The 264,127-nt window shown below is 39.7% G+C and overlaps 1 protein-coding gene across 5 annotated transcripts; it reads left to right on the top strand.

Annotated features, from left to right (window-relative positions):
• Window positions 1-69,410: 69,410 nt before the first annotated feature.
• Window positions 69,411-261,242, top strand: SPHKAP (SPHK1 interactor, AKAP domain containing). Of its 5 annotated transcripts, none has more exons than XM_070773334.1 (12): window positions 69,411-70,093; window positions 125,104-125,209; window positions 144,990-145,097; window positions 215,213-215,272; window positions 217,520-217,651; window positions 222,792-223,047; window positions 225,409-229,180; window positions 241,694-241,879; window positions 243,736-243,822; window positions 246,159-246,211; window positions 246,299-246,483; window positions 259,364-261,242. In XM_070773334.1, exons 1-12 carry the CDS (start codon window positions 70,062-70,064, stop codon window positions 259,505-259,507), a joined length of 5,121 nt encoding a protein of 1,706 aa, XP_070629435.1. In that variant the 5' UTR covers window positions 69,411-70,061; the 3' UTR covers window positions 259,508-261,242. The 5 variants fall into 5 exon arrangements, with proteins under 5 accessions (XP_070629435.1, XP_070629445.1, XP_070629437.1 ...); XM_070773344.1 differs by having other exon boundaries at window positions 69,412-69,560; window positions 125,107-125,209; window positions 217,517-217,651; XM_070773336.1 differs by having other exon boundaries at window positions 69,412-69,560; window positions 217,517-217,651.
• The last annotated feature ends 2,885 nt before the right edge of the window (window positions 261,243-264,127 follow it).

Below are 264,127 nucleotides of genomic sequence, written 5' to 3'. Positions count from 1 at the left end.
TGAAATTAAAAGACGCTTGCTGCATGGAAGAAAAGTTATGACCAACCTAGACAATGTATTAAAAAGCAGAGACATTACTTTGCCAACAAAGGTCTGGATGGTCAAAGCTTTGGTTTCTCCAGTAGTCATGTATGGATGTGAGAATTAGACCATAAAGAAGGCTGGCTGAGCACCGAAGAACTGATGCTTTTGAACCGTGGTGTTGGAGAAGAATCTTGAGAGTCCCTTGGACTGCAAGGAGATCAGTCCAGTCAATCCTAAAGGAAAACAACCCTGAGTATTCATTGGAAGGGCTGAGGCTGAAGCTGGAACTCCAATACTTTGGCCACCTGATGCGAACAGCCGACTCATTGGAAAAGACCCTGATGCTGGGTAAGATTGAAGGCAGAAGGAAAAGAGGATGACAGAGGATGAAATGGTTGGATAGCATCACCAATGCAACGAACATGAACTTGAGCAAACTCGGGGAGATAGAGAGGGACTGGCATGCTGCAGTCCATGGGATCAAGGAGTCAGATATGACTTGGCAAGTGAACAACAACAACTTAATACATATCATTTTTTCCACTGGACAAAAAAGAAAACTGACATTCAAAGCATTTATTTTGTCTAAGGATCCAGCCCAGAATGTAGCCCAGAGATGACATGTCAAGGGAAGACAGAATAGCTATAACTGAGAAACCTTTAGGCAGTCAGGGATTCCTGAAAGGGAACAAAAGACATCGAATTCATCACAGTCCCAGCAAGAATAGAAAAGTTTTTCAGCTGTGACTGTGGCTCAGCCTTAAGGAATGGAGTTTTAAAATTGAGTTTGGGGAAAGTTCAAGGAAATCAACATGGGATGCTGAGTTTCGCTGGCACTAGCAAGCGCCCTTGCGGAAGCGAAGGGAGAAAACCCTAACATGAGCAGGACCCTTGGGAGTTCAGAGCCACATGATTGATGTTGCAGTCAAAGAGAGACAGCCACTGCAGGCAAAAGATATCCTCTAATCTCTCCTTGCTCCTACATGCTCATCTCCTGCCAGTGTCTTCTATTAGCTGAACAAAGTATGAAGCAGGGTCATGGGATCTGGATAAGTTGATATGCTGAGGTCTGTCCCTTTGGGGCACTGACCAGGGCAGAAAAGGATGGAGAATAGATCTCAGGGAGAAGTGACAACAAGTGGAGAGTAAGCAGCACAGGCACCTTTAAAAGTTGTCAAAGGCTGACCATGGTTCAGATCAGATCAGTCGCTCAGTCATGTCCTACTCTTTGTGACCCCATGAATCGCAGCACGCCAGGCCTCCCTGTCCATCACCAACTCCCGGAGTTCACTCAGACTCACGTCCATTGAGTCAGTGATGCCATCCAGCCATCTCATCCTCTGTTGTCCCCTTCTCCTCCTGCCCCCAATCCCTCCCAGCATCAGAGTCTTTTCCAATGAGTCAACTCTTTGCATGAGGTGGCAAAAGTACTGGAGTTTCAGCTTTAGCATCATTTCTTCCATAGAAATCCGAGGGCTGATCTCCTTCAGAATGGACTGGTTGGATCTCCTTGCAGTCCAAGGGACTCTCAAGAGTCTTCTCCAACACCACAGTTCAAAAGCATAGATTCTTCGGCACTCAGCCTTCTTCACAGTCCAACTCTCACATCCATACATGACCACAGGAAAAACAATAGCCTTGACTAGACGAACCTTTGTTGGCAAAGTAATGTCTCTGCTTTTGAATATGCTATCTAGGTTGGTCATAACTTTCCTTCCAAGGAGTAAGCATCTTTTAATTTCATGGCTGCAGTCACCATCTGTAGTGATTTTGGAGCCCAGAAAAATAAAGTCTGACACTGTTTCCCCATCTATTTCCCATGAAGTGGTGGGACTGGATGCCATGATCTTCGTTTTCTGAATGTTGAGTTTTAAGCCAACTTTTTCACTCTCCTCTTTCACTTTCATCAGGAGGCTTTTTAGTTCCTCTTCACTTTCTGCCATAAGGATAGTGTCATCTGCATATCTGAGATTATTGATATTTCTCCCGGCAATCTTGATTCCAGCTTGTGTTTCTTCCAGTCCAGCATTTCTCATGATGTACTCTGCATATAAGTTAAATAAACAGGGTGACAATATATAGCCTTGATGTACTCCTTTTCCTATTTGGAACCAGTCTGTTGTTCCATGTCCAGTTCTAACTGTTGCTTCCTCACCTGCATACAAATTTCTCAAGAGGCAGATCAGGTGGTCTGGTATTCCCATCTCTTTCAGAATTTTCCATAGTTGAATGTGATCCACACAGTCAAAGGCTTTGGCATAGTCAATAAAGCAGAAATAGATGTTTTTCTGGAACTCTCTTGCCTTTTCCATGATCCAGCGGATGTTGGCAATTTGATCTCTGGCTCCTCTGCCTTTTCTAAGACCAGCTTGAACATCAGGAAGTCCATGGTTCGCATATTGCTGAAGCCTGGCTTGGAGAATTTTGAGCATTACTTTACTAGCGTGTGAGATGAGTGCAATTGTTTGGTAGTTTGAGCATTCTTTGGCACTGCCTTTCTTTGGGATTGGAATGAAAACTGACCTTTTCCAGTCCTGTGGCCACTGCTGAGTTTTCCAAATTTGCTGACATATTGAGTGCAGCACTTTCACCGCATCATCTTTCAGGATTTGGAATAACTCAACTGGAATTCCATCACCTCCACTAGCTTTGTTCGTAGTGATGCTTTCTAAGGCCCACTTGACTTCACATTCCAGGATGTCTGGCTCTAGGTCAGTGATCATACCATCTTGATTATCTGGGTCGTGAAGCTCTTTTTTGTACAGTTCTTCTGTGTATTCTTGCCACCTCTTCTTAATATCTTCTGCTTCTGTTAGGTCCATACCATTTCTGTCCTTTATCGAGCTCACCTTTGCATGAAATGTTCCTTTGGTATCTCTGATTTTCTTGAAGAGATCCCTAGTCTTTCTCATTCTGTTGTTTTCCTCTATTTCTTTGCATTGATCGCTGAAGAAGGCTTTCTTATCTCTTCTTGCTATTCTTTGGAACTCTGCATTCAGATGTTTATATCTTTCCTTTTCTCCTTTGCTTTTCACTTCTCTTCTTTTCACAGTTATTTGTAAGGCCTCCCCAGACAGCTATTTTGCTTTTTTTGCATTTCTTTTCCAGGAGGCTGTGACGGATGCGCCAAGCGCGGCTGAGAGGAGCCACCCCACGTCTGAGGTCAGGGGCAGAAGCCAGGAGGACCCCATGCCCGAAGGGCGGTGGCCAAGAGGAGTTACCTCACGTCCGAGGTCAGGGGCAGTGGCCTAGAGTACCAGACTGCGACGGAGCAGGAATGGCCAAGAGGAGATACCCCGTGTCCAAGGTCAGGGGGGGAGGCCAAGAGGAGATACCCCGTTTCCGAGGTCAGGGGCGGTGATGAGAGGAGTTACCCTGCGTCCGAGGTCAGGGACGGCGGGCGGAAGGAGTGACCCCAAGACCGAGGCCAGGGGCTGTGGCCGGGAGGACCAACCCCACATCCAAGGAGCCATGGCTGCGCGGGCGCAGGAGGGCCTAGAGGAGCTATCCCACGTTGAAGGTCAGGAAGGGCAGCGGTGAGGAGATACCCCTCATCCAAGGTAAGGAACAATGGCTGAGCTTTGCTGGAGCAGCTGTGAAGAGATACCCACGCCCAAGGTAAGAGAAACCCAAGTAAGACTGTAGGTGTTGCAAGAGGGCATCAGAGGGCAAACACACTGAAACCATACTCACAGAAAACTAGTCAATCTAATCAGACTAGGACCACAACCTTGTCTAACTCAATGAAACTAAGCTATGCCCGTGGGGTAACCCAAGACGGGTAGGTCATGGTGGAGAGATTTGACAGAATGTGGTCCACTGGAGAAGGGAATGACAAACCACTTCAGTATTCTTGCCTTGAGAATCCCATGACCATGGTTAGAGAGTCCTTATTAAAGAACTATTATACAAATGTGAAAGTGTTAGTCACTCAGTCGTAGTCTGACTCTTTGCAACCCATGGACTGCAGCCCACTATCTCCTTTGTCCATGGAATTATACAAATATAGATTGCTTACCCACCACTTAGCTGGTTTTCTCAGGCTAGCCCACACCCTGCCCTCTAGGCTGGTCACCACTGCTGCAGGGATCTGAGGTGGGCACCCACCCAGGAAGGGATCCTAGTTGTGGCTCCCATCTGAGAGCTTAAAGCTGATGCACTTTCCATGTCTTGAATCCTCCATGTAGCAGGTTCACTTAACCACATATCTGTGTCACATCCAACCCTGAGAAAGCTGTGGGGTCCCTTGAAGGGCTTCCTCTACACCCTGACAAGGGCTCAAGGGGTGGTGCTGGGTGAGGGAGGGGTCCAGTAGGGACACCCTTACTGTGCTAAAAGCCACTGCAAACATAGAAATAAAAGTGTGTCATTAAAAAAAAATCAGCCATTGGTCAATCAAACTTGTTCTCTCTCTCCTTTTCTTCTCCCAGACATACACGTAAATATTATGGTCCACTACCTGAAAATATATAGTCACTTATGACACGTATAAAGTAATATTTTCCACTTTTACTCTTAATCATGGCCCTAAAGATCTAGAAAGCTTATAAGTTCTCTACCTGTGTCTTGTTATTAGTCAACCATAAGATGATGATTTAATAGCATGGAATTAAGAGTGATAATACTAATACATGGCTTCCCAGGTGGTGCTGGTGGTAAAGAATCTGCCTGCCAATGCAGCAGACATAAGGCACATGGGTTTGATCCCTGGCTCAGGAAGATCCCCTGGAGGAAGGCATAGCAACCCACTCCAGGATTCTAGCCAGAGAATCCCATGGACAGAGGAGCCTGGCAGGCTACAGTCCTTAGGGTTGCAGAGAGTCAGACACAACTGAAGCAACTTAGCATGCATGTGGTGCTAGCATTTGACTTAATATTATTGATGTATTTTAATTTTGGTATTTATTTTGTGCTTCATTTGGATAGAAAAATTAATATGGGATTAAAAAATAATTTGCAGCTCTAGAAAATAGCATAGATTTTGTAAATAATTTTTTAATAATAATAATTTACAGGCATATGCTTCATTTTTTCCCATTCACTGCATGCATCCCTACTCTGCTATAATTTTCTTCTTCACCTCTTGACAATATCTCAGGTAGATCATATAGCCTTCCGATCACTGTAAGTTATAGTAATCTCACTTTTGTGCTAATGTCAATGTTTAGATATTAAAGGTACATTTATCTAAGTCAAAACTTCCTTTGCACATCCAGCTCAAATCTTCCTCAAGCCCAACCTGGCATGAGGAACAGTTAGGATTAGGAATACTTTGATCAAGGAGATGCCAACAATAGGCCCAGGGTAGGGCAATAATACAACCAGTGGGAACTAATCTCCTAAATATACAAGTAGCTCATACAGCTCAATACCAGAAAAACAAACAACCCAATCAAAAAGTGGGCAGAAGAGTTGAACAGACATTTCTCCAAAGACCTACAGATGGCTAAAAAACACATGAAAAGATGCTCAACATCACTCATTGTTAGAGAAACCCAAATCAAAACTACAATGAGGTATCATCTCACACCAGTTAGAATGACAATCAGCAAAAAGCCTACAAACAATAAATATTGGAGAGGATGTGGAGAAAGGGGAACACTCTTGCACTGCTGGTGGGAATGCAAATTGATACAAGCCACTATAGAGAACAATATGGAGATTCCTTAAAAAACTAGGAATAAAACTACCATATGACCAACAATCCCACTACTGGGCATATACTCCAAGGAAACCATAACTGAAAAAGACATAGCTAGAATATGGAAGCAACAAGGACAGATGAATGGATAAAGAAGCTGTGGTACATATATATAGTGGAATATTACACGGCCATAAAAAAGGAATGCATTTGATTCAGTTCTAATGAGGTAGATGAACCTAGAGCCTATATACAGAGTGAAGTAAGTCAGAAAGGGAAGAACAAATATCATACATTAATGCATATACATGGACTCGAGAAAGATGGTACCAATGAACCTACCTACCTATAGGGCAGCAGTGGAGACACAGACATAGAGAACAGACTTTTGGACACAGTGGGGGAGAGAGTAGGTGGGATGATTTGAGAGAGTAGCATTGAAACATATACATTACCATATGTAAAGTAGACAGCCAGTGGGAATTTTCTGTATGACACAGGGAACCCAAAACTGGAGCTCTGTGACAACCTAGAGGGGTGGAATAGGGAGGGAGATGGGTGGGAAGTTTAAGAGGGAGGGGGCATTTGTATACCTATTAGCTGATTCATGCTGATGTATGGCAGAAACCATCACAATATTGTAAAGTAATTATCCTCCAATTAAAAGCAAAATAAAATTAATTTTAAAATAATACAACTAATTAAAAATCATGTTTTTTTAAAATTCATCATTAATTAGCAATTTTAAACAATGTCAGTAATGAAATATTTCTGTCCCCCCAAAATTCTTCCAACTTGTAAACAGTTGCCAGGGTTACTGCCAAGTTTTAATAATACATATTTAAGCACATGTGCCTTACTTTCCTTTAATAAATATAACATTAATAAATGTAGTAGTCTACATAGAAGATAATTTGGGGAACTGCCAATTATAACGTTGACACCCAACACCCACAGACTTAAGGACACACAGTCAAGAGTAAATTGGGAAAGTTTTGTTATTGTTCCAGCTTGAGTAGGCCAGTTCATGTCTGCAAATCCTACATATTCTTTGGTGTGAACAGGAGATTCAGAATAAATAGTGATAGCTGTATACAGGGTTTTCTTTTTTAATTTACTTTTTCTTCCAAAGTGAAGTTTTAGATGAAGCTATTCAGATACAAATTTTCCAATAGCCTGAATTAGACTTGAACAATGTACAGTGATAATGGGCTTTAACTTTGTCCCTTGTGAAGAATAGGATTGACTATGCAAAAATAAAATGTAAGGACATAGAATTTATATACAGAAAAAATTTCAAAAAATGCCACAAGAAAGGCAATGTTTGAATGCTTAGATCACTTTCAGTAAGAGCTGGACACTTGCTCTAAATCAATGAATCAAGTAAAGTCATTTAGCCATGTGTTCTGTTTTTTTTTTTTTTTTTGCAGAAGAAAGAACAATTGGAAGATTCTTTCAAATATAATAGAAGTGTGTGATGAATTTTCTAGTGGAAATGTTTTCTATTTGACTGCCTCTGGAATCAACTCTGATGAAATAAAGGTCTAAATAGTGTCACAATTTCTGGGATTTATTATGAAATGGAATTTTTATGAATTTCTGCCAAACATCCTCATGTGTAAGATTTTGTTAGCTATTTTTAGACAGCTGCTTTATGTGAAGGAAACAATCCTGATTAAAATGAATAAAATACATTCATCAATCAGATATGAACACATCTATCAGAGAACAGTTTTAATAGGCATTGAAAATTCGGAGAAAACTGAAATTATAATATCATTCATTACTGTGGTAGATTAATATAGTTGTATAATTTTTTTCTTTCTAAAAAATATGTGAGTGAGTGAAAGTCACTCAATCATGTCTGATTCTTTGTAACCCTATGGACTGTAGCCCATCAGCCTCCTCTGTCCTTGGAATTCTCCAGGCAAGAATACTGGAGTGGGTTGCCATTCCGCCTTCTCAGGGGATCTTCCCAACCCAGAGATCAAACCTGAGTCTCCCACATCACAGGAAGTTTCTTTACCATTTGAGGCAGCAGGGAAGCCTTTTAAAAAATATAGTAATGCAATTTAAAAGCATCAAACCATTACTTTTTCCTTTTTTGTAACTTAGCATTCATTTTCTTAATTTCTTTTACCTTTTTAATTAGCATGACTATATGTAACTTATATATGAAGTTCAATTAAAGGAAATTTTCACTGTCTGCATTTATTTGCTTGCCATACAATTTTTCAAGATTATTTCTATCAAGAACAATCCTTTCATAAACTTATTGAGGTTAAAATATGATCTTATTTTCTCAAAGTATGCGCCCAATAATGGGATCACAGGGTCATATAGTAGTTTTAAGCCTTTTCGTCAAGGTAAAGAATCTGCCTGAATGCAGGAACCACAGGAGACACTGGTTCAATCCCTGGGTCGGAAAGACGCCCTGGAGAAGAGCATGGCAACTCACTCCAATATTCTCACCTGGAGAGTCCCATCGACAGAGGAGCCTGGTGGGCTAAAGTCCATAGGGTCACAAAGAGTTGGACATGACTGAAGAGATTTAGCATGCACACACATTATAATTTTATTCCCAGTTTTTTTAAGGAAATTCCATTAAGTTTTTCATAGTGGCTGTACAAGTTTACATTCCCACCAGTTGTGCTAGAGGGTTCCCTTTTCTCCACACCCTCTCCAGCATTTATTGTTTGTAGATTTTTTGATAATGGCCATTCTGACCAAGATGCAGATGTAAAGAACTGAATTGTGGACACAGCCGGCAGGGAGAGAGGTGGGGAGGGGGAAGGGGGGAGGGGGGAGAGTGTGGGACAAATTGAGAAAGTACCATTAATATATATATATTTGTAAATATAATTTATATAAATATAAGAATATAAATATATATATATATATATATTTGTAAAATAGCTAGTGGGAGTTGCTGTATACAAAAGGGAGCTCAGCATGGTGCTCTATGATGACCTAGAGGGGTATGATGGGTGGGAGGTGGAAGGAAGGCTCAAGAGGGAAAGGATATATGTAGAGATACAGGTGATTTGCACAGTTGTACAACAGAAACTAACACAGCATTGTAAAGCAAGTATCCTCCATTCAAAAATTAAACATAAAAAAAAATGATCCGGTCCAAGTGTCACTCTCATTTACATCACAGACAAGAATGTGCCTTTTCTTTCTATGAATTATTCTTCCTTGCTCTGTCTTTTCTTTTTCCATCTTATTAGTTCTAGTACCTCCAAGGTGTGAGGAAGAAGACTAAAGAAAAGGGCCCAGACGCATTGCTTATTTGTTCAGCTACTGGAATTTGTGCTTAATGTATGCTGTCCACTGAGAAACATTTTATGGCTCCGGGACTTGGTTTCCTTGAGATGTTGTTCCTGAGTTTTGCTCTGCACAATTTCACTATGTGGCTGAAATGACTTGTTACCATCATTTTATCACTCTCCCGTCTAGACTTGTATTTGGAAGTTTATTCCACAGCCTTCCAAGCTGGATTCTTGGAAGATCATCCTCTTATGTAGGGAACCAGGTGTTTTTTTTATATGTATCCACTAAGACCAGAGAAAAATTAATGAGTTCTTGGAATCTCAAATACCAAGAAAATGGGCTGCCTGAATGTTGCCTGTTCTTCTCAGGCTTACAGAATTCTCCAGAGTATCAAGAACTTGTCTTGATGTTCATATAAACCTTAAATCTAGCATGTGCCTATGAGGCTGTCCCCAAATTCCACATACAGTTTTTTGCCCCACAGCAGCCCCCAATGTGCACAGGTGATTTTCTACAGCAAGTTTCTATTCAGTAGTACAGTTGTTGCTCTTCAGTCACTAAGTTGTGTGCTGCTCTTTGTGACCTCATGGACTGCAGCACTCCAGGCTGCCCTGTTTTTCACTCTCTCCTGGAGTTTGCTCAAATTCATGTTCATTAAGTCAGTGATGCTATCTATTTCATCCACTGTAGCCCCCTTCTCCTCCTGCCCTCAATTTTTCCCAAAGGTTTTCCCAGTGAAAAATCTTTCTCACTTTTCCAGTGAGTTGGCTCTTTGCATCCAGTGGCCAAAGAAATGCAGCTTCAGCATCAGTCCTTTAAATGACTATTTAGGGTTGATATCCTTTAGGATTGACTGGCTTGATTCCTTTGTTCTCTAAGGGACTCTCAAGAATCTTCTCCAGGTCCATAGTTTTGAAAGCATCAATTCTTTGGTTCTCAGCCTTCTTTATGGTACAACTCTCACATCTGTACATGACTACTGGAAAAACCATAGCTTTGACTCTATGGACTTTTCTCAGCAAAGTGATGTCTTTGCTGTTTAATATGCTGTCTAGGTTTGTCATAGCTTTTCCTTCAAGGAGCAAGCATCTTTTCATTTTGTGGCTCTAGTCATCGTCCACAGTCATTTTGGAGCCCAAGAAAAGAAAACCTGCCACTGTTTCCACTGTTTCCCCATCTATTTGCCATAAAGTGATGGGAGAAGATGCCATGATGTTAGTTTTCTGAATGTTGAGCTTTAAGCCAACTTTTTTTCACTCTTTTCTTTCTCTTTCATCAAGAGGCTCTTTAGTTCTTCTTCACTTTCTGCCATAAGGGTGTTGTCATCTGCATATCTGAGGTTATTGATATTTCTCCTGGCAATCTTGATTCCAGCTTGTGCTTCATCCAGCCCAGCGTTTCTCATGATGTACTCTGCATATAGATTAAATAAGCAGGGTGACAATACACAGCCTTGACATACTCCTTTCCCCATTTGGAACCAGTCTGTTGTCCCATGTCCAGTTCTAACTGTGCTTCCTGACCTCCATACAGACTTCTCAAGAGGTAGATCAGGTGAACTGGTATTCCCATCTCTTGAAGAATTTTCCACAGTTTGTGGTGATCCACACAGTCAAAGGCTTTGGCATAGGTAATAAAACAGAAATAGATGTTTTTCTGGAACTCTCTTGCTTTTTTGATAATCCAAAAGATGTTGGCAATTTGATCTCTGGTTCCTCTGCCTTTTCTAAAACCAGCTTAAACATCTGGAATTTCACAGTTCACGTACTGTTGAAGCCTGGCTTGGAGAATTTTGAGCATTACTTTACTAGCGTAGGAGATGAGTACAATTGTGCAGTAGTTTGAGCATTCTTTGGCACACATCCATATATATTTTTTATGTGTATATATGTACATATATATTCATGTATTTGTGCATTTAAATGTTTTAAATACTTATGTATATTTACTTATGTTTATATAAAGTTTTCCTATACTGCTTTTAAATGTTAAAGCTATCAATTATGATTTAAGGAGCCTATCGTATTACTTGAAAACATAGGTGAACTATATCTCGGGTAGCTAATTGGAAGGAAAAGTTCTAATTCTTTAAGTCCAAGTAACCAATTTCAAAGACACCTTCCTTTCTACTGCTTCTATTTTATTCATGGTCTCTTCTTAAATGAAGAATATCACCTCTGCTATTTTTAGTCTCTTAATTCTCTTTTCAATTGCTCAGTCCACAGCTTGACACATCTTTGGAAATGATTCCTTTGTGAGTTTAGTGTATTTTATAAAGAAGCAAAAAAAGGTTTTTTATTTTCATACTTCACGTGTGAATTTCCCACACCTAGCTCACTAGTAAGTAACATCCATTTCAATGTGTTGTGGATGCATGCCATAGTCAATGTTTTCCTCGTTTGCTTTTCATCAAGGAGCAGCACTGCCTGTTTGCAAAAGCAGAAATATCTTATCTTCACACATAGGGAAGGACAGGCAGCACTTTCCTGTTGCTTACTTAAGTGACAAATGCTGCTATTATAGAAATGCTATTTGCTCCTGATTGACTTCCTTATGTTTGCAGGGTGATTTTTCTTTTGTGAGTCATCTAAGATGACTCTCACGTTACTTTCATTTGACATCTCAGGTGAAAGTGAAAGTAAAAGTCACTCAGTCGTGTCCGACTCTTTGCAATCCCATGGACAGTATAGTCCATGAAATCCTCCAGGCAAGAATACTGGAGTGGGTAGCTTGTCCCTTCTCCAGGGGATCTTCCTAGCCCAGGGGAAGGGGGTCTTCTCAACCCAGGGATCTAACCCAGGTCTCCCGCATTGCAGGCATTTACCAGATGAGCCACACAGACATCTCAGGTAAAAGACTGTAATTCCCATTTTCATGTAGGAATAATTTGCAGAACAGCTTCCTGATGATGAGTCAGCAGTTACATTCTAATCCTCTTACCTGCAGGTATATTTTCAGTTATGTTTGGCAGAAATATCACCCCAATTACCAATGGTCTCCCTATCTAAAATTGTCTGTGTCTCCAAACAGAAAAAGATAACATGAGAACATTCATCTTTTAAGCAGTGGGTAACTGGAGTTATTCAGATGAAAGAGATGCTTTCTCTGATAATGTATGAAGTAATGAGAAAGGAGGGAAATGTCTGAAGAAACAAGAACCTGGACCCAGAAAAAATTTTAAAGGGTTTTCCTCCCTGAAGGCATTTAGGATAAAAACGTTGCCCTGCTCTTTCTCCAGAGGGTTTTGTTTTGCCATCTACCACAGTGGGCTTTGAAGCAGGGGGCCCAGTCAAGGGGCAATGTGGAAGGGAAGTAGAGTTAGAGCTTCAGCCTGGCTGTACTGAGTCAACTGCGCCCCCACATCTGGCTTCCCGGGGTCCCCAGAAACCTACATTCAAGGACTGAGTTCAAGTCCAAGAGAGGATAGTGGGAAAACTCAAAGATTAAAATCTGTGTCCATTATTTTATACTTTGATTTGAGATGTTGTTAGATGTTTATGTATACACTTGCCAAAATGCATTAAATTTTATCCTTTAAAAGAGTATTATATTACCTAGGTGTTAGATCTCAATAAAGGTAATTTTAAAAATTAAAAAAAATCTATGATTAATAGCTATAGAAATGACAGAGTCTATGAAATATGCTTGTTCTACAATGTTATTTTATGAATTTTTAGTAAGATATTTTACCTGTAGAATAAAAAAAGAGTTGCTTAAAATAATTATGTCTGAAAAAAGTAAGATTTTTTTTGTGGAACCTGGAGTAATATAATTATCTCTTCTGGTAATTAAAAGGATTAATGTTGAGAATTTTTTTAAACAAAAAGTAAAACTTGGTTCCAGTTCTGATATCACCTAATGGTTAATTTCTTTTTCTTTCCTCATCCATAAACATGTGAATTATATCTGTTTTACTAAGATCACTAGGTGGTCATGAGTATCACATGATAGAATACATATGAGATAACTTTATAAAGTCACTCATAAAGGTTTAATTTTAAATTTATAACCCATTTAATGATTAATTAGATTATAAACCCTTGCACTGTATCTTTTTCACAATGTAGCTTTCAGCAATTATAATAACACAGTGAGTATGGACTAGATGCTGAATAAATATTTGTTGACTGAGTAAATAAAAGAAATTTATCCCCCTGTGTTATGATCACAGAATACAGCTTGAAGGAACCCCTTAGTCACATCTACCTGTTAAAATTGTATACAATTGTTTACTAAAGTTTGCATATTAATGAAAAACTGTTTCCATAAATGAGTAGAAATATTTCTTCTGACTTCTTTCTATATAAACTAAAAAGCATCCCTATTACCAAGAAATGCTGGGAAAGATTGAAGGCAAAAGGAGAAGGGGACAGCAAAGGATGAGATTGTCAGAAAGCATCACCAACTCAATGGACATGAATCTCAGCAAACTCTGGGAAATACTGAAGGACAGGGAAGCCTGGCCTACCACAGTCCATGGGTCACAAACAGTCGAACACGACTTAGCGACTGAACAACAAAAATTACCAAGAAAAGATGGAGCAGCAGTGCCTAGGCTTAGCTGCTGTGATATGAGCAAACCTTTCAATATGGAGCATAAACATTTGTGTCTGGTCTTCCAACAATGACATGCAGGGTGTGAAGTTTTATCATTGGTGACTCAACAGGCAATTCTGTGGGACCATCTGTGCTGAAAACCATTCTGTATTGGTCAGCAGGTTGTTTTCCTGAGATATCCCATTCATGTCATCACAGATATTAGGAATATCTCAGGCAGCTATTGGAAATATCTGAAATGGCATTCAAGGTGAGGGTGGATCATTTAGGCAGGATCCACCTGCCTCACTGAAATCAGCCTCCTGTGTCTTCTCGTTCATTAGATATAGAAGACAGCTGATGCCCCAGTGGGTATTGCTTTGCGGAAAAAAAAAAAATCTAAACCTGGAATTTTTTAGGTTGGTCCTTGAACAAAACTGGGTTGGGAATTAGGGGTGAAAGTAGTTTACAGACGTGCTAGAGCACACGTTGGCCTTCAAGGTTCCGAGCAGGGACACTGAACTCTATTCTTCCCATAGGTGCATCTGCACGTAATCAGTAAACATAAATGCTTCAGTTAAAATGCTCCCCAGTGGATGCTTAGAGCAACAGGAGTTTCTGCTTGAGTGAACTGGAACAACGTCTTCAGACCTTCATCCCCAAGTAACGCTGCTATTCATGGAGATTAACTCTTGCATTTCGTAAAGAATTCTGGCATGACAGTCAGGGGATGTTTTACAGTGTCAAATGTGGTGATTTACAAGCACTGTTCCCTTCATCATTTTCAAATCCTCAACAAAAGACATGATGACAAAAGCGAAGGCTTACTGGCCATGTGATCATCTCCTGGGAGTAAATACGGCTTGATCAAATGCTCATGAAGCTGAAAGTTGCACAAAATGAAATATATTTACAAACTAGGCTGGAAATTTTTCAAGGACAGGATTTTTGGAAAGGTCTCTTACATTTCCAGATTTTAATGAGTTGGGAAATTCTGCACGGGCAGTCCCAAGCTCTGCATCACATTTGAGAATATTACATAATATGCTTTCCTCCCCTGTGGAGTCCAGGTTTGTTTACAGACAAGTAGGGGTGTCCCTTGGAGAAGGCAATGGCCACCCACTCCAGTACTCCTGCCTGGAAAATCCCATGGACTGAGGAGCCTGGTAGGCTGCAGTCCATGGGGTCATGAAGAGTCGGACACAACTGAGCGACTTCATTTTCCCTTTTCACTTTCATGCACTGGAGAAGGAAATGGCAACCCACTCCAGTGTTCTTGCCTGGAGAATCCCAGGGACGGTGAAGCCTGGTGGCCTGCCATCTATGGAGTCGCACAGAGTTGGAGACGACTGAAGTGACTTAGCAGCAGTAGCAGCAGCAGGGGCGTCCCTGGTGGCTTGGGTGGCTCAGGCCTGCAATGAGGGAGACCTGACTTGGATCCCTGGGTCAGGAAGATCCTCTGAAGAAGGGGATAGCAACCCACTCCAGTATTCTTGCCTGGAGAATTCCATGGACAAAGGAGCCTGGCGGGCTGCAGTCCACGGGGTCACAAGGAGTTGGACATGACTGAAGTGACTTAGCACACAGTACATTAATATATGTATTTCCTGCCACCTTCACTAGTGGAGAATAATGTTTTTACTCAGGCTTCAGTCAGAAGATCTGAATCATTTAATATATAATATCTCATTAATTTCCTTTGAAGGGGAAACCATTGAAAGGAATTTGACGGTTTGTGCCTATAGTACTAATTCTGGTGAGAGAAGAGTTGGAAAAGAGTATTGTGCTAAGTCTTTCCTGACACCTTTGTTGTCTCCATGCCTCCTTCTAGTCCACTCCTGTGCTGGATAGTCTAACAATAATCCTGGCTTAAGGCTTTATCTCCCAGGAATGCCTCTAAACTCTTTGAGATTATCCATCCTCATGTCACTGACCACTTACTTGTATAGTGCAATGTCATGAAAACAGCATTAGATTTTTTTAAAGATTTTTTTGATGGTTAAAGACTTTATTGAGTTTGTTACAATATTGCTTCTGTTTTATGCTTTGTTTTCTTGGCCACAGAGTACATCTTGCAAAATGCCGGGCTGAATGACTCATAAACTAGAATTAAGATTGCCTGGAGAAATATCAACAGCCTCAGATATGCAGATGATACCACTTTAATGGCAGAAGGTGAAGAGGAACTAAAGAGCCTCTTGATGAAAATGAAAGAGGAGAGTGAAAAGGCAGGCTTAAGACTCAGCATTCAAAAAACTAAGATCGTGGCATTTGGTCTCATCATTTCATGGCAAATTAAAGAGGAGAAAGTGGAAACAGTGACATATTTTATTTTCTTGGGCTCCAAAATCACTATGGATGGTGACTATAGCCATTAAATTAAAAGACACTTGCTCCTTGGAAGAAAAGCTATGACAAATTTAGCATATTAAAAAGCAGAGCTGAAAAAGTGATGTGAGAGTTGGACCATAAAGAAGTCTGAGCACCAAAGAATTGATGCTTTCAAATTATGGTGCTGGAGAAGATTCTTCAGAGTCCCTTGGAATCCAACCAGTCAATCCTAAAGGAAATTAACCCTGAATATTCATTGAAAGGACTAAAGCTGAAGCTGATGCTTCAATACTTTGGCTACCTGATGCGAAGAGCCAACTCATTGGAAAAGACCCTGATGCTGTGAAAGATTGAGGGCAGGAGGAAAGTGGGGCATCAGAGGATGGGATGGTTAGATAGTATCACTGACTCAATGAACATGAATTTGTGCAAACTCCAGGAGATAGTGAAGGACAGGGAAATCTGGAGCACTGCAGTTCATGGGGTTGCAAAAAGTCAGACATGACTTAGGAACTGAACAATATGTGGGATCTTATCTCCTTAACCAGGAATTAAACCCACACTCCCTGCATTAGAAGATGAAATCTTACCACAGGACCAGCAAGGAAGTCCCAAGTTTCAGGTGAAAACACTTATTTTTCTCATCCCCTCCATTTACCAGATGTCAGATCTCGTACAGTTCACCCAACTAGTCTGATATTCAGTATTCTCATTTATTTGCTTATTAAACAAATATTCCTTGAGTGTCCACTCCAGGCTGGATACAGGGCTAGGTACTAACAATAAAATGATTACCCTAAACAGATTATGGCAGCTGGCCTTGAAGAAGGCCATCATCAATGTCTTCCCTCCCCATATGTTCATTTTCCCCATAGCAATATGGAATAAAAACCCCCCTTCTCTTGAACATAGGTAGGTTCTAAATAATTGCTCAATAAAATATAATAAAATTGGTGTCAGATTCTGGGCCCAGGCTTTAAGAAACTGAAGGCTTGTTGTTGTTGTTGTTCAGTTGCTGAGTCATGTTCCACTTTTAGTGACCTCATGGACTGCAGCACACCAGGCTTCCTGTCCTTCACATTCTGCCATAGTTTGCTCAGACTTTAGTCCATTGAGTCGGTGATGCCATCCAACCATCTCATCTTCTGCCACCCCCTACTCCTCCTACCCTCAATCTTTCCCAGCATCAATGTCTTTTGCAATGAGTTGACTCTTCGCTTCAGGAGGCCAAAGTATTAGAACTTCAGCTTTAGCATCAGTCCTTCCAATGGATATTCAGGGTTGATTTCCTTTAGTATTGACTGGTTTGATCTCTTTGCTGTTCAAGAGACACCCAAGAGTCTTCTCCAGCACCATAATTTGAAAGTATCAGTTCTTTGGTGCTCAGCCTTCTTTATGGTCCAACTTTCACATCCACACATGACTGCTGGAAAAACCATAGCTTTGACTATATGGACATTTGTCAGCAAAGTGATGTCTCTGCTTTTTAATATGCCTTCTAGGTCGGTCATAGCATTTCTTTGAAGGAGCAAGTGTCTTTTAATTTCATGCTGCAGTCACCATCTGTGGTGATTTTGGAGCCCAAGGAAAGAAAGTCTGTCACTGTTTCCCCTGTTTCCCCATCTATTTGTCATGAAGTGATGGGACCAGATGCCATGACCTTAGCTCTTTGAATGTTGAGTTTTAAGCCAGATTTTTCACTCTCCTCCTTCACCCTCATCAAGAGGTTCTTTAGTTCCTCTTCTCTTTCTGAGTGATATCATCTGCATATCTCAGTTTGTTAATATTTCTCCCAGTAATCTTGATTCCAGCTTGTGAGTCATCCAGTCTACCATTTTGCATGATGCACTCTGCAAGTTTAAGAAGCGGGATGACATATACAGTCAGTGTACAGCCTTGATATACTCCTTTCCCAACTTTGAACCAGTCAGTTGTTCCATGTAAGGCTTCTACTTCCTGTCTACTGGAATACTAGCTTGTGGAATCTTGAGCCCACCATGTAAGATTTCCAACTATCCTGAAATTTCCATCCCTGAAGAAGCCCAAAGCTAGCCATGTGTAGAAAATATGGGAAGAGAGAGAGAAGTGAAAGGATGAGGGTGGCAGGTGTCAGCCTTGGCCAGTCTCTGGCTGGCCAGAGCACCAGCACCATAAAGTCCAGCCCTAGCACCATAAAGGATAGAAAGTGAAAGTGAAAGTCAGTCATGTTCAACTCTTGGCAACCCCATGGACTATACAATCCATGGAATTCTCCAGGCCAGAATACTGGAGTGGGTAACCGTTCCCTTCTCCAGGGGATCTTCCCAACCCAGGGATCGAACCCAGGTCTCTCTCACTGCAGATAGATTCTTTACCAGCTGAGCCACAAGATGTCCTCAAATGAATCTGTCTTTTTGCTTAACTTCATGCTTAACTTCAACTATATGAAGGACCCAAAGCATGAATTTCCCAGTGGAGTCCATTAATTCTTTGAATTACAGGGAATAGTAATAAATTGGTCTTCTAAGTACCTAGCTTTCAGATGGTATTTACTCAGCAGTAGATGATGGAATACATACTTGCTGCCCTCCCAGAAGTTTAGTGAGGACAACAGGAGACCAAGCAAATGATCATAAAAATGAATGTCATTGAGGGAATGCATATGGGCCTGTAGCACACATTGTGACAAGTTTGGGGTAAAATTTATTATAGGAAAAGCAAAGTAACATTACAAGTAAAAACATTTTCTTTAATAATACTTCATGTTTGGTATGCTATAGCCAAAAGCAGGGAATCAGAGGTCAGAAATTGTGATTTGTTCTATCAATAATTAGCTTATGACTTTGGGCCAATATTTTGAACTCTGTAGACTTCAATTTCCCATCTGAAAATGAAGAGAACTGGTCTCTTTCCAATTCTATGAGTCAGATTGCATCTATTGCGTATAAAATTATTACACATTTAAGGATATGTGAATATATAAAGGGAAAACTCCTATAGCATATTTTTTAAATTTCTGAAAAATCTTAAGCCAAAATTGTATATTCATGACATTCTTTGTACTGATTTATCACTCATAAACTCTGTGTCTTTCAAAGACTAACAAACTGTTCTTGGCAAAGTTACCAGGTACCTTGTTCTTTCATTTTCTAGGAAATACCTAAGAGCAACTGATCACTCTAACAGAATAAAATGCTGCTACACTCTATAAAAGGTTGATTAGTTCCATTGAAACTAACTCACTGGCATTTTCTGGGCTTGATTTCAAAAAAGAGCCTTAAAATAATTTATTGTTTTACATCTACTTATATGCAACTCCCATCCATCCTATTTAGAGATCTTTTTTTGAACGAAGATGAGTGTTATCAAGCTACAATATGTAGCTTAAGGATTTTTATCCTCAGTTCAGGCAAAATTTCAGGCTTACCTAGATTCACCCATTATTAGAGTTTACATGAATATGTATGAATAAATATAAATAAATTTCTGCAGCACCATCTAATTTAAAGTCTGCTTGCTAGATGAAAGTGAGATATGTATGAATAACACTTGGTGTCTGTCTCAAGCAGTTTGCAGTTCATTGAAAATTCAAAACACTTTTCAAATAAGTATTTTGTAAATCTGATAGTATGGTATCATGAAAAGAATAAAGTAGACTTCCCAGAAAGATGCCAGGGTCATGGTAAACATCCCAACCTCATTTCCCAGGTATCAACTCTGAGAAATATCTTCCAGTTTAAATAAATGGAATAAAAATTGAAGAAAAGCATCAGAGCAACAACATATCAAGGTGGTAAAAAAAATTTCCAAGTTTTATATTTATATACAATTAGATCAGTTTTCCCACTTTATATCCCTGATATTAGTAGCAATTTATATAAATATTCTACGTCTGACCCACATCTGTAAAGTGAGAATAATACGTACCTTCTTCATTGGGTTATTGGCAAGTAGTGTTGTTGAGAAAACACCTGCATCCTAGTTAACCTAATGTTTAGAACATGGTACTTTATACCTATTACCTACCAGGAAGATAATGTTGACAAAATTTCTAAATGATGAGAATTAACCTGTGGTAATATCTGCCGTACATAGGCAATCACTAGCCACCTGTCTTAGGCTATCCATAAATAATCATATTATACAGACAAACCAAGGTCTCTGTTTAACCAGTCAATTATGAAATAGTGATGATTGCTTTCTGGAGTCATCACTTGACGGATTTGGTAGAAGATTTTCTTTCACTAGTCAGAAAACTAGTCCACCCTTCTCTGATGTCCAGTGTCTTCACACTAGTTCTCCTTTTCTCCAACTAAAGCTTACTCCCAGATACCAAATAAAGAATTTTAGCACATCTAGAACTATCTTCCCACAGAGATTCCCATTTTAAAAGACCCCAAAATTCTAAAAGAAATGAGTCAATCTCCTGTAGGCACCAGTTGTTGAGTGAATAAAGAATTTTCAATGCTCAGAGGAAGATACACACCCTGAAAATTATATCTATTCGTCTGTAACTAAAGCCAAAGTTACTTTGAGACTTATGTTTACAATAACTAAATCAACTGACAGTATAGTATGAAATATAAAGACCAAGTAAGTTAATTGATGTATGATTAATATATAATCATGCCTAGATAATATATTTTCATTGATAATGTTTCTGTTATTGCAAGGTGAGTTCTTAATTGAAGGGAAATATTTATGTAAGTAAATCAGCTTTCCAGGTTCTAAAACTAAAGACAGAATTTCCAAAACCTTCTGGGACTTTTGTCTTATTGTATACATTTTATATCATTAAATAGATAAAGCCCAAAGGCTGTACAACAGGTATTTGATTGCACCTCTCACTGCTTTTTAAAGTGGTTGGGTTCTCATAAAGCCTCAATTTTACAAAAATGAGAACTCTGTCCCCAAATGCTAGAGAGAAGATGTAAGTCTGTGTATGTGCATGCTGAGTCATTAATCAGGTGGGGAACAAAATCTAGGTGTTGATATGTATGTGTGTATGCATAGAGAGCTGCATGATAGCCTGATGGTTATAAAAATAGGAAAAAATTACTGCCATGTATCCATCCTATAATGGTTAACTGCTGTTCATTGCTGTCCTAGATGGCATAGTGGTAAAGAATCTGCCAATGCAAGAGACCGAAGAGATGTGGGGGTTCAACCCCTGGGTCAGAAAGATCCTCTGGAGTAGGAAATGGCAACCTGTTCCAGTATTATTGCCTGGGAAATCCCATGGACTCTAGCCCTCCAGGCTCCTCTGTCCATGGGATTTCAAAAGAGTTGGACACAACTGAGCATGCAATGGTTAATTGGACTGTATTAGCTGCTTTGTACACATTCTTTCTCTACTTTACAAACAATCTGGAGAGGAAGATATTATCTAGTACGAAACTGAGAATAATAAAATTAATGAACTGCCCCTAAATCATATAGTAATGAGTCGCATATCTATGACCTAAACCCGGTGTCTGAGTTAGTTAAAGCTCCTATAAGAAACTCCATAGACAAGGTGGCTTTAATACCAGATACTTCTCACAGTTGTAGAAGCTGAGAAGTCCAAGATTAGGGTCCTGGAAGATTTGGTTTCCAGTGAAGACTACTTGGTTTGCAGGTGGCCACCTTCTCACTATGTCCTCACATGGTTTGGGTGTGACGGGTTCATTCTGGTGTCCTTTCTCATAAGCATGTGTGTGCTCAGTTGCTCCATCATGTCCAATTCTTTGTGACCCCATGGACTGTAGCCCACCAGGCTCCTCTGTCCATGGGACTTTCCAGGCAAGAATATTGGAGTGAGTTGCCATTTCCATCTCCAGCGGATCTTCCCAATCCAGTGGTTGAAACTGCATCTCCTGTGAATCCTGCATTGGCAGGCTCTTTCTTTACCACTGAGCCACCTGGTAAACCTCCCTCATTCTGTTTACCTCTTCTCTTTCTTCCGTTCTGTCAACTATTACAACCAAGGCAATTCTATATTTTTCATTTTCAAAAACGTACATTCCTCATAATTATTTTTTGAAAACTTAGTGATAAAGTTTTACTTTGCTGTAGTTTCAAAAAGTCCGGTATAATTTCCTTTTATCTAGAAACCATGGTAATGCTGATGTATGTTAAGAATTTCCCTTACATTCCTAGTTAGCTTTCAGACCTTTGTATTTTGTCATTAAAAATCAGTTTGAGAATCCCAGCAGCTGGTACCTGAGGCGCCAGTATTGGAGTGGCCAGGGCCCTGGCTTCTTCAGAGGGCAAGCATGGTCAAGCTCATCACATCTGGAGAAGGACGTGGGAGAAGTGGATTCAACACTAGCCCAGCTGCATAGCAGGGCAGGAGCTTTACATGTAAACTCCAGATACTTGAACACTGATGATGTCCTTGATTTAATTAGCAGGATGTAAGAGAGGATGAAAACATAGGAAATAAAAATTAACACCAGAAACAAGATGGCGGAGGAGTAGTTGGATGTAGAATACATCACTCTCCATGGATACATCAGGAATACACCTTCAGACACAGAAGTACATGCAGAACACCAGCTGAGAGTGCACAGGAATACCTGACCAGCAGAAAAGAATATATAGACCCATGCAAAACCCTGTAGGACAAAGGAACTAGGGAGAAAAATGAGAGTGTTAGTAGGACCAGACCTGCCATTAGGCAGGTGGGGGAACTGAAGCACGGGTCCCATCCCCACACCAGGGTAATTGTCTGAGTCAGAGGAGAAACATGTAAAGCTTATAGGGAAACAGCTGATTTGTGGCAGCCTAAATGGAATGAGAATCAGACAGTCCTTGCTTCAGCCATACATACTTTAGATGGCACAGTGGCTAGGACCTGGAGTTTTGGGGTTGTGGAGCAATCCCAGGGTGAGGGCTCCTGTTGACTGCAGAGAGACAGATTGAGGGGATGTGAGGGAGGAGATTGTGTTGGGAAATGCCTGTGGAGGAAAGCCCGGCAGCCATGGAAGCAAGGTGATACTGCTGAGTCATGTGTAGAGGGTGGAGCCATCATCATAGCCTCTCTCCCTACACACACCAACATTGGCAGCTAAACAATAGAGGGGCTGGCCCATCAAACACCTGAGGCACTGAACTATAGAGTAAGACCCCACCCAGGGTGCCCCTTTAAGTGCCTGATGTGCGATCTACAGAGTAGGATCCCAGGCAGATGGCCCCTCTATGTGCCTGATGCACCCAACAACAGAGAAGGACCCCAAGGCAAGGAAGCCCTCTAAGTGCCTTAATGGGCAGAGCTATGGAGAAAGACTTGTCAAAGAAGTCTTCAGATCACCAGCTACAAGAGGCTCAGAAAAAGACTATGATAGGGCCATAACTCCTGTGGCAGAGGCAGTCCATGCACACTTGGTGCCACCAGAGTCCCCGCAAGCCAAGCAGCTGTGCTACCTTCACAATCAACTCTCACTGGGAAAGAGCTGCCACAGGCAAAAAGAAAATCTTGTGCCTATACACACGGGGTGGCTTTTGTAGTGACCGACTGGTTGTGACCCTGTGGACTGTGGCCTGCCAGGCTTCTCTGTCAGGAAGAGGGGGTTCTCCAAGCAAAAATCAGATCAGATCAGATCAGTTGCTCAGTCATGTCCGACTCTTTGCGACCCAATGAATCACAGCACGCCAGGCCTCCCTGTCTATCACCAACTCCCAGAGTTCACTCAGACTCACGTCCATCAAGTCACTGATGCCATCCAGCCATCTCATCCTCTGTCATCCCCTTCTCCTCTTGCCCCCAATCCCTCCCAGCATCAGAGTCTTTTCCAATGAGTCAACTCTTCACATGAAGTTGCCAAAGTACTGGAGTTTCAGCTTTAGCATCATTCCTTCCAAAGAAATCCCAGGACTGATCTCCTTCAGAATGGACTGGTTGGATCTCCTTGCAGTCCAAGGGACTCTCAAGAGTCTTCTCCAACACCACAGTTCAAAAGCATCAATTCTTCGGCGCTCAGCCTTCTTCACAGTCCAACTCTCACATCCATAGATGACCACTGGAAAAACCATAGCCTTGACTAGACGGGCCTTTGTTGGCAAAGTAACGTCTCTGCTTTTGAATATGCTATCTAGGTTGGTCATAACTTTCCTTCCAAGGAGTCAGTGTCTTTTAATTTCATGGCTGCAATCACCATCTGCAGTGATTTTGGAGCCCAGAAAAATAAAGTCTGACACTGTTTCCCCATCTATTTCCCATGAAGTGATGGGACCGGATGCCATGATCTTTGTTTTCTGAATGTTGAGCTTTAAGCCAACTTTTTCACTCTCCACTTTCACTTTCATCAGGAGCCTTTTTAGTTCCTCTTCACTTTCTGCCATAAGGGTGGTATCATCTGCATATCTGAGGTTATTGATATTTCTCCCAGCAATCTTGATTCCAGCTTGTGTTTCTTCCAGTCCAGCGTTTCTCATGATGTACTCTGCATAGAAGTTAAATAAACAGGGTGACAATATACAGCCTTGACGTACTCCTTTTCCTATATGAAACCAGTCTGTTCCATGTCCTGTTCTAACTGTTGCTTCCTGACCTGCATACAAATTTCTCAAGAGGCAGATCAGGTGGTCTGGTATTCCCATCTCTTTCAGAATTTTCCACAGTTTATTGTGATCCACACAGTTAAAGGCTTCGGCATAGTCAATAAAGCAGAAATAGATGTTTTTCTGGAACTCTCTTGCTTTTTCCATGATCCAGCGGATGTTGGCAATTTGATCTCTGGTTCCTATGCCTTTTCTAAAACCAGCTTGAGCATCAGGAAGTCCACAGTTTACATATTGCTGAAGCCTGGCTTGGAGAATTTTGAGCATTACTTTACTAGTGTGTGAGATGAGTGCAATTGTGCGGTAGTTTGAGCATTCTTTGGCATTGCCCTTCTTTGGGATTGGAATGAAAACTGACCTTTTCCAGTCCTGTGGCCACTGCTGAGTTTTCCAAATTTGCTGAAAATACTGGAGCGTATTGGCAATACTTGTTGCCATAACTTTCTAGAGCACTATATTTCCTGCTGCCCTAGCCACCAACTTCCCTGAGTACCTCGTGCTGCCAGAACCCCTGCGACTCAAACAGCTGCACCATCTCTACACCTGGCCCTCACAGGGGCAGACCCAAGTCCTCTAAGGCAGCCTCAAGAGCAAATCTCAGTGGATGATCCATATCCAGAGGTAGAAATAAAATCACAGTTGAAACCCAGGGGCAGTGTGACTAAGGAAGAAGACCCCAAAACCTCTACATTGGGCTTTTGCAGTTTGGGGAGTATTTTTGGTGGTTTTTTTTTTTTTTTTTTCTCCCTCTCCTTTTTCAATTTTAATTTTTTAAACCTATTATTATTTTTTCTATATTTATTCCTTTGTTTACCTTTCCTACTGTTCTTTTCCCTTTGAAGTTAATCTTTATATAAATCTTCTTCATCTACCTCTATTTAATTTTGCATATCTAGTCTTTGTTTTCTTTCTTTTCTTTCAACATATTTTTTAGTTTAGTTTTCATTGCTGTATTCCCCACTTGGCACCACCACATCTTGGGTCACAAATCAAACCTCAGTAAATTTAAGAAAGTTGAAGTCATAGCAAGCATCTTCTCTGACAACAGCACTATAAGACTAGATATCTATTACAAGAAATAAACTGTAAGAAACACAAACACATGGAGCTTAAACAACACATTTCTAAATAACCAACAGGTTACTGAAGAAGTCAAAGGTAAATAAAAAAACTTCTAGAAACAAATGACAATGAAAAAGTGACAACTCAAAACCTATAGGATGCAGCAAAAGCAGTTCTAAGAAGGAAGTTTAGAGCAATACAATCATACCTCAAGAAGGAAGAAAAACATTGAATAGACAGCCTAACTTTATACCTAAAACAACTGGAAAAACAGCAACAACCAAAAAGAAAAAAGAAAAAAAAACTAAAATTAGTAGAAGGAAAGAAATCATAAAGATCCAAGCAGAAAGAAATGAAAGAAACAATAGTAAAGATTAATAAAACTAAAACCTGGTTCTTTGAGAAGATAAACAAAATTGACAAACTTTTAGCCAGACATCAATAAAAAAAAGAGAAGAATCAAATTAACAAAATTAGAAATGAAAATGGAGTGGTTACAACAGAATGCAGAAATACAAAGGATTATTAAGAGACTATTATGAACAATTATATGGTAATAAAATGGATAACCTGGAAGAAATGGACAGATTCTTTAAAAAGTTCAGTCTTCTAAGACTGAACCAGGAAGAAATAGAAATTTTGAACAACCCAATTATAAGCACTGAAATTGAAGCTGTGATCAAAATTCTCCCAAAAGAAGCAAAAGCCCAGGATCAGATGGCTTCATAAGAGAATTCTATCAAACATTTAGCAAAGAACTAATGCTTATCCTTCTAAAATTCTTTCAAAAAATTGCAGAGGAAGCAACACTTCCAAACTCATTTGGCAAGGCCACCATCACCTTGATACCAAAACCAGACAAAAACAATACAAAAAAAAAAAACTACAGGCCAATATGATGAACATAGATGCAAAAATCCTCAACAAAATTTTAGCAAACAGAATTCAGCAACACATCAAAAAGCTCATACACCATGATCAAGTTGAGTTTATTCCAAGAATGCAAGGATTCTTCAATATATACAAATCAATCAATGTGATGCACCATATTAACAAATTAAAAGATAAAAGCCATATGATAACCTCAATAGATGCAGAAAAAACCTTTGACAAAATTCAGCACCAGTTTATGATTAAAACTCTTCAATAAATGCCAAAGAAAGAACCTACCTCGACATAATAAAGGCCATATATGATAAGCCTACAGTAAAGATTGCTCTCTATGGTGAGAAACTCAAAGCATTAGAAACAGACAAAGGTGTCCACTTTCACCACTATTATTCCACATAGTTCTGGAAATCCTAGCTACAGCAATCAGAAAAGAAAAGGAAATAAAATGAATCCAGATCAGAAAAGAAGAAGTAAAGCTCTCACTGTTTGCAGATGACATGATACTGCACATAGAAAACCCTAAAGATAGTATCAGAAAATTACTAGAGCTAATCCGTGAATTTAGCAAAGTTGCAGAATATAAAATCAATACACAGAAATCACTTGCATTTATATATACTAACAAATAAAAATCAGAAAGAGAAATTAAGGAATCAATCCCATTCACCATTGCAACAAAAAGAATTAAATATCTAGGAATAAACTTACCTAAATATACAAAAGAATTGTACACAGAAAATTACGAGATACTGATGAAAGAAATAAAAAATGACGTAAACAGATGGAGAGATAGTCCATGTTCCTAGGTAAGAAGAATTAATATTGTGAAAATGGCTATACTACCAAATGCAATATACAAATTCAATGTGATCCTTATCAAATTACCAGTGGTATTTTTCACAGAACTAGGAAAAATTTTTCACAATTCGTATGGAAACACAAAAAACCCTGAATAGGCAAAGCAGTCTTCAGAAAAAAGAATGGAGCTGGAAGAATCAACCTGACTTCAGATTATACTACAAAGCTACAGTCATCAAGACAGTATGGTACTGGCATAAAAACAGAAATACAGACCAATGGAACAGGATAGATAGCCCAGAAATAAGCCCATGCACCTATGGGTACCTTATTTTTGACAAAGGAAACAAGAATATAGGATGCAGCAAAGATAGCTCTTCAATAAATGGTGCTAGGAAAACTGGACAGCTACATGTAAAATAATGAAATTAGAACACTCTTAACACCATATACTTCATGGGAAATAGATGGAGAAACAGTGGAAACAGTGGCAGACTTTGTTTTGGGGGGCTCCAAAATCGCTGCTGATGGTGATTGCAGCCATGAAATTAAAAGACACTTACTCCTTGGAAGGAAAGTTATGACCAACCTAGATAGCATATTCAAAAGCAGAGACATTACTTTGCCAACAAAGGTTCATCTAGTCAAGGCTATGGTTTTTCCAGTGGTCATGTATAGATGTGGGAGTTGGACTGTGAAGAAAGCTGAGCACCAAAGAATTGATGCTTTTGAACTGTGGTGTTGGAGAAGACTCTTGAGAGTCCCTTGGACTGCAAGGAGATCCAACCAGTCCATTCTAAAGGAGATCAGTCCTGGGTGTTGTTTGTAAGGAATGATGCTAAAGCTGAAACTCCAGTACTTTGGCAACTTCATGTGAAGAGTTGACTCATTGGAAAATACTCTGATGCTGGGAGGGATTAGGGGCAGGAGGAGAAGGGGACGACAGAAGATGAGATGGCTGGATGGCATCACCAAAACGATGGACATGGGTTTGGGTGAACTCCGGGAGTTGGTGATGGACAGGGAGGCCTGGCATGCTGCAATTCATGGGGTCGCAAAGAGTTGGACACGACTGAGCAACTGAACTGAACTGAACTGAACTGAACACCATACACAAAGATAAACTCAAAATGGATTAAAGACCTAAATGTTAGACCAGAAACTATAAAACTCTTAGAGGAAAACATAGGCAGAACACTTGATGACATAAATCAAAACAAAATCCTCTATGACCAACCCTTAGAATAATGGAAATAAAAGCAAAAGTAAACACTGATTAAACTTAAAAGCTTTTGCACAGCAAAGTAAACTCTAATCAGGTGTAAAGACAACCCTTGGAATGAGAGATAATAAAAGCAAATGAAACAACTGACAAAGGATTAATTTCCAAAATATACAAACAGCTCATGGAACTCAATACTAGGAAAACAAATAAGCCAATCAAAAGGTGGGGAAAAGATCTAAGCAGACACTTCTCCAGAGAAGACATACAGAGGGCTAACAAAAACATGAAAAGATGTTCAACATCACTAATTATTAGAGAATGCAAATCAAAACTACAATGAGATAGCACCTCACACCATTCAGAATGTCCACCACCAAAAAGTCTACAATCAATAAATACTGGAAAGGGTGTGGAGAAAAAGGAATGCTCTTACACTGTTGGTGGAAATGTAAATCGATACAGCCACTATGGAAGATGGTATGGAGAGTTTTTAAAAGCTGGGAATAAAACCACCATTCAGTTTAGTCAATCACTCATGTCCAGCTCTTTACAACCCCATGAACCGCAGCACGCCAGGCATCTCTGTCCATCACCAACTCCTGGAGTTCACCCAAACTCATGTCCATTGAGTCAGTGATGCCATCCAACCACCTCATCCTCTGTCGTCCCCTTCTCCTCCTGGCATCAACCTTTCTCAGCATCAAAGTATTTTCAAATGAGTCAGCTCTTCACGTCAGGTGGCCAAAATATTGGAGTTTCAGCTTCAACATCAGTCCTTCCAATGAACACCCAGGACTGATCTCCTTTAGGATGGACTGGTTGAATCTCCTTGCAGTCTAAGGGACTCTCAAAAGTCTTCTCCAACACCACAGTTCAAAAGCACCAATTCTTCAGTGCACAGCTTTCCTTGTAGTCCAACTCTCACATCCATACATGACTACTGGAAAAACCATAGCCTTGACTATACAGAGCTTTGTTGGCAAAGTAATGTCTTAGCTTTTAATATGCTGTCTAGGTTGGTTACAACTTTCCTTCCAAGGAGTAAGTGTCTTTTAATTTCATGGCTGCAATCACCACCAGCAGTGATTTTGAAGGCCAAAAAATAAAGGCAGCCACTATTTCAGCTGTTTCCCCATCTATTTGCCATGAAGTTACGGGACCAGATGCCATGATCTTAGTTTTCTGAATGTTGAGCTTTAAGCCAACTTTTTAAGCCAACTGGAAATTCATGTTCATGCATTGCTGAAGCCTGGCTTGGAGAATTTTGAGCATTACTTTACTAGCGTGTAAGATGAGTGAAATTGTGCGGTAGTTTGAGCATTCTTTAGCATTGCCTTTCTTTGGAATTGGAATGAAAACTGACATTTTCCAATCCTGTGGCCACTGCTGCGCTGTCCAAATTTGCTGACATATTGAGTGCAGCGCTTTCACAGCGTCATCTTTTAGGATTTGAAATAGTTCAACTGGAATTCCATCACCTTCCTAAGGCCCACTTGACTTCACATTCCAGAACATCTGGCTCTAGGTAAGTGATCACACCATCGTGATTATCTGGGTCGTGAACATCTTTTTTGTACAGTTCTTCTGTGTATTGACTTCCCTGGTGGTTCAGACGGTAAAGCGTCCTGCTTCCAATGCAGGAGACCTGGGTTCAACCCTTGGGTCAGGAAGATACTCTGGTGAAGGAAATGGCAATCCACTCCAGTACTCTTGCCTGGAAAATCCCATGGATGGAGGAGCTTGGTAGGCTACAGTCCATGGGGTCACAAAGAGTGGGACACGACTGAGCAACTTCACTTTCACTTTTCTGTGTATTCTTGCCATCTCTTAATATCTTCTGCTTCTGTTAGGTCCATACCATTTCTGTCCCTTACTGGGCCCATGTTTGCATTAAATGTTCTCTTGGTATCTGCAATTTTCTTGAAAAGATCTCTAGTCTTTCTTATTCTATTGTTTTTTTCTATTTCTTTGCACTGATCACTGAGGAAGGCTTTCTTATCGCTCCTTGCTTTGGAACTCTGCATTCAAATGAGTTTATCTTTCCTTTTCTCCTTTGCTTTTTGCTTCTCTTCTTTTCACAGCTATTTGTAAGGCCTCCTCAGACAGCCATTTTGCCCTTTTGCATGTGTTTTTCTTGGGGATGGTCTTGATTCCTGTCTCCTGTACAATGTCATGAACCTCCTTCAATAGTTCATCAGGCACTCTGTCTATCAGATCTATCCCTTAAGTCTATTTCTCACTTCCACTGTATAATCATAAGGGATTTGATTTAGGTCATACCTGAATGGTCTAGTGGTTTTCCCTACTTTCTTCAATTTAAGTCTGAATTTGGCAATAAGGAGTTCACGATCTGTGACACAGTCAACTCCCCGTCTTGTTTTTGCTGACTTTATAGAGCTTCTCCATCTTTGGCTGCAAAGAATATAATCAGTCTGATGTCAGCGTTGGCCATCTGGTGATCCATGTGTAGAGTCTTCTCTTGTGTTGTTGGAAGAAGGTGTTTGCTATGACCAGTGCGTTCTCTTGGCAAAACGCTATTAGCTTTTGCCCTGCTTCATTCTGTACTCCAAGGCCAAATTTGCCTGTTTCCCCAGGTGTTTCTTGATTTCCTACTTTTGCCTTCCAGTCCCCTATAATGAAAAGGACATCTTTTTGTGGTGTTAATTCTAAAAGGTCTTGTAGGTCTTCATAAAACTGTTCAAGTTCAGCTTCTTCAGTGTTACTGGTCGGGACATAGACTTGGATTACTGTGATATTGAATGGTTTGCCTTGGAAACGAACAGAGATCATTCTGTTGTTTGTGAGATTGCATCCAAGTACTGCATTTCGCACTCTTTTGTTGACCATGAGGGCTACTCCATTTCTTCTAAGGGATTCCTGCCCACAGTAGTAGATATAATGGTTATCTGAGTTAAATTCACCCATTCCAGTCCATTTTAGTTCGCTGATTCCTAGAATGTCGATGTTCACTCTTGCCATCTCCTGTTTGACCACTTCCAATTTACCTTGATTCACGGACCTAACATTCCAGGTTCCTATGCAATATTGCTCTTTATAGCATTGGACCTTGCTTCTATCACCAGTTACATCCACAACTGTGTGTTGTTTTTGCTTTGGCCCCATCCCTTCATTCTTTCTGGAGTTATTTCTCCACTGATCTCCACTAGCATATTGGGCACCTACTGATCTAGGAAGTTCATCTTTCAGGGTCCTATCTTTCTGCCTTTTCATACTGTTCACGGGGTTCTCAAGGCAAGAATACTGAAGTGGTTTGTCATTCCCTTCTACAGTTGACCACATTCTGTCAACCACCATGACCCGTCAGTCTTGGGTGGCCCCAGATGGCATGGCTTAATTTCATTGAGTTAGACAAGGCTGTGGTCCATGTGATCAGATTGGCTAGTTCTCTGTGATTGTGGTTTCAGTCTGTCTGCCTCTGATGTCCTCTCTCAGCATCTAACATCTTACTTGGAGTTCTCTTACCTTGGACGTGGGGTATCTCTTCATGGCTGCTCCAGGAAAGAGCAGCTGCTGCTCCTTACCTTGGATGTGGGGTATCTCCTCACTGCTGCTGCTCCTAACCATGAACTTGGGGAAGTGGGGTATCTCCACGTGGAGTATCTTCTCATGGCCACCGCTCCTGACCTTGGACCTTGGATGTGGGGTAGCTCCTCTTAGCCGTTTCTGCACTGCACAGCCACCACTCCTGTACCACCATATGGCCCAGCAATCCCATTCTTAGGCATATACCCTGGGGAAACCAGGGTTGAAAAAGACACATACATCCCATTGTTCATTGCAGCACTATGTACAATAGCTAGAATATGGAAGCAACCTAGATGCCCATCAGTAGATGAATGGATAAGAAGTTGTGGTACATATACATAATGCAATATTCAGTTCAGTTCAGTTCAATTCAGTCACTCAGTCGTGTCTGATTCTTTGCGACCCCATGAACCACAGCAAACCAGGCCCCCCTGTCCATCACCAACTCCCAGAGTTCACTCAAACTCATGTCCATTGGGTCGGTGATGCCATCCAACCATCTCATCCTCTGTCATCCCCTTCTCCTCCTGCCCTCAATCTTTCCCAACATCAGAGTCTTTTCAAATGAGTCAGCTCTTCATATCAGGTAGCCAAAGTATTGGAGTTTCAGCTTCACCATCAGTCCTTCCAATGAACATTCAGATCTGATTTCCTTTAGGATGGACTGGTTGGATCTCCTTGCATTCCAAGGGACTCTCAAGAGTCTTCTCCAACACCACAGTCCAAAAGCGTCACTTCTTCGGCACTCAGCTTTCTTTATAGTCCAACTCTCACATCCATACATGACTACTGGAAAAACCATAACCTTGACTAGATGAACCTTTGTTGGAAAAGTAATGTCTCTGCTTTTTAATATGCTGTCTAGGTTGGTCATAACCTTCCTTCCAAGGAGTAAGTGTCTTTTAATTTCATGGCTACAATGACCATCTGAGTGATTTTAAAGCCCCCCAAAATAAAGTCAGCCACTGTTTCCACTGTTTCCTCATCTATTTGTCATGAAGTGATGGGACCAGATGCCATGATCTTAGTTTTCTGAATGTTGATCTTTTAGCCAACATTTTTACTTTCCTCTTTCACTTTCATCAAGAGGCTCTTTACTTCTTCTTCACTCAGCCATAAAAAGGAACACATTTAAGTCAGTTCTGATGAGGCAGATGAACCTAGAACCTATTATACAGAGTTAAGTGAGTCACAAAGAGAAAGATAAATATCATATTCTAATGCACACATATGGAATCTAGAAAAATCATTCTGAAGAATATATTTACAGGGCTCCAATGGAGAAACAGACAAAGAGGATAGACTTACAGACATGGGAGAGGGAAGGAGAAGGTGAGATGTATGGAAAGAATAACATGGAAACTTACATTACCATATGTAAAATAGATAGCCAATGGGAAATTTGCTGTATGGCTCAGGAAACTCAAACAGGGTCTCTGCATTGACCTAGAATGGTGGGATGGGGAGGGAGATGGGAGGGAGGTTCAAAAGAGAGGGAATATATGTATACCTATGGCTGATTCATGTTGAGGTTTGACAGAAAACAACAAAATTCTGAAAAGCAATTATCCTTCAATAAAAAATAAATTAAAAAAATAATTTTGAAAGCCACTGCATAGAAAAAAATTGCAAAAGTACATTTATTAACCTAATACAGTGAGAAGACACTCCTGGAGAAGCTTAGTGTTAACCAAGACAAAGGGAAGAAGGAGGTGTTTGCTGTAAAGTTTGAGTTCTCCTGACAGGTCCATAAAGGGGCAGGATCCTTTCCTGTCTTTCCTTTTTTTTTTTTTTTCCACTCATTAACCCCAACATTGATTAAGTGCCCCCCTTTAATACTGGAAGAGACTTAAATTTGTTCAACACAAAGAGCAGCAATTGCATAATGTCCCACCTTAAATATGATAGCTATTTCAATTACATCAGATAATTTTTAAAATTTTCTAGCATTTTTGGGGGGCAAAATTGATATATAACATTTAGTTAGCTTTAGCTGTACAACATAATGATTTGATATGCAAATATATTGAGAAATGATTAAAAAAAAAAAAAAAGAATGGGTATGCCAATGCAAAAGATCCCCCAACGTAGGAAGTAGCAACCCACTCCAATATTCTTGCCTGGAAAATACCACAGGCAGAGGAGCCTGGAGGGCTACAGTCCATGGGGTTGTAAAGAGTCAGACATGACTAAGCGACTAGGCATGTACGCATGCACCATGTTGTACATTACAACTCTGGGGCTTATTTATCTGATAACTGGAAGTTTGTACCTTTTGCTGATTGCCATTTCTGAGGCAGCAATAGAAGTGGGACTAATTAAGAATTGGGTGCCAAGAGATGAGAGCAGTTTAGTAACTGTGTTCCAGCAATTATGGGAAAGAAAAGGAGGTCTGGAGCCCTTACTGGCAAGAAAATAGGAGTCAATCAGAAAGACCCCAAGAGGAGGTCATTGTGGCATTTCACAGCTGCTGCCTGACCCAGGAGAAATTCTGTTTCCTGCTAATTTTGCAGCTGGCTTTATCTACATCTGTCCTGGGGCCTGATTAATGAGCTTCTGTGTTTCTTCCTCCAGCCAACCTGATTTTCACTCTTTTAATCGAGGATCGGTATTTGCTCTTTCTGATTGTTTAAATTATAGGTCATTTCCATTATATTGCTCTAAACTTTTTTTTAAAACATGTTCCATATTTTCTACAATTCTGTTTAGGATCAGGGTAAAAACAGAAAATCTATGTAAAGGAATAGTTAACCAGCAGTAATGAGCAAAAAACCAATCCATGCTCCAGAAAAATAACTGTATTTACATTTGTTATTTATTCAGGCTTGCTGTTTGCATTGAGTAATAAATTTGCACTTTTAAATAATATTTGTGTAAACTGAATGTTTCATATATTTCAGTTGGAGTGATTATCTACATTGTTTAATTCAAAGAATTTAAATATTTTATTATTCAGTTGAAAAAGAGGAAAGAATGAGAAAGTCATAAAGGATAATGCTTTATTTATTAACCCAGAGATGGTGACTCAAGAGCCATCGTGGTGTATTTGTCAATAAGCCCAACATAAAACACTTCTGAATAGCACAGTTCACAATCCACCTCTTACTACCCATGAGAGTCAATGTATTATGTACCTAGCAGCACGTTCTAAATATCAGGGTGACTACAGCCACATTTTGAGGAATTCCAAGAAGATCAATAATACACTTTCTTTCTGAAAGGGTTAAAAGAATAGAAGCAAATCTGTGTTCCACATCAGCGAGTAATACATTGACTGAAAATTCAGTTTGGTTCTCTTAGGTCCTGAACAGAGGACTGAAATGTCTGGGGTGCCTGTTGTGCCCATGCGCTGAGTAGAACTGAGGGTTCTGGAGGTCAATTGCTCTTATGCTCTGTGTAGTGTCAGTAGGCAGACTCTGCACCATCAACTGTTGGATGTTGCCAACACCTTCCCTGATTTAATGCCACCAACAAATAAAAGACAGGACCTGTGTGTTTTCCATGACAAAAGAATGCTAAAGTCATCTTTAGTGTCTTTAAAGTGTGTTAAAACTTCATTCTCTTTTCTTTCATTTATTTTCTCAAATATTTGATGTTTGAAGTAAATTGATTGTGGGCCTTTCAAGAGTTAAAAAAAGGATACAAATTTCATTACTGAGATATATTTAACTAATGGGAAACTTGGTTGGAATATATAAAATCCCAGTTATTTAATCCTAAAGTGTAGGAACAGGGAATGTAAATGTACTATTCTTTTTATTACAAATGCCACAGGTGGACTCAGTCTTATTTTTTTCATAATATATTCTATTCCTGTTTATATTTATATGCATGTCCACAATGAGGACTTATTTAATACTAATCTATTTAATTTTGAATACCTCTTTCAAGAGGTTTACCTATCTTACGAATTCCTGTGTTAGAAATGTCTTGGCCTCTCCATCTTCACTAGGGAATACATACAGAAATACTATCATTCTGAAATCTTTTATTTACTTTGCATATTCAGAAACAACTCTGAATATCAGTCTTTTCCCCCACCAGAAGAAAAAATGTTATTCTCCCTTTCATGTCAATCTGCTGCATCTTCCAAAGAATCATATTTGAAGCTTGAATCCATTCTAGAAAATTCTAGGACTCAGTTGAAAATCATCTTCAAGTACTCCCTATTTCTGCTATTGTTTTTGTCCTATGTTTTATTCAGTTTTTATTTTTCCTAGAGATAGTCTTAGAATGCTATTTTCTTTCACATTTTCTATATCCTAAGGAATTAGAATTGAGTTAGAAAATTTTTCTGGCAAAAGGCTGGCCATGAGAGGCAAGATTCTTCATCAGTAAGAGAAACTCCAAGCAAACATCTCCTCCTCTCTCTCTCCCTGTCTTTCATACACACAAACACACACACACAGATCTTTGAAAAACATTTTGTGTTAAGAAGTCATATGTCTACCTGCTGTGCAGATCACCAATTAGCTATTTAGAGACGATGAATCTTTAAGGACCACCCTGTTAGAGAAAACTGACTGTGAGTAGTGGCAGTTTAGTTGCTAAGTCGTGTCAACTCTTTGCTAAACCATGGACTATAGCACTCCTGGCTCTTCTGTCCATGGAATTACCCAGGAAAGAATACTGGAGTGGCTTTCCATTTCCTTCTCCAGCACACAATAAAAATGAAAGCTTGAAGAAGTTAAGTTCAGAAAGTTGCTTTAGGCCATACAGCTTTATTCAATTACCTTTCCTAATGTGATTGAGACACAGGGTAAAATATGGGAAATTATTTACATATCTGTAGCAAAATTACCAGACTTTTTTTAGCTTTCTGGAAGAAAATGAGAATTACATGTAAGCCAACTATGTTAATGGTGTCATCTTGGAGTCCAGACCTGAAGAACTTTCTTTTTCATTTTGTATAACAAATATCTGTGAGTTGAAACACATCAAAGTGATTAAAAAATCTAAAATTTTATCAGCTAGTTTTTTAGAAGGAAGGGATAGAAGAAGCTAAAAGTAGGGGTGAAAAAAATGCAGACTAGCTAGAAAGATGGGGGAAATAACAAGAACAAGAGGGAAAAAATGGGAGGACCAAGCATGATTTATCCACAATTTGCCCTAGACTGATTGGAAAGTGTTTATTGCAATAATACAACTTATGCTATACACTTTTATAAAGTAGTTAAACTATCAAAACATTTTCTTTGAACTGAGAATCACAGATCATGTCTCCTGAGCCAGACCGATTTTTCTGTTGTCACTTATTGATACAAAATGGCTTAATCCCAACTTGAATCAGCCTTGAGGTGAAAAAGAACAAACAGGCACTTCCTCTGCTGGGTTTTGAGGGACATCAATGGAAGCCAGGAAGCCCACTGCCTCAGGGAGGCACCAATTACATGAACCTGAAATGCAGGTTGTGAAGAGGTGCTGGAAAGGCTTAAAGAATGCTCCTCTCTGCAACTTCTTGGGAAAAGATGGTCTCTAATAATCATCATTTCTGTAGTTAGCATTCATTAAGCCCTCAGTGTATGTCAGGCACTGTGGCAAACTCTTCCTTGGTTATTTTATTTAATTTTCACAGCACTTCTATGAAGCAGACACAAGGAAATTAAAACCCATGTCAAGAGATTGACAATGGGAAATTATGGCACAGGAAAGGAGACAAAGAGAATAAGATTTTTCTCATCAAAGTCATACAATTGCCTTATGAAAAAGCAAGAATATTCTGTTTTCTACTAAACAATAAATGCATAGATAAGCCGAATTGCTAAGGATCCTGCTTTCAGGCCTTCCTAGTGAAGAAGAGGTACTTCATGGAAGTCTGTCATTCTTTTAGTCATATGAACTTCCAGATGTTCAAGCTGGTTTTAGAAAAGGCAGAGGAACCAGAGATCAAATGCCAACATCCCCTGGATCATGGAAAAAGCAAGAGAGTTCCAAAAAACATCTATTCCTGCTTTACTGACTATGCCAAAACCTTTGACTGTGTGGATCACAACAAACTGTGGAAAATTCTGAAAGAGATGGGAATACAATACCACCTGATCTGCCTCCTGAGAAATCTGTACACAGGTCAGGAAACAACAGTTAGAACTGGACATGGAAAAACAGACTGGTTCTAAATAGGAAAGGGAGTATATCATGGCTATATATTGTCACCCTGCTTATTTAACTTATATGCAGAGTACATCATGAGAAACGCTGGACTGGATGAAGCACAAGCTGGAATCAAGATTGCCTGAAGAAATATCAATAACCTCAGATATGCAGATGACACCCCTCTTATGGCAGAAAGTGAAGAAGAACTAAAGAGCCTCTTGATGAAAGTGAAAGAGGAGAGTGAAAAAGTTGGCTTAAAACTCGACATTCAGAAAACTAAGATCATGGCATCTGGTCCCATCACATCATGGCAAATAGATGGAGGAACAGAGGAAACAGTGACAGATTTTATTTTGGGGGGCTCCAAAATCACTACAGATGGTGATTACAGCCATGAAATTAAAAGACACTTGCTCCTTGAAAGGATAGTTATGACCAACCTAGACAGCGTATTGAAAAGCAGAGACATTACTTTGCCAATAAAGGTCCGTCTAGTCAAGGCTATGGTTTTTCCAGTAGTCATGTATGGATGTGAGAGTTGGACTATAAAGAAAGCTGAACACCGAAGAATTGATGCTTTTGAACTGTGGTGTTGGAGAAGACTTTTGAGAGTCCTTTGAACTGCAAGGAGATCCAACCAGTCCATCCTAAAGGAGATCAGATCTGAATGTTCATTGGAAGGACTGATGCTGAAGCTGAAACTCCAATACTTTGGCCACCTGATGCAAAGAGCTGACTCACTGGAAAAGATCCTGATGCTGGGAAAGATTGAAGGTGGGAGAAGAAGGGGACAACAGAGGATGAGATGGTTAGATAGCATCACTGACTCAATGAACAAGAGTTTGAATAAACTGTGAGTTGGTAACGGATAGGGAGGCCTGGCATGCTGCAGTCCATGGGGCCGCAAAGAGTTAGACTCAACTGAGCGACTGGACTGAACTGAACTCAACTGAGGCAATTCTTAGACCTGGCATGACACACCTGTGATGCCAGACCCAGTGCAAATTTAAAAATGTGTTACATATTAGTCCGGTTTTCATCTTCTCTCTCCTAGAGTGGATTTCTCTTCTGCTCATCCATTCTGTCATAATAAATTTCTTCTTCCCTATCTGTTGTTAAGATCATATTTTGTAAATAAGTTCATTTGAACATCTGAACCAAACACAACATTGTAAACCAACTATACTCCAGTAAAAAATTCTAAAATAAATAAATAATAATTTAAAAAAGAAAACAGTATGAAAAGATTATGTTAGTTTCTGAAGGTTGGTTTATTAGCTATTCTTGTGCCCTCAATTCCTTTGGGGTCTGGAAAACATGATTATTTAGAGCCTGGTGTGCTGCAGTCTGTGGGGTCACAAAGAGTTGGACACAACTGAACGACTGAACTGAACTGATATAGATAATAGTTTTAGTTGTTAAGCTGATAGCAACATTGTCTTGCAATTTTCTAAATCTGAGTAGGAATCTCTCTCCCCCCATCACAGTATTTTGTTGTTGTTGTTCAGTCACTAAGTTGTGTCTGACTCTGCAACCCCATGAACTGCAGCTCATCAGGCTTCCCTGTCCTTCACTCTCTCCAGGAGTTTGCTCAAACTCATATCCACTGAGAGTGAAGCTATCTAACCATCTTATCCTCTGTGGCCCCATTCTCCTGTCCTCAATCATTAGCAGCATCAGGATCTTTTCTAATGAGTCAGCTCTTTGCATCAGGTGGCTAAAGGATTGGAGCTTCAGCTTCAGGATCAGTCCTTCCAATAAATATTTAGAGTTTATTTCCTTTAGGATTGACTGATTTAATCTCCCTGTGGTCCAAGGGAATCTTGAGAGTCTTTTCCACCACCATAATCTGAAAGTATCAATTATTTGGCACTCCACCTTCTTTATGGTACAAAAAAGACCTTCACAACCCAGATAATCATGATGATGTGATCACTCACCTAGAGCCAGACATCCTCATATGTGAAGTCAAGTGGGCTTTAGGAAGCATCACTACGAACAAAGCTAGTGGAGGTGATGGAATTCCAGTTGAACTATTTCAAATCCTAAAAGATGATGCTGTGAAAGTGCTGCACTCAATATGTCAGCAAATTTGGAAAGCACAGCAGTTGCCACAGGACTGGAAAAGGTCACTTTTCATTCAAATCCCAAAGAAAGGCAATGCCAAAGAGTGCTCAAACTACCACATAATTGCACTCATCTCACACGCTAGTAAAATAATGCTCAAAATTCTCCAAACCAGGCTTCAAAAATACGTGAACTGTGAACTTCCAGATGTTCAAGCTGGTTTTCAAAAAGGCAGAGGAACCAGAGATCAAATTGCCAACATTCCCTGGATCATTGAAAAAGCAAGAGAATTCGAGAAAAACATCTATTTCTGCTTTATTGACTATGCCAAAGCCTTTGACTGTGTGGATCACAATAAACTGTGGAAAATTCTGAAAGAGATGGGAATACCAGACCACCTGACCTGCCTCTTGAGAAATCTGTATGCAGGTCAGGAGGCAACAATTAGAACTGGACATGGAACAACAGTCTTGTTCCAAATAGGAAAAGGAGCACATCAAGGCTGTATATTGTCATCATGTTCATTTAACTTATATGCAGAGTACATCATGAGAAACACTGGGCTAGATGAAGCACAAGCTGGGATCAAGATTGCTGGGAGACATATCAATAACTTCAGATATGCAGATGACACCCCCCTTTATGGCAGAAAGTGAAGAACTAAAGAGCCTCTTGATGAAAGTGAAAGAGGAGAGTGAAAAAGTTGGCTTAAAACTCAACATTCAGAAAACTAAGATCATGGCATCTGGTCTCATCACTTCATGGCAAATAGATGGGGAAACAGTGGCAGACTTTATTTTGGGGGGCTCCAAAATCACTGCAGATGGTGGCGGCAGCCATGAAATAAAAAGATGCTTGCTTTTGGAAGGAAAGTTATGACCAACCTAGACAGCATATTAGTACTTTGGCTACCTCATGCGAAGAGTTGACTCATTGGAAAAGACTCTGATGCTGGGAGGGATTGGGGGCAGGAGGAAAAGGGGACGACAGGATGAGATGGCTGGATGGCATCACCGACTCGATGGATGTGAGTTTGAGTGAACACCGGGAGTTGGTAATGGACAGGGAGGCCTGGCGTGCTGCGATTCATGGGGTTGCAAAGAGTCGGACATGACTGAGTGACTAAACTGAACTGAACTGAAGACAGCATATTAAAAAGCAGAGACATTACTTTGCAACAAAGGTCCATCTAGTCAAGGCTATGGTTTTTCCAGTGGTCATTTATGGATGTGAGAGTTGGACTATAAAGAAAGCTGAGCACTAAAGAATAGATGCTTTCAAACTGTGGTGTTGGATAAGACTTTTGAGAGTCCCTTGGACTACAAGGAGATCCAACCAGTCCATCCTAAAGGAGATCAGTCCTGAGTGTTCACTGGAAAGACTGATGTTGAAGCTGAAACTCCAATATTTTGGCCACCTGACGCGAAGAGCTGACTCATTGGAAAAGATCCTGATGCTGGGAAAGATTGAAAGTGGGAGAAGGGGAGGACAGAGGATGAGATGGTTGAATGGCATCACTGACTCAATGAAGATGAGTTTAGTAAAGTCCAAGAGTTGGTGATGGACAGGGAGGCATGGCGTACTGCAGTCCATGGGGTTACGAAGAGTCTGACATGACTGAGTGACTGAACTGAACTGAACTGAACTGAACTAAACTTCTTTATGGTTCAACTCTCACATCCATATATGGCTACAGGAAAAAAACATAGAGTTGGCTATACAGATCTTTGGTGGCAAAGTGATGTCTCTGCTTTTTAATATGCTGTCTAGGTTGGCATAGCTTTTCTTCTAAGAAGCAAGTGTCTTTCAATTTTATTCCTGCAGTCACCATCTGCAATGATTTTGGAGCCCAAGAAAATATAGTCTGTCACTGTTTCCATTGTTTCTCCATCTATTTGCCATGAGGTGATGGGACTGTATGCCATGATCTTAGTTTTTTGAATGGTGAGTTTTAAGCCAGCTCTTTTACTCTCCTCTTTCACCTTCATCAAGAGGCTCTTCAGTTCTTCTTTGCTTTCTGCGATTAGAATGGTATCATCTACATATCTGAGGTTGATGATATTTACTCTGGCAATCTTGATTCCAACATGGGATTCATCCAGCCTGGCATTTCACATGTTATACTCTGCCTATAAGTTAAATAAACAGGGTGACAATACACAGCTCTGACGTACTTCTTTCCCAGTTTTGAACCAGTTCGTTGTTGCATGTCCAGTTCTAATTTTGCTGCTTGACCTGCATACAGATTTCTCGCAAGGCAGGTAAGATGGTCTGGAATTCTTAACTCTTTAAGAATTTTCCACAGTTTGTTGTGATCCACACAGTCAAAGTATTTTATGGGGCCATTACTGTGTGTACTATGTAATATTTGCTATGTTTCTCTAAGTGGCATATCATCTTTTATATTTCAAAATGTCATTTTGTATTTAGGAAGCTTCCTTTTCATTCTAGTAGAAATATTTGTATTTAAATCCTTTAATTATTTTTAATCTCCCATTTTCAAACTTAATCTATTACTATCTGATGTGTTGGTTTTAACTAGTCTGCTTTGACACTAGCTTTTTTAACTAGTCTGCTTTTTAAACTAGTCTGCTTTGACACTAGCTTTAAAATAATCAATGATCTTATTCTACTTCCTTCTTTTTTTCCTTTTTCCTCCTGTTTTACTTTTATTCATTCCACTATTTCAGAACATACATTTATCTGGATGTCTCCCACCCGTATCACCATCACTTTAGTCATATTTCTATATCTACATATATTAAATCATTTCCATTAGTCTTTTTACTGAAGTTGCTCCAGTTATTTCTTGCTAGAATTAAATACATCATATATTCAAATCTCTGGAAAAGGCTGTTATGTTTAGTATTCCCTGACTTACTGAATATTTAAAACTGCCTTTCTATAGACTCAGTATTTAAAATACAGCTTCACTGGGATTACATTCTTGGCTCATGCTCTTTTTCTCTGTGTATTTTGAAAATGCTGCTCTACTATTCCCTTGCCTTACATTTACTTCTTGAGAAATCTAATGCCAGCCTGATTTCTCTTTACCTTTATGAAGTTTGATCTTTCTGCTTTAAGGTCCTGAGAATCCTTTATTATTTATTCTTAAAGACTATGAGCTTTACTAAGGGAAAGTGTTAGAGTTTATTTTCACAAAGTCAATTTTCTTAAACTATTTCAATATTTTATTTCTAGAACACATTCTATTGGGTTACAGTTTTGAATATTAATTCTGATCTATTTTTTATTTATTTGTTTGCTTTTCTTCCTCAAGAACTCCAATTTCATGTGTGTTGGAACTTCTTTTTCTGGGTTCCATTTTAACCACTTTTTATATGAATTTTTAAAATTTCTCTCTGTAATTTTCATTCTTCTGACTCTTTACATATCTTTCTTTGATATGCCTTATTAAAATTTCCTTGGAACCTGTTTTTCTTTGAGCCTTATGTTTCTGAGATTGCTTTCTTTTAAACTTTTTTCAAATTATTCCTTACAGGCACTCTAATAGAGACAGTAAAGGCACAAAGCAGGTGATTAAATAATTAATCCTATTCCCTGGTGGCTCAGACAATAAAGAATCTGCTTGCAATGCAAAAAATCCAGATTTGATCCTTGGGTCAGGAAGATCCCCTGGAGAAGGGGATGGCAACCCACCCTAGTATTCTTGCCTGGAGAATTCCATGGACAGAGGAGCCTGGCTGGCTACAGTCCATAGGGTTGTAAATAGTCAGACATGACTGAGTGATTAACATCACCAAGGGATCACAAGTAAAGGAAAAAGTATGGGAGACCCCTATATGTTAATGATCACTCAGTAATAATTTGCTTAATCATAAAACCAAGCAGGCTTTCTTAGCAAAAGAAGCATGCAACAGAAGCATGGGATAGGCCCCCAAAACAATAAAACAATAGTGGAATGAGATCCACATCCCACCCAATGAGTTCAATAACTTCATGATTCCCAGGAGATGCTCCTCTGTGCACACTAAACTCTATTCAATACTCTAATGATCTATATGAGAATAGAATCTTTAAAGAAAAGTGAATATGTATATATGTATAACTGACTCAGTTTGCCATACAGTAGAAACTAACACAACATTGTCAATCAAACATACTTCAATAAAAAAATAATTTAAAAAATATAAAGAAAAGGTGACATTATATTGAAACTGAGATGATTTACCATTTTTAGTAAATGTTACCACCTTTTTGCTTATTCCCGTTGTTGCCATGACAAACCCAATTTGACAAGGTAGGAAATAGGAAAAACCCCTTGCCTGACTTGGAGGAGGAACTAATGATGCAAGCCTTGATGTCTACTCAAGAATGAGGAAGAAAGTGGTCTTCTACCCCACCCCTCCTCTTTTCCTTTGATTTTAAAACCATAGCCCACTAAGTTCTTGGGGGTGCAGCACTCCCTTGTCTAGTTGTTTATAAGCCTCACAAGCATCCTATTCTAGTAAATCACTTATCTCTTACTTTGCCTCTCAATGAATGAATTCTTTCTGTGTTAAGACATAAAGAACTGGAGCTCCTTTGAGCCCGCTACCACAAGACACATTTCTGTAGTTTTATAACGACCTCCTGAAACAAAGGGAAACCCAAAATAAAGGTAGCTAGGGTGGAAAGAAATAGAAGACAATAAAGTACAGTTAAATATTTTACTGTTACTAATTTTACCCCAAACATGACCTCGTAAATCTCTACAAGGGCATAAAAAGGGCCACTAATAAGACAGCCCCTGAAGGCTAAGATTTACGAGCATCACAGTAATTCCACCTCTGGTGACAACTGATTGTCAAGCATATGCAAAGTGCTTTGCCTACGTTATCTCATCTGATACATTTATGTAATGCTGAGAGAGCATTTATTTAGGATAGAGAGCTATAGTCTTCATTTTAGGATGAGGAAAATGAGGCAACAAATGATAATTCCAAGTGCCAAACTTTGGGTTAGAATACAATCCCCCATTACTAGAAGGTAGGTGTGTCTTCAACCACTCTTCTCTGATGCCTCTCTGAAGTAGACACAGGATCACTCCCACTATATCCACTTGTACCTCATTGGTTTTTTCTGTCTTAATTGCCTCCGATTCCTACAGATTCTCCATCAATACTTTAAAAAAAAATCTTTTCTAGATACATGCATTGATTGGTCTGTCTCTGATTCTAGTTTGATTTCTTGCTGTCTCATCTTATTGCAGTTCTTTAGAATAGAAAAAACATATAACTTTTTCAACCTTCACAGCCTTCATAGTCATGTTAAACGTTCCTGAAACTCTCATAGCAGAACTGTAAGAACTGATTAAAACCCCATAGGAACCAGCAACTCTTCACCATTTCTCCTTGTCCTGACCTTTTTTGCCCACTGACTGCCCTCTATCCATGAATATAGAGGTTAAAAAGGAGAGAAAGATAGATCCTAAAAGATGCTAAGGTGTTATTTTGAACTGCTGGGTAACTGTACTCTCATTTTCTGAGAAGTGGAAGATTGGAGAAGGTGGCCGTTGGATATCTCTTAATGTCAGCACCTCTGTTTAAAATGGAAACATCAAAACTGAAGCTAAACATTAAGACAGGTATCTTGCAATAATTAATACTTAGAGCAAGATTTAATTTAATACTAGGTATATGATAAGAAAGAATTAAGTACTAGATTTTAATGCCTTCAATAATCCTAGAAACTTAATACTTTTTAAACAAGGAAAACATGGCAAAGGAGTTTAAATAATATAACTTTTATCAGTATATTTATTTGTACAAACAGACAGGTATTTGATCATAGTTGGTTTTGGTTTGTTTGTTTGGATGCCTCCCAAACTAGGACATATGCTCCATAGAGAAATGAATCGTGATTTCTTTGTTTACTGATGTATTCATAATACCCAAATGCAATGCATCTGTATGTGTTAGTCACTGTTAACTTATATTGAATGAGCAGCTAAAACAATAACTTCAGCTATCAAATGTTAAAATGAATATAAAATATTTATCAACAATGGGTTGGATTCTAGATTATTTTAATATTGATATCAGTAAGCACTTTCATTGCTGAAATTAACATTTAAATTAAAAAGTCCATTTTCTGCAACAAAGTAACCATTCTTTTCTATGCCTCCCTTTACACTTATATACAAATGCAAAGTAAGAGTCTTCTGACTTGCTTAGTGGCTAGAGCGAGCATCTCTATTTTCAGGTGAGGATTGAAAAATTACTTTCTTTGCATTATAGAATATGTGTTTGAAGGGCCAACAAGTTCCAGAGTAAGACATACCATGTGAATTCTCCAGCAACACAGGAACATAGCCCTGAGCTTCAATATACAGGCTGCCCAAAGTCACACCAAACCCACTGACATCTCATAACTCATTACTGGACACTTCATTGCACTCCAGAGAGAAGAAATCCAGCTCCACCCACCAGAACACCGACACAAGCTTCCCTAACCAGGAAACCTTGACAAGCCACCCATCCAACCCCACCCACAGTGAGGAAACTCCACAATAAAGAGAACTCCACAAAGTGCCAGAATACAGAAAGGCCACCCCAAACACAGCAATATAAACAAGATGAAAAGGCAGAGAAATACCCAGCAGGTAAAGGAACAGGATAAATGCCCACCAAACCAAACAAAAGAGGAAGAGATAGGGAATCTACCTGATAAAGAATTCTGAATAATGATAGTGAAATTGATCCAAACTCTTGAAAACAAAATGGAGTTACAGATAAATAGCCTGGAGACAAAGATTGAGAAGATGCAAGAAAGGTTTAACAAGGACCTAGAAGAAATAAAAAAGAGTCAATATATAATGAATAATGCAATAAATGAGATCAAAAACACGCTGGAGGGAACCAACAGTAGAATAACGGAGGAAGAAGATAGGATAAGTGAGGTAGAAAATATAATGGTAGAAATAAATGAAACAGAGAGGGAAAAAGAAACACGAATTAAAAGAAATGAGGACAATCTCAGAGACCTCCAGGACAATGTTAAATGCCCCAACATTCGAATCATATGAGTCCCAGAAGAAGAAGACAAAAAGAAAGACCATGAGAAAATACTTGAGGAAATAATAGTTGAAAACTTCCCTAAAACGGGGAAGGAAATAATCACTCAAGTCCAAGAAACCCAGAGAGTCCCAAGCAGGATAAACCCAAGGCGAAACACCCCAAGACACATATTAATCAAATTAACAAAGGTCAAACATAAAGAACAAATATTAAAAGCAGCAAGGGAAAAACAATAAATACACACAAGGGCATTCCCATAAGGATAACAGCTGATCTTTCAATAGAAATTCTTCAGGCCAGGAGGGAATGGCAAGACACCCTTAAAATGATGAAAGAAAATAATTTACAGCACAGATTACTGTACCAGCAAGGATCTCATTCAAATATGAAAGAGAAATCAAAAGCTTTACAGACAAGGAAAAGCTGAGAGAATTCAACACCACCAAACCAGCTCTCCAACAAATGCTAAAGGATCTTCTCTAGACAGGAAACACAGAAAGGGTGTATAAACTCTAACCCAAAACAATAAAGTAAATGACAAAAGGATTATACTTATCAATAATTACCTTAAATGTAAATGGGTTGAATGCCCCAACCAAAAGACAAAGACTGGCTGAATGGATACAAAAACAAGACCCCTATATATGTTGTTTACAAGAGACCCACCTCGAAACAAGGGACACATACAGACTGAAAGTGAAGGGCTGGAAAAAGATATTCCACGCAAATAGAGAACAAAAGAAAGCAGGAGTAGCAATACTCGTATCAGATAAAATAGACTTTAAAACAAAGGCTGTGAAAAGAGACAAAGAAGAACACTACATAATGATCAAAGTATCAATCCAAGAAGAATATATAACAATTATAAATATATATGCACCCAACATAGGAGCATCACAATATGTAAGAGAAATGCTAACAAGTATGAAAGGGGAAATTAACAATAACACAAAAATAGTGGGAGACTTCAATACCCCACTCACACCTATGGGTAGATCAACTAAACAGAAAATTAACAAGGAAACACAAACTTTAAATGATACAATAGACCAGTTAGACCTAATTGATATCTATAGGACATTTCATCCCAAAACAATGAATTTCACCTTTTTCTCAAGTGCACACGGAACTTTCTCCAGGATAGATCACATCCTGAGCCATAAATCTAGCCTTGGTAAATTCAAAAAAATTGAAATCATTCCAAGCATCTTTTCTGACCACAATGCAGTAAGATTAGATCTCAATTACAGGAGAAAAACTATTAAAAATTCCAACATATGGAGGCTGAACAACACTCTGCTGAATAACCAACAAATCACAGAAGAAATCAAAATATGCATAGAAATGAATGAAAATGAAAACGAAACAACCCAAAACCTGTGGGACACTGTAAACGAAGTGCTAAGGGGAAGGTTCATAGCAATACACGCATACCTCAAGAAACAAGAAAAAAGTCAAATAAATAACCTAACTCTACACCTGAAGCAACTAGAAAAGGAAGAAATGAAGAACCCCAGGGTTAGTAGAAGGAAAGAAATCTTAAAAATTAGGGCAGAAATAAATGCAAAAGAAACAAAAGAGACCATAGCAAAAATCAACAAAGTCAAAAGCTGGTTCTTTGAGAAGATAAATAAAATTGACAAACCATTAGCCAGACTCATCAAGAAACAAAGGGAGAAAAATCAAGTCAATAAAATTAGAAATGAAAATGGAGAGATCACAGCAGACAACACAGAAATTCAAAGGATCGTAAGAGACTACTATCAGCAATTATATGCCAATAAAATGGACAACTTGGAAGAAATGGACAAATTCTTAGAAAAGTACAACTTTCAAAAACTGAACCATGAAGAAATAGAAAATCTTAACAGGCACATCACAAGCACGGAAATTGAAACTGTAATCAGAAATCTTCCAGCAAACAAAACCCCGGATCAGACAGCTTCACAGCTGAATTCTACCAAAAATTTAGAGAAGAGCTAACATCTATCCTACTCAAACTCTTCCAGAAAACTGTAGAGGAAGATAAACTTCCAAACTCATTCTATGAGGCCACCATTACCCTAATACCAAACCTGACAAAGATGCCACAAAAAAAGAAAACTGCAGACCAATATCACTGATGAACATAGATGCAAAAATCCTTAACAAAATTCTAGCAAACAGAAAATCCAACAACACATTAAAAAGATCATGCATCATGACCAAGTGGGCTTTATCCCAGGGATGCAAGGATTCTTCAATATCCATAAATCAATCAATGTAATACACCACATTAACAAATTGAAAAATAAAAGCCATATGATTATATCAATAGATGCAGAGAAAGCCTTTGACAAAAGTCAACATCCATTTATGATAAAAAAAAAAAAACTCTCCAGAAAGCAGGAATAGAAGCAACATACCTCAACATAATAAAAGCCATATATGACAAACCCACAGCAAACATTATCCTCAGTGGTGAAAAATTGAAAGCATTTCCCCTAAAGTCAGAAACAAGACAAGGGTGCCCACTCTCACCACTACTATTCAACATAGTTTTGGAAGTTTTGGCCACAGAAATCAGATCAGAAAAAGAAATAAAAGGAATCCAAATTGGAAAAGAAGAAGTAAAGCTCTCACTATTTGCAGATGACATGATCCTCTACATAGAAAACCCTAAAGACTCCACCAGAAAATTATTAGAGCTAATCAATGAATATAGTAAAGTTGCAGGATATAAAATTAATACACAGAAATTCCTTGCAATCCTATATACTAATACTGAGAAAATAGAAAGAGAAATTAAAGAAACAATTCCATTCACCATTGCAATGAAAAGAATAAAATACTTAGGAATATATCTACCTAAAGAAACTAAAGACCTATATATAGAACACTATAAAACACTGGTGAAAGAAATTGAAGAGGACACTAATAGATGGGGAAATATACCATGTTCAGGGATCGGAAGAATCAATATAGTGAAAATGAGTATACTACCTAAAGCAATCTATAGATTCAATGCAATCCCTATCAAGCTACCAATGGTATTCTTCACAGAGCTAGAACAAATAATTTCACAATTTGTATGGAAATACAAAAAACCTCGAATAGCCAAAGCAATCTTGAGAAAGAAGAATGGAACTGGAGGAATCAACCTGCCTGACTTCAGACTCTATTACAAAGCCACAGTCATCAAGACAGTATGGTACTGGCACAAAGACAGAAATATAGATCAATGGAACAAAATAGAAAGCCCAGAGATAAATCCACACACCTATGGACACCTTATCTTTGACAAAGGAGACAAGAATATACAATGGATTAAAGACAATCGCTTTAACAAGTGGTGCTGGGAAAATTGCTCAACCATTTGTAAAAGAATGAAACTAGAACACTTTCTAACACCATACACAAAAATAAACTCAAAATGGATTAAAGATCTAAACGTAAGACCAGAAACTATAAAACTCCTAGAGGAGAACATAGGCAAAACACTCTCTGACATAAATCACAGCAGGATCTTCTATGGCCCACCTCCCAGAATATTGGAAATAAAAGCAAAAATAAACAAATGGGACCTAATTAAACTTAAAAGCTTCTGCACAACAAAGGAAACTATAAGCAAGGTGAAAAGACAGCCTTCAGAATGGGAGAAAATAATAGCAAATGAAGCAACTGACAAACAACTAATCTCAAAAATATACAAGCAACTCCTGCAGTTTAATTCCAGAAAAATAAATGACCCAATCAAAAAATGGGCCAAAGAACTAAATAGACATTTCTCCAAAGAAGACATACAGATAGCTAACAAACACATGAAAAGATGCTCAACATCACTCATTATCAGAGAAATGCAAATCAAAACCACAATGAGGTACCATTTCATGTCAGTCAGAATGGCTGCGATCCAAAAGTCTACAAGCAATAAAGGCTGGAGAGGGTGTGGAGAAAAGGGAACCCTCTTACACTGTTGGTGGGAATGCAAACTAGTACAGCCACTATGGAGAACAGTGTGGAGATTCCTTAAAAAACTGGAAATAGAACTGCCTTATGATCCAGCAATCCCACTGCTGGGCATGCACACCGAGGAAACCAGAATTGAAAGAGACATGTGTACCCTAATGTTTATTGCAGCACTGTTTATAATAGCCAAGACATGGAAGCAACCTAGATGTCCATCAGCAGAAAAATGGATAAGAAAACTGTGGTACATATACACAATGGAGTATTACTCAGCCATTAAAAAGAATACATTTGAATCAGTTCCAATAAGGTGGATGAAACTGGAGCCTATTATACAGAATGAAGTAAGCCAGAAAGAAAAACACCAATACAGTATAATAATGCATATATATGGAATTTAGAAAGATGGTAATGATAATCTTGTATGCGAGACAGCAAAAGAGACACAGATGTATAGAACAGTCTTTTGGACTCTGTGGGAGAGGATGAGGGTGGGATGATTTGGGAGAATGGTATTGAAACATGTATATTATCATATGTGAAACAAATCGCCAGTCCAGGTTCAATGCATGATACAGGATGCTCGGGGCTGGTGCACTGTGATGACCCAGAGGGATGGGATGGGGAGGGAGGAGGGAGGGGGGTTCAGGATGGGGAACACATGTATACCCATGGTGGATTCATGTCAATGTATGGCAAAACCAATACAATACTGTAAAGTAATTAGCCTCCAATTAAAATAAATAAATTAAAAAAAAAAAGAGTATGTGTTTGTAAGTCACTTATTTCTACCCCTTGAAAAATCTGTGAACGATTCTGGGCTGGGAAATGGGTTGATTCAACCAGTGCCTCTACAGCAGTGCAAACTTGCCAGCTTTTTTTGTGGTATTTCAGATGTTTACCATACTTCTCTCTTCTTCAAACACATATCCTATAATGCCAAGAAAGTAATTTGGGGGAGTGGGAGGGATATTCAAATGGGACGGGACATATGTATACTTATGGCTGATTCATGTTGTTGTATGGCAGAAACCAACATGACATGTAAAGCAATTATCCTTAAATTAAAAATTAAAAAATAAAAATATATAAGTTAAAAACAAGTTATATGTTCATTAAAAAGAAAATAATTTTTCAACCCTCACCTGAGACATTTTTCCTGAGAATGTACTGTCAACAGACCTCCACTCATTCAGCTTACCATTAATTTCTAGCAGTATCTAATTTCTTTTCCTTACAGTATGTATTTGTTCTACAGTTATATTATTATACACAAACATATTATATATCATATTATATGTATACACAAATATATTGTACACATACATATTGTATAATATATTATTATATTTTATATTATATAATTATATATATATCTATAACATCTATAGCAACATTACTATGTTTGTATATGAAGTACTTATGTCTAGAGAAAATGTAGCTCTTATTATACATTAATACAACAGCTTATAAATTCATTCAGATAGTGTATGAGCTATTTCCAGATGCCATATTCCTCTTTTCTGTACTGTGCTGTGCTTAGTCGCTCAGTCTTGTCTGACTCTTTGTGATCCCATGGACTGTAGCCCACCAGGCTCCTCTGTCCACGGGGATTCTCCAGGCTCCTCTGTCCACGGGGATTCTCCAGGCTCCTCTGTCCATGGGGATTCTCAAAGCAAGAATACTGGAGTGGGTTTTCATGCCCTCCTCCAGGGGATCTTCCCAACCCAGGGATGGAACCTAGGTCTCCCACATTGTAGGCAGTTTCTTTACTGTCAGTGCCACCAGGGAAGCCTAAGAATACTGGAGTGGGATCTTCCTGATCCAGGTATTGAACTGGGGTCTCCTGCATTGCAGGTGGATCCTTTACCAGCTGAGCTATCTGAAATATATATATAATATTATATAAATATAATATACATTATATATAATATTGTGTTATATATTATATATATACACATACATACACACACTCTTTACCTAAGTTTAGTAGTTTCATTATACTTTTAAAATGATAAAGACTGTATATGAATAATCTCCTATGGTAGGCTAAATAATGGCCACCAGTAAAAGCAATAACAACATTATTCACAAGTTGAAGCTATTGTATATTGTCAACATATAAATTATTTTCCAAATCTGAAGGATTAAAAACACTGCACAGAGTCTTTTGCAGAACTACTCCATAAAAGCAAACAGCAATGCTGTATAAATTTCCCTCTGTCTTTCTATGAATTCTCTTTTAATACCTATCTCACAGTACTGTTACCAAGGTTATATTTTCTACTATTTTTTTAGGTGAAGAAACAAGCTCAAAAACATTATGAGATTTGTCCAAGGTGACCCAACTAGAAAGCAGTAAAGGAATGAAACTAGACCTTCTACCTTCAAAACAACACTGTTTTCTCTACATCAATATCCTGTCCTTTTTTCATTAAAAAGAGAGAGAGAGAGAGAGAGAAAAAATCTAAAAGAATAAAAACAGATGTCCATTGCACTGACTGGTTAGTAGAGGGCCTCAGCTGACCCTGCATTGACAATGAATCTCATTTTGTTTATGGATTTCTGCCTCTGTTTTAAGCCTCGATAGCTCGGTTGGTAAAGAATCCACTTGCAATGCAGGAGACCCCAGTTAAATTCCTGTGTCTGGAGGATCCGCTGAATATGGGATAGGCTACACTCCTGCATTCTTGGGCTTCCCTTGTGGCTCAGCTGGTAGAGAGTCTGCCCACAATGCAGGAGACCTGGATTTGATCCCTGAGTTGGGAAGATTTCCTGGACAAGGGAAAGGCTACCCACTCCAGTCCAGTATTCTGGCCTGGAGAATTCCATGTACTGTATAGTCCATGGGATCTCAAAGAGTCGGACACGACTGAGCAAGCATAAAATTTAAGCCTTAGTCATTCATATCTATCATCTGTATAACTTATACAAAAAGACTCATAAGGAATAACAAGAATATATTTCACCAAGAGCTTTTTATCAATTGAGAGATTCTTTGATTCCATATTCCCAAATGTGTTTGTGCTGATATGAGAATTCAATTTACTAGGCCAATATATAAAATGGTAAAAAAGATAATAAACAGGATGTAGTAGATGAAGAAGGTAAGAACTGATACAAGATTTAAGCATCATGAAGCTTCTTTCTTTATAAATAAACTTGACCCAGAAAAAGAAAAGAAACTAGAGAGTAGCTTTTAAAGGAGTTATTTGCTTCCTGAAATTTATTTTACTGCAAATCAGTACATAAAAGTTGTTAGTCAAATTATATTATGTATTAAAGATATATTGTATTAACTAATTGCATTAATTAATCTTAAATTTTATCAATGAATAATAAACAATACATTAAATTAAGCATGAGGATATCCAAGTAATGGTTTTACTTGTGTGAGCATGGAGAAGGTATTCTAGAGATGTTGGGCCTAAGACCTGAATAATGACAGAAGTGATGCCTGGTAAGAACAAAAGGAGTGGGAATAGGAGGGTCACAGATGCAGGGAGTTAAAAGGAAAAATTGACAGACATTATGATTTTGTGTCATCTTGGTCTGCTGTGCTTGTTGATCAGGAATCTCCCCACTTTGGAGCCTCCCAGCTGGTCTCCAGTACTTAACGAAGAAGAAACTGACCCATAAACAATGCATGCTTTCAGGGCATGGCAATCACTAACCCTGGGGAAGGGAGAAGACAAATGATTCCTCAGTTTTAAAGCCAAACTGCATAGTTAGCTGGCTGGTATGTCTGAGGAGCAAAAATTTGACTCATCCCATAAAATAAATTCACAGTCTCTTATTTAATATTTTTTACATTTCTGCATTAAGATAATGCTTCTTAGTCTTTTCTAATTAACAAAGGAATATCTGTTAGGAAAAATTTAGAAAACACAGATCAACACAGAAGAAAATAAGTTGCCTATAATCCCATTACTCATAAATAACCATTATTAACATTTTTATTTTTAGGTATTTTCTCTTTAGAAAGGAATAGCAGGTTCCCCACCCTCCACCCAATGTAGCAAGCTGAAAACGTCCTTGTTTCCACTCTTGAGACAACAACAAAAGCAGAGAAATAGCAAGTTTATGACTTTTCTTTGAATCCATCAGATCTACAGCCCTGGGTAACTAACTAGACTAAAATCTAGGGAGAGACAGGAGCTTCAGAAAGAAGTGGAGAGAAAGTTCTTGTTTACCTGAAGCAGACACACCAGACACTAGTAGAAAAAATCCAGCTGAAATAATTAAGGCATTGGTGGAAGTCAAGTGGGTCTGACAAGCGAGGGAACAACCCAAGAACTGTAGCTGTGCTGAGAGTTTTCACCCTCTTATGAGCCTTTCTCTATGGATCCCAAAAAATGTTTGCTGAGAGTCATGAAAAGATGTGGTACCAGCCTGGGGAGAGGAACAACAAACGTCTACAGAAAAGGTGCGAAACCACCTCACATGACTCAAAGAATGAAACCCTTAATATTGGGAGGAAGGAAGGAGGACAAGCCTTCAGATCAGATCAGTCGCTCAGTTGTGTCCGACTCTTTGCGACCCCATGAATCGCAGCACACCAGGCCTCCCTGTCCAGCACCAACTCCCAGAGTTCACTCAGACTCACGTCCATCGAGTCAGTGATGCCATCCAGCCATCTCATCCTCTGTTGTCCCCTTCTCCTCTTGCCCCCAATCCCTCCCAGCATCAGAGTCTTTTCCAGTGAGTCAACTCTTCGCATGAGGTGGCCAAAGTACTGGAGTTTCAGCTTTAGCATCATTCCTTCCAAAGAAATCCCAAGGCTGATCTCCTTCAGGATGGACTGGTTGGATCTCCTTGCAGTCCAAGGGACTCTCAAGAGTCTTCTCCAACACCATAGTTCAAAAGCATCAATTCTTCAGTGCTCAGCCTTCTTCACAGTCCAACTCTCACATCCATACATGACGACTGGACAAACCATAGCCTTGACTAGACGAAACTTTGTTGGCAAAGTAATGTCTCTGCTTTTCAATATGCTATCCAGGTTGGTCATAACTTTCCTTCCAAGGAGTAAGCGTCTTTTAATTTCATGGCTGCAGTCACCATCTATAGTGATTTTGGAGCCCAGAAAAATAAAGTCTGACACTGTTTCCACTGTTTCCCCGTCTATTTCCCATGAAGTGATGGGACCGGATGCCATGATCTTTGTTTTCTGAATGTTGAGCTTTAAGCCAACTTTTTCACTCTCCACTTTCACTTTCATCAAGAGGCTCTTTAGTGCCTCTTCACTTTCTGCCATAAGGGTGGTGTCATCTGCATATCTGAGGTTATTGATATTTCTCCTGGCAATCTTGATTCCAGCTTGTGTTTCTTCCAGTCCAGCGTTTCTCATGATGTACTCTGCGTAGAAGTTAAATAAACAGGGTGACAATATACAGCCTTGACATATTCCTTTTCCTATTTGGAACCAGTCTGTTGTTCCATGTCCAGTTCTAACTGTTGCTTCCTGACCTGCATACAAATTTCTCAAGAGGAAGGTCAGGTGGTCTGGTATTCCCATCTCTTTCAGAATTTTCCACAGTTTATTGTGATCCACACAGTCAAAGGCTTTGGCATAGTCAATAAAGCAGAAATAGATGCTTTTCTGGAACTCTCTTGCTTTTTCCATGATGTGGCGGATGTTGGCAATTTGATCTCTGGTTCCTATGCCTTTTGTAAAACCAGCTTGAACATCAGGAAGTTCATGGTTCATGTATTGCTGAAGCCTGGCTTGGAGAATTTTGAGCATTACTTTACTAGCGTGTGAGATGAGTGCAATTGTGTGGTACTTTGAGCATTCTTTGGCATTGCCTTTCTTTGGGATTGGAATGAAAACTGCCCTTTTCCAGTCCTGTGGCCACTGCTGAGTTTTCCAAATTTGCTGGCATATTGAGTGCAGCACTTTCACAGCATCATCTTTCAGGATTTGGAATAACTCAACTGGAATTCCATCACTTCCACTAGCTTTGTTTGTAGTGATGCTTTCTAAGGCCCACTTGACTTCACATTCCAGGATGTCTGGCTCTAGGTCAGTGACCACGTCATCATGATTGTTTGGGTCGTGAAGATCTTTTTTGTACAGTTCTTCTGTGTATTCTTGCCATGTCTTTTAATATCTTCTGCTTCTGTTACGTCCATACCGTTTCTGTCCTTTATCAAGCCCATCTTTGCATGAAATGTTCCTTTGGTATCTCTGATTTTCTTGAAGAGATCTCTAGTCTTTCCTATTCTGTTGTTTTCTTCTATTTCTTTGCATTGATCGCTGAAGAAGGCTTTCTTATCTCTTCTTGGTATTCTTTGGAACTCTGCATTCAGATGTTTATATCTTTCCTTTTCTCCTTTGCTTTTCGCTTCTCTTCTTTTCACAGCAATTTGTAAGGCCTCCCCAGACTGCCATTTTGTTTTTTTGCATTTCTTTTCCATGGGGATGGTCTTGATCCCCGTCTCCTGTACAATGTGATGAACCTCAGTCCATAGTTCATCAGGCACTCTATCTATCAGATCTAGGCCCTCAAATCTATTTCCCACTTCCACTGTATAATCATAAGGGATTTGATTTAGGTCATACCTGAATGGTCTAGTGGTTTTCCCTACTTTCTTCAATTTCAGTCTGAATTTGGCAATAAGGAGTTCATGGTCTGAGCCACAGTCAGCTCCTGGTCTTGTTTTTGCTGACTGTATAGAGCTTCTCCATCTTTGGCTACAAAGAATATAATCAATCTGATTTCAGTGTTGACCATCTGGTGATGTCCATGTATAGAGTCTTCTCTTGTGTTGTTGGAAGAGGGTGTTTGTTATGACCAGTGCAATTTCTTGGCAAAACTCTATTAGTCTTTGTCCTGCTCCATTCCGTATTCCAAGGCCAAATTTGCCTGTTACTCCAGGTGTTTCTTGACTTCCTACTTTTGCATTCCAGTCCCCTATAATGAAAAGGACATCTTTTTTGGGTGTTAATTCTAAAAGGTCTTGTAGGTCTTCATAGAACCGTTCAACTTCAGCTTCTTCAGCGTTACTGGTTGGGGCATAGACTTGGATTACTGTGATATTGAATGGTTTGCCTTGGAAATGAACAGAGATCATTCTGTCGTTTTTGAGATTGCATCCAAGTACTGCATTTCAGACTCTTTTGTTGACCATGATATCCACTCCATTTCTTCTGAGGGATTCCTGCCTACAGCAGTGGATATAATGGTCATCTGAGTTAAATTCACCCATTTCAGTCCATTTCAGTTCACTGATTCCTAGAATGTCGACGTGCACTCTTGCCATCTCCTGTTTGACCACCTCCAATTTGCCTTGATTCATGGACCTGACATTCCAGGTTCCTATGCAATATTGCTCTTTACAGCATCGGACCTTGCTTCTATCACCAGTCACATCCACAGCTGGGTATTGTTTTTGCTTTGGCTCCATCCCTTCATTCTTTCTGGAGTTATTTCTCCACTGATCTCCAGTAGCATACTGGGCACCTACTGACCTGGGGAGTTTCTCTTTCAGCATCCTATCATTTTGCCTTTTCATACTGTTCATGGGGTTCTCAAGGCAAGAATACTGAAGTGGTTTGCCATTCCCTTCTCCAGTGGACCACATTCTGTCAGATCTCTCCTGTAGGTGTTGCAAGAGGGCATCAGAGGGCAAACACACTGAAACCATACTCACAGAAAACTAGTTAATCTAATCACACTAGGACCACAGCCTTGTCTATCTCAATGAAACTAAGCCATGCCCGTGGGGCAACCCAAGATGGGCGGGTCATGGTGGACAAGCCTTAGGCCCTATTATAATCATTTGCAGCTGGAAAATTTGAGCAGAAAAACATTTCTTCCCCTAAGGAAGGAGCAGGAATACCATGAGAGTACCATGATGGCCTCAGAACTACACCTGGGGGAGGGAGCAGTGACAGTCAGAGCCAGGAGACCCAGGCTCACACTGCTTGCCCAAGGCTGAGGCTTAATCAGGGGTGAAAGAATGCCCCTACCCCTCCATATACCACCAGGATGAGAAGTGTAGAATAACAGGAATATGGAGCATGGCTTGAGTAATTGCAAGAGCAAAGAGGCAAATCAGTGTGAGGACAGAAAAAAAGAGAAAATATAAAGATGAAAGTGTAACAGACACTGAATAAAGCCATCTGGTAAACCAGCCCTCACCCTAAACACTAGGCATCATCACAAGCATTTGAAGACAATGGGTTCCCCAGCAAGGAGGGTGGCTGAGGAAGGGGCAGACTCTGCAGGACAAGACCCCTCCTCTGTCTTCACCTGACAGGTTCCCTCTTGGAACCTGGAGGGATATAAGAACCTGGCCTCTAAGAGAGTGTGAAGATACTTTAATGAAACACAAGGATAAAATCCCATTTTATGTAAAGCTTTATTATTTAGCACTGGAGCACAGGGCCTCTATTGGTGCACTTTTCCCAGGTACAACAGATGTCGTCAGTGTGCCTGGGTGGAAGGTGGACTGACCTAGCATCATTTAGCGTTTTAGAGGTAGGGGGAAAGATCTCCCAACTTCTGATCGCTTGATCCTTGCTTTGTATTTTTTCTGCAATGCCATTTACTCTCCCAGAATTCACCTCATTTTTTTTCTCTTTTTAAAATTTTTTTATTTTACAGTAGACTACAGTTGATTAACAATGTCATATTAGTTTCAGGTGTACAGCAAAGTGATTCAGTTGTGCATATCCATGTACATATATATATATGCATGCATTTTTCATATTCTTTCCCCATTTTTATTGTTACATAATACTGAGCAGAATTCCTTGTGCTGTATCATAGGTCCTTGTTGGTTATCGATTTGAAATAGAGCAGTATGGACATGTCAATCCCAAACTCCCTAACTTATTTTCAATACAATTAGAATGCAAGGTTTTCTTTCAAATGATCTTTTCAAACAGAAGATTTGAAAAATCCAAAAAAGGCCAATATTTTTCACATAACATGAAAAGCAACTATAAAATGGTTAACTATTAAACAGTGCACAAAATCTAACAAAAGCAGAGACAATAAATGACAACAAGTACCCATTTGTTGAACTTTCAGTATAGAGGTTTTAATTATTCTGCATAAATTAAAAATTTATGGTTTCATAAATACACAATTATTTTTCACTGTATTTCCTCTGTATATCAATATCAAGCCTGCACACTTTTTCCTGATTTGGTACATATCATGTGGTAATTACTTCACAGATATGGGGGTTTTTTACTCACTGCCAGAAACCACCTTAGTTATTCCACATGTATATGTTTTCCTAATACTTGGAAGTTTGAAAGAATTAACTCTGATAGAAGAAATACAGCATTCCAGAAGGTAAGAAAAGAATCTCTTTTTTATAAGAATGAGCAATTCAAAACCACACTGCTTGAACTGACTTATAAATTCAGTGCAATGCTAATTATAATTCCAGCAAAGTTTCTCATAGATATCTGTTATGGACAGACTGTAGACTTCCTCTCTATATTTATATGTTGAAGCCTCAACCCCCAATCTGACTATTTGGAGATATGAGCCTTTGTGCAGGTCATTAAGGTTAAATGAGGTTATAAGAGTTGGGCTTTGATCCAACAGAACTGGTGTCCTTATAAGAAGACATAAGAGTTTGCTATCTCTCTCTTTTTCTCTCTCCATCCCATGTAAGAACACAATAGGTGAGCACCTTGACCTGGACTTTCTAGTCTCCAGAACTGTGATAAATAAATTTTGGTTTTTTAAATCATACGGTTTTTTATATTTTGCTATGGCAGCCTAAGCTGATTAACACAATGTTAATAGCTAACTCTAAAAATTTGCATAGGAAGCAAAGAAACTAGAATAAAATAGCCAAAGCACTTTTGATAGAGAAAAGCAGTGTTAAATAATGCACACTATACTTATTAAGACTTATTATGACTTACAGTAATCAGGATTGTATAGTACTGACCAAAGGGTAGACGCAGAAAGCGCAAAAATAAATGTATACAAATATGATCAACTGTTGACAGAAGTACAAAGGCGGCTCAATCAAACATGCTGTATTGGAACATTAGACATCATTGAAAAATTAACATTGACCAACAGTCTATTCTTTACACAAAATTAACTCAAAATAGGGTTATAGATCTAAATGTAAAATGTGTAATTCTAAAACTCAAGATAAAATAGAAAAATTGGCCTAGAGAAACAGTATTTAAATACAACTCCAATATCATGGTTCATCAAATTTAAAAAATTGATTAATTGTACTTCTTCAAAATGAAAAACTCTCTTTCTGTAAAAGATTCTGTTAAAGGAACAAAATACAACCTGTAAACTGGGATAAAATACTCCTTAATCTGGACTGTGAAGACGGCTGAGCACCGAAGAATTGATGCTTTTGAACTGTGGTGTTGGAGAAGACTCTTGAGAGTCCCTTGGACTGCAAGGAGATTCAACCAGTGCATTCTGAAGGAGATCAGCCCTGGGGTTTCTTTGAAAGGAATGATGCTAAAGCTGAAACTCAAGTACTTTGGCAACCTCATGCGAAGAGTTGACTCACTGGAAAAGACTCTGATGCTGGGAGGGATTGGGGGCAAGAGGAGAAGGGGACGACAGAGGATGAGATGGCTGGATGGCATCACCGACTCGATGACGTGAGTCTGAGTGAACTCTGGGAGTTGGTGATGGACAGGGAGGCCTGGCATGCTGCAATTCATGGGGTCATGAAGAGTCAGACACGACTGAGCAACTGATCTGATCTGATCTGATCTGATCTGAATCCGATATCTGACAAAGTATTATATCCAAAATGTGCTCATGTGTTTACACAACAATGTTCCCAATTATGGAACTCAACAATGTTTCAATAAAAAACAAACTAACAAGAACGGGCAAAAAATTTGAACAGACACTTCATTAAAGGGTGTGGATGGCAATGCAGACAAAACAGATGTTTAACCATTTTATTAGTTAAATGCAAAGTAACTGTCGATATACCATTACATGGGCTTCCCAGGTAGTGGTAATAGTAAAGAACCTACATGTAAACACAGGAGATATAAGAGACGTGGGTTCAGTCCCTGGGTTGAGAAGATCCCCTGGAGGAAGGCATGGCCACACACTCCAGTATTCTTGCCTGGCGATTCCCATGGACAGAGGATCCTGGCAGGCTACAGTCCATAGGGTTGCAAAAGAGTCAGACATATCTGAAGTGACTTAGATGCATGCACATGGAAATTTATAAGACTTACTGGAAACTCTAAGGATGTATGAAGGAATCTTTTAAAGGCTCATTAAAAGTAAAATTATATTTGCTTTTCATGACCTGGCACTTTCACAAGCACTACCATGGCTTTCTCAAATGGCAAAATTTAGAACAACTCTATTCTTGGCCTGGCTGTACACCTAACTCATTCTGAAATTTTAAGCAAGTAATCTTTTCCATAGATTTTTTTTCTGTTCTATAAAATACGGTGTTTGGTAAAAAGCTTTTCAAAAGCTGCTATAGACTTAGCAGAAATTCTAATAGACTGAGCACATTAGAATCACATCAGAAACTTCTATAAAATGTTGCTTCCTGGAAAGGCATCATCTCCAAAGATTCTAACTTAATTGATCTTTGTGGAGTTTAAGCATTGATTTATAGTTAGGACTGAAAGCTCCTAACTATAGGACCAAAAGCTCATGGTTCAACCACGTTCAAAAGCAGTCTTCTATGGATGTGTTACAGTGTCTGGCTTTTTACTGTTAAAAGTTGAATGTGGATCACATTTAGTTGATCATATTGTGATGTGTCCTGTTGAGTTGATTAATATCACCAATGCAGCTGCAGACACTGAGAGGCTGCACAAAGAGTGGGCAAAGTTGGGCTTTGTGCTGGCGTCGTCCCATTTTACTGCCTCTGGGTACACTGACCCCGGCCATCTCCAAACTCCTTAAGCTGCTAAATAACCCTCACCCCTCACTTGTTTGCCTTCTACACTTACATCCTTATAGGTAAGTAGGTCATCTTCATGCATTCAGGAACTGCTGAACCTGCACTATATCCTTTCAAGTTCTATGACTACCATCAATCCAATCTTGAATCTGAAATGTCAGAACCCTCACAATTAGCTACTGAGCCTTGTTTCAGAAATCTGAACCAAACCCACTAATTTCTGACTATGCTTTGAGACCACATTAAAAGAACAGCACCTGGCGCCCTCCCACACCATCAGGAGCTCAAATTCTGATGGCCATCATCCAGTACCATATGCCTAATTGCACCTCCCTTTTCCTGCTCTCATAATTGGTAGACACTTACACTTTGGAGAGCATTACCACGGGCACAAGAATCGAGAACACTGACAAAGCTAAGAACCTGGAAAGGAAGATTTCAGCCAAACTAATTTTTTTCCAGTTTCCATGATGTCATACCTTTCATTTGCTGTTTTGAAACATAAACTTCCCAACTACTTATTTTAATATGATGTACAAAAATATCTTCCATTAATTCTTTCAGAACTTCATTGCTTAGTTGTTTTTTATTTTTTAAACAGGTGCAGTGATCACTGCAATTGCAAAGCACAAGAACATTATTTTGCAAATTAAGACTCTGAGTCTCAGGAATCAAGAGATTTATAGGACTTTGAATGCACATAGATGTTTTCTTTGTCTTTGAACAAGTATTATGCCTTAATGTGTAATATAAAAAGTACACACTGAACCACTTCTCTACAACAGTGATCTTTTTTTCCCCTGATACTTTTTCTTTTCTTTTACTTTATTTTTAAATGGAGAAATGTATATTGTGTTTGTTATATATCTTGGAATAAAAACCTCCGTGCTAGTAATCAGTACAGTCATTACAGATAGTGATGTAGACAGGAAGAGACTAAAAGGAGAGTGGGGGATGGGTACCTTCACTTTTGTACCCAACCCAGGATGCAGTGTTCTATAAATGTTCATTAGATCCTATTGGTTTATGATCTTGTTATGTCATTCTATATCCTTGATGATTTTCTGTCTAGTTGTTTTATCAGTTGTTGAGAAAAATGCCTAAAGTGTGGAACTATAAATGTAAATTTGTTGATTTCTCCTGTCTGTTCTACAAGTTTGTTGCTTCACATATTTTGCAGCTCTGTTGTTTTGCACATAGGCATTTAAAGAGCCTATGTCTTTTTAATAGATTGACTTCTGTTTTTTAGAAATAAATATAAATTTCTTGATTTCACTCCTTTGGTAGCTTTTTCAAAAATTTGTTTATTTTTTAATTAGAGGACAATTGCTTTATAGAATTTTGTGGTTTTCTGTCAAACCTCAACATGGATCAGCCATAGGTATACATACATCCCCTACCTCTCGAACCTCCCTTCCATCTCCCTCCCCACGCCCTCCCCCAGGATGATATAGAGCCCCTGTTTGAGTTTCCTGAGACATACAGCAAATTCCCATTGGCTATCTATTTTACATATGGTAGTGTAAGTTTCCATGTTACTCTCTCCATACATCTCATCCTCTCCTCCCCTTTCCCTGTGTCCATAAGTCTGTTTTCTAAGTCTGTTTCTCCACTGCTGCCCTGTCAATAAATTTTTCAGTACTCTCTTTCTAGATTCTGATATACGCATTAGTATATTTATCTATTTTTGACTCACTTCACTCATATAATAGGCTCTAGGTTCATCCACCTAATTAGAACTGACTCAAATGTGTTACTTTTTATGGCTAAGTAGTATCCCATTGTGTATAGGTACCACAATCTCTTTATCCATTCATCTCTCAATGGACATCTAGGTTGCGCCCATGTTCTAGCTATTGTAAATAGTGCTGCAATGAGCAATGAGATACATCTATCGTTTTCAACCCTGGTTTCCTCAGGGTATATGCCTAGGAGTGGGATTGCTGGGTCATATGCTGGTTTTATTCCTAGTTCTTTAAGGAATCTCCATACCATCTTCCATAGTGGCTGTATCAATTTACATTCCCACCAACAGTGCAAGAGCATTCCCTTTTCTTCACACTCTCTCCAGCATTTGTTTGTAGACTTTTTGATGATGGCCATTCTGACCGGTGTGAGGAATGTACTACCATCTCATTGTAGTTTTGATTTGCATTTCTCTAATAATGAGCGATATTGAGCATCTTTTCATGTGTTTGTTAGCCATTTGTATGTCTTCTTTGGAGAATGTCTGTTTAGGTCTTTCCCCCACCTTTTGATTGGGTTATTTGTTTTCCTGGTATTGAGTTGTATGAGCTGCTTGTATATTTTGGAAATTAATCCTTTGTCAGTTCTTTCACTTGCTATTGTTTTCTCCCATTCTGAGGGCTGTCTTTTCACCTTGCTTATAGTTTCCTTCGCTGTGCAAAAGCTTTTAAGTTTAATCAGGTCCCACTTGTTTACTTTTGTTTTTATTTCCGTTACTCTAGGAGGTGGGTCATAGAGGATCTTGCTTTGATTTATGTCACTGAGTGTTCTGCCTATATTTTCCTCTAAGAGTTTTATAGTTTCTGGTCTTACATTTAGGTCTTTAATCCATTTTGAGTTTATCTTTGTGTATGGTATTAGGTAGTGTTCTAATTTCATTCTTTTACATGTAGCTGTATAGTTTAGAAAGACTTCTTTATCACTGAGTAATCTCCCCCTCTGTCTCTAGTAATTTTCTTTGCTCTGAGATCTATTGTATCTGATATTAATACAGCCACTCATGCTTTTGAATAATATTAGCACAATACACCTTTTTCCAACTTTCTTATATAGCTATATTTGAAATTAATTTCTTATATACAGCATAACTTGAATGTTTTAAATCCATTCTGCCAATTTTTGTCTTTTAATTGGTATTTAGATCATTGAAATTTCATGTAATCATTGATATGTGCATGCGTGCACCCTAAGTCGCATTAGTCATGTCAGACTCTTTGCTACCCCATCAACTGCAGCCCACCAGCTCCTCTGTCCATGGAATTCTCCAGGCAAGAACACTAGCTGTGCCCTCCTTCAGGGGATCTCCCTGACCCAGGGATCAAACCTGGGTCTCCTGCATTGGCAGGCATGTTCTTTACCACTAGCACCACCTGGGAAGCCCAATGTTTGATATATTAGAGCTTAAAACTATTCTTTTGTATTTTTTAAAATTTGTTTTCTCTTTTTGTTTCTAATCTCTTTCTCTCTGCCTGTCAGTTACTTATTTATTTCAGTTTTATTTACCCATAGTATTTTGAGCATATTTATTTGTATGGCTTTTTCTTAGTCATTTCTTTACATATTGCATTAAATACACATCACTTATTAAAGTCTTCTTTGGTATTAATTTTGGCTTCCCTGGTGACTCAGATGGTAATGAATCTGCCTACAATGCAAGAGACCCAGGTTCAACCCCTGGGTCAGGAAGATCTGGTGGAAAACAGAATGGCGACCTACCAGTTTGAACAAAGTGTAGAAAACTTATGACTCTTGTGTCCCTTTATTTTCTCCCCTTTACAATACCATTGTCTTAAATGTTTCCCTGCATATGCATCATTCAATGTTATAATTTTTGCTTTATTGTTAAACATGATTTAGCAAACCCAAGAGGAGAAAGGAAACCTATTGTTTTTTATCATACTACTGCTTACTGTGTATTGGATTTTTTTCCTAATATTTCAAGATTCCTTCCTTATAGTTTCTTTTCTATTTGGAGAACTTCTTTGGGCTTCCCTGGTAGCTCAGTCGGTAAAGAATCTGCCCCCAGGGCAGGAGACCCGGGTTCAATCCTTGGGTTGGGAAGATCCCCTGGAGAAGGAAATGGCAACTCACTCCAGTATTCTTGCCTGGAAAATCCTATAGACAGAGGAGCCTGGCGGGCTACCGTCCATGGGATTGCAAGAGTTGGACATGACTTAGTGACTAAACCACCACCACCAGCACTGATGACCAATTTTCTTAGTCTTCCCTCGTCTAAGAATGTCTTGATTTCACCTTCATTTCTGAAGAATATTTTTACTGGACACAGGATTTTGTGTTGATAGTTATTTTCCTCAGCAGTTTTAAAATGTTGTTGCACTTACTTCTTGCCTCCATGGTTTCTGACAAGAAATTTGCTATTGATTTGTACCGTTTTTCCTTATGGGTGAGCTTCCCAGGTGTCTCTGGTAAGACAATGCAAGAGATACGGGTTTGATTCCTGGTCCAGGAAGATTCCCTGGAGAAGGGACCAGCTACCCACTCCAGTATTCTTGCCTGGAAAAATCCCATGGACAGAGGAGCCTGGCAGACTACAGTTTGGGTTGCAAAGAGTCAGACACAACTTAGTGACTGAACAACAGCAACAACCCTTATAGATAAGGTGATGTTTCTCCACAATTGCTTTCAATATTTTGCCCTTGTCTTTAAGTTTTAGATGTTTGACTATGATATGTCTTTATGTAGATTTATTTATGTTTATTACATTGGGATTTTGCTCCACTTATTGAACTTGTACTTTGAAGTCTTCTGCCAAATTTGGGGATATTTTTTCAACTCTTTTTCTTCACATGTTCTTGGTACTCTGTTTTTTTCCTTTCTTTTCTTAGAACATTTTCTCTCTTTTGTTCAGATTGGATAATTTACATTGCTCTATATTCCAGTTTCTTGATTTTCTCTTCTTTTCACTTTATTATGTTGTTAAAATCATTGTGCTATATTTTGATTACTATATTTTCCAGTTCTAAACGTTTCCATTTTTCTTTATGTATGTGTTCTATTTACCTGTAAGACTTCATTTCTTCTTTTATTCTTCCTTCTTGCCCTTCTTTCCTCCTTCCCGCACCTCTCTCCTTTTTCTATTTCTCCAATTTTTTTCAAGTGTGTTTGTAATCACTTATTGAAGCATTTTTATTATGGCTACTTTAAAGTCTTTGTCAGATAATTTGAGACCTCTTCGTTATCTTAATTTATTGATTTTTCAAAACCATTGTTTGAAATCTTCTTGTTCTTGGCAAGATGAGTAATTTTCTATTAAGCCTGTACATTTAGGATATTATCTGGGAGACTGAATCTCATTTCTTTTTATAATGGGCATCTCTCAACAGTGCTCCTGCAGGACCTGGGGGCAAGTGGGGAAGTACAGCCTCATTACTGCCTGGGGGGAGGTGAGGGAAGTACGTCAGGGGATAGAATTCAGGGTGTCCTCATAACTTCCTTCAACACCTGAGAGGAAGGGTGTCCCCCTTGCTACTGGGCACAGACCGGGACTTCAGGATGCTCCACTAAACCTCCATTGTGGTGTGTGTGGAGTGGTGTGAGTGCCCAGGTATCAATTCGCCTGTGGCTTCATTACTTCCAGGCAGTGGGGGAAGCCCTGACTCTCCACCATGGCTCCTCTTACATTCCCCAGTGCCGAGTGGGAGGGGGACACATTGCTGCTATGTGGCAGCAACGTATAGGCTTCAGGGACACAAAGGCAGGGAGTAGGAGTTGATACATCCTTCCCGAGGTGAAAGTCCTGGCTCCCTATTCAGCTTTCACTGAGCCAACCTGGGCTGGGGGTTTGGGATGCCTCCTAAGAACCTAGAAACAGTAGAACAAATCTAGGGGCCACACTTGGCCTTTGATGGCATGGTTGAGAGGGACCACAGGATTTTTTTAATTTGATGTTCTGCCAGACAATTTTCTGTCTGCTGGGCTGTCCCCTTCTTGGTCCTTTGGCTAAAAAGAGGCGGCTTTGGTTTTTTTTTTTTTTTTTTTGTCTGCACTCATGGACAGTTCTGGTTTTGTTCAGCTGCTTCAGTTTCAAGTTTGAAACATAAGAGATAAAGGGGGGGGAAAAAAAACAGGAACTCAAGATCATGCCATTCCTTGAGTTTCAAGGTCTCTAGTTTGTCAGCCTTCTTCTGTCCAACTTTTGGTCTTCTTATGCTTGTTTTACAATCTCCGGAGCTTTAATCTGTGGCTACCAGGAGGAGGAGGGGCAAGGGCACGGCCTCCATCTTCCCCTTTGTCCTATGTGCTAAGTCGCTCAGTCGTGTCTGACTCTTTGTGAGCCCCCGTGGACTGTAGCCCCCAGGCTTCTCTGTCCATGGGATTCTCCAGGCAGGAATACTGGAGTGGGTTGTCATCTCCTTCTCCAAGGAATCTTCCCTACCCAAAAATGGAACCCGCGTGTCTTATGTATCTTGCATTGGTAGGCGGGTTCTTTACCACTAGCGCCACCTGGGAAGCCAGTAAGTCCCATAGCTTTATTATTATTTGTTTTAATTTAATGAAACTAAAGCAGAATCAAGAGTACCTTCATCTTAACAGTCATTTGCAATCATCAATGTCTTCCTTCTTAAGCGTCATTTTTTTGCTCAAGACACTGAAGCAGGCATTTACAGATTTGTGTGTGTGTGTGTGTGTGTGTGTGTGTGTGTGTGTGTGTGTGACAGCCCTTCCATCCAGGGTCTGGTTGCTGGCCTCTGACGGATGACCACTGTCATAGTTTCTGAAATCTCTGCGCACACAGGCTTCTAACAGATGAGGTATGAGTGAGTCACAATTAAGCCAAATGAGTTCTATGCAGAATTCTGAGAATCAAATCTAGCCCAGGTAAAGGCAAAAGCAGCTGGCAGATCAAAGAGCATTGCTCTGAGTGATGAACCATGACTTGGTAGAAGACAAACAGAACTAAAATTCAGGGAGACAGTTCAAAGGAATGGTGAGCGACCAGCGGGGGATGGGGGACATGGCCAGGAGTTGAGCCTGAATGTGGCAAAGTGGATGAACAACTTCAGGGCTCAGACGGCTTTACCTCAGGGAGAGACGAGGGGACGGGATTGTGAGGCGGGGAGAGAGAAATTCTGTTGGAGTCACCTCAGCTGGGCGCCAGCAGAGGCAGGGAAAGCTCATTAGGCGCCTCTGGCTACCGAGACACGAGCTGCCTTGGAGGAGGGCAGAAGCTGGGTAGACCGCTTGGAGCTTTGGCCAAGCGCACTTGCAAGCTCAGAGGGGACGACTGGGAGGAGACTATTTGACGGCCGCGGGGTTCAACGCTTCCCTGCCAGGGAGGAGCGCGGCTCCGACCGCCCCGCGCCGCGGTGGTCTCAGCCCGCGCGCCGCGCGTCCGTCTCGGCGCTCTGGGAACCGGGTCCTAGCACCGCAGACTTCCCATCCCTCGCGCGCACTTTCCGTCTTGCCTCTCTCGACGCGCCCCCAGACAATGGATGGCAGCTCCCTGCTCTCCGCACCAAGGTAAGACCCGCTTTCCCCTCTGCCCAAGCTGACGCGCGTCAAACTCGGTTCTCAGCTCCGAGTCGCTCGCGAACTTGCCGTGGGGGCGCGGGGCTCCCCAGGACACCGAGGACTCGGAACTTACAGGAAGTCCGGCTGCGGGGGTGCGAGGAGCTTCGTGGTCCCTGTCAACTAGCCCGCGGGGAGCGCTGCTGGGTGAGCCTGCGCGCCGGAGCCGCACGGGGTGGGGGAGAGCTCGTGTCCGCCTCTAGGGCGGGGGCCCCGGGAAGCCAGGAGCCGGACTTTCTGCGGACCCGGCCCGGAGAGGTTTTGCGCCTTGAGGGGAGAGCGGTTCCAAGGTAGGGATGAAAACAGGAAGGGAATAGGACTGGGGTACAGCACCCCTACATCCCGTCCCTCCGGACCCCCTAGGCGAGTGTCTGCGGTGGCTGGTGGGGAGGTCGAGGTGGGCGCGATTGCCTCTAACTCCCGACCGGCCTAGACTGCGCCCGCCGGAGACCTGTACCAAAAAGGACCTCTGTCCGCCCCAGTCCCACCCGCCTCAGTTGCCCCCACACCTATTGCCAGGCTCCTTAGCATCTCTGGCCTCGAGCGTTCCCTGACTACCCCAGCCCTGGGATGCGCACGCCAGAAGGTGGGGGGGAGGCCACCTTAGGCGCTGCCCAGGTGGGGAACAACACGTTTTCCCTGGTGTGCGTTCCGTCCTGTCTCCTCGCTTTGCCGGTGCTCCGCGCTCGGTTCAGACTCAGTCCTTTGCGCATTTAGGAAACAGATTTTAGTATTTCTACCCGCGTAAACCCTAGGGGTGAATTGAGGCCGTGGCGCTGGTGGGGTTCCGTCAGCCGGCAGGTGGGCTTTTGCGCTCTTTGTGCTCCGCGCGGAGCGTCCATCCCCTTGGAGGAGAGGATGCTGCTGCTCGAGGATGCAGGTGTCTCTCTGCCGCCCGCACAGCCCCACCTTTCCGAGGCAGAAGGGGCTTCGTGTGGACTATTTTGTCATCCCTTACTTCCTCATTTTCCCCAAGCAAACATCTAGGCAGCTTGCAGCCGAGTGTCAGGCTCTGGAATAGGTATTTGGAACTCGAATTCTTGGAGAGCACCTAAATCCACCATGCACTGGCTAAAGCAGACACGGAGCTGATACTATGTTGCCGAATAGCCGCGACGCGGGTGGGACTGGAGTCGGGGTGGATGGACACCGCTTTTCAAACGTGTTGAAGGCTGCCATCTAGAGACTTGAAGTGTTAATATTAGTATTCCGTAAGGAAATAGAGCTTTTCCAACTCCACAGGCATTTCCTCGCTAACATCCCTTCCCTGGGGATTAGCAAAGGGCTCTTACAAAGGCTTCTAAGCCTAGCCTGAAGCTGCTCCAATATCTGTGGAGTCAAACACAGTCAAAGTACCACTAAGTCATTCCTTTCTATCCTAATGCACGAAAAGGACAATAAGAACCGCAGGAAGACTTTTTAAAGCTTAAAAGTATATATTGTCACTTAGTTTGGGTCAAAATGTGAAGCATTTTAAAATCGAACAAACTGGGTATTCACGTTCTACACCATCTGGTCTACTACCTAAGGTCTTTAGAATGGAAATAGTGAGCTGTGTGATTGCAACATTCCAATAAAATAGAGACATTTTTGATAGGAGATTGCTTGCTCTAAATCCAGTTTTGCTGATCAAAACAGTGGTGCTTGAATCAGAACTATATATCTATTAAACATCTGAGACATTTTCTAAAATATTAGAAATACTTTATACCAATAACTCCTTAAAATTATTTCTTCTGCACGATTGTAAAATGACCTTTTGAAGAGCAAATAAACTGCCATGAAATTACTCTGTATCTTGTAGTAGCCTGTAAAAATGTTAATATAGAATTAACACCAGCTTCAGGTATTAAACCTTTTGAATATTACTGCTTATTCGCCAAGATACAACATATTTCCACAAATCAGTGTGATAATTCAGCTATTTTATGAGCATCCTTATTAATATAAAAATAGTTACGTTTAACCCTTATTTCACTTACTACAAGAAATACAATTTCTTTCTGCAATATTTAATTGGAAGTCATAGTGATATGCAAAAAATAAACTAGAATTTAAAAACAGTGTGTAGAAATTATATTCATTGTACCATTTCTCCACAAAACTTTGAAATTTAAATAATTGATGATTGGATACTCTACAAACTTTTCAAGAAAATGGAAATAAAGAGGAAAAATCAAATTGTTATAAATCAAGATTTGTGTTGTCTAAATCTGGTATGTTTTCAGTATTTAATAAAATTAAGTTAGTGATTATAAATCATTGATTCTCTTAGGAATTATAAAAGCAATTTGATGCTCCAACAATTGGATGGATAAAACAAAAAGATTTTTTAATATATCAAGTTAATTAAAGAATATATGTTTTGTGTGGGCCTTTAGATTTTAAAATGTTTAATGAATCAAAGATATAATTGATGAAATTTTTATCAAACAATATTCTGTAGAGATTGATCTTATTTGATTCATACACTGTAGAAATTTTGAAAGATGGTTTTTTTGAAAGGAATTGTTTATGTTTTTTTGAGTTATTACACTATATTACCTTACCTCTGTGAAAGCTCCAGCTAGTTTTTACTTTGAATATTTTAATCTTTAAATGTGCAATAGGTTATGTGGATTATATTACAGTTTTCTTAAAACCACTCTTTATTAAAGCTGGAAGGTGTCTCAAAGAAGGAAACTAAGCTATGGAAACATGAAATGTTTCCATGTTAGTTATATAGTAGACCCAGAACCTAAGTGTTTTCTGATTAGTAATCCAGTTCAAGGAAAAAACAAACACACAAAATCTAAAAAACAAACAAAAAAAAATTTTTGTTTTTTTTTTTTAGCTCTAAAAGTTTAGGTAGAGATTCTTTCATCATATCTTTTACAAAAGGCTTATTTGATTTGCCAAGGCCACATAACTAGAATTTATGAAAACAGAATAGAATCCCAGAGTGACAAAATGCATTGTATTGCTGTAGCATGTTATACTACAATGCAGTAGTCACCTCTCACAGAAGGAAAGTTGATCTGACTTATATTGATTGGTAATACTTTGGCCACCTGATGAGAAGAACTAACTCATTTGAAAAGACCCTGATGCTGGGAAAGATTGAAGATGGGATTGGGGGTAGGAGGAGAAGGGGATGACAGAGGATGAGATGGTTGGATGGCATCACCGACTCAATGGACGTGAGTCTGAGTAAACTCCAGGAGTTGGTGATGGACAGGGAGGCCTGGCATGCTGCGGTCCATGGGGTTGCAAAGAGTCAGACACGACTGAGTGACTGAACAGAGCTGAACTGATTGTGTGGATGGTAGGGTTGAAAGTGGAAGTCACTCAGTCTGACTCTTTGCTACCCCATGGATTGTATAGCCTGCCAGTATCCTCTGTCCATGGAATTCTCCAGGCAAGAGTACTGGAGTGGGTAGCTGGTCCCTTCTCCAGGGTATCTTCCTAGCCCAGGGGAAGGGGATCTTCTCAACCCAGGAATTGAACCCAGGTCTCCCGCATTGCAGGTGAATTCTTTACTATCTGAGCCACCAGGGAAGCCCAAGAATACTGGAGTGCGTAGCCCATTCCTTCTCCATGGGATCTTCCAGACCCAGGGATAGAACCAGGGTCTCCTGCATTGCAGGCAGATTCTTTACCAGCTGTGCTACCAGGGAAGTGTGTGAATGGTCAAGTTGGTATTTTATTGTGTTATCTCATATATTCCCCTGGAGGAGGAAATGGCAAGCCACTCCAGTATTCTTGCCTGGGGAATTCTATGGACAGAGGAGCCTGGTGGGTTACAGTCTGTGGGATCACAGAGTTGGACACAACTGAGTGACTGAGAACTCCCATATATTAAATTATTTGATCATCACATCCATGTGAGTTAATTATAACAAATATAATTGCCTCCATGAATTTGTTGAAAAAAAATTGAAGTAAAAAGAAATTAAATGAAGAAAATAATTAGATTTAAATATTTGTACAATAGTATATAAGAAAGCTGGATCATCTACAAGTTCTTCTGACTTGAAGTTCAGTTTCCTTTTTTGTATTGATTGAAAATTCACACATTATTTTAAATGGGGGTAGAGGAGAAGAGATCCCGGTGCACAGTTTGGACAAACTCTGATGTCATTAGAACACGTGGGGGCAGCCTAAAAGCCAAATCGTTGTTTAAAGCCAACAAATGCTGAAAATACCATTTTTGCAAACAGAAATAATTTGTCACCTTGACCATGTCTAAGCTTGAACTTCAAATTTAAGGAAGAAGCCTTCTTTTATTTTCTAAATTATTTGCATTTATACTAATTTTGTTCTTTTAGTTCTGTTTGGCTTACTGGATTCTATTTCAGTAATAATTTATTTTTATTGGAGTATAGGTGATTTACAATACTGTGTTAGCTTCAGGTATACAGCAAAGTGATTCAGGTATACATGCATGTATGTCCATTCTTTTTCAGATACTTTTCCCATTTAGGTTATTACAGAATATTGAGTTGAGTTCCTGTGCTGTATAGTAAGTCCTTGTTGATTATCTATTTATGTATACTAGCATGTGTATAGGAAGAAGGAAATGGCAACCCACTCCTGTATTCTTGCCTAGAGAATCCCGTGGACAGAGGAGCCTGGTGGGCCGCTATCCATAGGGTCTCACGGAGTCGGACACGACTGAAGTGACTTAGCATGCATGCACGCATTGGAGAAGGAAATGGCAGCCCACTCCAATATTCTTGCCTGGAGAATCCCAGGGACAGAGCATAGTGGACTGCCTTCCATGGGATCTCACAGAGATGGACAGGACTGAAGGGACTTAGCAGCAGCAGCATGTGTATGTTAATCCCAGACTACTAGTGTATCCCTCCCCCAACCCATGGTACTCTGAATGACAAAAACATTAAAGAAAGATGTTTGAAAAAATAGATATTTTAATTTAAATTTCCCATCAGTTTAGTTTGCCCAAGCCTAAGTTTAGCCTAGCAATATTTCACCAAAGCCCATCAGAATCAAAATTTTGTCTCCAAGAATGTTAGTACTAGAGGGGGAAAAAAAGCTGTTTTTTAAATGGAACCCCACTCAGTACTCTTGCCTGGAAAATCCCATGGATGGAGGAGCCTGGTAGGCTGCAGTCCATGGGGTCGTGAAGAGTCAGACACGACTGAGCGACTTCACTTTCACTTTTCACTCTCATGCATTGGAGAAGGAAATGGCAACCCACTCCAGTGTTCTTGCCTAGAGAATCCCAGGGACGGAGGAGCCTGGTGGGCTGCTGTCTATGGGGTCACAGAGCCGGACACAACTGAAGCGACTTAGCAGCAGCAGCAGCAGCAACAACCCAATGCTGTAAATGAAAGTCTTCCATTCAAATTCAAAACAAACAGAGAAATTTAAGAGTACCTTTACATTTCTGTTTTTTATTTATCAGAAACTCTTTAAAAAAGAATCCATCACTCTTAATAAATTGGGAATCAGGGACAAATACCAGATTCTGTCTTAATCAAAATTTGAGATTATTCTCTAGACTGAAATGCATGTTCTTTATAAGATCAGGGCTGATGTGGCCATATCCCCTAATTTACAATTCTCAGGGACGCACTGCTCAGGAGGTGCTGCTTCTTACGGAGAAAAAAAACTGTAAATTAGTAAGTCTTGGTGCTCAGGACTCAGATTCTATGTGGCCGAAGGGTAATAAACATCTGGAGAAGAGATGGGAACTCTAAAGGCAGTTTCCCACAGAAACATTATTTTTAAAAGTCTTGAAACCCACCATTTATCCTGCATTTCACACCCCGACCCTTTTAGGGGCCCCTGATCTCCATCCTTTTGGTTCCTTTTGAAAAATATGTATCTGCTGCCAAATAATCAATTTGTAAATGAACTATTAGAGAATGTCTCATTCACAAAGGGTCCATTTGTCTAATATTTATTTGAATGGAGTTTTACTCTAATTAAAGCTTACAACTAAAAAGAATTGTAGGAAGAGGGAAAAAATGGTGTGTTTGACATTAGGAGACTATTGGGACATGTAGTACTTGGTTCTGTTCTGAAATTAATGGCTGTAACTGCGCAATTAATTGTTTGACTTGTTGATTCTCTACCTCCTCCTGTTTATAGTAATGCATACTCTACATATACTGATCTGAATCCCTCTCACTTCTAACCTTCTACAATGCCATGACCTTTATTGTACAGGACCTTTATTGGTGGCTTCCCTGGTGGCTCAGATGGTAAGTCTGCCTACAATGTGGGAGACACAGGTTCAATCCCTGGGTCGGGAAGATCCCCTGGAGAAGGAAATGGCAATGGAGGCTACAGTCCATGGGGTCAAAACGAGATGGACACGACTGAGTGACTTCACTTTCTTTCTTTCTTTTAGTGTATCATGTCTCAACTTGACATGATATGAATAAGATCATCCTCTTGAAATATACAGGCAAAATCAAGGCATTGAAAAAAGAACCAAAGCAACACTAATCCATTCAAAAAAAAGTCCAGCTCAGAGAATCAATGTTTGTTTTTAAATCCTTCCAAAAGGCTCACAGAAGGCAGAATAAAAGCTTACTTTTTTGTAAAGACTATAGATCCTGGTTCTACCACTTCCTACTTTTGTTGTCTTAGTTGTTGAATAGCCCACATAAGTCAGACATGAAATCTACTTTGTCTGACATTAGCATAGCTATTCCAGCCTTCTTTTGGCTTACCATTTTCCATCTTTTTGCTTATAATCTATCTCTTCATATTTAAAATTGTTTCTTATAGACAGGGTATTGTCTCTTACTTTTATATTTTATCTGACAATCTTTTAATTGATATGCTTAAATTTAGATCATTCACATTATGATTCTAGATAGGGCTGTATTAAAAGCCACCAACTAAAGCAACAAAAGCAAAACTAAACGAGGTAACATCGAATTAAATAGCTTCTGCACAGCAAAGGAAACCATCGACAAATGAAAAGGCAAACATGGAATGAGCGAAAATATTTATGAATCATATATCTGATAAAAGATAATATCCAAAGTATATAAAAACTGATACAATTCAATAGCAAACAACAACAGCAACAAATCTAAACAATCTGGTTTTAAAACGGACAGAAAAACTGAATAAACATATTTTTCAAAGAAGATGTGCAAATGGAAAACAGGTACTTGAAAAAGTGCTCAACACACTTATTGTCATGGAAATACAAATCAAAGTCATAAATGAGCTTTCACCTCACATCTGTTAGAATGTTAGCTGTGCTCAATCGTGTCTAACTCTTTGCGACCCCGTGGACTGTAGCAGGCCAGACTCCTCTGTCCTTGAAATTCTCTAGGAAAGAACACTGGAGTGAGTAGCCATTTCCTTCTCCAGGGGATCTTGCCAACCCAAGGATCAATCCCAGGTCTCCTGCATTGCATGCAGATTCTTTACCATCTGAGCCACCAGGGAAGGCTCCTCTGTTAGAATGGCTATCATTAAAAAGGCAAGAGATAACAAATGGTAGTGAAGGTGTGGAGAAAAGGGAACCCTCTACACTGTTGGTAGAAAAGTAAATTGGTGCAGCCACCATGAAAAACTGTATGGAGATTCCTCCAAAAATTGAAAGTAGAATGACCATTTGAGCCAGCCATCTCGTTTTAGGTGACGATAAAAAGAGAGAATACGTGGTGGGGTGGTGGGTGGAGAGAGAAAAAAAGAAAGCAGGATCTTGAAGAGATACCTGCACTCTAGTGTTCATCGCAGCATTACACACAATAGACAATGTATGTAAACAGCCTAAGTGTTCATCAACAGTGAATGAGTAAGTGAATATTTATATGCATGAAGTGTAAAAGTGTTTGTCACTCAGTCATGTCTGACTCTTTGTGACCCCTTGGGCTGTGGCAGATACATGGATATTATTTAGCCGTGAGAGAGATGGAAAGCCCCTTTTTTGGATTTGGAATGAAAACTGACTTTTACCAGTCCTGTGACCACTGCTGAGTTTTCCAAATTTGCTGACATACTGAGTGCAGCACTTTAACAGTATATACCTTCGAATTGTAATATACTACGTCACATCCAGTGTAAGGGTCTTATAATTATATGTCCAAATTGTCTTCTCTGATCCTGTGTGCCACTGTCCTATATTTTATTTTTATTTCTGTTATAGACACTATTTAATGCTACTATGTTTGCTTTAAAAAGTTGGATATTTTAGAAAATTAAAAATAAGAAGAAATAGATTTTATTTTACCCTCATTTATTCAGTTTCTGACACTTCATCTGTATAGAGGCAAGCTTCTCTGTCTTGTATATTCTTTCTGTCAATAGAACTCCCTTTCACATCGCTATCATGCAGGTCTGCTGGCAGTGAATTCTCTCAGTTTTTGTTTATCTAAAGTGTCTATTTTTCCTTTACTTTTCGAATCATACATTTTATGAGTATAGAGTCCTGGGTTGAAAAAAATTTCTTTTTATTGTTTTAAAGATGTCATTCCTTTGTATTTGGGCTTCTATGGTTTCTGCCAAGAAACTGTTTTCATTCTTATTTTTATTCATTTCTATGTCACGTGTGTTTTTTCCCCTGCCTGTCTTCCACATTTTCTTTTTGTCTCTTGTTTGGAGCAGTTTTAATGTGATATGCCAAGGACTGAGTATATATGTTTGTGTGTGTGTGTGTGTGTGTGTGTGTGTGTGTATTGTATTTATCCTGCTTGGTATTCTCTGAGATTCTCGCTGTGGTTTGGTGTCTGATTATTAATTCTGAAAATATTAAGTTAAAATTGTAATAGGCTGGTTTGGTATGTTGCTTTATCCCTTGGAAGAGCATTTTTACCTTGCCTTTTCACGTGGCTTATAATATTTTTACTGAAACCCAGATACCTTGGTAGGATAACATTTCCCCAAGTGGAAACTGGAAGTCAGTGCTACTATTTAATGCATGTGTAAAAGAATACCCTTAGGCTTAGAGAGGTTAAATGACTCGCCCAAGGTCAGTCAACTAGTGAGTGACAGATGCCAAACTTCACCCTTGGTTTTTACACTCCAAATCTTATGTTGTCTGACTATATCACTGTTACTCTCTACTTCCTAATGCATGTACATTCCCACTCTGGAGGCCTCCAGGACACTTACTGATGCCACATGGCTTCATTTATTTCAGACATTTTTGACCTCCTATCCCCAAGAAAGTTACTGAAGCATGCATAATGATGAGTGAGAAATGGTTCTTGCCCTTCATAAAAGTCACCAAGTAGTTTTAAAATGTCATTATTTTTTCTGAATGCCTTTTGATTCCATCTTTTTCAACATATGGCCTCTGAATCAAAAGCAGCTGCATGGACAGGTGGACACTCAAAGAAATTTTGAGTCAGCCATAAGAAAGCAATGGAAACCTAGAGCATGATGGAGTAAAAAATTAAGACATTAATTTAAAAGTTTGTATCTATATCCAGCGGAGTCTAAAAATTCAGACATTAACACCTCTATCTGAAAACCATGCTGCATTCCTGCTTGAGATAGAAAAAGTGGCATATCCAAACAAATGGCTTGAGAGAACTTCTCTTGGGAAAAAATAGCATACAGACCAGTGTACTTTTTATTCCTTTCATTTTAAATACATATTATTGGTATCTTGAAATAATTAACAGAAATTCTTAGAGTATCCATGGTTTTTGAAATAAAAGTTAGTCTTTAGAAATGTAAACATATGGGAATTCCGTGGCAGTCCTGCAGTTAAGAGTTCCTGATCAGGGAACTAAGATCCCTTGCAGTATGGCCAACAATTTTTAAAAATGTCAAGATATTATTTTCATTTTCTATGTTAATTCGGCAAATTGCTATAAAATCAGTAGATTAGCACACAAATGTATTATTTTATAATTCTGTATGTTGGAAATCTGACGTGGGCCACACTGGGATAAAATCAAAGTGTTAGCAGGGTTGCATTGTTTTCTGGAATGTTTCAGTTCAGTTCAGTCACTCAGTCGTGTCTGACTCTGTGACCTCATGGACTGCAGCACACCAGGCTTCCCTGTCCATCACCAACTCCCAGAGCTTACTCAAACTCATGTCCATTGAGTCGGTGATGCCATCCAACCGTCTCATCCTCTGTCTTCCTTGTCTCCTCCTGCCTTCAATCTTTCACAGCATCAGAGTCTTTTCCAATGAGTCAGTTCTTCGCATCAGGTGCCCAGAATATTGGAGTTCCAGCTTCAGTATCTGGAAGGTTTGCTGCTGCTGCTGCTGCTGCGTCGCTCCAGTCGTGTCCGACTCTGTGCGACCCCATAGACGGCAGCCCACCAGCCTTCCCGTCCCTGGGATTCTCCAGGCAAGAACACTGGAGTGGGTTGCCATTTCCTTCTCCAATGCATGAAAGTGAAAAGTGAAAGTGAAGTCGCTCAGTCATGTCTGACTCTAGCGACCCCATGGACTGCAGCCTACCAGGCTCCTCCATCCATAGGATTTTCTAGGCAAAAGTACTGGAGTGGGTTGCCATTGCCTTCTCCGTCTGGAAGGTTTAGGAGGAATCTATTTCCTTGTGTTTTCCAACTTCTGGAAACTGCTGGAAGTCCTTGCCTCATGACTGCCTTCCTCTGTCTTCAAAGTCAGCAATGGTGGATTGAGTTCTTACGTCTCATTCTTCTAACTTCTGACCTCCTTTTCAGCCTCTCTTTTCCACTTTTGAAACCTTGTGATTACATTGGATCCACCCAGACAATCCAGAATAATGTCCGTATATCAAGGTCATGGATTAATAACCTTAATGCCATCTAGAATCTTGATTCTGTTTTGCCATGTAACAATATTCCTAGGTAGTGGGGATTTGAACATGACCATCTTTTTAGGCCCAGTGTTCTGTCTATCACGAGCATTAATTTAACTAAAAAAAAATGTATCCTGCTGGCTTTCAAATTGCACTTGAGAGGCTACTAGGAGTAATTTCTCTCTCCCTCTTTCCCTCTCTCCTCATCCTCCTTCCTTATTAAATAAAGGGGAAGAGTGATAGGACTGTTTGTTCCTCCACTGCAATATGCAATCCATTCAGTGCGGCCAAAGTGAAACAACCACCCAATTCCAGAATCTTATTCAATAACGTAAGGCCAGATTGGGGTGTACTTGAAGACCTAATAGAATTCACTCGTTGGCACATCTCTTTATTGCAATGGTCATTAGTGAGAGTCAGGAAATATTTCCGATTGTGTTCCTAAGCATAAAGCCAGGTTGTCCTTGCTTGTCTCCTTTGTACAAGATATGATCTCATGATTTGCTTGAGCCAATGCAAGGTGGGGCTTCCCTCGTAGCTCAGTTGGTAAAGAATCTGCCTGCAATGCAGGAGACCCCAGTTTGATTCCTGGGTCGGGAAGATCCGCTGGAGAAGGGCTAGGCTACCCACTCCAGTATACTTCGGCTTCCCTTGTGGCTCAGATGGTAAAGAATCTGCCTGCAATGCAGGAAACCTGAGTTCAATCCTTGGGTTGGGAAGATCCCCCGGAGAAGGGAAAGGCTACCCACTCCAGTATTCTGGCCTGGAGAATTCCATGGACTGTATAGTTCATGGGGTTGCAAAGAGTTGGACACGACTGAGCAACTTTCACTTCATTTCACTTCAATGCAAGGTGTGCAGAAGAGACATGTGTCTCATCCAGGTGGACGTGTTAAAGGGCCCATATATGATTTTGTTTCACTTCTGCTTTCTGCCATGCTACATAACAGTTCACACAGTGGCTGCTCCATCAGCCTGAGTTTCAGAAGGAGCACAGTGTAGAACACAGCCCCCATTAAATCATACTGGCCACGTAGGATAAGCAAGAATTAGATCTTTGTCATTTTAACCCCCTGAGATTTTGGAGTTGTTTAATAATGCAGCATCACCCAACCCCCTATGTCTGACCCTGCCACCTTTGGGGTTGGAATGGTAGGTGGTCCGGTGGGTGGGTGGTTCGCTTGTGAAGGTTTTCAAAGGATCTCACAGGTTCTTGTCTTGTTCTGAACTTCAAAAGATCCTCATCACTACCTAACGGCATACTCTTGGTGTAGTGATACAAGGATAGGGTTGGAGAAAGGGAGGAATGGAATTCACCTTAACTAATTCATGAAGCAGTCAGGAACCAGGTCCTTTGGACCAGCCCCACGTAATGACAATAAATACAGTGTGGCCTGTAGGTCTCCCATCCTAAGGACATGGCGTGTGAACTAGGAGTCTCACTCATCCTGATGTCAGTTCACACCCTTCCCATTTCACAATCTCACACAGCTGCTGCTTTTTAGGACATAGTAGTGCATCATATTGGAGAAGGCAATGGCACCCCACCCCAGTACTCTTGCCTGGAAAATCCCATGGGCGGAGGAGCCTGGTAGGCTGCAGTCCATGGGGTCGCTAAGAGTAGAAAACCTCTGACTGACTTCACCTTCACTTTTCACTTTCATGCATTGGAGAAGGAAATGGCAACCCACTCCAGTGTTCTTGCCTGGAGAATCCCAGGGACAAGGATTCTGGTGGGCTGCCATCTATGGGGTCGCACAGAGTCGGACACGACTGAAGCGACTTAGCAGCAGCAGTGCATCATATGGGATTCTCAGGTGGCTCAGTGGTAAAGAATCTGCCTGTCAATGTAGCAGATGTGGGTTCAATTCCTGGGTTGGGAAGATCCCCTGGAGAAGGAAATGCAACCCACTCCAGTATTCTTGTCTGAAAAGTCCCATGGACAGAGGAGCCTGGCAGGCTAGTGTCCATGGGGTCACAAAGAGTGGGACATGATTTAGTGACTGAACAACAACTGCATCGTGTACACATTTAACTCATGCAAATTCAATACTACATGTTCATTTTCCTTTTTCATTCTCTCATTTCTCTGTCTCTCTTTCTTTTTTAAAAATATGGTAGTTCAGTTCAGTTCAGTTCAGTTCTGTCGCTCAGTCATGTCTGACTCTTTGCAACCCCATGGACTACAGCACGCCAGGCTTCCCTGTCCATCACCAACTCCCAGAGCTTGCTCAAACTCACGTCCATTGAGTCAGTGATGCCATTCAACCATCTTATCCTCTGTTGTCCCCTTTTCCTCCTGCCTTCAATCTTGCCCATCATCAGGGTCTTTTCCAATGAGTCAGTTCTTCGCATCAGGTAGCCAAAGTACTGGAGTTTCAGCTTCAGCATCAGTCCTTCCAATGAATATTCAGGGTTGATTTCCATTAGGATTGACTGATTTAATCTCCTTGCAGTCCAAGGGACTCTCAAGAGTCTTTGCTGGAGAAGGGAATGGCAAACCATTTCAGTATTCTTGGCTTGCAAACCCCATGAACAATATGAAAAGGCAAAAAAAAAAAAAAAATATGGTAAGCTTATGTTAACTTGTATTTCTGTCACATTGCACATTTCTATATAGCATACACACACTAAAAAAAACCACTTTATTAGGCTTTTTTTTTTTTTTGCAAAATCCAACATGCCATGATTTATAAGCTTCTTAAAGGATTTTCAAAGGTTATTTTTACTCCACACAATTTTCAAGATAGTCTATGACATTAGACCTGAAATCCCACATTAGCTGCTTCTCTGCTTCCCAGTGGTTGTCAAAACACTTTGATTTTGGTAACCTGTCACCGCAAGAAGAGGATGACTGGAAAGTTAATCAGGCAGCACTCTCTCCTGGCTCCTTCACAGTCCTGGGATGGAGCAAGACCCAGTTCCTGCCCTCATTGCATTTCATCTTGGTGGCAGTTGAACTTTGTGAGGAAGGAGACATGCTGGGAAGTTGACACACAGCACCCAGTGACTAGATCCTCTTCATTTCCTGAGGGACCTCTCAGGCTAGCCAAACCGATCAGTTCTCTTCCTGATTCTGAGTGCATTGACCTGAGGGAGAGGTGACCCCTAACTTCTTCAAACAAGTTTTCCCTAATGAGAAACTTAGCTAAAATACAGACCTTTTGAAATTCTGTGCTGAGAAAGTGGAGCCCTCTGAGAATGGGATGTTGTAGCTATAAAGATGTTGATAACTGCCACTTTGCTCAACTCTTTTCCTTTACAGATTAAAAAACGGAATTCAGGAAAAGTTAAATGAATTAATCAAATTATACAAATGTTGATATTTATAGATGTGTGTGTGCCTGCTTAGTCACATCCGACTCTCTGAGACCCCATGGATTCTAGCCTACCAGGCTTCTCTGTCCCTGGGATTTCCTAGGCAAGAATACTGGAGTGGGTTGCCATTTCCTTCTCCAGGGAATCTTCCTGACCCAGGGATCAAACCCAAGTATCCTGAATCTTCTGCATTGGCAGGCGAATTCTTGACCACTGAGCCACTTGGGAGAGTCAAGGAGCCAAGAATGAATCCCTAACTAAGCTCCTGATTCCTATGCTTATCACTGCACTTGATTTATTTAAAATAATAATAATAATCAACTCCAAAACGTAGTTGGAAGCTCTTGGCATTTTCCATTACTACAGAACTTGTCAATCACCTGTGTCTAAATACCTTTCTTATTTTTCCTTAAAAAACAATGTTTTTATGATTGCTTATGTCTCCATTTCACTTCAGCTGCCAGTAATGCCAGAAACAAATCAAAAGTTTAATTATAACAGCAATTTAGGAGTTTATAACTTAAATATCTATGCCGTTTTTAACCATGATACTAACCACTTGTCATAATGTCTATTTTCCTTAGCCCTAAGTTTTAAACTATGTCTGATCATTTTATTGTACATACATTTTCTGTGTGTGCCCATGCGTGCTCAGCTGTGTCCAGCTCTTTGTGACCCCATGGACTGTAGTCCGCCCAGGCTCCTCTGTCCATGGGATTTCCCAGGCAAGAATGCTGGAGTGGGTTGCCATTTCCTACTCCAGGGGATCTTCCCAACTCAGGAATTGAACCCACGTCTGCTGCATTGACAGGCGGATTCTTTACTACTGTACCACCTGGGAAGCCCATGTTTTCTGTTAGTTGTCATATATTTTTAGTGGAACAAGATGGAATACACATCATTAAACCAATCATGCAGTCAATTGATTTCTTTATAAGCAATGCAAAAGAATAATGTTCCTGCATATTAGAGGAATTAAATTGATCTGTGGCAAGTTGGAACTCATATGAATCAATGGCCTATACATAATTAAACCTACCTTAAAGACAGACTTACGTATGTGAAATGTTATAAGCAATTCCTACAAAATGATTATTAGATGATTAACATTAAAGCAAAACCAACTGTTTTAGAATAAATAAAAAATAAAATGTGAAAGCTTTGTGAAACATAATTCTCAATTATTTATTAAACATGATGTTATGATTGTTTAGTCACTAAGTCGTGTCTGACTCTTGCAGCCCCATGGACTGTAGCCCACCAGGCTCCTCTGTCCATGGGATTCTCCAGGCAATAATACTGGAGTGGGTTGCCATTTCCTTCTCCAGGGGATCTTCCCAATCCAGGGATTGAACCTGGGTCTCCTGCATTGCAGGAAGATTGTTTACCAACTGAGCTGTGAGGGAAGCCCAAATATGATGTTACACATCTATTTTAAATGTATGTGCGTAAGTAATGAATTTCAATTTGTATCAAGGATATTAATAGCTAAAAGTGCTATTTTTGGTTTGTACGTTTTATATTTTAGAGTACTTTGCTCAGGGATTAAAATGCATTAAATAAAATAATAAGAATTTTAAAATACTTTTGCTTTGAAAGATACAAGGAGAATTGATAATTTTCTCACATACTTCAGTATTAACATAAGTTAAACAACATACTTAGTTGCTTCTCTTGTAAAAATTTATAATTTTTAACATAAAAAGAACATAATAAGACTTCAATAAATGACTTTTGATGCCTTATGCCTATAAATAGATTGATCTGTTCAATTACAATTTGAGGAACTGACTCTTCCACTTAATTTATGAAGACAAATAATTTATCTGGTTAATTCAAAACAAAAATCGTATAAAAATCAAAGACTGATTGGAAACATTTTTTTCTAAGTGAAATATTGGCTCCATCTAACGTGCTCATTGCTGACTCATACACTCAGTATAACCTGATGATTTTTACCTCTTATTTAACTTTTTTTCTGAATAAATCAACGATGCTTCAAAATAGCAATTAAAAATGCATGCCCTTTACTTGTGTAATTATCAACGGTCAGTGATCTGACCTGACATTCTGTTCAACTGTTAGTCTTCCTCCCTTGCAATAATGGATAAAATATGATGACTTCATCAGAATCAGGTCATTTGGATAATGAGCTGCACTTTCATCACTTGAATCACTGTAAAAGAAGTGTCCAGAGAAGAGATTCGTGATCCAGAGAACTTGTCATCTAGAGAAGCTTTTACCCTAACCCTAGTCACCCTCAGGCCTTTTAGACTGTAGTCAGTCTTTATGAAGGAGAGCAGTATGCACACGCTGCTAATGACGATGATATTTTCCTCAGTATTTTTACTGATTTTCATATTTTTCCATAATTACAGATAACAACATTTATAAAGAATGAATCCGAAAAGGTGAGATGTCTTACGAGTTTTAAGCTTGTAGATTATATGGAACTGGTGTGGATGTTTGGCAATGGAGGGGAAAAAAGTAAGAGGGAGGGTTTACTTTTTACTTGATAGGAAAGAATGAACTCTAATGACTTCAAAGCCATCTTCATCATGTGAGGACAATTGGAACCTGTAAAAGGTCACATAAATTTCCTACAGTGAAGATTCAGTTCAGTTCAGTCGCTCAGTTGTGTCCGACTCTTTGCCACCCCATGAATCGCAGCACGCCAGGCCTCCCTGTCCATCACCAACTCCCGGAGTTCACCCAGACTCACGTCCATCGAGTGGGTGATGGCATCCAGCCATCTCATCCTCTGCCGTCCCCTTCTCCTCCTGCCCCCAGTCCCTCCCAGCATCAGAGTCTTTTCCAATGAGTCAACTTTTCGCATGAGGTTGCCAAAGTACTGGAGTTTCAGCTTTAGCATCATTTCTTCCAAAGAACACCCAGGGCAGTGAAGATTGAACGCTACTAAATAGTGGACAAAATTAACCAGTTTGATTGGAAATGTATCTTTAAGAAGAATAACGTTTATATTTCAAAATTATTTCACTCTATTGATGTTTTAAAAATAAAAAATAAGCATGAATTATGTAATAATCAAATAATGGGGCTTCCCTGGTGGTTCAGTGGTAAAGAATCCGCCTGCCAATGCAGGAGACGTGGATTTGATCCCTGGTCCCGGAAGATCCCACATGCCATAAGGCAACTAAGCCTGTGCACCACAACTATCGAGCTTGTGCTCTGGAGCTTAGGAGCCCTGACTGCTAAAGCAGAGAACCTTAGAACTCCTGCTTAACAGTAAGAGAAGCCACTGCATTGAGCAGCTTGTGCACTGCAACTAGAGAGTAGCCCCCACCTCTAAAACCCACACATCGAGATCCAGCACAGCCAAAAGTAAATGAATAATGGAATCAATAATGTAAAAAAAAATTAAAATGAACAAATAATGAATTTGGTATTAATTAGATTGGAAGATCATAATTTTTCCTTGAAAATTGTGTGCTAACATGGCGCATAAAGAATAAAGAAGTCAGTTCTGTAAATATATTCAAGAGCCTCATAAGTTTTGCCAGTTGTTCCTTTACTTCTTTGATTCTCAGATCAGTGCCTTGTGAAATGTCTATCATGTCATGATAGACGTGTCTGATCTTCTCTTCTTCCAATTTTAACTGATCTTAATTCAGACAGACTCTCATTTATCAACAGTTTGACCTGTGATAACGAGTTCTCATCATTTTCTTCTCTTTCCTGCAGTTCTGCATTTTCTGCAAGATTTTTCACCTTAATTTATGAACATTTTATTTAAATAAAACTGCTGCTGCTGCTAAGTCGCTTCAGTCGTGTCCGACTCTGTGCGACCCCATAGACAGCAGCCCACCAGACTCCACCGTCCCTGGGATTCTCCAGGCAAGAATACTGGAGTGGGTTGCCATTTCCTTCTCCAATGCATGAAAGTGAAAAGTGAAACTGAAGTCGCTCAGTCGTGTCCAACTCTTAGCGACTCCATGGACTGCGGCCCACCAGGGTCCTCTCCGTCCATGGAATTTTCCAGGCAAGAGTACTTGAGTGGGGTGCCATTGCCTTCTCCAAATAAAACTGATGACCTCTTAAATCATCAACAGGCAACTGCCAAAGATATTGATGCCATGGGCAGAGATAAACACTCAAGTTTGGTTGGGAGGAATCCTCACTGGAGACTAATTGGGAGCTGTCAGTCTATTAGTTAATTAAGTGTTTGCTTTTTTTGTACAATCTTTTAATTACAAAGACTGGAACATGAATAACAAGGACATCTGATGTTTAGGAGGACAATTTCCAATGATTTTAAATTTACCAGATTTTCTCAAATGAAGGCACTGCTGAAAATCTTTTTCATTTTCCCAAACATTTTCTTACAGATGAGTGAATTATCTAATGAAGCAATGCAGATACAATTGACTGTTTCAAAAACCTATCCTTCTGGGAAATTATCCACTATTTTTAAGACTGCAGAAGTCTTTCTGTTTCCAAAATATCTCACAGTTATTAGTCCTTTTTTAATGCACAGGTATTCATTTGAATTGAATAAATGAAAAGCACCAAAAGGTGTTGCAGGATAAATGTCAGTCTGCTTCTTTACTCTTTCTGTAAGACCACCGTGTTGATCAAAGTCTAAAAGCAACAAGTAGACCAACAGGATTAAAACCATGTGGTGGGTCTTTAGACAGTGTCTGTGGTGACCGGGATCTTGGTGAAACAGTTTCATGTCTAATCCTTCATAGTCACCGAGTGAGTAAGTGAGTGAAAGTCGCTCAGTTATGTCTGACTCTTTGCAACCCCATGGACTCTATAGTCCATGGAATTCTCCAGGCCAGAATACTGGAGTGGGTAACCTTTCCCTTCTCCAGGGGATCTTCTCAACCCAGGGATCAAATCCAGGTCTCCTGCATTGCAGGCAGATTCTTTACCAGCTGAGCCACAAGGGAAGCCCATAGTCCCTGAATGCCCCTATAATAGGTCTCTTTATACTTCTGAGGAGGGGGAAAAAAAAAAAACCAAAAAACAAGTCCTACCACATAAAGAAGCCCTTGTTTGTTACTTGCTCAGTCATGTCTGACTCTGCAACCCGATGAACTGAGCCGGGCAGGCTCTTCTGTCCATGGGGTTTTCCAGGCGTGAATACTGGAATGGGTTACCATTTCCTCCTCCAGGGGATCTTCCCAACTCAGGGATCAAACGTGGGTCTCCTGTGTTGGCAGGCGGATTCTTTACCAGGGATTCTTAGGCAGATTCTGAGCCACCAGGGAAGCCCAATTTATGAAGAGTTAAGGTCAAATGTAAGACATAAACCTTTAAAAACAAAATACATTTACTCATGTATTTATTCAGTACAAATATTGACCCCTTGCTGCTGTTGTTGTTGTTTATCCACTAAGTCACGTCTGAATTTTTTGCGACCCCGTGGACTGTAGCCCACCAGGCTCCTCTGTCCATGGGATTTCCCAGGCAAGAATACTGGAGTGGATTGCCATTTCTTTCTCCAGGAGATCTTCCTGACCCAGGGATTGAATTCACATCTTCTGCATTGCAGGCAGGTTCTTTACCACTGAGCAACCAAGGAGGCCTTACTTTATGTCAAATAATGTCATCTAGATATGCACTAAGGAACACAATTAGATGTAGCTCCATTGTCATGGAAGTTCAGCACCAATGGGACAGAAAGACTTTAGTCAGAGGCAGTTTGCAAAATTAGATGTCATGAGGATTTGTGCTTCTAGAGGACATATATCCTGAATCCTTTTTTTTTTTTTTCTATTGACTCATTGATGGGTGAAATCCCTGTGACACATGACAATTTAACTGCCAACTATCTGAAGCAAAAATGGCATTGTTTCTGGATTGGACCTACAGTGAAGTTTTCCCCAGACTCCCTTTACTAACTCAGATGCCTCTAAGTATGACCTCACCAAGCATTTGTTCTTGTTCATAATATTATTCACTTGATGCCTGCCTTCTCCACTCACTTCAAGTTAGTTAAAACCAGATACTATGTTTAATTTCAGTCATTATTGTGTTGGCAGTGCCTTATATGGAGAAGGCAACGGCAACCCACTCCAGTACTCTTGCCTGGCAAATCCCATGGACGGAGGAGCCTGGTAGGCTGCAGTCCATGGGGTCACTAAGAGTCGGGCACGACTGAGCGATTTCACTTTCACTTTTCACTTTCATGCATTGGAGAAGGAAATGGCAGCCTACTCCAGTATTCTTGCCTGGAGAATCCCAGGGACAGAGGAGCCTAGTGGGTTGCCATCTATGGGGTCGCGCAGAGTCGGACACGACTGAAGCGACTTAGCAGCAGCAGCAGCAGCAGCAGCAGCAGCAGTGCCTTATATAGTATTTGGCACCATGTCAGTTCTGATAAATTATTTAGATGAACTAATTAAACACACATGTTTCCTGATAATTTTTGAGCCGAGAATTTGTTGTTCAGGCACAAAACTGTATCTGACTCTTTGTGACCCCCTGGGGTGCAGCATGCCAGGCTCCTCTGTCCTCCGCTGTCTCCCAAAGTTTGCTCAAATTCATGTCCATTGAGTCAGTAATGATATCTAACTATCTCATTCTCTGCTTCCCCTTCTCCTTTTGCTTTCAGTCTTTCTCAGCATCAGGATTTTCCAGTGAGTTGGCTCTTCACATCAGGTGGCCAAAGTACTGGAACTTTAGCTTCCGCAACAGTCCTTCCAATACATATTCAGGATTGATTTCCTTTAGGATTGACTGGCTTGATCTCCTTGCAAGTCAAGGGACTCTTAAGAGTCTTCTCCAAAACCACATTTCAAAAGCATCAATTTTTCAATGCTCAGCCTTCTTCATGGTCCAGTTCTCCCATCCATACATGACTACTGGAAAAACCATAGCTTTGACTCTATGGACTTCTGTTGGCAAAGTGACGTCTCTGCTTTTTAATATGCTGTCTAGGTTTGTCATAGCTTTCCTTCCAAGGAGCATGTGTCTTTTAATTTCATGGCTGCAGTTACCATCTGCAGTGATTTTGGAGCTCAAGAAAATAAAATCTGTCACTGCTTCCACTTTTTCCCCTTTGTATATTCTAACGTATGAGAGATCACGAAAGTCTGTATAAGGAAAGAGACACTGAGTCTGGGACACTAGATGTAAACATTACCTTACAAATATGCAAAGGTTTAGAATATCTTGAAAGAATATACTTTAAAAGCATTCTTTGCTCTATCACAGTGTCATTAATTAGTAAACAAAAGTTTATCACTAGCAAAATAAATATAAGCACATCTCATAGATATTACAGGCCAAGTTCCAAACTGCCACAATAAAGTGATTATCACAGTAAAGCAAGTCACACAATTTTTTTTTTTGTTCTCCAATGCATATAAAAGTTCTGTTTACCCTGTAATCTATTAAATGTATAGTAGCTTTATGTGTTTTCAACTTAAGGTAATTATATTGCTTTTTAAACATAAAGCTACTGCACATTTAATAGAATCACCAAAATGTGACAGAGACAAGCAGTGAGCACTGTTAGAAAAATGACGCCAATAGATTTGCAGGACACAGGGTTGTCACAAAACTTCAATTTATTAAAAAAAAAAAACAACAGTATCTGCAAAGTGCAATATAAAATGAGGCATGCCTGTATAGTACAGTATTTCAATTCAGAAAGTTCACATAGATTCAGACTATCCAGATATAAAGACATTCCAGATATAAAGACTATCTGGATTTCATGATCATGAAGAAGACTAACATGATTATTGCAATATGCCACTTCCCCTACTTCCAAGCCCACAAATTCCACTGACAATATCAAATCTCAAATCATTCAAAACATCACACAAAGCTAAATTTCCTCCTCTCCAATCAATATTTTTACTTATTTCTGTCTTCCCCAAAATGATAGTTTTACATAAAGACCTTATCTTTCAGCTGAGGGTAGTGAATGCCAAATTCCCTTTGCTCCCTTTCGTAATGAACAAGACTCACATGATTCCAGGAAAGATTCCTGGAAAGAGGGCAGGAGGAGAAAGGGGTGACAGAGGATGAGATGGTCGAATGACATCACCAACTCAGTGGACATGAATTTGAGCAAGCTCTGGGAGATAGTGAAGGACAGGGAAGCCTGTCCTTCTGCTGTCCATGGGGTGACGAAGAGTCGGACATGACTGAGCCACTATTAACAACAAGAACAACACATGGCTTCAGGCTCCTAGCACCAGACCACATTCCCAGCACCCATCTGGAGGGAGAATTTAAAGACACATTTATATGGAAATTACTTCCTCAGATATAGTGAGGGTGGTGTAGAAGTGAAGGGCATGGTATCCTGTGATGAGAAATAAGGATGGAGAAGAAGCCAAGGTCTCCACGATGGAAGCTGCAGTCCATTGACCAAGATGAACTTAACACTTTCCTCATCTTAACTACACTAGTAATTACCTTCTTGACTCTGGGAGCAGACTTCTCTTTTCTTAGAGCCTTTAAAAAAAAAAAAAAACTTATAAATTCTTTCTCTGCCTCTCTGGAATGAAAATATTTTCAAAAGCCTCTTGCCACTTTTACAAACTAGGAATATCTTTCTTAAGAACCTAGAAGTCATCTATTTGAAATGTAAGCATCATGGGAGATAGTGTGCCTATCTTTGAGCTTCTGTGTGAGAGGGGAGCCAGGATTACGTGAGCATCTTGCTCCAAATTATAAAACTATCCCGTGTCATGAAGATATGAGAGTTTATTTTTCCTTTGGGTAAGGTCAATTAACAAATTCAGATGGCCTGTGCTCCCCCACCAACCATCAGCATCTCTGCTCTTAAACAATCTTCACCCTTTGTTTCAATGGAACTGAGTTTAGACTGCATTCTGGTCTCTGTCCCCTATTGCAATAACTTTGAATAAAGTTTGTCTTACCTGTTTAACTTTGTCTGGTAGAAATTAGCTTTGAGATTATGTTTAAGTTAGTAGGATATCTAAGTTAGTAGGATAGTGGTGGAGAACTCAGACTTGGAAGTCCTACAACCTGAACTAGAATTCTGTCTCTACTACTGCTCATTTATAAATTACTTTATCCCTCAGTCTGAATTTCTTCATCTATGACACATAAACAGGCATTGAATTCTTTCAGAGGTAATATTATAATAATGGAAAGAACGGGATAGAATGAAAGATGTATTTGTTTTGAAAGACATTTAGAGAATAAAATTGGAAAGATTTGGTAATTGATTAGATATTATAGATGAGATGAAAGGAATTCAAAGATAAATTCCAAGTTGTTTTAGTTTGGGAATTTTGAGTTGTTTATGATAGCAAAAGTGGAACTGAAAATTCATGAGGAAAAGCAGGTCAGGTAGAAGTAAGTGGATTTTAAGACAGGTGCAAGACATATAGATGAGGACATTCAGCAAGCTGTTGAGTTTTCATATCTAAAACTCAAGGGAGAAGTTTGGAGTAAAAGGATGAATCTAGACAAATATATCAGAGGTATGAGATCTCTTGGGTAAATTGGTTAACTAAGAATAGCTCTCCTTAGCAACCTAAATGTCCATGAATAGAGGATGGATAGCAAAGAGGTGGTACATGTATACAATGGAATATTACTAAGCCATAAAAAGGAATGAAATAATGCCATTTGCAGTAGCATGGATGAACCTAGAGATTGTCATACTGAGTGAAGTAAGTCAAAGAAAAATACATGATATTGCTTATATGAGAAATCTAATAAAAGTGCAGAAATGAACTTATCAACAAAACAGAGTTACAGGTGTAAAAATAAAAACAAAAAAGCAGAAAAATTATGGTTACCTGGGAACAAGGAAGGGAGTGACTATAGCCCACAAGGCTTCTCCGTCCATGGAATTTTCCAGGCAAGCGTACTGGAGTGGGTTTCCATTTCCTTCTCCAGGGGATCTTCCTGACCCAGGGATTGAACCTGGGTCTCCCACGTTGCAGGCAGATGCTTTACTGGCTGAACCACCAGAGAAGCCAAGGAAGGCAGATCAGATCAGATCAGTCGCTCAGTCGTGTCCGACTCTTTGCGACCCCATGAATCACAGCACTCCAGGCCTCCCTGTCCATCACCAACTCCCGGAGTTCACTCAGACTCACGTCCATCGAGTCAGTGATGCCATCCAGCCATCTCATCCTCTATCGTCCCCTTCTCCTCCTGCCCCCAATCCCTCCCAGCATCAGAGTCTTTTCCAGTGAGTCAACTCTTCTCATGAGGTTGCCATAGTACTGGAGTTTCAGCTTTAACATCATTCCTTCCAAAGAAATCCCAGGGCTGATCTCCTTCAGAATGGACTGGTTGGATCTCCTTGCAGTCCAAGGGACTCTCAAGAGTCTTCTCCAACACCACAGTTCAAAAGCATCAATTCTTTGGCACTCAGCCTTCTTCACAGTCCAACTCTCACATCCATACATGACCACAGGAAAAACCATAGCCTTGACTAGACGAACCTTTGTTGGCAAAGTAATGTCTCTGCTTTTGAATATGCTATCTAGGTTGGTCATAACTTTCCTTCCAAGGAGTAAGCATCTTTTAATTTCATGGCTGCAGTCACCATCAGTAGTGATTTTGGAGCCCAGAAAAATAAAGTCTGGGGAGATATAAATGCAGAGATTGTAATTGACATATGCACCCTACTATATGTACACATGTGTGCTCTGTCGCTTCTGACCTGTCTGACTCTGCAACCCCATGGACTGAAGCCTGCCAGGCTCTTCTGTATTCTTCTCCAGGCAAGAATACTGGAGGGGGTTGCCATGCCCTCCTCCAGGGGAATCTTCCTGACCCAGGGATTGAATCCATGTCTCCTGCGTCTCCTGCATTGGCAGCAGATTCTTTACCACTAGCACAACCTGGGAAGCCCATGGCTATCTATCTAAAATGTATATATATTTAATTTCCTGGTGGACCCCATGCTCACTCTATAGAAATGGCAATAGAATTCAAGTTCAGTCTCTTGGACTTGATTTTCATACTCCCTAGGACATACCTTAAGTTTGCCCCTGGTTTTTCACACACCTGGCTATTTTAACCACCTCCTGCACTGGATGTGGTTGGTCTCTTGGCCTTATTTTAAACGGTAAAATAATACAGTCTATGCTGGGAAAGAAAGAAGTAAAATACAATCACAATTATCTTACATGTGCCTGTTTTATTTTCACATAGCCCTCTGAGGTCTGAAAAAGAAGTAAGTAGGAGAAGAATATAGTTAGTGGACCATTTGGACAGGAAATAGGAAGTTGCTTGGATGATCAACACTGAACATCAGCACTGATTAAATTCACTGGATAATTAATTGCTCGATTCTCCCTGTTGCTCTGCCTCTGTGCAGTCCTAGAAGAAGCAAACCTGTGAGTGTGTTGTCCATTCTACCATTTAATTCCTGACCTTTTGCAAGCACATCAGTCATAATTAACTTCAGTACACTTGGCATGTTGTTGTGCCCTTGGCATCTCCACAACAGTCTTGTGCATTTTGAAGCAGGCCAATAACGATGGCTTAATAAAAAGCAGCACTATTTAAAATTTGATTTCCTGTTTTCCTTGATAATTTTACTTTCCCTTCAAGAATCATAATTATTCTACCTAGACAAAACAACCACTACCCATCTGTGGCCATCTAAATAGGCTATGAAAATATTTCAGCCTCGGTGTTTATTTCCAAGTCTATCTAAAGAAGCTGTCCTAGCAATTGTAGAACAAGCAGACTCACCCAAATTCCGGTGGTCTCTGCTGGCTATTCCTGTTCTTAGGTACTTATGCTGTTCTTGAGTTTTCTTCCACTGCTTCTCCACCCTAAATATTATCTCCTTATCCCTTGTATTGATAGAACTATGTAATAGAAGCACATGCAATGAAACAGATTAAAAAATCCTCTCAAAGCAAGTACCATAAAAAAAATGTAAAAAGAGAATAACAGGTGTTCTGTTGCAAATTATGCAGTTGCTTTATTTTTTTCTCATTGAGTCCTGCTTTCTTTGAAACAATGAGTGGAGAACTCTGAAATATTCAGATGTATATTCAATTTTTAAGTTCGTTTGGCTGTTCTCTTTCCATGATTCTCAGTACACAACTCTTTGTGAACACTTAATTTACTTTTATTGCTGTGTAGACAATGTTTTATAATGGAAAAATCCCAGGCGTGGAATTGGAAGACAGAGTTGAAATCATATCTTTCGGTATACTGTGTGATGTCAGCAAAATTGCTTACCTATCTTGAAGTTGTCTATTAATGTTTCCTGACCTGATTCTCATTATTTGTGTGAAGGAAAAAAAAACCTAGGCAACCTAAATGAAAATATTCACTATATAAAATAAACATTTAAATATTTTTAGTCTCTTACATATTTTTAATTTTATATTTTTTTTCTTTCTTCTCCAATACAACATAAACTCCATGAAAGTGAGGATTTTTTTGTCCATTTTATTACTGCAAGTGCTCAGTAGTTATCTGTTGAAAGAATAAAAGTGTGAATTCAGTTTTCTGCTTAGTTTTATAATTGCTCAGAAAGTATACTTCTCCCGCTTTTTCTACTTACAGAGTGGTTAGTGGAACTGTTAATAATATCTTGTTAGAAAGAGCTTATTTTGATTGAATTTCAGAAGAAATGAAACATTTGTGTTTCTAGATCTTGCCTTAGAAAATGAGAAGCTCAGAAGTAAATCTGAATCAATGACCAGAAGGTCTGAGATATATATCTATGACTATTTATTGGTGTTAATCCTTGCACTTGTAATTTTTGTTGGCGGGATAAACTTAATTCTGTCTTCAGTGGAGAAGACAATTGTTGTTTAGTTGCTAAGTAGTATCCAACTCTTTGCGATCCAATGGATTGTAGCTCGCCAGACTCCTCTGTCCATAGGATTGCCGTTTCCTTCTCCAAGGGATCTTCTAACCCAGGGATCGAAACCACGTCTCCTGTACTGCAGGCAGATTCTTAACTACTGAGTCAGCAGAGAAGACCAGCAATACTGATATAAATAAAGCTTTTTCATGATTCCTGTTTGTAGTTCTCCCATAGCTTCTGTTCAGTTGCTAAGTCATAACCACCTCTGCGACCCCATGAACTGCAGCACGCCCGGTTTCCCTGTCCGTCACTATCTACCAGAGTTTACTCAAAGTCATGTCCATTCAATCGAGAATGGCATCCAACCATCTCATCCTCTGCTGCCCCTTTCTCCTTTTGTGCTCAATCTTCCCTAGCATCAGGGTCTTTTCCAGTGAGTTGGCTCTTTTCATCAGGTGGCCAAAATACTGGAGCTTCAGCTTCAGCATGAGTCCTTCCAATGAATATTCAGGGTTGATTTCCTTTAGGACTGACTGGTTTGACACATTTGAGACATGCATATCAGATTTCAGGGGTAATCCTATAGACATTATGAGAATAGAGATAAAAGTAACCTTATTTCAAAGAAGGTCTTGATGAAGGGGAAGGAGTCTTATTCTCTTAGTTGGCATATCTTAGCTTAATTCTTTCACAAGGGAAGGTATTCCTCACCATGGTAATCTTCTATATAGGACCCAGTCTGTTCTCTTCCGCCAAGAAACTGGCTAATGAATTAGATGGCCTGCTGCGTGCCCTCCCTGAGCCAAGATTAACGTTTCCTAAACTTTGAGGCATTGCCTGCCCTCTTTGCCTGTGCTGCACAGGAGCTCTATTTCCTGTGTGCAATGATAATTTGTTATAAATATTAAATTTATGAGATTTCTCTCAGAAATATGCTTTTTTAGCACTCTTGAACACTGAAATAAGGGAATAATTGTTTTAAGCCCTTAAGCAGCCTGGATGTCTCTACATAATCCCTCCAGTGGGATTTGCTCACTGTCTGCTCTCAGCTCACCTTTCTCAGTGGCATCTCATGAGGCAATAAGATAAAATCTCCTGTGCGAATGGATATATTGTCCTAATAATGAGGAAACATGTTCATCTGCTCAGCCTCACTAAAATTCTCTGCTCTGCTTCACCTAGAAAGGATGAAATGTGATTTCCAAGAACAAATGACAGTTTCCTGAATCTTGGTGATGTGGGCATCCATAGAGTTATAAAATCTTAAGTGTATATTTATATCATATTTATGTTATGGCCTTTTTAGTGAACATTTTTCTGTTGCTATAATTCATATGTGGCCTAATACTTAAAGTTCTCATTAATAATAGTTGCATATAGATTATGGTATTTAATAATTTGGGTTCTAGCTGCATTTTAGAAAGTAAAGAAGTTTTACTCTTACCAGGTCTTATCTTAGAAATAGCTACTGCTGAATGGGTGAAAGGAGTACTCACTGCTAAACTTCCAACAGACATGCTGGTATAATTGGCTTAAAATTTTATCTATAAATTATACAAAGATATAAATTAGCTAATAATATCTGTTATTACGATTTCTGAAATGTTGCTCAAATTAAAGTATCATTTTTAACAAAAAAATTTCCCCTTTAATATAAAAACTTTATTTAATATAAAATCTCCCTAATATTCTTTGCACTTTGAAAATGTTTTACATGTGCCTTGACTCACATACTTTTTTCATGAAGTGGAAAATATAGAGGTATTTATTTTTTGGCTTAAAAGCCAATGTACTTAAGCATTATAGCTTAGGACCTAGTATGATAAGCTGGTTTGTCTGTCTTTTTATTAATTTATTCACTTATTGTTTAGTTGAATAAATTCATGAAAAAAGAGAAAATAAATGTTTATTTCCATTTTTACAGCTCATTCTAAAACCTAATAGTTGTAAAGTTATTTTTTTTAACTGAACTAGAATAAGAGTCATAGAAAAATTGGCCATTCTACCTGCTTCTCTAATATGTTGGATTGTGCTACTCAACTTCCATTAGGGTAAAAATGTTTTTGTAGGGAAAACAATTTAGAACTGGCAGGGAGAAAGCATGGATCCTACTTGAATTTTGTACATGAGTTATTTATTTAAGGTTTTTCTGAAAATGAGACCTACATACACAATGACAAAATATTGGTATAATGAATTTATAACACAAAAAAAATAAGATTTAATAAGATTATTAACAAGTCCACATAATATGTGTTCTTTGCATGGGCATTTTGATATATTACCTAGAGGTAAACTTCTTCAAAAGTATACTGCTTTTCAAGAAAGACACTGAGTGCTATTTATTGGTGTGATTCAGTCACTCAGTCATGTCCAACTCTTTGCAATCCATGGACTGCAGTGTGCCAGGTTTCCCTGTCCATCACCATCACCATCTTCCAGAGTTTGCTCACACTCGTGTCCATTGGGTTGGTGATGACATTCAACTATCTCATCCTCTGTTGTCCCCTTCTCCTCCTGCCTTCAATCTTTCCCAACATCAGGGTCTTTTCCACTGACTCATATCTTCGAATCAGGTGGCCAAAGTACTGGAGTTTCAGCTTCAGCACCAGTCCTTCCAATGGATATTCAGGATTGATTTCCTTTGGGATTGACTGGTTTGATCTCCTAGCTGTCCAAGAGATTCTCAAGTCTCCTCCAGCACCACAGTTTGAAGACATCAATTCTTTGGCCTTCAGTCTTTTTTATTGTCCAGGTCTCACATCCATGTATGACTACTGGAAAAACCATAGCTTTGACTATACAGACCTTTGGAGGCAAAGTAATATTTCTACTTTTTTATATGCTGTCTAGGTTTGTCATTTGGAGAAGGCAATGGCACCCCACTCCAGTACTCTTGCCTGGAAAATCCCATGGATGGTGAAGTCTGGTGGGCTACAGTCCATGGGGTCGCTAAGAGTCAGACACAACTGAGTGACTTCCCTTTCACTTTTCACTTTCCACTTTCATGCATTGGAGAAGGAAATGGCAACCCACTCCAGTGTTCTTGCCTGGAGAATCCCAGGGACAGGGGAGCCTGGTGGGCTACCGTCTATGGGGTCGCACAGAGTCAGACACGACTGAAGCGACTTAGCAGTAGCAGCAGCAGGTTTGCCATTGCTTTTCTTCCAAGGAGCAAGCATCTTTTAATTTCATGGCTGCAGTCACTGTCCATAGTGATTTTGGATCTCCAAAAAATAAAGTTTGTCACTGTTTCCATCGTTTCCCCATGTATTTGCCATGAAGTGATGGGACCAGATGCCATGATCTTCATTTTTTGAATGTTGAGTTTTAAGACAGCTTTTTTATTCTTCTCTTTCACCTTCATCAAGAGGCTCTTTAATTCCTCTTCACTTTCTGCCATAAGTGTGGTGTCATCTTTATATCTGAGGTTATTGATATTTCTCCAGGCAATCTTGATTCCAGCTTGTGCTTCATCCAGCCTGGCATTTCTCATGATGTACTCTGCATATAAGTTAAATGAGCAAGGTATCAATATATAGCCTTGATGTACTCCATTACCAATTTGGGTCCATTGTTTCATGTCTGGTTCTAACTGTTGCTTCTTAACCTGCATACAGGTTTCTCAGGAGGCAGGTAAGGTGATCTGATATTCCCACCACCTTAAGAACTTCCCAGTTTGTTGTGATCTATGCAGTCAAAGGCTTTTGTGTAGTAAATGAAGCAGATGTTTTTCTGGTATTCTCTTGCTTTTTATATGATCCAGCAGATGTTGGCAATTTGATCCCTGATTCCTCTGCCTTTTCTAAATCCAGCGTGAACTTCTGAAAGTTCTCAATTCACATACTGTTGAATCCTAACTTGAAGGATTTTGAGCATTACTTTGCTAGCATGTAAGATGAGTGCAAGTGTGCAGTAGTTTGAACATTCTTTGGCATATCCTTTCTTTGGGATTGGAATGAAAACTGCCCTTTTCCAGTTCTGTGGCCATTGCTGAGTTTTCCAAATTTGTTGGCATATTGAGTGCTGCACTTTCACACCATCATCTTTTAGGATTTGAAATAGCTCACCTGGAATTCCATTACTTCCATTAGCTTTGTTCATAGTGATGCTTTCTAAGGCCCATTTGATTTCACACTGTTCATAACTATATATAAATACTTTATTAATTCCCTAGGATAGTTCTTTTCAAAATGGGGTTGAAGAACAAAAACAATGTAGGAATGAAAAAAAAGTGAACATCACTACATATATCACAGACAAATTATGATAATATTGTAAAACATTATGCCAACACATAAACACTCAACTTAGAGTAAATGGACAATTTTGACTAAAAATATAGTTTACCAAAGTAGCTCAAGAAGAAATAGAAACCATGGTAAACATCAAAGATATTTATTCTGTGATCAAAACCCTTCCAACAGAAAAGCTTCATCTCCCTTTGTTAGATTTCTGCCAAACATTTGACAATAGATAATTTCCATATTACACAAACTCATCCAGCAAACAGAAAAAAAGGAATAGCTTTAATATATTTTATGAGACTGGCATAACTTTGATACCAACATGACAGAAGAAGAAAGGAAACACAGTCTATCTCATTCATGATCACAAAGGGAAAAAAACCCCAAGGAAATTATCAGCAATCTAGGTCTTACAACATATAAAAATGTTAATTATTACTATGAAGTTAAATTGAGCTCAGGAATTCAAGACTGATTTAACATTATAATTCAATTTTTATAATCCATCAAATTAGTAATCTAAAGGGCAAAAATGTGGTTATATCAATAAATGCAAAAAAAGCATTCAATAAAAAGCAACACCCTTTTCCAGTTAATTGAAAAAAAAACAAACTAGAAAAATAACAAATAGGCAAAACTTCCTTAGTAAAACTCTATAGCAAATATAATACACATTGGTGTAACACTATGGATTTTTTTTTTCATTACTTTATTCAGCATTTCTCTGAAGATCCTAGCCAAGGCAGGAAGACAATAATGAGAAACAAAAAGTAAAAGATATGGAAGTCATGTGTGACTGTTTGTGACCCATTGGACTGTAGCCTGCCAGGCTCGCCGGTGTGTGGATTTCTCCAGGCAAGAATATCAGAGTGGGTTGCCATTTCCTTCTCCAGGGGATCTTCCAGACCCAGGGATAGAATCTGGGTCTCCTGCATTGGCAGGTGGATTCTTTACCACTGAGCCACCAGGGAAGCCCAGATTGGACTTTATATGACCACAAATGGTCACTTATTGACACATGGTGCTCTACCCCATGCCTCTAAATCAAGTGTCTCCTGATTTGATATCTCTGATATTTTACTGCCCTACTTTTCTGACATCTTCATCCATAAAGTAAAATTTTCCTGAATTCTAATGATGCATAGGGCTTCCCTGATGGCTCAGTTGATAAATCCACCTGCAATTCAGGAGACCTGGGTTTAATCCTTGGGTCAGGGAGATCCCTGGTGGAGAAGGAAATGGCAACCCACTCCAGTAATCTTGCTTGGGAAATCCCATGGACAGAGGAACCTGGTGGGCTACAGTCCATGGGATTGAAAGAATCAGACACGACTTAGTGACTAAGCCACCAATGATGTGTAAGTAACTACCAGCAGTGGAGGTGTGATGATAATTTCGCTGACTTCTCATTTATTTTGTGCTCCAATATATATTGATATTGTTAGTTTTTCATAGCTATAATGACTTTATAGCCTTTGAAGTTTGAGGTAATGTACCATTCATTTTGACTGAAAAAAAGGTGCCAGAGCATGCTTACAGGCAAGTGTTGTATAGAAAATTAATTACAAGGCATTCAAAGAAGCTGTAACAAATGTCTGTAAAAATCTGTTGCCCTACTGTTCTCTTAATATTAACTTTAATATTAAAATAGTAAGTTTGAGTAGCACGTACTGAGCTCCTCACCTATACATACCCGTAGACCAGGTTGGAAGGCTGTGGAATTCTTATCTACTAGATGTAATTTGCCTTTTGATGCATCAAAGATGTGGAACCCAATCTCAGTTACAAATCCAGCATATTACCCAAGACAGGCACTATCTGCATGCAACTTTTGAACACATTTTTGAGTTTTTAAAAATGATCACAGTTTCTTGTTTAGCTGTTCTTGTTCTTTTTAAAGACAGCCTGCTGTGAGTATGTCTTTCTCCTTGAATGATACTAAAACTTGTTTCTTCCCCATTCTACCCTTCTCCTCTCCCATGTCCTCTCCAAATGTGCTGGTGTATGTAAGTCCTTTATTGTGGGTGTGGTCCTCTCCATGAGCCATGTGGGTAGTTGAACCAAACTCACCTACCTGTCTCTCTGCTGCCTTGTCTGCCAGGAGACCCTCCCAGAAATCCAGGTTGGTCATGGGGTGTGGGGTCCTGGGAAATATACAGCCAAGTCGTGACCAGGACCCCTTCTCTCATGCCAGCATTCCATTGGTGCCCTGGTTCCCAACCCCCCAGATTTTGACCCTGACTCTGAAGGCTTCTTGGGTCATGGAACCACTTTTGACAAAATGCAAATTGTGCTATGCACCTGACCTCTTTTTTGAACTGTCAAATTTTACCCTTTCTATGCTCCATCCCTTTGGGGTCCTTCTACCCTCTTCTAGTTTAAATGACTGACTTCAAGCCATTAGTAGGGATTCCATCATGACGATTAGACAGGCTTAGTTAGTTTTCCTCATTCTTTCAATCAAAAAAGAAGGATGTTTTCCTATTTCATTTTCATGCAGGTCTAGGCCTGGTAGTGTGGTTGGCAATGCTCCTCTATGATTCAAGTCCCCTCTTTCCTCCATAGGAGCACCCATCCAGTCTGGTGCAGCAGCAACGTCTTCTCCTACAAACCTTCACCCTTGTCTTCATTGCTCTTCTCTGGGCTCCAGGATCCCCATAAAATGGAAGACCTTAAGGAAAACACAGTTCTTGAGAAAGTTAGCATGTTTTCTAGGGGAAAGTTTTCTGAGGGAAAGAGCACAGACTGAGGGCAGATTCACCTAGGCTTGAATCCCAAATTACGCCACTTAATTAACTGTGTAACTCCTAGCGAACTCCAAACCCCTGAGTCTCAGTCTTCTTCTGAATACAATAGGGTAATAGCATCTCTCCTACTCTGAAGCTATGAAGTGACAAAGGTAAAGGTCCTATCACAGCAACTAAGGTAGAGCGGGTGCTTGGCCAAGTGTGTCTATTAACATTAACCGAGACTCCCTTCGTTAACAGCAAATCTTGTAGATAGTATTGGTCCCATTTAACAGATGAGAAAGTGGAGGCTCAGGGACATAAAGTAACTTTCCCAAGATCGAGCTAGTAAAAGTGACTCAAACTCAAATCTTCTAACTTCCAGTACACAGCAATATTGTTACTAGATCACATTACAAGAATACTTTTTTTTATTTTGACATATATATTTATATTAATTGTAATGCTTCTCATGGCCTATTGTTTAGTGTGTGGATGTTATACATTTCTCCATTCTACTGGTTTCAAATATTGCAAATATAATTTACATGAGTTTTTTGTTGATTTTTAAAAAACGACAGTTCTACTTACAGCTTATTTGTACTATTTCTAGCTAAATGTTGGTTTTACTAACATTTATATTTCAGGACTATAGATTCTCACAGACAAAGACATGGAGATAAAATTAAAAGACCATGTTCACCTTTATCTGACAACTGCGGATGGATCACTACAATGTCTATGGTGCCATTCTTCGATCCTATCATTTTTACTGAGTGCTGCCTAATTGGCAGACATTGTGCCAAGTGTTTTGTATGGTTCAGTAGCGAATCAGATGCTCCTTTTCACCTCAAGAACTGAAGAACAAATTTGGAAATAAAATTTGGCAGTTTAAATTTAACCTCAGCTAAATTGGAAATTCCTTCTTCATTCAATAGAAAATATAATTATGTCATAAAATGGAGATTCATGTACATTAACATTTATAGGTAAAGTTTACTTACTTGCTTGAGGTATGTCTTGACTCTTTGTGACCCCCCTGGATTGTAGCCCACGAGGCTTCTCTGTCCATGGAATTTCCCAGGCAAGAATACTGGAGCAGGTTGCCATTTCCTACTCCAGGATGTCTTCCTGACCCAGTGATCGAAACTGGGTCTCCTGCGTCTCCTGCAGGCAGGAGAAATTCTTTACCTGCTGAGCCATCAGGGAAGCTGATACACACACAAATATATATATATAATATTGTCTGAATTGGGATTTCTCCAGATACTCTCTCCAAGAAAATACAAACCCAACTCTTTGTTGGTTGTAAAAGTAGCCTGCTGGATAGTTTATGAAATCTCTGCTATGACAGGAGAAAAGACTTCTTCAAACTCTAATAAAAGTGTGTATCAGAGTGTTCTATTTCAAAATGCAAAAATAATTTAAAAAATAAATAAATCTAAGAGCAATGGTAACTCACGGCATAGTTTTACAATTCTAAAAATCTGAGGGAAGAAAATCTGAGGCAAAAAATATGTCAAGAATGTTTTTTATTCTGAAGTCGCATGATCAAATATTTTCCAGGCTGACACTTGTAATGAAAATGAGTGCAACAGCATGCTCACAAAGCATGCTGAAATTATTTTTTAATTTTAAATTTAATATTGGAGTGTAGTTGATTTGCAGTGTGTATGGGATCACTTTGCTATACACTTGAAACTAAAAAAGCATGCTGAATTTAAACAGGTCCCAAGCTCAACAAGTTCTGCCAGGGTAGCCTGATTTATGTATTTCAAGAGGAGACAAAACTCAAACCTTTTAAGGCGCATTCTTCCAGTTTTCAAGAGTTGGCAACTAGTTTAAAATAGTTTAATACTGCACAGTTTGTGAATTCTATTTAAACTCTCTCATGGCTAAATGTTTGGGATGTAAAATTACCTCAATTTTAAATTTATTTTGTTCTATTCATAAATTTTTGACATTTAACAAGCTGTACCTTTTAAAGCCATAAAATGAAAATACATTCATCTCTAAGGAATTAAGTTAATTGGACTCTATGAAAATAATCTATAATTGTAGTAATACAAATTCCAGGTTCACTTAGACGATCCATTTATTAAATCCAAATGTATTTGCAGCAAGTCTGAGGACAGAAATGATCTGGGAAAGGTTATCCCTCTACCCTTTGAAAGGAATGTTATTCAGTGTTATTCTAACACATGAAAGGCTTCCTACAGGCTTTAGATATTTTAAAAGACAATCTGGTATACCCAATAAAGAGTTCAATACAAAACCATTAGACTATTCTGATGGTTTCAGAGAAATGAAGCCATTAGCATTGGCTGTCCTCACCAATCAGGAGAACAGGAGCTACTTCTTTTGAGAGGATCTGTATTTTGGCATTATGGTGCTCTTTTAACCTGTGTAGGCAACTCCATCCAGCAGCTTCCAACATCTTCTGCTCCCGATCTAAATCTCATTATCCAGAATCAGTGAAGCGTTCCATAGGGTTGTCGAAGTTTAATTTCATTTTGCCAGTTATCTACGTAGACAACTATGAAACCGTTCAACATCTTCATCCCCGAGAGATGTAAGGAAAACAAGATGTAGGCTCAAACCCAGTCATCCGTGATAAAGGGTTCTTCTGCATAAAAACTTTGCCATGGAATTTACCTTTGGTTAAGGGCAGCATTTGCTGGTTCTACCAGTCACAGTAGTTCATTTTAACTGTAATAGCTGGATTGTCTGTTACCTTTGATGGGACCCATGAGAACTTACTACTAAAATAGTAACCTATATGCTAAAATGGAAAATTTCATTTATTTTGAAGGAAAAAAAGTTTACTAACCAGATAAATTCCTTATGAGTGTAGATATAATACAATTTTGCATCTCCATTTTTTTTTTCAGAAGCTCTGGGTTTTCAGAGCTTACAGAAATCACACATTTTATTTTTTTTAGAATGTTTTTTAATTTAAATTTATTTATTTTAATTGGAGGCTAATTACTTTACAATATTGTATTGGTTTTGCCATACATCAACATGAATCTACCAAGGGTTAAAATAGAGAATTCTTTTGAGTCACACACGTACACATGTGTATATAAAGAATGTAAAGAATCTAGAAAATGTAGCAAAGAACAACAAAGAAAATGTCACAAGTCATCCCATAAGCCAAAGATAAGTTCTGTTTACATTTTCAGGGGCTTCCTTGATGGCTCAGTAAAGAATCCTCCTGCAGTGCAGAAGATACAAGAAATACAAGAAGATTCATCCCTGGGTGGGGAAGATCCCCTGGAGTAGGAAATGGCAACCCACTCCAGTATGTTTCCATGTATATTAAACTATGTATACATTTGTTTTAAGTAGCTCATTGATTCCACAAACATTGACTGAGCTCTTACTATACTCCAGATGTTATGCTTGGACTGAGAATGCATCATGAAAAATCAATGAATATCCCCACATTTTTTAGAATTTACAGCCAGCAGGGTGGAGTGAGGGAGGACAGGGAGGAGAGACCTGTAATAAATAATAAATATAGTAAATAATACATCCTATAGAATGTTAGAAGATGAGATTGATACTGAGAAAAATAGAACAAAGTAGGAGAGATTGGGAAGTCCAGTGTAGGGAGGTCTGGGTGATAACAAAAGAGATCAGGAAAAGCCACATTGAGAAGGGGCATTTGGGAAAGACCTGAAGGAGGTGATGAAGGGATTTTGCAGACAAAGACCATTCCAGGCAAGGGGACAGCTGGGGAAGGGACTAAGACAGCAGTGTGCCTGTCCTGTTCTCGGAATAGCAAGAGTGGAGAGAGAAAGAGTGTGAAGGACACAAGGCCTCAGAGGTGATGAGATTCCAAGCATGTAGAACTGTGTGGTCCATGGCAATGACTTATAGTTTTACTCAAAGTGAAACACAAACCCACAGCAAAGTTTTAAGCATAAAGATAACTTGATCAAGCTTACATTCTAGAAGGATGCCACCTATGTCAATAGTCATATTGTATAACATTTTGTGTTTGACTGTGGTCATTCAACAGGGGAGCATCTCCCCAAGTTATTTTGTATTTATGGGGAAGAGGCATACTGGTTCAATCAAAGTACCCATTAGTGAATGTATTCTTTATTTCAGTTTTCCCTATTCATAATGTTGAATGGAAACCTCAATACACGAGTCTTTATCTCAGACATTACTGTCAGTCCTCTAGCGTAAATCCTTTTAAGCGGCAGTACGGAGTAACACGTAAGAAGAAGAGTCATGAAATGTGCATCCAGATTGTTTTCCAAAAGTGTCATATACATTTATGCCCTCAGAAGCAACTTGTAAAAGATGACATTATTTTGATCAACAGAATAATATGTCAGCTTTTAAACTTGAGACTAACAAATAGGAGACTCACTTATTTATCAAAAAAGACTTCTTAAAATCCATACAACAATCAGAATCAGAATGATGGAGGCCCATATTTTTCACACACACACCTACTTTTCTTACCTTTCTTCTTTTACTCCTTTTTTCTTCATTAACCCACTTTCACAGAAGAGACCTGATTTTCTTTAGTGAATCATTGTTGTGTTTATTTATTGGCTTCACGGCACAGCATGTGGGATCTTAGTTCCTCAACCAAAGATCAAGTCTGTACCCACTACACTGGCATTGCAGAGTCTCAACCACTGGACCTACCAGGGAAGTCCAGATATAACTGACTTTCAATGTAAATAAACAACATGCATGACTCAAGCCAGCTCTGGCTTGAGTCCATGACCCCTCTCCTCCCTCTCCTAATGTCTCTCTCTCTCTCTCTCTCTCTCTCTCTCTTTAATTGGAAGATAATTGCTTTACTTTAACGTGCTGTTTTCTGCCGTACATCAACATGAATCAGCCATAGGTATACACATGTCCCTTTCCTCTTGAACCTCCCATCCACCCTCCACCCCATCCCACCCCTCTACGTTGTCACCGAGCACCAGATTTGAACTCCTTCTGTCATACAGTAAATTCCGATGATACCTGAAGCAAAGGCTTCACAGAAGCGTAACTCCCAGTATCTCAGAAGAAAGGGTTTGCCAAGCAAATGAAGAAGGCAAACAGAGGAAAATACACATAAAATGTCTCAGAAAAATAATTCTTTTTTTATCTTTTAAATTATGAAAACATGAAAACACATGTATAGGAGATTTAGAAAATACAGAACAAAGTTACATGTAGTTCCACTGTAGAGAAAAGTTATTCTTGTGTATTAAAGTATTCATTTTTTTCTATTAAAATAGTAATACCTCTTTCCTCAAGAAACACTTTCAATTCAAATTTTCACTGAAGTCATATTAGTCCTCTGTAAGCTTGAATATTCCCCCTGTTGACAAATAAAAGACTGTGTGTCTGAACAGGCCATGTATTTGTACAGCTTTAGACTCATTGAATCAATTCTATGTTTCCTTGGATTTAAAAGCGGTTAATTGCTCTTTATTTTATAATCTCATGGTGACAGTCAAGAGACAGCATAAGTATGTATATATTTTAGAAACTCAGGTCTGAGAACAGAAAAGGGAACTGTCACTACAACGAGTATTTATTTCTCTTTTTGAGTTACTTCTCTCTGTATGACCACCTCTGGGTATTAACGCATGTAGGTGGAATCTAGAACAATGATACAGATGAACCTATTTTCAAGGCAGAAATAGAGACACAGATGTAAGAAATAAATGTATGGACACCAGGGAGGAAAAGGGGAGGTTGGGATGAATTGGAAGATTGGGATTGACATATACACACTGCTGTGTATAAAATAGACAACTAGTGAGAACCTAGTGCATAGCACACGGAACTCTACTCAGTGTTCTCTGGTGACCTAAATGGGAAGGAAATCCTAAAAAGAGGGGATATATGTATATGTATAGCTCACTCACTTTACAACAGAAACTAACACAATATTGTAAAGCAACTATACTCCAATAAAAATTATAAGAAAACAAGAAAATCACAAGTATTAAATGTTTATGCATTTATTCAAAAGGTCTGCACATACTCTGTTTATTATCAAAATATGCTTAAAATCTGATAAGGAGAATCTTGAGAATAAGTCAATTTATGGAGCTTAACATGGTATCATTCCTCAATTTAATATCTAGTGCTTTCCCTGTGCCAGCATTATGCTACTGCTTTACAAGACAATAACCCCATTTAACCACCAGAACAGTTCCATGACTCAGCTTCTATTATAATCTGTATGTTACAGATGAGGAAATGAATGCTTAGAGAGGTTTAAGTCACATGTCCAATTTCACCCAGCTAATAAGTACTAAAGTAGAAACTTGAACCTAGACTTTCTCAAATACCAGAGCACTAGGATTTGGCTACACTGGGGCTCATTTAGAGGACACGGTCATGGAAGCCAAGGACTAGAGGGGAAATTAGAAGTTACAATGGAAAAAAGCATGATGTAGAGAAAAGAGAAGCAGAGCAAATCACAGAGCAGTTATTTACCAGGGATATAAACTTGGATTACGTTAACCTCTAACTCCTGATCTATAAAAGGGGTATAATTAAAAGACAGTGTAAAATAGTCCATAGACACGAAGCATCTGCTATGCATTAAATGGTGGCAATAAGTTTAGGAGCAATGTAGACAAGATTACAGAATGAAGCACTTGCCCAGGTGGTTTGATGGAAGAGCAGAAATTAGTTGGGAATGCAGGTGGATTCTATACCATATATTACTAATGTATCTGAACTAAAATCTAGATGTAGCAGAATGCAGTGACATGATGTGTTTTGACCATCCAAACAAATATCACCTGAAGACATAAAGAACTTTGGAATAAGTATGTCAATAGTCATCATCTAATGGCCTTCATAGTGCAGATTCATGCAACTCTAACTTAGCAGTGATAGGTACCTTTTGTCTGACATTAAAATAATATTTTCCGAATACCATTTGTAGGACATATGTTTTCAAAAGTTTCCCATAGCTCTTGTTAACAAAAAGCGGGGAAAAGCTAAACTATATCGTTCTTTGGCTTGATCCTCTTTTCTGAATAAGGACTTATATTTTCAAGGTTAATTCTTGGGGTGTTGGTGCAGGCTGAGATTGTGAAACTGAGTTTTAAGGTACAAAAATAAACCCCTACGGTAGTGATGAAATTCCTCAGGCCATTACTTGCTGCCATATATCTACTCAGAGATAGTATATGAATTTTCAAAGCACAGCATCTGACACACAGACTATCATTCAATAAATGCTTTTGTATTATGTATATGATCATCAATACACTCTTTTCTACACTACAGTTCTTGTATTATATTAAGCAGTTATTATTTACTTTTTCTATTATAATCTAGTTATTGTGCATAATATCTACTTATGATGGGCTATTAGGCTTTCACTGGATATGTCTGATGGATTTAAGGGTTGCCTGAATGAAAAAGTCTTCATTGAACAGTGTTTGATATAATTTAACACTGAAAATAAAAATAAAAAAAACTACCAACCATTGGTGTTTACAAATTATATCCCACATGAGGTAATAATTCTATTTTTAAATGATCAATATTGATTTCAGTTCAGTTCAGTTGCACAGTCATGTCTGACTCTTTGTGACCCAGTGAATCACAGCACGCCAGGCCTCCCTGTCCATCACCAACTTCCGGAGTTCACTCAAACTCACGTCCATCGAGTAGGTGATGCCATCCAACCATCTCATCCTCTGTCGTCCCCTTCTCCTCCTGCCCCTAATCCCTCCTAGAATCAGAGTCTTTTCCAATGAGTCAATTCTTCACATGAGGTGGCCAAAGTATTGGAGTTTCAGCTTCAGCATCAGTCCCTCCAATGAACACCCAGGACTGATCTCCTTTAGGATGGACTGGTTGGATCTCCTTGCAGTTCAAAGGATTCTCAAGAGTCTTCTCCAACACCACAGCTCAAAAGCATAAATTCTTCAGTGCTCGGCTTTCTTCCCAGTCCAACTCTCACATCCATACATGACCACTGGAAAAACCATAGCCTTGACTAGACAGACCTTTGTTGGCAAAGTAATGTCTCTGCTTTTCAATATGCTATCTAGGTTGGTCATAACTTTCCTTTCAAGGAGTAAGCGTCTTTTAATTTCATGGCTGCAGTCACCATCTGCAGTGATTTTGGATCCCCAAAAAATAAAGTCTGACACTGTTTCCACTGTTTCCTGATCTATTTCCCATGAAACGATGGGACCAGATGCCATGATCTTCGTTTTCTGAATGTTGAGCTTTAAGCCATCTTTTTCACTCTCCACTTTCACTTTCATCAAGAGGCTTTTTAGTTCCTCTTCACTTTCTGCCATAAGGGGGGTGTCATCTGCATATCTGAGGTTATTGATATTTCTCCCACAAATCTTGATTCCAGCTTGTGCTTCTTCCAGCCCAGTGTTTCTCATGATGTACTCTGCATAGAAGTTAAATAAGCAGGGTGACAATATACAGCCTTGACGTACTCCTTTTCCTATTTGGAACCAGTCTGTTGTTCCATGTCCTGTTCTAACTGTTGCTTCCTGATCTGCATACAGATTTCTCAAGAGGCAGGTCAGGTGGTCTGGTATTCCCATCTCTTTCAGAATTTTCCACAGTTGATTGTGATCCACACAGTCAAAGCTTTGGCATAGTCAATAAAGCAGAAATAGATGTTTTTCTGGACACTCTTGCTTTTTCGATGATCCAGCAGATGTTGGTAATTTGATCTCTGGGTTCTTCTGCCTTTTCTAAAACCAGCTTGAACATCTGGAAGTTAGCAGTTCACATATTGCTGAAGCCTGGTGAGGAGAATTTTGAGCATTACTTTACTAGCGTGTGAGATGAGTGCAATTGTGCAGTACTTTGAGCATTCTTTGGCATTGCCTTTCTTTGGGATTGGAATGAAAACTGACCTTTTCCAGTCCTGTGGCCACTGCTGAGTTTTCCAAATTTGCTGGCATATTGAGTGCAGCACTTTCATAGCATCATCTTTCAGGATTTGGAATAGCTCAACTGGAATTCCATCACCTCCACTAGCTTTGTTCATAGTGATGCTTTCTAAGGCCCACTTGACTTCACATTCCAGGATGTCTGGCTCTAGGTGAGTGATCACACCATCTTGATTATCTGGGTCATGAAGATCTTTTTTGTACAGTTCTTCTGTGTATTCTTGCCACCTCTTCTTAATATCTTCTGCTTCTGTTAGGTCCATACCATTTCTGTCCTTTATCAAGCCCATCTTTGCATGAAATGTTCCCTTGGTATCTCTAATTTTCTTGAAGAGAACCCTAGTCTTTCCCATTCTGTTGTTTTCCTCTATTTCTTTGCATTGATCGCTGAGGAAGGCTTTCTTATCTCTTCTTGCTATTCTTTGGAACTCTACATTCAGATATTTTTATATTTCCTTTTCTCGTTTGCTTTTTGCTTCTCTTCTTTTCACAGCTATTTGTAAGGCCTCCTCAGACAGCCATTTTGCTTTTTTTCATTTCTTTTCCATGGGATGGTCTTGATCCCTGTCTCCTGTACAATGTCACGAACCTCTGTCCATAGTTCATCAGGCACTCTATCTATCAGATCTAGGCCCTTAAATCTATTTCTCACTTCCACTGTATAATCATCAAGGATTTGATTTAGGTCATACCTGGATGGTCTAGTGGTTTTCCCCACTTTCTTCAATTTAAGTCTGAATTTGGCAATAAGGAGTTCATGATATGAGCCACAGTCAGCTCCTGGTCTTGTTTTTTGCTGACTGTATAGAGCTTCTCCATCTCTGGCTACAAAGAATATAATCAATCTGATTTCTGTGTTGACTATCTGGTGATGTCCATGTTTAGAGTCTTCTCTTGCGTTGTTGGAAGATGGTGTTTGCTATGACCAGTGCATTGTCTTGGCAAAACTCTATTAGCCTTTGTCCTGCTTCATTCCATACTCCAAGGTCAAATTTGCCTGTTAGTCCAGGTGTTTCTTGACTTCCTACTTTTGCATTCCAGTCCCCTATAATGAAAAGGACATCTTTTTTGGGTGTTAGTTCTAAAAGGTCTTGTAGGTCTTCATAGAACCGTTCATTGTCAGCTTCTTCAGTGTTACTGGTTGGGGCATAGGCTTGGATTACTGTGATATTGAATGGTTTGCCTTGGAAACGAACAGAGATCATTCTGTCATTTTTGAGATTGCATCCAAGTACTGCATTTCGGACTCTTTTGTTGACCATGATGGCTACTCCATTTCTTCTAAGGGATTCCTGCCCACAGTAGTAGATATAATGGTCATCTGAGTTAAATTCACCCATTCCAGTCCATTTTAGTTCTCTGATTCCTAGAATGTTGACGTTTACTCTTGCCATCTCCTGTTTGACTACTTCCAATTTGCCTTGATTCATTGACCTGACATTCCAGGTTCCTATGCAATATTGCTCTTTACAGCATCGGACCTTGCTTCTATCACAAGTCGCATCCACAACTGGGTATTGTTTTTGCTTTGGCAAAACAATATTGAATTAGAGTACAGCTAATTTGTGCTTGTGCTCAGTCATGTCCTACTCTTTCAGCTCAGATGGTAAAGAATCTGCCTGCAATGAAGGAGACCTGGATTCAGTCCCGGGGTCAGGAAGTTCCCCTGGAGATGGGAATGGTGACCCACCCTAGTATTCTTGTCTGGAGAATTCAATTCCAATGACATAGGAGCCTGGCAGGCTACAGTCCATGGGATTAAGAAGAGTCGGACAAGACTGAGCAACTAACAATCACAATTTGTGCTTGTGCTCAGTCGTGTCCAACTCTGCGACCCCATGGACTGTAGTCCACCAGGCTCCTCTGTCCATGGAATTTTCCAGGCAAGAATGCTGGAATGGGTTGCCATTTCCTCCTCCAGGGAGTCTTCCTGACTCAGAGATCAAACCCACATTTCCTATTCTCCTGCATTGGCAGCATCACAAGGCTGAGATTTCTGATTCATGAACAGTGTAATGAACTTGACTAAAGATTGGCCAGGGAGGGAGTATTTATCAATAGATTGGTCAGAAGATTAAAACAGTGGAATAATTTTTAGGCTCCAAAATCACTGCAGATGGTGATAGCAGCCATGAAATTAAAAGATACTTACTGCTTGCAAGGAAAGTTATGACCAACCTAGATGGCATATTGAAAAGCAGAGACATTACTTTGCCAACAAAGGTCCATCTAGTCAAGGCTATGGTTTTCCCAGTAGTCATGTATGGATGTGAGAATTGGACTGTGAAGAAAGCTGAGTGCCGAAGAATTGGTGTTTCTGAGCTGTGGTGTTGGAGAAGACTCTTGAGAGTCCCTTGGACTGCAAGGAGATCCAGCCAGTCGATTCTAAAGGAGATCAGTCCTAGGCATTCTTTGGAAGGAATGATGCTAAAGCTGAAACTCCAATACTTTGGCCACCTCATGCGAAGAGTTGACTCATTGAAAAATGAGTCCCTCTGAGGCTGGGAGGGATTGGGGGCAGGAGGAGAAGGGGACGACAGAGGATAAGATGGCTGGATGGCATCACCAATTCGATGGATGTGAGTTTGAGTGAACTCCAGGAGTTGGTGATGGACAGGGAGGCCAGGATTCATGCGATTCATGGGGTCACAAAGAGTCGGACACGACTGAGTGACTGAACTGGTCAGAAGATGAAGAAATTTACACATCATGTGATTTTTAAAGCAAATCAGTTTTAATGTAATTTATTTAAAATGTAAAGAACAAATCAAAAAACATTCACCCATTTCTTCCACCTACCTCTCCCTTTTGTTTTATAGATGCAGATGATATAGATATAGATAAATACACATATATACATGTATGTTTTCAATTCCACATATAAGAGAGATTGTACAAATAGTATTTGTCTTTCTTTGACTTATTTCATTTAGCATAATGCCCTCAAGTTTCATCCATGTCATTGCAAATGCCAAGATTTCATTTGTTTTTATGGCTGAATAATATTCCAGTTTCTGTGTGCATGTATGCATGCATGCTATGTGTTTGTATTCATCCATCCATTGATTCATGTACTTAGTATGTGTTGGCTATTGTAAATAATGCTGCAATGAACATGAGGTGCATATATCTTTTCAAATGAGTGTTTTTGTTCTGTTTGGGGAAATGCCCAAAGGTGGAATTGCAGGATCATGTGGTACTTTTATTTATAATTTTTTGTGGAAACTGCATACTGTTCTCCATAAGTGACTGCATCAATTTACATCTCACCAACAGTGTACTGGTGTTCCCTTTTCTCCATATCCTCTCCAATATTTGCTATTTTGTCTGTTAGTCATTCTAACAGGTATGAAGTGATATCTCTTTGTTATTTTGATTTGCATGTCCTTGGTGATTAATGATGTAGTGCATCTGTTCATTGGTCATCTGTATTCTGATCTGCCTCCTTTTTAACTGGGCTGTTCATTTTCTTGCTATTGAATATTATGAGTTCTTTGCATATTTTGGATATTAGCCCCTTATTGGATATATGATTTGCACATATTTTCTCCCTTCCTGTAGGTTGCATTTTTATTCTGTTGATGGTTTCCTTTGCTGTGCAGAATGTTTTTAATTTATTTTTGCTTTTTTGGTTTCATTTTTGGTGTCAGATTTTTAAAAATCCTCTATGAGCTTACTGCCTTTATTTTCTTCTGGGAGTGTTATGATTTCAGGTCTTATTTTCAAGTCTTTAATCTATTTCAAGTTAATTTTTGTATATGATATAAGGTAGTGGGGGGCTTCCCTCATAGCTCAGCTGGTAAAGAACCCACCTGCAACACAGGAGACCCGGTTCAATTCCTGGGTCTGGAAGATCCCTGGTGAAGGGATAGGCAACCCACTCCGATATTCATGGGCTTCCCTGGTGGCCCAGCTGATAAAGAACATGCCTGCAATGCGGAAGACCTGGGTTTGATCCCTGGGTTGGGAAGATCCCTTGGAGGAGGGCACGGCAACCCACTCCAGTATTCTTGCCTGGAGAATTCCCATGGACAGAGGAGCCTGTGAACTGCAGTCCATGGGATCTCAAAGAGTTAGGCATGACTGAGAGACTAAGCACAGCACAGCATAAGGTAGGGCATCCAGTTTCATACTTTTTCATGTGGCTGTTCCATTTTTCAATACCATTTACTGAAGAAACTGCCTTTTCTACATTGTATAGTCTTGGCTCCTTTGTCATGGATTAATTGACCCTATATAAGTGCATTTACTTGTGGTGCTGTATTCTGTTCCAGTAATCTCTGTGTCTGTTTTTCATGCTAAGATCACACTGTTTTATAGGTGTTTGTAATATAGTTTGAAATCAGAGAGTATGATGCCTCCAGCTTTGTTCTTTCTCAAGGTTGCTTTGGGTTTTCAGTTTTCCAAAAACATATCAGTTTTAGAAAGACTGACCTAAACCCCTTTTCTTCATCTAACAAATGAATCCCTTTAGATAAGGGTAAAATAAGGACATTCACTTTAGCAAACTTTCATTTTGAACCACACAAATGTGTATTTTAAAATCCTCTAAATTCTAGGTTGTGGCATGTTGTTAAACTGGTTTTAACAAAGGGCACTTGATTTCTTACTCAAAATCCCTTCTGATAGATAGGAGCTTTTATTTTTCTTCTGGTGTTGAGATTAAAGGATTTAGTATAAGGCCCAAAAATAGATATCCTTAATAGGATTGAGACAATCAAACCAATTACCATATTTTACTAAGAGCATTCTTCATGTGGGGGAGAAGCTAAGAATAAACCTTAGCTCTTAGAATCTTCAAATTGTCTAACTTTCACTGTGTTTACTTGACTTCGACAACAACAGCAGCAGCAGGATCCCTTTTTGTTAGAATTATCCTGGGAAATTCTTTAAATTATCTTTTCAGATGTAGCTTATCTCACCATCTGTCACCACGGCAGGAAATTTAGCATTGAACTCAAACACTCTTCAGTGCATAATCTTTTGAGGTCAACCAGGATGCTCAGAAAGATAAGGAAAAACAACATTGATAAACACTAATTGAGCATCCATCACTGCCTAGTGCTATCCTAGGTGGTCCCTAACAGTGAAAGCACTATTTATAGCCTAAACAGGGAGACAGACAAACATTATGCAATTATGTATCATTTTGACAAGTGCTGTCATAGGACAAGTGCTATTGAAACTCACAAGAGTATCTATCTCATTTCTTGGGTTGAGTTGAGATTGGGAAGATGAGGGTGGAGGAAATGTGAGGGTGTGGATGTGAGTGTGCGGTGTGTATGCATGTGTGTGCGTTGGGCATTGGAGGTTGGAGAGGAGCGGTGGTCTCCTTAGCAGAGAGAGGGGAAGAAAGAGGTGCAAGAGGTGATTTATAAATGGAGACTCAAAGGATAGAGTAGAGATTATTCTGAAGGAAGCAGGGGTGTGGGCTGGGGTGGGGGGTGGGTACAGGAAGGGTGTTTCTTTTTAATTGGGGTATAGTTGCTTTACAATGTTGTGTTAGTTTCTGCTATACAGTGAAATGAATCAGTTATATGTACACACATATCCCAGTGAAAAAGCAGGCTTAAGACTAAATATTAAAAAAAAAACATAAGATCATAGCATCTGCACCCAATACTACATGCAGATTTCCTCTTCTTGGGCTCCAAAGTCACTCTGGACGGTGACCGCAGCCATGAAATTAGAAGACGGTTGCTTCCTGGCAGGAAAGCGATGACAAACCTAGATAGTGTATTGAAAAGCAGAGACATTACTCTGCCAACAAAGGTCCATACAATCAAGAGTATGGTCTTCCCAGTGGTCAGGTACAGTTGTGAGAGCTGGACCGTGAAAAAGCCAGAACTCCAAGTAACTGATGCCTTCGAATTGTGGTGCTGGAGAAGACCCTGAAAGCCCCTTGGACGACAAGGAGATCAAACTGGTCAATCTTAAGGGAGATCAACCCTGAATATTCACTGGAAGAACTGATGTGAAATCTCCAGTATTTTGGTCACCTGCTACAAACAGATGACTTATTGGAAAAGTCCCTGATGCTGGGAAAGATTGAGGGGAGAAGGAGAAAAGGGCATCAGAGGATGAGATGACTGGACAGTGTCACCAATGCAATGAACATGAACTTGGGCAAACTCTGGGAGATGGTGAGGGACAGGGAGGCCTGGCGTGCTGCAGTCCTTGGGGTTGCAGAGAGTTGGACATGACTGGATGACTGAACAACAGTCCCCTCCCTTTTGGACCTCCCTCCCACCCCACCTCCATCCCATCCATCTAGGTCATCACAGAGCACCAAGCTGAGCTCCACGCGCTGTACAGCAGCTTCCCACTGGCTATCAGTTTTACACATGGCAAGGGATATATGTGAATCCCAATCTCCCAGTTCATCTCACACCTGCTACCCTGTCTCCATGTGTCTGTTCCCTACGTCTGCAAATACATTCCTATTCCTGCCCTGAAGATAGGTTCATCTGTACATTTCTAAAAGAAGTGATATCATGTGCAAAGACGCAAGGGCAAAAACAATACAAATTTAACTTAAGACCTTGGATAAATGCTTCTCAAGCTTTAATGAGAATGTGAATCCCATGAGTTTAGTGTCAAAATGCAGATCTGATTCAGTAGCTCTAGGGCAGGTCATGAGATCCTGGGTAGCAACAAGCTTCCAAGAGTGCTGCGGGTACATAGACTGAACTTCGAGTAGCAACATAAACTACTGTTTCCAGTAGTGGGTCCCTTCATTCTCTGATGAAATCACTGAATACTCCTTAAGCTATTTTCACCACTAATGGTTGACCTACTTATTAACATTGCATGAGCCATTGATTGCAGTGTGGTGGCAACTCAGGATCTCATTGATATATGACATTGTTCTACAAAGGTGTCTGCTTCTCCTCCTATAATACTTTTAAAGCCACTACTTTAAATTCTGCGTTGGTGCTTTCCTTCCTACCTTGATCTTCCTCCTCACTGAAATGCATTTAGCAGTTTCAGCATGAAACCAGACAGAAAGGATGTGCTTAATAAATACTGTCAACACTTGTCAAAATCAAACAAAAATGTCCCAGGGAAGTATTTACATCCTTCCCCATTAAAAGCAAGTTATAAGGCTGTGCTATATCTTGACAGCAGTTCTTTTAATGCCAGTTTGTGCTCATTTTTGATAAATGCATGAGTTTCATGTTCTTGCCATTGCTGTCTCATCCTGTAGCAGCAAATGTTCTGCTTCTAGAGAGAAAACATTTTTGCAAATACTCTGAAAATTCCATCTCCTTCCCAAAGGCATGCGAATAGATTGAGCTGAGTTGTAGTCACCTACTGGAAACTTACATTCATGTCACGTGGTTTAAAAGATGTGCCTCTCTAGATATATTTTAGATATAGGCATCATTATATTGATTCATAATGTGTTTCGGGAGACCAGAAGATGCGTGGAGGACACATTTTTAATTTTGTTAATGCTATACATGGTTGCTGCTGCTGCTAAGTCACTTCAGTCGTGTCTGACTCTGTGTGACCCCATAAACGTCAGCCCACCAGGCTCTCCTGCCCCTGGGATTCTCCAGGCAAGAACACTGGAGTGGGTTGCCATTTCCTTCTCCAATGCATGAAAGTGAAAAGTGAAAGTGAAGTCGCTCAGTCATGTCCGACTCTTAGCAACCCCATGGACTGCAGCCTACCAGGCTCCTCCATCCATGGGATTTTCCAGGCAAGAGTACTGGAGTGGGATGCCATTGTCCTTAAACAAATGGAGCAAGACCTGCAGGCAAGCAACACTTTCAAATCCCCTTCTTCACCTTCACTTCTGACTAGGATCTCAATCTCACAATCATCTTAAAGGCAGAAAGATTTTCATACCAGGATATATGTGGGTCAGTCAGTTCAGTTAAGTTGCTCAGTCGTGTCCGACTCTTTGTGACCCGATGGACTGCAGCACGCCAGGCCTCCCTGTCCATCACCAACTCCCAGAGCTTGCTCAACTTATGTTCATTGAGTCGGTGATGCCATCCAACCATCTCATCCTCTGTTGTCCCCTTCTCCTCCTGCCTTCAATCTTTCCCAATATCAGGGTCTCTTCCAGTGAGTCAGCTCTTCACATTAGGTGGCCAAAGTACTGGAGTTCCAACTTCAACATCAGTCCTTCCAATGAATATTCAGGACTTATTTCCTTTAGGATTGACTGGTTGGATCTCCTTGCAGTCAAACAGACTCTCAAGAGTCTTCCCCAACACCACAGTTCAAAAGCATCAATTTGGCACTCGGCTTTCTTTGTAGTCCAGCTCCCACATCCGTACGTGACTACTGGAGAAAACATAGCTTTGACTAGACGGACCTTTGTTGGCAGAGTAATGTCGCTGCTTTTTAACATGCTGTCTAGGGTGGTCATAGCTTTTCTTCCAAGGAGCAGAAATGTCCAGTTCTAACTGTTGGTCCACTTAGAGGTCCATACCATTTCTGTCCTTTATTGTGCCCATTTTTGTATGAAATGTTCTCTTGGTATCTCTAATTTTCTTGAAGAGATCTCTAGTCTTTCCCATTCTATTGTTTCCTTCTTTCTTTGCATTGATTACTGAGGAAGGCTTTCTTATCTCTCCTTGCTATTCTTTGGAACTCTGCATTCAAATGGATCTATCTTTACTTTTCTCCTTTGCCTTTGGTTTTTCTTCTTTTCTCGTTATTTGTAAGGCCTCCTCAGACAACCATTTTGCCTTTTTAGATTTCTTTTTCTTGGGGATGGTCTTTATCACTGCCTCCTGTACAGTGTCACGAACCTCTGTCCAAAGTTATTCAGGCACTCTGTCTATCAGATCTAATCATTTGAATCTATTTGTCACTTCCACTGTTTAATTGTGGAAAACAGTGGAAACTGAGAGACTTTATTCTGGGGGGCTCCAAAATCACTGCAGCTGGTGACTGCAGCCATGAAATTAAAAGATGCTTCCTCCTTGGAAGAAAAGCTATGACCAACCTAGAGAGCATATTAAAAAGCAGAGACATTACTTTGCCAACAAAGGTCTGTCTAGTCAAAGCTCTGGTTTTTCCAGTAGTGAGAGGATATGAGAGTTGGACTATAAAGAAAGCTGAGTGCCAAAGAATTGATGCTTGTGAACTGTGGTATTGGAGAAGACTCTTGAGAGTCCCTTGGACTGCAAGGAGATCCAACCAGTCAATCCTAAAGGAAATCAGTCAATATTCATTGGAAGGACCGATGTTGAAGCTGGAACTCCAATACTTTGGCCACCTGATTCGAAGAACTGACTCATTGGAAAAGACACTGATGTTGGGCAAGATTGAAGGCGGGAGGAGAAGGGGACGACAGAGGATGAGATGGTTGGATGGCATCACCAACTCGATGGACATGAGTTTGAGCAAGCTCTGGGAGTTGGTGATGGACAGGGAGGCCTGATGTGCTGCAGTCCATGGGGTCACAAAGTGTTGGACACCACTGAGCAGAATTGACCTGAACCGCATAATTGTAAGGAATTTAATTTAGGTCATATGTGAATGGGGTCTAGTGGTTTTCACTACTTTCTTCAATTTAAGTCTGAATTTTGCAATAAGGAGTTCATGATCTGAGCCACAGTCAGCTCCCAGTCTTGTTTTTGCTGACTGTATAGAGCTTCTCCATCTATGGCTGCAAAGAATGTAATCAATCTGATTTCGGTATTGACCATCTGGTGATCTGGTGACTTGGTATCTCTTCTTTCTCCTAGACTAACTCAGCAGTTAAACTTTTGTGTGTATAATAATCACTATGGTACTGTGGCTACTCTCCCTGATGTCTCTGACAGTAAGGAATCTGCCTGCAGTGGGGGTGACCCGGGTTCGATCCCTGGGTCAGGAAGATCCCCTGGAGAAGAGAATGGCTATCCACTCCAGTATTCTTGCCTGGAGAATTCCATGGACAGAGGAGCCTGGCAGGCTACAGTTCCTGGGGTCCCAAGGAGTCAGACACGGCTGAGCAATGTGGCTACTTGCAGCCATGTACAATGTGCTTTATGGGAAAACAAGGAGCTTCCATGGCTGATCTTTTACTCTAACCTAGGTTCCCTGATTTTGGACCTACCCAACATTCCCTAAGTTAGATATGATCCACCTTTAGAGAGATACCAATTGCTGAAGCTCTGTTTCTATTGTGTTTTGTATCAGGTTTGTGTCCACCTCATTTCTCAGCCTTCCTCCTTCCTACTCTCAGGACTGCTAACCCTGCAATGAGACATGGGGAATGTCCCAACACTGGACTTAAATCCTTTGGTGGCCTAGATGGAAGTGATCCTTCAGGTCACTAGAGATGCCTAATGGACATAGCAGAAGCAGGGCAGGCAGCTATGTAAACTCTTCGGCCTGTCTCTCTGAACTGCACACAGAGCTTTGACTGGCTCCCACTAAGAATAATAACTCAATTTCTTTTGAGTCATGGGCCAAGTTGTTACAGACCGTAGTTACCTTGGTCAGTGATCCTATCTTCCATATGTAAATGATTTAGAATCTCACAATGATAACCTATTTGGTATAAAAGTCAAACTCTCCTGTGGCCGAGAAAGCATTCAGAAGGCCTGGAGCTGAGTTTGAGGGAGAATCACTTACTGACAGTGAGTAGGGTACAGGCCCTACATTGCAAGAAGCCTGTAAAAACAGGGCTGAAAACTCAGACTCTCGGTAATACTTTGAAAGTGAGGTCCAGAGCTAGCAGGGACCACACACTTGACTCCAAGCATTTCATTTATAAACGAAAAAGAGACAGACCCTGAAAAGCTAGGCAGTGTCTTGGCTCAGGCGTTAGAACCAGGATCTAGAGTCAGTTACCTTCTTCCTCTGTTTCCTGATCCCTCCCCCTCCTTCTTCCCTTTTCTTTCCTTCCTCTATCCCTTCCGTCCTTTCTTCCTTTCATCCTTCCTTTCCCAATCTTTCCCTAGTTCATCAAAAATAATATGGATGCTGTCTTTTCATTCTATTCCTCAAGGTGGCAGTTACTCAGAAAACACTACATAATGTTTAAAACAAAACAGACTTTACTTGAATTATTCTATAAAATTTTTACCCAAATTTTTGATCTGTTACAGAGCACCATCTGTGGTCATGTGAAAAAAGAATGTTATTCATAGTAGTTAATAACAGGAATACAAATGGACTACATGCATGCAATATTTGACTTATGGCTAATTGCAATGCAGTGAAAATTGACTAATTCAGAACCTCAGGCATGAGGCTTATAGGTTATTTAGAAACACAATGTTTATTTAACAGATCTTCTGTTTGGTGCTTCTTAATCTGAAGGAAAAAATTCTATATGTTGGGTTGATACTTACATAAAGAGTCATTAGACAATATTTCAAAAAATGTGTTTTAATGAATTGTACATGTTCTATGTAGTCAACAACCACAAAAATAAAATATGTAGACTTGAGATATCAGTATACTTTCTTAAAATCTAGCTTTGCATATTTTCAGAAGAAAATTATTCAGCCTAATTTAAATATACAAGAAGCCCTCTGAATCTTAATATTTCTCAGCTCAGCTCAGTAAGTCACTCAGTCGTGCCTGACCCTTTGCAATCCCATGGCCTATACAGTCCATGGAATTCTCCAGGTCAGAATACTGGAGTGGGTAGCTGTTCCCTTCAATATTCTAAAACTATTTTCTAAAAATAATTTTGATTCTTATCATGTCTTGAGGCTGTAAGCAATTTCAGATCTTTTAAAATATGTATACACCCCTGTATATAGTCAAGCCCACCAAGACTTGACAGGAACAGGGGAGGAGGATTTAAGTCTAGAATTTTGGAGACAAGAAAGTTAAGATACTGTCTCCAGTCACAGGGATGATAAAGAGATGACCTGTGTTTTCTAAAGCTCATGTTCTTTTCATGGTACCACACTGCTTCCCAATTAAAATTGTTTTCCTCTCATTTGAAAAAATAATATGAGTATTTTTTATGTATTCATTTTGGCTGAGTAGAAATAATGTGACAATGGAAAGAATATTACTTGGGTTTTAAAACTGCCTGCTTAAGAAAATGTGTCAGCTCTGCTAGAACTCATGCAGAGGTGTCCATCCACAGTCCGTGGAGGGCGATGGGTCACAATTTTATATTCAGAATGGACTAGGTCATCGCGGTTCCGCCAAATACAAAAATGAAACCAGCAAGGAAACAAATATCAATGTCAGCAGAAGGTTTGCAGTGTCCAGCTCAATCTGAAAAGATGATTTTGCATAAAGCGCATTGTGCTTCTTTCTTTCTGAATATGCAGATGACTCACTGAATGTGTTCTCTTTTGTGTTTTGGGGAACAAACAGCAGCTTGGAGTCACCCCTGATGTACCAGGTTCCGGAAACGCAGCAGGGCAGCGCCAGCGCCAGCTCGGGAAGTAGCCTGGGCGGCTCCATCACTGCGTGTAAGAAGGTAACGCTGCCTCTAACACCGCTCTCTCTGAACTGATTGAGCTGATTGAACACTGGTTTGAGTTTTCAAGCACTTCTTCAAAAGCAGAAAGAGCAGTAAAACCACACAGCAAAATCATGCACAGTATGCTCATGGGGATAACCCCCTGATGATATTAAACATGTAATTCATGGAAATGATCAGAAAACTCAAGCATTTCAGAAAGGTCTGATTTAAAAATTCTAAGCCTCCAGTCATACACAACACCTCCAAACTTTTCTAGTAGCTCTTCCTAAACTTAACCATGGGTAAGGGCTTCTTGGATCTCCTTACAGAAAAATTTTCATGGATTTTGAATGGACTCAAACTTATTATAGTAAGCTCCTAAGTCTATATCTAAGAAAAATACATTCATGGCTGTTTTCCTTTAGCTGTTTTCTTAAAGGGGAGGGTACGCTTGGTTATTTTAATAGGAACAGAATTGCATTTCCTAGAGTAAAGATTTTAGAACTGATAAACAAATCTTGCTTTCAGACACTTGTAGAAAGTTGCCATTTGAACAACATAAAATCATCTAATTTAACGGTCCCATTTTTCAAGCCAACCTAACCCAATTTCAGGCCCAGAAATTTAAAGCCAAATGCTCACTTACCTATTTAATGCATTTGTCATTATTTGATGTTGAATTCCAGAGGAAAGTATATTTCTTTTCTTGAAAACAAAGAAAAATCACACTGGATTATTTCATTTATTGCTAAAAAAATTTCAATTATAAAGAATGCTTATGGTTATACATTAAGACAAATTATTTTACTGATCATGTTTTATATGTATATTTAATTATGATAACATAATGTACGTTATATATGCATATATATTTCAGTCTATTGATTACTGTTCTGAGTGAATCAGCAGTATTCACTGTTCATGTGATTTTGTATAGTTTTCAAGTACCAAAGAAAACAAATACCTTCAATAAAGAACATACATTGATTATAAAAAAAAGTAGCATTAAACATAATCTTAAAAAAGTATTTGCATGCATATATTCATAACTAAATATAAAAATAAATGTGCCTGATTAATTAAGGCACACGTGTTATATAATCCTATCTTACTATCACGTGTTACATAATCCTATTTTCTCTCCTCTTATAAAATTCTTGTAGAGGATTCAAAGCTATAGATTCCAGATTTTAATGCAGAAAACTGAGGCCCTGTAACACAAACTGGTTTTGAGTTGCTTATGAAAGAACTAAAGCTGCAGGTTTCAGGCCCTAAATATGGTCTGTTCAGCTCTGTAACTCTAAATTATAAAGTCACCACCAGATGCTATATCTTTCATAAGGCTAAATTATTTTTAATTTATTCTAACTTTTGAATAACTCTATTTCTATTGATTAGAATTCCAGTGGCATTTAAAAGAAGGATTGAAGCCAGACTGCCTGAATTTGACACCCAGTTCTAGGATTACTAGTTGTGTGATTTTGAGCAAATTACCTCTTCATGCCTCAATTTGCTTATCTGAAAAAAGATATTATTACCCATTTCACAGGGTTGAGATGCAGATTCTTCAATGAGTGTATCAATAGGAAATGCTTAGAACAGTGCCTGGGATACTATATATATATTCAAAAATAAAGATTACCTATAACTAATATTAGTCTAACGAATGGTTTTATCAACTGGTAAACAGTGCCAGAAAAATTCAATATTAGCATTACCATGCTAAGATAGTTAGTACTTTATGATCTGTTATTTCAATTATGCTTATTTCCCTAGAAAATAGTCATATTCATTTTTTTTTTAAATCATGTCTAGAAGCTAATGAACTAATAATAAAACCATTTGGGACTGAATAGCTTCTAGAAAAAGTAAAACAAATTCAATGATCTATTCTAAATGATCTATTATATATGCATATATATATATGATTTTAAGTTTTTGAATATAATTCTACTCATTCCACAATTATTTCTAGAACAACTGTTATTAGGCTGAACCATATAAAATTCGCTTTTTATTGATCATTTATCAAAAATGACCAAATATGGGTAATTTCATACAATCCAACCTAAATACATTTAAAATTTTGTTAGCTCCTAAGGAAAGATAGGGGCTTCCCTGGTGGCTCAAATGGTAAAGAATCTGCCTGCAATGCAGGAGACCTGTGTTCAGTCCCTGGGTTGAGAAGATCCCCTGGAGAAGGGAATGGCAACCCACGCCAGTATTCTTTCCTGGAGAATTCCATGGACAGAGGATGCTGGCGGGCTACAGTCCTTGGGGTCACAAAGAGTGGGACAGGACTGAGTGACTAACACACACACACACACACACACACGCATGCACACATGCACAGAAAGATACAAGGATAGATCACAAATGGCCCCCACTCTAAAAGAATTTACAATATGGTTTGGGAGATTGTACTGGTTTCTGATGTGAAAAATCAAGCAACAAATAATAAGTTAAATAATATAACTGCAGTGACATATCAAGATAGTATAAATTAGGTGACAGATGAACATTATGGGTATTTATAGCTGAGAACACAGAGAGACACTGGATTTGTAATAGACAACAACCTTCAAAAAGAGAAGTGGATGTTAATTCAGACTTTGAAGTGTGAATAAGATTTGAATAAGTGAAGAGATTATTCAACTAAATTTAAGAAGGTGGAGCCAAATTAATGTAGGAGAAGCCAATACTTTTGTGTATGGCAATATTTTTCTAATATTCATGGTACATTCCTTTCATTCTTAAGCTTATGTAAACATTGCATTTTAAGCCAATTTAGTAGCCTTATATGCCGTAGGTTATACACCATGTGGACTCTGATTGTTTTTCTCGCCTTCCAAAACGTAGCTCACCAATATTTCTTCTTCTTTGTGTCAAGACCATGGCCCCACAATAAAAGGCATGAATATTGAAACTTAATTCCTTTATTTTATTTTTATATGTAACTACAGTTGATTTAAGTGATCATGATTATGTTTTCATTGCATTAATCACAGGTCACAGGATTGGGGAAGTAAGGATCTGTATGTTCACAATTGCACATATATGTTCTGTACAATAATTACAAAAAGAGTAAGGACAGTTCTGTCTTAGAAACAGCAAGACTGTCCAGCCAAATCTCTACTCTTCACAATGAATCAGCCTTCAGTAAGAGCAACACGGATAATTGAAATCTATTGGTAATTCCCCAAACTCATTTTATATAATAGCTTCATCTTCTTCTCCATCAAACCTTCTTATCAGAACTGACATATTGTTAAATTAACCAGTAGAAGAAATAAAACAAGGGTCCAAAAGATAATGCATTGGTTGAATAATCAGCCTCTGAAAAATTGCAAATTGACCAAATGCATTTCATATGCTGTATGCTTGATAGTGAATCTCTGAGGTTTTTGGAATCCTATCCAGGTTCAGTTGCTTTAGTTTCTTGTTGTTAAGGAAATATGTCACTGAATGCCATAGCTGTGAAAAGGCCATACCATTAGGAAAAAGAATTTAGTTGTCTTATTTGAAGGACCACTTCTTATTTAACTCCGTAATATATGTGTTTATTTGAGAGGGACTGTCTTTCCCCAGAGCTAAGATTACCATATCGTTCAATCACAGCTAATATATACTGTCCTGGCATTTTGTTGATAGAATCCCCTTTTGCTCTCAAAAATTCCCTGGTATGCACAGTGTCATATGATTATCCCAGCTCTAGCTTCAGAATTATTCTTTCTCTTCTTTCTCCCCTTCCTCTAAGTGCTATGAAAGTTATCAGATAAACTCACACTGCGGTGTTAGTAACTACACATCTTAATGTTGTTGTAACAAATAAAAATCTGTTTTTACTTAACTACTGCTACTGCTGAACTCGTATGATTATCACCTCCCTCGACTGACATTGGCAACTGAGCCTATAGAGCCTGGACACGATTTCAGAATTCTATTCTTCACAAAGCATCAATCCATCCAAGTTGCGATTTAAGCTAACTTTGATGTCACCCTAATTTAATGAGCACCAAGACCCATCTAATTCTGTTTCACTGACTATGCTAAAGCCTTTGACTGTGTGGATCACAACAGACTGTGGAAAATTCTTAAAGAGATGGGAATACTAGACCATCTTTCCTCCTTCCTGAGAAATCTGTATGCAGGTCAGGAAGCAACAGTTACAACTGAACATGGAACAACAGATTGGTTCCAAATAGGGAAAGGAGTACATTAAGGCTGTATATTGTCATCCTGCTTATTTAACTTACATGCAGAGTACATCATGCAAAATATTGGGCTGGATGAAGCAAAAGCTGGAATCAAGACCTCCGGGAGAAATTTCAACAACCTCAGATATACACATGATACCATTCTAATGGCAGAAAGTGAAGAGGAACTAGAGAGCCTCTTGGTGAAGGTGAAAAGAAGAGTGAAAAAGCTGGCCTAAAGCTCAACATTCAAAAAATGAAGATCATGGCTTCTGTTCCCATCACTTCATGGCAAATAGATGGGGAAACAATGGAAACAGTGACAGACTTTATTTTTTTTGGTCTCCAAAATCACTGCAGATGGTGACTGCAGCCATGAAATTAAAAGACGCTTGCCCCTTAGAAGAAAAGCTATCACAAACCTAAACAGTGTATTAAAAAGCAGAGACATTACTCTGCCCACAAAGGTCCATCTAGTCAAGGCTATGGTTTTTCCAGTAGTCATGTGAGAGTTGAGAGTTGTGAGAGTTGAACTATAAAGAAAGCTGAGCACCGAAGAATTGATGCTTTTGAACTGTGTTGTTGGAAATGATTCTTGAGAGTCCTTTGGACTGTAAGGAGATCAAGCCAATCAATCCTAAAGGAAATCAACCCTGACTATTCATTGGAAGGACTGATACTGAAGCTGAAGCTCAGTATCAGTCCTATACTTTGGCCACCTGATGTTGAAGAGCCTACTCATTAGAAAAGACCCTGAGGCAGAGAAACATTGAAGATAGGAGGAGAAGGGGACAACAGAGGATGAGATGGTTGGATGATGTCACCAATTCAATGAACATGAGTTTGAGCAAGCTCCAGGAGATGATGAAGGACAGAGAAGCCCGGCATGCTGCAATCCATTGAGTTGGAAAGAGTCAGACATGACTGAGTGACTGAACAACCACCAGACCCAGGGGAGTTTTAATGTATGCAGTGTTGTTGTTGTTCAGTTGCTAAGCATGTCCAACTCTTTGTGATCCCATGGACTGCAGCACACCAGGCTTCCCTGTCCTTCACTGTCTGCCGAAGTTTGCTCAGACTCATGTTTATTGAGTTGGTGATGGCATCCAATCATCTCATCCTCTGTTGCCCTCTTCTCCTGCCCTCAATCTTTCCTAGCATCAGGATCTTTTCCAATGAGTCAGCTCTTTCCATCCGGTGGCCAAAGTATTGCAGCTTCAATTTCAGCATCAGTTCTTCCAATGGATATTCAAGGTTGATTTCCTTTAGGATTGGTACGCAATATAATGCATTTAAATGATGAAATTCTAAATACTGCCCGGGAGAAAAAATGAGAGAAAGAAAGAAAGCTGCTGGTGAAGAGGGGACACTGGAGCCCTCCATGGTGTCTTTTAAAATTGTTTCTCACCTGGACATTCCCTGATGTTTCCTTCCCTTTTGGATAATTCCTCCTTACAAGACAAACACAACCACCTTTGTTAAACTGAATCATATGGATTTCCCTTTAAATAAGCTAAATTATAAATGTTATCCTTTTTTGTCTATTAAACACTAAATGAAATGTCCTTAATATTCTCTTTATAATAAATCAAAATCTTTTATCTAAAGGGAGGCAGTATGGGGAGGGAGGTGGGAGGGGGGTTCAGGATGGGGAACACGTGCACACCCGTGGCAGATTCATGTTGATGTATGGCAAAACCAATACAATATTGTAAAGTATTAGCCTCCAATTAGAATAAATAAATTTATATTCTAAAAAATCACTAGCCAAAAAAAAAAAAAAAAGGCGGGGGAGACAGTAAAGTGCTGTGTAGCAAAGCTGAACTTGGAATCCAAAGTCCTGAGTCAAATTTCAGGTTTCTCGTTTTACTGTGTGATCTTAGACCAGTGATGTAACATATCTGACTCAGATGTCTTAAGGGTTGGGAAGCCTTCATAACAACCCTTAAGACATCTGAGTCAGAGAAGTTACATCACGAGTCTAAGAGCTTGGACTTCCCTTGTAGCTCAGCTAGTAAAGAATCCACCTGCAATGCAGGAGACCTGAGTTCTATGCCTGGGTTGGGAAGATCCCCTGGAGAAGGGAAAGGCTGCCCACTCCAGTATTCTGGCCTGGAGAATTCCATGGACTGTGTAGCCCATGGTGTTGCAAAGAGTTGGACAGGGCGGAGCGACATCCATTTCCACTTCACTCTGACTGGTTGCTCAGTGGTAAAGATTCCGCCTGCCAGTGCAGGAAACAAGGGCCTGACTCTTGGGTTGAATAGATCCCCTGGAGGTAGGAAATGGCAACTCACTCCAGTATTCTTGCCTGGGAAATCCCATGGACAGAGGATCCTGACAGGCTACATACAGTTCATGGGGTTTGCAAAGAGGTGGACACGACTTAGTGACTGACAACAACAACATGACATTTATATGCCAAAAGCTTTGTGTAAGTCTTTAGTACATAATTCATGCTTAACAAAAATTAATTTTTTAACCAAAAAATAAATAATCTTTTGTTGTTGTTTAGTTGCTAAGTCATATCTGACTCTTTTTGGACCCCATGGACTGTAGCCCACCAGGCTTCACTTTCCATGGGATTTCCCAAGCAAAAATACTGGTGCGTGTTGCCATTTCTTTGGGGGATATTCCTTACCCAGGGATCGAACTCACATCTCCTGCATTAGTAGGTGGATTCTTTACCATTGAGCCACCAAAGAAGCCCACAGGGTAAAATTTATTTAAGTAGAATTGACAAACTAATCTGGATGTACCACACAATGTGCTTTCACTGTGTTGATATCTGTTGGACTCTTCTCTAGTTTGAAAACATTATGAAAGTGAATTGAAAGTGCTAGTCACTCAGTCATGTCTGACTCTTTATGACCCCATGGACTGTAGCCCACCAGGCTCCTTTGTCCATGGAATTCTCCAGGCAAGAATACTAGAGTGGGTAGCCATCACTTTCTCCAGTGGATCTTCCTGTTCCAGACATCAAACTGGAGTCTCCTGCATTGCAGGCAGATTCTTTACCATCTGAGCCATCAAGGAAGCCCCTTGAAAGCACTATAGTCGATGTATGTCCACAAGAGCAGGGCATTTTTGATTCATCATCAAAAGTCTGCTTTACATCACAGACTGAAGATTTGTTACTCAGGATATAGTAGAACCAACTGTATGAAAAGAATTTTGGAGAAAAATCAACACCTCAAATATCCTTCTCTTTTTAAGTCATGTTAATTAAATCCACCCTAGAGTTGGACTTAACAAAGGCATCAGACTGAAAACAAGTCAGGTTCCCAGAGGCAAGATTTGATCTTAACATGACATCTGATCGTCTCTTTGAAGCTTCAAAAGCATGCTTTGGCTTGACTGACCTCTTTTAAACTGACTGAAATTTGCTGTCAACAGTGGCACAGATACAACTGAATAAAAACAGAATGGAGGCCTCTTGACATTTTACCTGCTCTGATATTGCCCTGCTCTGTAAGATACATTTCATCTCAGCCCATATCTTTTTGATGACATGTAATTAAGAAAAGCAATTTAATTAATATGTTCATGCACGAGCATACAAATTGAAAGACTTTTTCAGAATCCTATCCTTTTCTCTAAAGATGTTTTTATTAATCAGAATTGCATTGCTCTTGGCCAAAAGCCCCAGTAGTAACTCCAGGAAGTACATGATGGAAAATAGCTATAATAGTCTGTATTTGTAGAAGCTGTTTCCTTAAAGGAAGGAAGGGCCTTTAAAATATATATAACTAAGCAAGTAAAATTTAAAACAAGGCCAGCATAATTGGGCCATAATCACCTTTCTGTTGAAGGCTTTCCCTCTGGGATGTAACCCACTCACAGATCTAGAAACACTCTTCTGATCAAGCCACCTGTTAGCGATGTTCAGGTGCACCTTCTGAAACCAGAGAATGGCCTCTTCAAGTTTTGTCAAACAGCAAGGTGTCTTATTTTATTGCCATTCTACAGGAATAATCAGAGGCATTGAAGAAACAGGGAGATTTTTAAGAAAAGAAATGGATATCTTCCTAAAAGTGGTATTTGAAGATGGTTTGTCTAGTAGTTCTAAAGGCAGTTACTTAGAGAAAAATGAGAGTGAAATCTAGGATGCCAGAAGAAGCATAGCTTATATGGATGGGAAAGCAGGGAGAAGAGAGGCAGACCCTGTCTACAGAAAGCGAGAGGAAGGAAAAGCAAGCTCTGGGACGAGACACACGAGGAAGTCAAGGTCCATAGGATTCCATGACATTGAGAGTTAAACAGAACCACGAACTCTGTTTGAGCCAGGACATCCATGAGTGGTGAGTCATTGAGGTCACTGGGAAGAGGAGCTAGGAGACAAGGTATTGGGTTCACAGGTTCAGATTTAGCCCAGTTGCATCTGAAGAGCCAGCCACAAAATTCCCTCTGGGGGTCATTTCACTGACTGCCCAAGGAAACATCTACCTGTCCTGAGCCACACTAACATCTAGAAAGCTTCAAGGTTGCTCTGAGGCCAGAACACAGATAATGAGGACTCTGGTGGGGATTCATTTCCTCTGCCATCAGCAAAAGCAAATTGAAATGATAAACATCTTCTCTTGCCTTTAAAGCAGCGTGGTCTACTTTGAACTAGAGAGGTGTACTACATGGTGAGTTCATTCTTTGACAAATGTCAGTTCAGTAATCTTAGGTGGGAAACTGTTTAAAACTATCAATTATGGCTCATTTTGCAATCTGAATGTGATTCAGCGTCTTATTCCAAAAGTCAGGACTTCCATTCAGGATTCCACACCACCTCTCCTTCCTGCCAACAACTGCTATATAGACTGTTTGAGACTCCAATACACTAGTTTTTCTGTTCTCTATAATTCATTCCTTGAGCATCCTCCCTGCTATGTGCGAAGAACTCCTAGAAGGATTTTGCAGTGCCTTTATTTCTTTTTTTTAACCAAAAAGTAGGGCTCTGAAAACTCAGAATAGCTTAGAACATTTTGTGGAATGGAAGGTGATGTTGCGCTGTTGAAACCAGGCAAGTGATCTTTTTTTTTTCCTTGAATTATTTTAATTGCCCCAAACCTTTGTATTAGCTATTCAAAATTTCTATTCAAAAATGGAAAGGGTCTATATTTTTAAAATACCTAAGATGGAATTCAGAACTCTCTTCTTTTCCCTTCAGGCATTTAAAATATCTTACCATCCACGCTCCCCATCACTAGCCTTTTGTTTTTTCTCACTTTCCCCTTAGTCCTCCATCTAAGCATCCCTTCGACTTTGTAGCCTGGAGTAAACACTCTGTTCCCCACCAGTCCTAAGAGGCTTCACTTTCCCTGTATCCTGCCGGGCTTGCCTTTCTGATAAAAGTGCTCACTTTTCAGTTCTGCTAGTGGCAGGGTGGGAAGAAAGATTGTGACTCGGATAAACTTGAACAATCCTCCTTAAGAGCCTTCTGGTTCATGAATCCCTGAGACTGAGTCTCTGCTGTGTGTGCCTGCATTTACTAGGCTTTTCTCTGTGTCTAGAGAAGGAGACCCATCTTGAAAGACCCAGATCAGGGCTCTTCCTCTCAAGGATGAAGAGCATCCAAGAAGCAGGTGTGTCCCTTAGCAAAGTGTGTGTCCCTCTGCTTACACCTTAGAAGGCAGTTGTTCCCAGCAGCAAAGAAAAGAGTCAAGATGAGAATTGCCACTTTCTTATAATTAAACCTGTCATCTCTCAGTTGTGTCTGACTCTTTGTGACCCCAGGGACTATATATAGTCTACGAGGCTCCTCCATCCATGGGATTTTCCAGGCAAGAGTACTGGAGTGGGTTGCCATTTCCTTCTCCAGGGGATCTTCCCGACCCAGGGATCAAACCCGGGTCTCCTGCATTGCAGGCAGACGCTTTACCCTCTATGCCAAAGGCCAAATACACAGACCAATACTCAAGTGTTGCATGGCCAAACGCGCTGTCCCTTTGATGAGTAGCAAATCTGCACCATGTACACTTTGCACAAAAATCATCCAAAGTCAGTGGCAGGCCTGGATGTACATTATGGGATTCCCTGGTGGCTCAGATGGTAAAGAAACCACCTGCAGTGAGGGAGACCTGGATTTGATCCCTGGCTTGGGAAGATCCCCTGGAGGAGGGCATGACAACATCCTCCTGTATTCTTGCCTGGAGAATCCCCAGGGACAGAGGAGCCTGGTGGGCTACTGTCCATGGGGTTGCAAAGAGTCAGACATGATTGGAGCTATTTAGCATGCAGCTCACAGAGATGTACATTATAGATTTTCCTATATGTGTTCTTTTTTTCCTGTATTTTGCTTCTCCTAACATGAAAAATCCTATTTCCATAACAGGTCATATCAACATGACAGCATTACATGGCACCTAAATAGAAACTAAACAGAAATTAATCAGCTATCTTCCATTTATGTCTAATTTGATGCTATTTAAATCAGACCATTCATAAGTTATGCTATAATTGCCTTTACTGAGTATATCTGTTTCTGTAACTCTTGCATTTTATGCTTGAGACAAACTTGGTAATCATTTTCATGTGGAAAAAGCTCTGATCAGCTTTCAGAGCATTCTTCAGCCAGCTGACATCTGTGTGGTGTGGAGAAGTAAACAGCGTGGCTTGATACTTCTAAATTGTCCTCTGTGCTCCTACACCATTCTTGTGATTGCATTGAAATACAATGTAACTTCCAGGATACAAGTAATTGTGTGGTGCAGAAAAACAGAAAGCTACTTAAAACTGCCTACCTAGTTCATTTCTTGACGCATTAGGATACACTCTGGGCCAAGATAATGTACAAAATCTCCAGATTACATCCATGGGAACTGTAACTTCAAAGGAGAGAGCCCTCTTGTTCATGAAACATTTCCATTTTATACTCAGAGAGATACTTGCACGTGTGACATTTGTTGGAAGTACTTGTAAATCAGTGTGTTGCTGTTATTGCTTAGTGGTTAAGCCATGTCTCACTCTTTTGCAACCCCATGGCCTGTAGCCCACCAGGCTCCTCTGTCCATAGGATTTCCCAGGCAAGAATATTGGAGTGGGTTGACATTTCCTTCTCCAGGGGATCTTTCTGACCCAGGAGTCAAACCTACGTCTCCTACGCTAGCAGGCAGATTCTTTACCACTGAACCACCAGGGAAGACTGGTATAAATCAGTATATTTCCTGTTTACCAGAGGCAAGCTTAGTTAGACTGGGTACATATTGCTAACAGCATCCCATAGACAAGGACTCTGCTGCTATAAAAGTGCAGTTTATCTGGAGGTTAGTATGTTTACAATGAAATACGAGAGTGTCACCTTCTTTCTTCTCTGGGACTATTCCCTCCCACTCTACTCCATAGTCAAGAAAGAATTGCAGATCCACTGCCAACCATTTCCTTCCCAAACTTCCAAACCAACAATACCTTTGATCTGGTGCTATCGAGGTTCTTTGCTTCTTAACAATGGAGAATTGCTAGTTCCAAGGTCTTAACAGAACTCCATTTTTTCCCAATACTTTTGCAGCAATCAGTTATAAGATTGCTACTTTGTGCTAGGTGTCAACCTTGTCGTGAAAGAATGTTTCACATCCAACATGATTATTCATACTTTGAAAACAGTTTCCCCTTTTTGTCAAAGGAAGCTAAATACACAAAAAGACAGGCAGTCAGCCAGAAGAATCATCATTAAAAACCAAATGTTATCTTAATATTTCATTCAACCTTCCGAGAAACTGAGACTAAACCACTGAGTGTTCTGTGCTGCTTCTTTCCTCCACACAATCATTTTATTTCCAGTCTGTTTCTTTGTCTTTTCTTAGAAATTCAGTGTACTTTCTAAAGCATAAGAGTTTCCCTGTGAGGTAATGGAAAAATATTATCCCAGAGTGGAAAATAAAAGATTACAGAGTTCTCAGGAAGTTCCCTAAGGCACAGATTAAATCAACATAAAATTAAGTATGTAAAGTGACACAAAATCTTCTGACTTCTAATTCAGTGTATCTGGTGGAGGTAGGTTTGTAAGCTATTATAAAAATTTAAGCAAACAATTAAGCATTACTTGAGCCAGTGACTAAATATCCAAAAATTTTAATTAAACATTTTCTAAATTAAAACTTAGAGTACTTCATGATGTTAAAGACTATCTGGCTCCCTTAGCCATGAATTTCTTTTCAGTGGAAGATAAAATGCCCTTTCTCATCCCTTCCCCAACCATTCACACTGCACCAGCCATGATGGATTCTCTGCTGCTCTTCAGCATCAACAAATGCATTTCTGCTTTGAGCCTCTGTTTTTTGCTGGTGATCTCTGCTGAGATGCTCTTCCTTCAGGTGGGTGTGTGGCTGGCACTTCATTTCTTTCAGATCTCTGCTCCATGTCACCCTCACAGAAGCCAGAAAATACTTCCCCAAACTGTACCCCTTACATTTTCATTTCTTTCTCTGGCTTTATCATCACAATGGTCACAGTAGTTTTCACAGAGCATATATAAATATGGAAAATTTATTTGATTGTGGTGGGTCCTCCCTTGGCAGAATGAGAACAAAACTCTCTGCTTTCTCATGATTTTTGTTTTGCCCACCCCCCGATTGCTTAGTAAATAAGCAACATCTTCTAAAAACAGTAGGTGTTCAACAAGCAGCCATTGAATGAATGAATGAGGGAATGAAAACAACATGGATGGCTTATCCTTCTCTTGGAAATGATATCCCAAAGTTAGTATCAAATGTAGAGTCTATTTAATGCTTTATGATTGAGGAATATGGTTTGCACCAATATAGAATCTAAATTAAAATTTTTAATTTAAAAAAAAGGAGAAAAATCTTTTAAAAATAAAAGGAAAGTAAGCCATGATGAAATACCATGGTGCACCAAGTAGAATGGCTAAAACTTGAAAACAAAAACTGACAATACCAGGTAGTGACAAGGATGCAGAGCAACTTGACCTCTGATGATGGGAATGAAAATGGCAAATTCACTTTAGAAAACAGTTCATCAGTTTCTTACTGAGTTACATCACTGCCTAGTAATCTCATTCTCAAGCAGAGCAAAAACTTAAATTCAGACAAAAACCTGTATGTATATATTTATAGCAGCTGTATTCATATTTGGGCTTCCCTGGCAGCTTACCCCCAAATAGAAACTACTCAAGTATTCTTAATCTAGTAAATGGATATTTTTGAAAATATGCATACATCCAAAAAATGGAATACTGCTGGCAATAAAAGAAAATTAATACACCCAACTAAATAAATAGATAAATCTTAAACACATTACGCTCAGTGAGGGGAAAAAAAAACAGGTCACAAAAAGGCAACAAACTACATTATTCCACACATACAACATTTTAGAAAAGGCAAATTTTAGAAGTAGATATCAAATCAGACTGCCAGAGTTTGGGATTTGGGCGGCCTTTCGACTAAAAGGAGCAGACGTGAATTTTGGGGGTGATGAAGCTGAACAGTTGTTCTACATTTTGATTGAGATGGTGGTTACACAACTATGTGGTTTCTTCAAAACTCATAGAACTTTACACAAAAAGGTGCGTTCTATAGGAATGCGTTATCTCTATGAATAAAATGTTATCCACAGTAGAGATACCACTGTTTATTGCTGAGCAAATATATAATAGTATTTAGTGAGTAGCTACCTTCATTCTTCCCTAATATCATTTTCATCAGCTCTTTGGCATCTTTTTTTTTTTTTTTTTTTGGATTCACTGTGCAGCATGTGGGATCCTAGTCCCTGACCAGGGATCAAACCCTCACCTGCTACATTGGAAGGTGGAGTCTTAACCACTGGACCACCAGGGATGTCCCAACTCTTGGCATCTCACTATGCAAATCTAATTGACCTGCTCACTTTACAATCTCTTTGTGTAAGGAAAATTTAATTGAGTTTCCTAGAAAAAGGCTAGAACTGCAGTAGTGGTCTGGAGAGTCTTCTCTGAGGAATACTCAGGACTCTCCTAATGGGCTTATCTGGCTTCCTTTATCTTATTGCTCCTCTTTCTTTTTCTTTCCTTATCTCCAGCACACATCCATGGAAACTGTGTACCACATTTGAAAGAATGATTTTTCTTTAAACAGTGTTTCCAAATCTTTTCCACATTATGATACATATTTTTAAAATATTTGTTTGGAACTCCAGTAAGCAGATGGTCAAGGGTGCTTGCCCTAGAATGGCCAACCGGGCGCTGTCCAGCCTTCAGACAGCTGAGTGCATCTCAAAGTCCCAGCACTTCTCAGCTTTTCTGAGTCCACTTGTTTGGGGGTGGGAGGGAGAGTAAATCTGTTGCTGAAGATGAATGAGCTCGTTGTTCTGATGATGTTATTCAGTTGAATAACATTAGTTGTGATACCTGTCGTTGCTGTTGTTGTTGAGTCACTTAGTCGTGTTCAGCTCTCTTGCAGCCCCATGACTGTAGCCTACCAGGTTCCTCTGTCCATGGCATTTCCCAGGCAAGAAAACTGGACCGGGTTACCATTTCCTTCTCCAGGGGATCGTCTCAACCCAGGGATCAAACCTGTGTCTCCTGCATTGGCAGGCAGGTTCTTTCCCACCTAAGAAGGTTCTGAGCTGGGTTCCGGGAAGCCCCAATCATGATACATACATTAGGCAAATACAGTATTTTGTGTGTGAAATTTTCTCTTTTAAGAGCATTGATGTTGCTTTACATCATGATACTTAAAATTATCAGAAAAAAAATTTGACAGTATTTGATAGTATAGAACTAGAAATGTGACGAAACTTAAACTGCTGTCTTCTCCAATTTAATTACTTTTATTAATTTTAAAGCATTGCTCAGTAATATTTAGAGCTGTGTTCAGGTTACCAAGAATCCATCCATGTTCAGGTGCATGGATTCCATATCAATTGCAACTTGGTTTTCTGTATAAAAACGGAAAATCACTGTACAGGAAAGCAGAATGATCTTTCCTCATTGTTTAGGACACAACGAAATTTTAAGAGAAAATGTGTCATTATTATTTCAAACTTGTGAATGCATAGCATGTTTGTCCTTAGCTCTTCATCTGAAATAATTGAACCTGCAGCTAAAAATAGCAGATAAATGAATGAGCCATGGAAAGCCTGGTGAGTTTTTCTTTTTCCCTACCCCCATCAGAAAGTGACTCTCTTCAGGGAGATTATATTCATAAAGCTTTAAAATCATTACACTCTCAAACACATATTCTTGTTTCAAGCATTCTTCTTTTTTTCTAGCGATTTGTCTAAACCATTACACCAAAAGCTTTTCACAGGTCAAAATTGCTTAACATATGATGCTAAATGGTTTACTGATGCCTGCATTTTTATTCTCTTTGCTTATTTGCTTCATAATATATTTGGGAATGGGAAGGGCAGAAGGAACAAAAGGAGAAGAGAGGCAGAGAATTACTGTTGTTCCAGAGAAGGGCACTTCAGATCACATGATTTCATTGTGTACAAAGGACAACTGAGCCTGGGAGCTGGTGGGTAACCTGACCACACAGACAGTAGGGCCAGAACTAGAACTCAAGCCTTCTGACCACGCAGACCAGGTCCCTGAGGGACAGATGGATAAGTGCATAGACACATATTTGGTAGAACTGGAAGATGAGAAATTATGTAACTTTACTACCTTGCAATGGAGCAATCTGTTATGCGAGCTTTGGGACCAGAGAGACTGGTTCACAGAGTGTGAAGAAAAAGTATAAATCGCTTGAAGTCTGGGCAAAGAGAATAATAATTTTTATAATAGCTGGTGTTTATTGGTGCTTTTGAACTGTGGTGTTGGAGACTATTGAGAGTCCCTTGGTCAGCAAGGAGATCCAACCAGTCCATCCTAAAGGAAATCACTCCTGCATATTCATTGGAAGGACTAATGCTGAAGCTGAAACTCCAAAACTCCTGGAGTTGGTGATGGACAGGAAGGCCTGGCATGCTGCAGTCCATGGGGTTACAAAGAGTCCGACAGGACTGAGCGACTGAACTGAACTCATGTTTCTTGAACACTTGCTACATGCCAAGAACTATTTTAAGCACATGTCACATATTAGCCCTCAAATTCTATTTCATAAGTCTAGGTGTTTAATTCAGGTAATAACTAAATAGGACCTTAGCCCAGAGAGTTCTCAATTAAATGTAGCATTTCTTGGTCAATAATTAAAGAATATAAAGTATTAAATAATGAATAATCTCTAAATATCTCTAAATAAATAGTGAAATTTAATTGTTGATAAAATCAAGTAAGCTATTTTTTAATTATAAGTAAAATTCACATTTTAAAGTTACACAGGGAATGATTATTCTCACAAGAGACATTCTCTTCAAAGTATTTGTTGTTAAGCAATTGAAAGATGTAGGCTTCATTTTAGTTATTTTTTAAATGCATGATATATTTTATTTTTCAGAGCAGTTTTAGGGTCACAGCAATACGTGAAACTGAACTTACACTTTTTAGGTCAGAAGATTTGCTAAAGAAGATTTGTCTTCACACATCTGAAATGTTTTCAATGTACTAATTTCAAACAAAGGCATCCAATTTTCTATTTTCCTTTGTGAAAGTGAAGTTGCTCAGTCGTGTCCAACTCTTTGTGACCCCGTGGACTGTAGCCCACCAGACTCCTCCGTCCATGGGATTCTCCAGGCAAGAATGCTGGAGTGGGTTGCCATTTCCTTCTCCAGGGGATCTTCCCAACCCAGGGATCAAACCCAGGCCTCCAGCATTGCAGGCAGACGCTTTAACCTCTGAGCCACCAGGGAAGCACTCTTTTCCTTTGTAGTTCATATCAAACAGTAACAATGAGAACCATGTACTGAGAGGATGACGTACCATTTTGCATACTGCTGTGTTTGACACACGTCGTCTCACTGAATACCCCAGTGATCCCACCTCCAAGTAGGTGTTTACTGTCTGCATTCACAGGTGTAGAAACTGAGACAGAACTTAAATTGGCTATCCAAGGTCTTCTTGCTACTAATGACCAGGACAAGATTTCAACACAAATCACAAATGTCCGTTTTCTTAAATTCTATTCTATGGTGGAAGTAAGAGTGAATGGCAGTGGAAGAAGTGAACTGAGAATCTTTTTCTACTTCAAATAAAGTTAATCTCGATCAATGGTTCTCAATTTTAATGTTTCTGAAATCAAAACTCCTTTGCACTAAAAAAATGTTGGGGATCTTGTGAAAATTTTGATTATATGGGTTGTTCTTACTGGTATATTCCATATTATAAATTAAACCTAAGAAAAGTTCTGCATATAAGCAATATCATATCATATTTGTCTTTGACTCACTTGTGGAATCTAAGAAAAATGATACAAATAAACTTATTTGCAAAACAGAAACAGACTCAGAAACTTCGAGAACAAATTTATGATTACCAAGGAGGAAAGGTTGGAGGAGGGATAAATTGGGATTTGGGATTAACATATGAACCCTATTGTATAAAGTAGATAACCAACAAGGACCTACTATATAGCACAGGGAACTCTGCTCAATACTCTGTAATAACCTAAATGAGAAAAGAATTTGAAAAAGAATGGATACATATATATATATAACTGAATCACTTTGCTGCATACCTGAAACTAATGCATTGTTAATAAACTATACTTCAATATAAAATAAAATTTTTAATTAAAAAAATTAAAAATAACTTTTTCGATTTGCCAAATTGTATTTTCAGAATATTTTGATGAAGTCTGATGCCACATAGAAACAAAAATACCAGAACTTGTGCATGTGTGCTAAGTCTCTTCAGTCATAACTGACTTTGTGATCCTATGGACTGTTGCCCACCAGGCTCCTCTGTCCGTGGGATTCTTTAGGCAAGAATGGGAGTGGGTTGCCATTTCCTTCTCCAGGGGACCTTCCCAAACCAGGGATCAAACCCATGTCTCTTATGTCTTCTGTATTGGCAGGCAGGTTCTTCACCGCTAGTGCAACTTGGGAAGCCCCAACAAAATCTTAAAGCAGCTAAATAAACGTATAATTCATAAGAAAAAAGCCAAGAAAATTCTAAATACATATTTCTTTAATCTTGAAATAACAATTAGAATTTAAATAGCCATAATTTATTACTTAAAAATAATTTAAAAATAAACATACTGCAAGTTAACATACATATTTTTATGGCCAATACCTATGTTTTCCAAAACAAAACAGTTTAGTGAGAAGACTAACTTTATTTTACATTTTTAGCCAATCTCCTTAATATCTAACTTAAAAGAGCTTGGCTAGACTCTCCTATTTGCTTCTGCATTTAACCTATTACATTATCATACCTCGTGTGGACCCTGGAGAACTCCACTGAGTACTCAGGAGACAATTCAGTTGAAAAGAGAAAATAAAGACAATATTATTATAAAAATAATTTGACCACTGGACTCCAGGAAAGACCCCAGGGGCCTCTATAGGTCCCAACTCACACTTGAAGTACCACAATTTTTAGATAAACTCTAAGAGACCTGAAAAGTTCCGTCTCGAACTTTCATCTCCAGTGATAACTGAAGTCTATCCACTGTCTCTTGGTATTGTTCTGGAAAAGAATGATGAAAATTTGTTATCTCCAGAATAATAAACCTTGAGGGGGAAAAATATTAAAATATCATGTGGCTAACACAAAAATGTTATAGAAAAATGTGTCAGAATTATATTTGGTTAACTCAGTATGCAGAGACAAAAATTAAAGTATTTTTATAGAACAAAGGAAGACAATCCTTCAGTGTGCAAATGAAATATAATCGAAGTGTCATTCTATTCTTGTGGCAGTAACCAAACTGATTAAATCTATTCTATTACTTAAGTGAAGGTGATTGGCAGACATGTGTCCTAATAGAGTAGAGAGTACCAGGAGAGCACTGGAAATCTTATATGAGAAAAATCTTATACAATATTTGACTCGCATTAAAACATCAGAAGCTGAATCATTTGGTTGTTTATGAGACTACATCTTTAAAATGTTTCAGTTCAGAAATAAGATTTTTCTTTATTTCTTTAAAATCAAAGCCCAGAAACAAGACATTTGTAAACCATATTTGGTGTTGTTAATTTGTGTATTGAAATTCACTTTGCATTACCATACTGTTTCTACAAGAGAAATGGTTGTTGTAATGCATTTATTTATTCCTAATAATTTTTAAACTTAGTGTAGTACCCTAAATGCTCTAAAAGAACTGTGCCTTATTTCATAGATAGGTTAGCACAGCTGGAAATCTAAAGAAGAATAATTTTATTATTGCACCAAATGGAGAAACACTACATTTCAATCAAAAGTATTCATAGAATGTAAAAGAGCTCCAACACTTAAATGAAGTGTGATCCCCATTGCCAATTGAACCATATCCCAAACAGTCATTTGACTGCAAGTTATGCAAAAGTCACAGGTACACTGAAGTTTCCAGATGTTGAATTAGATGAGAGAAGAAACAACAATATTCACGTCAGTACGTTCCTTTAAAGTGGATTCTTGGTTGATTGTTTTATACATTTTAGAGGTGCTATTATCCTGGAAGTATTTTTTTTTCCTAATATCCAGATGCTATGAGGCCAGCAAAACACTTCTAGATTCTTTAGAAAAGAGCTCTTTGTTTAAATAGAAAGTCTTGCCAGTAGCTCTGAGAAGGTTTTCTTGGTTCCCTTAGGTTCTCCGCAGTAATAGCCTGCTGGAGTCTACAGACTACTGGCTGCAGAATCAGAGAACACCCTGCCAGATTGGTTTCGTGGAAGACAAGTCTGAAAACTGCGCTTCTGTAAGTAAACACAGCTCCGGGGCTGAGGGCTGAAAAAGTGGGGAGTTGCGAACCTGCGCTCATGAGGACCTAAGCACTTAATACAGCATTGGGAAAGTAACCTTTTGAAAATACGTAATTGGTTTATACAGAGGGTGACAGGCCAAAGCTCATAATTCTTCTGCTTTTCTCATTTCAACAGGCAAATTAATCTTACCAATTCTCTATCCATGTTGTTTTTATTTTTAAAACAGAAAAAGATTCAGAAATAGAATTGCATGATGAGAAACAAAAGCCTGGTCAAGAGCTCTCTTAGATTATTTTCAATATATTTTATCACTTCTTCTAATAGGTATTTTGCAGCGTGAAAACGGTAAAAATGTTCTACCACTTTCATATGTTATCATCATTATTTGAAAACCTTTCAACATAAGAAATTACAACCATGAATTTTAATATTCTGTACTGTATCTGAGCTTTACGTATAAAAACCCTCCTTTTCAAGGGAAGAGATGTTCTTATAGATAAATGTTTCTTGTGGCTTAGATTGTAAAGGCGTATTGTTGGTATGAGAAATCAACACTGTGATCTCTCCTTCCTTTATGAAGTAGTCTGCTTCCTGTATGTTCTACAAAGCTATATGTTTCATTTTAACTGAAATTACCTAGCTCTTATGGGGTCATAATTACAGAAATTGGGGGAGAATATTTCCAAAGAGGAGAGAAATGTAGTTCTCATGACTAAGTTGAGAGCATCAGCTCAGAGCTATTCCTAGAAGTAAGTTGCATGCCAGCATTTATGTTAAAAGAAAAAAAAAGAAAAAGAAGAAGCTGAAAATGGGATGGAGAAGCTTTTTAAATATAATGAGCAGAACCAGAATTGGCAGACAGAGAATGTAAAACATTTCACACTGCAGAGTCTCATAGCCCAAGGAAAACAGAGTCCATTCAACACACTTAATTCAATCTCTTTGTTTAGGCAAAATGATTTGATTGTGCTATTTTGGGGACTTTTTAATCCCTTGTCCAGAAAACCAGTTGATGGCTAAAAATCTTTGGTGAAAACAAAAAGGATTAGGTGGTGAGTTTTTTAACAGCGATACCCTCTTTGGAAATTCAGGTCTAAGATGCGGTAGAAAAATTCAGACATTTGCTGATACTAATCTCTAATTATACAGCTATGAATTGCAAAAGGGAGAGAAATGGAGAGGAAAAGCTATCAGCATCTACACTTCAGTCAAAGGCTTCATCCTGGCAGCTCCTATCTAAAGGAATCTGTCATTTGCAGCAGGCACAAAAGTTGAGGCACTAACAATTGCATAATAAAGGGCAAGGAGGCCTTTTCTAAACTTTATATTTTGGGAATCTGTATTGAAGACCTACAATTAGAAATGATAGATTTATAGCCAAAGTTAAGATTACCATTGGATCTTAGATCTCCCTAAGCGTAGGAAAGTTCTACTCACAACCCCTGCCCCAATCTCAAGGAACTCACATTCGGACATAAAACTGTATGACTTTCTTTCTTAATTCTTTGTCCCTTTACAGTTTCTAATGACGTCAGTGAGTTTGAGCTAGCTGATTCATACTGTCTTTATGGTTCTTTCTATTCCTCCCCAAAGGGGAAAAATCTAAACACAAATAAAAGGCATACTGGAAGGTTTATTTTTCTGCAAGAGTTTATAATAAATGAAACTGACTCAGATGTTGAAAATTGTCCATGACTGTAAACTTTAAAGAAATTTCAGAATCCCTATGAAAAATAAACCTTAATCTCCTAAAAAGTACTTTGTAGTTTACTTTTTCTTAGTTTACAAGTCCTTTCTCTCTTAGTTGGCACAGAAACAGTCTAGACCTGGACATTGCTGAAGCGACGCTATTATCTAGAGGGAAACAGAGCTGATCTACAGCAGTGGTCGGCCTGCCCCTGGTGGCCCAGCAGTACAGAATCCACCTGCCAATGCAGGAGATGCAAGAGATTCAGGTTCAATCCCTGGGTCAGGAGGGAAGATCCCCAAGAGATGAAAACAGCAACCCACTCCAAAATTCGTGCCTGAAAAATTCCCTGGAGAGAGGAGCCAGGTGGGCTGTAGTCCATGGTGTCGCCAAAGACTCAGACATGATTTAGTGACTAAACAACAGCAAGGACACAGCACTGGTGGAAAGGACAAGAATTTCTTGCCCAAAACAGCTACACACAAGGAAGAAGTAGCCACATGGTCAGGGGAAAAGTACATAATTCGTCTTCCAAGCAAATTCTCCTCAGTAGGATAAACATGAAAGTGTAGTTTAAGGAAACCATAATACTGTGTTTTAAAATAATATCTTCATTAAAGTCTAGTTTAAGAAATTATTCTAAAGAGATTATCCTGAATCTACATCTATTAACGAATAATCACAACTGAATTCTGAGGACCCTCTAGCAAAGTTGCCGCATATTTTATTACTTTGTACTCTGTTCTAACTCTGGGGGATGCTCCGCTGTGTTAACTGTTGCTTCTTTAAGTCATTTCTTCTAGATCAAACTTTGTATACAGCTGTTTCACATCCAGTTTTGATTGGCTTGTTATCCATCATGCTAAACTCTTAAGTATCTGGATTTGCAGTTTCTCATGGCACCCCACTCCAGTGCTTCTGCCTGGAAAATCCCATGGACAGAGGAGCCTAGTGGGCTGCAGTCCATGGGGTCGCTCAGAGTTGGACAGAACTGAGCGACTTCACTTTCACTTTTCACTTGCATGCATTGGAGAAGGAAATGGCAATCCACTCCAGTGTCCTTGCCTGGAAAATCCCAGGGATGGGGGAGCCTTGTGGGCTGCCGTCTATGGGGTCACACAGAGTCGGACACGACTGAAGTGACTTAGCAGCAGCAGTGGCAGCAGAACTAAGTGCTTCAGAGTACCAATATTTTCTGAAGACAAGATCTTCATTTAAAATTTTTACTGAAGGACAGTCTCAGGCATGGAAGCCCTTCAGGGTGTTATGGGCATGGGTCAGTACAGCTGTTTGTTCTCAAGCATCAAACGAGCTTCACAAATCAGATTTGACCATTATCTCAGTAAAGAACTGCTTTCACTTTATAGCTAAAATGATGTGTCTTAGTGAGCTGTCTGAAACTATCAGAAATACAATAAGTGCTCTGTCATGATCTATATGGGAAAAGAATCTAAAAAAGAGTGGATATATGTATATGTATAACTGATTCACATTGCCTTACAGCAGAAACTAACACAACATTTTAAGTCAACTATGTTCCAATTAAAAATCAAAAATATAATAATAAAATTAAAAAAGAAATATGATAGGCAAGCCAAACTTGAGAGAAATCTGACTCAGAAGCCCCCTGAAAGTCACTCTTAATATTTTTTCCAAAAGAGATTAAATATGAAAACTGTGGTTTTGCTTTTGTAAATAGAGTTGGCTCCGCAGATGGCTCAGTGGGTTCAGAATCTGGCTGTAATGCAGGAGACACAGGAGATGTGGATTCGATCCCTGGTCAGGATGATCCTCTGGAGGACAGAATGGCAACCTGCTCCAGTATTCCTGCCTGGAGAATCCCATGGACAGATGATCCTATGGGCTACAGTCCATAGGATCACAAAGAATCCGACATGACTGAACGACTGAGCACGGAGCACAATCAAACTACATTATGTTTTTTTATTTCTGATTTGCCATTCTGGGGGAAAAAGCATATATTAGCCTTGGAAATTTTTTAAATCTAATTATTAAAAGAGGAATGTAGAATAATAACGTTTGAAGCCAATATCTAAATCCAGAAGCTGAGGCATTATCTTAGTAGAAGTCCTTAACTTGAGTGGTAGGATGTGGATGTTTTAGGAAGCCTGACATTTTTAAATTAAAAACTAATTTAGTTACTTTTTAACCCCCTATTTCTCTTTCAGTTCAGTTCAGTCGCTCAGTTGCGTTTGACTCTTTTCGACCCGGAGGACTGTAGCACACCAGGCTTCCATGTTCATCACCAACTCCCGGAGCTTGCTCAAACTCATGTCAGTTGAGTCAGTGATGCCATCCAACCATCTCATCTTCTGTTATCCCCTTCTCCTCCTGCCTTCAATCTTTCCCAGCATCAGGGTCTTTTCCAGTGAGTCAGTTCCTCATATCAGGTGGCCAATGCATCACTCCTTCCAATGAATATTCAGGACTGATTTCTTTTAGGATTGAATGGTTTGATCTCCTTGCTGTCCAAGGGACTCTCAAGAGTCTTCTCCAACACCACAGCTCAAAAGCATCAATTTTTCAGCACTCAGCACTCTTTATAGTCCAACTCTCACATCCATACGTGACGACTGGAAAAAACGTAGCTTTGACTACATGGACCTTTGTTGGCAACGTAATGTCTCTCTGCTTTTTAATATGCTGTCTAGGTTGGTCATAGCTTTTTTTCCAAGGAGCAACCATCTTTTAATTTCATGACTTCAGTCATGCAAATCATCTGCAGTGATTTTAGAGGCCAAGAAAATAAACTCTGTCACTGTTTCCATTGTTTCCCCATCAATTTACCATGAAGTGATGGAACCAGATGCCATGATCTTCGTTGTTTGAATGTTGAGATTTAAGTCAGCTTTTTCACTCTCGTCTTTCACTTGCACAAGAGGCTCTTCAGTTCCTCTTCACTTCCTGCCATAAGGGTGATGTCATCTTGCAAATCTGAGATTATTGATATTTCTCCCGGCAATCTTGATTCCAGCCTGTGTATTATCCAGCCTGGCATTTCTCATGATGTACTCTGCATATAAGTTAGGTAAGCAGGGTGACAATTTACAGCCTTGGCGTACTCCTTTCCCCTTTGGAACCAGTTTGTTGTTCCATGTCCAGTTCTAACTGTTGCTTCTTGACCTGCATGCAGGTTCTCAGGAGGCAGGTCAGGTGGTCTTATATTCCCATCTCTTTAAGAATTTTCCACAGTTTGTTGTAATCCACAAAAAGGCTTTGGCGTAGTCAATAAAGCAGAAGTAGATGTTTTTCTGGAACTCTTCTGCTTTTCCTATGATCCAACAGATGGCAGTTTGATCTCTGGACCTCTGCCTTTTCTAAATCCAGCTTGACCAACTGGAAGTTCTCAGTTCATGCACTGTTGAAGGCTAGCTTGGAGATTTTTTAGCATTCTTTGCTAGCTCACATACTTTGCTAGCATGTAAGATGAGTGCAATTGTGTGGTAGTTTGAATATTCTTTGGCATTGCCTTTCTTTGGGATTGGAATGAAAATTGACCTTTTTTCTGTCCTTTGGCCACTGCTGAGCTTTCCAACTTTGCTGGCATATTAAGTGCAGCACTTTAACAGATAGCTTCATCTTTTAAGACTTGAATAGTTCAGCAGAATTCCATCAGCTACACTAGCTTTGTTCATAGTTATGCTTCCTCTGGCCCACTTGACCTCAAACTCGAGAATGTCTGGCTCTAAGTGAGTGATCACACCATCGTGGTTATATGGGTCATTAAGTTATTTTTTGTATAGTTTCTCCGAGTATTCTTGCCACCTTTTCTTAATATTTTCTGCTTCTGTTAAGTCCATACCATTTCTGTCCTTTACTGTGCCCATCTTTGCATGAAATGTTCCTTTCGTATCTCTCATTTTCTTGAAGAGTTCTCCAGTCTTTCCCATTCTGTTGTTTTCCTCTGTTTCTTTGTATTGATCGCTGAGGAAGGCTTTCTTATCTCTCCTTGCTGTTCTTTGGAACTCTGCATTCAGATGGGTATATCTTTCCTTTTCCCTTTTGCCTTTAGCCTCTCTTCTGAGCTACTTGTAGGGCTTCCTCAGACAACCATTTTGTCTGTTTGCATTTCTTTTTCATGGGGATAGTCTTGATGCCTGTCTCCTGTACAATGTCACAAACCTCCATCCATAGTTCTTCAGGCACTCCTCTGTCTATCAGATCTAATCCCTTGAATCTATTTGTCACTTCCACTGTATAATCAGAAGGGATTTGATTTAGGTCATACCTGAATGGTCTAGTAGTTTTTCCCTACTTTCTTCAATTTAAGTCTGAATTTGGCAATAAGGAGTTCATGATCTGAGCCACAGTCAGCTCCCAGTTTTGTTTTTGCTGACTGTATAGAGCTTCTCCATCTTTGGTTGCAAAAAATATAATCAGTCTGATTTTGGTATTGACCATTTGGTGATGTCCATGTATAGAGTCATCTCTTGTGTTGTTGGAAGAGAGTGTTTGCTATGACCAGTGAATTCTCTTGGCAAAACTCTGTTAGCCTTTGCCATGCTTCATTTTGTACTCCCAAGGCCAAACTTGCCTGTTACTCTAGGTATCTCTTGACTTCCTAGTTTTGCATTCCAGTCCCCTATGATGAAAAGGACATCTTTTTTGGGTGTTAGTTCTAGAAGTTCTCGTAGATCCTCATAGAACCATTCAACTTCAGCTTCTTCAGCATTAGTGGTTGGGACATAGACTTGGATTGCTGTGATACTGAATGGTTTGCCTTGGAAATGAACAGAGATCATTCTGTCATTTTTGAGACTGCACACAAGTACTACATTTGGGACTCTTTTGTTGACTATGATGGCTACTCCATTTCTTCTAAGGGATTCTTGCCCACAGTAGCAGATATAATGGTCACATGAGTTAAACTCACCCATTCCAGTCCATTTTAGTTTGCTGATTGCTAAAATGCTGATGTTCATTCTTACCATCTCCTGTTTGACCACTTCCAATACCTTGCTTCATGGACATAATATTCAGATTCCTATGCAATATTACTCTTTATAGCATCAGACCTTGCTTCCATCACCAGTCACATCCAGAATTGGGTGTTCTTTTCGCTTTGGTTCTGCCTCTTCATTCTTTCTGGAGTTGTTTCTCCACTGATCTCCAGTAGCATGCTGGGCACCTACCAAGCTGGTGAGTTCATCTTTCAGGGTCCTATCTTTTTGCCTTTTCATACTGTTCATGGTGTTCTCAAGGCAAGAATACTGAAGTGGTTTGCCATTCCCTTCTCCAGTGAACTACATTTTGTCAGAACTCTCCACCATGACCCATCTGTCTTGGGTGGCCCTACATGACATGGCTCATAGTTTCCTTGAGTTAGACAAGGCTGTGGTCGATGTGATCCGTTTGCTTAGTTTTCTGTGATTGTGGTTTTCATTCTGCCTGCCCCTTGATGAATAAGGATAAGAGACTTATCATTTTGCTCTTTACTAGAATTTAATTCTAATTTTTCCAGAACTATCTTTTGGTTTAATGCTTCATTAAAATTGCCTTGAAATTCACATTATTTCTATTCATAGTTACAGGCAGCTCTTTCCTTACTGATCATTTTAAGACTTTTGGCTATCACCCTGCAAATAAATTATACCCTTTAGCATGCATTTTAACTGATGAATCTTGGCATTTGAAAATGTTTTGCATTTGTCTTAAATTTGTGAATAAATTAATAAGATTTTCGAGCAGTCTTTAAAATTTCAGACATGATATTGTGAAACTAGGAAGATATTTGACAGCTGTTCAATGGGTCTCTGATGTGAGTGAAACCCAGGGGCAACAATGACAGAATGGTATCTTGAATGACTGCCTTTTATTGTATATTATTTCTCCAAATATGTCTGTATCTAGTCTTTTCTGAAACTTAGTAGAAAAGTTAAGGAAGAGACAAATAGCCCACTTGATAAGTTGGTCTATGGAAAAATCTAGGTTTACATGATTAAGGAAATATAAAATGTGAAGAGATATTTACATGATCTGGTACAGATATTTACCAAGTTTTCAAGGAACTATTAATGTGTGTTTTTTTCCCCTAAAAGAATAAGCTTTGGAACTTCCTTTTTAATTCTTTAACTTTAGGCTTACAGAAAACTTGCATGAAGAGTGCAAAGAATTCGCAGATTCCTGACATGCAAAAATGTTATTGTACATGTTTCACCCTCTCCTTTGTGCATGTATATGCTTCTGTGTGTAAATATACAGAGGTGCTTTTTTTCCTAAAACTTTTGAGAATGACACAATGCCCTTTTATCCCTGCATACTTTGGTGTGAAATGTAAATATTTGAAATCCAAGTTGAACCCAGAGTTGCAGAAACCCTTGTTTAGGCGAGGAACTCAGTACCCACTGCACAATGGTATTCTTTAAATATTTATTCAGCAGTTTTCAAGGAGAAGCTACATTCTGCCTGCAAAAAGTGAAAAATCAAAGGATGATGATGGAAGTCAGACAGACTGAGCAAAACAAAAGCTCTAGATAAAACAGACAAAGCAAAGCAGCATGAGGCTGTAGAGCTGGACCATGAGACCTCACTCACCTGGGCAGTAGCCTTGGAGACATCTTAAAAATCCAAGCATCCCGGAGAAAACTTTTGTTTCTCAGTCAAGTGAAAGTTTCACTGAACCTTCCCAAGCTTTTAGAAGCCAGTGAACTGGAAAGGCACTTTATTGTGAAGCATGACCCAGAGGGATGGTAGAGAAAGGAGTTTCCCACAAATCAACTGTGTGGCTCTACATTTATGAAGGTCATGTGCAAGAAACTAAAACATAGAAGAGTGATCAACAAACTGAGAAAAAGCTTTTGATAAATAATTTGAAGGCTGAGTCTAAACTGTGTGGCCAGTCAATACTGCAGTAGTTTGGAGGTCAGATGGTAAAGAATCTGCCTGTGATGCGGGAGACCCGGATCCGATCCCTGTGTCAGGAAGATCCCCTGGAGAAGGAAATGGCAACCCACTCCAGTATTCTTGCCTGGAGAAACCCATGAACAGGGGGGTTGCAAGGAGTTGGACACGACTGAGCTACTAACACGTTCACACTTTGACTTTCAATTTGGGAGTAAGTCTTAGGCTTAGTCCATACATTTATCAGTGTCTTAGATCCTGAAACTGTTCAGGAGGATGTTTTTATAAGTTTGCTGCTGCTGCTAAGTCGCTTCAGTCGTGTCCGACTCTGTGCGACCCCATAGATGGCAGCCCACCAGGCTCTGCCGTTCCTAGGATTCTCCAGGCAAGACCACTGGAGTGGGTTGCCATTTCCATCTCCAGTGCATGAAAGTTACTTTGATTGAAAATTGAATCCAAATTCTATGTCCTAAAGTGAAAGTTGCTCAGTCATGTCTGACTGTGACTCCATAGACTGCAGCCCACCAGGCTCCTCCTAAGCTATAGGTAAAATGATACATAATAAAAATTAAGATCATTGACTTTGTTTACTGTCCCAGAAATTACAATATATGTGCTCAGATTTTCAGTCATGTCTGACTCTGCAGCTTCATGGACTGTAGCCCACCAGGCTCCTCTGTCCATGGGATTTCCTAGGAAAGAATACTGGAGTTGTTGTTGTTCAGTCTCTCAGTCATGTCTGACTCTTTACAACCTCAAGGACTACAACATCCCAGACTTCCCTGTCCTTCACCATCTCCCCAATCTTGCTCAAACTCATGTGCATTGAGTCGTGGGTGATGCCATCCGACTGTATCATCCTGTGTTGTCACCTTCTCCTCCGGCCTTCAATCTCTCCCAGCTTCAGGGTCTTTTCTAATGTGTCAGCTCTTCACATCAGGTGGCCAAAGTATTGGAGCTTCTGCTTCAGCATCAGTCCTTCCAATGAATATTCAGAATTAATTTCCTTTAGGATTGTCTGGTTTGTTCTCCTTGCAGTCCAAGGGACTCTCAAGAGTCTTCTCCAACACCACAGTTCAAAAGCATCAATTCTGTGGCATTCAGCCTTCTTTATGGTCCAACTCTCACATCCATACATGACTACTGGAAAAACCCTAGCTTTGACTATACGGACTTTTGTTAGAAAAGTAGATTGCCATTTTATCTAAGCATTAAATAAGTGGAATGAGACTTGTAATATTTCATAATAGAAACCAAGGCTCCCAGTGTAATTATTTATTAAAAATATGCTTCAAAACTGTGCATATTATGTATTAAACAAAACACTTTAATGAACTGAATGAAAAAAAGAAGTCAAGGATAACTGCTATGTTTTTGACATAAGCTCTTAGGTGGATTTAAGTTACCGTGATGGGGGAGACTAAGGGTTGGGAGAAGTAGTTGGAGGTAGGAGGAGGGAGATGATTCTGAGCGTCTTTTAATTATCCAGGTAGAAATGTCAACTTGGTAGGTAGATGTACAAATAGGAATTGTTGGCAAGATTAAGAAGAGAGAGAAGGGATTTGAGGGCAGAAAGTAGAGATCAGTCACACCAGGGAGAATGTATAGAAGAAGGGAGCTTGTAACTGTGAGCTGGAGTATTCTGATAAGTGCTCATACAAGGATCCCCATCTCCCAAGGACCCCACAAAAGCAAGAGATTATTTTTTAAGCATGTAAGTCTGAATTTCAAATACACAATGAAATGTTTTATGTATCCTGGTATTTTTGTCACTAAAAATACAGACAGATGAATAGATCTGAATGTACTTTTAAACTTGGGTATTCAAACCATTCTCAGTTTTTAAAAAAAATTAATTTTGACAAAAGAATCTCGTTATTAAAATAGCTCGGAATAGTTTTGAATTTCATATTTCAAACAATTCCTGCAATTACAGCAATTTTCCTTTGAGTAGAAAGCCAATCAGTCAACAAAAACCAAGAGCAGTAAACACTGTTTCTCATTAAAATACCTTTAAGCTTCAAGGATATTTATTACATAGTTTAGGTATCTCTTTGGCCGAATTATTTGTTTTGGTAACTTGTCTTTCTTGATCAGTTATTCCAAATTCCCAGGAAAACTAGTCAGAAGTAACAGCATTATTTTTTTTTCATAACTTAGAGTCTAAAGGTTAAAAACAAATAAATAAGAGGAAGAAACAAAGTGTGCCTGGCTAATGACCACCATAGAATGTCTGTTTTCAGTTCCAAGCCTCTGGGGTATTATTTCTCTTTTATAATAATGACACAAACTCACCCCTAGACCTTTATTAAAAATGAGAAAGTGCTTCAAGCAGAAATGCTGCCCTTCTACCCTTTTGTATTACACTCTTTACCAGAGACAGCCCTCACTATATATTCCAAACAGTGCCTGGCAGGTCAGCTGGTTCATAGCTTCTATGGTGTTAGTGGAATTTAATTGGATTATCTGGAGGCATTCAGTGTACTTGCCAGAATTATCTGAATTAGCTGAAAAGAGTGAAGGAAAGTTTGTCCATTGCTAAGTTATGCCTTCCTTGTGGGCTTCCCAGGTGGCTCAGGGCTAAAGAGTCTGCCCACAATGCAAGAGATGCATGTTTGATCCCTGGGTCAGGAAGATAGCCTGGAGAAGAAAATGGCAACCCACTCCGGTATTCTTGCCTGGGAAATCCCATGGACAGAGGAGCCTGTCAGGCTATAGTCCATGGGGTCGCAAAGAGTCAAAGCTTGGTGACTAAAGAATAGCAACAGTTATGCCTCAGGTTTGATTTAATAGGACTGTTAAAGAGACAGCCTAAGTCAGCAGACGAGACTGACTGACTAACACTTTCACAGGTCAGCAGTATCTAAGGTGATTTTGCTAGGTACCCAGGGATGAATTCTTCCAGAAGAGAGTCTTCCAATCTTCGGCACCATTGCCGAACAAATGTCTTCATTCTTAATGAAAGTATTCTTCGCATTGGCATTCCTAGCATGTACACATACATTTACATACATGCTTCCCCTCCTCCTTTATGAATATTAATTCATATGTCCTTCCAAATCCTCTTTAAAAAGCAAATATTAAAACAAGCAAAACACTTTCTTTGACCCTCTCCCTGTGAAATCACTCTCCCTATGTTCCTCCTTCTCTTGACCACCAAACTTCAGATCAGATCAGTCGCTCAGTCGTGTCCGACTCTTTGCGACCCCATGACTCGCAGCATGCCAGGCCTCCCTGTCCATCACCAACTCCTGGAGTTCACTCAGACTCACGTACATCGAGTCAGTGATGCCATCCAGCCATCTCATCCTCTGTCGTCCCCTTCTCTTGCCCCCAATCCCTCCCAGCATCAGAGTCTTTTCCAATGAGTCAACTCTTCGCATGAGGTGGCCAAAGTACTGGAGTTTCAGCTTTAGCAGCATTCTTTCCAAAGAAATCCCAGGGCTGATCTCCTTCAGAATGGACTGGTTGGATCTCCTTGCAGTCCAAGGGACTCTCAAGAGTCTTCTCCAACACCAAAGTTCAAAAGCATCAATTCTTCGGCGCTTAGCTTTCATCACAGTCCAACTCTCACATCCATACATGACCACAGGAAAAACCATAGCCTTGACTAGACGAACATTTGTTGGCAAAGTAATGTCTCTGCTTTTCAATATGCTATCTAGGTTGGTCATAACTTTCCTTCCAAGGAGTAAGCATCTTTTAATTTCATGGCTGCAGTCACCATCTGCAGTGATTTTGGAGCCCAGAAAAATAAAGTCTGACACTGTTTCCACTGTTTCCCCGTCTATTTCCCATGAAGTGATGGGACTAGATGCCATGATCTTCGTCTTCTGAATGTTGAGCTTTAAGCCAACTTTTTCACTCTCCACTTTTACTTTCATCAAGAGGCTTTATAGTTCCTCTTCACTTTCTGCCATAAGGGTGGTATCATCTGCATATCTGAGGTTATTGATATTTCTCCCGGCAATCTTGATTCCAGCTTGTGTTTCTTCCAGTCCAGCGTTTCTCATGATGTACTCTGCATATAAGTTAAATAAACAGGGTGACAATATACAGCCTTGATGTACTCCTTTTCCTATTTGGAACCAGTCTGTGGTTCCATGTCCAGTTCTAACTGTTGCTTCCTGACCTGCATACAAATTTCTCAAGAGGCAGGTCAGGTGGTCTGGTATTCCCATCTCTTTCAGAATTTTCCACAGTGTATTGTGATCCACACAGTCAAAGTCTTTGGCATAGTCAATAAAGCAGAAATAGATGTTTTTTTCTGGAACTCTCTTGCTTTTTCCATGATCCACCAGATGTTGGCAATTTGATCTCTGGTTCCTCTGCCTTTTCTAAAACCAGATTGAACATCTGGAAGTTCACGGTTCACATACTGCTGAAGCCTGGCTTGGAGAATTTTGAGCATTACTTTACTAGCATGTGAGATGAGTGCAATTGTGCGGTAGTTTGAGCATTCTTTGCCATTGCCTTTCTTTGGGATTGGAATGAAAACTGACCTTTTCCAGTCCTTTGGCCACTGCTGAGTTTTCCAAATTTGCTGGCATATTGAGTGCAGCACTTTCACAGCATCATCTTTCAGGATTTGAAATAGCTCAACTGGAATTCCATCACCTACACTAGCTTTGTTCGTAGTGATGCTTTCTAAGGCCCACTTGACTTCACATTCCAGGATGTCTGGCTCTAGGTCAGTGATCACACCATCGTGATTATCTGGGTTGTGAAGATCTTTTTTGTACAGTTCTTCTGTGTATTCTTGCCACCTCTTCTGAGTATCTTCTGCTTCTGTTAGGTCCATACCATTTCTGTCCTTTATCAAGCCCATCTTTGCATGAAATGTTCCTTCGGTATCTCTGATTTTCTTGAAGAGATCCCTAGTCTTTCTCATTCTGTTGTTTTCCTCTATTTCTTTGCACTGATCGCTGAAGAAGGCTTTCTTATCTCTTCTTGCTATTCTGGGCCACTATCTGGCTATCTTAGCTTTCTGCTGAAATTGTTCTTATCCACTGATGTGTTGTCACTGCTTATGTTACTGACTTTTGAGTACAACAAACTAAACTCATACCCCCACCCAGCTTCTGAAGAGTAGTTATTTTTTTTCCATGGCTTCCTGAACATCATTCTCTCTTCTAATTATTTCCCTACCTCTCGTATCATTTCTCCTCTGTCTTTTTCCTGGACTTCTGCTTCTGTCTTTTTCCTGGACTTCCCAACCTAGCACTTAAATGTGGCTTTTCCCAAAGGCCTGTGCAGAAGCCCATCCTTTCTTTCTCACAGCTCTCACTGGATCATTCATCCATAACTAATGGCTTTAGCCACATCTATATACCAATGATTGCCGTCTCAGGACTACAGACTTCTTTCCAAGTGCCTGTTAGATAAACTCATCTGAAAAATCTCAAAAATAACACATAATCAACATAAATTGGGTAAATATCCAAAAATATGGTCCTTCTCCCAAAATTTCTGTTGATGGTTTTGTAATCTACACATTTTCCCAGGCTGTAGTCCTTAGAACCACACTCATCTTATTTTTCTCTTAGGCTTCATCTCTAATTCATTATCAAAAGTTGTTTTTATTTCTCAGTTATTGTTTAATGCCCCACATATTTCTTCTAAATATTTAATGTGCAAAAATCTAAAGCAAACACAGAAAACAAGAGACAAAAAAACAAAGAAGACCTTAGCAATCCTGAAAGTCCACTGGTATTTTGTTATCTTTCTGTCCTGAGTTCCTTTGTAGCATCAAATTCCTAGACTTACTTTAAGGTTCTAGTGTTACAAATAATTGCATTAGCAGTTACCCTGCTACCATGCTGTGTCACATAATTCCTCAGGGGCCCCTTAGTCAGTTCAGTATCTAATTCAAGACCATGACTCTAGTTTTTAATTGAATTGAATATCAATTCCAAGGGGATATGGATATGATTCACCCTGTTATCCTGGGTTTTATATTTTAAAACTTTTTATTTTGTGTTGGGGTGGTGTGCTGCGATTCATGGGGTCGCAGAGTCAGACACGACTGAGCGACTGAACTGAACTGAACTGAATAGTCGATTAACAATGTTATGATAGTTTCAGGTGGACAACAGAGGAACTCAGCCATACATATACATGTATCCATTCTCCCATAAACTCCCCTCCCATCCAGGCTGCTGCATAGCATTGAGCAGAGTTCTATATATATGCTACACAGTAGGTCGTTATTGGTTATCCATTTTAAATGTAGCAATGTGTGCATATCCATCCTAGTTTTTAAAGGGCATTGCAAAATGACGGGTTGAGGAAGAAGCACTTTGACACTGGTACTCTCTGACATTGAAGATACAATCACAATATTCGTTTGCCAGAGCCTAGCAGCAGCCCCATGTATGCATTCGTCATGTCTGACTCTGTGACCCCACTGAGGAGAGCATGACAACTCACTGCAGTAATTTTGCCTGGAGAATCCCCATGGACAGAGGAACCTGGCAAGGCTATGGACTATAGGGTCACAAAGAGTCGGACATGACTGAAATGATTTAGCATGCATGCACACAGCAGCAGCCCCAAAATAAAATAGCTTAAGTAAGCATATTTAAACACATGCTAAACTAACAGAATGTACTAGAGTTCTCCTATAGTGCCAAACTACCAGTAAGGCTGAAGAAGCTGAAGTTGAACAGTTCAATGAAGACCTACAAGACCTTTTAGAACTAATACCCAAAAAAGATGTCCTCCTCATTATAGGGGACTGGAATGCAAAAGTAGGAAGTCAAGAAACACCCGGAATAACAGGCAAATTTGGCCTTGGAATATGGAATGAAGCAGGGCAAAGGCTAATAGAGTTTTGCCAAGAGAATGCACTGGTCATAGCAAACACCCTCTTCCAACAACACAAGAGAAGACTCTACACAGGGACATCACCAGATGGGCAGCACCAAAATCAAATTGATTATATTCTTTCAAGCCAAAGATGAAGAAGCTCTATACAGTCAGCAAAAACAAGACCAGGAGCTGACTGTGGCTCAGATCATGAACTCTTTATTGCCAAATTCAGACTTAAATTGAAGGAAGTAGGGAAAACCACTAGACCATGCAAGTATGACCTAAATCATATCCCTTATGATTATACGGTGGAAGTGAGAAATAGATTTAAGGGACTAGAACTGATCGATAGAGTGCCTGATGAACTATGGATGGAGGTTCGTGACATTGTACAGGAGACAGGGATCAAGACCATCCCCATGGAAAAGAAATGCAAAAAAGCAAAATGGCTGTCTGGGGAGGCCTTACAAATAGCTGTGAAAAGAAGAGAAGTGAAAAGCAGAGGAGAAAAGGAAAGATATAAGCATCTGAATGCAGAGTTCCAAAGAATAGCAAGGAGAGATAAGAAAGCCTTCCACAGCGATCAATGCAAATAAATAGAGGAAAACAATAGAATGGCAAAGACTAGAGATCTCTTCAATAAAATTAGAGATACCAAGGGAACATTTCATGCAAAGATGGGCTCGATAAAGGACAGAAATGGTATGGACCTAACAGAAGCAGAAGATATTAAGAAGAGGTGGCAAGAATACACAGAACTGTTCAAGAAAGAGCTTCACGACCCAGATAATCACAATGGTGTGATCACTCACCTAGAGCCAGACATCCTGGAATGTGAAGTCAAGTGGGCCTTAGAAAACATCACTACGAACAAAGCTAGTGGAGGTGATAGAATTCCAGTGTACCTATTTCAAATCCTGAAAGATGATGCTGTGAAAGTGCTGCATTCAATATGCCAGCAAATTTGGAAGACTAAGCAGTGGCTTGGAAGGAAAGTTATGACCAACCTAGATAGCATATTAAAAAGCAGAGACATTACTTTACCAATAAAGGTCCGTCTAGTCAAGGCTATGGTTTTTCCAGTAGTCATATATGGATGTGAGAGTTGGACTGTGAAGAAAGCTGGGCACTGAAGAATTGATGCTTTTGAACTGTGGTGTTGGAGAAGACTCTTGAGAGTCCCTTGGACTGCAAGGAGATCCAACCAGTCCATTCTAAAAGAGATCAGTCCTGGGTGTTCTTTGGAAGGAATGGTTCTAAAGCTGAAACCTCAGTACTTTGGCCACCTCATGCGAAGACTTGACTCATTGGAAAAGACTCTGACACTGGAAGGGATTGGGGGCAGGAGGAGAAGGGGACGACAGAGGATGAGGTGGCTGGATGGCATCACCGACTCAATGGACATGAGTCTGGGTGAACTCCAGGAGATGGTGATAGACAAGGAGGCCTGGCGCGCTGCAATTCACGGGGTCGCAAAGAGTTGGACACGACTGAGCGACTAAACTGAACTGAACTGAAGTGACTAAACTTCTTTTCATGAAATTGCACACCCCAAGGACTGGAATAAATCTGAGAAGATATACTGCCCATTCCACTTACACTTCAAATGAGAAAACAAAATAGAAGTGAGGAGAAGGATTGCTCAAAGCCACGGATTGAATTAGCAGCAAGGCCGGGTCTAAAGCGCAGATCCACCAGTTCCTAGCAAAATTAATATAGCACTTTTTCAATATTCTGGTAGATCCCCTTCTACAGTAGCCATAATAATTTTATTAAAATGTAATAAGATGTACAATTTCTTTTGTAGGGTTATTTTATTTGAAGCATGAATGATTTTTATTACTAATCCATTCTGAAGACCTTAAATTATTAAAAAGTTCCAAAATATTTAGCTTTATGACTGTTTTTAGTAAATTTAAGATTGTCACATTTTGTATACATAATACTGTCAAATTATATCTGGGGCACATATAATTATATCATTCATAGTTATAAATACCATTAAGGTTTGGGTGGCTCAGTAGTAAAGAATCCACCTGCAGTGCGGAGACATGGGTTTGATCCCTGGGTAGGGAAGATTCCCCAGGAAAAGGAAATAGCAACCCACTCCAGTATTTTTGCCTGGAACAGAGCAGCCAAGTGGGCTGCAGCCCTTGGGGTCACAAAGAGTTGGACATGACTTAACAACAAACAACAATTACGTTTGATATGTCTGTACCATCAACCAAAGCAACGTAGCCCTTGGTAACCTCGAGTGGCAGTGCCTACACTTAGTCCTCCAGCTGACATTTATCGGGTCTTATGATGTTCAAACCACTCCACTAGAGTCTCTGAGGTATATGGAAACATGAGCAAAGATTCTCTACATTTTAAGTAGCTCAGAAAACTGGACATTTTAACTAATGCATGCTAAGTCACTTCAGTCATGTCCAACTCTGACACCCTATGGACTGTAGCCTGCCAGGCTCCTCTGTCCTTGGTATTCTCCAGGCAAGAATACTGGAGTGGGTTGCCATTCCCCCCCTCCAGAAGATCTTCCCAACCCAGGGATCGAATCCACATCTCTTATGTCTCCTGCATTGGCAGACGGGTTCTTTCCCCCTAACACCACCTGGGAAGCCCATTTTAAATAATATGCCATAATAATTCTGGATACTGATTCCACTCCCACTCTCCTGGGCTTATATTGTTGTTGTTTTCTCCAATTTCTTTTTTGCCTGGATTGGTTTAGTGAAGTTTATTTCCTTTTCATATTGTGAAGTCTTTGGTGTCACTCCTCAGAGATGCACAGCCTTGGGCCTGTGCACAGTCACCTCGACAACCATGATCCTAGCAGGTCTCTCTCTCTGACTGTGTCTTTCTCTAATCTTCCTTTTAAGCTGCCTGTTTCATTTGGTAGTACATTCCTGCATGTTAACCTCCACTACTTGACAGGTGGTTATTCTATTGCTTTTAAAAATGCCTTGGAATATAAATTGCTCAACAGACTGATGCAATTAAACTTAGGCAGGTGTAGTTTCTGTAGTTTTGAATTTTGTTGTGACCCCATGAGAGTTCTTTTTAGATACCTTTCTAATTCACTCTAATAAACTAGCTGACTATGGTGTAGCTTGTCGATCTTAATTAAGAGAAGCTATTATTTTTAAGGATGCACTCAGGCTTGAACTTCTCTAGACACTGTCTCAAATAATCTCAGTGCCCTTTGGAAAGAGCTTCCTAGTTTTCTTTTCTTATGGATTGCCTTTCCTCCTAGGCAGCATCTCTTAAGTGGTCACACAGGGCACTGGGTGTAACAGTAGCCTCTGATGTTCTTGGCTTGCCTCTCTAAGTTAGAACTGCTACTTTCTACAAGACACTGGAGCGAGTCCAGCTTACTCTGCTCATCTCATGACAGGCCAATAAATCGAAGACAAGGTGTTGAGGCAAGGAATATGACTTGGAAAGCTGACTGACCAAGAAGATGGCAGACTAATGTCTCAAAATGATCATCTTATCGGTGTCTGGATGCCAGGTTCTTTTATAGATCAGAGATAAGGGGAGGGGAGGAAACAAAGTAAAAAGGACATTGATCTTGCAAATATCTCCTAGAATGGCAAGTCTCAGGCAGGGGATGTGTTATTTTCTTTCTGTCATCTACAAGTGGGCAAGATTCTGCAAAGGCACTTTAGTTTAACAGTTAAGCAGAGGGGCAGGATTCTCTGAAGCCATTATGTGTGATTATAATAACAAAAGCAACTAAAAGCTAGTTGAAGCAACAGTTCCAACATGGAGTCAGAATTGACTTTTCCCTACAATAGCCCTAGTATTCCCAGCCTGCTGTATCTAAGTAGCACCTGGATGGGACCCACATGCAAGAAAGAAGATCTCAGTTTCTTGGTTTCACTCACCAAGTATCTAGCCTCTTCACTTTGGAACTGGAGGGGATGAGTAATGCTGGCAGTTTCTGACTCTCAGTGAGATAAGAGAGAGTAACTCTTGTCTGGGTGTTGAGGGGACAGGAGACCCAAATGGAGCCTCAGTCAAATTGAACTGAAGGAAGCAGAGGGAGGGGAAAGGAGAAAGTGAGGTGTGGCATAAATACCACAGACTTTTTCTCTATTTGAGTTTTAGTAGATTTTCTTGAAAATCTTTCCTTTTCTCGGTGTTCTCATGACAGTTTCTAGGGAATTAAAGCATTTGTTTTTATAGTTCCCCCCCTCTGCCGCCCCCCACTGCTTTGCTTCCTTCACTGAGGAGTTGGTCCAAAGAGCTCTTCATGCTGCCGTCCCAGGCCTGGAAATTTCTACTATATTTATGTTACCTGCCTGACGCTTGGAGATGTTCAAGTTTGTGACCCAGGCAGGGTTTACAATAAAGTCAGGCATTTCTCATCACCAGTTAAAGATCTTTTTATATGCTTTAGCTTTCAGCCTTGTTGAGGATAGAGCTGACATTCCTCATGAAAGTTAAGGAATCTAATTTCCCCAAAGAAGAGCATCTCATTTTCTTACAAAGTTGACAAGTGAATGTTTGGGGAGAGAATCAAGATGTTTCTCAGGAAAAAAAAATAGAAGTTTCTTATAATCCATGGAGTTCAACTTCAGATGCTTCTACTGATTTTATTCTGAAAACATTTAACAGATGTCACAGTTGTCTAGAGAAGCTATCCATTAAAAACTTGTTAAATAATGATTTTTCAACTTTAAGGACTATAATTTCATCATGAGCCTAAAAAATAAACTGTAAGGGATTCCTCTTGATACTGCATGAAGTGATTAACAATATACTTTTTGGTTGGAAGCTACTTAGACGTTAAATGAGGTCTGGCAAAGGATGATAAATGTGAAATAGCTAAAACTGAGTCATTCTCTCTAGTACTAATTGTATAGCAAACCCAATTGTCTATTCATTTAATTTGTTTTTTCTGATAAAATTATATTATCAACCTCCAATAGAATTTAGTCATGTATCCTTAAAATCTGCAGAATTTTGTGAATTTTCAAGTAGAAATTCATAGATAGGTATATCTGTATCAAAGACAGTTCTCTGGTCACTGTAATTTTTGTCTAATAGCATTAACAAAAAGTAGGTTGTGCAGGCTAAAAAATTTGATATTAAAATTAAGGGACACATTTCATTTATCACAACAAATTCCCAAGTGACTTGGCCTATGTGACCACAAAGCTTCCTTCCAATTTTGAAGATTCTTTTCAGATGCATATTCATTCTTCTTCAGGTAAGTTCAGTTCAGTTGCTTAGTCGTGTCTGACTCTTTGCGACCCCATGGACGGCAGCATGCCAGGCCTCCCTGTCCATCACCAACTCCCAGAGTTTACCCAAACTTATGTCCATTGAATTGGTGATGCCATCCAACTATGTCATCCTCTGCTGTCCCCTTCTCCTCCTGCCTTCAGTCTTTCTGAACATCAGGGTCTTTTCGAATGAGTCAGCTCTTCACATCAGGTGGCCAAAGTATTGGAGTTTCAGCTTCAACATCAGTCCTTCCAATGAGCACTCAGGACTGCTCTTCTTTAGGATGAACTGGTTGGATCTCCTTGCAGTCCAAGGGACTCTCAAGAGTCTTCTCCAACACCACAGTTCAAAGGCATCAATTCTTTGGCTCTCACCTTTCTTTATAGTCCAACTTTCACATCCATACATGACTACTGGAAAAACCATAGCTTTGCCTAAATGGACCTTTATTGGCAAAGTAATGTCTCTGCTTTTTAATATGCTGTCTAGGTTTCTAGGTTGGTCATAACTTTCCTTCCAAGGAGTAAATGTCTTTTAATTTCATGGCTACAGTCACCATTTGCAGTGATTTTGGAGCCCCCAAAAATAAAGTCTGACACTGTTTCCCCATCTATTTGCCATGAAGTGATGGGACTAGATACCATGATCTTAGTTTTCTGAATGTTTACCTTTAAGCCAACTTTTTCACTCTCCACTTTTACTTTCATCAAGAGGCTTTTTAGTTCCTCTTCACTTTGTGCCAGAAGGGTGGTTTCATCTGCATATCTGAGGTTATTGATATTTCTCCCAACAATCTTGATTCCAGCTTGTGCTTCATCCAGCCCAGCGTTTCTCATGATGTACTCTGCATATAAGTTAAATAAGTAGGGTGACAATATACAGCCTTGACATACTCCTTTTCCTATTTGGAATCAGTCTGTTGTTCCATGTCCAGTTCTAACTGTTGCTTCCTGGCCTGCATACAGATTTCTCAAGAGGCACATCAGGTGGTCTGGTATTCCCCATCTCTTTCAGAATTTTCCACAGCTAATTGTGATCCACACAGTCAAAGCAGAATCATTGTTCTTAACAGTGCAATATTGGAAGAAAGTGATATTGTGCTTAATTAGTGAAAACAGCAGAATTTTGCTGCCTTTATTTTTTTACACTGAACTTCAGCATGGTGTTCTGTTAATTCAGCAGACTGCTGTTGTTCTGGTGTTAAGTGCGTGAAAACACATTCTGTTTGCTTTGCTTAAGAAGCAGAGAACTAGGGGCATATATTTGGTTTACCTTGGTAACTGCAAAGGGAAGTCATCAATCAATGTCACAGGCTTTGAGCTATTCTTATGACAACTCAATTTTATTGATTATTTTTTTTCTTCAGTAAGTTTGTCTGTAAAGATGCTCTTTTCCCCTTTATCCATCACAGCCCTTTCTCACTCTTCATATAGGCAGAGATTTCTTTGATCTGAAGAGAAGTTCCTTCAAAGTGGGAAAACAAAGAATTAGACTTGAGCCCTGCTTATGTGTCTTGAAACTGAAGGGAGACATAATTTGTTCGGGCAAAGTCCTCTTAAGTTTTTAGTTTATGAAACACTTTTGAAAACTAATCAGTCATGAACATTTTAGAAACTACCTGAAATGAAATCCCACAAGACATTTAAGATGATACAATGGGGTGCTTGAAAATTTACATCACATAATTTGTTTGAAAAACAAAACCAAAAGAACTTAAATGGCTTATAATAATCAATATTAATATTTATGTATGAATATATAAAAATGAGATATTAACAGATGGATGTTTTCGTAGTGTGTTGATAATTATGAAAAAAATTCTTGAAGACTTTCAACTTCTTTCAGATCAGCTGTGCAGGCATTTATTTGCCTTCTTATTCATAGCCATACTGCTATTAATGTCATCTCTTGTTTAAATTTCTTTAATTTTAATACTATCAGTGCCAGGAAGCCATTAATAATATATGCTATCTGTGCAAGATGAAATGGGGAAATAATAATATTATTTTTTATTATTTATTATTTCTACAGAAACCCTATGAAATACCCAGAATAGTTATTGTATGTAAAGAAATGTGCATTGGTGTTGAAAGGTTTAATGTGTGTCCAGGATCAAAAAGTGATGGACTTAATGCTTGAAATCAGGTCTCCAGTTACATTTGCTAAGCAACGATTAATTGGGAAAGTAAAGTCTTATGATTTCACATTCTTGATTTTCTAGAGACACAACTGACAAAAATGTAGTCCTCAGGCCAAATCTGGCCCACTGCTTGTTTTTGTAAATAATTTCACTGGGACACAGTCACATCCATTCCGTTCCATACTGCCTATGACTGTTTCCCCATCACCACAGAAGAGGTGGGTAAATGCAGCGAAACTTTTGAAAGATAAACACAGCTTCTTTGCATTATTGATTTAGTATGGGTAAAAACAAGACTATTTCTGTTCTATCTGTGGAATCTGTCAGATCTGTTATACATCAAGTGTTTGAAGGACATTACTTTTCACCATCAAGACTTTAATTCGTCGATCTCTGCATAAGATTCTCGGTGTATTGAATTGTGTCTCATGGATGGAGGAGCCTGGTAGGCTGCAGTCCATGGGGTCGCACAGAGTTGGGCACAACCAAGCGACTTCACTTTCACTTTTCACTTGCATGCATTGGAGAAGGAAATGGCAACCCACTCCAGTGTTCTTGCCTGGAGAATCCCAGGAACGGGGGAGCCTGGTGGGCTGCCGTCTATGGGGTCGCACAGAGTCGGACACGACGGAAGTGACTTAGCAGCCGCAGCAGCAGAGTGACTATAAGCTCTGTGGACTGAACTTTAACTGAAGTCTTAATTTTTCTTGATAGAGAACTGTACCTTAGGATTTTAAATTCCCCAGGATATTTGATTTTCATGTTTCCACCTAAATTTGGGGTTCTTTTAATTGACTTCCCTATTCTAAAAATATACTTAATTTACCCTATTGAAAAAAAAAATGACAAGTTTTGAAATTTTTTCAAAGAATAGTTCCATGGCTGTTTCCCACAAACTCTGTTATTTTTGTTTCTCATTAGTAAAGCCTTTTTGTGCTTCACCTCTTAGTGGCTTCCAATTTCACTAGTCCAAGTGTCCTAAGAAATTACATGTTTCATAGCATTTTCTCCTGGCTTACTCTTGAGAATTAGACAGATATATTGCCTTTTCTTGTCCCTCTGAAGAGTAATCTGGCATCTTTTAGGAGAACAGTATTGCTTCCTGCATGAATCTAGCTTTTGTTTGTCTCAAAGCTATAATTACTAACTGTATTTTTAGTTCTGTAAACCCTAATTTGCCATCCCGTTTTATTGCTGCCTGTTAATCACAACCTACCAGAAGTCACAAAAGCCACGGTCTTTGAGAAATATTTGATGTGTGTTTGGCAATTCAGAAAGAAGAACAAATGCTTGTCAGCTATTTAGAAAAGGAAAGCAGGCCCTTGGTAATTCAAAGAGAGGGTGATCAGATTTCCAGAAGTAAGTTAGTGGTAGTATGCATACACACCTAAGTAAGTACACCCTAAGTAAGCACATACACCCTAAGTAAATCATTATTAATTTAAAAAATAGACACATTTGTGTATACCCAAAGACAATACACTAAAAGTTTACAACATCCATGGTATAAAAGAAAAAATGCAGGTATTATAAGAATGTTTTCATCTTTGAGGTCCATCTTAGTGATGATATTCTGTAATTTAAATTTAGTTCCATAATTATGTTCTTCCTACCTTAATAAGCATTGTACTGCACCCTGGAACTATAGTGGTGACTGGATCGACACAGTCTCTGCCTTTTTGCATTTAAAATTTTCTTGGTTTTGGAATCTTACTTTTTGATGATTATATTGGCTATCTTATATAATCAGAAACTGATTGGCAGGAATACATGTTGAAAGGACAAGGGAGAGAGAAAGAGAAGGAGGGAAGAAAGGAGGGAGGGAGGGAAGGAAGAAAATAAGGCAGGCAGGCTCAAATGAAATAAAGGCAAGTGAAAAGTGAAGTCACTCAGTCGTGTCCGACTCCTTTGTGACCCCATGGACTGTAGCCTACCAGGTTTCTCCGTCCATAGGATTTTCCAGGAAAGAATACTGAAGTGGGTTTCCACTTCCTTCTCGAGGAGATCTTCCCAACCCAGAGACTGAACCCGTTCTCCCGCATTGCAGGCAGAACTTTACTTTCTGAAATAAAGGCAAAGTTACATACAATTTGGGATACTTCACTAATTCAAGATTAACATCTTATGAACATTAACATAGAATACAGATAATTTGGATCTGAGATTATATCAATTAACCCCCATTATAGAACATTTTTGCATTTAAATACATGTTTTAATCACAGTATATATTTACAGAAATTTTTGCATTGCTAAGATCTCTTTTCAAATGGTCAAAAAATACTGCCTGCCTTAGCTTAAGTTGCTTAGCTTAAGGTCATAGGGGCACATTATGGAAATTTCTACCTTAGGGCTAATCTCCAAAAATTTATCTTTGTCTAGTCCATGGAGTCGCTAAGAGTTGGACACGACTGAGCGACTTCACTTTCACTTTTCACTTGCATGCATTGGACAAGGAAATGGCAACCCACTCCAGTGTTCTTGCCTGGAGAATACCAGGGACAGGCGAGCCTGGTGGGCTGCCATCTATGGGGTCATGCAGAGTCAGACACGACTGAAGCGACTTAGCAGCAGCAGCAGCAGCTGAATGGTGATTTTTTTTTTTTTTTTTTTCTTGTTTTCTTAACACTCTCTTTGCTATTTCTTTGGGTTATTTTCTCCTAAATTAACTCAGGTCATTGGGAATGGTTCCTTGGTCTTTCTTATGGCACCATATCACTGCTAACTTCAGATCCAAAGGCATTAATTTTATTTTAAAAAAAAAATTATTTCAAATGGTGGTAAGAGTAACTTAAGTAGCATATATTAAAATCACTCCGAGTGTGGCTGAGGCATGTAAACCTTCAGGCCACATGGTCCTAAAGGCAGTAGGTTTGACTCTAAACAGGTAAAGTATGGCAGTCACGTGGCAATGGTTTAAGACTTCAGAGTGCACCAGAAATTATGTAATTATTGATTTGTTGTTGTTGTTTAGTTGCTAAGTTGTATCTGACTCCTTTGCAACTCCATGGACTGTAGCCTGCCGGGCTCCTCTGTCCATGGAATCTCCCAGACAAGAATATTGGAGTGGATTGCCATTTCCTTCTCCAGGGGATCTTGCTGACCCAGAGAGATGGAACCCACCTCTCCTGCATTGGCAAACTTATTCTTTACCACAGAGCCAATAGGGAAGCCACATAATTATTGATATGTTGATGTAATTTGGAGAGCACTGTGGCATACATCCTTTCTGCATGTTCAGCAGTACATCAATAATGCAGTTTTTCTAGACTGCTCACCTAAATTTTGTAGATACTCTCCTTCAGTAGTCATATGTTAACTAAAAAATATAGTTACAACATGAAAGTAGAGAGTGTTTTATTTGGTGGGAACATTAGGACTTCAAGCCGGGGAGGCAGCATCTCAGGTAACCCTGAAAACCATGCCTGAGGAGGCAGGGAAAGGAGTCAGGATAGACAGAAGTTTGTAACAAAGGAGGGCAGGCAGTCTGAACATCAAAGATTACTGTTAATTAAGAAAAACCAGGTATCTCAAGGAATTTAGTGCTCTTCTAGGTCTGGGAAGATGCAAGAGTCTGGGATTATTGAAGTCATTCCTTTCATATGCACCTCTGGTGTCTGGGGCGAGCATTCTATTTTTTTATTTCTCCTATTCCCCCTCTCCCAACCCAGCTCCTCAGCAATCTCCATGGGAGGGTGGGGGAGGCAATATCTGCTGGACTGCAGGCTTTATTTTCCCCTTGAGGGGCCCTCACTAACATTTGAAGGTCTGAAAGCACTGTAGGCTGTTAGCTCTTTGTTTATTGATATGGCAGCAAATATTCCATTTCACACATCCGGCTGAATCAGAGTTGGAAAAATTCCTGCATCCCCCTACCCTCCACCTAATACCCATATGCTTTATTCAGCTCAGTTCAGTTAAGTCTCTCAGTCATATCCAACTCTGTGACCCCATGGACTGCAGCATGCCATGCCTCCTTGTCCATCACCAACTCCTGGAGTTTACCCAAACTCATGTCCGTTGAGTCAGTGATGCCATCCAACCATGTCATCCTCTGTTGTCCACTTCTCCTTCTGCCTTCAATCTTTCCCACCCAGCAGCAGGGTCTTTTCAAATGAGTCAGCTCTTTGCATCTGGTGGCCAAAGTATTGGAGTTTCAGCTTCAACATCAGTCCTTCGAATGAACACTCAGGACTGCTCTCCTTTAGGATGGACTGGTTGGATCTCCTTACAGTCCAGGGTATTCTCCAGTCTTCTCCAACACCACAGTTCAAAAGGATCAATTCTTTGGCGCTCACCTTTCTTTATAGTCCAACTCTCACATCCGTACATGATTACTGGAAGAACCATAGCCTTGACTAGACGGACCTTTGTTGGCAAAGTAATGTCTCTGCTTTTTAATATGCTGTCTAGGTTAGTCACAATGACACAGGACCACAGTGACACAGTGTGGTCCACTGGAGAAGGGAATGGCAAACCACTTCAGTATTCTTGCCTTGAGGACTCCATGAACAGTATGAAAAGGCAAAATGATAGGATACTGAAAGAGGAACTCCCCAGGTCGGTATGTGCCCAATATGCTACTGGAGATCAGTGGAGAAATAACTCCGGAAAGAATGAAGGGATGGAGCCAAAGCAAAAACAATACCCAGTTGTGTATGTGACTGGTGATAGAAGCAAGGTCCAATGCTGTAAAGAGCAATATTGCATAGGAACCTGGAATGTCAGGTCCATGAATCAAGGCAAATTCGAAGTGGTCAAACAAGAGATGGCAAGAGTGAATGTCGACATTCTAGGAATCAGCAAACTAAAATGGACTGGAATGGGTGAATTTACTCAGACGACCATTATATCTACTACTGCAGGCAGGAATCCCTTAGAAGAAATGGAGTAGCAATCATGGTCAACAAAAGAGTCCAAAATGCAGTACTTGGATGCAATCTCAAAAACGACAGAATGATCTCTGTTCATTTCCCCAAGGCAAACCATTCAATATCACAGTAATCCAAGTCTATGTCCCAACCAGTAACGCTGAAGATGCTGAAGTTGAACGGTTCTAAGAAGACCTACAAGACCTTTTAGAACTAACACCCAAAAAAGATGTCCTTTTCATTATAGGGGACTGGAATGCAAAAGTAGGAAGTCAAGAAACACCTGGAGTAACAGGCAAATTTGGCCTTGGAATATGGAATGAAGCAGGGCAAAGACTAATAGAGTTTTGTCAAGAAAATGCACTGGTCATAGCAAACACCCTCTTCCAACAACACAAGAGAAGACTCTACACATGGGCATCACCAGATGGTCAACACCAAAATCAGATTAATTATATTCTTTGCAGCCAAAGATGGAGAAGCTCTATACAGTCAGCAAAAACAAGACCAGGAGCTGACTGTGGCTCAGATCATGAATTCCTTATTGCCACATTAAGACTTAAATTGAAGAAAGTGGGGAAAACCACTAGACCATTCAGGTATGACCTAAATCAAATCCCTTATGATTATACAGTGGAAGTGAGAAATAGATTTAAGGGACTAGATCTGATAGAGTGCCTGATGAACTATGGTCTGAGGTTCGTGACATTGTACAGGAGACAGAGATCAAGACCATCCCCATGGAAAAGAAATGCAAAAAAGAAAAATGGCTGTCTGGGGAGGCCTTACAAATAGCTGTGAAAAGAAGAGAAGCAAAAAGCAAAGGAGAAAAAGAAAGATATATGCATCTGAATGCAGAGTTCCAAAGAACAGCAAGAAGAGATAAGAAAGCCTTCTTCAGCGATCAATGCAAAGAAATAGAGGAAAACAATAGAATGGCAAAGACTAGAGATCTCTTCAAGAAAATTAGAGATACCAAGGGAACATTTCATGCAAAGATGGGCTCAGTAAAGGACAGAAATGGTATGGACTTAACAGAAGCAGAAGATATTCAGAAGAGGTGGCAAGAATAAACAGAACTGTACAAAAAAGATCTTCACAACCAAGATAATCACGATGGTGTGATCACTCACCTAGAGCCAGACATCCTGGAATGTGAAGTCAAGTGGGCCTTAGAAAGCATCACTACGAACAAAGCTAGCGGAGGTGATAGAATTCCAGTTGAGCTATTCCAAATCCTGAAAGATGATGCTGTGAAAGTGCTACACTCAATATGCCAGCAAATTTGGAAAACGCAGCAGTGGCCAAAGGACTGGAAAAGGTCAGTTTTCATTCCAATCCCAAAGAAAGGCAATGCCAAAGAATGCTCAAAGTACTGCACAATTGCACTCATCTCACACGCTAGTAAAGTAATTCTCAAAATTCTCCAAACCAGGCTTCAGCAATATGTGAACTGTGAACTTCCTGATGTTTAATCTGGTTTTAGAAAAGGCAGAGCAACCAGAGACCAAATTGCCAACATCCACTGGATCATTGAAAAAGCAAGAGAATTCCAGAAAAACATCTATTTCTGCTTTATTGACAATGCCAAAGCCTTTGACTGTGTGGATCACAATAAACTGTGGAAAATTCTGAAAGAGACGGGAATACCAGACCACCTGACCTGCCTCTTGAGAAACCTATATGCACGTCAGGAAGCAACAGTTAGAACTGGACATGGAACAACAGACTGGTTCCAAATAGGAAAAGGAGTACATCAAGGCTGTATATTGTCACCCTGCTCATTTAACTTATATGCAGAGTACATCATGAGAAATGCTGGGCTGGAGGAAGCTCAAGCTGGAATCAAGATTGCCAGGAGAAATATCAATAACCCAAGATATGCAGATGACACCACCCTTATGGCAGAAAGTGAAGAGGAACTATAAGGCCTCTTGATGAAAGTGAAAGAGGAGAGTGAAAAAGTTGGCTTAAAGCTCAACATTCAGAAGACGAAGATCATGGCATCTAGTCCCATCACTTCATGGGAAATAGATGGGGAAATAGTGGAAACAGTGTCAGACTTTATTTTTGGGGGCTCCAAAATCACTGCACATGGTGATTGCAGCCATGAAATTAAAAGATGCTTACTCCTTGGAGGGAAAGTTATGACCTCCCCTAGATAGCATATTGAAAAGCAGAGACATTACTTTGCCAACAAAGGTCCATCTAGTCAAGGCTATGGTTTTTCCTGTGGTCATGTATGGATGTGAGAGCTGGACTGTGAAGAAAGCTGAGTGCCAAAGAATTGATGCCTTTGAACTTTGGTGTTGGAGAAGACTCTTGAGAGTCCCTTGGACTGCAAGGAGATCCAACCAGTCCATTCTGAAGGAGATCAGCCCTGGGATTTCTTTGGAAGGAATGCTGCTAAAGCTGAAACTCCAGTACTTTGGCCACCTCATGCGAAGAGTTGACTCATTGGAAAAGACCCTGATGCTGGGAGGGATTGGAGGCAGAAGGAGAAGGGGACGACAGAGGATGAGATGGCTGGATGGCATCAGTGACTCGATGGATGTGAGTCTGAGTGAACTCCGGGAGTTGGTGATGGACAGGGAGGCCTGGCGTGCTGCGATTCATGGGGTCACAAAGAGTTGGACATGACTGAGCGACTGAACTGAACTGAACTGAACTGAAGCTGTTTAAATAGTAAACAAAAAACATTTGTTAGAACTTAAATTATGTGCCCTTCAACCCCCAAATCCCATTTGTTTGTGTGTGTGTTGAAATCATAAAAGTAACCAAAAACAAAAATCTTTAATATGGCGTTTCTTCACAATGGCAGCAAGAGAAAAAACAACAACAAACAAACAAACAAACCTGCAAGCAAATTCCCATTAACAATTTGGAAAAATTACCCTACCTCAGCTCATAAGCCAGAATGCAGTCCTACAAAAGAATGAGCTGGGGCTATGTCACTATTTTTGGAGGGGTTTAAAGAAGGGCTTCCCTGCTGGCTCAGTGGTAAAGAATCCTCCTGCAATACAGGAGACACAGGAGACTCGAGTGAAATCCCTGTGTTGGGAAGATCTCCAGGAGGAGGAAATGGCAATCCACTCCACCATTTTTGCTGGGACAGTCCCATGGACAGAGGAGCCTGGCAGGCTACAGTCACGTGGTCACAAAAAGTCAGACATGACTGAGCATGCACATACACACATACATACACATACATACATATATACACACATATGTAGACACACATGAATACATGTTATATGTCAAGTTCTTGTCATAAGATCACAGACTGGAAGAACAGATTTAACACAAAAATGAAAGTGAGAGTAGTAGAGTAAATTCAGTAAAAAGGAAATAGATAAAATAAAGATTGCACTTTGCCTCAGCATATTGCCTGCCCCACAAAATACACACTCACATATTGCAGATGAAAAACCCAACACGTACTCTTTGTTATTATTGTTCCGTGGATAAGTCGTGTCTGACTCTTTGTGACCCCCAACTCTCACATCTGTACGTGACTACTGGAAAAGCCATAGCTTTGAGTATTCAGACTTCTGTCAGCAAAGTGATATCTCTGCTTTTTAATACACTGTCTAGGTTTGTCATAACCTCTCTTCCAAGAAACAAGAGTCTTTTAATTTCAAGGCCGCAGTCACCATCCACAGTGACTTTGGAGCCCAAGAAAATAAAATCAGTTACTGTTTCCACTTTTTCCTCATCTATTTGCATGAAGTCATGGGACCAGACGCCATGATTTTAGTTTTCTGAATGTTGAGGTTTTAGCCAGCTTTTTCACTCTCCTCTTTCACCCTCATCAAGAGACTCTTTAGTTCCTCTTCACTTTCTGCCTTTAGAGTAGCATCATCTGCCTACCTGAGGTTGTTGATATTTCTCCCAGCAGTCTTGACTCTAGCTTGTGATTCACACAGCCTGGCATTTTGCATGATGTACTCTACATAGAAGTTAAATAAGCAGGATGACAGTATGCAGCCTTGATGAAATCCTTTCCCAATTTTGAACCAGCCAGGTATTCTATGTCCAGTTCTAACTGTTGTTTAACATGTATTATGATCCCCATTTATTGAAAGCTATAGTTTATGTATGCAACACTAGAAGAAAAAATATATATAGAAAGTTAGATATATGGGTGTCCATGAGAGAAAGCATGTTATAATATATATAGTAAAATTATATTGTTGCAAAATAAAATCCTTATATCATATACATACTGATAAACAGATAAAGGTATAAAGATACAGATGGAGATAGAGAGATCTGTATCTTTAAATGCATAGATAAATCAATATAGATTCCCTTGGAGAAGGATGTAGAAAGATACAGATTAAGCTATTAAATTTGTTCGCCCCATTGGCAGGTATTGGAAGAAGGAAGACGTGAGAGAAGGTTGAAATGATCAGTTTTACCTTTACATATCTCTTATTATTTTTTGTTTTATTTATTGTAATGACCATATTACCTGTAAAAAATAAAAGCATTTTAAAAATAAATAAAGCTAGATAAGGCGTATCTACCAGACACTCCTCAGGGCTGGGGGAAATTTCAGATTTTCTCAGCTACTTCAGTGTGATACATCAGCACCAATGCTACAACTGAGGGCGGTGGGATCACAGGAGAGGCAAAAGTTATTTCTGGTCAGAGAAGGTGATGGAAAAAGCTACACATCAAAGCAGATGTCTGAGATGTGATTTTGTTTTAAGTCACAGCATGAAAAATAGGAAAACATTAACTGAACAAAGAAGGCAGGAAAGCGAATTTTAGTCGAGTGCAGAAATATGACCAAAGGTAAGCACATATATTTGTACACCAGGCTTAATATACATTAAAGATCGTAATGCATTTTTGAAAGAAAGGATTATTGGACTTTCGTGATTTTAAAACCAAAACTCAATGGCTTTCTAGTTATCTGGCAATTGGTTTTCATCAAAAACAAAGCTCAGAGTAATATTAAAATCCAAAGGACTAAAATATAAAATGCCACAAGCGAGAGAAAAATCTTTGAAACTTTAAGCAATAACAAACATCTTCTAAAGATAACTGAAGAACCTCTGAACTTACCATCTTAAGGTGCTCAAAATATTATGCCAATATATTCTAACTTGGTTTAGTTAACACTCCTAAAATGTGTTTGGTGCCAAAGAGAAAGGTTTCTGTCTCTTTATATGTTTAATAATTCACATTGAAGTTTCAGTGATTATTCATACATGTTTGTAAATAATTCAAGCACAGCCTCTGAATGTGCTCTGCATCACTGTCTTTTTTTTTAAGAAGCAAAACTCTTTTTTTTCAAATGAAATCGTATCTGTCTCCCAATATACATGACAGAGAGAAGAGGGAGATGACTAACTGCTTGTTTAAAGGCCTAGAGCCCTGATTGGAATGAGATTCACTCACAGCTCTCAACTAGAGGCCCTCAGTAACATGACAGATGACCGAATGATGGTCTGTCTCTCTGACATGTACCCGTCTGTCTGAGGGCTAGCTCAGTCCCAGGAGGCCCTGTCAACACTAAGTCAGGATGACTTAATTGGAGCATATGAAATGAGCTACCTCCTCTTTCCCAGATTCCCAACTCCATGTATGCAGTTTGTATACAATTTTACATTTTGTAAGCTTGATATTTAGTTTCTCTCAAGTTTATTTCATCCTGTGATTCCAAGAGTAGATTCATTTTCACTGTGATTGGGAAAGTCCATCAGTAGTCCCAGCAAGTGTCACTGAGTCATTGGGACTCAAATAATTGAGCCTCAGGAGCGCACAAATAGAAAGGGCAAACACTCTCTCCATTTCTTAGCTTTTTAACTCTTGTGCTGAAGGAGAGAAGCCGAAGAATCTTCTGCCCTGAGGCCAAGGTTGCTGAGTCTTTGAACGTACTTTCTGTGGTTTGCACTTTTAAAGTCACATCCACCGAAGCTGAATTTTCAGATTAGGTGATGGAGGTCAATCCTGGATATGTTCACAATAAGGAGAAAGAGCAATGAAACAGGACAGATGGATAAAAAATGAAAGGATGATTAATAGGCAGGATAATAAATGAAAAATACATTTTTACAGTCTCTGAAATATTATCCCTTCAATTTCTTGCCTTGGTTTTTTTTTTTTTTTTTAATTTTTAATTTAAAAAAAAACAGAAATAGCTTTTAAATTAAATCACACTCTGTCCGAAAATATAATTTAGTAAAGAGTTAGGAATTGTCTCTGTATTATCTCTAAAAAAATAGTTTACTAAGTAACTACAGTAAAAATATTAGTGAAAATGTTTTTTAATTGAAGTGTAGTTGATTTGATTTACAATGTTGTATTGGTTTCTGGTGTACAGCAAAGTTATTCAAATTATATATGTATATATGTGTGTATATGCATAGTTTTTATATATTCTTTTTCATATTCTTTTCTGTTATGGTTTATCACAGGATGTTGAATATAGTTCCCCGTACTACACAGTAGGACCTTATTGTTTATCCGTTATATATATGATAGTTTGCATCTGCTAATCCCAAACTCCCAGTCCACTCCCCACTACCAACCACGTGTCTGTCTGCTGTTGTTAGTCACTAAGTCATGTCTGACTCATTGTGGCCCCATGGACTGCAGCACGCCAGGCTCCCCTGTCCTTCACTATCTCCCAGAGTTTGCTCAAACTCATGTCCATTGAGTTGGTGATGCCATCCAACCGTCTCACGTCACCCCCTTCTCCTTTTGCCCTCAGTCTTTCACAGCATCAGGGTCTTTTCCAGTGAGTTGACTCTTCGCATCCAGTGGCCAAAGTACTGGAGCTTCAGCATCAATTCTTCCAGTGAATATTCAGGGTTATTTCCTTTAGGATGGACTGGTTTGATCTCCTTGCAGTCCAAGGGACTCTCAAGAGTCTTCTCCAACACCACAGTTCAAAAGGCTCAATTCTTCTGCCCTCAGCCTTCTTTATGGTCCAACTCTCACATCCATACATGACTACTGGAAAAACCATAGCTTTGATTATATGGACTTTTGTCAGCAAAGTGATGTCTTTTGCTTTTTAATACACTGTCTAGGTTTGTCATAGCTTTTCTTCCAAGGAGCAAGCGTTTTCTAATTTTGTGGCTGCAGTTTGTTTCAATGGGTGCTTAAAAACAAGAGGTGAAATTTTAAGAGATTACCTTCTCTGGTCAGTTTGTGTTCAAATGAGAATTGATCAAGGAAAAATGGATGCTCCTGTGGCTCCAGAGAGCTCTGCTACTGCTGCTGCTAAGTCGCTTCAGTCGTGTCCGACTCTGTGTGACCCCATAGACGGCAGCCCACAAGGCTCCCCGGTCCCTGGGATTCTCCAGGCAAGAACACCGGAGTGGGTTGCCATTTCCTTCTTCAGTACCAGAGAGCTCTACTAGTTGAGAAACATGTTCTCTTTTGCATGGATGCAGAAATGCGCATGATTTCTCTCTGTCAGAGCAACGTGCAACCTAGAAACTAGAAACAATGTGCTCATCACAGCCCTGGGATCTGCATCTACGGCCCCCACACAATGTGCGGCTCAGGGCGGCACCAACCGGCCTGAAAGGCATCTTCTCTGGAAGGTGAAGGGAACTTTGCGTGGGTGGATTCCACCAGCTTGACTGTGCCTTAAACGGGAACAGAGGGTAATTGTACAACCTTATTATTAGAAGAGGATACATTTCCAAGAGACACAAATAAACATGTTATAGAAAATCAATTACCTTGTGTCAGGGTGAAACCCACAGGAGAGAGATAAGAGTGGAAAGTGCCAAAAAGATGCAACCTCTGGCTAATGATGAGGTCAGGCGTGATGGGATCCCAAGCCTGGAGTTTCTGAACACAGGCATATTTCAACTGCAGGATAATGCCCATTTCATTGAAAATCAATCGGAGACCAAAGTTAAGAGAAAATATGAAACAAACAAACAAAAAACCGCTTGGAGCTTCTCTGGCTTTTATTTAATTGCCTGATTATTAGGGGGGAAAAAGTTAAGCATAATTCTTTCCTACTTTCTTGTACTGCTACAGGTTTTTGTTTTGTTCTTCCCTGGTGGCAAACAATAAAGAATCTGCCTGCAGTGTAGGAGACCTGGGTTTGATCCCTGGGTCAGGAAAATTCCTTTGAGAAGGGAATGGCTACCCACTCCGGTATTCTTTTTTCTTTTTTAAAATTAAATTATTTATTTTAATTGGAGGCTAATTACTTTACAAGGGGTTCCCTGGTAGCTCAGAGGTTAAAGCGTCTGCCTGCAATGTGGGAGACCTGGGTTCAGTCCCTGGGTTGGGAAGATCCCCTGGAGAAGGAAATGGCAACCCACTCCAGTATTCTTGCCTGGAGAATCCCATGGACGGAGCAGCCTGGTGAGCTATAGTCCATGGGTTCACAAAGAGTTGGACACGACTGAGCAACTTCAGTACTTTACAATATTGTGTTGATTTTTGCCATACATTGACATGCATCCGGAGAAGGCAATGGCACCCCACTCCAGTACTCTTGCCTGGAAAATCCCATGGATGGAGGAGCCTGGTAGGCTGCAGTCCATGGGGTCACGAAGAGTCAGACATGACTGAGCGACTTCCCTTTCACTTTTCACTTCCATGCATTGGAGAAGGAAATGGCAACCCACTCCAGTGTTCTTGCCTGGAAAATCTCAGGGACGGGGGAGCCTGGTGGCTGCCGTCTATGGGGTCACACAGAGTCGGACACGACTGAAGTGACTTAGCAGCAGCAGCAGCAGACATGCATCAGCCATGGGTGTACATGTGTCCCCTATCCTGAACCCGTCTTCCACCTCTCTCCTCATCCCATCTAATGAGGTGGATAAAATGAGCCTATTATACAGAGTGAAGTAAGTCAGAAAGAAAAACACCAATACAGTATATTAACGCATATATATGGAATTTAGAAAGATGGTAACAATGACCCTATAGGCAAGAGAGCAAAAGAGACACAGATATAAAGAATAAATTTTTGGACTCTGTGGGAGAAGGCACGGGTGGGATGATTTGAGAGAATAGCATTGAAACATGTATATTAACATGTGTGAAATAGATCATCAGTCCAAGTTTGATGCATGAAATAGGGCACTCAAAACCATTCCAGTATTCTTGCCTGGAGAATTCCATGGACAGAGAAGCCTGGTGGCCTAAGGTCACAAAGAGTTGGACACAACTGAGCCACTAACACTTTCACTTTAGCACCTAACGGCATATTTAAGTCACTATAAATTATTCCCTTCCAGTGTAAAAGGTGGGTTTCAACTGGTGGCTCGCTCACTGATGCAAAACCCACCTGCCAATGCAGGAGACTGGTTCGATTCCTGGGTCAGGAAAATCCCCTGGAGGAGGAAATGGCAATCCACTCCAGTATTCTTGCCTGGGAGATTTCCATGGACAGAGGAGCCCAGTAGGCTACAGTCCATGAGGTCGCAAAGAGTCGGTCACGACTTAGGGACTAAACAGCAACAAAATGTAAACAGGAGCCTCCGGGGATAAAGGATGCTTTTTGAAGTTTCACCTCTCTGCTCTTTAGCCCATCCTTCATGGGTCATTCTGACTCAAAGTCTTTACAGAAACTATTCACACTTCTCCAGACTCTCTATTCCCTACTTTGGTGACTAATAGCTCTTTTCATCACAGCTCATCTTACTCAGCATCTCTCTGAAAGGCTTCTGGAACTCTAAGGGCTGGAACTGTATCATCTTCTACACCCTGGTATCATCACCCAGTACTATTCTTGGTACTTAGGTGACTCACAATAAGAATGTTGAGTGCAGGCAAGGAAGTCACCTCTATAGTCCAGGGTTGGTTTTCTTGGGAGCAGATTCCTCCTGAGTGTGCCCCAGAGGCAGCCTCGCCACAAATGCGAAGGGGTTTCCTTCTTCAATTTAATATAATGCTTCTCTTCAGAAAACTATTATAATAACCCTACAACTGCACTGTAACTAGAAAGTAAATGGTACCCCTTGGCCTCTTGAAATTATACTACAAAGCACACTGACACAACCATACCAGCTGTCTTAGCAAGAATCCCAAACAAAATCATTAAATAACTGGAAACTTGCTGCCAGGAATTAGAATCCTCCTTTGACCCTATATCATCTTTTAGCAGTTACCTTCTATACTCTCATTTATAGCCAAACATATTAAAATAGTTTAGACTCATCTCTTTGGCCCTCAGCACTCCATGGAAACTGTTCTTTGCCAAGTTTATTAAGGGCCAATAGACCCTTTTTGATGTCTACCTTTTTTTTTAATTGCTTATCATTTGTTTCCTTTCTGTTGAAGTGTAATTGCTTTACAATGTTGTTAGTCTGTGCTGTACAGTGAAGTGAATCAGCTGTGTGTGTGCATTTATATGCTCCCTCTTGGACCTCCCTCCCACCTCCCTCTCATCCCACCCATCTAGGTCCTTACAGAGCACCACGCTGAGCTTCCTGTGCTTCTGAACACTTGGCAGCATTGGTAGCTCTTCTCCTGAATGAGTGTCTAAGACTGTGAAAGAGCTGAGATTTTGCCCTACTTTCAAGCTGACTGTTGCTGTTAGGTGAATGCTTGGAAAAGACATGAGATTTCTGGGTCAGAGAAAAAGTTCTTTATTACGCACAGCACAGCAGTAGCCAGAGTCAGTATGTTTGAGTCAATCTCCCTTGCCTCCCAAGAACCATGGGGATGACTCAGGTGCGTCCCAGGCGTATGTCATGCATACAGTGAGTTTGCATTGCAACGAAGGAATGCTGAGTATGCAGCATCTACTGATTTTATAATGAACCAGGAGCGACTGTACTCTGTTGGTGGGGAAGGAAGAAATTAATTTCATCCTTTAAGACTGCTTTCTGCAGGCACAAGGCCGAGAAATGGCCTCGGAAAGAGAATTCAGACCTTGCATTTTTGGTGTACCCAGCAAGGACAGAGATGCTCAGGGCTCATGGTAGATAGCCTCTGCTCTGCCACCAATGTCTTCCCTCAAGCCCTGCAGCCCCACATTCTCCTGGTTTTCTGGTTACCTCTCTGGGTACCCGTGTCCTCTGTCTGTTCTCTTACTCTGCCCGTATGTGAGCATTTTAATAAATTTTGTGTTGGCTCCTCCTCTCTTCTTGTTCTACATGCTCTTTCTCTTCATAATCTTGTGCTTTAATTCACATCTGTATCAGGAAACACGACCTCAAATACCTAAAGAGGTGAAGCAGGTAATGAAATGAGTGACACACACCAGGAAGAAAGCCAGTATCTGCCAGAAACAGAATCATCTGCCATTCATTTTTACTGAACAAAGACAAAAATACCTAACATAGTATGGATGGATACTGAAAATAATTTTAAAGCCAACATTTAAACTATATACTCTAAAAAATAGAAACGTCCCATTATTACATTTTATGTGTTGTAAGTTAGTAGAACTTGTTCTGAAACTTAAAAAAAAAAAACAAATATGTGAAGCCTTTTCTTCTACACACCATGTCAATAGCAGGTGTTTTTTATTTCAGTTTATTCAATTTGTAATATCAAATTCAGTCATGGTTCCTCTAGCCGGGTGTGATATTTACTTTTATTGCTTTCCATAGTGGAAAACAAGTGTTCCCAGACATAAATATATAGACCTGTAAATTTTTGTATTTCAGACGTCTCCCAGATGGAATTACTGTGTCCCAATGTCATCACTTTTAGATGCTAGTACTTAATGATTTTTACGATCCTATATTTCAGTGGTATCCAACAGTAGTTCTCACTTCACAAGTGGAAATATTAAGAGAAACTGAGCAGTGTTAATTAATTTTACTTGCAGTTTAACATCAACCAGAGAAATCTTTTTAAACATCAGACTTCAAAACCATAGTGTGGAGTATGTGGTTCCATTTCATTAGGGAGACTGACTTTAGCATATAAAAGTGGACCAGGTAATTTCTTCCCAAATTGTATCTCCAAACACATCATCTCAGGATTACTAGAGCAGTGAAATCATGCATTTTAATAGCTATTCAGTGATTAGGTGAGTTATACGGGCAACTTCAATGGCCAGATCCTTAATGCAGTCAAGGTTCCATGAATAAGTCAATGTTTTGAACAGTTAAAACTCTGCTCAGTATTTTGTCATATGAAGCTATTAAAAAACTATGTCTTACTACCTGTCCAGTTCATCCAGAAATCTCACTTTGACTCAAGCTGTAGGAGTTTATTGAGTTAATGGAGTTAACTACAATGTTCATAGTATTGTTTAGTATTAACATTTTAACCGAAACAAATACTAGTTCATAATGTACTTCATGAACTAAAATTCTACATTCTTGAAAAATATTACCACCCTGTATATATGTTAGTTCCCTAATGTCTAACTTTAATACCAACCACAGCAGCAATACCACTCAACCAATTTTGACCAGTCTACAATAAGTTATTCGACTTCTCTCAGTAAAGTAGCTCATTTCTTGATATTATGCCATGAGGGACACTATATCCAAAAGTTCTCAGTAAAATCAAAATCATCAAAATACCAAGAACAAATATAAATAACTGGCTGATACTACATAGACAGATAGATAAATATAATTTATAGATAGACAGGAATCAATCTGTGCTTTGAGCAGAGGCCACAAATAACATTTTCCATGTAAAGTATACAGTAAAATCTTAATAGTAGCTTCAGTATGCCAAGCAACATTATTTCCAGCCAGACTTTTACTTGTAAAACTTGTTTCTGTTCAGAACACATGATTTCTGTTATACTCAATAGACTTTGTTTAATAAGCCTGTCATCTGTAAAAAGCAATTGCACAGACAAATTATTTCCCCTAATGCATAACTAATTCCACAGGAGCATCAGTTATTTTACTCACATCCAAAACAAATGCTTTTACATTTTCAGTCCTTTTCAGCAGATCACCAGTTGTTTCACCATACATCTTTTCTCTATACCTGTGTGGTTCTTTATGATCAATGATTTCATAATATTATTTTATGATTTTGTCTTGTTTCTTTTGAACACAGATACACTTTGCGTATCAAACATGTGGATCTAGCACTCACTTTCACAAAGAAATAGGCTTACTACCATTTTTCTTTAAACTCACGGTCTTGGCATTTTTATTTCCCCACTGGGGTACAGAGACATATTTCTCTGTTCTTAAAAAAATGACCAATGCAGAAACCAATGACATGACAATTACCATGCAACTTCAGAGTCCAGAATACAATAGGAACTGGTGGAGGACTTGACACACTTAAAACGATCTGGGGACAGTGGTCATATGGAAATGAAGGTTTTTGTCCCAGAGTTTCTCTAGAGGTTGGAAACTCAGAACTTTTATGAAAGATCACTCAATTGTTTAATGTTACCTTGATTTTACTTAAAACACTACCTATGCACACTGCATATTTTCTAGACTGGATATCAACTGATTTTGGAGTGAAAATGTCAGTTTGCAACATGTGAAAGGAATTGAGTGATACTTACTGTCTCAGGGCTAAACAGGCTGGAGTCTAGATTCGGTCACTATAAGATCCATTAGTTTTTCAAGGAAAGGAATTTTTTGTGGGCTTCCCTTGTGGCCCAGCTGGTGAAGAATCTGCCTGCGATGTGGTAGACCTGGGTTCAATCCCTGGGTTGGGAAGATCCTCTGGAGAAGGGAAAGGCTACCCACTCCAGTTTTCTGGCCTGGAGAATTCCATGGACTGTATAGTCCATGGAGTTGCAAAGAGTTGCAAAGGGTGCATGTAGATGCTACAGCTAATGCTCTTTTCCAAGAAAATCCATGTCCTGAATATTCAGAGTATAAATGCATGTGTTAGTAGCTCATTCATATCCAGTTCTTTGAGACTGCCATGGACTATATAGCTCACAAGGTTCTTCTGTCCACGGAATTCTCCAGTCAAGAATAGTGGAGTGGGTTGCCATTCCCTTCTCCAGGGGATCTTCCCATCCCAGGGATTGAACCCAGATCTCCTAAATTACAGGAGTATAATTACCTTGGTCCAAATATCACCCTGATGTTGGGAAAGATTGAAGGCAGGAGGAGAAACGGGCAACAGAGGATGAGATGGTTGCTTGGTCAGTAGACATAAGTATGACAAACTCTGGGAGATAGTGAAGGACAGGAAAGCCTAGCATGCCGCAGTCCATAGGGTCTCAGAGTCGGACACACACATCATATTTGAAGCACATACATGAAAATGGAGAACTTCAAGATTCCACAAAAGTTGTCCAAGTCTAGTGCTAAATCCAGTGTGGTTAATGAAGCCTCCTGCTTCAACCTGGGCTCTGCCCTTAGAGATGAGGCCCCTGCCTTCCCCTCTTATGGGCTGCTCTTGGTGGTGTCTCTTCGTCCCTTGGTCCTTTCTGCATCAACCATCAAACTCAGAATACTTCCTGAGAGCTGTCACCCTCTCCTTGGGGAATACTTCTCCCAAGCTCTGCCATCCATATTGGCTCCTACTTCAAGCTCTTTGAGATTAACCAAATCACAGTTGAGATTGACAAGAGATGCCTTGAGAAGAAAAAAATTCTCAGCAACCATCATGGCTTCAATCATAAATATATTAAAGACCTGGAAGTAAGTATCACATTCCAGTCACTAACTCATGGTTTTTTTTAAAAAGACCATCTTAGACTGCTAGAATGAAATGTTGACAGTATATGCAATTTTTAATTGAACTGGAACCCTTAGCAGTCTATCCAATTCATCTTTTAAAAGCAACATAGTAAAAAATATATATATATAATATAGTATGTCACACAACATATGTAACATCATATATAATTATGATAGAGCATATAGTAAATACTATGTTAAAAAGATAATATAACATGGTACAGACCTCTAAGACAGACTGCTTGCGAATGAACCCTACCACTCAGCAGCTCTGTGACTCTGCACAAGTAACTTAACTTTTCTGTGTCTTAGATTCCTGACATGAGAATCATAATGGCATCTTTATAGGATTTTTATGAGCACCAAATGTCTGCCTGAGAAGATGCATAATGAAAGTATCTGCTATCACATTACTTCTGAAGGTCTAAAATGAGCACCTGTATGTGTGCATGCTAAGTTGCTTCAGCTATGTGCGACTCTTTGGGACCCTACAGACTGTAGCCCACCAGGCTCCTCTGTCCATGGGATTCTCCAGGCAAGAATACTGGAGTGGGTTGGAACTTCCTTCTCCAGGGGACCTTCCTGAACCAGGCATTGAACCCATATCTCTTATGTCTCCTGTATAAATTGCCTGAAAACTTTTTCTAATTAATTTATGTCTAACTATTAATGTTTGAATTTCTGTAGACATTTAATTAACCTTCTCCCTAAGGACTGTATCTATAATCAAAAAGGAAAACAGAAATCTTCGATGGGAACAGTTCATCCCAAGGCCTCATATTATGTTGAATTGAAGTGGCAAGAGTGGACATCCTTGTTTCATTCCTGATCTTAAAGGAAATGCTTTCAGCTTTTCACCATTGCGTATGATGCGGTCTGTATGTTTGCCATATATGGTCTTTATTATGTAGAGGTGTGTTTCCTCTATACCCACTCTGTTGAGAGTTTTTAATCCTAAGTGGATATTGTTGTTTTTCAGTCACTCAGTTATATCCAACCTGACTCTTTGCAACTCCATGGACTGCAGCATGCCAGGCTTCCCTGTCCATCACCAATTTCCGGAGTTTGCTCAAATTCACATCTGTTGAGTTAATGATGCCATCTAACTATCCCATTCTCCAATGCCCCCGTCTCCGCCTGTCCTCAGTCTTTCCCAGATCCAGGTCTTTTCCAGTGAGTCAGTTCTTCACATCAGGTCACCAAAGTATTGCAGCTTCAGCTTTAACATCACTCCTTCCAATGAATATTCAAGGTTGATTTCCTTTAGGATTGACTGCTTGGATCTCCTTGCTGTCCAAGGGACTCTCAAAGAGTCTTCTCCAATACCTCAGTTTGAAAGCATCAATTCTTTAGTGCTCAGCCTTCTTTATAGTCCAGTTCTCACATCCATACTTGACTACTGGAAAAAGCATAGCTTTGACTATACAGAACTTTGTCGGCAAAGTGTTGTCCCTGCTTTTTAATATGGTGCCTAGGTTTGTCATAGCTTTTCTTCCAAGGAGCAGGCGTCTTTTAATATCATGGCTGCAGTTACCATTCACAGTGATTTTGGAGCCCAAAAAAATGAAGTCTGTCACTGTTTCGATTGTTTCCCCATCTATTTGCCATTAAGTGATGGGACCAGATGCCATGATCTTAGTTTTTTGAATGTTGACTTTTAAGCCAGCTTTTTCATTCTCCTCTTTCATCTTCATCAAGAGACTCTTTAGTTCCTCTTCGCTTTCTGCCATAAGGGTGGTGTCGTCTGAATATCTGAGGTTATTGATATTTCTCCCGGAAATTTTGATTCTGGTTTGTGCTTCATCCAGCCTGCCATTACTCATGATGTACTCTGCATATAAGTTAAATAAGCAAGGTGACAATATACAGTCTTGACATACTCCTTTCCCGATTTGGAACCAGTTTATTGTTTCATGCAGAGTTCTAACTGTTGCTTCTTGACCTGCATACAGGTTTCTCAGGAGGCAGGTAAAGTGGTCTGGTATCCCAATCTCTTTGAGTGGATATTAACTAATGCCAAAAACTTTTTCCACATCTTTTGAGATCATATGATTTTTATTCTTAAATGTGTTAATTTGGTATATTGTGTTGATATCAATAGGCTTGTGGTCAGCATGCAGTTAACATCTTCTTCTACCTGGTAGGGCTTTTAGTGTCTGCAAAACAACACAAGAATATGGTTCAGGATGTTATCTGTAACCCTTGAGGAGAAAGTAAAGGTCTTTCACTTTGTTTTATGATTAAACTATTATTATTTTATCTTGCTTGACTGTTTTCCTTTGTTTCTGCATTTTTTCAGTTTTCTGATTAAATTTGCTCTTTGAAACTCTGAAAAGCCTAAAAGCCTGAAGGTTTTCTACAAACAGGATGCAGGTCACAAGGAGGTGGGTGGTTCCTGCTTGGTTTCTGCAAGATAAAATTTACCATCAATTCCATATAGGAATACCTGAAAGCTGTTTGCTATATTTTAAGTTTCACATAATCAAAAAGCAAGAATTGGAGGATAAGGTAACAAATAATGAGCTCATGTTTCAGACTCTGTTTTTCAGAGAATCTTTTTCCTCTCAATCAGCCTTTGCATTCCCTGGATGGAATATTTAGCCAGCACATGCAGTTTCTTCTTCAACATCATGACTGCAATTCAGTCTTGCCGCCTGTATAAGTCAGTTAACAAAATGATTGGGGAAGATGATTTTTTTCAGCCACATTAAAAAATTACAAAAGTGAATAAGCAGGGGATAAAAGACAGTCACCCTGGAAAAGAGTTTGGCCTCTTCTTAGAAGTTAAACATACACTTACCACAAAACCAAGTAATCCCATTCATAGGTATTGCCCAAATTGAATGAAAACTTATATTTATATGAAAACCTGTAGTCAATGACTAAGCAGATGAATAGATAAACCATGATACATCTAAACAATAGCATACTATCCAGCAATAAAGAGAAACAAACAGTAAATGGAGCACACACAGCATGGAGAAATCTCAAATGCAGCTTGCTGAGCGGAAGAACCTACTCTTAAATGATTATGTTGTTGTCATTGTTGTTCAGTTGCTAAGTCGTGACTAACTCTTTGCAACCCCGTGGACTGCAGCATGCCAGGCTACCCTGTCCTTCACTACTTCCTAAAGTTTGCTCAAACTCATGTCCCTTGAGTGGGTGATGCCATCCAACCATCTCATCCTCTGTGGCCCCCTTCTGCTCCTGCCCTCGATCTTTCCCAGCATCAGGGTTTTTTCCAAATCAGCTCTTCCCATCAGGTATATAAATGGTTATATACTATATGATTCCACTATCACAACATTTTAGAAAAGGCAGTACTATAGGAATGAACAACAGGTCAGTGATTGTAAGGATTAAGGAGGGAAAGATGGTCTGCCTATAAAAGAGCAGCACAGGAGAATTCTTTGGGGATGTTGAAAGTGTTCTATATCTTCTCATGGTTACAGGAATGTATGCATGTGTAAGACTGCATAGATATGTACACCCAAAAAAGTGAACTTTATTATCTGTAAATTTTACTCTACATAAATTTAAGAGCTAAGAAAGTAAATAAGCAGACCCTTCTAATAGGGAGGTGATGAACTACTGAAAGAAACCCCTTCATTTATTCACGTGAGTGCTACATAGGAGTTCTTAAAAACAAATGCGAAGAGGGACACAGCACTTCGGAAAATCTGCAAGTGGAGGTATTGAAGGTAGCATATTAGTTCAAGTCTGAATGGATGTTCTGATGAGGGGGTGGGGAACAGAGCAGAGGTAACATCTCCCCATTCCCGCAGTGCTAAAGGTGTGAGAGTAAGTACAGAGGGAAGACGACTCTGGGCATATTCAGCAAACAACATCGGTGGCATTTGCCTGGAGCTTAGAGAACAGGGTCGACAAGCGAAGTGCACTGAAATGATGGTGCCTACCTTGCCCGGGGGTGGTGAGGTTTAAATGATATAATGCAAGTACAGTGGTATAATATATGTGAAGATTAAAGGGTGTAAAATGTAACATAATGTCTGTATAATGTATGGTTAAGCACTTAAGACATGGAGTGACTCATAGCACTTACTGAGGTTTTTCTAGACATTAAAGGAAAATGGAAGTTTCTTAGGCTGGGAGGGGCAGGACACAGAATGGTCTAGATCTGAGGGAGCTACTGTTGGTGATCCTAATTAAAGGCTTTTGCTCCTGGTTACAGAGAAATGTTCTGAATCGGGCAATGGCAGCAAGAACAAAACAGAATGTAGACTCATGTCTGCAACTCTAGATGTTCAAGGAATGAAACTAAATGAAACTAATTTTTAATCTGATCTTTAGAATTGTGGAGTGGCGTAGAGCTCAGGGGAAAGAAACTGCCACAGAGTGGTCTTTCCAAAACAGAAACATGATGTCATAGAATAAATGTGTCCTTCCAGAATTTATGTGTTGAAATCCTATCACCACAGTGTGACAGCAGCCTTAGGAGGTGGGGCCTTTGGGAGGTGATTAAGATCTGATAAAATCATGAATGTGAAGTCCTTCTGCATGGGATTAATGCACTTAAAGACCCTCTGCCTTGTGAGGGTGCAATGAGAAGTTAGCAGTCTGTAATCTGGAAGGGGGTTCTTATCAGAGTCTGGCCATTGTGCCCCCCTAATCTCACACTTCCAGCCTCCAGAACTGCAAGAAATATAATAGATTTCTCTTGTTGATAAACTATCCAGTTTACAGTTTTTGTTACAGTTTCGACAAGCTAAGATATAGTTGAAAGTGAAAGTATTAGTCACTCAGTCATGTTCAACTCTTTGCCACTCCATGAACTGTAGCCCACCAGGCTCCTCTGCCTGTGGGATTTTCTAGGCAAAAATGGTGGAGTGGGTTGCCATTTCCTCCTCCAGGAGATCTTACCAACCTAGGGACTGAACCTGGTTCTCCTGCATTACAAACAAAGATATAGTTATGTCTCCTCTTATCTGGGAGTCTTTCTCTTTACTGCTGTTCCATTGCATTCAAGATAAAGACAAAGTCTTTAAAATTCCCTCCAAATCCCACATACTCCAAAACCTTATTCCTCTGGCCTCAGAGTGTCCCATTTATCTGCTCACTCCCTACATTCCACCAATCTTCCTTACCACTTCTTAAATGCACTATTTTTAAAAACTTGACATGTGTTACTTGTCTATCCGGAATCCTCTCCCAGCTTACCACCTTTCCACTCATCTTCCATCTATGCCTTGACCTCACCTCTAAGACTTTCAGATCTTCCTTCAAACTTCACCTCCTCAGGAAGCCTTGCCCTCCCTCCTTTATCTGTTCAGTATCATCTGGCACACAATCTGTGGGCTCTTCCTTGCAGTTTTCATTTCACAGTTATTACTTTCATAGGGACTCAAATATTTTCTCAAGGGATGAATGAAACGTCTCATAAGTTTGAACTTCAAATTGTTCTTGTTCAGTTGCTCAGTCATGTCCAACTCTTTGTGACCCCATAAACTGCTACACGCCAGGCTTCCCTGTCCTTCACCATCTCCCAGAGCTTGCTCAAACTCATGACCATCAAGTCAGTGATGCTCTCTAACCATCTCATCCTCTGTCCTCCACTTCTCCTCCTATCTTCAATCTTTCCCAGCATCGGAGTCTTTTCCAATGAGTCAGCTGTTCACATCAAGTGGCTAAAGTATTGGAGCTTCAGCATCAGTCCTTCCAATGAATATTCAGGATTGATTTCTTTTAGGGATGGACTGGTTGGATCTCCTTGCAGTCCAGGGGACTCTCAAGAGTCTTCTCCAACACCACAGTTCAAAAGCATCAATTCCTCGATGCTCAGCCTTCTTTATGGTCCAGCTCTCACATCCATACATGACCACTGGAAAAGCTATAACTTTGACTATACAGACAAAGTAATAATTGGCAAAGTAATGCCTATTTTTTAATATGCTGTCTAGGTTGGTCATAGCTTTTCATCCATGGAGCTATCCATCATAGTCTTTTACTATCATGGCTGCAGTCACCATCTACAGTGATTTTGGAGCCCAAGAAAATTAAGTCTGTCACTGTTTACATTGTTTCTTCAATGGATTGTAAATCTTCAATTTACAATCAAGATGCCATGATTTTTGTTTTTTGATTGTCGAGTTTTAAGCCAGCTTTTTCACTCTCTTCTTTCACCTTCATCAAGAGGTTCTTTAGTTCCTCTTTGCTTTCTGCCATAAGGCTGGTGTCATCTGCATATCTGAGGTTATTGATATATCTCCTGGCAATCTTGACTCCAGCTTATTCTTCAGATACACAGGTGGAAATGGAGGAACACTGGGAAAGGATACAGTTTGAATGAGACAACTTTGCTTTGCATTTGAGAATTTTTTGCCTACTAGCTCAATAAAAATAATGTACAATCAGTGATACATGTCAAGGTGTTTTGAGTCAATAATAGGTGTTACATGAATAAAAAGACTTATTTAATATTTATTTCCTATGGCAAGATTTCTAGTATACTTTCCAATAGTATTCTCTTTAAAGATAATCTAGAATACTTGTGAAGAACATCTGAACATTTTCTGCATGTATGGTATATAAGATAATTTTAAAGAAAAAAGTAGAATGTCAAGCCGAGTCAATTTCTACTTTCAATCATGCCTTCCTTCCTAATCGTACAGTGGCGTTTGAGAATGTATGCCTCTGTCAGATACAGATATTTGATGCAACTGCCTCAGTCCACTGAACAAGTCAGACGTGCTTTTGAGCACTGATGATTTATGACTTATTTCTTTCTTAACCATGGGAGCCATTCTAAGCTACTCTCAGAAATACTACTAGACCAGCCCATCTTAAAACTATTCCTGGACATTCACACATACAGTCTTTCAAAGTAAATGAGGCCCCTATAGTGTGAGCTGCAGGGAATATGAAGGTAATTATGCCTCCTTCTACTTGAAAGCTGCCTGACAATTGGCTTAAAAGTACACTTGCCAATACTTCATAAGCAAGTTTTTATTCACTGTTTACTCCCTGTGCAAATATGATTTCCTGTGGCTCATGCTCATATGTAATAAAGATCAGAGATATTATCTTTTATTTATTTTACTCTCCTCACATTTAAAGGGAAAAACAAACATTTAAAGACCTCTTAAGTCATAAAGAATAAGAATTGCTATCTCAGTGCTTAGAGAAAACAGGTCCCCCAGATTAAGCCAAGATTCACTGCAATATAGCTCCAAATCTTGCTGGGCTGGAAGTAATAGTCCAGCGAAACACAGATGGGGCCAAAATGGGCCACTGATATGGCCAATTCAAGATCTCTATATCTTCATCTATGACCTGGTCATTCTTCATGTCCTTAGCAGCTGTTGTCTGGACATCTGCTGCACCATGCACTTGGGGAGATGCACAGTTCACGCTTACAAGACATCAGCCCCACTCTTCATTAGCCTACCTTCTGTTTGGGAAAAGGGCTTCCAAGGTAGCACCAGTGGTCAAGAACCTGCCTGCCAGTGCAGGAGACATAAATGAAGCATGTTTGATCCCTGGGTCAGGAAGATCCCCTGAAGAAACTAACAACCCACTCCAGTGTTCTTGCCTGGAGAATTCCATAGACAGAGGAGCCTGGAGGGCTATAGTCCATGGGGTTGCAAGGAGCTGGACACAACTGAGTGACTAACACACACACACACACGTTTGGGGGAAAAGACAGGAATAATTTTAAAATGTTTATGCAAATTGTAATGACTGCTGTGAAGGAGAATTGCATGGTGCTATAAGCAAAAAGCAGAATCATCAGAAAAATTCACTGTGACAAGGTAGTTCGTAAGGAGGTCTGAGAGATATGAAGAAATCTGACCCTCATCATACTCTTCAAGACTGAATGTGGAGATCAAGTACACAAAATCTCCCATTGGCTGTTTCTCCATCTGGGGTCTCTGGACTGTTGAAGACACTGGCAGCAATGTGCCCCAAGGAACTGGAGTAACAACTTAAGATCCTGGAATCTCTAAGAATTGTACTTAAGCCCTTAAATACTACTGTTGGTGTTTGCAGGAGACCAAGATTTGCCACAGAGTACAGCTTGTCAGAGGCTTTACCAGGTGGTGCTAGTGGTAAAGAACCAGCCTGCCAATTCAGGAGACTTTAGAGAAGTGGGTTTGATCCCTGGATTGGGAAGATCCCCTAGAGGAGGGTATAGCAACCCACTCCAGTATTCTTGCCTGGAGAATCCCATGGATAGAGGAGCCTGGCAGGCTACAGTCTATTGGGTCGCAAAGAGTCGTACATAGTTTGCAGGGGAGCTAGAAAACAACAGAGCAATGTCTTCAAATTTTTGAGTGAAATGACTTTTCAACTTGGAATTTCAAATTTTTATTTACTCCTAGTAAAGTAAAAATTTATTTGACAAGACTGATTTGAAACCCAGGAATATTTTTGTGCTCTCTTCTCCTTTCCTTTCAAGTGAGAAAATATTAGCTGGCAACAGACAAAGCATGATGATGAGGTGTGGACATTACAAAGAAACAAAAGTCAGGGCTCCAGCTGTCCTCACCCAGACACTACTATCTCCTCCTTTGCACAGAGAAGGGTGCATTTTTTAATCTTTCCAAAAGCTCAACTCAATTCAGTCACTCAGTCATGTCCGACTCTTTGCAACCTCATGGACTGCAGCATGCCAGTCTTCCCCATCCATCACCAACTCCCAGAGCTTACTCAAACTCAGGTCCATCGAGTTGGTGATGCCATCCAACTGTCTCATCCTCTATTGTCACCTTCTCTTCCTGTCTTCAGTATTTCCCAGCTTCAGGGTCTTTTCCAGTGAGTCAGTTCTTCACATCAAGTGGCCAAAATATTGGAGCTTCAGCTTCAGCATCAGTCCTTCCAATGAATATTCAGGACTGATTTCCTTTAAGATTGACTAGTTTGATCCTCTTGCAGTCCAAGGGACTCTGAAGAGTCTTCTCCAACTCCACAAAAGTAGACAATTCATAGTATCCTTCAGTTAAAAGCTGACATTTGGAATCTCAGACACAAACTATAATAATTTTTTTTTTTTTAATTCTTGATGGATGCCTCAATGATTGAAGTCAGAAACCATGAAATATTAAGTCTAAACACAAAATGAAACAAAACACAAAACACTTTCCTGCTCTCTTGCTGGCAATGATGTCTGGAGAGGTCAGAGAATGTGAAGTGTTTGAAGAGCATCTGAGTCACCTATCTATTTCAAACACTTGATCCCATAATCAAAGCTTAAATTCAGAAGTTTATTGGTCATGTCTTGTTAACAGCAAGCCTAGAGCTAACTTGAATTAACACCTCCATTACAAAAGTCATTTTTCCAGAAGTCATTGCCTTAAATGAATAAAGTTCAAGAAAGTAAATTGGAAAATAAGCCAGAATTAGGATATATGTCAGTTTTACCAACAGAGACAAAAATCCAATGAAGGGAAAAAAGAAAACAACAGCAGTCATCATGCAGAAAGTCTCTTTGAAACATGAATATTTTAATAATTAATCAAAATCATTGTCAAAGGAAACAAATGTGAAAGACTAGTTTTTATCTCTTCAGAACAATAGATAATCCCCTCTGGCACTTTTTTGTTTCTCTCTAATTGCTTTATCTATCTATCTAATTATTTATTCATTGTGTGAAAATGACAGACTTCAGAATTCCAATTTTCAAAGACTTAGCTTTAATGGCCATTAATTTGAAAAGCAAGTTACATCTAAGCACTTGCCAGTCTGTTAGAACATTTTACCTTAATGAGTCTCTGAAGAGCTCTAGGAATCCAAGCTATAGGGAGCAGTGATTCAGATACATGCTTGGAGCTAATGACTTAATACGTAGCCACAGAGCAGGCCAAATGAAGTAGTTCTTACACATCCAATGAAATAGAATTGAGAACAACTTTCAATGTAGATAGTGAATCTGAACAGTTCTTTTCAAAAGAAGGAAAAGTACATCTGTATCGTTAGCAGCTTGATTTGAGGACTAAATTATCTAAATAATCAATTCACTTTTCTGTGTGGCCTCAACCAGGATGCACATTCAGCAGTTGCTGTTGCATTTTTCTTTTTTATACATTTTTTTTTTTTTTGCATATACCAGTGGAATGACGGCATCCCTTAATTATTGACAGGGACACAGTTTTCGCTCAAATGTACCTAAGGCATCCGGGAGAGGTAAAGCTTGGAGTTATTTGTTTGTTTGGATGTCACATAATATAAGAGATGCTAGTTAAAGGTCTAGTTTAGATTCATTATTTGTATTTTAAAATTAGGTTCAGTATCATTTATTCCCAGTGATTGTAAGTATTTAAATGGCCTTTCATCTACTCTAAAATAATTGAGCTGCTAAGGCTACAAACATCCATTTCTACACTTTTTACATTTCTTTGTACAAATATTTATAACTTTGAGAAGAGGAAATGGTGACATTACAGGTGAAAATTAGAAATAACTTTAACAGAATTTTAAAGAGTTAAAACATAAAATTCTACAAAATTTAAAGCCATGCAGTATTTTTGCTCAGTTTACGCTCAGTTTATCTATTGCATTTTGTTCTAACGCATATCATCTAATGCATTTCTATTGCATTCATTTCATGCCGTAGTCAAAACTCAATATTCTTATCATGCCTGAAGGAAGATTTTTGTCAGTTAACTCATCAGCTTTTCAACACTGATGAAAAGCACATTCTCAGCTGGTTTTTTAAATGTTTTAAAATAAAGCTACCCTATATATGCTTTCATATGCTATATTGAGAAATTGAAATCATGCATTGGATTCAATGGGGTGATATGTATGTATAACAGTTTATGTTTTCTCATTCTCATCAAAGACATTTATTTCTAAGAATAGAGTCTATTTTGCCTGCAAATCCGTATAAGTTCCCTCAAACAGCACTATTCATGTTAAGCAACTTAGTAAGTGATGCTTGTTAAGCGGTGATTGATGTTTTTCACATGTCTACATTTCTGCTGCAAATTATAATCTTTCTACTCTCCCTACGTGTAGTCGTCTCCCAATTTCATGTCTGTTGCAATCTGTTAAGCAGTGGTTGATGTTTTTCACATGTCTACATTTCTGCTGCAAATTATAATCTTTCTGCTCTCCCTACGTGTAGTCGTCTCCCAATTTCATGTCTGTTGCAATCACCCGCTGGTTTTATGGCATGTGATGACAATATCACCCATAGCACTTTCAGGTATTTAGATAAATAAGTCATAAATGCCCCTGAGAAAAAGAACGAAGGCGTTTCTTAATAAAATGTTTTATAGCTTGAAAAATACAGTAACACAGTTCTTGTATATATTAGATTCCAAATAGAGAAGTAAACATTTATTAAAAAAATAGTTTAATTCTTCTTTCTTTAATCACAAGGATTCATTCTGCTTTATCAAAACGCCAGAGAAGAAATTCTTTAGGCAAAACTTCTAGGACTCTAAGAATGACTTTTTTTTATTAATAATATGATTTTTTTTAATCTCATGCATTAAAAAAAATTATTGTCTTATAGTTGCTTTACAATGTTGTTAGTTGTGTTACTGAACAGCAAAGTGAATCAGCTATATGTATACATATATCCGCTCTGTTTTGGAATTCCCTCCCATCTAGGTCACCACAGGGCATTGAGTAGAGTTCCCTATGCTATGCAGTAGGTTCTTATTAGCAATCTACTTTACACATACTATCAATAGTGTATATATGTCAATCCCAATCTCTGGATTCATCCCACCCCCACCCCCTTGGTGTTCATACATTTATTCTCTACTTCTGTGTCTCTACCTCTGCTTTGTAAATAAGATTGTCCATACCAGTTTTTTTTTTTTTCAGATTTCACATAAATGTGTTAAGATATTTGTTTTTCTCTTTCTGACTAACTTCACTCTGTATGACTATCTGTATATAAGAAGCCAAAATTTAATTGCTTTACACTCAGAAATAGCTGTTCTTTATAAAATTCTATTCGTGTTGTTTAGGTTATTTAGATTAAACCTTATAAAATGTTTTGTGTGAAAAAAGTTAAAGAGCAGCACTTTAAAATAGTTCACCTTTACACATTATAATCCAGAAAGCAATAAAATGTCATCTAGTGTACTCCAATGTTCTTTATTTTGTATTTCATCTAATCTTCACAGGAATTATGCAAATTATTATAAATTTACGACCCCCATTTTCCCCATGGTTTATTAAGACTGCTGCTGCTGCTGCTGCTGCTAAGTCGCTTCAGTCGTGTCCGACTCTGTGTGACCCCATACACGGCAGCCCACTGGCCTCCCCCGTCCCTGGGATTCTCCAGGCAAGAACACTGGAGTGGGTTGCCATTTCCTTCTCCAATGCATGCAAGTGAAAAGTGAAAGTGAAGTCGCTCAGTCATGTCCGACTCTTTGCGACCTCATGGACTGCAGCCTACCAGGCTCCTCTGTCCATGGGATTTTCCAGGCAAGAGTACTGGAATGGGGTGCCATTGCCTTCTCCTTATTAAGACTACCAACTATTAAGAAGTGAAATCAGGATATGAAAACTAAGCTTGTCTGAAAGCAAAGCCCTTCTGTTTCTTCTGTACTCTGTGCCTTAAAGATTGGTCCAGCCATAGACAGGGATCATATTGTCCCATTTACTGTTTCTGGAATTTCCTCCATTGGTATTTGGTGAAACCTCTAAAATTTTAATATTCTGAACAATGACTTTGTCCTCTACATAGAAAACATAGGACTACTTTGAAAGCTTTGAAAATTGGGTGGCTTTCTGCTACATAGCTTACTTATTTCTTCAGTTCTTTGTTGTTAGTTCCTTTATTATGGCTGTTCATAGACTTTAAGGCTCTGGGTTATTTCTGGCTTTCATAACCTAGGGACAGTCCTGTTCTTTCAGTCTTTCTTTTCTAGACTATGTTTATCCAGATTAAGTAGAGTTAACCCTTTGAACTGAAGGCATCCAAGAGAATGCAAGAACTTATAAGGAAAACAGCAGTTTGAGCACAATGAATTTTGAAGAGTGAGATGTGTAGAGCCATCATATTGAACTTGATAACAAGTAAGAATTTCATGCTCAAGTTGTGTTTCAGAATCAGCAAAAAGATCTCGCCTACCATCTCCTGAGGTGTTGTTCACCTGTCAAAAAAATGTGAAGCCTCTGACTACTTCCCCTACCCAACACATGCTCTATTAAACATGCTAGTGATTGTTGTGATTCTCTGAAACTTGGTTTAATTACAGTAGGCAAAATGGGGACTTGAGAAATCATCTTGATCAAAAAGAAAACAGAAGTTTGCTGTCAAGTAGAAGATCCCCCACTGCCACTGAGGATATCTATAGCAAGTCATCTACTCAGTTGATCAGCATCTGAGTTTTCTTTGCCTGCATTACCCCTGGACATGACTCCTGAGAGTTTAGGACTGTATCTCAGCTCTTTGTGTTAGTAATCTAAATAACCTCTGTGAGAGAAGAAATAAACAAGGTGGAACCAAGTCTGATACATTCTTTTTCCTTTCAATTTAACATGCAAAAAAAGGTAAAACTTCCAGATAAACCCTGTTCTAAGGGAAATTTGACTCATCCCTGCCCCTCCATCCTTGGGCATCACTTTTATTTTAGAATCATCCCCCATTATCAAGAAGAGATAACAGGAGAAACTCTTATAGCCAAGATGATAGATGACAAATTACAATAAAAAATTATTATATCCTAAGAGTCCCAAATCCTTTTACCAGGGGAGATTTTGAAAAATAAATATTTTCTTGGCACAACCCAAATATCCATAAAGGAACAAATAAAATGCAGTACATTGTGGTGCTGGAGAAGACTCTCTAGAGTCCCTTGGACTGGAAGGAGATTAAACTAGTCAATCCTAAAGGAAATCAACCCCAAATGTTCATTGGAAGGACTGATGGTGAAGGTTAAACTCCCAAAACTTTGGCCAGCTGATGGAAAGAGCTGACTCATTGGAAAAGACTCTGATGCTAGGAAAGATTGAGAGCAAGAGGAGAAGGGGGCAACAGAGAATGAGATGGTTGGGTGGCATCATCACTCAGTGGACCTGAGATTGAGCAAACTCAGGGATATAGTGAAGAACAAGTTAGCCTGGCATGCTGCAGTCCATGGGGTTGCAAAGAGTTGGACATGACTGAGCAACTGTAAACAATAAATTTTAATCACCAAAAATAAAAACCTTATGTTTTGTTTCTAAGACACATGATTTTAGTTATACTAAATGTCCAAAACAGGCAAATATGTACAGATATAAAGTAGATGAGTGATTGTCTAGGGCTAGAGGGAGGGTTCAGTTCAGTTCAGTTCAGTTGCTCAGTCATGTCCGGCTCTTTGCGACCCCATGAATCGCAGCATGCCAGGCCTCCCTGTCCATCACCAACTCCCGGAGTTCACTCAGACTCACATCCATCGAGTCACTGATGCCATCCAGCCATCTCATCCTCTGTCATCCCCTTCTCCTCCTGCCCCCAATCCCTCCCAGCATCACAGTCTTTTCCAATGAGTCAACTCTTCGCATGAGGTGGCCAAAGTACTGGAGTTTCAGCTTTAGCAGCATTCCTTCCAAAGAAATCCCAGGGCTGATCTCCTTCAGAATAGACTGATTGGATCTCATTGCAGTCCAAGGGACTCTCAAGAGTCTTCTCCAACACCACAGTTCAAAAGCATCAATTCTTTGGCGCTCAGCCTTCTTCACAGTCCAACTCTCACATCCATACATAACCACTGGAAAGACCATAGCCTTGACTAGACGGACCTCTGTTAGCAAAGTAATGTCTCTGCTTTTCAATATGCTATCTAGGCTGGTCATAACTTTCCTTCCAAGGAGTAAGCGTCTTTTAATTTCATGGCTGCAGTCACCATCTGCAGTGATTTTGGAGCCCCAAAAAATAAAGTCTGACACTGTTTCCATTGTTTCCCCATCTATTTCCCATGAAGTGATGGGACCAGATGCCATGATCTTCATTTTCTGAATGTTGAGTTTTAAGCCAACTTTTTCACTCTCCTCTTTCACCTTTGTCAAGGGGCTTTATAGTTCCTCTTCACTTTCTGCCATAAGGGTGGTGTCATCTGCATATCTGAGCTAATTTATATTTCTCCCAGCAATCTTGATTCCAGCTTGTGCTTCTTCCAGCCCAGCGTTTCTCATGATGCTCTCTGCATATAAGTTAAATAAGCAGGGTGACAATATACAGCCTTGATGTACTCCTTTCCCAATTTGGAACCAGTGTGTTGTTCCATGTCCAGTTCTAACTTTTGCTTCCTGACCTGCATACAAATTTCTCAAGAGGCAGGTCAGGTGGTCTGGTATTCCCATCTCTTTCAGAATTTTCCACAGTGTATTGTGATCCACACAGTCAAAGGCTTTGGCATAGTCAATAAAGCAGAAATAGATGTTTTTATGGAACTCTCTTGCTTTTTCCATGATCCAGCAGATGTTGGCAATTTGGTCTCTGGTTGCTCTGCCTTTTCTAAAACCAGCTTGAACAACTGGAAGTTCACGGTTCACATACTGCTGAAGCCTGGCTTGGAGAATTTTGAGCATTACTTTACTAGCATGTGAGATGAGTGCAATTGTGCAGTACTTTGAGCATTCTTTGGCATTGCCTTTCTTTGGGATTGGAATGAAAACTGACCTTTTCCAGTCCTGTGGCCACTGCTGAGTTTTCCAAATTTGCTGGCATGTTGAGTGCAGCACTTTCATAGCATCATCTTTCAGGATTTGGAATAGCTCAACTGGAATTCCATCACCTCCACTAGCTTTGTTCATAGTGATGCTTTCTAAGGCCCACTTGACTTCACATTCCAGGATGTCTGGCTCTAGGTGAGTGATCACACCATCGTGATTATCTGGGTCATGAAGATCTTTTTTGTACAGTTCTTCTGTGTATTCTTGCCACCTCTTCTTAATATCTTCTGCTTCTGTTAGGTCCATACCATTTCTGTCCTTTATCAAGCCCATCTTTGCATGAAATGTTCCCTTGGTATCTCTAATTTTCTTGAAGAGAACCCTAGTCTTTCCCATTCTGTTGTTCCTCTATTTCTTTGCATTGATCGCTGAGGAAGGCTTTCTTATCTCTTCTTGCTATTCTTTGGAACTCTACATTCAGATATTTTTATATTTCCTTTTCTCGTTTGCTTTTCGCTTCTCTTCTTTTCACAGCTATTTGTAAGGCCTCCCCAGACAGCCATTTTTCTTTTTTGCATTTCTTTTCCATGGGGATGGTCTTGATCCCTGTCTCCTCCTGTACAATGTCACGAACCTCAGTCCATCGTTCATCAGGCACTCTATCTATCAGATCTAGTCCCTTAAATCTATTTCTCACTTCCACTGTATAATCATAAGGGATTTGATTTAGGTCATACCTGAATGGTCTAGTGGTTTTCCCTACTTTCTTCAATTTCAGTCTGAATTTGGCAATAAGGAGTTCATGATCTGAGCCACAGTCAGCTCCTGGTCTTGTTTTTGTTGACTATATAGAGCTTCTCCATCTTTGGCTGCAAAGAATATAATCAATCTGATTTTGGTGTTGACCATCTGGTGATGTCCATGTGTAGAGTCTTCTCTTGTGTTGTTGGAAGGGGGTGTTTGTTATGACCAGTGCATTTTCTTGGCAAAACTCTATTAGTCTTTGGCCGGCTTCATTCTGTATTCCAAGGCCAAATTTGCCTGTTACTCCAGGTGTTTCTTGACTTCCTACTTTTGCATTCCAGTCCCCTATAATGAAAAGGACATCTTTTTTGGATGTTAGTTCTAAAAGGTCTTGTAGGTTTTCATAGAACCATTCAACTTCAGCTTCTTCAGCGTTACTGGTTGGGACAAAGACTTGGATTACTGTGGTACTGAATGGTTTGCCTTGGAAACGAACAGAGATCATTCTGTCGTTTTTGAGGGAGGGAGGGAGGGTACTTGGGGAGAAATAAAGATTGATTGCTAATAATAAAGATTGATTGTACATTTCCTTTCATTGATGGTAAAAATATTCTAAAATTTACTGTGGTGATGATTGCACAACTCTGTGAATATATGAAAAACCATAGAAGCATACATTCTACATGGATAAGTCATATGGTATATTAATTATATCTCAATAAAACATATTTTAAATGGAAATCTAAAATAAATATCATGTGTTTTTATCTGGTAAATGTATATCAGACATTAAATTTATCCTCATACTCCAAAAGAATTGTCTTTAAAACAACAAAAATTTTGGGAAAATGAATAATTACTCTAGAGTAGCATCCTTATTTTTCATTTATTTTTTAGGTTAGCAGTAAAATTGGCCTGACTTATGGTTAGTTAAAAAGCCTGTCATTGCTTGAAAGTCTATGCCTTTTACTTGAATAGCTACCCCACAACAGCATTTCAAAGTTATTTAAAAAAAAATATTGCCAATGAAAATAGAGGAAAATTTGACAGTCTCAAGTGTAAATAAAACTTCATATTTTATTTTGCATGATTGCTGAAATCATTTCAAAACAATAACTGGATACACATGCAGTGTAATTCCAAACAGTCAAGTATGTTCTAGAATGTCTGACAGCTCTGTGGCTTGACAACATTGATATATAAATTGCCATTTTAGTTTTCATCAACCTAAAGGACTAATCAGAGGAAAAGGCACATCCTTTAAAAGGTAACCATGGTCCAGGATCCTGAATCTAGCAGAAGTCTTTTGGTTGAGGAAGAAAGGAGGCAATTTTTATTTTGAAAGATTTGTCAATCAGCATTTTAAACTACCAAATTAAGAGATCCTCTCATCACCACATGGCCAGATGGCTGCATTGTTAGAAGCTGCAGAAAAAAGGAATTGGGTTTCTTCTAAGATAAAGCCTAAGTATATATTTGGTCATAGTAAACATTCAAATGCCTAGATTTCAAAAGCAATTTGACATCATGATCTTTGTTAACATTTTCTAAGCAGAATCTCCATAAGAATAGAAATAGATTTTAGCTGACTTCAGGAGAGATGAAAACATACCCAGGAAAGAAAAGCAAGGTTCCCACATTCTGGGCTAAAACCCACTTGTCATATATCCTCTTGCACAGCGATTTGCTTTTAGTGGGTGCATTATGTAATGGCATTTCTCAACTGTTGCATTTGACTATCTGAACAATCCAAAATGTTGACTAAAATGAATACATGAAAAAATGAAACTGTCCACATACAGTGGATCAGTTCAAAGACTGAAATCTGAAATTTTTACTTGACACATTAGTATTGTTTTTATCTGACTTAATTTGCATTGAAATAAAACTATTTATTCAGTTCAGTTCAGTCACTCAGTCACGTCCAACTCTTTGCAACCCCACGAATTGCAGCACGCCAGGCCTCTCTATCCATCACCAACTCCTGGAGTTCACTCAAACTCACATCCATCGAATTGGTGATGCCATCCAGCCATCTTATCCTCTGTCGTCCCCTTCTCCTCCTGCCCCCAATCCCTCCCAGCATCAGAGTCTTTTCCAAAGAGTCAACTCTTCGCATGAGGTGGCCAAAGTATTGGAGTTTCAGCTTTAGCATCATTCCTTCCAAAGAAGTCCCAGGGATGATCTCCTTTAGAATGGACTGGTTGGATCTCCTTGCAGTCCAAGGGACTCTCAAGAGTCTTCTCCAACACCACAGTTCAAAAGCATCAATTCTTTGGCGCTCAGCTTTCTTCACAGTCCAACTCTCACATCCATACATGACCACGGGAAAAACCATAGCCTTGACTAGACGGGCCTTTGTTGGCAAAGTAATGTCTCTGCTTTTGAATATGCTATCTAGGTTGGTCATAACTTTCCTTCCAAGGAGTAAGCGTCTTTTAATTTCATGGCTACAATCACCATCTGCAGTGATTTTGGAGCCCCCAAAAATAAAGTCTGACACTGTTTCCATTGTTTCCCCATCTATTTCCCATGAAGTGATGGGACCAGATGCCATGATCTTAGTTTTCTGAATGTTGAGTTTTAAGCCAACTTTTTGACTCTTTATTAAATATAGCTAACTTAGAAAAGTTGTTATGAATTGTTTCTTTGTAGTTGTTTTGTGTCCAACTCTTTGCAACCCCATGGACTCAACACACAAGGCCTCCATCTCCCTCACCATCTCCCAAAGTTTGTCCAAGTTCATGTTCATCGTATCAGTGATGTCATCCAGCCATCTCATACTCTGACACCCTCTTCTCCTTCTGCACTCAATCTTTCCCAGTATCAGGGACTTTTTCAGTGAGTCGTGTGTTCACATCAGGTGACCAAAATACTGGAGATTCAGCTTCAGCATCAGTCCTTCCAGTGAATATTCAGGGTTGATTTCCCTTAAGATTAACTGGTTTGATCTCCTTGCTGTCCATAGGACTTTCAGGAGTCTTATCCAGCACTACATTTCAAAAGCATCAATTATTTGACCTTCTGCCTTCTTTACAGTCCAGCTGTCATAGCCATACATGATCACTGGGAAGACCATAGCCTTGACTATAGGGACCTTTGTTGGCAGAGGCATGTCTCTGCTTTTCAACACACTGCCTAGGTTTCTCATCGCTTTCCTGCCAAGAAGCAATTATCTTCTGATTTCATGGCTGCAGTCATCATTCTCAATGATTTTGGAGCCCAAGAAGAGGAAATCGGTCACTACTTCCACCTTTTCTCCTTCTGTTTGCCATGCAGAAATTCCAGATGTTCAAGCTGGTTTTAGAAAGGCAGAGGAACCTGAGACCAAATTGCCAACATCCGCTGGGTCATCAAAAAAGCAAGAGAGTTCTGGAAAAACATCTATTTCTGCTTTATTGACTATGCTAAAGCCTTTGACTGTGTGGATCACAATAAACTGTGGAAAATTCTGAAAGAGATGGGAATACCAGACCACCTGACCTGCCTCTTGAGAAATTTGTATGCAGGTCAGGAAGCAACAGTTAGAACTGGATATGGAACAACAGACTGGTTCCAAATAGGAAAAGGAGTTCGTCGAGGCTGTATATTGTCACCCTGTTTATTTAACATCTATGCAGAGTACATCATGAGAAACACTGGGCTGGGAGAAATATCAATAACCTCAGATATGCAGATGACACCACCCTTATGGCAGAAAGTGAAGAGGAACTATAAAGCCTCTTGAAGAAAGTGAAGGAGGAGAGTGAAAAAGTTGGCTTAAAACTCAACATTCAGAAAACGAAGATCATGGCATCCAGTCCCATCACTTCATGGGAAATAGATGGGGAAACAGTGGAAACAGTTTCAGACTTTATTTTTTTGGACTCCAAAATCACTGCAGATGGTGATTGCATCCATGAAATTAAAAGCACTTACTCCTTGGAAGGAAAGTTATGACCAACCTAGATAGCATATTGCAAAGCAGAGACATTACTTTGCCAACAAAGGCCCGTCTAGTCAAGGCTATGGTTTTTCCAGTAGTCATGTATGAATGTGAGAGTTGGACTGTGAAGAAAGCTGAGCGCCGAGGAATTGATGCTTTTGAACTGTGGTATTGGAGAAGACTCTTGAGAGTCCCTTGGACTGCAAGGAGATCCAACCAGTCCATCCTATAGGAGACCGGTCCTAGGTATTCATTGGAAGGACTGATGCTGAGACTGAAACTCCAGTACTTTGGCCACCTCATGCAAACAGCTGACTCATTGGAAAAGACCCTGATGCTCAGAGGGATTGGGGACAGGAGGAGAAGGGGACGACAGAGGATGAGATGGTTGGATGGCATCACTGACTCAATGGACATGAGTTTGGGTGAGCTCCAGGAGTTGGTGATGGACAGGGAGGCTTGGCGTGCTGCAATTCATAGGGTCGCAAAGAGTCGGACACGACTGAGCCACTGAACTGAACTGAACTGAATGGGGCCAGATGCTATGATCTTAGTGTTTTTTAATATTTAGTCTTAAGCTGGCTCATTCACTCTCCTCCTTCACCCTCATTAAGAAACTTTAGTTCCTCTTCGCTTTCTGCCATTAGAGTGGTATCATCTGCCCACTTGACTTCACGTGTTATGAATTACAATCTACTTAAAATTATTTATATTTTCTTATTTTAATATAGTTTTAAGGTTAACCTTTTCTCATAGTAGCTTTCACCAAAACATCTTAAATCACTATCTAATAAAGTATAGTAAAATTTTATTTTTACGTGCCTACATCCTCCATTTATGAAAGTAGACTTATAGGTAAAATGCTTGACTTAATAATACAGAGAAAACAGTGTATCACCTACAAACATTAAAATGTTTACTACGTGTGAGTTCCTTTGAAGAATATTTTATTAGATTATTGAAAAGTCAAAATCATAAAGTGGCATAATATTCTGTGATACTTATTCCTACAGTGTTTCATTTTAAAACCATAATAATGACAGAAGAGAGGCTTTGAATTTAAAAGTTATGCACAACCATAAAATTAGCAAGAAAAGTTGTTTGTGTTCTCTTGATGATGATACTGTGTTTCCATCTGCTTTAACTGAATGTATCTGCAGATGCTCTAAACAAGGACAAATGCAGACACAATGTGAAATCCATTTTATGTGAAGAACAAGGAGCCTTGAGTCCAAAAAAAAACTAGTACCTTTTATGTGTATTTATTATGATTCTCAACTTTTTGCCTGTTTCTCTTTTTTAGCAAATCCTTATTAGGGGATAAAGAAGCCAATTTTTAAGCACTTTAGGCCATATCAACAGCCTGATTCATATTAGCCCAGTTAATCCTCCCATAACTTCTGTATTTAATCCCTTACATTCTTGTTAGAAGAAAACTATGCAACAAATAAGGAAAATATTTAGTTAAATTGATGATTATTACACCTATCCCCTGTGATACGACTTTCACTTCACACATATACATTTATCAGCAAGGATTCATTGAGCATCTCTGAAATGCCAGGCAGTGATAAGCACTAAGGATACAGTGATGACCAGAATCTGACCTCATGAACGAATAATCTAGTCCAGGCGGAAGGAAATAAACTGTGCTCAAGAACAAAGGTAATTAAATAAACACCTGTACTTTAATTCATGTCAATGTATGGCAAAAAACCACAATATTGTAAAATAATTAGCCTCCAATTAAAATAAATAAATTAAAAAAAAATCTTTCCCCATATCACTTGACACACAGTAAGGCTCCTACATAGAAACAAGTTCCGTTCCAAAAGCGCATTTCTAAGTTCCATTTGTTTGTAAGTCCAACAAAGTTAGCCTAGGTACCCAACTAACACAGTTGACTATATAGTACTGTACGGTAGTAGGTTTATAATACTTTTCACACAAATAATACATAAAAATGAAATACAAAAAAGCTAAAGTATTTTTAATCTTATAGTACATGCCTTGAAAGGCACAGAAGTATAATGCAACAGCTGGTAAGCGAGGGCTGGCGTTGAGTGGACAGGCAGGAAGAGTTACTGACTGGAGAGGGGAGAGAAGGTGGGGACAAGGTAGACATGAGGGATTGTCAGCAATAGCAGATGGAGGGCAAGCTGCAATTTCATTCACCTCTGACATTAATAACACAGGTTCTGATTCCTTGCTGGATTCAAATCTATCTACCTTTTGGAAAAAATGATCCAGTGATGTCTGGGTAGTAGCTCTCTTTTTTCTCATCATGGATGGTATGTTCACATCTTTGAATGTTTGCAAATTAAAGTTTGTATTTCGAGGACTTACTGTATTTGGATTTGCACATACAGTCATTTGACAGATAACTCAGTGACATTGAGAGTCCTTTGGACTGGGAGGAGATCCATTCAGTCAGTCCTAAAGGAAATCAGTCTTGACTATTCATTGGAAGGACTGATAATGAAGCTGAAGCTCCAATGCTTTCACCACCTGATGTAAACAGCTGACTCATTGGAAAAGACCCTGATGCTGGGAAAGATTGAGAAGAGGGCGACAGAAGATGAGATGGTTGGATGGCATCACCTACTCAATGGACATGAGTTTGAGCAAGCTCCAGGAGTTGGTGATGGACAGGGAAGCCTGGCGTGCTGCAGTCCATGGGGTCACAAAGAGTCGGACATGACTGAGTGACCGAACTGAACAGTAACATCACTCCAGATTGAGATAAAGTGTCAACACAGAGCAGTTACATTTATTCCTAATTGGATGATGTCTCAGACATACCGACTCAGCCTCCATGCAGCCCATTAAACCATAATGAATAATCTCCTAGGCTTTAATGTTGGTCATACATAACACTTACCCTAAGCTGTTAGAAACTTTAACTTCCTGTTACCAAGTTTCCTTATATAATGTCCTCCTGTTTAAGTTTCCTCCTGTAATAACATGGGAGCAGTCTCACTTGCAGGAATGGAAATACCTAATTCTAACCCATAGGTCTCCTTCAATTCTTATTGCACAGGAAGTGTATCACAAAGTTATGAGTTCCCCTTTCATTCATCTTTTAAAAGTCCGCTGAAATTATTCCGAGTCTTTTACTGTTCAGAAAGAAGGACATTTTGTCAACCCACTTTGATCTCACTCTGGAGTTCCTCTAGAAAGTTTTCCTTGCCTTGGATTTCACAACCTCTGTCTTCTCCTTCTCCTCAGGCTGTGCTTAATACAGAGATTCTTATCATTCATTACTCAACAGCTGGTCAGGGGAAAACCATCCATTCGTTGTTTTGTGCCGTTTTCCCTCTTCTGCTAATTACATGTGTCCTGCCTGCCTGCCTGCCAAGCTCACCTCAAATCTATCTTCTCAGAGATGCCATTTGTGATGAATCCCTTTTCCCAGCTTTCTCCACCGGTACATGTGCCTGTTACTTCTGTAACACTTCATGGTCATCTTTTTAGGGATGCATTCAGCTTTCAGCACAGCAAAACTTTCTGAGAGCGAGAAAAACATCTGTTTGTCTTCTCAGCACCCAGCACCAAGCTGTAAACCTTGGACGTGTAGGGCCCTTAGTCCTCCGATCAACGTATACAATCTCCACTCCATAGCAACCATTCCCCAGTCCTACTGGACAGAGGCTTGTCGTACACTTTCCACTCAGAGTTCAGCATCAGAGGATGGCTGAATCTCAAGTAAACAGTCCACAGTCATAGAGAGTGAGCATATCCTAAGAGCATTTCCATCACAGAGACCATTTCACTGTGAAGTGCACTTACAGTAAAACTATCAAAGCTTCAATTTCAGGGCTCCTCGGGTACATAGGATCCTCTCGTAGGTATTCACAAAGTTATATGTTTTTGTGATTTTTGAATTGAAGATATTTAAATTGAGGTTGTCTCTTTCCATTCAGACTCCCTGCATCTTACCTGTTCTCATGTGGAGGGTCATCAGAGTGACCCCAGACATGTGTGGGGTCTGGCTCAAAAGAAAATGAGTGGATTTGTATTTCCTTGAGATATGTTTATGTAGTTTGAGATCACGTCCATGTAGGAAGGTAGGAATGTCTTCCTGAATGCTCCCATCTTGGACAGAGGGTAACCCAGCCAGACATTGCACCAAGAAGATTTCAGATGAGAGACAGTTTTCCAATTGAATGTGTCCTACCATCCCCAATACCAGAAATAGAAAATAGTAAACAAGGTTTATGAGCCAGGAGCTAGTCTGTGAAGAATTCTAGTCACCAAACATGTAAAATTACAAATACAAGATTGGGTTCCACTGGTGTCTAGACAACACAGAAGTTCCCCCCAGTGGAAAATTCAGTAACATAGCACTGAAAATTATAAATGTACCATGTCCTTGTCTTTCTTTTTCAGTAGGAATCAAAAGAGAATTTATCCAAATGTTAGTTTGTAAAGCACAAATTTTAATAGTATTAAAATGAATGAATATACCTATAGCCACTCATATACGAAAGAAATTATTTAGTGATTTCTCACAAGATTTGACAACAACCTGGAAAATGTGCAAGATATTATCAATATAAGTTTGTGAAGCTGAAGAAAATTAAATCAACAAGATTGGGGATGAATTATCTTTCTATTCTTGCTAGAGAAAATGATATTATAGCACTGCTTTTATATGAAGAGATAATCAGAGTATTGAGCCAACACTGTAGGGGGAAATATTATGTAAGTGTACCAGGCTGTTTATTAATAAAAATAGCATTTTTCAGAAAGTTCTTGTGTTTATGGTATTTGTCAGTCTTTTTAAATTTGAGATTTGTTGTGATTTCCTTTCTCTTTCTAAATAAATAGTCACTTTCGCATCTAATTTAAACTTTTCAATTTCATCATTCTTTTTCTAAAGGAATGTCTCCCAAAAGTGTATGTACATCAGGCCCTAAAAACTTCCCCTACCACCAACATCCAGAAAGATGTATGGGTTCAGTACAATATCAGCAAGCAACTGGTTTGTGTCTTGCTTTGTTCCAGTCTTGGTCCAGCCAGCAAGTATGGAGAGCTTCCTCCTCCAAACATAGGCAGAGTTTCACATTGTAACACAAAATTAATTTCAAAAAATGTTCATCTTCAGAAACGAAATACAGTATCAGAGGGCAGAGAAATGGTTATTATAGATGCTTTTCTTGGGTCTCTCTGCTTTGCCCTCTTCCACTGTGAAATAGGATAATAGAGCTTTGTGATGCCCAGGGGCCAGGTAATGCACCTTTCTTTAAGGTGAATGGAAAATTGTCTAATCAATTCAATAACTGCCATCCCAGCTGCCTGTAATGAAAAGCCCCTGAGTACTAATGGATACTGAACCAGCTTTCCAAGGGCAGAGTTACTATTATTATATGAATATTCTCAAACTGCTCTAGATTGTAAACCAGGAAGCACCTACTCTCCATGCTCCCATTTGCTCTCTGTCTGTAAAAGGTCTCATGCCCGAATCTTCCCTATTAACCAAAAGATTGAGAGTGTGGGTGGCATTTCACACCCTTCCTTATTCCAAATGTCCATCAAGTTATTCTTAACAAGCAAATACTCTATCCAAGAAATGTACTGCAATGATATTGTGAGCCCCGGAAACTTGAAGAAATCTCTCAATAATTAGGATTAAAACAATAGTGAACTTTACACTTCATCAATATATAACTATTTTAATTTTTAAGGCCTTTCCCAAAATCTTTCCCTTATGGTTCTTTTCCAACCCCAAAAAGAAAAACGATGGACTCTAAGAAAGATGACCCCAAACAACTAACTGAAATCAGAAATCCCTATATGCTTTCAGATATCCACTTAAGTCCAAATATCTGACCAACTATTCAGGTAATTAATATTCTCATCCAGTTTTTTATGGTCCTACTGTTTTTCTTCCCTTTTTTTTTTTTTTTTTAATTAGAGAATAGTTGCTTTACCACGATGTGTGAATTTCTTGCAGTATAGCAAAGTGAATCCGCCACTCACATACATATGTCCCGTCTTCCTTGGATTTCCTTCCCATTTAGGTCACCAGAGCACCAAGTAGAGTTCCCTGTGCTATTAAGTAGGTCCTTATTAGTTATCTGTTTCATATATAGCAGTACCCATGGTAGTTTATTTTAATTAATGTGATGTGGTTGTGGTTGTGTTCAGTTGCTAAGTTGTGTCCAACTCTCTGTGAACCCATGAACTGCAGTACGCCAGGCTTCTCTGTCCTTTACTATCTCCTGGAGTTTGTTCAGACTCATGTCCATTGAGTCAGTGATGCCATCCAACCATCTCATCCTCTGTAGCCCCCTTCTCTTCTTTCCCTCAATCTTTCCCAGCATCAGGGTCTTTTCCAGAGTTGGCTCTTCACATCAGGTGGCCAAAGTATTGAAGCTTCAGCTTCAGCGTCAGTCCTTCCAATGAATATTCAGGGTTGATTACCTTTAGGATTGACAGCTTTGATCTCCTTACAGTCCAGGGGAGTCTCAAGAGTCTCCTTCAACACCACAGGTCAAAAGCATCAATTCTTCGGTGCTCAGCCTTCTTTATGGTCCAACTCTCACTTCCATACATGACTACTGTAAATACCATAGCTTTGACTATACAGATCTTTGCCAGCAAAGTGATGTCTCTGCTTTTTCAATACGCTGTCTAGGTAGTTTTTCTTCCAAGGAGCAAGTATCTTTTAATTTCATGGCTGCAGTCACCGTCCACAGTGATTTTAAAGCCCAAGAAAATGAAATCTGTCACTGTTTCCACTTTCTCCCCATCTATTTGACATGAAGTGATGGGACCAGATGCCATGATCTTACTTTTTGAATGCTGAGTTTTAAGCCAGCTTTTTCACTTTCCTCTTTCATCTTCATTAAGATGCTCTTTATTTCCTCTTCACTATCTGCCATTAGAGTGGTATCATCTACAAATCTGAGGTTGTTGATATTTCTTCCTGCAGTCTTGATTCCAGTTTGTGCTACATCCACCCCTGCATTTCATATGATGTACTCTTCCTAGAAGTTAAATAAGTGGGGTGGAAATATACAGTTTTGACATACTCCTTTCCTAGTTTGGAATCAGTCTGTTGTTCCAAGTCTGCTTGTGATGGTTTTAAATTATAACAATTCTTTGAATGTTGCTCTGAATTACTATTTAATCTTGTAGCTATTGTTTTTACACTCTTATTTATCCAGACACTTATTTAAGATAGCTACAAAAGCATCAGAGTTTACAAGATTAAATACATTAAAAATTAAATAATGAGACACGAAGAACTCCATTGATAATACATGATATGAAAAGTGGTGGAGAAAGGGAGCAGGAAATAAGAGAAAAGAGAAAACCAGCAAGAAATATTTGCTGCAATTATAAAGAGTTTGCAAGTATTAAAAGCTTTTTTTTTTCTGTTTCATGAGATTTAACAACCCTCTAAAAACCTGAAGATTGTGTTAAGACTGTTACACTGGTTCTGTACAAAGAGGTTTTGTTTTGTTTGCTGGGCCATGAAAGGCAGAGGGCATTTGGTGTAATCAGTGGGAATTATGAGTAGGACCCATGCAGAAGCTCAAAGGTAAGATGGCTGTTTCTGTGCCAGATCAACTATATGAAAATATTTGACTCTTGAATCATTTGTGCGCAACTAATTCCTGCTTTCCTCAAAAAGGACTGTCAGGTTTTTCACTTAATTGACAGTTGTTGCCCTTTTCCCAGGTCTGCTTTGTGAACCTGGATGTGAACAAGGATGCATGCAGCACAGAGCGCCTGCAGCAGGTAACTCGGGGAACTGAACTCTGGGAGCTCCCTTCAAGAGCTGGCTGCACTGGCGAGAGACCTATCATGACTCTGCCTCAGTGATGCTCGCTTTGTAGGAGACTCATTAATTAGATGATTTCATCACAGCCCATCTCCCTGACCTCCTCCTGACATTTTTCTACAGTTTGCTCTCCTTACATTTGAGAATTGCTTTCCCAAGTAGTCTAGGCTGTTTCCTAAGCAGTCTCTTTCTCCTGCACCCCCAGTGCCTAGGAGTGACTTTTCTACTGCCCCCTTCTACGCACTCAAGCACTCTTTCTGTGATGACTTTTCCAAAGTTTTTCCAAAACCTGCTTGATACCAGCTAGCCCTTCCCTCTGGCTTGCTCCTTCTTGCTGCTCTCATCAAATATTTTATATCTAACCTCAGTTTCTCAGCCCCACACTCATCTGGGACTCACATTTTTTGCACTCTGTGGGAGATAAATATTCCAAACTTATCCAAGGTTGTGAGATTTCTGATGTAAATCCCTGACAACATGCAAAAACTTGAAGACTCACTCAATCCTTTGGAACCAGAGCCTGTCGGTACAATGGGAAGGGTTCGTTAGTGTGATATGATTTATCATTTCATGCCCAAAGCTGAAGATGGTTTGATTTTACTGTTTGGTACAACACTCTTTAATGTATAATAGTATACCATTTGCATCTTGATTGCCATAGGACAGTGGATCTGAAATTACTCAGTTACTCCTATAACTTCTTTTTCTTGACAGTGCTCCACCTGAAGATTCTCAAATTTAATTGTCCATACAGATAATTTATTACAGATTTCCACTGAGCCCCAAATATCCCTCATCTGTGTAGTACTATAGAGATTTTCTAAAGAAATTATACAAATAATTTCATTTTATAGAATTGTGGTGCTAAGTTGATCAGAGAGAGCAGGAAGGAACAAGCAAGCTGTCATCTTAAGAACTGTGTGTTTCCATCAAACTTTATGATACAGAAAATATGCATTATAGCATAACAGCATTTTTCCCACTTTTATTTCTCCAATTAATGTGATCTTCATGGAAACAAAAATGTTTCAGCAGTGATCTTTGGGACAGCTATTGCAGTATTTAAATATGCAAATAGATGACAGATATTAATTTTTAAATATGTGTGAAATGAAAATTTGGTAATATGAAAATTATATTTTCAGAGTATATAAAATAAATATGTAGATGTGTATTTCTGATTAATCTGTTGTATATGAATCTCTTAGAATTCTCTGTGTTCTCAGGTTTTGATTGTTTTTTTGTATCAAATAAACATTCTTTTGTTTGATATGAAAAAAAATAAGTATATATGTGGAGCACAATAAAAGACTAAAGCAAAAAAAAAATGAAGACTGTATTTAACAAATTTATGACTGATTCGAGACAGTCTTTGGCTATTGCTTAAGGGCATACATAAGCTGATTTAGCTACATAAAGTTGTTCTCTCATCTTTCTGGATTTCAGGATACTTACGCGTGAAAATGAAGTGATAGTGCTGCCTAATTCATTTAGGGGTGTTGCAGTGATTGAGTGTAGCAATGTAACATACATGCAGTCCTTAATATGGTACCTCAATATACAGAAAAATCAATGCCAGTAATTATTTTATTATTAATATTATTACTGGGGGCTTCCCAGGTGGCGCTGGTGGTAAAGAACCTACCTGCCAATGCAGGAGACATAGGAGACTCGGGTTTGATCTCTTAGTTGGGAAGATCCCCTGGAGGAAGGTATGACAACCTACTCCAGTATTCTTGCTTGGAGAATCCCATGGACAGAAGAGCCTGGCAGACTACAGTCCACAGGGTTGCACAGAGTCAGACATGACTGAAGCGACTTACCAGGCAATTTTATTATTATTAGCTTCATTAGAACACATGATTATTAGTCAACGAGTTGCTTATTCAAGGACTTAAAAGGGAAGAAAAGTCCCAAACTACCATGGATGCCTGTGGTGTCACAATAAAATCATTAAGTGTTTACTTTGGGAAACTTCAAACTAAAAATTGTTAAATCTTTATGTTTAGGAAATTTTCTATTCCAGTCTAAACCTTTATGCTTCAATTTTATACAATCTCTTCTCGTAATAATCTTAGTAGATTCAGTCATCTATATTATGAATAGTTATATGAGTATATTAGTTTTGCAAGTAAAATAATTTTGAGGTAGTATTTTGGAAGTGAAAATTATCTCAACTAATAAAGATTCTTGTTCTACAGAAGTTGGTCAATGTTTCACCAGATCTTCCAAAACTTATAAGCTCCATGAATGTCCAACAGCCAAAAGAAAATGAAATTGTCCTCCTAAGTGGGTTAACATCTGGAAACCTACAGGCAGATTTTGAAGTTTCACAGGTAAGAAATAGTAGCTCTTGATAAGCAATTCACTAGTAAGTTATCTGTGGTCAGCTCTTGGCACAAATCAGTAAGAGGCCCAAATGAAGCAATATGTAGACTCCCATAGCATGTGAATCTAAATGTCTTTGTATCCTATAATAGACTTTACTTGTACTTCTTTTAAATATTACCCCTTCAAGTTTGACAGAGTTTCCCTTACATTGATTTCTAACATATATTATCTTCTCAAGTTTACAGTACGAAGTTGCACTTAAACTAGAACAGACACACCAGGCATTGGTTGGTTAGCTTGGTTTTCTACTAATCTGCTGAGTAATCAAAACCAGAATTGTCTTCTGTTTCAGGAAAAATAGCAAAATTCTAATTCATACCGTGTGATGCCAAAATGGCATAATTTCTTCTTTATGGATACTATTTATTTTTTAGGCTATATCAAACTAGCCAAGCAAATAAATACAGGATAACAGTCCCAAAGATGAAAATGGAGTTTCCTAGGCCCAAAATAAAGTTCCCAGAAGAAAAGAATGTTACTGAAAATTGAGTTTAAAATACTATTATCCTTCAATCCATTATACTAATGTTTGTTATTATTAAATAAATAATTATAATGCTGAAGAAAACTTTAACATTTTAAATTGTTTAGCCAATTTACATAAAATTTCTGAAGACATGCTGTATAAAAGATTGTGAATGTTCTCACATAAGATACGTGAATAGTGATTGATAACTACAGACTAAAATAATGAGCATTTATTTTCCTCTATAAATTGTTCTTCTTTGTGTTTTAGTTTTGCTGGAAAGTTTTTAAATCTTCTTTTATTCTTTAATCCTTCAAAATATCAGAAAACGTTTAGTGGGCCACCCACTATTTCTTTCCATACTTCAGATGCTCAGTGAAAATCTACATACAGCCCATTACAATTTGCTCCTCAAGACTAGAACAAGATCATTCCCAATCTAATAACACATTTCTTTAGTGAGAAAAATAATTGTGTGAAAAGAGAATATGGAAGTGGACCTACGTGCTATTTATATTAGGCAAAGCCACAATAACCAAATGTATTTTTTCAAACCAGAGTTTTAAGAGTGGTTTCTGCACCAGACCTATTAGTTATGATTTCTAATTAAACTCTCCATGAGGAGAGTTGGAAAAAACACAGGAAATGGAGTCCAGCAGACCTGAACTGCAGTGGTGGTTCTTCCCCTTTATATTTCTGTGACGTGGATGAATGGAGAGACAGAGATTGACACATATACACAATCGATGCTATGCATAAAATCGATAACTAATGAGAACTCTACTCAGGTCTCCGTGGCGACCTAAATGGGCAGGAAATCCAAAACAGAGGGGATATATGTATGCATAACTTGACTCACTTGGCTGTACAGCAGAAACTAACACAACACTGTAAAGCAACTGTACTCCAATAAAAAATTTGTATAAAAAGAATTGGCCTTTCTGTGCCTCTATCTGTAATGGGGCAGTAGCACCAGCAACCTTGTAGAAAATGGTTAACATTAGAGGCAATAAGGTATACAAAGCACCCAATAGACTGTCATATACTAATATCTGCCACTATTTTTAATTAATTTTTATTGGAGTATAGTTTCTTTACCCTGCTGTATTAGTTTCTACTGTACAGCAAAATGAATCAGCCATACAAATGTTAATACCTGTATCCCCTCTCTTTTGGATTTCCTTTCCATTTAGGTCACCACAGTGCATTGAATAGAGTTCCCTGTGCTATTCAGCGTATCTTCTTAGTAATCTATTTTATACATAGTATCAGTAGCGTATATGCGTCAATCCCAATCTCCCAATTCCTCCCACCCATAGCCCTTTTCCCCTTGGTGTATCTCCCATTATTTTCCAGCCTCTTCTGTTTGCCATCATGTACCTAAGACGCCCAGGATGTTTATTTACTTTCAAGAAGATTGTAAACAAAATAGAGTTTCTTCCTAAGGGTACCACATCTGTGTAACATCGCATGTTTAGTAACATCCTTTCCCTAAGTCTGTCTTGAAGTATGACTTAACTGCTTATATTACTTTGTTAACATTCCTTTTGATTTCTGTCCCATTTCACCTTATGTTATTTATATTTAGTCTAAATGATATAAAATAACCAATCATTTAATCTGTATATGTGACAATTTCATATGGTTCAACTTTGTTATGATTTTTATTCCTATGTGATCTACTGGGAATATATCGTGCCATATTCCCTAGAGTAATTATTTGATTCATGTTTGTACCTCCATTTCATAGAAGAAAATCTATAACAAACCTAGACAGCATATTAAAAAGCAGAGACATTACTTTGCCGACAAAGGTCCATCTAGTCAAAGTTATGGTTTTTTCAGTAGTCATGTATGGATATGAAAGTTGGACCATAAAGAAAGCTGAGAGTTGAAGAATTGATGCTTTTGAACTGGGGTGTTGGAGAAGACTCTTGAAAGTCCCTTGGACTGCAAGGAGATCAAACCAGTCAGTCCTAAAGGAAATCAGTCCTGAATATTCATTGGAAGGACTGATACTGAAGTTGAATACTTCAGCTACCTGATGCAAAGAGCCAACTCACTGGAAAAAACCCTGATGCTGGGAAAGATTGAAGGTGGGAGGAGAAGGGGATGACAGAGGATGAGATGGTTGGATGGCATCACCAAGTCTATGGGAATGAGTTTGAGCAAGCTCTGGGAGTTTGTGATGGACAGGGAAGCCTGGTGTGCTGCAGTCCATGGGGTCACAAAGAATGAGACAAGACCAAGCAACTGAACTGAACAGAACTTGTACTTCCCAACATATCTTGCATATAATAGGCACTCAGAAAATATCTGGCAAATTTCACTTTATTGTCTTACTTCTGAATTCAGTGGAAAGAAAAGTAATAAAGTCAGCCACCATTACTCTAGAGCAGTGGGTCCTCACCATTTGGGGGAATCACAGATTCTTTGTGAATTTCACAGAATCTATAGACCAGTACTTCTCAAAAGTTAATGCATGTAGGAATCACCAAAAGTTTTCTTGAAAATGTAGATTCTAATGTGGTAGACCTGGGTGGAGTCTGAGATTATATATTTCTATCAGGCTCCCATGTGATGCTGAGGCTGGTAGTACACAAACCACACTTTGAAAAGCAAGGCCACCTTCCTTGGGAAAAGACCCAGTCACTTAAGGACATAGATAAATCTTATTTCTGAGCCTCCTAGGGACCCCTGTACTCAGAGAATGATTGAATTTTTCATTTTATAATCATCTGTCTTAGAGTTACTCTAATTATATATAGTATACAAAGAGATTGATAAATGATATTTACACACAAAGATATACTACTTTCAGAGATACAATATGAATATCTATGTGTATGTGTTCTTCTGCATGTATGCATCCTCACCACTCACACACACACACATATATACTTATGTACATACATATATATAATACATTCAGATATCTACATTCAAACTCAAGCATTTCAAAATGGCAAGTTAACTAGGATGAGACCTAATTACCTCCAACCACAGATAAGCATGTGTTTTAAATAATCTCTTTTTATAAGAGGAACATGTAGACATAAAATATTCCCAAGCATTTTAAATTCCGTCTTGAGATAAATTTATTTATCTTCCCTTTGCCCACTGTTGTTTCCATGCAAATAATTTTCTCTTAAAAATTGCTAGAAATCAGCATATTGTTCCTCTTACAAAGATGAAAACCCAATGCACAAGTCATATGTGTAACTTACTAGTAATCTGTGCAAGGGCAACTGAGACTTTACTGTTGTTCTAATGAACGACACTATGAATGGTGAAAATATGCAGTGGAGAATAGCGGGGCAGTCTGTAGCCTTGGAACTGAGGAGAATCAGCAGGTCTCCGTGCGACACTCTCCAGTGATCTGTCTCCCTCACTGCTGGCCCCATAAACCTGTCCTTTAGAGAGAATTTGATCACTTTCAGTGGATCTTTTTACATCTCATTTTGGCTGCTTGTTCAAATAAACACTACAAATTATAAAATATAACCATAGTTGATAGAACACTTTCCATCTGTGTGAAATACTAACAGAGAGGTTGTACTGAACATCAGAAAGGCAGAAAAACTATTGGTCTGAGAACTTGGGAATCATTTAATCAAAAGGAGCACCCAAGACAGCCTTAACTTTCCCCTAGGCTTTATTAAATTTTAGACAGCCTTATTCCTAACTCCAGGCCCCAAACTTCCCTTTTCTTAGAATATTGATTTTAGAGAACTTATTTTTATAAATTGCTTCTCTGCCCCATTGAGATATAAATCATTTTAAAAGCCTTTTGACACTGTACAACCCAAGAATGTCTTTCTCAAGGACCTTGGACCCATCTCCTGGAAATGTCATCAAAGAAGTTAGTGTCCCTATGTCTTTGGAAGAATGGGAGCCTAACTTCTGCAGGCACTTTGCTCCAATTTACAAAACTACCTCCAGCCAAGAAGATACAAGAAGTTTCCTTTTCCTAAGCAAACACAGTTGGACTTCAGTCCTCCTGTACCAGCTCTTCAAAACCCTATTGCCTTTTTTTTGTTTCAGTGGAGTTGTAATCCAACTCAGTTCTGGCCTCCTCCTCTTATTTTAAAAGCTTTGAATGAGGTCTTCTGTGCCTGCTAAACTTTGCCTAGTGAAATTTTCACCTAGACAGGAGAGAACAAAAATATGCCATACAACTAGTCAACTTCTCTCCTATATACCCTGTGTTCCAAAGCACCATTTGAATTTTTTCAAGCAGTTCATCAATATAGGCCCTGAAGATATTCCAAGTATTTTAAAGGTCACCATTCCTTCTAATGGGAGAGACTAATAGAAGAAAGGTCGGATTTTATATTTTCTCTTGTGTGTGTGTGTGCTGTTGTGTCGGACTCTTTGTGACCCCACAGACTGTAGCCCACCAGGCTTCTCTGTCCATGGGATTCTCCAGACAAGAACACGGAGTGGGTTGCCATTTCTTTCTCCAGAGGATCTTCCTGACCCAGGGATCAAACTCGCATCTCTTACATCTCATGCATTGGCAGGTGGATCCTTTACCACTAGCATCCCCCAAGAATCTCTGTAGTATTTTTTTGTTGTTGTTGTTTTTAACAAATGCCTTATTCTCTCTCTACTTGCAGTGTCCTTGGATGTCAGATGTCTGCTTGGTCCAGTGTGCAAGAGGGAACAGACCAAACAGTACCAATTGCATCATCTTTGAAATCAACAAATTTTTGATTGGTCTGGAACTGGTACAGGAGCGGCAGCTCCACCTTGAAACAAACATCTTGAAAGTGGAGGATGACACGAACTGCTCCTTGTCTTCAATTGAAGAAGACTTTCTCACCGCATCCGAGCACTTGGAGGAGGAAAGTGAAGTGGAAGAGTATAGGAACGGTGAGAACTTTCCTGTAAAATGAATGTGCATCCTGAAATTAGTCACCCTATAAAAATGTCTTGGTTACATTTCAGAAAAGTTTCAGGCCACATCAGTTTGGCTGACGCATCACAATCTTCACGTAAGAAGTTTCAGGAGGGAGAGAGAATAAGAAAACACTAGTGAGGATGCTGACGGAGGCACTTTAACAGATTTAATGGTTAGATGGCCCCATTCTCCATAAAGATGCCTTAGGGATGCTGAAGGAAATCTCTGTTTTAAAACAAAATCTTCCTGCCTGCCAAGAGATGGAGACTATCACTTGGAGGAAAGTTAATTTCCCTAAGATTTCCATTAAAGCCATCTGTTAGCTGAGGCTGAGTGAGATTGGCCTGAATCCGAGCGCTGCCTCTTTGAGGCTGTGAAAGCTGGGGCCAGTGATCTAAGTCTTTCTGAGCTCCAGTTTCCTTATCCATAATTTGGGAGTATAACAGTGTCTCCAGAACTATTATATGTATTATATTTAGCCATTTAAAATATATATTTATTACATTTCTGGGCTTTCCAGGTGGCTCACTGGTAAAGAATCTGCCTATCTATGCAGGAGCCACAGGAGACCCGTGTTAGATCCCTGGGTTAGAAAGATCCCCTGGAGAAGGAAATGGCAACCCAGTCCAGTATTCTTGCCTGGGAAATCCCATGGACAGAGGAGCCTGACAGGCTGCAGTCCATGGGGTCACTCGGACATGACTGAGCCAGCATGATTATTTCTCCAGGGCAGGAGCAAGTAACCCAGAAAAGTTCTTGCTGCTGCTGCTGCTAAGTTGCTTCATTCGTGTCCGACTCTGTGCGATCCCATAGACGGCAGCCCATCAGCTTCCTCCATCCATGGGATTTTCCAGGCAAGAGTACTGGAGTGGGTTGCCATTGCCTTCTCCAGAAAAGTGCTTAGCGTGTGTTTATTAATTCTTTCTTTTGACTCATTAATAGAGCTCAGTGAACAATGAGTTACTCTTCCCCAAAGAGGAAGGGATACTCCAGATTCTGTTCTCACTGTCCTTGGGGCACGAGAGAAACTCTCTCAACAAGGCCCACGATATCCTGCATATCCTGCCTTCTCCCTCTGTATCCACTGGGCAGCTGCAAGACACAGTTGTCTTGGTTACTTTCTCGCCAAAGCACAGTGACCAGCCCTCAGCTCCCAGATGCCCTCTTCCAGTCTAGCACTGGCATCTGTACTCCACACTGAAAGCCATTCTATTGAGGGCAGTTCACAATGAAACTCAAAAGCTTTTGCAGATTCATATTTCTTGAAGAAATATTCAAAATACTATTTTCAAAAAACAGATAAAAAAGATAACTGATCCTTTAAGGCATTTTTGGAAATAAAGATTATTTTAGACTCATGTGAACCTGCTATCTAAAAAGTAATGGTGCATGTAACTTCTCGAATTATGGCTTTTTATGTTTGTTTTTGTCTCTGTTCCATTTATATCTGCTCTGATCTTTATGATTTCTTTCCTTCTACTAACTTTGGGTTTTGTTTGTCCTTCTTTATCTAAAAAAATAGTACAAATGAACTTATTTATAAAACAGAAATAGAGTCACAGATGTTGAAAACAGACTCATGATTACCAGGTGGAAATGGTCAGGGGCGGGGGGCGGGCTGGGAGATTGGGAGTGACATATACGCAGTGTGCTGTGCTGGACGTAGTCGCTCAGTCGTGTCCAACTCTTTGCAAACCCATGAGCTGTAGCCAACCAGACTCCTCTGTCCTTGGGATTCTCTAGGGAAGAACACTGAAGTAGGTTTCCATGCCCTCCTCCAGAGGATCTTCCCAATCCAGGGATTGAACCTAGGTCTCCCGCATTGTGGTTGGGTTCTTTACCATCTGAGTCACCAGGGAGGCTCAAAAATGCTGGAGTGGGTGGCTTCTCCCTTCTCCAGGGGAACTTCCCAACTCAGGAATTGAACCAGGGTCTCCTGCATTGCAGGCGAATTCTCTACCAGCTGAGCCACCCGGGAAGCCCCATATACATACTACTGTATATAAAATAGATAACTAATAAGAACCTATTGTATAGTGCAGGGAACTGTATTCAATACTTTGTGACGACCTACATGGGAAAAAAATCTAAAAATGACCGGGTGTGTGTTTATATATATATATATATATATATATATATATATATATATATATAATTGATTCACTTTTCTGCATACTTAAAACCAACAAAACAATGTAAATCAACTGTACTCCAATAAAAAAAAAAGGACTCAGAATTGCAAAAAAACAGAATAAAAGCAGATGATCAAAAGTGAAAAAATAATATTTTTACTTAAATACAATAAATAAGTAGTATCATTTTCTCTTTACCAGGTTATGAAAATATAAATGTCTCAACCAGTATCTTGGAAAATAAAAAGCCAAAGGAAGCCACTAAGGAGGAATGGAATTACAGCAAGGAAAAATTACTTTATACATTGGAAGACAAGTATGTTAGCAAATATCATCCACCACTGGTTAAAACAGAAGGATCTCTGGGAAGAGTGGCAGAATATACAAGTCTGCAGAGTCTAGATCCTTCAGCCAAGATATCAAAGTGGAAAGGTGAAGCTGTAGGGAATGAGCGGTCAACCACAAAGGATTATTCTTCAGAAAAGTGTAAAAGTCAAGAGGAAAACTCACAGGTGCTATGTAGTCCAGGCAATGCTTATTTCTCAAAGATGGTTAAGAGGGATGGACTTTCTGCATGTGGGACTTTCTCTGAGCGTGACAGCAATTTAGACCCAGGAGACCGTGAAGACCGCACAAGCTCTCTTCTTCCCTTACAAGATGGAGAAGCCACAACAGGCGAGTATGCCACGAATTTAGCGGAATCTGTGATGCAAGATGCATTTCTTCGACTCTGTAAGTCTCAGCCTGCCCTCCCCCAGGAATCTGCAGTCAGTGTTTCTGTAGGAAGTGCTCTGCTTCCCAGTGGCTCTTCCACAAAAGATATCGTGGTACCTCAGTCATGGAACGAGCCCCCCAAAATCGTCATTGTCCAGAGTCCAGAAGGCAGTGATGCTGGCCCTGAGCCAGGCATCTCCTCGTGGCCCGAGACAGAAGTCTCCAGTGAAACTTCAGGTGTCCCCTCTGGAGAGAACTCCAGAAGACGCCCCCAGAGTCCTCTAGAAGTAGCATTAGCTTGTGCAGCCACTGTTATTGGGACCATTTCCAGTCCACAAGCCACAGAAAGATTCAAAATGGAGCAAGAACCTCTGGTTTCACACCATCCACTGGGAGGTGATGAGCCAGGACAAACTCAGGCCTCTCAAGTACTCAAGGATCCCTCCCTCAGTGAATACTCGTTTCCGTCTGCTTTATGTGGCATGACTCAGGTGGCCAGTGCTGTTGCTGTCTGTGGCCTGGGAGAAACAGGAGAGGTGAAGTGCCCGGTGGCTTCCAGTGGCTTCCTGTCTGAAGTTGAGGCCCCTGCAGCCATCCCCCCACTTTGTGGTTTAGTGGCAGAAAAGAGCATGGAGCTGGGGAATGAAGCCATTGCAGAGGCCTTGCTCAAGGAGGTTGCCTTGGTCTTAACAAGACCTAACGCCTACAGCAGCATTGGAGACCTCATGGAGTCAGTGAATAGGAGGATCGTAGAAGCTGTTTCAAAGCCTCAGACCTTGTGCTCAGAAAACGCCCTTGGGAATGAACTGGCACAGACCCTGTCTAATGTTATCCTGAAGCATTCCATTGATGAAATTCACCAGAAAAATAAAATGATAGACCCCAATGATGACAGGGACTCATCTGAAACCCTGGAATCCTTAATGGAAAGTGTAAATCAGCTGCTCTTCAATGTGATACGCTTCACGTTCGAGAAGATGAGCCACCTTGTACAGCTTGGGGGATGTCCCCCTGTCCTTTCTAAGGAGACCATCAGATGGAGGGAAACCGAACCAGACTTCCAGCCAACTGATCAAGCCATTTGTCCAGCATGGACAAAAGCCGCTGAATACTCCAATTGCCATCCACTTAGCAACCTGCATATCAGCAGTCCTGTTATCAATGATCTTGTAGGTGCTGGACATCCGAAGCAAGATAGCAAGGGTCCAGCAGAGTCAGGTCTTTCCCAGATCCCCACACTGCAATCTGAATTATCCTGCAGTACCAGCATGTCTGCTAAAACACCACCCAAGGAAATATATCTGAAAGGATCGGTGGTGGAGGATATGAAAAACCCTCCTGCACCACCCAGTGATAATGAGAATGAATGCAGAGCCCCTCCAGAGGAAGAAATGACACCAACAGTTGGCAAGTACAGCATCATCTCTCAGGACACTGAGGACAGCATCATTGCAAATGCTCAAGAAAAGTACAATGGTGCCTTGCCTCTGAACAGTGAACTTCAAGTTTGCCCGTCTTTGTTGGGGGATGATTTGCTGCTTCCTGCTCAATCCACGCTACCAGAAAAAGACCCAGACATATACTGCATTGCAGACTTCGCAGAAGAATTAGCAGAGACGATCGTCTCCATGGCAACGGAAATCGCAGCGATTTGCCTTGACAACTCCAATGGAAAACAACCCTGGTTCTGTGCATGGAAAAGAGGGAATGAGTTTCTGGTTACCCCCAACATCTCCTGCCGATCCTTGAAGAAGAAGAAAGAGAGCCAGGCCAGCGGGGCCACTGTGAGGAAACACAAGCCCCCGCGACTCAGCGAGATCAAGAGGAAAACCGATGAGCACCCGGAGCTGAAAGAGAAGCTGATGAACAGGGTGGTGGACGAGTCCATGAACCTCGAGGACATCCCAGACTCTGTCAGTATTTTTGCAAACGAAGTGGCAGCCAAGATCATGAACCTCACAGAGTTCTCCTTGGTGGACGGTGTGTGGCAAGCACAGGGCTACCCCCGGAGTCGGTTACTGGGTGGGGACAGGTGGAACCGCCTGAAGGCCTCCAGCTGCGAGAGCATTCCAGAGGAGGACTCTAACACCCGGGCCTATGTGAACAGCCTGGGTTTAATGAGTACCCTGAGTCAGCCAGTTAGCCGGGCCAGCTCCGTCTCTAAGCAGTCGAGCTGTGAGAGCATCACCGATGAGTTTTCCAGGTTCATGGTGAACCAGATGGAAAATGAAGGAAGAGGCTTCGAGTTACTGCTGGATTACTACGCAGGCAAGAATGCCAGCAGCATCTTGAACTCAGCTGTGCAACAGGCCTGCCGGAAAAACGACCATCTGAGTGTGAAGCCAAGCTGTCCCTCGAAGCAGTCCAGCACCGAAAGCATCACCGAGGAGTTCTACAGGTACATGCTGAGGGACATTGAACGAGAGGGCAAAGACGGCCCCTCCTCCAGGCAAGGCAGCCAGGACTGGACCACTGGCTTGCTCTCGCCTTCTCTGCGGTCCCCCTTGTACTACAGACAGTCGTCTGTGCCCGACGGCAGATCTCCGGGCGCCAGGCTCACGGTGAACGTGCCCATCAAAGCTAACTCCTTAGACGGCTTTTCTCAACACAGCCAGCAAGACTTCCTCAGCGTCCAGCCAGTCGGCGGCGCTTCCTCCTCGGGTCTCTGCAAATCTGACTCTTGCCTGTATCGCAGAGGCGGGGCTGACCACATCACAAACATGTTAATTCACGAGACGTGGGCAAACTCAATCGAGGCTCTCATGCGGAAGAACAAAATTATAGTGGATGATGCCGGCGCGGCTGATGCTGAACCTCCTTCAGGGGGCCCCTCCTTGCAAGTGGAAAAGTGTGCGGGCAGATTAGCTTCGGGCAGGGTGCAAAGTGGACCAGCTCTGCTTGTGCAGGAGTCTGTGGATTATCCGAGGAAAAACTCAATCACAGAAAGCAGCCATCTCCCAGGGTCGTCCCCAAGCAAAGCTGCTCCTCTTACAAGTCACAGCAGTTTAGATTTTAAAAAGGAAACTCCCTCATGCCACCATGCGGTCCCTCTAAGCCACACCCGGCGATCACTTTGCTCAAGGGAAGTGCCTTTAATCCAGATCGAAACAGATCAGAGAGAAGAATGTGTGGGAGAACCTGAACACGTTATTTCCGAACACAGCCCCCTAGAGGAAAAAGAAAGGTGTTTGGAAGAAGAAAAGGTCCCAGAGTCAGGGAAGGGTGAAGACGCTGCCCTGAGTGCCTGCCGGAACCCCAGGTGAGTGAGTGATCTCTTAGACGAACGAAGGTTCATGGGACTGCACTTTGCACCTTAATCACTATTTATTCTAAATCTTAGGAACTTACTGGTGCAGGAACTGAATTCCTGAGATAGTCATTGGCCTCCCTGAGTTAATATACACTTTCCCAGGTGGTGCTAGTGGTAAAGAACCCTCCTGCCAATGCAGGAGACATAAGAAATATGGGTTCAGACCCTGCGTTGGGAAGATCCCCTGGAGGAGGCATGGCAACACACGCCAGTATTCATGCCTGGAGACATGTGCATGCCTGTGGACAGAGGAGCCTAGCGAGCTACAGTCCAGAGGGTGGCAAAGAGTCAGACACGAAGTGACTTAGCATACATATAATAGAAAGGCAGAAGTAAATTTTTTTTAATTCCTAAAACAAATTAGGTTTCTGTGTATAATAAAAGAAATGCGATATCATTCTCCCCATTAAAATTAATCTCCCATAGTAAGCTACCTTTTGAAATTAATTCATGGCAACTTTCAAGCAAAAAAGAAAACACATCAACTTGATCACTTGAAAAAAAAGCTAAATTTAAATAAGTTTTAATATTGGAATCTGACATTAAATATTTTGGTGTAATTTTCCCCCAGGTTCTCTCAAGTTTTTCTTTCTTGTCTTACCCTAAAGATCTTTGCAAGGACACCATGTCCCACAGTGCTGACTCTTTAGATTCATAGTATAATACAGGCTTCCGTGCAAGTGGTAAAAAATACCTGCCAACCCATGAGACACAGTTTGATCCCTGGGTGGGAAAGATTCCCTGGAGAAGGAAATGGCAGCTCATTCCAGTTTTTGTGCCTGGAAAATTCCATGGTCAGAGAAGCCTGGCAGGCTACAGACCATGGGGTTGCAAGAGAATCAGACACGACTTAGTGACTAAACTTCAACATAATCATGGTAGGATAAGTGCAGAAATAAACACTGGGATGTTGTTATTTCAATAGTTCTTTTTCCAGAAAATCATAATGCAGGTGACAGTGCATTTTGAATTTGAGAGAAGGTAATTATTTCTCTCAGGCAGCTTAAAGAAATATCAGTTCCTTTTACAACTCCCATTTTCTGTAGCAAATTCATAAGATTCTTGAATATGAAACCACTGTAGCATTTAAAAATTTGATATATACTTTAAGTTTTTTTCTAAGCTACAGAAATAAACAGAGACAAAAATTAATCTACTGGCTTTGGGAAACATAAGTTGAGAAATAGCTTGCATTATCTTTTCAGAGATACACATCTATCATTCAGAGAGCTTATGATTTTTAAGTGTTTAGCTGCAATTAACCAGTTGAACATAGGCTTCTTCAAATTTTGTCAGCTCTGGAAAATCCCTAGGACATCCACACCCCCACCAAGAATGAGAAATCCCCCAAATGGATCCATCTTCAGGTACAAACGATCATTATAAAGCATCTTTACAAGTTATGGGCAGTGGGTGCTCCAGTTGCACTTTCTTAGCTACTTAGTGCTAAAAGTTTAGCTTTCCAGTTGGATTAAATCCTAGAAGAATGCAGGGGACAAAGGCATGAAAACGTACAAGCAAAAGAACATGAACTGACTAAGAAGACAAGTTCTTACATATTGTAATTCTCCGACAATACTTGTCAAAATCTTACAGAAGTACCATATCTTACCATAGTGTTTACCACCTCCAGGAAATATGATGCATGACAAGGTATTAATTGTGATTAAAGACTTGTTTTGGATTCCAGGTTTGACTTGAAAACTCCAGCTGAGATTCTTAGTAAAAGAAGATCATCTAGCTAGGGAGCATTCTTGAACCAATAGTTCAACAAGGTTCATACTTGTAGGCTCAAATCTAATAGTGGCGGTCACTGAAATTAGATACCATGCATTCTACAATTTTGAGTTAAATGTCACAAATGATACTCAAAATAGGTACAGCCTAAGAACATTCCAAAAGGTTGGGAAATAGGCATGAATAAAACTTCCAACTGAATTAGTTTGTGTTCCCAATAAATGACCCAAACACATATTATCTCATAATGTGGATTCCTGATTCAATTTTCCAACACTGAAAGAGAAAAAAAACTTGGTAGAATCATCAGCCTTCAAAATTCGAGAGCTAAATCTTTTCTCAAAGCATCCAGACTAAGCATTTAATATATTTTTCTTTTTGGCACAATATAAAGAATTGTAGGAACTTCCCTTGTGGTCCAGGGGTTAGACCACAGGCCAAGTGCTTTCAGTGCAAGGGGCATGATAGCCCACCAGGCAAATCTGTCCCTAGGATTTTCCAGCAGAAATACTGGAATGGGTTGCCATTTTCTCCAATGGATCTTCCCAACCTAGGGATCAAACCATGTCTCCTTCACTGGCAAACAAGTTCTTCACCACTCAGGCACCAGGAAAGACCTTACTCACCTGCTGTTGTTCAGTCACTCAGTCGTGTCAGACTCTTTGCAACCTCCTGGACTGCAGCAGGTTTCCCTGTCCTTCCCCAGCTCCTGGAGCTTGCACAAACTCATGTCCATTGAGTTGATGATACAGTCAAACCATCTCATTCTCTGTCATCCTCTTCTCCTCCTGCCTTCAGTCTTTCCCATCATCAGGGACTTTTCTAATGAGTTGGCTCTTCGCATCAGGTGGCCAAAGTATTGGAGCTTCAACTTTAGCATCATTCCTTCCAAAGAACACCCAGGGCTGATCTCCTTTAGAATGGACTGGTTGGATCTCCTTGCAGTTCAAGGGACTCTCAAGAGTCTTCTCCAACACTGCAGTTCAAAAGCATCAATTCTTCGGCACTCAGCTTCCTTTATGTTCCAACTCTCACATCCACACATAACTACTGGAAAAACTATAGCTTTTATACAGACCTTTCTTGGCAATGTCTCTGATTTTTAATACACTATCTAGGTTTGTCATAGCTTTTCTTCCAAGAAGCAAGCATCTTTTAATTTCATGGCTGCAGTCACCAATCTGCAGTGATTTTGGAGCCCAAGAAAATAAAGCCTGTCACTGTTTCCATTGTTTCCCCATCTTTTCCCCAGGAACTGAGGGGACTGGATGCCATAATCTTTGTTTCTTGAATGTTGAGTTTTGAGCCAGCTTTTTCACTCTGTTCTTTCACCTTCATGAAGAAGCTCTTTAGTTCTTCACTTTCTGCCATAAGGGTGGTATCATCTGCATATCTGAGGTTATTGATATTTCTCCTGGCAATCTTAATTCCAGCTTGTGCTCCATCCAGCCCAGCATTTCTCATGATGTACCCTGCATATAAATTAAATAAGCAGGGTGACAATATACAGCCTTAACGAACTCCTTTTCCTATTTGGAACCAGTCTGTTGTTCCATGTCTGGTTCTGTTGCTTCTTGACTTGCAAACAGGTTTCTCAGGAGGCAGGAAAGGTGGTCTGGTATTCCCAACTCTAAGAATTTTCCACAGTGTATTGTGATCCACACAGTCAAAGACTTTGGCATAGTCAATGAAGCAGAAATAGATGTTTTTCTGGAATTCTCTGCTTTTTCTATGATCCAGTGGATGTTGGCAATTTGATCTCTGGTTCTTCTGCTTTTTCTAAATCCAGCTTGAACATCTAGAAGTTCACAGTTCATGTACTGTTGAAGCCTAACTTGGAGAATTTTGAGCATTACTTTGCTAGTGTGTGAGATAAGTGCAATTGGGCAGTAGTTTGAACATTCTTTGGCATTGCCTTTCTTTAGGATTGGAATGAAAACTGACCTTTTCCAGTTCTGTCACCTGGATTTTCCAAATTTGCTGGCATATTGAGTGCAGCACTTTCACAGCATCGTCTTTCAGGATTTGAAATAGCTCAGCTGTAATTCCATCACCTCCACTAGCTATGTTCATAGTGGTGCTTCCTAAGGCCCCCTTGCCTTCTCACTCCAGGATGTCTGGCTCTAGGTGAGTGATCACACCTTTGTGGTTATCTGGGTCATGAAGATCTTTTCTGTGCAGTTCTTCTGTGTATTCTTGCCACCTCTTCTTAATATCTTCTGCTTCTGTTAGGTCCATACCATTTCTGTCCTTTATTGTGCCATCTTGGCATGAAATGTTCCCTTGGTATCTCTAATTTCCTTAAAGAGATCTTTAATCTTTCCCACTCTGTTGTTTTCCTCTATTTCTTTGCATTGATCAGTTAGGAATTCTTTCTCATTTCTCTTTGCTATTCTTTGGAACTCTGCATTCAGATGGGTATATCTTTCCTTTTCTCATTTGCCTTTGCTTCTCTTCTTTTCTCAACTATTTGTTAGGCCTCCTCAGACAACCATTTTTCCTTTTTGCATTTCTCTTTCTTGGGGATCGTTTTGATCATTGCCTCCTGTACAATGTTACGAACCTCCATCCATCATTCTTCAGGCACTCTGTCTCACCTGTAGGCAGTAATCATCAGAAGATTCTTAAGGTTTACATAAAGAAATGTAGCCAGGCTCTTAACTCAGCACCTAGTCTATTACAAACACTCAATAAATGTTTACTCTATAGTTGTTGTTTGGGCTTAAGGTATATGGTTGCTTTTATTCCAGAAGATCTTTTTTCCCAAGAGAAACTTGTTATAAACAGTGTGAGAATTTTATTAAAACCAGAGAATTCTCAGGATTTGCAAGAGGGAAATTAGTCATACTTAGATCACATTTTCTAAGTTCAGGGTTGTTATCAGGAGATTTGATGTGTCAAAATACCTGACTATGGAGCTCAATTCCCTGTGAAAGACTTCCTACCCACTTATACACAAGAGGGAGGGAGATGACATAGGCACACATTAGATTGTTTGGAAGTGGGGAGGTGTCATGTCCTGAAGATATTATTAGGCTATTCTCTGAGGGACATTCTCATAATTCGTACTAAAAGCTTCGTAAAAGCTCAACATAATGAAATAAAAATCACATTCTTACTTTTTTGTTATGTAAAACCAGAATTCATCATGGCCATCAGACCCAAATAGAAATACTGTAGCTCAGACAGTAAGGAATCTGCCTGCAATGCAGGAGACCCAGGTTCTTTCCCTGGATTGGGAAGATCCTCTGGAGAAGGGAATGGCAATCCACTCCAGCATTCTTGCCTGGACAATTCCATGGACGGAGGAGCCTGGTGGGCCACAGTCCATGGGGTCGCAAAGAGTCAGACACGACTGAGCAACTAACACCACTACTGCTACTATTGTATTTCAGGCCATCTCATTTGTCCACATACCGAATTAAATCAATTTTAAAGAGCTTAAGTGATTTAGGATAGCCCAGTTCTTGATTTCTGGGAAAATATTATCCTATTGGTGAACAGCAATGTGTTCTTAACTCAACCACCTTCTCTGAGATTATTGAAAAGCAGTTATCTAACTTTTTGATAATTGGAGACCAAGGTATAAACACCAAACTGAAAATTTTGATCATTCACATGTTGCACTCACCTTATATAATTTTTTAGAAATACATTGTGTATTCAATTATGTTTGCTTCAAGAAAAAAAATTTTCACCTGACAAATATTTGCATGCTCATCTGGGATACACATTGCCACTGGAGCTGCAAGCACAAGAGAACATAAAGATTTCGTGCCTGCACCCATGGCTCTTGGGCTTCCCTGGTGACTCAAACAGTAAATCATCTGCCTGAAATGCCGGAGACCTGGGTTCAATCCCTGGGTCGGGAAGATCCCCTGGAGAAGGAAATGGCTACCCACTCCAGTATTCTTGTCTGGGAAATCCCATGGACAGAGCAGCCTAGAGGGCTACCTTGCACACCAGTGGGAGAAATAGACAGTGTGCATGGAAAAACCCTTTTGAAAAAGATTACTGTAGAGTGTGATGAGAGGAAAATAAGAAGAGTAATGTGACAGAAAATAACTAGTTGGGGGGAGTGGCTTCTTAAGATAGAATGTTGGCATTTGAGACAAAATGTGAAAAAAGAGAGAAATGATGCCAATGATATGAAGAATTGAATTGAACTGAATCTTTAACATCATTGTGTTCTAGACAGACAAAAATTGTCCCGGGATGAATCACCTAGAAATCCTAGATTGAGTATAATAAACATCCTTTTAAATCTAGAGCTGAACTTAATAATCATAATCATATGACAATCTCAGAGGCAGAAAATGGAAGGATCTGAAACAAAAGTGACAATCTTGTTAGAGTGTTTTGACCATTAAAAAATTAATGCACTTAATCAGTTCAGTTCAGTCGCTCAGTCGTGTCCAACTCTTTGCAACCCCATGAATCGCAGCACGCCAGGCCTCCCTGTCCATCACCAACTCCTGGAGTTCACTCAGACTCACGTCCATCGAGTCAGTGATGCCATCTAGCCATCTCATCCTCTGTCATCCCCTTCTCCTCCTGCCCTCAATCCCTCCCAGCATCAGAGTCTTTTCCAATGAGTCAACTCTTCTCATGAGGTGGCCAAAGTACTGGAGTTTCAGCTTTAGCAGCATTCCTTCCAAAGAAATCCCAGGGCTGATCTCCTTCAGAACGGACTGGTTGGATCTCCTTGCAGTCCAAGGGACTCTCAAAAGTCTTCTCTAACACCACAGTTCAAAAGCATCAATTCTTTGGCACTCACCTTTCTTCACAGTCCAACTCTCACATCCATACATGACCACAGGAAAAACCATAGCCTTGACTAGAAGGACCTTTGTTGGCAAAGTAATGTCTCTGCTTTTCAATATGCTATGTAGGTTGGTCATAACTTTCCTTTCAAGGAGTTAGCGTCTTTTAATTTCATGGCTACAGTCACCATCTGCAGTGATTTTGGAGCCCAAGAAAATAAAGTCTGACACTGTTTCCACTCTTTCCCCATCTATTTCCCATGAAGTGATGGGACCAGATGGCCATGATCTTCGTTTTCTGAATGTTGAGTTTTAAGCCAACTTTTTCACTCTCCTCTTTCACCTTCATCAAGAGGCTTTTTAGTTCCTCTTTCTGCCATAATGGTGATGTCATCTGCATATCTGAGGTTATTGATATTTCTCCCGGCAATCTTGATTCCAGCTTGTGCTTCTTCCAGCCCAGCGTTTCTCATGATGTACTCTGCATATAAGTTAAATAAGCAAGGTGACAATATACAGCCTTGATGTACTCCTTTTCCTATTTGGAACCAGTCTGTTGTTCCATGTCCAGTTCTAACTGTTGCTTCCTGACCTGTATACAAATTTCTCAAGAGGCAGGTCAGGTGGTCTGGTATTCCCATCTCTTTCAGAATATTCCACAGTGTATTGTGATCCACACAGTCAAAGGTTTTGGCATAGTCAATAAAGCAGAAATAGATGTTTTTATGGAACTCTCTTGCTTTTTCGATGATCCAGCGGATGTTGGCAATTTGGTCTCTGGTTCCTCTGCCTTTTCTAAAACCAGCGTGAACATCAGGAAGTTCATGGTTCACGTATTACTGAAGCCCGGCTTGGAGAATTTTGAGCATTACTTTACTAGCGTGTGAAATGAATGCAATTGTGCGGTACTTTGAGCATTCTTTGGCATTGCCTTTCTTTGGGATTGGAATGAAAACTGACCTTTTCCAGTCCTGTGGCCACTGCTGCATTTTCCAAATTTGCTGGCATATTGAGTGCAGCACTTTCACAGCATCATCTTTCAGGATTTGAAATAGCTCAACTGGAATTCCATCACCTCCACTAGCTTTGTTCGTAGTGATGCTTTCTAAGGCCCACTTGACTTCACATTCCAGGATGTCTGGCTCTAGGTGAGTGATCACACCATCATGATTATCTGGGTCGTGAAGATCTTTTTTGTACAGTTCTTCTGTGTATTCTTGCCACCTCTTCTGAATATCTTCTGCTTCTGTTAAGTCCATACCATTTCTGGCCTTTATCGAGCCCATCTTTGCATGAAATGTTCCCTTGGTATCTCTAATTTTCTTGAAGAGATCTCTAGTCTTTCCCATTCTGTTGTTTTCCTCTATTTCTTTGCATTGATCGCTGATGAAGTCTTTCTTATCTCTCCTTGCTGTTGTTTGGAACTCTGCATTCAGATGAGTATATCTTTCCTTTTCTCCTTTGCTTTTTGCTTCCCTTCTTTTCACAGCTATTTGTAAGGCCTCCTCAGACAGCCATTTTGCTTTTTTGCATTTCTTTTCCATGGGGATGCTCTTGATCCCTGTCTCCTGTACAATGTCACGAACCTCAGTCCACAGTTCATCAGGCACTCTATCTATCAGATCTAGTCCCTTAAATCTATTTCTCACTTCCACTGTATAATCATAAGGGATTTGATTTAGGTTATACCTGAATGGTCTAGTGGTTTTCCCTACTTTCTTCAATTTCAGTCTGAATTTGGCAATAAGGAGTTCATGATCAGAGCCACAGTCAGCTTCTGGTCTTGTTTTTGTTGACTATATAGAGCTTCTCCATCTTTGGCTGCAAAGAATATAATCAATCTGATTTTGGTGTTGACCATCTAGTGATGTAATAAACATCCTTTTAAATCTAGGGCTGAACTTAATAATCATAGTCATATGACAGTCTCAGAGGCAGAAAATGGAAGGATCTGAAACAAAAGTGACAATCTTGTTAGAGTGTTTTGACCATTAAAAAATTAATGCACTTATCAGCATGCCTGAGTTACAATTATCATCTTGAAAATTATTTACTATTTGCGGTGTTCTTTGTTTCTGTGTATCCAAGTTCCAATCAGTAGTGTTTTCCTTCCACCTAAGGACTTCCACTGCACTTCTTACTGTGCAAATCTCCTAGTGAAATTTTGTTAAATAAAAATTGCTATTTATTGATAGCCTTATTTTTTCATTTTTTTAAACAGGCTTAATTTTTTAAGAGCAGTTTTAGATTCACAGTAAAGTGGATAGAACAGAGAATTTTCCATGTCCTCTACCCCCACATAAGCATAGCCTCCCCCACTATCACCATCGTATACCAGTGGTTCACTTGTTACTGCTAATAAACCAACATAATACATCATTTCACTTACATTAGGATTATTGTTACTGTCTACCTATGGCGAGTGATTCCTGCTTTCCATTTATAGTAATGACTCAAATTTTCTTTCTAAAATAAACGTATTTTGGTTATATAAACTAATTTAAATTTTTTTATTATTATTATAAAGGGTAATGCAAATATGGAAAAAATTATGACAATGGTTTGCTAGCAAATGAAGTTGGAGGAACTCTGAACTAGGTGGTCTCTGAACTCCCTGCTGACTCAGAAATTCTACAGTTCAATTTGATGTCAGATCAAGTATGGTCCTTTAAAGCACTGTGTGTGAGCGGTAAGATCAGAAGTAGGAAAAAATGCCAACACATACATCTGCAAAACATATATGTGCATTATTCATAAATAAATGAGCAAAGCTATAAATTTCTCTCAAAAGAAAATGAAAACTACTATTTTAGATAATCATTATTCATTCTGAATTCCTGGTTATGTAACATGGGATATGAAGTTTACAGTAAATAGAGTGTGAAATTGAGATAAAATAAAATATTCTGACAGCTTCATTTTTTAACCTGAATGTTTAATGTCAATCACTGAGATTTAACTTCTGCTTTAGTAAGAAATGTCCTGGAACGAATTTTGCTAATAATATAAGGTCCTAACTCAGTAAGGAATTGGTCTAGGAAATTATTTTTTAACCAAATGAACAATTGGCTTAGGATCTCTCTCCTTTGTGCTCAACGCTTGGCTCATTTCCACTTGGCGGAACATGTATATTATTTCCATTTGTCATCAATGAACTTCTCTTTCATTTGAATTTAGTTAAATTCAGTAAATGTTTCTTTGGCTGCATCTATTCCTCCCCACCCCTTTTCCTTGCTCAATTTAGAAAATCTCAACATTTTTGAAAGAAAGATCAAGTTTATATGGGTCTCTTTGCACCAAAGGTTAGCAGCAGATTGCACTGGAAGCAGCCACACCCCAACACCACACTTGTCCAGATGCTGTGAGAAGGAATCTGAGATCTTGTGTGAAATTACCAAGGTGACACATTCACATTTCAGAGGTGGTATTTAATCACACTCCCAAAATTAAGCATTTGAAACTCTCTGAAGTGAAAGTCACTCAGTCATGTCTGACTCTTAGTGGCCCCATGGACTACAGAGTCCATAGAATTCTCCAGCCCAGAATACTGGAGTGGGTAGCCTTTCCCTTCTCCAGGGGATCTTTCCAACCCAGAGATCGAACCCAGGTCTACCACATTGCAGGCGGATTCTTTACCAGTTGAGCCACAGGGGAAGCCCAAGAATACTGGAGTAGGTAGACTATCCCTTCTCCAGTGGATCTTCCCAACCCAGGAATCGAACCAGGGTCTCCTGCATTGCAGGTGGATTCTTTACCAACTGAGGTTTGTTTTTTTTGGTTTTTTTTAATACAATCATTTTTGGAAAAAGGATAACAGTACTCATTCTAAGATTGAGGAAAATTATGTAGACTTTTAGGGCTTGTACCCACTACCAATCAAGAAAGGGACTGCAGATGGTCATATGCTCATGGTCGACTGAAAGTTGCTCTGTTGTGCATGCCTTCTGATAATTCAGCCTGTTATAATCAGTATAGAATATTTATGAACCCTTAATTGACTTCTAGCTCACTAAGTTTACTTGGGGAAGCCCCAGCAGTTAGTGTGTATCCACTGTGTGCTCTCCTGGGCAAGTCTAGGTTTAGAGATCAGATTGCAACTTTTTCCAGTAGGCCACCCTTGCTACTCATGCCTAACTTCCTACCTAACACAAGAATTCTGAATGAAATTTATCAAATATCTTAAATTGTATGTCCCAGGAACAGATCTTGAAGAGAGCAGCAGACAGATAATTTTTGGAGTGCTCTCCAGAGAAAAGTCTACATCCATGTATAGGAGCAGGGCAAGACAAGATTAGACAGAGGGAGATGGTCCCCCCTCCCCAAATGTGTTTACAACTGAAAGCACAGCACAGCCTCCAGGAAACCCTGAAACCGGGATGGTCTGTCAGGTTTAGTGCAAATGGAGCCAATGAGTAGGTTTTTGTAGCTCTGTATCATCGCATCCTTGGGGTACTCACTGGGAAAGGGTATAACCTTGGCAAGACAATTCCAGACCTGAGGACAGTCCTCACTGGAAGCCCTCAATACTCTCTACAGCCAGTGCACAATGGCTAAGGAAAGCATTCCAGTGTCCACTCACTGAGTTACCTTATTCTTCATCATCAACTGAAAAATACACTCTTGCTTTTTGTTTACAGTCATTAAAGCCCTTCTCGTCCATGCTATTAGTTTTCAGTGAGCCTATGGAGAAAAGTTTGCATGAATCTCTCCCCATTTCTGTACATTCGGCTCTCTGAGCCAAGAGCCCTGGCACCTGGATTGATGGTTGATCAATTACAAACCCTCAAGTTAAGAGACTTCTAGAGAGATACAGAGCTTCATTTTCCTAGAGCTGGTTGTTTATATTCCGGGATGGTGACACCAACTGCTCTCCACAGAGAAGATTTTAATTTATTTATAATCTAGAGCAAAGTTCTCTCTCTTCCATCCGTCTCTCTCTCTCTCCCCTCTCTCCCTGAAGAAAAGAAGGCAGATGTGTCCTAGGGTCTTAATTTTGAGCCTCCTCTCCTGTGGTGCAAACCTCACTACATCTGCAGTGTGCTCTAGGAAATTGGGACAGACTGAGGAAATGGATGCAAAGAAATGGTCTGATCCCTAATCTAGAGCACCTGTGTATGTGTGCGTGTATAACTGCCGGGCAAACAAATGGAAAGTCAAGCTTGTCAAGAACCCTCTTTCACCAAGTGTTAAAGAAAGAAAGCCACTCAGTCGTGTCTGACTCTTTGTGACCGCATGGACTGTAGCCTACCAGGCTCCTCCGTCCATGGGATTTTCCAGGCAAGAATACCGGAGTGGGTTGCCATTTCCTTCTCCAGGGGATCTTCCCGACCCAGGGATTGAACCTGGGTCTCCCGCATTGTAGCCAGACGCTTAACCCATCTGAGCCACCAGGGAAGTCCACCAAGTGTTAGCAGCAGTTGTTTTTCAGTCAGTACGTTGTGCCCAACTCTTTTGCCTAGAGTGTGATAGAAACTGCCACATCTCTATACTGTAGTTATCCAGATCTTTCCACTTGGGACTTAACAGGTAGGGCTACCTAAATTGAGAGTATGCATCTAATTATGAGCTAGGCAGTTTTAACAACAACATGTTCATTTATGGTTTCCCTGGTGGCTCAGACAGTGAAGAACCGGCAATGCAGGAGACCTGTGTTCAGTTCCTAGGTTGGGAAGATCCGCTGGAGGGAGGGTATGACAACCCACTCTAGTATTCTTTCCTGAGAAATCCCATGGACAGAGGAGCCTGGCAGGCTACAATCCATGGGGTTGCAAAAGAGTTGGACACAACTAAGCAACTTTACAGACACACACATTAATTTACAGAATATTTAGTGTGCCCACAGCTCTACCCCAAACACATACAAACTCTTAATAATATATGGGATATACACTAGGGGCAGTGAGGTTCCCCGGAAAAGTTCAGTTTTATGCCTACACTCTTAGTAATGTCTTACCATCTACAGTGAAACCCTTGATGCCAGAGATGTACCGGAGGCTGAAGTCTCAAAAGAAGGCAGAGCCCTGGATGAGTTCTCCAGCCCTCCCGGCAGCAGTGGGGAGAGCATGGACAGTTGGTCCCAGCTCGCCAACGAGGAGGACAACCCAGACGACACAAGCAGCTTCCTGCAGCTCAGTGAGCGATCCATGAGGTACCTGCTCTTTAATTGACTTCCCAGGGAAATAAGTCTCAGCGCAGATTCCAGAAATGCATTTTAAATCATTCTCTCCAAAGGATCCCTGATAAGAGCAAAAAGGAAAGCTTCTGCTAGGACCAAGTGCCTGCCTGTCATGATTTGTGCTGAGAGCTCTTAATATCCAGTTATGGCTTCAATTAGCTCGACCAAGGTTGAGAGTCATCTGTGTTCCCTTCTCTGCAGGCTCCAGCTAGTGCATTCAATTATGTGACAACTGTGAGGTTTGTTGTTTTTTTTTTTTTAATGAGTTGCTATTACAGCTGGTATGTTTGATACTTTCTTTCTGGTTCATTTGTATTTCAGATGCAAGAGAGGCTGGGTTTACATGAGGCAAGTGTTTTCACACTGTGTTGTATTTCTTGGATTTACTGTTCCTCCCTTTTTCTGCCCTGCCCTGCCCTCTGTATTGTTGCTCTAGAAAGCTAGACAGGAGCTTAGAGAGATTAGATTTAGGAGAACCTAAGCCATTCAGGAGACATAAACTAAAAACTAGTCCTCTGTGAGGTGAAAATGAAACAATCTTCACGTTTCTATCCCAAATCTTATTTGATACCAAGCCAGCAAGTCTAAGGACTTTCCAGAAAGATCAGTTGGAAAGTGGTTTCAGTTGCATCTGAGTGTATGCCTCCTGGAAAGATTTTTCTTTTTTTTCTGCAGTTCAGTCTGTTTAGACTTAGAAAATGTCACAGTGTTAAATGATTTATCGAACATTTCAAACACTGGTGGAAATGTTGCAGTATAGGGATAAAAAGCAAAGAGAATTTGAATCTTTGGGTTTATCATAAGTTTATACAGTTAATTACCTCCAGCGTAATGTTTGAGTCATCAAATTTCAATCAGTGAATACATTCAGTACCCCCACGTGAAACCCAAGACAAGAATTTGAAATGAGGGGGTTCAGTTGTTTATTCATAGAACTCCAGAGGGAAGACCGTTCCATTACGCAACACTCCAGCACACATCCTTAGAAAACCTTACTTGCAAGAGAAGTCATTGGAAATTAGAGAAGGTATGAGGACACATGGTGAGTTTGGTGAAATTGGATACATTCCATTGTGCAAGTACAGACAGAACCTAAAAATGGGCTCAACTCTTCTGTGTTTCAGTAAATAGATTCCAGGCTAGTAACTAGACCATATGTTAATTGTGCAACCTACAAAAATGATACAATATATAATTCCTCCTTCTCTACAACACACTGAAGTATCAGATGTGGCTCCTTCTCCAAGATTTTAAGATAAAGGAGCTATAAAACTTTGACATTACCCAACTTTGTGCTTACAAATTCTGTAGCCCCATAGGGAAAAAAAAAAATGAGACAAGTGCATATCCTATGGAATATGCCTCAGAAAAATCCCCTGAATGGCAAAGGGAAAACCCTACTGGTTTCTGTCAAAAAGCCAAGAAGCAGGAAGATCTCCCCCGAGCCAGCATTCTCAGAAGTATCTTAGTCTCTGGAGGTATACCCAAGAAGCCTGTTGCTGATGGATAAGTATCCTCACTGCTACTAGAATGAGGAAGAAAGGGGTTATGCTGATTGTCACCCACCAGGTGTGATCCACCAAGTCTGAGCCCACTGCAGAAATTACAAAATACTGATGATGAGGATGATGGTGGTGAGTCAGAAGAGTCTTTTATTGTGTTTTCTCCTGATTTGGTCAGAAATAAACCTCAGTTTAGGGGTCCTAGACACAAAGCAATATTCTCCTGGGGATCAAAGGAAGGACCTCTTAGGATGGTGGAACGTCGGTGTCGGCAGTGTGGCCAGGTGGCGGAGACTGGCATTAATATGTAAACTTTTGCTTTGTCAGCAATGGCAACAGTAGTGCCACTAGCAGTCTTGGCATTATGGACCTGGACATTTATCAGGAAAGCATGCCATCTTCTCCCATGATTAAGTAAGTAGCCACTGAGATGCAGTGATTGTGAGCCCGCTACTCTGATTCCATCTGGCAATCCATTTTGATCATTCAGGTTGTGCCCGACCACCGGCTTCATCATGTCTGTCCTACCAAGGTTCCCGGAGACGTGTGGTTTCATGTCACTGGAGTAAGAACTCAGGCGTGCCGTAGCCTCACCCTACCATCAACCGCTTTCTATATTTCAAGTCTATCCCTTATACTATAATCGTTTTGGATAAAGCTTATCCATGTGTTCAGACATATATGTCATTTTACCTAGATGGATACAGAGAACCAAAAACCCATTTAAAATGTACCATGACAACCAACAAAAACTATTGTTCAGTAGAATATAGTGTGAGAGGCTTTTCCTTTTCTTGTAGACACCTGGGACTATTGCCATTAATGAATCCAATACCAAATGGCACTATGATGGAGATACATCACCTGCTCCCCACATTATGAGGCCCTTCTAAAATACCAAGGGAAAAAAGTACAATCAGTAAGGCATGAAATATGGTATATAAAGGGAGAGCAACATGAGGTCAGGACTTCATCTAGAATTTGTGATTGTTCTGGAAAATTAAATGAACCAAAAGCTAGTTTTGACCATTATGACATTATATGGAGATTTCTGAAATTTCAGAAAAATAGAAATGAGATATAGGGCTAAAGCTTCTCCCTGTTCTTTTTTTTTATTATTATTATCCATAGCGAAAGCACTTTTATGTCACTATTCAATCAGTATTCTGCCTGCGGGAATATTCCTCAGTGATTAAAAGTTGCAGTGCATCCTTCACTGAGCCGCACAGCCATAACTCGCAGCTAGAGATGAACATAAACATTATCTTGGGTCTGTTTTGGTTTTGAAAGGAGACAAAACAAACAAAACTACTTTGGGGCAAATTTCTTTTTCTCCTTCAGACAACATTTGTTTAGGTGTCCGTCTTTCTCCCCAGTATGAGTCTAGGACCCCACAGAATACAGAAAGAGAAAACCAAGACCATCTCTACTACCCCTATTAGCATCCTGCTGCTTCATAACAGCAGAAACTGTATCTAGTAGCTCATTTCACTTATGTTCCTTGGATAGAGATCTACCGAAAAATACAGACCCTTTGGGAAATTGGCCATTCTTCCACAAACAAATAGGTGTTTGTGAAAGAACAATTGTACTTTCTCTGGGCGTTAGGAATACAATGGAATTTACTAGCCAGATTTTAGCAGTAACAGAGAATATAAGGAAGAATCCTCCCCCATAAAGAGACACATTTTTAAGAGCACCTACAGTTTAATTTCTAGACAGGACAAAAATATGGGACAATGATGAGTTTCCCAATATGGCCACTTGCTTCCAGCTACTGGAACATATACTCTAATTTTAAAATCATTTACTAAAGCTTCCCACTATTTTCAAGGCTCCCTAATAAGTACTCACTATAATGAAAATACCTCAGATATTCAACATGCCTATATTTAATGAGATCCTTACTTCCAGTTTTCAGAGTCGGACATGACTGAGCGAATGAACTGAACTCACTTCAGTTATGAGTCTCTAGTTCTAAACAACCCTCAGCCTGCTAACAATTCCCAATAAAATGAAAAAAAAAAAAAGAAAAATTTCAACTAATTGAGATATTTTGTTGTACAACTTAAGATCTAAAGTTTGTGATTGTGTTTTTCCTCATTTCAGGTCAAAGAACCAGATAATATGTAGAAAAATATTTTCCCAGACTAAAATGCAAATTTATGTTGCTATCATGGTATAGAAAAATAATCAGTCTTGAGATGGAAATACAAGATCCTTTAAATGACAAATAAAATGCAGAAGAAGGATAAATCCTCCAATCGGATCTAGTTACCTACTAAATATTTTCTTGACTATTCAAACCTGTGAGGGTTTGTAGAAGGAAGGTTGAGAAGAATTGAAAATTGCATCTCTCAGAGTCTCCCACACCAGTCATCTCAACCAAAACCATGCAGTTTATGTGGCCTTTTTTTTAGGGGCAAGAATATCTATTTCAGACCCAGTAGTCATGCATCGGAGAAGGAAATGGCAACCCACTCCATGTTCTTGCCTGGAGAATCCCAGGGACAGGGGAGCCTGGTGGGCTGCTGTCTATGGGGTCGCACAGAGTTGGACACGACTGAAGTGACTTAGCAGCAGTCCAATGTAATAGCCATGTTAGTACTTCTCTAGTATTCGTTTACTCCACAAAAACCATAAATATATTTCAAGAGCTTTTATATCAATAAGACCCATCACTTCATCTTCCATTTACAGCTTGTTCTTCCTAAACATTACCAACCATATACTGTTGTTTTCTCCCAAAGTGAATTGGTAGAAGAAAAGGAGATTCTTAAAGGACAGGCAGAAACCATGGAGGGTAAGCCACTTTCCCATAATTTTGAGATGCAATTTGCCTATGATATTCCCATGGAAAGCGTAGTAAGGTGGTTATGTCTGTGTTCAGAACGTGCCTCTGGAACGCCGGTTGGAACAGCCAGCCGCCAGGGGAGCCTGCTGGTGATCAACTTTGACCTGGAGCCAGAGTGTCCTGACACGGAGCTGCGAGCCACTCTGCAGTGGATAGCTGCATCTGAACTCGGTATCCCCACCATCTACTTTAAGAAATCTCAAGAAAACAGAATCGAAAAGGTACCTTGACCCCTGCTTCGATATCATAAGGCTTTGTGTTTTTATCCCTGCTTGAAACTGAGTAAATGTTCAGTTGGCCCCTTTGAATGTTTTTGTTCTTGACTTTTCACCTTAGAATTTCGATTAGAACTTTGAAGCCTTCCACCTGCATAAATGTGATCGTGGCAACTCTTTGACTGGAAGCTTGTTTCCACTAGTTGGGGATGATGAGAAAGTAAATTGAGGAGACAGAATATTTTCAGAGTCTGTTTTCTTTAGGTGTGTTTCCTTGCTCTTGAACTGACCTCTTCTTATGTTCATTTAAATTAAAAGTAGAAAAGCAAAGATTTGATAATACTAGACCAAAGTGAGGTCACACTGATAATTAAAACAAACTGGCATGGTGTCAAAGAGAAGGCATTTTTAATTCCTTATGAAACATATTTGCATTGGATGGATTTTCTCATTATTATTCTCCACCTACCAAAAATATAAAGCTAAGGAATAGATCTTTGGCCAACATCAAAATTAATAGCAACTGTCACTCTAATTCCTATTCTCTAAGACCAATCACTTACTATTATAGAATATCAATTATTAAGGTTAAAACAAGAATTCAACTACCAATGACTTCCCAGGTGGCTCAGTAGTAAAGAATCTGCCTACCTCAGTAGTAAATTTCAGTAGCAAAGGATGCAGGAGATGCAAGAGACATGGATTCCATCCCTAGGTCAGGAAGGTCCCCTGGAGAAGGGAATGGAAACCCAGTCCAGTATTCTTGCCTGGACAGAGAAGTCTAGCAGACTGTGGTCCAGGGGGTCACAGAGAACTGGATATGACTGAACTATTGATCATGCACACCAATGTTTTCAAGCTCAATTTCCATAATTTAAATGTATACTCTTAAAATAATTAAAAATAATGTTGCTATATTGGTTTTCTATTTCTGTGTTACAAATTTACTAACTTAAAACAGCAACACCCAGGTCTGTCTGTTGTTAGACATTTGGGTGAATTCCATTCTCTCTACTGAGGGACTTACAAGGCAGAAATCAACTTGCCATCCTGGCTTGGCACTTATCTGGAAGCCACAGAGAGAAATAAGCTTCCACACTTGTTAGGGTTGTTGTCCTGACTCGGTTCCTTGGGGTTGTAGGACTGAAGTCCCATTTCCTTGCTGAAGTCCACTCTCAGCTTCTACAAGTTGTACAATTTCCTGTCACGTGGTCCCTTTATGCCCTCATGCTGTTAGTTTCCATTACTTCTTCTGCACTAGCCAGAGAAAACTCTGCTTTTAATGGGTTCATTCAATCAAATTACACAGATTAAGTTCACCAGATAGTCCCCCTTTTGATTAACTCAAAAGTAACTGAAGAATCCTATTTTCCATTTAAGATAACATTTAAGATATGCCCTAATAAGGGCATTAATTATCTCGTCCTACTCATGGTACTGAGGATTAGGACAGAAAATTTGGGGAGCTAATAGGTAATGATAGGATACTGCCTATCATTACCACTGTGCATTTTTTTAATGTCTTATTGTTATAAAGTATTTCCACATACTCATTATACTTGGTTCTCAACAACCCTGTGAGAAGAGCAGAATAGATATTGTCATTCCTTTTATACTGATAAACAAGTGAGGACTCAAAGAGGTTGGTCCATGAGAGTCCTCAGATACTGATGGCTAAGCCTGGTCCTAGAACCTCACTATCTCTACATATACTTCTCGATAGTTTCTCTCTCTCAAGTTAAATTGCCTTGAAGTTACAATCTAGATTTTCTTAAAAGGTGTAACTGCATTTTAATTTTTATTGCCAAAATCTAGCATCTTGAAACATCCTGAGATGAGAGGTCCTTTACTCTCTGGCTCAGGCTTAGGTACATGGTAGTTAGAATAGCATCTCTCTCTCTCTTTCTCTCTGTCTCTTCCTCCCCAGACAATGGACTTGGCTACTGGAAAAATTGAGAAGACTTAGTTTATTTTCCATACACTCATCCACTTTGGCTTCTCTTTCTAGCCAGTGATTCGTGTTTCTGTTTATGCCTAGGACTGCCTATAGTTCTATCTTCTCTGAATCTAGATGCTACCCCATACTTGGCACACTTTTATTTTCAAGGTGATGAGTGTTTCACTATACTACTGCTAAGTCGCTTCAGTTGTGTCCAACTCTGTGCAACCCCATAGACGGCAGCCCACCAGGCTCCCCTGTCCCTGGGATTCTCCAGGCAAGAATACTGGAGTGGGTTGCTGTACTGGTTCACTATAAATTCTCCTCCCACCTTACCATCCAGCCAGCCAGCGCAAAGGGTGCAGTGATAGAGTGCTTCCGTGTTGCCCCCTCCCTCCTGCCACACATAATCCCAAGACCGCCTGCCAGGGGGAGGAGAACAAAGACATTTTTAGCCAGAGTTCTTGGTTTCCTGGAAAAATGAAAGGCAGGTTGGTTTCTAGTTTTATCCCCAGCCTCTTCCTGCATAAAAGCATTGCATGGTGTATTTTAGATGATTTCTTAATGAAACAGATTTTTATGTTATTGTTCAGTTGCTCTGGGTCCAGCTCTTTGGGACCCTGTGGGGTGCAGCATGCTAGGCTCCGCTGTCTTCTACTATCTCCCAGAGTTTGCTCACATTCATATCCCGTTGATTTTTATACAGTCCACCATTTTGAAGAAACAGTGTAACACTCTATGTGAATATATGTCTAATAAATTTTTGTTTAGATGAAAGGACAAGGAATATGTCGCTAACACCTTAATTATGTAAACAATGCTTTGACATGATATTTATTTCTCCCCAGTGATTTTCAGTTATCAAAGGGGATACCTGTCTTTGCTCATAACATAAAAATAAATGTTCCATTAGTATGTCAAGATACATTAAATGATATTTCACTCCTATCTAGCATCACCTCAAGGGACTTATTTCTAAGTAATATAATTTTAGAGGACTGAATCATCTTGTTTTTCTGAGTCAGTTAAAATTCTCTACAGGTAATGGCTTCTCCATAAAAGGGCACTGCCTGTGCCCAGTTCTGTGACAGAACTGGTGAAATAAAGCAAACCCTTATGTAGAATTTTGATATCCTGTCTTTTATTTGGAGCCCTCATTCTGACTGTTTTTTAATTAGTCAGGAAGTTAAGTGGCCATTTTCAAGTGGTGTGAAAGAGAGACTATGGCTTCCCACCAAGGAGGCTGTGCCACTTGAAAGCAGCAGTGTCTCATTAGCTCCTCATCAGCTTAGAAAAGGTGAAAGGAGTGTCTCTGTTAAGTTCAGCAACCAAAAGGCAAAGGAGAAAAGGACAGATATACCCATCTGAATGCAGAGTTCCAAAGAACAGCAAGGAGAGATAAGAAAGCCTTCCTCAGTGATCAGTGCGAAAAAATAGAGGAAAACAATAGAATGAGAAATACTAGAGATCTCTTCAAGAAAATTAGAGATACCAAGGGAACATTTCATGCAAAGATGGGCACAGTAAAGGACAGAAATGGTATGGACCTAACAGAAGCAGAAGATATTAAGAAGAGGTGGCAAGAATACACAGAAGAACTGTACAAAAGAGATCTTAATGACCCAGATAACCACGATGGTGTGATCACTCACCTAGAGCCAGACATCCTGAAGCGAAAAGTCAAGTGGACCTTAGGAAGCATCACTATGAACAAAGCTAGTGGAGGTGATGGAATTCCAGCTGAGTTATTTCAAATCCCCAAAGACGATTCTGTTAAAGTGCTGCACTCAACATGTCAGCAAATTTGGAAAACTCAGCAGTGGCCACAGGACTGAAAAAGGTCAGTTTTCATTCCAATCCCAAACAAGGGCAATGCCAAAGAATGTTCAAACACCACACAATTCCACTCATCTCACATGCTAGCAGAGTAAAGCTCAAAATTCTCTAAGCCAGGCTTCAATAGTATGTGAACCAGGAACTTCCAGATGTTCAAGCTGGATTTAGAAAAGGCAGAGAAACCAGAGATCAAATTGTCAACATCCGTTGAATCATAGAAAAAGCAAAAGAATTCCAGAAAAACATCTACTTCTGCTTCATTGACTATGCTAAAAACCTTTGTGTGGATCACAACTGTGGGAAGTTCTGTGGAACTGTGGAAAGTTCTTAGAGAGATGGGAATACCAGACCACCTTACCTGCCTCCTGAGAAACCTGTATGCAGGTCAAGAAGCACCAGTTAGAACCGGACATGAAACAACAAACTTATTCCAAATTGGGAAAGGATTACGTCAAGGCTATATATTGTCACCTCCTTATTTAACTTACAATGCCATCATGAGTAATGGCAGGCTGGACGAAGCACAAGCCAGAATCAAAATTGCCGGGAGAAATATCAATAACCTCAGATATGCACATGACACCACCCTTACGGCAGAAAGTGAAGAAGAACTAAAGAGGCTTTTGATGAAGGTGAAAGTGGAGAGTGAAAACTCCAGCTAAAATCTCAACATTCAGAAAACTAAGATCATGGCATCCGGTCCCATCACTTCCTAGCAAATAGATGGGGAAACAATGGAAACAGCAAGAGACTTTATTTACTTGTGCTCCAAAATCACTGCAGATGGTGACTGCAGCCATGATATTAAAAGACAATTGCTCCTTGGAATAAAATCTTTGACAAACCAAGGCAGAGTATTAAGAATTAGAGACATTACTTTGCCAACAAAGGTCTGTCTAGTCAAAGCTATGGTTTTTCCAATAGTCATGTATGGATGTGAGAGTTAGACCATAAAGAAAGCTGAGCACCGAAGAATTGATGCTTTTGACCTGTGGTGTTGGAGAAAACTCTTGAGAATCCCTTGGACTGCAAGAAAATCAAACCAGTCAATCCTAAAGGAAATCAGTCCTGAATATTCATTGGAAGGACTGATGCTGAAGCTGAAACTTCAATATTTTGGCCACCTCATGCTAAGAGCCGACACATTGGAAAACACCCTGTTGCTGGGGAAGATTGAAGGCGGGAGGAGAAGGGGATGACAGAGGGTGAGATGGTTGGATGGCATCACTGACTCAATGGACATGATTTTGAGCAAGTTCCGGGAGATGTCATGATTGAATACAGAAGCATCTCATCTGTCCCATCACTGCCTGTGAACTTGGCCTTGGAGTGGAAGGACACCTAATATCAGCTTATAACTACCTGCAGTCTTATTTCAATTCAAAAGATGAATTCCAAACATTCTGGGTCCCTAATGTCCTGTCACTCCTCTCCAGTAAATGACATCTGTATTCTCAGGCTTTCTCTTTTAGTGTTCCATCTAATTATTAAAATGCTAGGTGCACTTGAACATCATACATGCAGGACATTCATCAAAAGTTTATCGAATATGTACAACATGCCAACGTTGTTCTAGGCTCTGGGGACACAGGGAACAAAAGAGGCAAGATGTTCTACCCTTTGGGAGTTCATATTCCAGGTTAGGAAGGGCCCAGGGCAGGGAGAGGGTAAACCATAGGAGGCTCAGCTTGTAAAGACCAAACTTGAAGTGTAATGGGAGCGTATTCTGAATAAGGGAAAATGAGAAACACACTGAAACAGTACTTTCTGCCCTGCAAACCGTGAGCCAAATGCAAAGAGTCACCCAGGACACTAACTTACAACTCGCATCTTAGGCCCCTTCTTGGAGCTTCCTTTCTAAGAGTGGGGCCTAGAGATACACATTTTTAACATATTTGTTCAAGTATGATGATTCTGATGAACACTAAAGTTTGAGACTCCCTTCCATAAGAAATGGGCTTTCCAGGTGGCTCTAGTGGTAAAGAAGCTACCTGCCAATGCAAGAAACAATAAGAGATGTAGGTTTGATCCTCAGATTGGGAAGATCCCCTGGAGAAGAGCATAGAAACCCATTGCAGTATTCTTGCCTGGAGAATCCCATGGACAGTGGATCCTGGAGGGCTCCAGTCCATGGAGTCACGAAGAGTCAGACATGACTGAGAAACTAACACTTCCATAAGAAATATCTTGAAGGAGTGGCAGAATTTGAGGTGGCTTTTAAGTATGCTAAATTCCAAAGGAAAGATTGCTGAGAATCATAGCACTTGAAAATCTAAAATACAGTTTATAAATTTAATTCACAGTGACCTTGACATCAGTTAAATTTAATCTACTTAATTCATGGAAGGGGAAAAATCATGAAAGCCATTCTTTTTCAAAAGGATATCAATTAATTAATTGTTCTGCTTTGTGAAGGCAATGTATTATTGTTCTTCAGCTCTTTTTCTTCTGTTTAAATTCAATAATCGGGGAGCTGGAATGAGCTGATGACTGGCCTCATAGTAAATCAGTTACCTTCCTCATCATTAAGCTCATTTGGGGAATTACATCCTTCTCTTGAGGGCAGTGAATAGAACAGAATGTCCTAAGAGGAAACAGATGTATACCTGCCTTCCTAAGAAAGTGAGTGTCAGAAGACTCGCTTCTCCTTTAATGTCTTACTCTTTTCCACAAGCAAAGTAGAGGAAACAGAATGAGAGAGAAAATATTGATGTCATTTACTATTAAGTTAACTTTTCCCAAAATACTACACTTAAAGTCTCAGTTTTGAAAACAGTACCTGACAAAGGAAAAATAAAGAATTAAATATTGTCTTAGCTCAAGCTGCTCTAGTAAAATAACACAGGCAGTGGCTTGAACAGCAGACATTTATTTCTTAGAGTTCTAGAGGCTAGAAAGTCTGAGGTCAAAGTACCAGTAGGTGCATTTCCTGATGAGGGACAGCTTCCTTTCTGTGCTGTCACATGGCAGAGAGCCAGCTCTGGTATCTCTTCATCTCAGAAGGGCATGAGCTCCATCCTGGGAGCCCCATCCCCATGACCCGGGGGATGCTTTTATGGCCTGATGCTCGAGCCAATCAAATCAAACTCTTCTCTTGGGATGAACCAGGCTTTGGGGTTTTCCCAAGATCCCTGGGGAGTCCCAGGGTACAGCCAAAGCTGAGAATCTCAACTCCTACAGGCCATAGTTGCGGGAGCAATATAAAGACCAGCTCACTTGTGCTTAATGAAATGGACTGCCTTGGAACAAAAGAAGGTAGCTGCTTTCAGAAATCTGCATTGAGTGTTTCCCCAAAAATCTAAACAATTTGCGACAACTCCCATAGATTCCTTTCGATCCCTGGATTGGGAAAATCTCCTGGAGAAGGAAATGGCAACCCACTTCAGTATTCTTGCCTGGAACATCCCACAGATAAATGTGCCTGAGGGGCTTCAGTTCATGGGGTCACCAAGAGTCAGACACAACTTAGCAACTAAACAACAACAACCCGTAGATCCCACCATATGATTTTATAAACAAGTAATCTAATTAAGTAAATGCACCTGAGAATATAAAAGGTCCCTACCATGTGATACTTTCCTTCCAACAGGTCACAACATGCCATCAAGGAATGTGAATTCTTCTAGCTTCCTAAAATGAAACATTTGTTCAAGGAAATGGCAAATATGATACATAGGAAGGGAAACTAATTGTTATTAATTGTGCAATGATAGGAAATGAAAATTTTTTATTTTTGTCAGTACATTGAAAAGAAAAACTCAGATTCCCTGACATCCTAAAGCTGATTACTGAGTCCGTAGCCTGGACAGACATAGTGAAAGATATAGGGACAGCTGCTAAATAGAATGCAGTTTTTAAAGACTGTAGTAATGAACTGGAAGTGTCCTTTTCTGGTTTATTTACAATCTTAGCTTCATTTTTGTCTAGAGTTTTTTTTAAATAAAGAAAGAAAAGAAAATGTAAGACCTTCCTTACTCATCAACCCCACCGATGTTTCAAGGTCTTAATGTCTGAGAAGAAGCCATCACAGACTAAGAGCATGCTATATTTAGTGGGACCAGATCATTTTTAAAAATTGCTTTATTGGGATGTGCTTAGCCGCTCAGTTGTGTCTAACTCTTTGCAACCCCATGGACTGTAGCCCACCAGGCTCTTCTTTCCATGGGGATTCTCCAGGCAGGAATACTGGAGTGGGTTGCCATTTCTTTCTCCAATTTATTGGGATATCAACCTGACTTTAGAAGTCATGAGACAGATTCTAGCATGTGGCCATTTCACAAAATACTGATAGAGTAGCCTAGTTGGTAGGACATTTTGACAGTTTGGGGTCAGTTCACAACATCCTGTGGTCATCATCACAGACCGCAATGGGAGACCCTGCTTCGGCAGGCCCAAAATAGATGGAAAGTAGCTAATACTGGAAAGTAGCTAATACCTTCCAGAAAGGTCTGAAGCAGACAGCCTTCTGGGAAGAGTTTAGCCAATATTGACATCTGCTCTGTAATTTTCATTCTCTCCCAGAGCAATGACTCAGAGATTAAAGTTGGGAATAAGATGGTGGCCCAGAAAACTAGAGTGTACAGAAAGAAAAAAAAAAAAAGTGCTGAGACTAAGTTTATATTTCTGTGTACTTTATACTGCATCTTTATAAAACATGCTAAAGCAGAGAAAACACCCTCAAGGGATAAGTCTGGTCTAAGACCGCTGATGACCCTGGAGGAAAATCTTGACGAGAAGTCGATGAATTATTAATATGAGCCTCTCTCAGTGAGACCTCAGAAACTTGATCTTCAAACCTTCTGCACTGGGAGCACCTTTCTCCAGTAAGAGCTGGAAAAGTCTGATTAACAAAATCATGCAAAGACATCCTAGCCTTTCTCCCCTTTTTCCTGAGGCTGCATATTTTTTCCACCTAGTCCAATAGAAAAACATGCATGCCTGGGATCTTTCATACACACCAACATACAAGTAACAGCTCACAAAATTATTTTTATGCAGCTCCATGAATTTACTAATAACCACCTAGAGTGTTCCTCTTTCTGATGGTATTTGTGTTCTGAGCAAAGTCTTAACCTAAAGGATTTAAGTTCTCTAAAATTTCAGGAGTCTAACAGACAGCTCAACAGACTTGTGAGGGATACCGGACAACTAACAGTCTGACATTCTGTCACTGAGCCTGATGGAGCTGATTGGAGCTAACCTTCCAGGGCTGTTGTAATAATGACCAGTGAAGAGGGGTCCCAGGCACCCCTGGGACCTTCACAGCATGCATGCCCACTCCCAGTCACAGGTGATGAAACACCTGCCCCATGACCATCTCTGACTTTGCTCTTTGCCCACTACCAGGGCACCAGTTCAGGCTCTGCCTTTGCTTAGGTTCTCAGCCTTGACTCATTTTTTGGAGCATCCTATCAGTAGGGAATTATTGAGTAAGCAGCCCCAAGATGTGCCTGGTAATTTTTTAATGGTATAAGTGCAAATATGTAAAACTCAAGGATGAATATTTATACAAGGTTCAGCTTCAGTGATTCTGGATGTCACTCCATATTTCAAGTAGTCTTATTGATCGTTTTGAATGCATTTGATGTATTTGACTCACATTTGGGTGTTCCGCCTTCTGCAAATATTTATTGAGTCCCTAGTAGGTACAGGGACTTATCTTATTTTCCAAAAAGATATTGGGTTGGCCAAACAGTTCATTCACGTCTTTTCCATAAGATGTTACCAGTATTAAGTGATTAAGGACTTCCCTGGTTAACTTTCAGTGGTTAAGAATCCGCCTGCCAATGCAGGGGACATGGGTCCGATCCCACAGATTGCAGAGCAACTAAGTTGGTACACCGTAACTACTGAGCCAGTGTCAGACTTTATTTTGGGGGGCTCCAAAATCGCTGCAGATGGTGACTGCAGCCACAAAATTAAAAGACGCTTACTCCTTGGAAGGAAAGTTATGACCAACCTAGATAGCATATTCAAAAGCAAAGACATTACTTTGCCAACAAAGGTTCATCTAGTCAAGGCTATGGTTTTTCCAGTGGTCATGTATGGATGTGAGAGTTGGACTGTGAAGAAGACTGAGCGCCAAAGAATTGATGCTTTTGAACTGTGGTGTTGGAGAAGACTCTTGAGTGTCCCTTGGACTGCAAGAAGATCCAACCAGTCCATTCTGAAGGAGATCAGCCCTGGGATTTCTTTGGAAGGAATGATGCTAAAGCTGAAACTCCAGTACTTTGGCCACCTCAGGCGAAGAGTTGACTCATTGGAAAAGACTGTGATGCTGGGAGGGATTGGCAGCAGGAGGAGAAAGGGACGACAGAGGATGAGATGGCTGGATGGCATCACTGATTCGATGGACATGAGTCTGAGTGAACTCTGGGAGTTGGTGATGGACAGGGAGGCCTGGCGTGCTGCGATTCATGGGGTCGCAAAGAGTCGGACACGACTGAGCGACTGAACTGAACTGAACTACTGAGCCTGTACTCTAGAGCCCGTGACCCCCAACAAGAGAAGCTATTGCAATGACGAGCCCTCTCACTACAACAGAGTAGCCCCTGCTCGCTTCAACTAGAGAAAGCCCACACACAGCAACAAAGACCTGGTAAAGCCAAAAAAAAAAAAAAAAAAAAATGCCAGAGGTAGTTCAGATGGTGTCCTCTGGCAGGGAGATTACAGTCTATAATACTGTTGCCATCAGCTTCCCACTGGTCTCCCTTTTTGCATCTTCCTAAAACTCTTTGAGATGATGTTTATGTTTCCATGTATTAAAAGTTAAGCATTTTATTTTCCAGCCTAGAAAATTGCTTTATTCTGATTAAGCCAACACAAGGCGAATAAGTACAATAAAGCACTGATTTCTGTAACTGCAATAGCTGGTGCTGTCACAGCAGCTGGAAGAAGAAACGTAATTTAATAGTAGCTCTCTGGGAAACAACTTCTCAGTAATTTAAATGAATTAGCAAATTCAAACTGAAGGGGGCGGGGGAAGATCAGAAAAAATTAGCATTCCAATTTCTGGCTCATCTTCAAAGTCTGAGCAAATGTGAAATGAGCAGGGCAAAAAAATTCTAGGAGGAAACATTGAAGAAATAGTAACTAAAGCATATCTCTCATCTTTTTAAGAAATAGATTTTTCTTCCTCAGTAAACGAGACTAGAGTCCCAGCCTTTCCTTTATCCCAATGTTCCAAATAAATATTAATGTCTCATTATTCTACTTTGGAGAAGGAAATGGCAACCCACTCCAGTTTTCTTGCCTGGAAAATCCCATGGAGAGAGGAGCCTGGCAGGCTACAGTCCTGCTAAGTCACTTCAGCAGTGTCCGACTCTGTGCGACCCATAGACGGCAGCCCACCAGGCTCCCCCATCCCTGGGATTCTCCAGGCAAGAACACTGGAGTGGGTTGCCATTTCCTTCTCCAATGCATGAAAGTGAAAAGGGAAAGTGAAGTCGTTCAGTCATGTCTGACTCTTAGCGACCCCATGGACTGCAGCCTACCAGACTCCTCCGTCCATGGGATTTTCCAGGCAAGAGTACTGGAGTGGGGTGCCATTGGCTTCTCCAAGGCTACAGTCCATGGGGTCGCAAAGAGTCGAACACGACTGTAGTGACTTAGTGTATTCTCCTACCACCAAAAGGCATGGGGTACTGTAGCAAAAAGAGCTTTGGTCTGCAGTGTCAGAAGACCATGCATCCTGGGACTTCCCTGGTGGTTCAGTGGTTAAGACTTCACTTTCCAATGCAGGGGTGTAGGTTCCATCTCTGGTCAAGGGGCTAAGATCCCACATACCTTGTGATCAAAAAGACAAAATGTGGACAACAGAAGCAATATTATGACAAATTTGATAAAGACTTTTAAAATGATCCACATTAAAAAAAGAAGACCATCTTACTGCCAACTTTTCATCTCACAAACCCACAATTTTTCATCTTTAAATGCCTGCTTTGCAGCATTGTTGACAGAATTAAATGAGATTACATGCTTGAAAGGTACTTCCTACAGGTTTTGGCTCTTAATAGTTGTTACTTTTCTTTATACATATCTGACTAAGGATTTTGAGAGGACTTCATGCTGAGCTTTAGGCTACAGTTTCATGAAGGGGATCATCTGTAATGATTTTCCCATCTTCCAGTGCTCCAACTCAACCTGCAGTCAGATGCTTTCTAAGTTGTGGCCAATTGAAAATGATATAATTAGCCAGGTGCTGAGTCTAGGATGTTTCCTCAATCTTTCCTTTTCCTGTTCCAATGGAAAGACAGTGTCTCTTGAAACTTGACAGAGGAGGGAACTTTTCAAAGTGGAATGAGGAACGAGTAAGTAAAACTACCCGAAAGTTTGTTGTTCAGTCACTAAAGTCATGCCCTACTCTTTGTGAGCCCATGAACTGCAGCACACTAGGCTTTCCTTTCATTCACTATCTCCTGGAGTTTGCTCAGATTCATATTCACTAAGTCAATGATGACATCTAACCATCTCATCCTCTGTCGCCCCCTTCTCCTCCTGTCCTCAGGCGTTCCCAGCATCAGGGTCTTTTCCAATGAGTTGGCTTTTCACATCAGGTTGCCGAAGTATTGTCCTGGAGCTTCAACATCAGTCCTTCCAATGAATATTCAGAGTTGATTTCCTTTAGGATTCACTGGTTTGATCTCCTTGCTGTCCAAGGGACTCTCAAGAGTCTTCTCCAGCACCCAAAATTTTAATACAATTTATCTGGCCTAAATGGTACATCCTATGAAAGATTGTGTATGGCACTAATAGAAGGGACTGGGAACCATGCTATACAGAACCATTAGACAGAGTCTAACCCAGAGAAAGGTGGATCTGAGGGAACTCTTCAAATACCTAAAAGATAAGATGTTGAAAGAAGAATTCCATGTAGACTCTCAAAATTGGTGGATGGCAACTGCTGTGAGGAACATCTCAGTTCAGTTGAAAGAACCCTCTAATAATCTGGACTGTCTACAAAGAAAATAGACTGTCCTGAAATATAGTTCCCTGCCACTAGAGGTATTCAAGAATAGCCTGGAGAGCCATTGGCTCTGGTAGAATGGTTGAATGAGATGACTTTGAGGATCCTCTGTGATATGTGAGTCCTAACTCTGTGCTTTTCTCTAGTTTCTAGATGTCGTGCGGCTGGTCCATCAGAAGTCCTGGAAGGTGGGGGATATCTTCCATGCAGTGGTTCAGTACTGCAAGATACATGAGGAACGGAGGGATGGGACCCCGAGTCTCTTTGATTGGCTCTTGGAACTGGGATAAGGCAGCAGTCTCCTGCAGAGTATCCCTTTCCTTCTTTCCAGCTTAGATTACAGTGGTTTGCTCTAAACGCTCTAAACTTTCTCAAAACATCACATCACATTATCCGAGCTAGGAAAAAATCTGCTCCTCAAGTCTGCTGCACATGGAATAAATCTGAAGGAAAGCAAAATATAGGTCTGTACAAATCAACACAACCTGTAGGGGAGTTTAAAAGAGCTTGTGTTAGAATGGCTGGAGAAACAGAAATTGTAATGGGCCCAAATGGAAAACTTCAGGCTAGGCCTAAACTCCAGGAGAGTTGCACTTGCATATTTTTAATAACATAAAATGTCATGTAATATCTCCAACATGAATCAACTGGAAACAGCATCACTGGTCAAAATCATTTTATAAACTCTGCTGTAATCTTTATTTTACTTTTTTGAGCAGATTAAAGTGTCTTTCAGCCCAGGTAAATACTTAAGATATGGGTGAGAAATTTCCAAAATTTTGATATAAAAGCCTTTCAGTTTTAGACCATTATCAGTGGATATTAACAGAGATGCAAGGATATCTCAGTGTTTCCTATAGAGGTGATTTCATTTGTTCACTCTAGCCCACTGATAAATATTTCATATCTCCCCAGCAATGTCTTGAGTTCCCAGCTAATCAAAAGACTCTTGGTGTTCAGCTGAGAGAGAGAAAGGTGGAAGATTGTCTTATTTCCATCTGTTTATTACATGAGTGACATGGTTACAGAACTCTTACCCTATGGGAAAGCTTTCCTACTAAAGAGAGTCTTTGGAGAGAAAATCTCCTTGTATATTAAATTATATAAAATATAAACTTTCATTTTTATTGTAAATTATGAAGAGACTATCATAAATAATATATCAAGTTAGCCTTAGAGGTTCATAAAATATGAAGAGATTATTGTTTTAAGTTGTATGTTGACACTTGAGCCCTATGATTTCATTATAAACACGTTGGTACCCGTATGCAGACTTGCTAGTCAGATGACATTTATAATGATGGATGCAGGGTTTGACATATCCAGTTAGGATCATATACTTCCTAATTTAAGGATATTGGCACTTAATTTCAGAAAAAGAAACTATTGTCACATTGAAGTATTTTAAAAACAGAGATTTACTTTTTTGAAAAATAAAGGTATTTAACTTCTCCCTAATAGGTCTTTTTCCCTTTCAGCTAAATGAGCTAGACTGGCTTTTATTTTCTTGATCAAAGAAAGTGTTTATTAAAGATTTCCTGAAATACTATGCTTTTACACTATTTTTAAGATTGTCAAGTAATTTTAAATGTGAACAAAGTCCCACTCCATCCATATCAGCTTTCTGTGTCATCCACATTGACAAGAAATTGAAATTTCTTGAAATGTCAACAAACTTTATTGGAAGTCATCCTCCCTACCACCCATCCCCCAGAATCCTTTCCAGGACTCATTAAGCATTTATTATAGAAAAATAGTCCATATTTGGGTTATATATTTAATTGACATGTGATACAAATACCAAACTTGAACATTTATCCATCCTCTCAAAGTGAAAGTTCTTTGTGATACTAGATGGAAAAGGATATGTTTATTTTTTAAACAACCCCAAAAGATTGTAATATTGTGTGTAGACTTCTGTTGTGCTCAAATGTTTACTTATCCTACAAAGCACAAATACTGAATTATAACCATGTGATGAAATATATGTTGTATCTAAAGTTGCAAACTAATCAATAAATTTTTGTTGCCAACTGGTTGACCATTTTTTTCTCCCAGAGCTTAAGTGCCTCATAGGAAAAGTAGTCACAGTGTGATTGGATGAAGGTAGATTTATCTCTTATACAACTTCACTGTCCCACTTTCAATTTTTGAATAAGCAGATATTCTTTGACTAAATTGTTGGGATCAGTAGTATTTACATAAATCTGCACTTCTCAGTCTTAGCACCACTCTCAGGTTAGGCTGGATAATTCTTTGTTGAGGGGGGCGGGGATACTGTCCTTCATGTTGTTGAATGTTTAGTAGCGCCCCCTCTCCCAACTTCTACCTATAGATGTCGGTGACTATCTCCTCCCAGTTATAACAACCAAAAAAGTAGATCCTGGAGGGCAAAATCACCATTGGTTGAGGATCTTTGGTGTAAATAATGCCTTGAAAAGGCAGAGCCTGAGGCTCTAGGAGGCATTAGGTTAAAGGAGGAGGCCCTGTATAGCCCCTAGTCTGGAGAACCCCAGTAGGAACCCAAAAAAACAGGCATTGGGAAGATGCCCTGGAGAAGGGAAAGGCTACCCACTCCAGTGTTCTGGCCTGGAGAATTCCATGGACTGTCCAGTCCATGGGGTCGCAAAGAGTTGGACAAGACTGAGTGACTTTCACTTTCACTTTTCACTTTCGCCACACCCTCCCAGGACTGACTGGGCTGTGGCCTTTACAGTAAGTCTCGGCGACAAGAGAGAGAGGCACAAGGCAATCAGGCGTCTCCAGACCTGGGACTAAGCCAATCTAGAAGCAAGTAAGCTAGAGGTAAATGTTCAGTCTTAGAGATAAATGGACTCTTTGAACTCATTAGAATGTATTGTGATGCAGATATATAGCAAAAGAAAAAAAAAGATTATTCAGGTAATTAAAAATAAGGATAACATATCTACTATTCTCAACAGTTTTGTTAGTTGAAATTTTTATGATGATTTTCCAAAAGTGGAAAGCTAATATATAGAGAACCTAAATGATCTGTACAATGCTTAAAACAATGAGGGGCAAAAGTGGGGGCTGATAAGACTGAAAGAGGTGAGCTAATTTTTTCCAGCTCCCACAACTATGAAGAATTTGAGCACAGGCAGTCTGACCGCAAATCTTAACCACTGTACCATACTTCTGGCTGTGAGTATGTGCTATTTTTATAACTTGAGTAAATGAAATAAGATCTAAAATTTTTTAAAACGAGATCTGTTTTCCTAATACCTGTATGAAAACTGGAAAGATTGTGTAGAAATAGCTAGACAGTTGTATCAGTATTTTAATTACAGTCTGATGTTTTCCAACTGCAAAGCCATATTTGGTAAAAAATTTATAATGCATCTCTTACAATCAAAATTATTTCGTTGAGGTTAATTTATGTATGAGACTGCGTGTGTGTGTGTGCTGACTATTCAGATATTTAGACTAATGAAACAAAACATTTTCTTTTTCTATAGGTTAATTATGTTTGAAAAAAACACTCACCATAAACACCAGCCTACATAAATAAAAACATATTCAACCTCAAAAATTATTAGATTTATATAAAGTATTGAGATACCTGAGCATTTTATTTTATTCACTAATAAAAAGGCTTGGATATGCTTATGTAAAGAATTCTCCATCTGCCAGAGGACAATGTCAAATAAAAATAAACTCTAGGCATTAGTAAGGAGTGACTTTATTTGAAAGGATTACTACAAGAAGGGGAAAAGGACTGTTACAATAGGAAGGAAGGGGGACTATTTCTATTAAAAAGTAAGAAAGCTCCAACTGTGAGATCTACAAGTGTTCTGGGCAAAAAAAGAGGTTTTATTTCAAAGAGAAAAGGACTAGAAAGAGCCAGGTGTGGAGAATGAGATGAGCCGGTGCAGGTGTCATAATGGGGCAGTAGATGAGAGAATGTTCTATGCTGGGCTCAGTCTATTCTCAGGAGGGATTCTTTAAGGAGACACTAAATACTGGATCCTGCCAACAAGGATGGCTCAAAGCTAAGGAGCCTGGAGAAAGTCGAGAAACTTAACTAAAGTTTGGTTAACAAGTATATTCCTCTAGTTGTACCCACTGTAGTGGGTACAAACAGTTCAGCTAATGATTTATGAGACCAAGAATGGAAATTTGGAGGGTCCTTGTGAACAAGGGGGCTTCCATGGGTCCAAGACTCAGAGCTCAGCTCCTAGGAGCCAGTCAAGGGCAAGACCTGAAATCAGACCTCTTTTAGGAAGAGGTATGTGTGAGTACCAAGGCCTTCGAGGTTAACCATCTCAGTCTGCCTTCCAGCATGATAAGTTGAATATCTATGTCTCCATCACTGATTGTAAGCTTCTTGAGGATGGAGCCATCTTTAACTCATGTATGAACTTGCTCATCATCTCTAGCACAATGCCTTGTCCATGGTAGATGTTGAATTGAACTGATAAAGCTAATGGACCTTGGATAATTGAGGCTTTGATTTACATCTAGTGATGGTCAACCATTAATTTGAGAAACACAATTTTACTCTAAAGTTCTCCTTAGTTTTCCAGAGACCTGCTGTATTAAATGTCTCACGACTTTGTATAAAATTACTTTTTTACTTACGTAAGTGAAACTTTCTAAAAATATTTGCCTTTTATTTTAGTTGCATCAGAACATTCAGTCACAGAAAGGAGAATGTCTTCATGGTCCTGGGATGAATTTAAGTGATATCCAGGATATTATCAGCAAGACTTAGAGGCCATTTGGGTGCAGATTAGGTCTGAACAAGACAGACAAAGGGAAGAATCATTTGATCCTCCCTTCCTATCAGTAAAGATTTTCTGTGCTCAAACAAAAGAACAAAATGCTAATCACTGTTACTGATGTAAGAATCCTTTGACCACCTAAGTTTTTCTTTTCCTAAAATAATCCCC

This window comes from Bos indicus, chromosome 2, assembly GCF_029378745.1.
Source record: "Bos indicus isolate NIAB-ARS_2022 breed Sahiwal x Tharparkar chromosome 2, NIAB-ARS_B.indTharparkar_mat_pri_1.0, whole genome shotgun sequence".
Taxonomy (NCBI): domain Eukaryota; kingdom Metazoa; phylum Chordata; class Mammalia; order Artiodactyla; family Bovidae; genus Bos; species Bos indicus.
The sequence above is the reverse complement of the archived record's forward strand: the minus strand, read 5'-3'. Positions and strand labels throughout refer to the sequence as shown.

Excerpts from the sequence above, each read along its gene's own strand:
- SPHKAP (XM_070773326.1), top strand. The coding sequence starts at position 70,062 with ATGGATGGCAGCTCCCTGCTCTCCGCACCAAG. Across the intron at positions 145,098-215,212 it reads AGTCTGAAAACTGCGCTTCT|GTCTGCTTTGTGAACCTGGA; the intron begins GTAAGTAAACAC and ends CCCTTTTCCCAG. Across the intron at positions 241,880-243,735 it reads CTCAGTGAGCGATCCATGAG|CAATGGCAACAGTAGTGCCA; the intron begins GTACCTGCTCTT and ends TTGCTTTGTCAG.